The sequence below is a fragment of the Eleutherodactylus coqui genome, chromosome 1 (genome assembly GCF_035609145.1).
Source record: "Eleutherodactylus coqui strain aEleCoq1 chromosome 1, aEleCoq1.hap1, whole genome shotgun sequence".
Taxonomy (NCBI): Eukaryota; Metazoa; Chordata; class Amphibia; order Anura; family Eleutherodactylidae; genus Eleutherodactylus; species Eleutherodactylus coqui.
Genome location: NC_089837.1, coordinates 521,490,570 through 521,775,054, shown reverse-complemented (window position 1 = coordinate 521,775,054; position 284,485 = coordinate 521,490,570). Strand labels below are relative to the sequence as shown.

The 284,485-nt window shown below is 45.8% G+C and overlaps 4 protein-coding genes across 9 annotated transcripts; 1 reads left to right on the top strand and 3 right to left on the bottom strand.

The window, feature by feature from the left end:
• Positions 1-211: 211 nt before the first annotated feature.
• Positions 212-92,693, bottom strand: GDPD4 (glycerophosphodiester phosphodiesterase domain containing 4). 2 transcript variants are annotated; one of them, XM_066588271.1, is made up of 16 exons: positions 92,658-92,693; positions 41,848-42,057; positions 39,958-40,061; positions 38,306-38,399; positions 37,533-37,592; positions 36,896-36,994; positions 34,673-34,766; positions 28,391-28,536; positions 27,682-27,764; positions 20,084-20,234; positions 18,253-18,474; positions 16,406-16,563; positions 7,113-7,260; positions 6,803-6,885; positions 6,062-6,141; positions 212-3,293 (listed from the first exon to the last, which is right to left on the bottom strand). In XM_066588271.1, exons 2-16 carry the CDS (start codon positions 42,028-42,030, stop codon positions 3,190-3,192), a joined length of 1,809 nt encoding a protein of 602 aa, XP_066444368.1. In that variant the 5' UTR covers positions 42,031-42,057; positions 92,658-92,693; the 3' UTR covers positions 212-3,189. The 2 variants fall into 2 exon arrangements, with proteins under 2 accessions (XP_066444368.1, XP_066444367.1); XM_066588270.1 differs by lacking the exon at positions 92,658-92,693 and adding an exon at positions 75,181-75,266.
• Positions 92,694-101,880: 9,187 nt separating this feature from the next.
• On the bottom strand, positions 101,881-112,432 carry AQP11 (aquaporin 11). The gene is made up of 3 exons (XM_066588269.1): positions 111,128-112,432; positions 108,353-108,469; positions 101,881-104,985 (listed from the first exon to the last, which is right to left on the bottom strand). The coding sequence occupies exons 1-3, from the start codon at positions 111,708-111,710 to the stop codon at positions 104,897-104,899; spliced, it is 789 nt and encodes a 262-aa protein (XP_066444366.1). The 5' UTR covers positions 111,711-112,432; the 3' UTR covers positions 101,881-104,896.
• An 804-nt stretch (positions 112,433-113,236) lies between these two features.
• PAK1 (p21 (RAC1) activated kinase 1) lies at positions 113,237-234,149 on the top strand. Of its 4 annotated transcripts, none has more exons than XM_066588268.1 (15): positions 113,237-113,267; positions 190,278-190,489; positions 191,314-191,414; positions 195,875-196,022; positions 199,491-199,528; positions 202,911-203,027; positions 206,023-206,185; positions 212,156-212,219; positions 226,348-226,396; positions 226,612-226,724; positions 227,151-227,268; positions 230,278-230,377; positions 230,470-230,666; positions 232,834-232,971; positions 233,836-234,149. In XM_066588268.1, exons 2-15 carry the CDS (start codon positions 190,303-190,305, stop codon positions 233,920-233,922), a joined length of 1,620 nt encoding a protein of 539 aa, XP_066444365.1. In that variant the 5' UTR covers positions 113,237-113,267; positions 190,278-190,302; the 3' UTR covers positions 233,923-234,149. The 4 variants fall into 4 exon arrangements, with proteins under 4 accessions (XP_066444365.1, XP_066444363.1, XP_066444362.1 ...); XM_066588266.1 differs by lacking the exon at positions 113,237-113,267 and adding an exon at positions 139,915-139,988; XM_066588265.1 differs by lacking the exon at positions 113,237-113,267 and adding an exon at positions 166,096-166,255.
• A 38,467-nt stretch (positions 234,150-272,616) lies between these two features.
• CLNS1A (chloride nucleotide-sensitive channel 1A) lies at positions 272,617-282,206 on the bottom strand. Of its 2 annotated transcripts, none has more exons than XM_066588264.1 (7): positions 282,007-282,206; positions 281,776-281,912; positions 278,549-278,686; positions 278,364-278,474; positions 275,690-275,785; positions 274,076-274,157; positions 272,617-273,050 (listed from the first exon to the last, which is right to left on the bottom strand). In XM_066588264.1, the coding sequence occupies exons 1-6, from the start codon at positions 282,126-282,128 to the stop codon at positions 274,090-274,092; spliced, it is 672 nt and encodes a 223-aa protein (XP_066444361.1). In that variant the 5' UTR covers positions 282,129-282,206; the 3' UTR covers positions 272,617-273,050; positions 274,076-274,089. The 2 variants fall into 2 exon arrangements, with proteins under 2 accessions (XP_066444361.1, XP_066444360.1); XM_066588263.1 differs by having other exon boundaries at positions 275,612-275,785; positions 282,007-282,205.
• Positions 282,207-284,485: the final 2,279 nt, after the last annotated feature.

Genomic DNA, 284,485 nt, shown 5'->3' with positions numbered 1-284,485 from the left:
CTATTCTGCTGGTGGAGTCACTGTGTACATACATTACTTATCCTGTACTGCTCCTGAGTTACATCCTGTATTATACTCCAGAGCTGCACTCACTATTCTGCTGGTGGAGTCACTGTGTACATACATTACTTATCATGTATTATACTCCAGAGCTGCACTCACTATTCTGCTGGTGGAGTCACTGTGTACATACATTACTTATGACACAACCTTCTTAAAAAAATCCTTATTTCTTTATTAAAGCAGCAAACATGTCTGATATCACAGGCCGGACAGTTCCATCATCACATCAGATTAGACTGTACAGGAAAAGACATTATTGCTCTAAGCAGCTTCTTTAGTTCAAATCTGATAGTAAACATCAAACAATAATTTTCTAATATAGATGAAAATGAGAAAATATTAAAATACTTAATTTTTAAAAATGTGCCTGTCACTTTAAATGCCCTCCATAACAAACATACAAAGTACAAGACCCCAATCTACATAAAAATCAGATATAAAACCAGGAGACCTCGTCCACCAGTAATGTGACTTATCTCTCTAACATGGACTTCACCAGCTCCTGTGGAGCTACAAGTCCCAGCATTATCAGCAAGCGGTCAAACGGGTTGTCCAAGTGGGCCTTATAGCTAAATTGATTGGGTAATGGATGCTGTATAAATGTACATACGTAGAGTCGGCGACTCCGGGCCTAATATCTGAGATCCAGTGCAATGGCAAAAATCGCACCAGTCTTACTGGACACGCAGCAGATTTATTCTGCGCAATTTCTTTTTAGAAGAATGCTTCCAAAACGACCGCCTCATCTGACCCGGCGCTCTCTAGTGGGAGTTTTTTAGAGCAGTACATTTTGAAAGGATGGTATAAATACGATGTGCCACATTTTAAGCCACTCCCCCAATTTGAAAGCTGTCAATGGGAACATATAGAAAATGGCGCACTCAGGCCGTATAAATATGAGACGCACGCAAGAAAATAGAAAAGGTGCTTTAACGGATGTTAGAAATGTGAAAACGACTTTTTAATATCTCTCTTCTGGACTGAGATATGAGAACTTGAAATCACCGGCTCAAAGCCTGAGGCTGCACTACTGAGAGATTCCATGCTATCAGAAGATGTAACATAGTCCTGGAGTACTTATACATGTGGATGGGGAATTGTATGCACATGCTATATGTGTTATCTATCTAGACGGTGATTTGGATCTCCATGATAACACCTCACCATATTGTCATCAGAGCCTCTAAAGTAGTGCAGCCTCAGGCTTTGGGCCTTTGACTTCAAGGGATCATATCTCAGCCTAGCAGTAAGTTATTAAAAAGCAGTTTTCACATTTGTAAAGTCCACTAAAGACCCTTTTATACTTTCTATAGGTCTCCATTAAAAATTGTTTTGTGCACATTAAAATTGTGAAAACCATTTTTTAATTTCTCACGGCTTCGCAGAATGCGATCGCTTGATGTCACATTTTTAAAGCCTGAGGCTGCACTACTTTGATGATTCTGATGCCAACAGAAACGCCATCCACATAGGTAAATGATAACACACATACTGTACATGTGGATGGTGATCTGTATACAGGCAAGGTCTCCATGACTATGCTGCCTCCTCTGATAGAACCGGATGTCTCAGTAGTGCAGCCTCAGGCTTTGGTAAGATAATATATCTCAGCATAGAAGATAATTTAAACCATTAAGATCTCTACTTCTCAATAATGGAGTCTCCTGGGATAGTAAGAACTAAAAGGGATGGTGTGCCAGGACTCGAGTCATCCTTCATATGCGCAGCCCCCGTCTTCTGGTAAATTGGAAGGTCGGAGGGCATTTAATGGGCAGTAGTTCAGCGTTGATTAGTCATCTGTACGCATATACATGTTGCACTGTTCCATGTCTAGAGGCCTCGCTTATATGCGTTGTCTGACCCCGGGGGCCCTTTACAGGTACCACTGCAGGTTTCTGAGCCGAGGACACTTAAGGATAGTTTTGAGCGATCATTTTGCATTAGGTACTAGTGGGCTAATCAGCCCATTAGTAGCTAATTAGCTTCAAGTGCATGTATTTAGAGAACAGCGGGTGCTCTGTTCTCTAAATACGTCGCTTTTGTTCTGCCATGGACTGCATACAATGCCATCAGCGCTGCCCGCGGAGAACACAGCATGCCGTCCCTCTTATCAGGGACGACGGCTTTTATGCTGAGCTGAACTCAGCGATGGACGAAGAGTGCACAGTAAGTGCATGATGAGCATACATTTACACACAACGGCTATCGCTCAAAAGCCGTCATTTGGACAAATTTTGAGCGATAATCATTGCGTGTAAATCAGCCTTTACTGAAAACCAATCATAAATATGTGCAGGTACCACCATGAGTCAGTCATAACCAGCCGACCCTCGCCTCCATCCAAAGGTGCAGGTGATGGTGTTCCCATAGGAGGTTACAGCTCTCCAGGTCATGAGGTCCATCAGGTTCTTAAAGGATCCCATGTCTTCCTGCCAAGGACCCAGCGGCAGTGATGAGATCAGAAAGAGGGCATTCACCACGGGCGAGCGTGATGTCGGCCCGCGAAACTCTGACAGATATCGAGCTTGTAAAATTGTAACGTTCACCGTGAATGCATTGTGGTTTGTGAGAAAATTGCATCGCTGAACATGCAATCTGGGTACCACAATGACTACAGAGACCATTATGACATAGACTAATTGTGGTGCCAACACTGGCACTATGGACACCACAGGTCTAACCCTGCAGGGACTACTGTGACGCTGGCACTGTGGCCACCACAAGTCTGACCCTGCAGGGACTACTGTGACGCTGGCACTGTGAGCACTACAAGTCTGACCCTACAGGGACTACTGTGACGCTGGCACTGTGGGCACTACAATGAGTCTGGCAGTGTAGGGACCACTATGGGTACTATTAGTAATATCCAGGAGTGCTTTTCAAAAATGGTAGCAAAATAATGAAGGGTCACAACATGGTACCCATCCCTTTTCTCTATCCACAGGTTGGGAGGTGGGTACCAGTTGGTTCTTCTCCTCCGGCAGCAGAATTGCAACAACTGTCTGAGAATTAGAAGGTCACTAGTTCAGGGTCAGACTGGTAACGCGGTGGTGGCAGTCAATCCTCTGTATGGATCTGGGCATGATTGGTCACTCCTCCATCACCGTGACGGGCATTCTCTGTCTGTCAGGCAATCTCGCCGGATCCCATGTTTTCGGCATTGGGTCTGGCACTTGGGGTGGTCGGGAGACTCCTGCCATAACTTTCTTCAGATATTGACATATCCATCTCTGTAGAAATAAATGGCAATTAGTGCTGTGACATGTGACAACCACAAAGTGACATCACTGACTAGTACTGTAATAAAGCGGGGGATATAATCAGTGGTCTGTTACGCTATAGTACTCACTTAGCCACATCCAAAATGACCATTTGTAATTATTAGGTGGAGTAATAATTCCACGAAAGACCATGAGGATATGCACCCTTAGAATCAAGGGCCGTCCGATGCGAGTCTCTCGGCCATCAGAAGTGTGCCGGAGGCCTAATACTGTAGAGCAGGATAGATCACGGCTAAGCTACCCCATCGCTATACACAACTCTCGGCACTAGAGGAATTAGTGTAGTTGGAGGACCCCTTTAACTGCTAATGTCATTAAGTGACTGCAAACACATTCCTATACGGTTATATGGATTCAGAGTTATTACATGTGGTTTCCTCCAGTTCCACGCAGAGCTGTTTCCAAAACTCTGCAGGTTACCCCTTTATTCCCCCCCCCCCCCCCCCCCCATCTAGTAGCACGTTAGATCTTGCTTGGCCTTCAGAATCCCAACAATCCATTGTGGCAAAGATTCTACCAGGTAATGAAATGGTTCTGCAGGAATATTGGCCCTTGCGGACAGGAAGCTTCTTGTAGTTGCTGCAGATTAGATGGAGGTGCTGACATCAGGAAAGGGTCATCCACCAGCTGAAAGGAAGGGCTCAGCGATTCATGCTGCTTGCACCAAATTCTGCCCTCCCATCAGCATGGGGCAACAGAAATCTGGATCCATCTGACCAGGAAATGTTTTTCTGCTGCTCAGTGATACAATCTTTGCGCTCTTTTGCCCGCTGGAGTCTTGTCTTTCTGTTTTACCTTAGACACAATGGTGCTGAAACTGGTCGCCTGCTGTTACAGCCCATCCGTGCTAAGGAATGGTGAGTTGAGCATTCGGACATATCAGTTGGCACACCAGCATAGTCAAAGAGCTAAATGATAAAATTCTGTCTGTCTTCAGACACCACTAGGGGGAGCTCACTGCATACAGGTTATACAGTATATGCTACAGTATGCAGTAATTTCTAGAGCTCCATCCAGTGGTAGCTGCAGGCAGGAAGAATTTTATGCCCGAACTCTATGCAGGGGTTTTAGAGCTCTGTATAAAAAAAAAACAAAAAACAGACCTCTGACCCTTATGAAAGTGGATTTAAACAAATAATTGGCCTAAAATTTTGATCCGTAAAACGACATGTAGTTAAAATGTGGAGTTCCCCTTTAAGGAAGAAACAGTTTTTTTCATGGTAGATTTGTGAGAAAGGCTTATTTCTCAGTAAACACTTGGAGCCGTTGTGCTGCCGTTTGACAGGTCTGTGATTACACCAGAACACAATGTACCCTTCCTTTCAGCCGCTCAGCAGCAGTCCCCAAATCCGAGCAGACAAGTGGCGAGTGGCCGTGTCCCTGATGGATCCGCAACTTATAACCCGCCGCAGCCGCACGCTCGTCAAGTGTAAGTGTCAGCAGCGCACGTTCTCTAGATGCCCTCAAGGAGAACACAAGAGGCTTCCCTGACAGAAGCGGAGAGAGGCCTTGGATGAAATGTTCTTGTAGGAGCCCAATGCTACAGGGCAAAACTGCATTTTCAAAAACACTAATGTTTCCTATATTTTAAAGGGCAAGTACATATAAAACAGCCCCATGTGATACAGGACATTATAACCCATCACAGTAGTAATGCCAGCGTATACAAAGAGGTAATCGCCTTAAAGAGCAGAGCTGTTCTGGATGACGTTAAGGCTCCACAAGCCACGAACACCCCTTCACGCCCCAAGACGTACAATTACATCCTGGGTTTGTATGGAGCGGGATCGGCATACAGGGTGGGTGCTGGCTGTCTTTGATAGCTGACACCTGCCCACAACAGCGCTCATGCTGATCGTGGCTGTTAATCCGTTAAATGCCCTGATCGGTGTTCAGGCGTCCCAAACGGCCCACCGCGAAATGAGATTGCAAGCTGCCGTTCTCTTGCTATGGTAGCCTGGGGTCGTCTGAAGGCTCCCATAGCCGATTGCCTGTTAATACATGCCTATGGCACATCTTCATAGACTGCTGTCAGCATGCAGTATAGTGCAATACTATGGTATTTCACTATACCAGTATGAGCAATCAAAGGATTGCATCCAACCTCGATGCTTCCCTGAGGAAATTTCCAAATCACGGTAGAGCTACAATTTTACCAAAACTCACAGCGGGTGACATGTCGGCACAAGGCCAAAAACGGAAGAGGATGGGATTCAGCAGCAGCAGCCAGCCTGCTTGTTGATGGCTTCCAATTAGCAACGGCTTTCTATGCCACGGTAATATTGAGATGAAGTATATGAATGGCCAACTACAAAATGGAGAGGCTTCTTCACGGCTTCATCTAGAATTTAGGGTTGAATATTCATAAATAAACTCTTTGGACTATGAGTGTATGTGCCAACATCCAGAATGAGTGGGGGGAATCTGTAAATGTGGGTGGGATCTATTTAATGGTCAGGAGAATGGGGATCAGTAATGGGTAGGGCAGAGGAGGATCTGTGAAATGGGATTGTGACTTGGTTTAAATGTTATGTTATATCCCTCCTCCAATGAAGCCGCCCACAGTGATATAGCCCCACACCCGGTTTTTAACATTCTTTTGCCTGGATCTGTGTAATGCGTCTACAGACTCCACGTTTACTTCCAGCCTCAATATATTATTAAGTAAACCAGAGGGGGCGCTCTGTACACTTGCCCAGCCTCAGTGGATCACTTACCTGTTTTAAATGTGTTGTACAATCCACTGTCGGGAACTTCATTACTTTCTGGGCAACATGAGAAGCCCCTTTCTCTCCACCTAAAATAGAGCACAGAGATCTTGATAATGCAACCATGATTATTCAATCCTTCTTTTATTCTAGAGCACCGGGGAAATCCCAATTAACCCCTCCACTACCTAGACCTCCAGAGAAACAGTTATGAGCACCTGCACTACCCTAGACCACCAGGGAAAAAGGTATTAACCCCTCCACTATCCAAGACCACTAGGTAGACAGTTCTGAACTCCTCCACTATCCTAGACCACCAGGAAAAAAAAGGTATTAACCCCTCCACTATCCTAGACCACCAGGGAAACAATTAATAACCCCTCCAGTACTCTAGACCACCAGGCATTTTGGTATTAACTTCTTCAATGCCTTAGGCCACCAAGGATGTTGATATTAACTTTACCACTACCCTAGGACACCAATGACATTTACAATTATACCTTTACTGCCCTATAGCACCAGGGGATATTACTATCCTAGATGCTGTGTGGCTCACAATTTGGTAAATGATCAGACATGATAATCTAGTTTTGTATTGTTCAGCTTAGCAGGGTACAGTGCTCAGGTTCGTAACGGCCAGTTCTACAGCTACTTCGGCTTAGAGGGAACACTATTTATGAGGTTCGGCAAGTGTGCAACAGTATATATGGGGTACGCCATTACAGTAGGTGTCAAACAAGTCAGACTCACCAATGCAGCACAAAGATGAGAGTAATCAGCAAAGCAGAAACTGTATCTGTGAGAATCCACATAAGGTTGTACTGAGTCGGCGTCTGAAACAAATCAGGGAAAAGGTCATGTGACAAGGTGAGAAAGAACCCGAGAGCCTGTAATAGCATATAATAATGTCTGTAACATAATAGTCTAAGTATTCCATGCAGTACAGTAGAACTGTATTGTGGTCACATCCAGGGGTCGGGTCATATTGGGAGTTGTAGCGTTCTATGCTCTGTACGGTAGTTGCAAACGTAAAGATCAGCATACTATAAGAATATATTACCATGAGAAACATGGGCGCTCCCATCTTCTTGAGTGCATGTACAGAATTTGTAGTGACAGAATAAGCTCCTGAGCACCAAGCCAAAGAAAACAGCCAAGGTTCACTGATCACATACAGGTTAGTGGTGATATTAGCAGCAGCGTATGCACTGGAATACAAAAGTAATCAGTATATGAATAACAAGAATACACAAAAACTGATCATGTTACTACCGGCAGTATTATAGTAGTTATATTCTTGTACATAGGGGGCAGTATTATAGTAGTTATATTCTTGTACATAGGGGGCAGTATTATAGTAGTTATATTCTTGTACATAGGGGGCAGTATTATAGTAGTTATATTCTTGTACATAGGGGACAGTATTATAGTAGTTATATTCTTGTACATAGGGGCAGTATTATAGTAGTTATATTCTTGTACATAGGGGCAGTATTATAGTAGTTATATTCTTGTACATAGGGAGCAGTATTATAGTAGTTATATTCTTGTACATAGGGGGCAGTATTATAGTAGTTATATACTTGTATATAGGAGCAGTATTATAGTAGTTATATTCTTGTACATAGGAGGCAGTATTATAGTAGTTATATTCTTGTACATAGGGAGCAGTATTATAGTAGTTATATACTTGTACATAGGGGCAGTATTATAGTAGTTATATTCTTGTACATAGGATGCAGTATTATAGTAGTTATATTCTTGTACATAGGGAGCAGTATTATAGTAGTTATATTCTTGTACACAGGGGGCAGTATTATAGTAGTTATATTCTTGTACACAGGGGGCAGTATTATAGTAGTTATATTCTTGTACATAGGGGGCAGTATTATAGTAGTTATATTCTTGTACATAGGAGCAGTATTATAGTAGTTATATTCTTGTACATAGGGGGCAGTATTATAGTAGTTATATTCTTGTACATAGGAGCAGTATTATAGTAGTTATATTCTTGTACATAGGAGCAGTATTATAGTAGTTATATTCTAGTACATAGGGGGCAGTTTTATAGTAGTTATATTCTTGTACATATGAGCAGTATTATAGTAGTTATATTCTTGTACATAGGAGGCAGTATTATAGTAGTTATATTCTTGTACATAGGGGGCAGTATTATAGTAGTTATATTCTTGTACATAGGGAGCAGTATTATAGTAATTATATTCTTGTACATAGGAGGCAGTATTATAGTAGTTATATTCTTGTACATAGGGAGCAGTATTATAGTAGTTATATTTTTGTGCATAGGGGGCAGTATTATAGTAGTTATATTCTTGTACATAGGAGCAGTATTATAGTAGTTATATTCTTGTACATAGGGGACAGTATTATAGTAGTTATATTCTTGTACATAGCAGGCAGTATTATAGTAGTTATATTCTTGTACATATGAGCAGTATTATAGTAGTTATATTCTTGTACATAGGGAGCAGTATTATAGTAGTTATATTCTTGTACATAGGAGCAGTATTATAGTAGTTATATTTTTGTGCATAGGGGGCAGTATTATAGTAGTTATATTCTTGTACATAGCAGGCAGTATTATAGTAGTTATATTTTTGTACATAGGAGGCAGGATTATAGTAGTTATATTCTTGTACATAGGGGGCAGTATTATAGTAGTTATATTCTTGTACATAGGGGCAGTATTATAATAGTTATATTCTTGTACATAGGAGGCAGTATTATAGTAGTTATATTCTTGTACATAGGGGGCAGTATTATAGTAGTTATATTCTTGTACATAGGGGGCAGTATTATAGTAGTTATATTCTTGTACATAGGGGGCAGTATTATAGTAGTTATATTCTTGTACATAGGGGGCAGTATTATAGTAGTTATATTCTTGTACATAGGGAGCAGCATTATAGTAGTTATATTCTTGTACATAGGAGCAGTATTATAGTAGTTATATTCTTGTACATAGGGGAGCAGTATTATAGTAGTTATATTCTTGTACATAGGAGGCAGTATTATAGTAGTTATATTCTTGTACATAGGAGGCAGTATTATAGTAGTTATATTCTTGTACATAGGAAGCAGTATTATAGTAGTTATATTCTTGTACACAGGGGGCAGTATAATAGTAGTCATATTCTTGTACATAGGAGGCAGTATTATAGTAGTTATATTCTTGTACATAGAGGGCAGTATTATAGTAGTTATATTCTTGTACATAGGAGGCAGTATTATAGTAGTTATATTCTTGTACATAGAGGGCAGTATTATAGTAGTTATATTCTTGTACATAGGGAGCAGTATTATAGTAGTTATATACTTGTACATAGGGGCAGTATTATAGTAGTTATATTCTTGTACATAGGATGCAGTATTATAGTAGTTATATTCTTGTACATAGGGAGCAGTATTATAGTAGTTATATTCTTGTACACAGGGGGCAGTATTATAGTAGTTATATTCTTGTACACAGGGGGCAGTATTATAGTAGTTATATTCTTGTACATAGGGGGCAGTATTATAGTAGTTATATTCTTGTACATAGGAGCAGTATTATAGTAGTTATATTCTTGTACATAGGGGGCAGTATTATAGTAGTTATATTCTTGTACATAGGAGCAGTATTATAGTAGTTATATTCTTGTACATAGGAGCAGTATTATAGTAGTTATATTCTAGTACATAGGGGGCAGTTTTATAGTAGTTATATTCTTGTACATATGAGCAGTATTATAGTAGTTATATTCTTGTACATAGGAGGCAGTATTATAGTAGTTATATTCTTGTACATAGGGGGCAGTATTATAGTAGTTATATTCTTGTACATAGGGAGCAGTATTATAGTAATTATATTCTTGTACATAGGAGGCAGTATTATAGTAGTTATATTCTTGTACATAGGGAGCAGTATTATAGTAGTTATATTTTTGTGCATAGGGGGCAGTATTATAGTAGTTATATTCTTGTACATAGGAGCAGTATTATAGTAGTTATATTCTTGTACATAGGGGACAGTATTATAGTAGTTATATTCTTGTACATAGCAGGCAGTATTATAGTAGTTATATTCTTGTACATATGAGCAGTATTATAGTAGTTATATTCTTGTACATAGGGAGCAGTATTATAGTAGTTATATTCTTGTACATAGGAGCAGTATTATAGTAGTTATATTTTTGTGCATAGGGGGCAGTATTATAGTAGTTATATTCTTGTACATAGCAGGCAGTATTATAGTAGTTATATTTTTGTACATAGGAGGCAGGATTATAGTAGTTATATTCTTGTACATAGGGGGCAGTATTATAGTAGTTATATTCTTGTACATAGGGGCAGTATTATAATAGTTATATTCTTGTACATAGGAGGCAGTATTATAGTAGTTATATTCTTGTACATAGGGGGCAGTATTATAGTAGTTATATTCTTGTACATAGGGGGCAGTATTATAGTAGTTATATTCTTGTACATAGGGGGCAGTATTATAGTAGTTATATTCTTGTACATAGGGGGCAGTATTATAGTAGTTATATTCTTGTACATAGGGAGCAGCATTATAGTAGTTATATTCTTGTACATAGGAGCAGTATTATAGTAGTTATATTCTTGTACATAGGGGAGCAGTATTATAGTAGTTATATTCTTGTACATAGGAGGCAGTATTATAGTAGTTATATTCTTGTACATAGGAGGCAGTATTATAGTAGTTATATTCTTGTACATAGGAAGCAGTATTATAGTAGTTATATTCTTGTACACAGGGGGCAGTATAATAGTAGTCATATTCTTGTACATAGGAGGCAGTATTATAGTAGTTATATTCTTGTACATAGAGGGCAGTATTATAGTAGTTATATTCTTGTACATAGGAGGCAGTATTATAGTAGTTATATTCTTGTACATAGAGGGCAGTATTATAGTAGTTATATTCTTGTACATAGGGAGCAGTATTATAGTAGTTATATACTTGTACATAGGGGCAGTATTATAGTAGTTATATTCTTGTACATAGGATGCAGTATTATAGTAGTTATATTCTTGTACATAGGGAGCAGTATTATAGTAGTTATATTCTTGTACACAGGGGGCAGTATTATAGTAGTTATATTCTTGTACACAGGGGGCAGTATTATAGTAGTTATATTCTTGTACATAGGGGGCAGTATTATAGTAGTTATATTCTTGTACATAGGAGCAGTATTATAGTAGTTATATTCTTGTACATAGGGGGCAGTATTATAGTAGTTATATTCTTGTACATAGGAGCAGTATTATAGTAGTTATATTCTTGTACATAGGAGCAGTATTATAGTAGTTATATTCTAGTACATAGGGGGCAGTTTTATAGTAGTTATATTCTTGTACATATGAGCAGTATTATAGTAGTTATATTCTTGTACATAGGAGGCAGTATTATAGTAGTTATATTCTTGTACATAGGGGGCAGTATTATAGTAGTTATATTCTTGTACATAGGGAGCAGTATTATAGTAATTATATTCTTGTACATAGGAGGCAGTATTATAGTAGTTATATTCTTGTACATAGGGAGCAGTATTATAGTAGTTATATTTTTGTGCATAGGGGGCAGTATTATAGTAGTTATATTCTTGTACATAGGAGCAGTATTATAGTAGTTATATTCTTGTACATAGGGGACAGTATTATAGTAGTTATATTCTTGTACATAGCAGGCAGTATTATAGTAGTTATATTCTTGTACATATGAGCAGTATTATAGTAGTTATATTCTTGTACATAGGGAGCAGTATTATAGTAGTTATATTCTTGTACATAGGAGCAGTATTATAGTAGTTATATTTTTGTGCATAGGGGGCAGTATTATAGTAGTTATATTCTTGTACATAGCAGGCAGTATTATAGTAGTTATATTTTTGTACATAGGAGGCAGGATTATAGTAGTTATATTCTTGTACATAGGGGGCAGTATTATAGTAGTTATATTCTTGTACATAGGGGCAGTATTATAATAGTTATATTCTTGTACATAGGAGGCAGTATTATAGTAGTTATATTCTTGTACATAGGGGGCAGTATTATAGTAGTTATATTCTTGTACATAGGGGGCAGTATTATAGTAGTTATATTCTTGTACATAGGGGGCAGTATTATAGTAGTTATATTCTTGTACATAGGGGGCAGTATTATAGTAGTTATATTCTTGTACATAGGGAGCAGCATTATAGTAGTTATATTCTTGTACATAGGAGCAGTATTATAGTAGTTATATTCTTGTACATAGGGGAGCAGTATTATAGTAGTTATATTCTTGTACATAGGAGGCAGTATTATAGTAGTTATATTCTTGTACATAGGAGGCAGTATTATAGTAGTTATATTCTTGTACATAGGAAGCAGTATTATAGTAGTTATATTCTTGTACACAGGGGGCAGTATAATAGTAGTCATATTCTTGTACATAGGAGGCAGTATTATAGTAGTTATATTCTTGTACATAGAGGCAGTATTATAGTAGTTATATTCTTGTACATAGGAGGCAGTATTATAGTAGTTATATTCTTGTACATAGAGGGCAGTATTATAGTAGTTATATTCTTGTACATAGAGGGCAGTATTATAGTAGTTATATTCTTGTACATAGTGAGCAGTATTATAGTAGTTATATTTTTGTACATAGGGGCAGTATGATAGTAGTTATATTCTTGTACATAGGAGGCAGTATTATAGTAGTTATATTCTTCTACATAGGAGGCAGTATTATAGTAGTTATATTCTTGTACATAGGAGGCAGTATTATAGTAGTTATATTCTTGTACATAGGGAGCAGTATTACAGTAGTTATATTCTTGTACATAGGGGGCAGTATTATAGTAGTTATATTCTTCTACATAGGAGGCAGTATTATGGTAGTTATATTTTTGTACATAGGGGGCAGTATTATAGTAGCTATATTCTTGTACATAGGGAGCAGTATTATAGTAGTTATATTCTTGTACATAGGGGGCAGTATTATAGTAGTTATATTCTTGTACATAGGGGGCAGTATTATAGTAGTTATATTCTTGTACATAGGAGCAGTATTATAGTAGTTATATTCTTGTACATAGGAGGCAGTATTATAGTAGTTATATTCTTGTACATAGGGGGCAGTATTATAGTAGTTATATTCCTTTACATAGCGGGCAGTATTATAGTGGTTATATTCTTGTACATAGGGGACAGTATTATAGTAGTTATATTCTTGTACATAGGGGGCAGTATTATAGTGGTTATATTCTTGTACATAGGGGGCAGTATTATAGTAGTTATATTCCTTTACATAGCGGGCAGTATTATAGTGGTTATATTCTTGTACATAGGGGGCAGTATTATAGTAGTTATGTTCTTGTACATAGGAGGTAGTATTATAGTAGTTATATTCTTGTACATAGGAGCAACACCTAGTTTATTATATGTTCCATATAAGTGGAGAATATTTACTTCTGTATTCATCCTACTCTGTATTTAGGCCAGCAGGGAATATACTGATCTTACAATATGGGTTGCTTTTCTCTGCTCTTGTATTTGGATATCTCTGGAACCAGGTGCATGTGGGCGACTATTACTGTCAAGAGGCCATTAGACAGAGCAGTGGGCTGTGAACCTGGATTGTAGAGCAGATTGTGCATAAACAGCGTTATTATTGTGTCACTGCCAGCAAACCATCCGTATAAATAGATTTGTGATTAAACACAGCTAATGTTAAATAATGCTCAGTTCTTAATGTTAACTGGTGTTAAAGGGGTTGTCCCGCGCCGAAACGGGTTTTTTCTTTATTCAATAGGCCCCCCGTACGGCGCGAGACAAACCCAATGCATGTGTTAAAAAAAAAACGTTTAGTACTTACCCGAATCCCCGCGCTGCGGCGACTTCTTCCTTACCTTACTAAGATGGCCGCCGTGATCTTCACCCACGATGCACCGCGGGTCTTCTCCCATGGTGCACCGTGGGCTCTGTGCGGTCCATTGCCGATTCCAGCCTCCTGATTGGCTGGAATTGGCACACGTGACGGGGCGGAGCTATGAGGACCAGCTCTCCGGCACGAGCGGCCCCATTCACCAGGGAGAAGACCGGACTGCGCAAGCGCGTCTAATCGGGCGATTAGACGCTGAAATTAGACGGCACCATGGAGACGGGGACGCTAGCAACGGAACAGGTAAGTGAATAACTTCTGTATGGCTCATAATTAATGCACGATGTACATTACAAAGTGCATTAATATGGCCATACAGAAGTGTATACCCCCACTTGCTTTTGCGGGACAACCCCTTTAAGCTTGCAGGTAAAAGCAAGAATCTAGCTGGATGCGGTCGTCACACGGAAGTGCTTTCTAGTACATTGTAAAATGCTGAAGGGTCTGAAGACTTCCCAAATGAGCTGACAGTGAAGCAAAAATATTGCTGTTATGTTTTATGTTGCAGCTTTGTGCAAATTAAAAAGAAAAGTTCAAACTTTTGCCCGTCATTCTGCACTCAGTAATAGCAAAGTGACAACAAAATATCAGAAATCTTTGTTAGTTTTCATTTTTATAACATTTACATTCTACATTGACTTAAGTATTCACACCCTTTGGTATGACACTTGAAATTTAGCTCTGGGTCCCTGCCATTTTTCTTGAGCATTTTTGAAATGTTTCTACACTTTGGTTGCAAACACCTGTGAGAAATTCAGCTGATGGGACATACTGGACCTCCCCCCTTCCCGTCTATATAAGGTCTTACAGCTCACAATGCATATCAGAGCCAAAACCAATCCATGAGGACAATGGAATGGTCTGTAGAACTCAGAGACTGTGTTGTGTGGAGCCACAGATCTGGAGAAGGCGACAAAATCATTTCTGCTGCCCTGAAAGGTCCCAAGAGCCCAGAGGCCTCCATAAGTCTTACATGGAAGAACAACCCGTACTCTTCCTAGAGACGGCGACCCACCAAACTACGTTATTGGGGAAGAAGGGTCTTGGTAAAAGAGGTGACCAAGAAACCAATGGTCACTCTGGCTGAGCTCCAACAGTCCTGTGTGCAGATAGGAGAAACTTCCTGGTCAACCATCACTGCAACCTCCACTAATCTGGGCTTTATGGTGGAGCAGCCAGAAAAAAGCCTCCTCAGTAAGACACATGAAAGCTGCCTGGAGTTTACTAAAAAGACCCTACTGGACCCTCAAACTGCGAGAAACAAGAATCTCTACTGTGATGGAACCAAGGCCACAACATAAAGTGTAAAAAAAAAAGCGAAAGGGTGTGAAGACTTTCCATATGCAGCCTATAAAAAGGATGGAGTCAGTGAGGCCTCAGCAGATCACTGACCATCTCTAATCACATTCTGGTTGCTATGCCGACATAACTAGCTTAGAGGCTATCCAAACTGGGATTATTTACTCTAGAAAAAGACGACTAAGGGGCGATCAAATAACTCCATATAAATACATGAGGGGACAATACAAGGATCTCTGCCATGATCTGTTTATACCCAGGACTGTGACGGTAACAAGGGGGCATCCGCTATGTCTAGAAGAAAGCAGGTTTCATCACCAACACAGAAAAATGGTTCTTTACTGTAAGAGCAGTGAGACTGTGGAACTCTCTGCCTGAGGACGTGGTGATGGCAAAATCCATGGAGGAGTTTAAGAGGGACTTGATGTTTTTCTGGAGAGGAAGGATATTACAGGATATAAATCTTAGGTTAATTGTTAATCCGGGTATACAGGCAGGTAGGAACTATTAGGGGTTGATCCAGGGATTAGTCTGACTGCCGTTAGGGAGTCGGGAAGGAATTTTTCCCCCAAAGGGTCTAATTGGCTTCTGCTCTTGGGGTTTTTTGCCTTCCTCTGGATCAACACCACAGGAGGATAACAGGCTGGACTAGATGGGCATTGTCTTCATTCGGCCTTACATACTATGTTACTATGTTATATAAGAGGGTATGGTTGTTAGGTAGTATATCCCTACCAAACTGTCTGACAGAATAGGTTTTTTAATTCACGGACAGCTAGCAGCAGATTTAGACGCAGTAGCCATTTGTTCCTTCTTTACCCTCAGTTCAGTTTTAATTTGGCTTTAATCTGAAGGCTTAAAAATGGTTGCTAAGGATGTGTTGCCTGACAACCTTATATAAAAGCCTGTGGTTGTTTGACAATCTGGTTGCTATAGATATATTGCCTAATAGGGAGGAAAACATCTCTGGGCGGCTGTCAGGCCATTTCAACATTGTTAGTCAGAGCATTGTAAAAAATGGAGATCTCCTTTAAATATACTGTAGGCGCTTCAATCCTATAGGCGTCAGGTAGACATTATGATGCCCGGTCTGTAGGGACTACCTGATGTCTTCCTGGGACATCTCGCTGTACGGCAGGTTCAGTTTGACAATGTGGTTGCTGACAAGTTCCTCAATACTCGCTTTGAACCCCAATGTTTGCTGAAAACCGGGATGCAGGGCCTGGACCACGGCTCTCATGTCATTTGACAGCCATAGGACCTAAAAAACAAAAGTGCTGATTCAGATAGAAGACAAGTCAGATGTGATTCCTGCATGTAGACGAACCTTAAGGACTATACATTCACGCGCTCTGGGACATATGTTGGTCGATGACCTACGGCTGCCAGGAGGAGCCTAGTTTGGTACTTAACCATTTACGGCCAAGTCTGATTTTTTAAACTTGACATGTTAAAGGGGTTGTCCCGCGCTGAAACGGGTTTTTTTTTTTTTCAATAGCCCCCCCCCCCGTTCGGCGTGAGACAAACCCGATGCAGGGGTTAAAAAAGAAAACCGTCCAGTACTTACCCGAATCCCCGCGCTCCGGTGACTTCTTACTTACCTTGTGAAGATGGCCGCCGGGATCTTCACCCTCGGTGGACCGCAGGTCTTCTGTGCGGTCCATTGCCGATTCCAGCCTCCTGATTGGCTGGAATCGGCACGTGATGGGGCAGAGCTACGAGGAGCCGCTCTCCAGCACGAGCGGCCCCATTCAGAAAAGAAGAAGACCCGGACTGCGCAAGCGCGTCTAATCCGGTGATTAGACGCTGAAAATTAGACGGCACCATGGAGACGGAGACGCTAGCAACGGAGCAGGTAAGTGAATAACTTCTGTATGGCTCATAATTAATGCACAATGTACATTACAAAGTGCATTAATATGGCCATACAGAAGTGTATAGACCCACTTGCTGCCGCGGGACAACCCCTTTAAACTTTATGTGGTTATAACTTTGGGATGTGAGTGATCAGGAGACTTTTTTTGTGACACATTTTACTTTATATCCCTGGTAAATATTATTTATCATATGCCCACACTACGTTTGAAAGTGAAGAAAAAACTTTGCCTTTTTAATATCTTTTTTAAAAGCCTTTTAAAAATAGCAGCAATTTTTCAAACTTGGAAGAATTTTCCCAAACTCATTTTTTTTCACGGCCATCAATGCTTTTAAGTGCTAGGTGTCAAATTTATATTGTTCATAAGAGGCAGATTAAGGAAAGTTTATGGTGACCTCGAGGACCTCCTTTTGGTTAGATCTTTATTGCAAAGTAACATTTTAGAAGTTTTTGGAATGTTTTATGTACCTGGTTTCTTATGTGCTGCAGATCTGGGATCTCGCTCGGTTGAGGAAAGCTTTTCCTAATGTCGGTTATTTAGGTTAATAAACTGCCTGCTATGACCAATTAAATCCTTTCTAGGTCTGGAGGTGTTAAAAGGTTCATAACGAAGGGACTTGACGCCCTATCAAAATTATGCAGCCATTGGTCGCTGAAGTTGTGAATGTTCTGGCTGTGTTCGGCCATCTATACCGTGTTCCTCCATTAACTTGTTTACTTAATTTAACATAAGTAGGAGCACCAGAACCAAACTCATAACGACAAAAGCACTAGAACCAAGATCAGTGCATAAATACGGCTCCAGAAACAAGCTCATACATAAATACAGTACCATAGTGATTGCAAGAATTTACTCTTGCAGTACCACTTTTCACCACAATCAGCTACTAGTATCTTCATTAGACTCCTGTGTAACACCCCCATCTGCAAGGGAGCTGCGATCTGATTTACAGGTAAAAACCTTGTTAGGAAATGTAAGAACTTTAGAATAAGTCGTCCCAACGAAACAACATAGATATAATTTCAGAATAATAGATAATACATTAATACTCAATCATACAGAACTCTATATACCAGTTTTGGATCAATAGCTGCTTCGCTGATGACGTCCAGTGTCCGGTTAATCCAAGTATCTCGGTAAGGATGATCCTGGGGAGGGCGATAGAGGTCAAAGATCACCGTTTTATTGGCACGGTCAGCAAGCCTAAGGTAATCGATGAGTTTGTAAATGGACTGATTCATTGACGTCTGTCGGTCTTCATCAGACAAGGACTCCATGTAGGAAAATGGTGGTTTCTGAAGAAAAGGAAGAATGAAACTTATGAGTAACTTAAAGGGGTTGTCCCGCGAAAGCAAGTGGGTCTATACACTTCTGTATGGCCATATTAATGCACTTTGTAATGTACATTGTGCATTAATTATGAGCCATACAGAAGTTATCAGAAATTTTTCACTTACCTGTTCCGTTGCTAGCGTCCTCGTTTCCATGGAGCCGCCTAATTTTCAGCGTCTAATGGCCAAATTAGACGCGCTTGCGCAGTCCGGGTCTTTTTCTTTTCTCAATGTGGCTCCGTGTAGCTCCGCCCCGTCACGTGCCGATTCCAGCCAATCAGGAGGCTGGAATCGGCAATGGACCGCACAGAAGCCCTGCGGTCCACCGAGGGAGAAGATCCCGGCGGGCATCTTCAGCAGGTAAGTAAGAAGTCACCGGAGCGCGGGGATTCAGGTAAGCACTGTCCGGTGTTCTTGTTTAACCCCTGCATCGGGGTTGTCTCGCGCCGAACGGGGGGGCTGTTGAAAAAAAAAAACCCGTTTCGGCGCGGGACAACCCCTTTAAAGCAAACCTCCAGTTCCGGGGCCAAATTCTGCCTGGGGACCAGAAAAAAAGGGATTAAATTACTTGTTGCTGTTTTCTACTGTTGTCCCACTGAGCCACAAGTTGTAGACCCCGGTTTTGTCCGTCCATGATGGCCGACACTATTTTCTGTCTAATGTGTATTGTACACTGCTTTGATTGGCTAGCACTCATCACATGAATAGATCTTGCCAATTAGAGAGCAGGTATAGTGCATTGGTAGGCTAACACTACCAACGTACTGTGAGGATTAGGTAGGCTGAAGATTACATTGGCCATCTTGGATGACCAAAAACGAGACGCAGAATTAAAGGGACATTTGCATAGAAAACCAACAGCAGGTAATATTACTGCCACCTTTGGTCCCAAGACAAAATTTTGTCCCAGGACCAGAGGGTCGCTTTTAGTGATGAGCGAGCACCCAAATGCTCGAGTCTGCGTTATTAGAGTCGAGCTTTTCATAAGATTCGAGAGCTCTGCTCGAGTAACGAACCACATTGACTACAATGGGAGACTCGAGCATTTTTGTATGTGGGCTGCCGGGTCACGAGCTTCTTTTTTTTTCCTTCTCCATCTCCCTCTCCCTCCAAGTACAAGCAAAATCCCCCTTTAAGTTACATTCATTGTGTGATAGAACTGTTATCACCTTGCTTGCCCTTTAATGATAATAAAATGGCTCCGCACATTTTGACCCAGTCTATACTGCAAAGCTGATAAATGAGCTGCTGAAAATATGAAGTGTTGGCCTGATGTGTCTGTCCTAATGGTCAGTGTGAAAAAACAACATTTCAAGATTTTTCTTCTATGAATGGATATACGTAAAAATAGGATTCTAAAAAAACCTGATTGAAAGAAATCACCGTCTGATGCTACAATGCTAGTAAATTATACAGCACCTAACATTACAGCTGGATGATAGCACCTATATAATGCAGCTAGATACTGGCAGAAGTACAGATTCCCATACAAAATGACATTCTGTTTGGTGACAAATTAGAGCTGTTCCCGTTAAGTCAGCCTCGCACTGCATGCCCAGAACTCCGGCATTACCTGCATGAACCACGTGCCAGCATTAAGGTTCTCCAGCATATCCCAAGGTAAGAGGGCAGCGTTGAAGTTGGTAAAGTTGGGAAATACGTCTTCTACATTTGTAGTTCTCTTTAAAGTGCTGTCATGCATCAGAAAGGGGACGCCATCATAGCTGGAGGGGAAAAGATCATAACCATTTCAGATAAAGCTAACGACAGTCGGTAAACCGACATACGGGACGAACCCCACAACTGCAACATAGAAGCATCTACTTCTACAATAACAGACTTGTAAATGATCCTGTATTAGGAGCATGTAACGTTGTATAAATGAGCTCATCTGCACACCAAATTATTGTTTTATTGTGTACGGATCATGAACTGTGCAACCACAAATACCAGCAACATCCATACAATGACACGTAATACAACATGGGGTATGAAATTGTCAAATAATCTTATATCAGGTAAGGGATGAGCAACTAATAATTGTACGTCCAAATAAATACTGATGTCAATAAAGAAAAATTCAAAATGGCATTTAAGTCTTCATTTCAGATTTCATATTTTTTTCAACCTGCATAATACTGCCCCCACCTATGTACAAAACTATGACTACTATAACAGTGGCCCCCCATGTGCAAGAATATAACTACTATAATACTGCTCCCTATGTACAAGAATATAACTACTATAATACTGCCCCCTATGTACAAGAATATAACTACTATAATACTGCCCCCTATGTACAAGAATATAACTACTATAATACTGCCCCCTATGTACAAGAATATAACTACTATAATACTGCCCCCTATGTACAAGAATATAACTACTATAATACTGCCCCCTATGTACAAGAATATAACTACTATAATACTGCCCCCTATGTACAAGAATATAACTACTATAATACTGCCTCCTATGTACAAGAATATAACTACTATAATACTGCCCCCTATGTACAGGAATATAACTACTATAATACTGCATCCTATGTACAAAAATATAACTACTATAATACTGCCCCCTATGTACAAGAATATAACTACTATAATACTGCCTCCTATGTACAAGAATATAACTACTATAGTACTTCTCCCTATGTACAAGAATATAACTACTATAGTACTGTCCCCTATGTACAAGAATATAACTACTCTAATACTGCCCCCTATGTACAAGAATATAACTACTATAATACTTCTCCCTATGTACAAGAATATAACTACTATAATACTGTCCCCTATGTACAAGAATATAACTATTCTAATACTGCCCCCTATCTACAAGATTATAACTACTATAATACTGCCCCTATGTACAAGAATATAACTACTATAGTACTGCCCTCTATGTACAAGAATATAACTACTATAGTACTGCCCTCTATGTACAAGAATATAACTACTATAATACTGTCCCCTATGTACAAAAATATAACTACTATAATACTGCCCCCTATGTACAAGAATATAACTACTATAATACTGCCTCCTATGTACAAGAATATAGCTACTATAATACTGCCCCCTATGTACAAGAATATAACTACTATAATACTGCCCCCTATGTACAAGAATATAATTACTATAATACTGCCCCTATGTACAAGAATATAACTACTATAATACTGCTCCCTATGTACAAGAATATAATTACTATAATACTGCCCCCTATGTACAAGAATATAACTACTATAATACTGCCCCCTATGTACAAGAATATAACTACTATTATACTGCTCCTATGTACAAGAATATAACTACTATAATACTGCTCCTATGTACAAGAATATAACTACTATAATACTGCCCCCTATGTACAAGAATATAACTACTATAATACTGCCCCCTATGTACAAGAATATAACTACTATAATACTGCCTCCTATGTACAAGAATATAACTACTATAATACTGCCCCCTATGTACAAGAATATAACTACTATAATACTGCTCCTATATACAAGAATATAACTACTATAATACTGCTCCTATGTACAAGAATATAACTACTATAATACTGCCCCTATGTACAAGAATATAACTACTATAATACTGCCCCCTATGTACAAGAATATAACTACTATAATACTGCCCTCCTATGTACAAGAATATAACTACTATAATACTGCTCCCTATGTACAAGAATATAACTACTATAATACTGCCCCCTATGTACAAGAATATAACTACTATAATACTGCCCCTATGTACAAGAATATAACTACTATAATACTGCCTCCTATGTACAAGAATATAACTACTATAATACTGCCCCCTATGTACAAGAATATAACTACTATAATACTGCTCCTATATACAAGAATATAACTACTATAATACTGCCTCCTATGTACAAGAATATAACTACTATAATACTGCCCCCTATGTACAAGAATATAACTACTATAGTACTGTCCCCTATGTACAAGAATATAACTACTCTAATACTGCCCCCTATGTACAAGAATATAACTACTATAATACTTCTCCCTATGTACAAGAATATAACTACTATAATACTGTCCCCTATGTACAAGAATATAACTATTCTAATACTGCCCCCTATCTACAAGATTATAACTACTATAATACTGCCCCTATGTACAAGAATATAACTACTATAGTACTGCCCTCTATGTACAAGAATATAACTACTATAGTACTGCCCTCTATGTACAAGAATATAACTACTATAATACTGTCCCCTATGTACAAAAATATAACTACTATAATACTGCCCCCTATGTACAAGAATATAACTACTATAATACTGCCTCCTATGTACAAGAATATAGCTACTATAATACTGCCCCCTATGTACAAGAATATAACTACTATAATACTGCCCCCTATGTACAAGAATATAATTACTATAATACTGCCCCTATGTACAAGAATATAACTACTATAATACTGCTCCCTATGTACAAGAATATAACTACTATTATACTGCTCCTATGTACAAGAATATAACTACTATAATACTGCTCCTATGTACAAGAATATAACTACTATAATACTGCCCCCTATGTACAAGAATATAACTACTATAATACTGCCTCCTATGTACAAGAATATAACTACTATAATACTGCCCCCTATGTACAAGAATATAACTACTATAATACTGCTCCTATATACAAGAATATAACTACTATAATACTGCTCCTATGTACAAGAATATAACTACTATAATACTGCCCCTATGTACAAGAATATAACTACTATAATACTGCCCCCTATGTACAAGAATATAACTACTATAATACTGCCCTCCTATGTACAAGAATATAACTACTATAATACTGCTCCCTATGTACAAGAATATAACTACTATAATACTGCCCCCTATGTACAAGAATATAACTACTATAATACTGCCCCTATGTACAAGAATATAACTACTATAATACTGCCTCCTATGTACAAGAATATAACTACTATAATACTGCCCCCTATGTACAAGAATATAACTACTATAATACTGCTCCTATATACAAGAATATAACTACTATAATACTGCCTCCTATGTACAAGAATATAACTACTATAATACTGCCCCTATGTACAAGAATATAACTACTATAATACTGCCCCTATGTACAAGAATATAACTACTATAATACTGCCCCTATGTACAAGAATATAACTACTATAATACTGCCCCTATGTACAAGAATATAACTACTATAATACTGCCCCTATGTACAAGAATATAACTACTATAATACTGCTCCCTATGTACAAGAATATAACTACTATAATACTGCCCCCTATGTACAAGAATATAACTACTATAATACTGCCCCTATGTACAAGAATATAACTACTATAATACTGCTCCCTATGTACAAGAATATAACTACTATAATACTGCCCCCTATGTACAAAAATATAACTACTATAATACTGCCCCCTATGTACAAGAATATAACTACTATAATACTGCCCCTATGTACAAGAATATAACTACTATAATACTGCCCCTATGTACAAGAATATAACTACTATAATACTGCCCCTATGTACAAGAATATAACTACTATAATACTGCCCCTATGTACAAGAATATAACTACTATAATACTGCTCCCTATGTACAAGAATATAACTACTATAATACTGCTCCTATGTACAAGAATATAACTACTATAATACTGCCCCTATGTACAAGAATATAACTACTATAATACTGCTCCCTATGTACAAGAATATAACTACTATAATACTGCCCCCTATGTACAAAAATATAACTACTATAATACTGCCCCCTATGTACAAGAATATAACTACTATAATACTGCCCTCCTATATACAAGAATATAACTACTATAATACTGCCGCTATGTACAAGAATATAACTACTATAATACCCCTATGGTTCTGAACAGGGATAGTGTCAATGTGACGGAGTTTCTCCTCTAGCAGGTGTCTTCACTAGGACTGATGTGACTCGGTGTAGAGCTTTCCACCTTGGGTCTTGCTGCTGGGATAATGCAGCCTGCGGGGATCTTCTTACATCCTGATATAAGGTCTCCCTTCTATCTCTGCTTAGATTTTTCCTCCAGATACAGATAAGTAATGATAGATCGTCTGGGGGGATCACTCTGAGGCCACTTTGCTTTGGCTGTTTAGCCTTCCCCTTCGTTCACACGGAGATTGTGGTGCTGGGTGGGTCGCGCAGTCTCCTCTATCAGGCTGGGAACTAATCGCTGGCCCCCGGCCCATCAGTTCATTTACAGATAAATCCTGCACCGCGGACAATGGATCTCCTCAAACATCTAATGTAACATCTCTCCGCTGACTCCGCTTATTTAAAAAAAACGCCATTTCCTTTTCCCAATACCCAATTTTTTAAACTTGTCATAGAAATGCTGGAATCAGAGCCGCTGCTGGAGATGTGGACATGGTCTGACCAGCTGACAGTAAGGGGTCAGCCATTCATCCTGCTTGCGCCAAATTCTGACCTTCCATCAGCACGGGGCAACAGAAATCTGGACCCATCTGACCAAGTGAGGTTTTTGCACTACTGAGTGATACAATTTTTGCGCTCTTTAGCTGTGGAGTCTCCCCTTTCTGTTGCGCTCATCCATTCACTTCAATGGCCTATTGCTTTGCGTAATACGCCCCAAAATGTGCAATCGCCTGAATAAAATACGCTCATGTGAACGAGCCCATTAAAATCAGTTGGTTCTAGTCACTTAGTATTATGCATGCGAAGACTGCACACGTTATACGTTGTGCAAATCTGCTCATGTGAACGAGCCTTTACTATCCAATTGCAATTGGCCCTTTGAAGGCAACCAGAAGGCCAATGTGCCCCCCCGGTGAAAAGGGGTTTGACACCCCTGCGGTAAGAGAACAGCTTCTCGAAGGGGAAGGTGATATGGAGAGATGAAGAACAGGGCTATAAGGATCCAAGTACCAAGCTCATTAAGGTCAGTCTGAAGTAGAGAGGAGCGAACGTGCTCGTTTAGGACAATTACTCGATTGAGCATCGCTTTTTTCAAATAACTGCCTACTCGGATGAAAAGATTCGGGGGGCGGGAGGGGTAGCAGGGGGGAAACAGGGGGGAGCTCTCTCTTTCTCTTCCCCTACTCCCCCCCCCCCCCCACTCACGCAACCCCCTGCTCACCCCCCGAATTTTTTTCGCACGATTAGGCAGTTACTCGAAAAAAAGCGATGCTCGATTGAGTAATTGCTCTTAACGAGCACGTTCACTCATCTCTAGTCTGAAGTGATGAGAATCACCAGGTGACCTTCCATCTTGATCTTCTTGAGAAGTCTAGGGATGAGAGGAAATAGAGGGAAGATGTACGGGAACTGGGAGTCAGTCCAGGGAGTTACGAGGACCTCCACTGCTTGTGACTGGGGCTCCTGAGTCTGATTTTGAGTTTGTGTTTGATTCTGGAGCAGGAGATCAAAGTCCAGGTGACCCCATTTTAGATAAACTGCTTCTAACTCCAGTTCTCCTAGGTCGACCGTCCTCTTGCTCAGAAAATTGGCTCTCAAGTTGTCCACATCTGGAATGTGGACTGCCGAGAGTGATGGGAGGTGATCTTTGTCCATGGGTCCCACTTTGATGATTTATGTATGCGATGATGACCACTGCATTGTTCGTGTAGACCCAAATGGGGAGACCCAGAACTGTGAAACAAAGTGTTGAAACGACAAGAGAATGACCAGGAGAGTCTCCATGCCATCCTGTATTAAAGCCATAGACTGTACAACAGAGTACTAGAGCCTCCATTCCCTCCATATCACATCTTGTATCCAAGCTAGAGGCAGTACAACAGGGCACTAGAGCCTCCATGCCGTCCATATCACATCCTGTATCCAAGCTAATGAAGGCACAACAGGGTACTAGAGCCTCCATGCCCACCCATAGCACATCCTGTATCTAAGCTAGAGACGGTACAACAATGAACTAGAGCCTCTATGCCCCCCGTATCATGTCTTGTATCCAAGCTAGAGGTAGTACAGCAGGGGTACTAGAGCCTCCGTGCCCTCCATATCACATCCTGTATCCAAGCTAGAGGTGGTACAACAGGGTACTAGAGCCTCTATGCCCACCCGTTTTCAATCTTGTATCCAAGCTAGAGGTGGTAAAACAGGGTACTAGAGCCTCTATGTCCACCCATATCACATATTGTTTCCAAGCTAGAGGCCGTACAACAGGGTACTAGAGCCTCCATGCCCACCCGTATCCCAATTTGTATCCAAGCTAGAGGCTATACAACAGGGTACTAGAGCCTCTGTGCTCATCCGTATCATATCTTGTATCCAAGCTAGAGGAGGTACAACAGGGTACTAGAGCCTCCATGCCTGCCCGTATCACATCTTGTATCCAAGCTAGAGGCTATACAACAGGGTACTAGAGCCTCCATGCCTGCCCGTATCACATCTTGTATCCAAGCTAGAGGCTATACAACAGGGTACTAGAGCCTCCGTGTTTGTCCGTATCATATCTTGTATCCAAGCTAGAGGAGGTACAACAGGGTACTAGAGCCTCCATGCCCATCCGTGTCACATCTTGTATCCAAGCTAGAGGAGGTGCAACAGGGTACTAGAGCCTCCATGCCCGCCCATATCACATCTTGTATCCAAGCTAGAGGCGGTACAACAGGGTACTAGAGCCTCCCTACAAGGGGTCGGTTCTCCACAATAAATTGTCCTTTTGCTCTGATATTGTAATCACTTATAACAATGTTTCAATCACACAGAGAAAGTTTCATCTGTCCGACAACTTCTAGCGGAGGGAGGTCACTGACAATGAGTGTAATATATTATACAATTATAAGTACATATCACCTTAGATATTGTTGCTCTTGTTCCTTTTTGTCTACATAAGGCTGCACTAAACCTTTTACGTAACTCATCAGACATTCGAGATGCCCTACTCCTTCTTATATCATAGCATGGCTGTCATACATACAACCCCAATATTATGTTATGGCGGTAGTCCATTCTAGATTTGGTGTGACCATGGCCCCATATTCTGCCCCGCTCCCATCGGAGGTCCACGCTGAAGAGAAGTATGAAAGAAGCCCTGGCCCGTTTAGTGGAATACACGTGCGCCATTCTGTATGTGATACGAGAACCTCAGAGTTACCTGATCGTGACGTCGGTCTCCAGGCCGTCACCTTCAAATTCTATTGTTTTCTCAAAAGACATTTTGGTATTCTCTGGTGCAAACTGCAGGGGAAGAAGACAATCTGATGACTTCATTAGCATTACGAGTCAGAAAGGGACTTCTGATATGGACAACGCCGCCCTCCCTGTTGGGGTCCCTATTAACAATTAGGCTAGGGCCACACAGCGACTTCAGCCACAAGCAAAGATCACAGCGCAGCCCTGCGACCATATAACTTCATAGATGTTAAAGCGTCACGTTGCGATTCGCAAGTAGCCACAACCGTGAGTCACAGGTCAATTGGAGGTTTTTGCCATCTGTGGGCAGCCTTAACTTGCAATCTCTGGTCTCGCAACCCGCATCACAGCTACAATCACATTGTAGCCCTAGCTTAATGGAAAGCAGCTGTCTAGATCTGTACACACCCTACAGGATGCATTACTAGCAGATTTATGTAGGTATTCTTATACTGCAATCAGCTGTATCACAGTTCTGCTAGTTTAATCTTAGCTTCAGAGTTCACATCTCCATGTCACCCCCTACTGGTTCAGTGTCTGGAAGAACCAAGAGGTGCATTGATCACATGATCCTTCCATCTAGAGCATGGAAGTCTTCTGTACGTCAGGCTGTAATGACATACTACAGCAAGTTAATACACAGATATCTGACCTCTCAGGTGGATACTTACCGTCGGTGAACCCCTGTGCCCTATTAGCAGTGGTTTCGCCCCAAGCGTCCCCTTCTCCCTAATGCAGGGAGAATACATCCCCAATGGAAGGAAATATAAGACCAGCAGCACGGCGATGTATGGACTGAGGATCACCAGCTGAGAGACTGGAAATAAACAGAGAGACATATGGAAGAATGAAAAAACCTTTTTTTTTTCTTTTTTTTAAATGAACCATTTAAGGGAGAAACATCCCTAATAAACAATCCTCATATAATAAATAATGACTAATCGGCCATCACATTAATGAATCATCTTTAAGCTACATTTCATATAAATCATTTAAAACGGCCAACAACTGGCCAAGGTCTGGCAAGAAGGTGAAGGCAGATTTTTTGTGCCGGTGGCATTTTTTGTGAATTTCCACAGTGCACTGCAAATAATATCCTCATGCATTTTGTCACCCGAGAGAAGTGCATTATGGGAGCTCAGTGCACAGTGATAAAAGTTATAACTTAGATGTTACTAGGTCACATGACTGACAGTGGGGTACAGCAAAAATGCTGACTGCTACCAAGAGCAACTACTGTGTTTCCCCAAAGATAAGCCCTATGCTGATTTTTCAGGATTTTCGGGGCGGCCCTGAAAATAAGCCCTAGCTGAATTAAATTTAAAAAACAATACATTACCTAGCAGCTGCGGTCCGTGTCCTCCCGCTGGTCTCCAGAGCTCTGTCGCACTTGCTTGCAGTCCTCAGCTCCCAACAGAATATCGCTTCCGCGATTCATAAATCCCACCTCCAGAAAGCAATTGCTCTGATTGATTTTTCGAGTGCTGCCAGCCAATCAATGCAGCATTCGATTAAACAATGTGATGGCTATGATTGGTTCTTAGAGCGCCGCTCAGCCAATCAACAGCCATCGTGTTGTGGAAGCGGGATTTATGTATTGGCTGAGCGGCGTTCATCTCCGTATCTCCCGCGATGTCTGCTGTGGATTGAGAAGCCGCTGCTGAAAATGCAGAGACTCGCTGAGATGTACGCCGCTCAGTCAATTCAAAAATCCTGCCTCCACAATGCGATGGCTCTTGATTGGTTCTTAGAGCGCTGCTCAGCCAATCAATGCAGAGCTAGATGAACCAATCACAGGCATCGCATTGTTTCATCGAGTGCTGCATTGATTGGCTGGCAGCACTCGAGAACCAAATCAGAGCCATCGCTTCCTGGAGGTGGTATTTATGAATTCTAGAACCAGGAAGCAATCTTCTGTTGGCGGCTGAAGACTGCAAGAAGTGCGCCAGAGCTCCAGAGAGCAGTGGAAGGGACCTGGACTGAGCCTGGAGGTAATGTGTCCCCCTTTTTTATGTAATGCAGCTAAGGCTTATTTTCAGTGCAGGGCTTATATTTCAAGCCTCCCCAAGAACCCTTAAAAATCAGCCAGAGCGCTAAAGCTCTGGAGACCAGTGGAAGGAGACAGACCGCAGCTGCTAGGTAAGTCTAATAAGACATACCTTGAAAATAAGACCTAGAGCCTTTTTGGGGGCAAAAACTAATAAAAGACAGGGTCTTATTTTGGGGGAAACACGATAGCAGAATTTTGCAAGCAGCTTGGAGACTATGGCTGCAGGCTGAGCGAGGGGACCCCATTTATTTATATGCTGCGTACTATAATTCAGCATAGAAAGTTCCGTCCTTATAATTTACTTCTTGACTAACAAAATATCCAGGAGGTGCCAGAAAAAAGGAGAAACCTCCTGACTGCCCTGTTGGAGCACTCTTTTAAATTTAGAATCAGCAATAAGGCTACAAGCATCTGAGTTCTCTCATGTGTCCAAACTGATTAGCGATAATCATCGGAGAGAGAGCAAGAAATGAGAAACTGTGTGTGAAGTCACCATTGTCCTCTGAGGAGCTAACTCAGTGTTAACTTTAATAATAGTGCAAAGTAGAACAAAGAAATGTGTAGCGGTCCAATCACAGTAGGCGGCACCCTGAGTTACATTTTTGCAGTAGAAAAAGTAGCAAATCCTTACAAACATTTAGTACTGATGAATGAATACATGAATACCACCTGTATGCTGATGACACCCAGCTATATACCTCTTCCAGTGACATCTCTGCACCTTTACTCCAAAACATCACCAACTGTCTGTCCGCTGTCTCTAACACCATGCCCTCTCTCTACCTAAAAATAAACCTCTCTAAAACTGACCTGCTGGTATTTCCACCCTCCACTAACCGACCTCCTCCTGACATCTCCATCTCAGTGTGTGGCGCCAACATAACTCCTAGACAACATGCCCGCTGCCTTGGGGTCATATTTGACTCTGATCTCTCATTTACCCCCTACATCCAATCTCTGGCCCGAACATGTCGGCTGCACCTCAAGAACATCGCAAGAATCTGCCCTTTTCTCACTGTGGACACGCTAAAAACGCTTACTGTTGCCCTCATCCACTCCCGGCTCGATTATTGCAACTCGTTGCTGATCGGCCTCCCCCGTGCCAGACTCTACCCTCTCCAATCCATCCTGAATGCGGCAGCCAGGCTCATCTTCCTGTCCAGCCGCTAACTCAGACTCCTCTGCCCTGTGCCGGTCACTGCACTGGCTGCCCGTTAAATACAGAATTCAATTTAAACTCGCTACCTTCATCCACAAAGCCCTCCACAGCGCAGCGCCCCCCTATATCGCCTCCCTCATCTCAATCCATCAACCAGCCCAGGCTCTCCGCTCTGCTAACAAAACCAGACTGAGCGCCCCTTTAATTCGAACTTCTCATTCCCGCCTCCAAGACTTCTCCAGAGCAGCACCGGTCCTCTGGAACGCACTACCAAAGGCTACCCGGGCAATCCAGGACTCGCAGAACTTCAGGCGTGCTCTAAAAACGCACCTCTTCAGGGAGGCATACCGAATTCCCTAAACAAACCCCTCTGTACTCCGCCTGATAACATGCTCCCTGACCTACTGACTGCAATCCCTGCTAGCCATCATAAACCGCTCCTGCAGTCATACTGTTTCTGCCGACACATGACTTAATGTCTGACCATTGTCTATGTGTATAGCACCCCGCACCCTCCACCTCCCCATACCGTGCACACTGCCAGCCCCTTTACCTTCTGTATCCCCCCATTACTTGTAGTATGTAAGCTCGTTGGAGCAGGACCCTCACCCCTACTGTCTCCATCAGCTGATTACTATGTAACCGTGGTTCTGTAATCTTTGTACTTTTGTCTTTCTGTATTCCCCCCGTCTATGTAAGCGCTGCGGAATATGTTGGCGCTATACAAATAAAGATTATTATTATTATTATTATGTGACGGGCATACATTAACTGCATTGATAAGAGTAAGGAACGCGGATACAATGACTAAATATGGTCTCCAGGAAACGCTCAAACCCCCACTACCAAGGACAGTCCAGTCAAGTATACGCTGCTTTACGAGCTTCAGACTGAAAACAGTATTAACCCCTGAATTCACAGGTGTAACACAGGTCATCCTAATACTTTCACAGCCCCATCCTGACAAAATACTCACCTTTCCTGCAGAGGCGTAACTTACAGCTGCTGGGCCCCCAATGCAAAATCTGTAACCGGGCCCCCAAATATAAGCCTTATATGGGGAGGTGAGACTCTATGGGCTCCCTAAGACCCCAGGGGCCGAGTGCGTCCGCACCTTCTCCACTTGTTATAGTTACATCCCTGAAATCCCCTGGCAGACAATGTGTTAAGGAAAGCAGCGGGTTGTCAGCAGGGAACAAGGAGAGCCAAGGATCTGCAGAATCTGGTCTGATCTGAGGGTTTATATTAAGAGGGTCTGTCTGGGATCTTTATTTGTTCATGGGTTCTGAGGTCTGGTTTTGATGGGGGGGGGGGCTTGTATTAGTTTTGGGGATCTGGTCCAGGGTCTTTTTTTTAGTTCAGAAGGTCTGGCTTGGGGGTCTGAGCTCTGCATTTGTCTATATGGGGTCTGTATCTGTTTACCAGTTGTCATTTGGCGTCAGTCTTATTTATGAGCAGTGATGAAGGGGGCGCCATATACGCCACTTGGGATTCAAACACCTCGGGTTTGGGCGGGTCGTATAGAATCGGTTTGACATATAGTAAAAGTTTCACCTTCCACTTAATATATCGCTGCTCGGAATCTTCCTGATGTCACTTCTCAGTAGCAGACAAACATACCCAACACATATAGACACACATATATACTATATGCTCACCTGCTCTTTTAACCCCTTAGTGGCCACCAATGCATCTCTTTTTATAGTGGTCACTAATGGGCTTTAAACCCGCACATACATCATTTAAAGGCGGTGGCTTGACTGACTACTGACAGCCGGGCTCCTGCTATAACTGCCAGGAATGGAGAGACCTCCTATCCTAACAGTTTAACCCCTTACATGCCGCAATCTGAGAGCATGACAGTGCCGTTGACTGTGACAGAACTATGATGTCAAGAGGCTAGCAGTTAGTCACATCTCTGGCTGCCAGAAATCCTCTGCCGAGGCACTTGTGGCTCGCGGGCCGGGTGTTGTGCAGCCCTGCCTTACAGGCTATAAGCAAATCTGCGACAAAGAAGCCAATGAGTCTCCCCACAGCGCCGGCCCCTCTCAGGTCTGTTCTTGGGGGCTGTTCTATTATATTATATAACAGTGGCAAAAAAAAAAGGAAAAACAAACTCAGCATTTTCTTGCACAATCCCAAATGTCAGAGTCCTGGAACATTAATAGGAACAGACTGCGGAATATTTAATTACAGGAAGAAGCAAAAAAGGGATTTTGGTCTTTATTGTTGCGCTTATGAAATATTCAAAACCCGCTGACCACAAATATGGTAATTGTTTCTAATTATCTGCCTTATGTAAGAACGAAAACAGTGCAAAGAAGATTTCAAGCACTTCCCAAAGCAGCCAATCCAGTGACAGCGCTCCTACTCAAGCTACAATATGATTGGTTGCAGCTCCTTCATTTAGTCATACCAACCAATCATATTTTAGCTGCCAAGATCAAAAGCTGTCACCTGATTGGTTGCAATGGGCACCTTCTCCCAGTTTCCTTCTTACCCCATTGTGATCTAGTGACTTGTAGCAACCAATCAGAATTAAGCTTCGATTTTATCAGAGAAGGTATAAGATGAAAGTCGCGTTCTTATTGGTGGCCATGAGTTACAAGAACACTTTTTCTAACAAGAGGATTTCCATACCTCCTAACATTTGAATCCCCATTCAAGGGACATTTTTAAGACCCCCTCCCATAATCTGCCCAGAAACACCCACAAATCTTTTCAGAAATGCCCACTTTGGGGAACACTACTGCATACATAGTAACATAGTATGTTAGGCTGATTGAAGACAATGTCTATCTAGTTCAGCCTCTTTCAACAATCCCCCCCCCTTCCCCGTTGGTCTAGAGGAAGGCAAAAAAACCCCCCAAAAAAACACAAGCCAATTAAGCTCATTTGGAGGAAAAAAAATTCCTTTCGGACTCCATATGGCAGTCAGAATAATCCCTGGATCAACATTTGAGCTCCTACCTGACTCCAAGACCCGCAAAATTTTGTCTCCTTTTAAAAGGATTGTCCAGGAAATGCTACAAAATCGCCGCCTTGCATTCGGCCAGCGGCAACTAGAGATGAGCGAGCATACTCGCTCGAGCATTGCCCTTAGCGAGTACCTGCATGCTCGGAAGAAAAGGTTCGGCTGCCGGCGCGGGTGACAGGTGAGCAGGGGGGAGCGGGGGGGGGGAGAGAGGGAGAGAGAGATCTCCCCCAGTTCCTCCCACCGCTCCCTGCCCGCCGCCGAATATTTTCTTCCGAGCGGGCAGGTACTCGCTAAGGGCAATGCTCGCTCGAGTAATTGTCCTTAGCAAGTATGCTCGCTCATCTCTAGTGGCACTGGCAACCCATTCTAGGACAAAAGAATGTATGTGGAGACCAGAGGGGGCGCTGCAAGGAGGGCAGAGTCCAACACTACATGGTTCAGAACGCCCCTTCCTCTTCTGGTCTGTACAAGCATTCTCCCGTACTAGGACAAGTGACAAGTGCCTTAGGCTGCAAGGGTGGCAGCCATTGTGACATTTCCGAAAACCCTTTAAGGGCCATTTCTTGGGACAATTCCGTAAAAAAAAAAAATCAGGTTGCTTGACAGGTAGAGCTCCTAACTGAAAACCTAAAAAACCGTTTGGACAGAAAATGGAAAAAAAATATCTGTAGATTTTGCTTAGCGTCCGATGTAATGATTATCGCGGCTTCCACTGGGGTAACGTATACAAACTAACGTAGAAGTCATCTTCTCCCATTAACACTTACGTTTTGTGTTCATCCTCACAAAGTAAAGCGCTACTGGCCAAGCCAAGAGGGTCATTACCACTAGAGAGCCAAGATGGAGGTACGGAGCCGTCACCTGTGGAGGACACAAGTGAAGGACGGTTGTAGATGTATCCACAATACAGGCGGAATTATTACGATCTCCTCTGATGCACTGAATACGAGGAGGCATACAACTCTTCATGTATTCAGCACATTCCAAGTTGGTGCGTGCGAACAGGCGTACATTGCTGACATTAAATTATACATAAACCTGTCGCTCCATGCTGAGCATGCCCAGAAGGTAGAAAAGTCACAATATTTTTGCGCAAGTGTACAGCCTTTGTAAATGTCCCCAATTGTGCTAAAACCAAGAGCAGAATACTTCTAGTTTCGTCACAGTGTTGATCAGTTACATCCTGTATTATACTCCAGAGCTGCACTCACTATTCTGCTGGTGGAGTCACTGTGTACATACATTACTTATCCTGTACTGATCCTAAGTTACATCCTGTATTACACTCCAGAGCTGCACTCACTATTATGCTGGTGGAGTCACTGCGTACATACATTACTTATCCTGTACTGATCCTGAGTTACATTCTGTATTATACTCCAGAGTTGCACTCACTATTCTGCTGGTGGAGTCACTGTGTACATACATTACTTATCCTGTACTGATCCTGAGTTCCATCCTGTATTATACCCCAGAGCTGCACTCACTATTCTGCTGGTGGAGTCACTGTGTACATACATTACTTATCCTGTACTGCTCCTGAGTTACATCCTGTATTATACTCCAGAGCTGCACTCACTATTATGCTGGTGGATTCACTGTGTACATACATTACTTATCTTGTACTGATCCTCAGTTACATCTTGTATTCTATTTCAGAGCTGCCCTCACTATTCTGCTGGTGGAGGCACTGTGTACATACATTACTTATCCTGCACTGACCGTGAGTTACTTCCTGCATTATACTCCACAGCTGCACTCACTATTCTGCTGGTGGGGGTCACTGTGTACATACATTCCTTATCCTGTATTATACTTCAGAGCTGCACTCACTATTCTGCTGGTGGAGTCACTGTGTACATACATTACGTAATCTATACTGCTCCTGAGTTACATCCTGTATTATACCCCAGAGCTGCACTCACTATTTTGCTGGTGGAGTCACTGTGTACATACATTACTTATCCTGTACTGCTCCTGAGTTACATCCTGTATTATACTCCAGAGCTGCACTCACTATTCTGCTGGTGGAGTCACTGTGTACATACATTACTCATCCTGTACTGCTCCTGAGTTACATCCTGTATTATACTCCAGAGCTGCACTCACTATTTTGCTGGTGGAGTCACTGTGTACATACATTACTTATCCTGTACTGCTCCTGAGTTACATCCTGTATTATACTCCAGAGCTGCACTCACTATTCTGCTGGTGGAGTCACTGTGTACATACATTGCTTATCCTGTACTGCTCCTGAGTTACATCCTGTATTATACCCCAGAGGTGCACTCACTATTCTGCTGGTGGAGTCACTGTGTACATACATTACTTATCCTGTACTGATCCTGAGTTACATCCTGTATTATACTCCAGAGCTGCACTCACTATTCTGCTGGTGGAGTCACTGTGTACATACATTACTTATCCTGTACTGCTCCTGAGTTACATCATGTATTATACCCCAGAGCTGCACTCACTATTCTGCTGGTGGAGTCACTGTGTACATACATTACTTATCCTGTACTGATCCTGAGTTACATCCTGTATTATACTCCGGAGCTGCACTCACTATTCTGCTGGTGGAGTCACTGTGTACATACATTACTTATCCTGTACTGCTCCTGAGTTACATCCTGTATTATCCTCCAGAGCTGCACTCACTATTCTGCTGGTGGAGTCACTGTGTACATACATTACTTATCCTGTACTGATCCTGAGTTACATCCTGTATTATACTCCAGAGCTGCACTCACTATTCTGCTGGTGGAGTCACGCTACACTTATCTCTAAAGGGCATTTGCCGTTTCTGTGGTAAGAGTCACACTGAGGATGTGATTAATGTCACAGATAAAGGATATGCACTTTTCTAGGGCCCGAGGGTGGTGTCAGCTGCCCATATCACCATTTACAGAATACAGTATTCCTGCCGCATTTCTCTATTAGCAAAAATAGCACAATTTCTACTGGACATTTTGTAATGCGATTCTTACGTGAAACGAGAGGCGAACAGCTGCCCATTCTTCACCCCATAAATTAGACAGGACAGCGAGGGCACCAATAACGAAAATCAGGATAAACAACATGCCACCCTGGCAAAGACAAGATGTATTCGTAAGCAGAACACATGGAGGAACACCATCTAACATGTTGGTCTAACATTCTGTGCCAATTAAGGTACAAGCGTCAAAGCTTTGTTTTTCTGTTGCAAAGCTCCAAAACCTCTCCGCAGACATAGTTACACGATAAGAGTCTGGTAGTCCGCCCGTCTGGTTGTGTCACCACTAGAGAGAGATGGAAAGCTTACTGTTTACTATTTATATATTGTACTCTATAATAAATCAGTATACAGTAAGCTCCTCAGCTCCCTCTAGTGGTGGCTGCAGGAAGACATTACTATGTCTATACAGGGGATTGGGAGTTCCGATTGCTATATGTATATGGGGAGCGTTCTTCCAAAATGATTAGCAAAGGGATTTTTACTGTATCATAAGGTGCAAAATCTTTAAAAATGGACTAGACTCGATCTTGAAAAACGCTCCTCATATATTAACCCCTTCAGGCAAGGGTACTATTGAAAAATACAACTCAGCCCACAAAATTAGTGTTTTCTTTAGCGCCATGGATTACCTTGTGGCTCCAGTGCAGGTACAGCTGTTGGCCTTCTGAGAGCAGACACACCGCGAGAACCTGAAAGTCCAAGAGTTCTCATTAACACAGCGCCATTGTACAGCCATGATGCTAAAGCGTACCCATCACAAGGCGTGTTCACACCTGGCGGATCCACTGCAGATATACCCTTTCAATTGAAGGGATGAAGTCTGCTGCCAATCCTTTCCGAATCTCTGCAAATGGTCCGGATTCCAGTGCAGATTTTTCAGTTGTGGAAAATTTGCACCAAATCCGCTAAGTGTGACACATCCTAAATGTACAGAGAGAGGGACTTACTGAGCATGCACCCAGCTTCTCCAAAGGCCTGAATGGCAAATCCTATATAACCCCCTCACAACATACATTCTCAGTATACTCTCCACACTGTTATATAAAAAAACCCCACATGGTTGCCATGATGCCCCGGCTAGTCTAGCACCGATGACCGGCCTCGTTGGAGTCGCTCAGATAGCTGGATTTTCCCATCTAATGTGGATTCAGACTGACACTGATCCACCAAAAACTGGTCATGTGATTTTATGCTGCGCTCTGGGATAATTTGCATACAGTGAAACATCAATCATAAAAGGGCCGCGTTCCCCAGTAAAAGGGCCGTGGTCCCCAGTAAAAGGGCCGTGTTCCCCAGTAAAAGGGCCGTGGTCCCCAGTAGAAGGGGCATTCGGTATATATCTAGTAGGCTGAAGAGATAATTCAGTGTTGATTACACAAGCTCCACGAGCCTAATGACTTACCACCAACATCGCTATATAGGTGAACAGCACCGCCACCACCACTAGGATCAGTAATGACCACAGGAACCAATATCCCAGACCTCTGTACGAGTACCTGTGGGGGGAAACGGGGAACAGGCAGTTGGTTGTCGGAGTAGAATACAGACTAACAAGGCACCAAAAATCCATAATTCAACATTGATTTGCCCAATGTATCCCATCAATGGAGAAATTGATCCATGACTCGTACAGAGCGTGAACCCCTTTGGTGCCGGTGAAGAGATTAGGAACTCTTCTTCAGACGAGTTTGTATTAAGCTCATCTAACTGGTCTTGCAAGACCATATGCAGACGCTGCCCTCCAGCCGCCCTCACGGCAGACGCTGCCCTCCAGCCGCCCTCACGGCAGACGCTGCCCGTCAGCCGCCCTCACGGCAGACGCTGCCCGTCAGCCGCCCTCACGGCAGACGCTGCCCGTCAGCCGCCCTCACGGCAGACGCTGCCCGTCAGCCGCCCTCACGGCAGACGCTGCCCGTCAGCCGCCCTCACGGCAGACGCTGCCCTTCAGCCGCCCTCACGGCAGACGCTGCCCGTCAGCCGCCCTCACGGCAGACGCTGCCCGTCAGCCGCCCTCACGGCAGACGCTGCCCGTCAGCCGCCCTCACCGCAGACGCTGCCCGTCAGCCGCCCTCACCGCAGACGCTGCCCGTCAGCCGCCCTCACGGCAGACGCTGCCCTTCAGCCGCCCTCACGGCAGACGCTGCCCTTCAGCCGCCCTCACGGCAGACGCTGCCCTTCAGCCGCCCTCACGGCAGACGCTGCCCGTCAGCCGCCCTCACGGCAGACGCTGCCCGTCAGCCGCCCTCACGGCAGACGCTGCCCGTCAGCCGCCCTCACGGCAGACGCTGCCCGTCAGCCGCCCTCACGGCAGACGCTGCCCGTCAGCCGCCCTCACGGCAGACGCTGCCCGTCAGCCGCCCTCACGGCAGACGCTGCCCGTCAGCCGCCCTCACGGCAGACGCTGCCCGTCAGCCGCCCTCACGGCAGACGCTGCCCTTCAGCCGCCCTCACGGCAGACGCTGCCCTTCAGCCGCCCTCACGGCAGACGCTGCCCTTCAGCCGCCCTCACGGCAGACGCTGCCCTTCAGCCGCCCTCACGGCAGACGCTGCCCTTCAGCCGCCCTCACGGCAGACGCTGCCCTTCCGTAGCCCTCACTGCAGACGCTGCCCTTCCGTAGCCCTCACTGCAGACGCTGCCCTTCAGCCGCCCTCACTGCAGACACTACACGTTAGCTATCCTCACTGCAGACACTACACTCTAGCTACACTGCGCCCTCTTCCCAGATGCTGGTCCAGGATTGCACAGCAAATCTCTGCATCTTGCGCCCTCCCCTCCTAAAATCACAGAGTCAAATGCATGAATTCAGGCAAAATTATCCCAGATAGACAACCTCCACACAGCAGGAAATGCATTACGCGTTATAGTTCCATTAAGACATATTAAGCCCATGTAAGCGAGTCCCGTCTCACCAGTCCCTTCTAATGTCCTTGATCCAATGGCAGAGCGCTGCCCTGTATGCGAGGATTAATGTCATATTGGTGGAGATGGGGACAATCCATCAACATGCAGCACCTACCACAACGCTGGAGCGAATGCCTACAGGGACTACTTACCAGTCAAAGTCATTGTAGTCGTTCTTCGCTTCCCCCCAGAAATACAAGAAGACTAAAGAGAGGCAGAAAGCCGCAACCAGGAGGAAGAAGAACACCGACTCCTTCTGCAAAATGGAAACACACATCATTACCTCCCAGTGCACGGTACAACAAGGGGTTCTACTAAGAAATACAGAGCAGGCCTGTGTAACCTGAGGCTGCACTACTGAGACTGTCCATCTGATTTCTGATAGGTCAGCGGCCATCATGATCTTCTGTAGAGGTAAATCGCCGTCCACATCAACGGCCACACATACTCTACATTAGTGTTAGGGCCAATATTATGGTATTGGTAATATTACCCCGGGTCTCTGCAGCCCCACCAGGATATCCAAACTTACATCATATTGTCTGCTGTGGTTTACAGGGTGGAGTCAGACAGCCGGCGCTACATCTCAGTACTGGGGTCAGATATTGGAATAACAATAGCATACTTGAATAGGAAGGCATGGATGCGCTACACGGTGGTATGGTGCGTGGACTTTGGGGGGGGGGGGGGGGGGACACATGGATTTGAGTTTTGTGTTGTGGCCCCTGTAAGATCCACATTGAGAGTCCCTGGAATGAACACGGGTCCAGCGAGGCGATTGCGACAAATTCCGACCCACATGGTCACGCTAAAATCTGCGTTGACTTCTGATTGGGTCGTACCCTTACTAGTAATTTGTATTGCATCTGCACTGAATCTGCACTTCGCCGTTTACTGACACGTCCCGCTATGATATCATCACCCGGACTGCACTGCCGATGACTCCATGCATGCATCGCAGCAGGAGGAGCCACTTCTTACATCAGTCATAGCAGCGGTTCCACGGAATATACAAAGACGTGGGAGACGGAATTCTGCTTCTCACATGCTAGACTTCAACTCTACTTTGGGTTTTTCTCTCTCGCTCTCTTACAGGGGCCGCAATTCAATACTGAAATCCATGTTCCGGGGCCCGCGTGCCATCTGATCATATAGCACATCAAGCTCTTCATATTCAAGGACGCTATTGTTATTCCAATATAGGACGCCAGTACTGAGATATAGCGCTGGATCGGGATTTTTGACTGTATAGCGATATTATTGTGGCACTGTATGGCACTCTTAGGCCTCATGTCCACGGGGAAAATAATAATTAAAATCCGCAGCGGATCACCCGCGCGCGGATCCGCGCCCCATAGGAATGCATTGACCACCCGCGGGTAGCTAAATACCCGCGGATGGTCAATAAATGTGAATTAGAAAAATCATGGAGCATGAAAAAAAATGGACATGCTCCATTTAGGTGCGGATCACGCTCCGGATGGCCCCATTGATCTCTATGGGGTGCGGGAAATCCGCTGCGGGTGTTAAATGCCATTTATTTGGGTGCGTGAAATCTGCATGCGGATTACAAGTTTGGCTTCTTTTTCAGTGGCCTTGCATTTTTTTTCACGCGCAGATGCAAAAATGCCATCCGCGTGCATACACGCGTGAAAAAAAACGCATCCGCGTGTCATCCGCATGCAATAAAATACTATTTTAAGCTCATCCGCACTGCATCCGCGGCCCAAATCCGCGTTACAAATCCGGAGCAGATTTGATTTTCCCCGTGGACATGAGGCCTTAAGCCTCATGTCCATGGATTCCACATGGGGAACCCTGCATGGAATCCACGGTCGGCGACCCTGCGTGCTTGTCCGTGTCTTCTTTCTTCTGTACTGCGGATGTGTCGGCCGTTGCTCTGGCGCACAAGCACAATACAGATTTTTTTAAAATCGAAATCTCTTGCTCCTCCTACGGAATCCGCGGCCCGTTCTCAGAGAAGCAATCAGCATTTGTAGCATGGAGAAGTGTCACTGGCCAGTGGCTTGGATGTGTCTTACCCATTTGCAGCAGCACTGTCCCGGCTCGGTTTTTTGGCGCTGATAGCGTTTCCATCGGCAGCTGTAGAGTCCCGCCAGGAGCGAGATGAACGGCTGATGCTCATAATGCTGCAGGAGGCGTCTGCGCACGATCTTCAGCTTCCCCAGCTTCAACCTCCTGAGCGTGGTGGAGGAGCTCCCCATTGGTGATCGCTCACATCATCCTCATGTCTGCAACACATGGAAGCATGGAGAGATCAAAAACATATTGGGGGCTCATGTATGAAGAGCATCGGGGAGGTAAAGTCATAATTCAGTCTTAGCGGTTATTCCGACATACGACGTATCTTCCGCATTGGAAAATCTGTAAAAAATTGGCAACAAAGTTTGTATGTGTTGCATTCAGATTTTCCACGAAATTCACCCCATGCGCTGAAAGGCCGACATCCGCTGCGATAATTAGAAGTAATTAGACCTGCTAATGATGCGGATTGAAATCTACTCCGCGGGGCAATTTATGCTGCAGATGGTAAGATCTAGTAAAGTCTCACCGCCTATGCTGCTGCCATAAATGCTGCTGCCTTTCCACTATGGAACATCCGCAGCGTTGACAGCTCATGTCAGTCCACCCTAGTGGGGGTTTCACAGAAGAATCCAAGGGTGTATTCACATCAAGCTAATTTGTAGCAGATTTTCTGTGCATCATTTTGGGCGGAATTGCTACGGATTTAAGCCCAAAATTAATTTAAACTGAGGGGGTGAAATTTGCTGCGTACCCCCACAGGTATCTGTGACCAAATGGTGCGGATTTTGACGCAAACATGTTATATTTTTTCGGCTGTGGAAAATCTGCAGCCAATCAGCTATATGTGAACGCATCCTTAGGCCGGGCACACACGGGGCGGATTTATCATAGATTTTTGCCATAAATCGGCAGCATTTACAGTAGCAGCAAATCAATGTGGATGAGATGTTCAAAATTTCATCTACATGCTGCAGAAAAAAATCTGCATTAAATCAGAGTGGAAAACAACCTGCAGAGTGGAATTTAAATCCATAGCGGATTTGTAGCTGTAAACTCGCGGATTTCTGCCATGGATGTCAATGGAGGCCAAAGACTGCAGCAAATCCACAACAGTAGCTGCGGATCTGGAGAGCATTATTGCCACCGCTGATTTTCCGGCAGTAATAGCAGATTTTTTTTACTCACTGAAACACTTAAGACTTTTTGTGTGGAAAGTCTGCAGAAAATCCACGGCAAATCCGACAATGTGATCATGGCCTAGAAGCTTGATTTGGAGAGTCTAACCATTGGGACATGGAACAATCTGGAGAACAATGGTGCCTAATGCCCCTGTTTAAGTGTAGAAGCGGCCATTCCTTAGGAAGTCAGTCAGTTAAAGGGGATAAATGTCTGATTGCAGAGTGTCTGACCGCTGGGACCTCCAGTGTCCCCCCATCTGCCCTACGTGAATGGAATGGTGGTGCCCATGCTGCACGCCATTCATTTCTATGGGAGATGGCTGGGTGTATCGATCTCCGTCTCTCCCATAAAAGTGAATAGCGTGGTTGGCAGACATGCGCACCGCCAATCTATTCACATTGGGCATCCAGTGTTGGCAGATCTTAGGATCCCTCGGGATCTGTGTGGTTGGACCTAGAGCAAAACAATATTCACCCACTATGTTGTGAAGGTAGGATAAATTACGCAAGTGGTAAACGTCCTTTAAAGCACTGGAAGATACGGAACAGCGGTGTGAGACTTTAATGGACAGTGACCCGCGCATTGTCCTACTAGCACTTGTACAGTACCGTGAGGTTTGGGGACTCAGGAACTTGGAAGAGCTGTGTGACAAGAGAATAACGGCAGCCAAATTGGCTATAACCCAGTGTTTTCTGAGGGATTCTTCACATGGGCTACAAAATTATGCAAAAAAAAAAAAAAAAAAAATCGCAGCTATCTCGTAAGAAAGTCGTGTGAACGGGCAATTTCCTGCTATCAAGTCCAGTACTTAATTAGTGGTGAAGTTGGCAATTCACACGATTGGGAGCTGCGTGTTGCTTTAGAAAAGTTCTGCTATTCCGGGAGGAGAGAGAGAGATGAAGGATCACCCTACGAGGCTTCCCTTCATCGCTGGGGACTCCCTTCATCTCAGCGGGCAGAGAGAGGATGCTCTGCAGGGGAGCTGGAGAGACATCCCTGCTGCAGGGATGGAGGATTTCCCTGCAGTGGGAAACCTGCTTCTCCCCTGCAGGGGAATCCTTACATCCCCACAGCAGGAATATCTCTCCAGTTCCCCTGCAGGGGAACCCCTTTCTCCCAGCTACAGGGGAATTCCTCCTCCTCCCCTGCAGGGGAATCCCTCTCTCTTCACTGCAGGGGAATCCCACCAGACCCGCTGCTGGGGGAGCAGGGGAATCCTCTCAGCCTCGCTGAGTTGAGGGAAGTTCCTGGTGATAAAGGGTGTTCCCCCAAGGCTTCTCTTCATTGTTCTCTCCCCGCTGCGGGGAAATCCCCTCACCTCCCTTTGCCAGCTGGCTTGTATAGTCACTAATAGGAATCTAGGGAGGCTTCTGCGATTTTCTGCAGCAAGACAGGTCAAGACCTATTTTTTCACGCCGGGGATTTCAGTCGCTGAATTCTGTCACTTATGTCCTATCTTTTTTGGTGCGATTTTTAGACGCAGCTGCAAATCGTTCATCTAAAAGGTTTTCATAGGAAACCATTGGGTCTATTAGACGCAATTTTTTGACGCATATAACTTTGCTGCAGAAAACCGTCCGTGTGTGAAAGACTGAAGCCGGCAGAGCGGATACAAGTCCATACAGAATTAGACACAACTCTAACATTTGGTATTTGTAATATTTTAATCTTACATAAGCAAAAAGTCAGTCTGAACCGGTTTGGTTTGGCGGGTCGGTCGTCTGGTGACGGGCGGCTGCCTGACATCGGAATGTGTTGCGCATTCTTTCCTTGGTGATATTGGTGAGGTAATTACTTAAATCTGTAATTAGTCACAGCTTTTCTCACCTTCTAGCTCGGAGCGAGTTCGCTGGGCATTCTACCATGTGGAAATTAAGTAATTATAACGTGTGCAGAACACAAGAAGGGCAAGTGGGATTATTACCGGCCCCGAAAAAATATATGGTAAGAGCTGAATGTCAATCTATGACGAAAAACTGGAACTTGCAACATCTACCCCTCCCACACCCCAAGTCCTCCATACTGGAAGTCATTAATTTTTGGATCAAAATGGACAGGTTGGCTCTGATCCCGGCCATATAGGCTGACCAGAGAGAGCAGAAAGGGCTCCGAAGTATGATGGCCGCCAGGGTCTACCGTCTGGAGTTCCTCTTTGATGACTCATCAACCATCGGCGTGCAGTAAATTCAGTAAATTGTTTTTTCTATCGCTTTCCCCACAGGGTGATCAATGATAATTATATAAAGTAGGTCATCAAATAATTACAGAAAGTGCCTCAAGCAAGATGTCCGCTGCGCCGGGAGACTCAATAAACTCGTCCACAAAATAATCTGTATAAATTGAGTTTTGCAGGATGATGGAAAGCGTGGAGTAACTTGGCTTTCTCTATTTGTTACCGATCATAAAGCAAAATATAGAAGCAGCTCAACACTAAAAAGTACGAGGATGCCGACGACACGTAAGTGCAGAATCCAGACTGTAACTACATAATAAGTTACATAAAAAAGTTACACTAAAAAAATAAGAAAAATAAAAAAACCTGAAACAGTCGCCCCAATGTCCGTATGAAACCTCCGCGGGGTCACGGCAGCAAAAATCCCTGTAAAGCGCAACTATAATTTAGATCAGCTAAATACATATTGACTAAAGCGCAACAACTTCTATTTGGACTCTTGGGCCCTTTTACACGGAACGATTATGGTTCAAAAAATGAAGAAGGTGAACATAATTAGTGGTGAATAGAGATGAGCGAGCGTACTCGGATAAGCACTACTCGCTCGAGTAATGTGCTTTATCCGAGTCTCGCTGTGCTCGGGGCTAAAGATTCGGGTGCCGCTGCGGCTGACAGGTGAGTCGCAGCGGGGAGCAGGGGAGAGCGGGCGGGAGAGAGGGAGAGAAAGATCTTACCTCCGTTCCTCCCCGCTCTCCCCTGCAGCTCCCTGCTCCGTGCCGGCACCCGAATCTTTAGCCCCGAGCACAGCGATACTCGGATAAGGCCAATTACTCGAGCGAGTAGTGCTTATCCGAGTACGCTCGCTCATCTCTAGTGGTGAACATAACAAAATCATCATTGGCTCGTTCACTTATCTTTCAGTTTAAATACAAAGCGCTCACTTGTTCTCACTTAGGACTCGTTCACATGGGCGTGAAAATCACGACTAATTCACGAGAAAATTGCGTGAATAGACGATTTTCCACTATCAAGTCCTAAGCTTAATTAGCAATGAAATTGCCTATTCACAGAGAGACCTTGAATGCCCCGCCTCCAGAAAGCTAATGCTCTGATTGGCTAACTCAGCGTGGCGTCAGCCGATGAAAGCCGGCACTGCGTTAGCCAATCACAGCGATTCCATGATGTCAGAGAAGACTGCATTCAAGCCCCGCATTCAGAAAGCAGTGCTCTGTCAGTGTGGAGGAGGGAGCAACAGCCTGCAGCAGCGCCGCGGAATGCTGGGGGGAGGGGAGTATTGTTTTTTTTTCTACAGTTTATACCCGGCGTATAAGACAACCCCCAACTTTGGAGAAGATTCTCCTGGGTTAAAAAGTCGTCTTATACACCGCAAAATATGGTACCTTTTTACACTGAAAAACCCGGCATGCGGCTCCATCTCACACCGATATGTAAATGATGGGAGTTGTGGTGATTAGATGGACGGTCTTGTTACCTGAAGCCCTAAAAGTGGTTTCCCCCGGCCTATAAAAGGCTCTCAGAGGCAGCATGGCTCCAGATACCTGAGACAACTTGCCGGCATCTTACTGAGTCACCCGCAACCCGTCTAGCTGTCGGTGCGGCACACGGCGGTCACTCTGGGCATTTGCTGGTGGTCATAATAATGTGAATCAACTCTGTAAAACAATGTATTATTGCACAACTGATCTGGATATATGTGATTTAATACGGATAGCTAGAGATTATCTCTAAGGATTGAGAATCCAGGCCAATCTTCATGGATGACTTTGGACATTGTAAAATTAATCCCAGGATTCTTTAGAAAAAAAATGGCCACTGAAGAAAAATGCTGAGAGCCTTGAAAGGCGTCTGGAGAGCACAATATACACTTAATGTGCTACCTGCAGTGAGAGCTAGCACAACCTGGCAAGCCCAATGCATACATGATGTGTTATTCACAGCGGGACTCAGCACAACTCATATGCTGTCTTGACCAAGATGCACTCACAGAGGATGATGGTTCGAAGAGTAAGGTCACTGTTTGGACTACCGTGCTATGAATGATTGCACACAAGAAGCAAAGTGGATTTCAACTAGGAGTACCAGTTTGAATAATAACGCTGCAGCACGTCCACCAAACCATTGGGAGGATAGTACCCAACCCAGCGGTCTACTGACACTTGAAGCACGATCTGCCATACCTCGGAGGGCTCAGAGATGCAGACACATAGTGTGACTAAGACGCCACTTTGTGGTATAGCGAGTGCCCGAGTGAAGCGGTAACTACAGTTTGTACCTTTATCGAGCTACAATGGCATATCAACCGTGTGGCTTTGAAAAGTTAATTAATTCAGATTCTCTCAGTTCCTGCTCCTGGCTCTTCCATCCTCCCCCCCCCCCCCCCTGCAGACAAGGACACCGTATATCGGCTCGGCGTGAAAACCGAGCCGATATACGGTCGTCTGAATAAGCCCTAAACCTGCATTATGATTTCAGAAAAATTCAAGTGTCTGATATAAACTACCGATCAAACGTTTTAGAACATCTCAATCCTTCCTTATTTCTGACATTCACACAAACAACGTAAAATGGTTCAAAAGCAAGTTAAAAATATATTGTGAAGTTTGAATCTAAACGTAACAATAGTCTGGAATTTATAAGTTAACCAAAGTGCTTTTTCAAGGAACACAACAAGGACAGCTGCTCAAAACACAGAAAGCAAATTATGGTTTGAAATTGGATGCAAACTATTCCTACAGGTGTTTCAAACTTTTGTAGATTACTTTCAAGCCCTCTGATTCTATATAGCCAGTGCTGGAATAGACTACATTACACCCTCTAGGGCAGGATTTGGACAGTTTAGCTTTTCAGGACAGAGCTATCACGGATAGTACACCTCTATCACCAATTTGTCACAGATCGAGTGTTCTGAGTGCCCTCGCTGCTATAACTGCTTGGCATGGCAGAGCCTTCGATCGATCACTCTAGCAGGATTGCAAGTGTGGAGTCGTTAGAATACAGGTGGATCTGTAGCCAGGTTTCCCAGTCTTCTGCACACATACAGACCGAAAGCTCAGATCACCCCCTGCTCTGTTCTAAAGGCCCAGCGCCTTGCAATACACCCCCCCCCCCCCCCCCCCGACACACACACACGCTGTTAAGGGAACCTGGAACCCAGACTATGAATTCTGAACACAATCTTAAGAGTTTATGGTTTGTTTAAAATGGACAAAGCTGACTAATAAATCGCAGGTTTATTCTAAAAAAAAAGAAGAAAAAAACAACTAGCAGTATGTGTGTGTAATATATATATATATATATATATATATATATATATATATATATATATATATATATACATATACATACATACACACACACACACAGGAAATTAATAAAGGTTGTTACGCGGGAGTATAAGGGTATACAGGTATACACAATTAGACAACATTTTAGAATAAAACAGAGAAAAATTAACAAGATACAAGATTTGGGATTCTCGGCCCAAGGTCCTGATTGGCGGAGTTCCTGGAAACAAAACTGGACAGTCCATATGCTGTAGCATACCTCCGTAGTCTGGCAATTTGGATAAGGAACCCACTTAGTTTTGGTCCTCCACAGAACCACACTGCCGTCTGCCTTTTTCTGATATCATCGAGGCTGGTTGAGTATATGTGGGGAAGATCTATAGGAAACCCGGATTTAATATTTCGAACATATTTAGCCCGGAGGTGCTCCAATAGGGAAGATAATGTTTAATATCAGGAATTTACCTATCCATAGACACGAAGCATGATGGGGGACAGATGATCAGCTACGCCTAAAAGGCAATTCTGGGGGTCGTATGGAGATGGGAGTAACTGCGCCAGGTCCGCCTTATTCTATCAGTTCTGAAAATGTACCCTTTGTGTGACCCATAATCTCCCATATTAAATTCTCCTTTGATACAGACACTAGCAGTCGCAGTGCCAGAACTTCTACGAGAAATATCCGAGGTGTGGATGCTCACCGGCAGGGGGTCAATTAGCAACTACCTGACACAGCCACTGCCTTAACTTTTATCGCCATCATGATCAAAAGTCTTCCTGAGGAAGAATGCATATCAGAGGCCTCTCAGATGTGAGGAAGGAAGGGGAGTTTGAAACATTGAATTCATCTTTCCCAGTATCCTGAGCAGCAAGTTGCTATGGATAGTTGGGGACACTTCATCAATATCTCTATCACACAAACAATTATAACCCTTAGGCCTCCTTCCCACGAACGGATTTCCGCCGCGTAATTCGCGGCGAAAATCCGCTGCGTTGCCCGCAGCTATTAGGTTCTATTGAACCTAATAGCACAATGCTCACGATGCGTAATTCCACCGCGGAATTACGCACCGCGATTTCTCCCGTCCTCACCCGCAGCATGCTCTATTTTCTGCGGGTGAGGACGGGCTGTACGCACTGACGGCTTCCATTGCAGTCAATGGAAGCCGTCCATTCACGCTATCTCCCGCTGTAACCAGCGGGAGATAGCGTGAAAAAACGCTTTCCCGCCCACCGCCGAGCGTCATATGACGCCAAATGACGCGGTCCGGCCGCGTCACGTGACACGGCCGGCCGTGCACGTGACACGGCTGGTGACGCGAGGGCGGTGGGCGGTGACGGGCGGTGACGCGCGGCGGTGGGCGGGGAAGCGATTTCACGCTATCTCCCGCAGGTAAGTATAGGGGCTCTGGGGGGCGCCGTGACGGGCTTCACAGCGGAATATTACGCTGCGGAGCCCGTCACGCTCGTGGGAAGGAGGCCTCAGAAGTGTAAGTCTGTCCTACGAAGAAATTGCCAAGAAAGCCAAGGCGGCTGTCCGTACAGTTTCTTATAACATCAAAGGCACTTGGAAACTGGAGGAAACGGACAGGACGAGGGCTGGCAGACCAAAGGTTGCTACAAAATCAGATGACAAGACCTGAGCCTCACAACACAAAATCTTCAAGTGCAGCCCAATGCACTTAAAAATAAACTAGTTCCCATTTCATCTGTGAAGAGAAGACTTCTATCTGCAGGTCTGACAGGTGGAATATCAGTAAGAAGCCACGGCTAAGAGTGAAGATCAAAAAAGACTTGCCTGGGAAAGCAGCACCTCTAGTGGACTACTGAAGAGTGGAAGAAGGTCCTAAGGACTAATAAATAAAAATTTGACATGTTTGATACATCACGCAGGGTTTTGTACGCTGCTGAGTAGGTGAAAAAATGGTTCCTGAATGTGAGACACCAACGGTAAGACTTGGAGGAGGAAGTATGATGGTCTGCGTCTGTTTTATTGGTTCCACAGTTGGCAACTTGCACACTGGACATAAAGGCCTACCATAGCATTTTGTTATACAATGCCCTCTGGTATACGCCTAGTTGGTCAGAGGTTCATGTTACTGCAAGACAATTATCCAAAACAGATACTTCTAGGTAATGGCAGAACTACTTAAGAAGGCAAAAAGAAGACGGTAGGCTGCACAGTCTTCAGACTTTAATCCCATTGAGCTTGTTTGGGATGAACTGAATAGAAGGGTGAAAGCAAAGCGACCTACAAGTGCAGCACATTTGTGGGAACTTCTGCAACAAAATTGTGAAGAAACTTCTGAACAATATCTGAATGTACTTGTAGAAAGAATGCCTAGATGGTGTAAAGCAGTTATATCAGCTAGAGGGGCGACTGTGAAGAGTCAGAAATCTAGATGTAATTTGGGGAAACAAAGTTAATCCGTTATTTGTATTCATCTTAACTTGTACTTTGACATGATAGCGGCGCTCATGATCCAATCACAGCACTCGATGCTGGAAGTGGGGTATTCAAAGCCCCGTCGCCAGAAAGAGAAGATTGTGTCAATTTTGAGGACACGGCAGCCTGCCGCAGCGCCGGCGACCAGCGTGAGGGACTCAGATGACGCTGACAAGGTGAGTATTGCTGTTTTTTTTCCCCCATGTAGGTTAGCTAGGGCTAATTTTCAGGTGAGGGCTTATATTTCAAGACCCCCGAAAATCGGAGTAGGGTTTATTTTCGGGAAAACACGGTAGCTCCATAGACCCTCTCTTTAGGCTAAAAAGCCTTGATGTGGCAGATGGGCATACATGGATTTGATCAAATTGTGCACCAAGAAGCTTGCATTTTCATGCAGTACAAAAAAACCATGCATTTGTTTGCAGATATTGAGTGTGTCGGGTGCTGAAGCCCATGTTTGTTTGGATGTGGATGGAGATTTGTACAGCTCCCCCTGTGGTAAATTCTAATGCCTCATGCCCACGACCGAGTAGGATTCTGCCTGCGAAATATCGCAGCGGAGTCAGACCCGGTGCCGTCCAGAGACCACATACTTGCCTCTGCAGATCCGCAGCGAGAATCTCTGCCGGTGCGAATTTGCAGTGCAGCACTGGCACTTGGCGGTGACCCGAATACCCGCGATCATACCGCTGTGCTCATAGCGCGGAGTATCGTGGGACGCACGGCTTCGATTGACTGCAATTAAAAAGCCATCTGCGCAATTATACGCAATGAATAGGACATGCTGTGATTCTCTCCCGCAAGCGGAAAATTGCGGTTAATTTCCACGCGTGGGCAGGGAAGAATCTATGAACATAGCATGTCTACGGACGGCTATTGCTGTGGGATTCGCAGCGGGTATCTGACCATGAATCCCGCAGCGATTATCCGTCCGTGTGCATTAGCCCTAATTGTGTAACTGTTAAGCCTGTGTTACTCTAATGTATTTGGGCTGTGTTTTATGCACAATGGGTTCATTCACAGAAGTGTACTTTACACACGCATTCCATTTGCGCAAAACAATTATACAGCGTTCTCTACTTTCTTGTGCATGAAAATAGCACTAATTGAACTAATTAACTTAATAGCCCAATTGAACAAATGAGAGTATGCTGCCATGTTTTTTGTGCGTGCAAAAATAACAGTGAAACACGTACATGAGTGCGCAAATATCCAATGCCCATTGCACAAATATATATATATATATACAAACGTATATCGGCTTGGTTTTCACGCCGAGCCGATAGAAATCGTCCTCATCTGCAGAGGGGGGGGGGGGGGGAAGGATGGAAGAGCCAGGAACAGGAACTGAGCTCCCGCCCCCTCTCCGCCCCTCTGCACTATTTGCAATGAAAGGAGGTGGGGCGGGGCTAAGTTCTGAGAATTAGCACCGCCCCTGCCCCGCCTCTCCTCGTTGCAAATAGTGCAGAGGGGCAGAGAGGGGGCAGGGGCTCAGTTCCTGCTCCTGGCTCTTCCAGCCTCCCCCCTGCAGAGAGAGACGACGTATATCGGCTCGGCGTGAAAACTGAGCCGATATACGGTCGTGTGAATCCAGCCTTAGCCCTACTAGTAAATTCACGGCAATGATTTTTCTATCCAATTTTGTCTGCAAAAATTGGACCGAAATCAGATGTAAATAAAGCATAAATTTTTACATATTTATATTCACACGCACAATTTTTAATTGAATTTAAAAAAAAACAAACAAAAAAAAACAAAACACCCGTTCAAGTCTTAAACGCCCTGAAGGAACGCCAATTATCAATTACACATGGATGCAAACGTATACGGACGCTCTGAACTCTGGAGATAGAGCACAACAAAGTAGCGATCATGGCAGCAGACATGTTTCTGGACCTCCTGTCACTCGTTCCACACTGTAGACAGGCTCAATGGCGGACAACTGGGAACAATAGATAGCATTAAGCTGCACAGCCCAAAGACAGCAGGTTTAGGGTCCCTTTAATTGAGCCACCAGTATTACCCTTGGAAGACCACCTGGCCATGGTGTCAAACCTGCAGAGATTTGCAGACGAGGGATTTGTCCAGCGTCAGACACCTTAGATTAAGTCTTTAATCCCCTCCACACACTTATTACTGCCGCTATAGTAAAATACCGCTTGTGTTCAGGAAGCTGCAAAACACTCTGCAGCATGAAGTCCTGACCAGATGTGGTGCGGGCACCTGGTAGACCAGCGATGGGGGCGCTGCCCTCCGTCCCACCATCACCATGTAGGCTGTAATACAAGAGGGCCCATGTCTCTATAGAAAAATCACTAAAAACAGCAACACCTACTGATAAAGGAGTATGAGGGCAGCTACTAACACTTCCCAGCCGCAGGCAGAAAGCCAGTATGGTCAATGGGAGGCGTTGCACAGGTGCAACATACTGATGACCAACCACACTCACACCTGCCATTCACTTGGATGTAAGCCTGCATGACATACTACACATCTCTGTATGACCGCCTTATGACAGCTTTATTTATGTACTGAGCATATACTAAGCAGCCCTCCACCCAACAAAAAGGTAGATGTGAGAGAGGTTATCATCACTATTGTGCACTGTGCCTCCTGCTCATAGAACTTTATGCACTCTGCTGGGAGCTGATGTTTCTATCTGTCCTTGTATTGCTAAAAACGTAAGTACAGCCATTTCCAGTGATTTTTGTATAGATTGAATCAATTCTCATTGAATTGTTTGAGATGTTTCTATACAGCTGCATTTCCAGGTGTAGGCCAGCAAACGTTAGATGTTACAAGAAGTTATAATACCGTTTTGCGCACATGGCCTAATATTTCTCCATATGTACAAGAACATACTATTCTAATACTACCTACTATGTACAAGAATATAACTACTATAATACTGCCCCTACGTACAAGAATATAACTACTATAATACTGCCCCCTATGTACAAGAATATAACTACTATAATACTGCCCCCTACGTACAAGAATATAACTACTATAATACTGCCCCTATGTACAAGAATATAACTACTATAATACTGCCCCCTATGTACAAGAATATAACTACTATAATACTGCCCCCTTCTGTACCAGAATATAACTACTATAATACTGCCTCCTATGTACAAAAATATAACTACTATAATACTGCCCCTATGTACAAGAATATAACTGCTATAATACTGCCCCCTATGTACAAGAATATAACTACTATAATACTGCCCCCTATGTACAAGAATATAACTACTATAATACTGCCCCCTATGTCCAAGAATATAACTACTATAATACTGCCCCTATGTACAAGTATATAACTACTATAATACCGCTCTCCATGTACAAGAATATAACTACTATGATACTGCCCCTATGTACAAGAATATAACTACTATAATACTGCCCCCTATGTACAAGAATATAACTACTATAATACTGTCCCTATGTACAAGAATATAATTACTATAATACTGTCCCTATGTACAAGAATATAATTACTATAATACTGCCTCCTATGTACAAGAATATAACTACTATAATACTGCCTCCTATGTACAAGACTATAACTACTATAATACTGCCCCTATGTACAAGAATATAACTACTATAATACTGCCCCCTATGTACAAGAATATAACTACTATAATACTGCCCCCTATGTCCAAGAATATAACTACTATAATACTGCCCCTATGTACAAGTATATAACTACTATAATACCGCTCTCCATGTACAAGAATATAACTACTATGATACTGCCCCTATGTACAAGAATATAACTACTATAATACTGTCCTCTATGTACAAGAATATAACTACTATAATACTGCCCCCTATGTACAAGAATAGAACTACTATGATACTGCCCCCTATGTACAAGAATATAACTACTATAATACTGCCCCCTATGTACAAGAATATAACTACTATAATACTGCTCCCTATGTACAAGAATATAACTACTATAATGCTGCTCCCTATGTACAAGAACATAACTACTATAATACTGCCCCCTATGTACAAGAATATAACTACTATAATACTGGCTCCTATGTACAAGAATATAACTACTATAATACTGTCCTCTATGTACAAGAATATAACTACTATAATACTGTCCTCTATGTACAAGAATATAACTACTATAATACTGCCCCCTATGTACAAGAATAGAACTACTATAATACTGCCCCCTATGTACAAGAATAGAACTACTATAATACTGCCCCCTATGTACAAGAATATAACTACTATAATACTGCTCCTATGTACAAGAATATAACTACTATAATACTGCCCCCCTATGTACAAGAATATAACTACTATAATACTGCTCCTATGTACAAGAATATAACTACTATAATACTGCCACCTATGTACAAGAATATAACTACTATAATACTGCCTCCTATGTACAAGAATATAACTACTATAATACTGCCCCTATATACAAGAATATAACTACTATAATACTGCCCCTATATACAAGAATATAACTACTATAATACTGCCCCCTATGTACAAGAATATAACTACTATAATACTGCCCCCTATGTACAAGAATATAACTACTATAATACTGCCCCCTATGTACAAGAATATAACTACTATAATACTGCCCCCTATGTACAAGAATATAACTACTATAATACTGCCCCTATGTACAAGAATATAACTACTATAATACTGCCCCCATGTACAAGAATATAACTACTATAATACTGCCCCTGTGTACAAGAATATAACTACTATAATACTGCCCCTATGTACAAGAATATAACTACTATAATACTGCCCCTATGTACAAGAATATAACTACTATAATACTGCCCCTATGTACAAGAATATAACTACTATAATACTGCCCCCTATGTACAAGAATATAACTACTATAATACTGCTCCCTATGTACAAGAATATAACTACTATAATGCTGCTCCCTATGTACAAGAACATAACTACTATAATACTGCCCCCTATGTACAAGAATATAACTACTATAATACTGCCCCCTATGTACAAGAATATAACTACTATAATACTGCCCCCTATGTACAAGAATATAACTACTATAATACTGCCCCTATGTACAAGAATATAACTACTATAATACTGCCCGCTATGTACAAGACTATAACTACTATAATACTGCCCCCTATGTACAAGAATATAACTACTATAATACTGCCCCATGTACAAGAATATAACTACTATAATACTGCCCCTATGTACAAGAATATAACTACTATAATACTGCCCCTATATACAAGAATATAACTACTATAATACTGCCCTCTATGTACAAGAATATAACTACTATAATACTGCCCCCATGTACAAGAATATAACTACTATAATACTGCTCCTATGTACAAGAATATAACTACTATAATACTGCCCCCTATGTACAAGAATATAACTACTATAATACTGCCTCCTAAGTTTGTCTGTATATGTCCTAGAATATTTTAGGTGAAATTGCTGAGGGAATAAAGATAATGAATTATTATTAAACCCCATGCTCCTGTACCGTCATGTGATATCCTGTAGATTCTTTACACTAGAGCAGTAATACCATAGATGCTGCTAAACTAGCTTGACTGAATTTCACATTTCTCCCTATTTTGCATGGTCTACATAAAAGCATACCCCACCTCCCATACTACAGCGTATAACATCAGAGCCGAAGCCTCTCAGAGGTATAACTTTAACTACTTGAGCCTAAATGCCAAATCTGAAAAGACGCTCCTCACCAGGACACAACTTCATGCTCAGCCTTATCCTGCATGGTGACAGAGGGACTTTTGGTGTTCATAAGGAAGTTGCACAATTCTACATTTTTAGCTCCCCATGAGATACAATTACAGCAGCTGGTAACATTACACATCCGATATATATATAATACGAACGATTTCTGGAAGCCTAGCAGTGATTGAAGCGAGTTCAAGCGTAGCGAACATGAAGACATATCACATTATGGTGATAGAGGGACATACGTACAGTTTGCTGATTTTTAGTACCATGCTATGTCACAGCCCAAACCAGAGGTGTGGCTATAGGTGTGCAGAGTACCAGATGCACCTCCAGTATTATAAATGCTATTTGGTAGGTGGGGCCTGTTATAGATTTTGCATTGGGACTTAGCTGCTTTGGTACGCCTTTACAAGGGGTTATATACTGTGCCTGGCATCCAGCTGAAAATGACACTTGGGAGAATAACTGTGAGCAGTACCCTTTCTATCACATGCTCTCAGCCAATCAGCATGGCTGTGAACACAACTATGATAATGATTGGCTGAGAGCAGTTCGATTTACAGCAGAGCACAGAACTTCTCTCAAGTGTCCTTTTCAGCTGGATGATAGGCAGTTATTGTATACAGGGCTCCAAACTCTTAGTTTTAACCCTTTACAGTTTCGGAAGGATGCAAAAAGGAGGAAAGTACAAGTAGTTGTGCACCAGACTATCTCAGGCTTGGCTGTGGTATTGTCTAGCATGCTGGCCACTATCGCCTTGGTTCTAGTTTTTGCTCCATGTAATGACATAGTACATGTTTTTGTGGCCTGCTCTATTGTTTGTAGCTGCTGGTGGGTTATATATGTTATAGCGGAGATTGCATTGGGGGTCTGTGAGGGTGCAGGGTTCACTGCTCACCATTGCTTTAAGGTTGAGATGTAACTTGAAGCTGCTGGGCCCCAATGCAAAAGCTGTAACGGGGCCCCCAGCTATACTCTTTGTCAAAGAAAAACGATCCCCCTCCTAGAAGAAGTTGTCATAGTGCTGCAAAACTCGTCCTGCAGTCCCATCTCAGGCAAATATGTAAATGATGAAAGTTGTGGTGTGATAAGATGAACGGTCTTGTCTCCTGAGACCCTAAATGTGGTTCCCCCCTTGGCCTATAAAAGGCTCGCAGACGCTCCTTGTGTGTAGTTGCAGCGTCCAAGGAGCAGGCCGTCAGATGAGGAGACAGAGGGGTAGAGAAATGCCTTGTCATGGGGCTCTACCGTCTCCTCCCTAAGCTTAGCTCGGGACCCGACCTCGTTACCCACAGGGGGAAATCACAAATAGTAACCAGTAGTTACCTGAAGTCCAGTTTGTCACTCGTGACACCAACGTTTCATCCTCTGCGGTGAATCCTTAAAGGGGTTGTCCCGCGCCGAAACGGGTTTTTTCTTTTTTCAATAGCCCCCCCGTTCGGCGCGAGACAAACCCGATGAAGGGGTAAAAAAAAACAAACGGATAGTACTTACCCGAATCCCCGCGCTCCGGTGACTTCTTACTTACCTTGCTAAGATGGACGCCGGGATCTTCACCTACGGTGGACCGCAGGTCTTCTCCCATGGTGCACCGTGGGCTCTGTGCGTTTCATTGCCGATTCCAGCCTCCTGATTGGCTGGAATCGGCACACGTGACGGGGCGGAGCTACGAGGAGCAGCTCTCCGGCAGGAGCGGCCCCATTCAGAAGGGAGAAGACCGGACTGCGCAAGCGTGTCTAATCGGGCGATTAGACGCTGAAAATTAGACGGCACCATGGAGACGAGGACGCTAGCAACGGAACAAGTAAGTGAATAACTTCTGTATGGCTCATAATTAATGCACGATGTACATTACAAAGTGCATTAATATGGCCATACAGAAGTGTATACCCCCACTTTGTTTCACGGGACAACCCCTTTAAGATGAATAAAGTAGTCCCTGCACACAGAGTGTATTTTCTGAACAAGAACCGGGAACATTCGGTTCTGTCCGTTTACTTCAACGATGATAACAAAATAACAAAACAGTTCTTACAGTGGTGAAACAGGGAGGATTTACGGGGTTACTTGCACATCTGCAGTCCTAGTTATCTGCAGAAACTCACTCTCATGGCAATTCTCTCTCTCGCTCAGTTCTTGCATGGCTTTACTGGGTCCGGGCTCGTGCACATTTTGGTAGCTAGTTGGTATGGGGAGTGTCTCAGGAAAGTTAGGCCCAAGTGGGAACAGCAGACCACCACTGGGCCACCTCCATGTCTCCCTTCTTTTGCTAGCTCTCCTCTCTGAACCTTGCTGGCTTCTTTCTCTGGCTGGCATCCCTAGCACTCCCAGAACTCCTAGAACTACTGGGCTCCCACGTGATTACACTTATAACACACAGGACAAAACAATACATTTTCCAGACATGACCAGACATTAAACCATTCGTGCCTGCAGACATTCAATACACATAAATCTGATTCATACCACATACAAGACAAACATATTACATGTATTTTGAGGTGCTGGAGAGGACCCCTAACTCTGGGCCACTACATAAAGACCTCTTCTTCCACTTGTGTAGAGCTTGTTGACCACTAGACGCCTTTACGATGCACAGAAGAGATTTCACCCCGTTACCAGAGTCTGAGAGGGGCGCATTATTGGGATGTGAGAAGCTGGATGGTCGAATTGATGAATTGTCCCCCACCGGCCATACTGACCAGACTGTTAGGAAGTGTTGGGACCAGTGGATGTGTGAGAGCACACAGGGAGACTGGGCTCAGGGAGCCCCCTGCAGTCCACATGTATACAGCAGTGTCTGACCAGCCGATTAAGAGGTGTTGGGGCTAGTGGATGTGTGATGGTACACAAGGTGACCGGGCTCAGGATCCCCTACAGACCATCAGTAGAGAGGAGCATCTGACCAGACTGTTAGGAGGTGTTGGGATCAGTGGATGTGTGAGGGCACACAAGGTGACCGGGCTCAGGACGCCCCCTACAGACCACCAGTAGAGAGGATCTTGTGACCAGACTGTTAGGGGGTGTTGGGACCAGATGGTTTGCGGCCCACAAGGTGAACGGGCTTAGGACCCCCGAAAGACCAGCAGTAGAGAGGAGCGTCTGACCAGACTGTTAGGAGGTGTTGGGACCAGTGGATATGTGAGAGCACACAAGTTGACCGGGCTCAGGATGCCCCCTACAGACCACCAGTAGAGAAAAGCGTCTGATCATCCAACAAGCACTAGCAGCTCCAACTGTTACGTTGTCCGCTATCCAGTCACAGGTGGTGCCATTTCCAGTGGCTTGGCTGAAGGACATTTGGTCTCACGGTGCCCCTCCTATTACATGTATGGCCTCTGACACCCACCGTCGCCCCCTTTACATGTACGGCCTCTAATACCCACCGTCGCCTCCATTTGCAGTGATGTCATGAACGATGAAACTGGACACTACAGAACGGAACTGGGTTTTTGTTCTGTCATGAATCCAGGTTTAGTTTGGGCGCGGACAACAGCCGTGTTCGTGTCTGGAGACCTCCTGCCTTTGTTGTAGAGTGGCACACTGCCCCCTGTTGGTGTGATGGTCTGGGGGACATCACATACAGCAGCTGGTCCTCCCTAGTAGTGGTAGGAGGGACAATGACAGCTCAGCCATATGTTCAGGACATCCTGCAGCCACATGTGTTCCTCTCATGGCAGCTTCCAGCAGGATAATGCTCAGCCGCACACACAAGGGGGTCACAGGAGCCCCCACAACATTGTCACACTTCTGTGGCTGCTGGTCACCAGATTTATCACCAGTAGAGCATATATGGGACCATCTGGGATGCCGACTGCAACAGCCTATGGGTTTACAAGATCTAGAGGATCATACAGCCAGTGTGGAGCAATATGCTGCAGGATACTGTTGTGGGAGAATATATATCTATGCAATTCTCTGTGTTTCTTCTATCAGACTATGCAAACACACCCATATATGTATGTGACCAATCTGGTGTGAACACATTGCTTTTTTTTGCACGCTCCTATTTTGTGATGCAATCCACTGTCTGTGAAGAAGCTCTGTTACTTTCCATATAGACCAGAAGCACATTAGCTCTGATACAGCACCGTCTCATCGTCAGTTTCTTCCCGTGCACGTTTTCTCTGATTTGGAACCAATTTGGAACAGACAGTAAAATTAGAGGAGCCGATTTGGTTTCCACAACAATTTCATACAGAACCTATTTGCCTCCATGCCCGCCCAAATCACAATTTGTATCCAAGCTAGAGGCGGTACAACAGGGTACTAGAGCCTCCTTGCCCGTCCATATCAAATCTTGTATCCAAGCTAGAGGCGGTACAACAGGATACTAGAGCCTCCATGCCCGCCCGTATCACATCTTGTATCCAAGCTAGAGGTGGTGCAAGAGGATACTAGAGCCTCCATTCCTGCCTGTATCACATCTTGTATCCAAGCTAGAGGCGGTATAACAGGGTACTAGAGCTCCATGTCTGCCTGTATCACATCTTGTATCCAAGCTAGAGACGGTATAACAGGGTACTAGAGCCTCCATGTCTGCCTGTATCACATCTTGTATCCAAGCTAGAGGTGATGCAACAGGGTACTAGATCCTCCATGCCCGTCCGTATCACCTCTTGTATCCAAGCTAGAGGCGGTACAACAAGATACTATAGCCTGCATGCCTGCCCGTATCACATCTTGTATCCAAGCTAGAGGCGGTACAGCAGGGTACTAGAGCCTTCATGCCCTCCCATATCAGATCTTGTATTTGGATACAAGATACCCTGTTGTACCACCTCTAGCTTGGGCTAGAGGCGGTACAACAGGGTACTAGAGCCTCCATGCCTGCCCGTATCACATCTTGTATCCAAGCTAGAGGCGATACAACAGGGTACTAGGGCCTCCCTACAAGGGGTCGGTTCTGCACAGTAAATGACCCTTTTGCTCTGATATTGTAATCATTTATTTATATTAATGTCAGAGAGAAAGTTTCATCCATCCGACAACTTCTGGGTGCTTGATTTTTTTTTTCTTCACAATGAGTGTATAATGCAACATTCAAAGTATTGATCTACTTATATAGGGGAAGGGAGACCATATGCGCCCCTTAAAGGGGTTGTCCCGAGGCAGCAAGTGGGTCTATACACTTCTGTATGGCCATAATAATGCACTTTGTAATGTACATTGTGCATTAATTATGAGCCATACAGAAGTTATAAAAAGTTTTTTACTTACCTGCTCCGTTGCTAGCGTCCTCGTTCCCATGGAGCCGACTAATTTTTGGCCTCCGATGGCCAAATTAGCCGCGCTTGCGCAGTCCGGGTCTTCAGCAGTCTTCTATGGAGCCGCTCGTGCCAGAGAGCGGCTCCGTGTAGCTCCGCCCCGTCACGTGCCGATTCCAGCCAATCAGGAGGCTGGAATCGGCAGTGGACCGCACAGAAGAGCTGCGGTCCACGAAGGTAGAAGATCCCGGCGGCCATCTTCAGCGGTAAGTATTGAAGTCACCGGACCGCCGGGATTCAGGTAAGCGCTGTGCGGGTGGTTTTTTTAACCCCTGCATCGGGGTTGTCTCGCGCCGAACGGGGGGGGGGTTTAAAAAAAAAAAAAACCCGTTTCGGCGCGGGACATCTCCTTTAAGGCTCAGGACCGAGGTGCATCCGCATACTCTGCACCCACTAGCCTCTGCTTTTGAAGAAAGAACACATTAGATTCAGTAACATCTTCTACATGTGTCATTGATGGAGTTCCGACGTTGAAGTTCTCCACCTGAAAGAAAGACTTCTTGGTGCTCTGCAATGGTGGCCTGGACCTTGAAATTTTAGTTTTTTGGCTTTGGTAGAGGTACTAGATGCAAGAAAGATCCACCAATATTCGAACTCCTCTTACAAGAAGCTCATGAACATATTTGCGAAGGTCTAAAGAGTCCATAAAGGGCATCAAGAAAAAAGTAATGCCCATCTCCTAGTGCTGGTCCACACCGCAACCCGCCCTTCCTGGACTACGTGGCCAAGCATATGTCTACCCACCAGGTGAAGGGCCCCATCTGAGCCCTAACTAAAGCTGCAGGTCTTGCACCAACACCCTCACCTACCATGTGACTCCTAACTCTTCACCCCCTCTAGCTATGCCCCTAGGCACCTATGACTTAGTTGCATTTGCTAATTTTGCGGTGCCTCGAGAGGCCTGGGATGGGTACAGTTTCTCTTTAGGGAGAGTACCTAGTGAGAAGACTTAGAAGACTATGCATGCTCCTCTGGGAAATATGCAAATGGAACAATGCCTCAACAGCGCCTCCTATTAGCAGGCAGGACATTCTTTACAATTCCTCATGGTTGCGGGATATCACCACTGTTATTACGGCGCCAACAATTGGCCAATTATTTCTTATGTGACATAATGAAATGTTCAATCTTACTAGCTTAGTACCGGATTACTGGCACTGACCCAGGTACCAGGCTGAGTAAAGCAATCTATCACAGATCACTTCAACTGGCAGCATGGGCATCTAAAAGTAGGATTATGGAGCACAGCATGGCTGATCCTTGGGGCAACATGGCTGGCTGGGGCGGTGTGACTCATACTATGGGCATCTTGATTGGCAGTGAAGGCATCTATGCTACATGGCAGCACTGTTGGACTCTGAAGGTCCTGTATTTTACATACTACAGGAATATTTCCTGCATTATACTGCACTCAATGGCTATGTTACTAGTACCCCCATTCATTTGCGCGTTGGAACTGCAGCAATTTGTTATGGCATAGATTCCACCAGGTGATGAAAGGGTTCTGCGGGAATATCGGCCCCTGCGGACAGGAAGCTTCTTGTAGTTGCTGCAGATTAGATGGCGGTGCTGACATGTTCTGACCAGCTGATAGGAAGGGCTCAGCGATTCATGCTGCTTGTGCCAAATTCTGACTCCTATCAGCACGGGGCAACAGAAATCTGGATCCATCTGACCAGGAGATGTTTTTCCGCTGCTCAGTGATACAAGTTTTGTGCTGTTTTGCCCGCTGGAGTCTTGCGTTTCTGTTTCTCTTAAACACAATGGCGCTGGAACTGGTCGTCTGTTATATTCCATCCATGCTAAACAGCGGTGAGTTGTATATTCAGACATGTTATTTGGAGCACCAGCATTGTATTCGGCTGCTTCTGACTGTGCAGCCCCTGTTCTTCAGAATGACTCCTGACATCCTCCTCTAACTCCTCTCGGGTTGTTTCTGTCCACAGGATCCCCTCTCACTGGATGTTTTCCTAGATGACGCCATTCTCGTATACTCTCTTCACCGTTACACGAGAAAACCTCCCATGGTTGGCAGTGAGACCCCGGCTAGTCTACCCCCGATGACCGGCCTCGTTGGAGGTCACTCCGATCGCTGGATTTTCTCATCTAATGTAGATTCACACTGAAACTGATCCACAGAAACTTGTCACGTGATTTTATGCTGCACTCCGGGGTCACGGGGAGAATTTCCATACAGGGGAAGCGCCAGTTATGAAAGAACCAGGGTCTACAATAAAATGATCAACTGGCGTATGTGCTACAGTAGCATACATATGACAGTGTGATTGTTCTCCGTGGGAGAATCCAAGTATATTCAAGTAGATATACCTTTTAATGGCTAACAAAAATACACGATGTTATAGCGAGCTTTCAGGTGGTTACTATAGACTCTTCCTAGCCTGATAAAGGGTCGATAATAACCACCCAAAAGCTCGCTATAACATCGTGTATTTTTGTGGCCATTAAAAGCTATCATATCTACAAGATTACTTGGTTTCTCCCACAGGGAACAATCACACTTTGCTCTACTGGCTAACACCGTACCGTTTATATGACCGACACTGTACAATAAAACTTACAAACTGCACTTCTCCATCTTCGAGGCTCCACCCCCTTTCCCCAAACATCACATCCATTTTCATCACATTTACTTAAAATCTGCAATTTCCCCTTTGAACATAGAGAATTTAAGCCATGGCATAATTTTTGGAGGCTAATTTTTTCTGTTGCAAACACCTCTCTTCCGATGGATTGTGTGGTTTTGATTGAAGTCTTTGGCAAGATGCGCAGATGTAATAGAATCACAACCACGGAATTTATGTTTTGCAAATTAGGAGAATTTTCCAATTACGGGCTGGATTGGCACAAGGCAGTCATGGGCAGGAGTCTTGGTGGCAAAACTGTGGTGGCATAAATAATGTCTTGGGCTTGTTAGCTGTCTTATGGCAGTGGCAACAGGAACTACCTACCTCTGGGTAGCCCAGTGCCTACTTCTCCTAACCATCTACTGAGCTACTTGTACTACACCTGTGTGCACATATGTAGTATGGGTACATATGTATGTTTCTGAGTACATGTAGTATATAAATGCATATATGTGTGTGAATGGAAAGACCGGGTTAAGGGTCGGGTTAGTCCACTGTCTCCTGCAATTGCTTGGGCCACTTCGGCTGATGGGGAAACACTTGCCTCCGTTTGAGTCAGGGTCTTCACCAGAGTGGGGGTCATGGTGCTCTTATCCACCTAGGTGGGGAGCAGAGACGGCAATCCCTAGTGCCTGGCATCCAGCCATGATGGGTCAGGGCTTGGTGGGATACTGGCTCCCGATGCTGGCTCCATGGGCACCCACCGTAGCTGTCAAGGAAAGCTCTTGTATCCAGACATCGTAATGCTTATGTAATTGTACTAACAAGAAAATGGGGTAAACCAGGCCGAATCGGGTCAATAGGTTTCCTTTTAACTCTTATATCTCAGGAAGGTAAAGTTTCTTTTAAGTTCCCATTACCAGGTATTATCAACAAAGTCTTGGAGTCCACGAACTGAGACATAAGTGAACGAAGAGTCCTACCAGTTCTGGTTACCTTTGCATGCGCAAGGCGGTCTGGAATAACAGCAGGGTCCGACTTTGCAGCAGTGTGTAAAAAGATGTCACTCATAGGGTTAACTGATACAGTCCAACTCCTATCTAGTCCATTGGGCTTAACAATTTGGAGCTCAGTGCTTGCTTCCTCAGGAACTCCAGTACCGTCCAGCTCGCTTTCTCCCTACTGAATTCCCTCCTCCCAGAAAATGGTCAGAGGTCACATGATTGGAGCTCACTATTTCGTGAACCCCCCCCCCAGTGGCACAATAAAGGTGTACTATAGCACACATATACATAACAGCATCATCAAATAAAACAGTGAAAACATAACAATGATGCCCCCTTTTGCATATGTGCGCCTCTTTGTATAGATGTGCAAATGTAAGTTTGCATGCAAGTACTGAGTGCGCAGGTTTGGCGGTATTATTTATATTTGGGCACTATATGACCATCTAGACCTCATTATGACTTCAAGCTGGTAAATTTGGAGCACTGTATCACTGTTTTGTTGACATTGTATGGCCGTTAGTATTTGAGTCCGAGAAGCCATTATGAGGTGGCTTGGGTGGTGGTGCTATTATTTACATATAGGCGAGCCATGCAGCGTGGAGCGCTGACATATCTGCTGAGCAATGCGACCGCGCACTTGTGTGCCTTACACTCCCCAACACAGAGCATGCCTGTTAAGGAATTAGTCCAGCACTACTGAACAATGCCAGGTCTCACCAGGCCACTCATGTCACAAGGTCTAAGATAAAAAGGGTGGAAAATATTTACACAACACAAATAAAAAAACCCGTTGATGTTGGGCTGGAGCGTGGCTGTCCTTCATACATACACGGTTACAAAAAAGTTTAAGTAGACCCTTTGGCCATACCTGGTTTTTTTGCTTTGATAATAATAAAATGTGATCTGATTATATCTAAGCCACAATTACAGACAAACACAATGTAACTAATAGCACACAGACAGCTGTACCGATCATGTCTTTTATCCGCAGTGCAGGTAGAAAAAGTGAAGCCTTTAGCAGCAATCACCTCCACCAAATCTTTCCTATAGCTGCAAATAAGATTTATGCAACGTTGAGGTGGAATTTTGAACCTTCCTCCTTGCAAATCTGTTTCACATCATCAACATTTCTGAGATGCCTTGTGTGCACAGCACTCTTCAGGTCAAGACACAGCATCCCTATATGGTTAAGGTGAGGAATTTGATCTGGCCATTCCAAAATATAAATCTTTTCAGCCAATCTAGTTGTTTTTTTTGTGTGAGCTTTGGGTTGTTGTCTTGTTGCATCACCCAACGTCTCTTCATCTTGAGTTCCTGGAGGGCTGCTCTACACGTCCTCCTGTAAGATGTTCTGATCCATCATAGAATTTATTGTTTCCTCAGTGATCACAAGTGGTCCCGGCCCTAAGGAGTAAATCATCCCCAAAGGATAATGCTCTCCACCATGGTCCCAAATTATGATATCCACCCTCCATGGCCCCAAACCATGATATCCCATCCACCGTAGCTTTAAACTCTAATGTCCCCTCCACCATAGCTCCACAGTTGGATGCCGTTTTGGTGTTGGTGTGAGGTGTTCTTTTTCCTCCGCACACAACAGTGTGCGCTTGTTACTCTTTTGTCTCATTGAACATTCCCCAGAAGCATCCAGATGGTCTTCGGTAAATCTGAGACAAATCACAATGTTATTTTTGGCTAGCAATGGCTTCCTTCGTGGTGTCCTTCTAACATCACCATTCTTGGTTGGTGTTTCTGTAATAGAGGACACATCAACAGAGGTTTCTACAGTTGGTAGAGTCTTCTATAGGTCCTCTGCTGTTCCTCCTGACTTCTTTCTTCCCACTTTCAACATTGCCTGCTGCACTCTTCAAGTTGTATAACAGGATGCTCCTCGGGAGAGAAGAACAGTCCTGAATGTCCTCCATCTGTAGATAATAACCAGGGATTGATGTACACCTAGGTCTTTAGCTTTTGTAGCCTTTTTCAGCTTCCTGCATCTCTATAACACGTCTTCTGAAAGTTGTTTACAATGAAGCCTGGCTCACACTAACCAGTCTTTTTTTAAGAAGAACAGATCTGTCAGTAACCAGGCTTTGTGTGCCTTATTTAATGGACAAAGCACCTGTGATACCCGCACTGCCAATTTCATTGCCTTAATTAAAACATCTTTTGGGAAATAGCTCTTGGAGAAGTCATTAAGGCCGCCTGCACATGCACAAGTCGGATTCTGCATGTGGGAGCCCGCAGTGGAATCAGACCCTGTGCCAGGCCTTACGTTACAGTTACAGTAACCTGACGTTACAGTTTCTTCTTCTGTACTGTGGATGGTCCGCATGGCTCGACGTTGGACATTCGCAGTACAGATATTTTTTTTTTTAACTCCTTTTTATTAACGCAGATATCCAGGTTATGCCAAAGGGTTCATTTGTTTGTTTTTTGCAACTGCAGTATACCCAATACTATTTTTTTTTCCAGTGCAAATGGATCAGAAAATTGTTGTAATCACATTGATGCATTAATTTGGGCATATGATGTCCGAGTGCCTGGGGCACCAATTGTAAATGTGGCTCTGCTTGAACTGTAAAGAATGCAAAAACTTCAGAGTCATACTAGTTCCATGACTTAGGGCTAACTGAAGTTTCTTAAATACCTGCCTGCACCCTTTCTCTCCTCCTCCCACTTGATTCTAATTAATGTGGTGATAAACGAGCTTAAAAGGAGCCGTGGTCGAGCAAGTACACCTTTAAAAGTCTATGTGTCCCGTTCATGCGAGCCGCAGAAAATGGCACCCATCATGGACGTCACCGATATATCTCACCTAGACATTATCCTTGTCCATAAGGGACAAATATATCCCTGAACAATTTTGGTGTGGCAGAACCTGACCAAAATTGGAGTATTTGCCCTGATAAGGATGGCACCACGTCTCGAACCAATAGCCAGCAGTCATGTAGAGGCAGGCCAAGAATAAATACACTTCCATTATGAGCGATTGACCAGCTAGAGGAAACATCACGTTGTTGGCCAGTCAGTCCAAATACCATAGGAGCAGGGTAGAGAAGAAGGGAACATCATACACTGAGGGGTTCCCGACATACAACTCCTAAGAGAACTTCTGCAGTGGCAGGAAATGGTCTCTTATTGACGACTGGTGCCTAAGGCTCAGTCATATAGGCCAGGGCGCCAATGCTTGTGACCAACGTGCCGTAGCACTATGGGACTGACAAACCATGGACAATTCCTTGACCTATCAATGATAAGCTCATCACTGGGTATCCCACTCCTGAGATCAGCGAAGTAATTAGCAAGTGTTGAGTTTCCCTGCAGTGCCTCCACTGGGGAAGCAAAGCATTACACCATTCTTATTGGAATCAATAAGCTGTGCATGCAATGTATGGACGTGCTGAGTCTAGCACAGCAATTAGGAAGAGTCAGTCAATTCTGTATCCCATATGGTAACCTAAGTAATACAGGCAAGAAAAAGACTATTTTCCAAATTCTCCACCTAATTTTGGGCACATGCAGGATCTCATTTAGTGCAATTTCTACATCTTTATCCAACTGAACCTTCTTGTTCTCCCATGACACAATGAATGGAGTTCACTACAGTACCTTTATCCGGACACATATAGGAATGTCCTTGATCAGCACCATGACAAGCACATGCAAAATGCAGGAAAACTCATGCAAAGCTCCTATTCATGTGATTTACATAGGAGCAGATCAACTTCCCCTTCAAGATGACTGATTTTGGAAGGTTAGCAGTGACTTTTGTCTGTGCCGCCTAAAGTACTGCACCGCTCATACGGATTTTCTTCAATTCAGCCAAACTAAATGGCTGAATTGAAGAAAAACCCAGGTAAGCAACCACGAATTGCAATGTTACTGATGTAGGCAAATACATCGCTTACTGTATTTCATGTATGGATGCCAAGCATGCGAAGTAAACAAGTCAGGATTCTTATAGGGGCATCTATTGCAGCAGTGGCATAGCTATAGGGGTTGCAGGGGTCGCCATTGCAACCGGGCCCGTATGCCTGCTCGCCACAGTGAATCATGCTGGTTGCCTGATCTTCCCCTATGTGCCTCTGAAACTCTATCCCAAGGTACTGCAGAAGATAAGTCACTTTCCCTATCACACTACTCTGTTGTGCTGCCTGTCAGCCTGTGCAAGCCTGCAGATGAGATGAGAGAAGTCAGGCTTTAATATGTAGAGTCACATAGCTCAACAGGCAGCAATTCAAAGCAGTGAGACAGGAACACAGTGCCCAAGTATCCTCCACCTGCGCAGCACAGGGCCTCTCTTTACTACTCCTCCTGTGTTCCACCAATTTGGCCTGTGTAAAGTGGACAGTGGGCCTCCTGCTCCTGTCTCCCATGTTGATGGACCCATCCAAGCTGCTACCAGTTCCTGATCTTACACGTCCGGGTGTCATTGGTATCAATCTGCAGACTATGTCATGAAACAAGAATACGGTATGATGTAATATATCTACATATGTAAATCAATACATGTTCCTCTGATAGGCCATATACCAAGAGAGAAACCTGATGGGCGCAACTTAGTACAGTGACAGTTCCTGGATTTACTAGCAGTTACAGTTGTAAGAAAGGAGCCCAGGTTCAGGTTTGTGCTATACTGAGCTCTGTTATGGTTCCTATAGTTGTGTAATCTGGATGGTATAAGAGCGGCCTCTACTGGCCGCCATACATTACTGCAGTTTGTGTATTTCTCTATGTAGTGTTGTATATGACTTCCCATTGTCTGCAGAGGTCAGGTGGGAGATCTGGAGGACTTGAGATCATTGAGAGCTTCAAGCATTTCCAGTGGCTCTGAGCCTTAAAAGAGACTGCATTGCGGGGAGAAGGAGCTGCCAAAGCAGTGAGGGGTCGGCTTGGGATGCCATAGAGAATGTGTCCTGGAGAATCTGTGCCTGTTAGAGAGGGACAGTGGCACAAGAAAGAAGGCAGTCGGTATATGAGTAGCGCAGCTCCATAACATGCTAGAACCGATGTCGCTGAGAGAACAAAGCGGCAGGACTACAGCAAGAGAGACTGCTACAAAGGATTCACATCGTCCTGCAGCTCTGTGAATCAGGGTACTCCTAACACGTCGCTAACATTGCAGCACCAAACACGCTGGAAATATGTAAGTGAGGTTGGCCTCAGGAAAAGGCCCAACGTGTGCACACGGGTAGTGACTTAAAGCAGACCTGCCAGTCAAAATACACAAGTCCAAGCCGACACCAGAGGAACACATATCCATCTGCCAGTTGTGGACAAGTTATAGGACAACACTTGTGGGCGACTGCCATTGCTGGCTGGAAATAAGTAAGTGAGGTTGGCCTCAGGAAAAGGCCCAACGTGTGCACACGGGTAGTGACTTAAAGCAGACCTGCCAGTCAAAATACACAAGTCCAAGCCGACACCAGAGGAACACATATCCATCCGCCAGTTGTGGACAAATTATTGGACAACGCTTGCAATACTTTCAGACTGTGTTCAGGTGACTGCCATTGCCATCGCTGGGTGGTCCTACCGCATGTTCTACAGTGAGGTGTGTTGCTGATCTTGGTGATGTATAACAGATTGTTACCATCCCCCGCTCACGGTACAGTTCTGCACATGCTTCAGTTAGGTTGTCTAACGTTTCTGAATAACCGCATATTGCTCATCTATTAGCAGAAGCTTCATCTAGAAGTGTATTTGTTATATATATTTTATAAGCCTGCTGTCCGCATCGCACCCCCATTCCTGTGTCACCTGCTCCAACCGCCACATGGTAGATAAGTGGCCATTCATTTATCCATTATCTATGTGTAAATATCAGGATAGGCTTTTCCTCCTGTCTTGATATAATCTGCACTGGAGTGAAATGCGCCTAATTTATTAAGAGGCATACGTCTCTAAATTATTTAGGCCCATCTTTGGCCTATGACTGGTGCCATGCCAATATAGTAGGTTTGGTCCTGGTACCGTATCTGTATTAAGCTAGGTTCAGGTCATATATTTATTCAGTATACTTGGTTCTGTTACTGTATCTAGGTAGTAAGCATGGTTCTGTTATTGTATCTATGCAGTAAGCTTGGTTCTGTTATCGTACTTCTGCAGTAAACTCAATTTTAGTACCGGATCTATGCAGGAAGTTGGTTATGTTTTTCTAGCTATGCAGGAAGCTTGGTTCTGTTATTGTAGCTTTGTAGTAGGCTCCGTTCTAGTACTTTATGACTATAGTAAGCTTGGTTCTAGGACTGTATATATGTAGTAAGCTTAGTCCTGGTATCGTATCTATGTAATAAGCTTAGAGTTCTGGTACTGTATCTATGCACTAAGCTACGTTCTGTTAACATATCTATGTAGTAAACTCAGATCTAGTAACCTATCTATGTAGTAAACTTAATTCTTTCCACCCTATCTATCAAGTAAGCTTGGCTCTCTTATTGTATTTATGCAGTAAGCTAGGTTCTATTATCATACTTCTGTGGTAAGCTCAGTTCTAGTACTTTATCTCTGTAGTAAGCTTTGTTCTGGTATCATATCTATGTAATAAGCTTAGCGTTCTGGTACTATATCTATGCACTAAGCTAGGTTCTGTTATCATATCTATGTAGTAAGCTAGGTTCTGGTATCATATCTATGTAATAAGCTTAGAGGTCTGGTACTGCATTTGTGGCAAGCATTTTTGGCTAAAACTATGGTGGATATCTGATTTTGGCAACCACTCTAGGGGCATCTGTGGTGGACACCATGGGGAATCTATGTGGCATGCAGTCTGGTCGACATCACTCTAGGCGCAACTGTGGTGGGCACTATGGGGGACCTATGTGGCAGGCTCTCTGGTCAGTCTCACTCTAGGGGCATCTGTGGTAGGTTCTATGGGAAAATCCGTGGCTGATGTTATGGGAGGCCCCCATATAGATGACATTGCTAGCACATCTGTACAGGCTATGATGGGGCTTAGCACTCTGGGGGGAATCTGCAGGGGTCATCTATAGCTGCCACTATGGGGACCTGAGTGGCTGGCAGTCTGGAGGACCTCTGTGGCGGGTGCTATGGGAGACATCTATGACATGCACTTTTGGGGGGCATTCATGGCTGGCACTGTGGAGGGGTCAAGTGTGGTTTTCACGCTGGGGTCCTCTGGTAGGCACTGCTGGAGTTATTCCAAGGCTGGCACTATGGAATTCATTTGCAGCAGGCATTGAAGGAACTTCTAAGTCACTTTAGGTATCCTTCAGCCACCCTAAATTGCAAGTGTTTTTCATTGCGTTTTTTAAACAAGCCTTTTCTCTATTTATTACATTTATAGCTGGTATTTTTTTTTCTGGCGTTCTTCAAGTCCTATAGAGAAGCCTATGGGAAAAAAAAAACATACACCATGCATGCTACATGTTAAAAGAACGCTACCGGCCCAAAATGTGCTGAAATAAAGCTACCACAAGCCGTGCGTGGTGTCGGTGAGTAATGCCACAGAAAGCCGCCCGGTTCGTAGAACGCTTCCTATCTCCCCAGAGGTGTTAATAAAACATTTGGCTGCAGTATCTTTAGCAAATATAAAACAGAGGTAAAAAATTACTGGAAACGATGCCATGAAAAATGCTGCATGTGAAACCATCTCAGGGGGCATCGGAGGCCGCGGCGGGGGCATACCGGGGAGAGAACTTCAGTGGCTGATGGCCAGGAAAAACCATAATGCAAAGAATTCTCCTTCCTTTCAGTGCGGATAGAGGAAAGTCAGGGACTTTCTGTATGGCAAGAACATTCACCTGAAAATGTATTTGCCTGATCCTTGGGCCATGTAAAAGGACAAACGATTGGCCGACCAATAAGCCAACGCTAAATAATGCTCACTAGTCGGCTGCACATCATTCCGTGTAAACGGACAGATGTTAAGCCGACCAATGACAACTCTATGGCGACGAATGATCCCAAGGCAGGCAGACAAGCGCCAATCTCCTTAATCGACTCATCAGCACATTATTGTAACGAGACCCTTCACCTCTAATCAGTGTTACAATGTTGCAGGTCATAGGCATTATACACAGGGTGATTATCAGCCAAACGATCAATCACCGTGTAAACCTGACAAGCGATCATGCGACAATCCATAATTCATTTGTTTGTCGCTGACCGTATATTTTGGTTAAACCGGTAGCACATCTACTCCTGTAAGCGGGGGATGTACTGGCGACAATAATGGACGTCAAAGACCACACAATCAATCGTAAGTGGGGCCGTTCTTTCCCAACAATTTCCCAATGTAAAAGGTCCCTAAATGAGCACCGATCGATTTGTTACATTGTTAATCGGGGCTTGTTGATAGGAGAGGTGATAAAAGTCTGATCAGTGGAGACTCCCACCAATTCTGAGAATGGGGGTTCCATGCCCCTCTCTGCTTCTCACCCGCAGGCTCATTGCACCCCACTATGGAGCAGCACTCGAGCATCCATGGTGACACCACTTAATCTCGAACGGCACTGCTGGAGATAGCTGGGTGCTTGAACTTGGCTATTTCCATCAGCCCAATTGAAATGAAAGGAGTGGCACCATGTATATACGGCCGCCACTGTGTGTGGGTGCAGTGGGCCGGCAGTGACGACAGGAGGTGGACACAGGGCTTATGGTAGGTGAAAGAAGTCTATTTTGGGATAACCCCCTTTAAGGGGCGCATTTAGTTGGTGAAAATGTCCATGTAAGCTTAGTTCGATTATGGCTTGATAGACGCCTTATGTTAAAGGTACTGCCCTAGTGACAGATGCCCTTTAAGGAGGTTGCTCACTTAGGAAAAAAACCCGAGCCATAAATTGATCACATGGTGTCCCGCTACTGGGACCCCCAGTGTTCATCTGTGCAGGAACCCAATCGCAAGTGTTCCGTTTCTCTGCAGCGCTCCTACAGGTGAACCGTGGTATTATATATTTCCATTGAAATCCATTGGTGGGATGTCGTTTGAGATAGATAGATATATAATGTCTCATGGATGGGACAAATATATAATCTACCGGTCCTTCCCATTGAGCAGATGCCTGCTTCCCCTTGCAAAAAATAATACCAATTAACCCCATAAACAGTACCTTAAACAAAACCCTTAAAAATACCTACTACCCTCAAACTGACTTATGTAGGGTACAAACCTGGCACTGGTCTAGCCGCTGGCTTGGTATATGGTTTGCTGTGACTTGTAGTCTCCAACCATATGTTGCAGAGTTTGCGACTACCCGGAACTACATTCGCCATATTTGACCCTACATTGTCAACCCCACTGTTCCCAGATGCAATAATGCATTCTCCTATTGCGCTTACAAGATGTTGCCAAGTGGGGGCGCTGCGGTGATCAAACGACCGCTTTTTTTTCCCCCCATCGATTGCTCTTTATGGAGTGCAATCCACAGAAGGATGACAATGAATGGACAGTAAGGGGTTAACGGTGACCAGAAGGGTCTGTAACAAAAGCAGCTCCCAGGAAGAACAATGGAGGTCTATGCATTCATTGTATATAGGCGCAGCAGCGTGGTCCCCCGGCCCCCCAATAGTAACACCTCCCCTCCTCCCTCCACATGGAGATGTCTGCAGCTGGTATGACAATCATATGCATGCTCCTGACCTGTGCCCTTCAGCTGGCAGTCCTCCTGGCACAGTGGCAATCCTCTGACCTCTGTGTGCTGGAGCCCTGAGAGTGCCTGCTGCCCGGACTGTAATACTGGAGTGTAATATACAACAACAGTGCTGCTTGTCCGTCCCATAGAGGGAGGCGCCAGGACTGCTAGCAGGGGAGAGCTCCTCTCTTCTTGGGCACAGTGCCCCCCGCCTGGCAAAGGATACAGGATCCGCAGGCTCCAAGGGTCTCTACCAGCCTATTTATAACACGGCAGGCGCAGAGAAGGGGGGGGTATTTATATCGCGTCTGATAATAAATAGCGAATGACTGCCACCGTCACCGCCGCCGCTGCTGCAGGACATCTTGGGTGAAACGTAACGCAGCCATTGTGCGAATTAGGGCCATTTACCTAATAACGCCACACGCAATTCCGTGAATTAACCCCTTCTGGACAATTTTTTTTTTTTTTTCCTACTCGCATTCCAGAGGTCAAAATTTTTCTTTTGCTCGCCGGAGCCGTATGAGATTTAGTTTTTTTTCGCGAGACGAGTCGTACTTCACGTAGGTGCCATTTTTTTGGTGCATATACATTAGTGCCTAATTTATATTCATGGTTATTTAGGCCAGCTTCACGTAAGCGCAATTGCACAGTCCTTAGCGCAATGTTTTTGCACTATGAATGAGGCTTTTTTGCACGCAAATCGGCGTATTTTACTGTACTTTTTCTGCCCGCAGGATATGTTCATTTGCGCGCGGCGAACAAACCCAGCGATTGAAACGGCTAATTAGTTCCAGACGTTTGTGTTCTTTTTTCCAGCGTAATTACGCAGCGTTTCACGAATCTCCTTGCGTATTGCGCACCCTTATTGACTTTTATGGGGAGCTTTGGTGCGCAAATACGCAGGAAAATAGAGCGTGTTCTACCGTTAGGGTGCCCACCCACTAGCGTTTTTTTACTGCGAAATTCGCATGTCTTTGGGCTATGGGACATGCAAAGCTAAAATCGCGATCGCGCAAAATCGCGATTTTGCGAGATCGCGATTTTTACATTACAAGTCCCATAGACCCCCTGCAGAAAAAAAAAACCTGCGAATTTCGCAGTGAAAAAAAACGCCAGTGGGTGGGCACCCTTAGGGTGAATGCCCACGGACGGATTAGCACAGCGTTTCCCACATGGGAAATCCGCACATGAATTCCGCAGTGGCAAGCTTCTATTAAAGCTAATAGCGTTCTGCCTGCCATCGCGCACATGTGGATTTCGCAGCGGGAAAAAAAAGGGATGTTCTATTTCACTGCGGATTTTCGCAGCAGGGGGCTCCTTTTATATAAAGGAATGGAGACCGTGGAAATCCGCGCAAAATGCAAGCATGTGAACAAACAGATTACAATCAATGGGTTCTATTGCGCAAATTTTGTGCTTGCAAATTAATCTGTGTGAAGCCGGTTTTAGGCATAAATGCAGAAAAAGAGCAATTCTGCTGTGGTCGTATTTTTTTCTTCTCTTACCCGGTCGTAAATGCATTAGATAATGCAATCCTATGCAGACAGTCACGATATGACTGCGTGAAAGCTTGCGTGGTAAACAAATCGCGGCATGTCCTATTTCTCTGCGAGCCTTGCAGAGGCGCGCACAGAAACGTCACGGCTGACGTGCCGACTCTGCTCTGCGTACGTGCTGGCAGAGCGGAGGAGACGCCGGAAGGGAGGTGAGCCGCGGGAGTCACTGCAGGAGCATGGCTCACATCCCACTGCGAGAATTCTCGCAGCGGGATCCGACTCAGCCGTCTGCAGGAGGCCTTTGGCTGGGTTCACACGGGGTGGATTTGCCACGGAATTTCGCTGCGTCACATCCGCATGCGGCCACTCACCCAGGGTTTACCAAGCCATGTGGACAAGATTTTGCAAAAATCTCTTCCACACGGGATGGCCAATCCGTCACTTAAAAGCCGCGTGGAACCGGCGTTGCGGCGCGTGTTTGAAATATGTAGCATGTAATTTTTTTTCCCGTGATACGCTGTGTCATTCCGTTGGAAAAAGAACACATCTGGAACTACTTAGCCATTTCAATCGTCTTTGTTTGCCGCAGAGTGAATGAACATGCCTTGCGGGTGCAAAAAGTACAGCAGATTACGCCAATGTGCGCACAACAAAAGCGTTGCTCGCTCCGCAAATACGCATAAGAACGTGTGAACTGGGCCTGAGCCTTAGCATCCATTTTCACTATATTTTCTGGAGGTTGAAACAAAACTGGCATCACATTTTTTTTTTTTTTTTGCGTACGTGAATAAACGCATTGAATACGGGTGCAACACGGACAAAAAAATGCGCAAATGCATATATGTGCGCAGAGAAAACCGCATTGTTCATAGACAGAAATGGCTTACGCCCGTGTGAATGAGGCCTGGGAGGAAACATTGCCATGTAGAAATGTCGGCGCGGGGTAATTGTGACTCGTGTGAAAGGGCCTAAATACAAGCACATCATCTGCTTCACATGGTTTTCAATTAGCTTTATTCATAAGAATGAAATGAACAACCCCTAAGGCCAAAGCTCCAGCCGAACGCACGAACCAGAGGTGTCGCCATCACGGCCTAAAAGCACCCTGAGGGAGATGGCAAGCAGTTGCCCATAGCAACCAATAAGATTTCAGCTTCCATTCCTCAGAAGCCATTTGGAAAATGAAAGCTGCAATGTGATTGGTTGCTATGGGCAACTGTGTATTTCTGATTCCCGGGTACCTTCAGCAGCACGATCACCGTGTGAGACGTGTTTGGGGCCCCAGGGCCGCTGTGCGCCAACAACTGTGAAGTCACATGCATTACTTGTAAACATTTGGGGATATGTAGTGACCCAGAGATGTCGCTGCTAAGGTCGGCTTCCCAAGGGCGTATACATATTTGCGCCGCGTTTTTACGCGGTAGGCATTGCATATTTGTGCGTGCAATTTTTGTATTGAAACGGGCAATTAAGTTGATTAGTTCAATATATGCTGGAGAACAAAAATAGCATATTTTTGCGCAAACGAAATTTTTCGTGTACAAATACGCTCGTGTGAATCTAGTTCGCTCTCACACAGCCAAGAAAACTGCGCTCAAATCTCGTACGAATAGGAACCCCATTCATTTAAATGGAGTCATATATGTAAATGGCGTGTTCTATCCTTTCACCTTCCTCGGAACACATCGGACAGGAAAACACCCCGCGGGGCGAGTGAGGCGCACGCGAGTGCGATGCGAGGTTTCCCAATGAAAACCATGTGAAACACTCGCTGATCCTCTAACGCCGCAGAAAGCCACGCCAGAGAATCGCAACCTTACTGAAGTCATGGAAGGCTTGTTGACAGGAAAATGCCGGCTGGCTTCACACGGACCCGTGCATATTTGCGCGTGCCTGAGTGCTGCAATTTTTGCGTAACGAATGATGCTTTTTTGCACATGCATCAATGTATTTTGCGGTGCTTTGCGCCCACAGGACATGTACATTTGCGTGCGGCAAGCAAAGACACGCCGATTTAAAATGGCCAATTCATCTCCAAATTCAGTTCCAGATGTGTTTCTTTTGCAACGGAGCGTCACACATCTTCTCCCGTATTGCGCGCACATTTGCAGATCCCCATTGACTTCTATGGGGAACTTTGGTGCACAAGTACGCAGAAAAATAGAGCGTGTTCTTTTTTTTGCACGTCCTAAATGTGCGCACAAAATATGGAAATGTGAACAAACCTATTGAAATCAATGTTCTATAGTCTGCGTATTGCGCACACAAATACGCCCGTGTCAGTCCGATCACGTGTGTATTTTGCGCACGCATTTCGTTCATACAATAAAATGCAGCATGCTCTCTTTTTCTGCGCATTTGTGCCCAAAAATCGCACATATTAAACTAACTTATTTGTCCATTTCAATGAATGAGAACGTGGTTGCGTCATTTTTTGAACTTTCAATTGCACGCAAAAAGTATAGTAAAACATGTACCTGTGCACGCAAATACGCAACACCCATTGTGCGAGTACGTGGCGCAAATGCGTTTAAACCCGTGTGACATCAGCTTTGAAATGTTAATTTAACTCTATGAAAATAAGATAAAAATATGTTTTGAACGTTTTTTGGTTTAATATCTTTCGATACCCTTCGCAGTGCCGCCGTGATACGAGCCTCCTGGCCTAGCGCAGATACACGGACCTCGTAGTGGGGGTACCCCTTTGTATTAAGACAGCTATTGCAGCTCAGCTCCATTAAAATGAATTGGTATAGGCCGCAATACCGTACAAAACCTGTGGACAGGTGTGGTGCTGTTTATGGAAGAAAACCGCAATATTCTTCTAGTTCTGCAGAACTCCTTTAAAGGGGTGTTCCCAATATTAAAAATTACACCCTATCCATAAGATAAGGGATAACTGATCGGCAGTGGTCTAACTGTTGGGATCTTCACCTTTCATGACTCTCCGACTGAATGGCGCGGTGGCTGACCATGTGCACAGCTGGTCTAGTCGAGTTCAGGTGCTGGGCTACCTCTGGCATTTTCGTTGAAATCAATGCAGCAGCAGTGTACCAACTCTACTGCCACTCCATTAATTTCGAGGTACATGAGACCCTCGTTCTTCTGATCAGTGGTGGTTGCAGGGGTCGGACCCCCACCAGTTATAGGGGATATCTTTCTATGTTGACACCATGGCCAGACTTACCTGTGTATGACCAGTGTGGGTGCGGGTTACCAGGTGGATGCAGCTCTGCCCGGACAGATGATCTTTTTCCTCTGTGTGTGGTAGAGCTACATGGATCATCCTCCTCCTGGCTCAGGCTCCTCCCCTTTCATGCTCAAGGCACTACTGTCAGCCAATCAGCAGCCTCTAAACACAATCACTTAGTTGTGTTACTGTATTTCGGGAATGAACTGAATTCTGGGGCTGTATTTAAGTTATGAGTTTGCTTCTGCTATTGTATTTATGTACTAAGGTTAATTTGTACGCTATTTCTAATTCTTAGGCTGGGTTCACACAGGGCGGATTTGCCGCAGAAATTCCATGCCGAATTTTGCCGTGGCAAATCCGCCTGCGGCCGCTAATCTCTGGGTTGATCAGCCATGTGGACGAGATTTCTCAGAAATCTCGTCCACATGGGACGGCCAATCCACTGCGGTAAATCCGGCGACCGTAGCCACGGTTTCAGAATATGCAGCATGTCTATTTATCTTTTCTTTCTGCCGTGGCCGCGCTCTGCTCTATGGGAGCGCTGGCCGCAGCGGAAAAGCGAGCGGCAGGGCCGCTTCAAAGCCGCCGCTGCTTTTTCCGCGGTTCTCCCCCCAAACCGCGGGATTTCCGGCGGGAATACGCCCCGTGTGAACCCAGGCTTAGGGCTCCGAACCACGGACAGATATTTGCTGCTGAATCTGCAGCGGGCGTCCAAACCGCGGATCTGCAGCAAACAGCACGCATAGCATGCTATTTTTTCCTGCACACTTGCAAAAACCAATTGCGGTTTCCGCAAGCAAAGAGCAGAATGCTCCATTTTTTTCGCGGATTCCACGTGAAGGGCTTCCATTAAAGTCAATGCAAGCTGTCCCAATGATGCGGGAAATGCAGTAGTTAAAAGAAAATCAGTACTGCGTATGTCTAATAATATAGACTTGTCTAATAATAGAGTTTTTGACAATATTTACTCTAAATCAGACAACCCCTTTAATAATGATGTCATCATATCGGTGTAGTGACATCACTTAAAGGGCATTCCCACCTTGTATAGAAGGTAAACATGTGGCACCTAGATATTATTTTTCGCCTGGTTTTTATAAATTGTATTCATTTGTTTCTAAGGCCCCCTGTCCACGACCATGGCGGAATATCGCTAGCAATATTCCGCCGCGGGGAAGAAGGGGGGAGAGCTGTCAGCTCTCTGCGCTGAGCCTATCAGATAGATAGGCTCACCGCAGAAAATAGCGGCATGCCACGATTTGAATCCCGCGAGTGGAGAATCGCTGTGATCATCCGCTCGTGGACGTCAGGGCTGCGCTATGGAAGGCGTTCACTGCGTTACCCATGGCCGGATTATTGCCACGGATCACGCAATGAACTATCGTCCGTGGACAGGAGGCCTTAGTTATAATTGTTTCCCTTTTTCTACGTGGCAGCCATTGCAGCTCCCTCAGAGTAGTCACCTATCATTCGTAGCCTAAAAGGCTAAATGTGCCGGGTCATACATGGATACTGTATATAGCAAGATTTTCAAGCAGATAAGCCTTTTCAGAAGTCTCAGTGACAGCCTCCATAGGGAATCTTCACCTTTACTGCAGCGCCTCCACAGGCAAAATGAAGCATTACATATTTTTTTTATTTAAAATTAATGGCTGAGATATCAGATCCCATAAATGAGGCTACTAAATGGCAGATCCTTCTAATAACTCAGATTCCCTAATAGGTTACTTGAAATGGGGATTGCCATATGACACAACAAGGTTACAGGACAAGGACAGATGTCGTCAACGGGACTTCCCAACTATGGCTGAAACATCTGAGTAGCTTGACCTAACACCTTCCAAGTATAGAACACTATAGGGTAAGTAATGTATGTACACAGTGACTCCACCAGCAGAATAGTGAGTGCAGCTCTGGAGTATAATACAGGATGTAACTCAGGATCAGAACAGGATAAGTAATGTATGTACACAGTGACTCCAGCAGCAGAATAGTGAGTGCAGCTCTGGGGTATAATACAGGATGTAACTCACGATCAGTACAGGATAAGCAATGTATGTACACAGTGACTCCACCAGCAGAATAGTGAGTGCAGCTCTGGAGTATAATACAGGCTATAACTCAGGATCAGTACAGGATAAGTAATGTATGTACACAGTGACTCCAGCAGCAGAATAGTGAGTGCAGCTCTGGGGTATAATACAGGATGTAACTCACGATCAGTACAGGATAAGCAATGTATGTACACAGTGACTCCACCAGCAGAATAGTGAGTGCAGCTCTGGAGTATAATACAGGATGTAACTCAGGATCAGTACAGGATAAGTAATATATGTACACAGTGACTCCACCAGCAGAATAGTGAGTGCAGCTCTGGAGTATAATACAGGATGTAACTCAGGATCGGTACAGGATAAGTAATGTGAGTGCAGCTCTGGAGTATAATACAGGCTATAACTCAGGATCAGTACAGAATGAGTAATTTATGTGCACAGTGACTCCACCAGCAGAATAGTGAGTGCAGCTCTGGAGTATAATACAGGATGTAACTCAGGATCAGTACAGGATAAGTAATGTATGTACACAGTGACTCCACCAGCAGAATAGTGAGTGCAGCTCTGGAGTATAATGCAGGCTATAACTCAGGATCAGTACAGGATAAGTAATGTATATACACAGTGACTCCACCAGCAGAATAGTGAGTGCAGCTCTGGAGTATAATACAGGATGTAACTCAGGACCAGTACAGGATAAGTAATGTATGTACACAGTGACCACCAGCAGAATAGTGAGTACAGCTCTGGAGTATAATACAGGATGTAACTCAGGATCAGTACAGGATAAGTAATGTATGTACACAGTGACTCCACCAGCAGAATAGTGAGTACAGCTCTGGGGTATAATACAGGATGTAACTCAGGATCAGTACAGGATAAGTAATGTATATACACAGTGACTCCACCAGCAGAATAGTGAGTGCAGCTCTGAAGTATATTACAGGATATAACTCTAGAGGCTCAGTTATAGCTTATGTGGAGTGATATGTTGCAAGATGCCATATGGAACCTGTATGCCTCCATGCCCCCGTATCACATCTTGTGTCCAAGGTGGCACAACAGGTTACTAGATTCACCATGGCTGTCCATATCACATCTTGTATACAATAGGGGGGGGGTTAATATGTGTTTTTCGTCCTTACATACTATGTTTCTAAGCTAGAGGCAGCCCAACAGGGTACTAGAGCCTCCATTCACACATCGCATCTTGACTCCAAGCTAGAGGCGGTACAACAGGGTACTGGAGCCTCCATGCCGCCCGCATCCCATCTTGTATCCAAGTTAGTGGCAGTGCAACAGGGTACTAGAGCCTCCATGCCTGCCTGTATCACATCTTGTATCCAAGCTAGAGGCGGTACAACAGGGTACTAGAGCCTCCATGCCCCCCGTATCACATCTTGTATCCAAGATAGAGGCAATACAACAGGGTACTAGAGCCTCCATGTCCGCCCGTATCACATCTTGTATCCAAGCTAGAGGTGATACAACAGGGTACTAGAGCCTCCCTACAAGGGGTCGGTTCTCCACAATAAATGACTTTTGCTCTCATATTGTAATCACTTATTTATACAAGCGTTATAATCACAGAGAAAGTTTCATCCATCCGACAACAATTTCTATACACACACACACATATATATATATATATATATATATATATATATATATATATATATATATATATATATATATATATATATATATATATATATATATATACATACTCTTCCTAGGGCAGGGATTGCTTATGACAATGAGTGTACATGTATAACTTTAAAACATTGTGTAAGGGTGACTGCCACTACAGTTTTTTTTTTTCACTGCGAAATTCGCAGTGTTTTTTTTCTGCAGGGGCCTATAGAACTTGTAATGTTAAAATCGCGATTTCGTGGTAAATTGCGATTTTGCGCTATCGCGATTTTAACATTACAAGTCCCATAGATCCCTGCCGAAAAAAAAAAACACAGCAAATTTCGCAGTGAAAAAAAAAAGCTGTAGTAGGTAGTCACCCAAAGGGTAAACATAACTGAGAATTGGAGACTGAGAAGTTCTTGTCTTCCTTCCGTATTACTACTTGCAATAGTAAGATGAAACCAAGGACCATAAACATACAGGAACCAGCGACATTCAGGATATTTTATGAACCAAAGTGTTTGGAGGAGCTGCGCCCTCTGCTGGGGAGAGTATATACCATAGAGTACATGATTCTGGGTGATGCACTTATAAGGTCACGGGATATCTGCAGAGCTACAGCACTGAAAAGTATCCATAGAAAAGTGTTGAAAAATGACGGCGGTGGAACTGAACACCCTCAGAGAGGGAATTCTAAAGATAAGTAGTCTAGATAAATTTAGACAAAGGGAAAAGTTTTTGTCCATCCTTGAAAACTCTGTAGTTACAATAAAAGTAAAAACATAGCTAACCTGCCTGTTGATGGTTTCCACGTAGAACATGTGAGGCAAAACCTAAAATGCATAATAACAGTTTAAAAGATAGTAAAGATATCTTACAAAGATGGAGAACAGTATAATCCCGATTTAAAGGGGATTGAGGTTGCTTCGCTACACCACAAGCTCTCAGTGTGTGCAGATGATCTACTAATGTCCATATCTTCCCCCCACACTACCATACCCAATCTAATGGTGGAACTATCCAGATTCGGGTCTATCTCTGATTTAACAATTAACCATACAAAATCCAAATCGTTTAACCTTACGCTACCTCCTGAGTCGGTAGACTTGCTTCAGACAAACTTTCAATGGGCGGCGGGCTCTTTGGGCTACTTGGGCATCCAATGGACAAACTCCTATGGGTCCTTATATAGTCAAAACTACATTCCCCTCCTCCACAAGACAAGGGCACTTGGAGCGTTGGAGCCGATATCACATTTCCCGGATTGGGAGAGTCAATGCCTTAAAGATGACACTCCTTCCTAAGCTTTTATACTATTTTAGAGCGCTCCCGATACGGGTACCTGGATACATGCTGAAAACTCTTCAGCAGATGTCCCTTCGATTTGTTTGGAGTGACTCGGTTCCAAGGGTTTCACGATCCACCTTGTAAAGACACAGACGGAAGGGCGGTTTAGGAGTCCCTAATTATTTAAAATACTCTCAGGTGGCTCAGTTAGCCCTTTTACACTCCTCCTCAAACACCCCTCTCTGGGTATCCCTGGAAGTGACTGAAATACACCCCCTTACTACCGACTCCATCTTATGGATACCGCCTAAACATAGGCCCCCAATTAGTAATCCCATTACTAGCCACTCCCTCTATAAAGTATTCAGGGAAGCTAATTTCCCCTCACCTACCTCTTATGCCACTTCTGCGAAACCCCATGTTTCCGCCAGGAATGGAGTCCCCCCGGTCATTTGGGAGTTGGACGAGATCAGGCCTCTTTAACCCCTTAATGACGCGGCCATTTTTCGTTTTCCATTTTCGTTTTTTCCTCCCCCCTTTAAAAAAATCATAACTCCTTTATTTATCCATCCACGTCACTGTATGAGGGCTTGTTTTTTGCGGGATGAGTTGTATTTTTCAATGGTGCTATTTAAAGTACCATATAATGTACTGAAAAACTTTTAAAAAATTCTAAGTGGAGTAAAATGGAAAAAAAACGACATTTTGCCATCTTTTAGTACGTCTTGCTTCTACGGCGCACAAATGGCAACAAAAACGACATGATAACTTTATTCTATGGGTCGGTACGATTACTACGATGCCAAACTTGTTTAGGTTTTTTTTTACTATACTCCTCTTTTTTTTTTTTAAAGACATAAAATTTTTTTCAATTATTTTCTGTCGTCATTTTGTGCGCGCAATAACTTTTTTATTTTTCCGTCGACATAGTTAGCAAGGTCTCATTTTTTGCGGGATGTCCTGTAGTTTCTGATAGTACCATTTTGGAATACATATGACTTTTTGATCGCTTTTTATTGCGTTTTTTCTTGGAGACAGGGTAACTAAAAAAGTGCATTTCTGGCGTTCTTCATTTTTTGTTTCGGACGACGTTCACCGTGCGGGAAAAATTATGTGCTACTTTGATAGATCGGACTTTTACGGACGCGGCGATATCAAATACATATTTTTAATTTATTATTTAGATTTTTTAATAATAGATATGGCAAAAGGGGGGTGATTTAAACTTTTACAACTTTTTTTTTTTTTCAATTAAAAAAAAACTTTATTGATTCTTTTTTTTACTTTACTTTGAAGTCCCCCTGGGGGACTTTAAGATGCGATGCTTTGATCGCTCCTGCAGTATGACGTAATGCTATAGCATTACGTCATACTGCTTTTTGACAGGCAGCCTATGAAGCCACCCCACGGGGACGGCTTGATAGGCAGTCTGCTAAGGCAGCCCTGGGGCCTTTCATTAGGCCCCCGGCTGCCATGATACGTGCAAGGCTCCCCCGATCTCACCGCGGGGGGGCGGCGCGGGACCCCCGAACATCGTTCGGGGGATTTAAATGCCGCTGTCAGAATTGACAGCGGCGTTTAAATGGTTAATAGCCGCGATCGGCCGCTCGCGGCCGCTCGCGGCTATTGCCCGCGGGTGTCAGCTGTTATAAACAGCTGATGCCCGCACTGTATGAAGAGAGGTTGCCACACAACCTCTCTTCATACATACCCCGACGCTCCATGACGTACCAGGTACGTCATTGGTCGTTAAGGGGTTAAAGTCTACCAATTGCTCTCCATAAATGGATCCACTCCTCTTCCTTCCCAACAGGGAAAATATAACTTTCCGCCTTCGGAAGTGTTCCGATACCTACAGCTAAAGCATTTTATATCCTCTCTCCTTAAGAACACGAGTTCCCCATTAACTTTACCTCCATTTCAGAGATATTGCTATAGACACCCACACACAAAAGGCCTCATCTGGCAGATTTACTTAGGACTGGTACACTCCCTCTACCGTACGCCATTACCGTACAGATCGCGTTGGGAGAGGGACCTATGTGAAACGCTTTCCGAAGAAAACTGGACCCAGATATGGGAGTCTACTAACAGCAGCGCCAGAAATGTACTAATGCTAGAAACTTCATTTAAAGTCTTGTTTCGCTGGTACTTAACCCCAGATCGAGTAGCCCACGCAATACCCGGACGCTCTCCCAACTGTTTCCGCAGATGTTCAGTTTCGGGAGATATGTTCCACATCTGGTGGTCCTGTCCTCGGGTTAAAAGGCTATGGATTCGAGTTTACTCCCTAATTTACTCAGTTACAGACCACAACATACGCAAAAACCCTGGGAGGCGTTGTTAAACAAACATATAATGTCCCCCCGACTGTAGGAAACTAATTTCCTTCCTTTTTCTGGCCAAGTAACCAGTTATTGCCCGTTCGTGGCACAAAGCTTCCTTGGACTTTACCGAGGTCAAACACAGGATGGACTGGTATCTAAGAAATGAAAAACTGACCTCTATTCTAGCTGATAGGCATGGGAAATTTTTGAAAATATGGACTCCATGGCCAGAATACTCCCTTCCCCTGCAAAGTAATGGCCCCTAGCCTCCCTGTGAAAACAAAAGCAACAATAAATGCCTACCAAATTACCACCCAATAGCCCGGGGCTGCTTTTTGTAGCGTCCACCCCATGCGAAAAACTCCACCTGTCTCAGGAGTCACCCCTTCCCCCATCCCTACCTTTTCCCAAATCTTCCCAATCCCCCCTTCCATTCAGGTTAGGCCCTGGCCTGGCCGTTAGTATTCTGTTGTTCTCAATTTACAGTCTAGTTTCAAGATTGGACCGGGACAATGGGGAGAAGACTATTGAAAATTAAATTCCAGCCATGTTGTCTTCTTTCTCTCCCCCCAATCTATATACTTTTTTTGTGCACTACTTGGACTGCGAAGTGTTCCACTTACATGTTTACTGCATTATTGTAAAATTAGAAAATTTGAAATAAAAATTACAGTAAGAAAAAAAGATGGAGGGCGGTGATAGGAGGTGGAGCTTCATATATCCCTATATTTACCAGGGTGCGGCGTCCTCTGTGATTGTCCAGTACCAGCTCCGCAGCTGTCAGTAAGGTCCGAGTGATAAGATGGCATCAGTGTAAGTGATATTCCCATTCTCAGGGCTCTGCACTATATTCCCTTGTTCTCCACTCCATCATGCGACCTCTGATCCCCGGAGAGGTGCTGTCACCATCATTAGTGTTAATCTTTAACATCACATCCATCTAAACAATCCCGACTCCTCCAATCTCCATGTATGATTAGATCCCGATGAACACGTAGCAGGCGAGCTGCCGTCAATCAGTAACGTATTGGGTCATATGATCTCGAACATTTTTTGTACCAACATAATCACGCCTTAACTTCCTTAGTATTGTTACGTAACCATCCAAATTTCTGGGATGAGCACTTCAGTTCAGACCTTACCCCTCCTAGACTGCGGGGGCAGCATTTTGGCATATGGTTGTTTTTTTGCATGAATAAAATGGGCAACCGGAACCTCCATCATTTGGCAGCTTCCTCCATCACCTATTGACATGCTGACCTTACCTTGCATAGTGGATTATGTAGTATCTTTTATTGGCATACAGGGTACAAATAACTAGTAATCATCAGTGTGATTCAATAACCCCGCCAAACCTTTGTCTAAATAACCTTATACTGTGCCACCACCATCATACACTGCAAAACTATTATACTGCACAGTGCCTAAGTAGTACCACGTTTCCCTGAAAATAATACCTACCCTGATAATAAGCCCTACCCTGATTTTCGGGGGGAGTTGGTGGGGGGGAATACAAGGCCAAAAGACATGGTTATCGCTCAAAAGACATCGCAAGATGATCGCTCAAACGTTGAGCAATCACCTAGCGTTCCGGAGGATGCAGAGAACAAGCGGGGGGCCGCTTGCTCTCTGCATCTAGCTCTTCCCCGCGGGGAGCGGCCAGCTGTCATATAGCCGAGCGCTCCCAGTGGAGGATGCAGAGGACAAGCGGGGTTTCCCCACTTGCCTTCTGCATACAGCTGTTCCCAGCTCTGAGCGTCCGGCTGTTATATACTCACCTAGCAGGAGCCATCTGGGTCCCTCCTGCTGGGCGGCGGCTCGACAGGTGTCCGTGTAGTCCTCAATGTCCAGGGAGCATCTCTTGCTGGTGACAGGTCTTGAATACCCCACCTCCAGCAAGCGGTTGCTCTAATTGGTTCAGGAGCACCACCTAAGCCAATTAGAGCCAGCGCTTGGTAAAACCAAGCCATTCATTGAATGACATCATTGAATGGTTGTGATTGGTTCATCGAGCGCTGACTTTGATTGGCTGAGGCGGTGCTCCTGAACCAATCGGAGCAATCGCTTGCTGGAGGTGGGGTATTCAAGCCCTCACCTCCCCCTTCCTCCCGAAAATAAGATCCTGTGCTTCTTTGGGGGCAAAAATTATGAGGCGGTCTCCTTTTCAGGGAAACACAGTAGTACCACACATTGCCTGAATATTGGCATACAGTGCCTAAGTAGCAGTGCCACACAAGTAAATACCGCCGTAGAGTGCTTCAATAATACCCAATAGCCCCCTTATACAAGTCTATACCCACACAACTCTGTAGTCTTCCGTATGGCATTTGTGTTGGTAAATACGGTATATTGCCCATCCTCGCACACGCACTGCAGGACTATGTGTACTGGAAGGACTGCTGCAAGGCTGGCACTACTATCACTTTTGTCCATGGTCTTGTGAGTATGACCTGGACTGGTTTAGGGGGTGTTATGAGCGTCTTTTAGTGTAAGACTTATGTCTTGAAATACTTGGCACCACATGTCAGTGACACTTGTTCTCAGATTTCTTTGCAAGTGGATGATAAGTTTTTATAAGGGCATCTGGTGCAAGTACTGCGGTGGTATCTGATGCACTTACGGGAGTAAGAGGTACTCATAAGGGCACCTGAAAGGGCATTCATTTTTTTAATGAGAGGTGAGGGTCCCAGACTCCCATTGAAAGAAATCGGGTATGTTTTTACTTTACCCATCGGCAAACCTTGGGGTAAGGGGGGACTTCTTAGTACCCAGAAATCCGTATCTAAACATGTAAGGTAAAATCTAGAGATGAGCGAGCATACTCGCTAAGTGCAATTACTCGATCGAGCATTGTCCTTAGCGAGTACCTGCCCGCTCGGAAGAAAAGATTCGGCTGCCGGCGCGGGTGAGCGGTGAGTTGTGGCAGTGAGCAGGGGGGAGCGGGGGGGGGGGGGAGAGAGAGAGATCTCCCCTCCGTTCCTCCCTGCTCTCCCCTGCCGCTCCCTGTCCGCCGCCGGCAGCCGAATCTTTTCTTCCGAGCAGGCAGGTACTCGCTAAGGACAATGCTCGATCGAGCAATTGCCCTTAGCGAGTATGCTCGCTCATCTCTAGTAAAATCATGAAATTAAAAGAAAATTTTACTGTCAGCATTAAGGGGAGCTCACTGCATACTGATTTATCACTGAGTTCAAAGGGAACCGTATATACCCCTATGCTGTGAGCTCCCTCTAGTGGTAGCTACAGGTAGGCGTAATTTTATCATTTATGTATGGTTTTCTGAAGAGCAGTAAAAGAATAAAACCTTGAACCCTATTAAAATTTGGGTCCTAATTAATTAAAATAATTCCCACAATTCCATGTTCTAATGACTTCCAGGTTCCTAAATGTACAACACAGATGTGAAGCAAAGGTGCGCCTCTTCAGTAGTTCTGGCGTTCTGTTCATGAACAAGGGAGACCAGGATGAACAGTACTAAGGCCCGTGGCTGCAGTCTGTGGGGGCTGATCTTTTAGCACATTTCTGGTGACAGACGGCAGCTCCAATTAGTATAGTGTAGGCAGGAGAGGACAGACCCGATGTGGGAGGGAAAGTATTGGGATGGGAACCATCAGGTAACTGCATACAAGAGCTAAGAAGCGTTACAGCGGGCTGAGGTTATGTATCCACGTTATACTTGGAGGTCACAGGAGCTGTAACATCATCTATATATAAGGCTGTAGCTATGGGGGGTGCAGTGATGGCAGTTGCACTTGGCCCCTAATGCCTGATGAGGCCCGGAGACTCCTCTGCCAGTATTATAATTGGCTGGTGGCGGTTAAAGGGCCCCACCATGGATCCACTTTATTATTCTCAGCAGTTCACCAGAACTGTCTGGGGGCTCCCAAGAAATGGAAGATGTTCTGGACTACTGAAAACTCAGCAGTCTGTTTCTCTTAAGCAGTCACTGACCAGTCAACCAGCCTCTCATCATGAGTATACTATGTCCGGCACTGATTATGGGGGGCAGTCTTTGTACAGCACTCATAATGGGGGTCAGTCTCATCGGGCACCTAAGATAGGGGTACAGTCTCTGTATAGCAATCATTATAGGGGGGCAACCTCTGACTGGCACTCATTATGTGGGAGCTGTCCCTGTCCAACACTCATTACAGGCGGAAGGAGGGGGGGTGGCGGAGGGGCAGTGCTTGCCCAAAACATGGGGGTGGGTTGCAAGCTCTGCCTGGCTCTCATTATGGGCGGGCAATCACTGTCCAGAAGTCATTAGGGGGCTATTATTTGGATTTGAGCTATGTCCGCAGCTTCTAGTTATAGACACAGAAAAAAGTCTCAGCAGTGAAGGCGGCATTTGTGGGCCCGATAGAAGCTGCACGATTGGCTTCCCGGTCGTCACGTCCTCAATCAAACAGGACAAGTTCTGTGTCCTGCAGGGATCTCTGCCAGGCTTTTTATTTATCAAACATCTCCCTCTAGTGGCCAGAAGGTGCAGTGCCCAAATCCAGAGTATAAATAAATACTGCACAAGCAATGGAGCCCAATATACTAAGCCGAAAACTCTCCTCCTGATGTGTCTGTATTATAGAAGGTTAATTTAGATCGAATTCCCCTTCTTGCCATAAATTTCCATTTATTCGTTGTTTTTTTCATTACCATTTTCCAAGAGTTATAATTTTGTAAAATATTTCCAGCAACAAAGCCGTGTGATGGTTTGGGTTTTTTTTTGCCTGATGTGTTACCTTGTAATGGCGCTATTGTATTGAAAAAGTTTTCGACATATGGAGGTAATATACAATCACTGTATGGCGGTTATATATAATCACTGTATGGCGGTAATATACAATCACTGTATGGCGGTAATATACAATCACTGTATAGTGGTTATATACAATCACTGTATGGAGGTAATATACAATCACTGTATGGCGGTTATATACAATCACTGTATAATGGTAATATACAATCACTGTATGGCGGTAATATACAATCACTGTATGGCGGTAATATATAATCACTGTATGGCGGTAATATACAATCACTGTATGGCGGTAATATACAATCACTGTATGGCGGTAATATTTAGGCCTGGTATTTGCTAACTAGAAATGTAAATGACTAATGTTTTTCCTTGAAACCCGAGCAACACCCCTGGAAGTACTGTAGTTCAGCTCTGCAGCACCGCGCACGCCGCCTTCTGAGTATCTTGATGTTTGGCTGTATTTGCATGGGTGATTTTATCGTGCAAGATTTGTGCGTTGCAAGACACACAAAACTCGCACAGAAAGAGAACTCTTTCCAATGCATCTATTTACACGGGCGACTTCTCTCTCGCAGCAACGCCGTGAGACAGAACAATGGCAGCATTTTCTATTTGTGGGTGATGTCGCCCATTATTCCCTAATTTTGCCCAGGGCCACACTTTCTCTAAAACTGGTCCTGACAGCATACATACCGCAGCTAGGCGTATGATGATCCAATAATAAAAAGTTATCTCACCTTCTGAAGAGCTTGCTGTGCTTGTGGTCTGTACACGCATAGAAAGTCAACCTCAGATCCGTTTAGACATCCGGTCCTGTGGCTTGTTCAATAGCAGAGAAATATGTAGGAATCCGGTCACGTGAGTTGCATTTTCTTTGCTTTATTTTCGTTTAAGCTTGCATGATTAGGTACATGGTATCACAAGAACGCGTTTCGGCGTAATGCCTTGTTCACCATTACGCCGAAACGCGTTCTTGTGATACCATGTACCTAATCATGCAAGCTTAACCCTTTGCAATCCAATTTTGGATTCAAGGTTTCCTAGAGGGGTTTCTCTTTCTGCCATTATACAATGGCGCCATCTGCTGGCTAGAGCCAGTACTTCGGTATGGGACATGCTGGAGAGGCCCCCGACAACAGAGAGGCCAGTAATATACAGTAAGAATACCCTGCCGGATGTCTTCCAACATCGAAACTGTACAGGCTTCAATCAGAATGTCTTCAGACATCAGACAGTGGATTGGAAAGGGTTAAACGAAAATAAAGTAAAGAAAATTCAACTCACGTGTCCGGATTCCTACATATTTCTCTGCTATGATGATCCAAGATGCTATGATCAGCAGCATCTCACATAACATCTGATAACTAGATAAGCTTTCAATTCTGCACATAAAATCCTATTAGCTCTCATATACAGACATGTGACATCGAGATGTCATCAACATACAGGTAGGTCCCACTCCTCCTCCGCCTTCTCCAAGGGTCATCAGGGGGCTGATCTGAGCAATAATTATCACGGCGCCATGCGGGGGATAACCAACTCCCTTGTAAGAGACATTTTACATTAGAAGGGACGGGTAAGTATAATGTTCATTTAATCCTTATTGCTCAGATCAGCCCCCTGATGACCCTTGGAGAAGGCGGAGGAGGAGTAGGACCTACCTGTATGTTGATGACATCTCGCATGTCACATGTCTGTATATGGGAGCTGATAGGAGTTTATGTGCAGAATTGAAAGCTTACATACACCTACTAGGAGAGGAATTTGTTTTGATGACTGTGTGTATGTGTGTACATACATACATACATACATACATACATATACATTCGCTGTCGGTAACATCCCTCCCCTAGAAGTTGTCAGAGTGGAATGAAACTCTCTGTGTCATTGTAACATTGATATAAATAAGTGATTACAATATCAGAGCAAAAGGGTAATTTATAGTGTTGAACTGACCCTTTGTAGGGAGGCTCTAGTACCCTGTTGTGCCGCCTCAACCTTGGATACAAGATGTGTTACAGGTGGGCATGAAGGGTCTAGTACCTTGTACTGCCTCTAGCTTGGATACAAGATGTGATACAGGCGGGCATGGAGGCTCTAGTACCCTGTTGTGCCGCCTCAAGCTTGGATACAAGATGTGTTACAGGTGGGCATGAAGGGTCTAGTACCTTGTACTGTCTCTAGCTTGGATACAAGATGTGATACAGTCGGGCATGGAGGCTTTAGTACCATGTTGTACCGCCTCTAGCTTGGATCCAAGATGTGATACAGGCAGGCATGGAGGCTCTAGTACCCTGTTGTCCTGCCTCTAGCTTGGATTCAAGATGTGATATGGGGGCATGGAGGCTCTAGTACCCTATTGTACCACCTCTAGCTTGGATACAAGATGTGATACAGACTGGCATGGAGGCTCTAGTACCCTGTTGTACCGCCTCTAGCTTGGATACAAGATGTGATACAGACTGGCATGGAGGCTCTAGTACCCTGTTGTACCATCTCTAGCTTGGATACAAGATGTGATACAGTCGGGCATGGAGGCTCTAGTAGCCTGTTGTACTGCCTCTAGCTTGGAAACAAGATGTGATACGAGCAAGCATGGAGGCTCTAGTAGCCTGTTGTACTGCCTCTAGCTTGGATACAAGATGTGATACGAGCAAGCATGGAGGCTCTAGTACCCTGTTGTGCCGCCTCTAGCTTGGATACAAGATGTGATACAGGTGGGCATGGAGGGTCTAGTACCCTGTTATACCACCACTAGCTTGGATACAAGATGTGATACAGGTGGGCATGGAGGCTCTAGTACCCTGTTGTACCGCCTCTAGCTTGGATACAAGATGTGATACGGGCGGACATGGAGACTCTAGTACCTGTTGTACCGCCTCTAGCACTGGGGGCAGTGTGCTACACCATAATGAACGCCTCAATCCAACCTAACATGGCCTTTGTCTGTGCCCAGACTAAATCTGAATTCGTTGATCAAGACTACCCGGTTCTACTCCGTAGTAGTTCAGTTTTATCATTCACAACATTGTTGCAAACCCCCTAACAGTCTGGTCAGAACGGCCGGTGGGGGAGAATTCATCACTATGACCATCCAGCTTCTCCCATCCCAATAATGCGCCCCTCTCAGACTCTGGTAACGGGGTCTCTTCTCTGCGTCGTAGAGGCGTCTAGTGGTCAACAAGCTCTACAAGCGGAAGAAGAGGTCACTACACACAAGGGGCCACCGAGAGCCTCTTATAGGCCAAGGGGGAACCACTTCTAGGGCCTCCGGTGACAAGACCGTCCATCTAATCACCACAACTCTCAGCATTTACAGATCTTTCTGAGATGGAGCCGCAGGACGGGTTCTGCAGCAGAATGACAACTTCTTCTGGGGGTCGGAGTGTTTTAACAGAGTCTGTTTATCAATTGCTTGCTGATCACATTGGGTATCATTTATCAAAACTGGCTAATAGAAAAACTAATTTTTGCTCATAGCAACCAATCACAGCGCAGCTCTAATTTTTGAAACTGTTGTGGTCAAGTGAAAGCTGTGTAGTGTCCTAGAAGAACATCCCGGACCCCTCCATAATTGTCATACATGTATTGTCCTATGTGGCTCACTGTGCAAAACTGTCATGTGGATTTTCTGTATGTACGTTGCACAGCTGTGGCGTCTGAAGGGTTAACTCCGTTAAAACCATTTCCTGTCAGCTTTGTCTGATGCTAAATGTATCTATCTCACTGTGTCATGTGCTACAAGTGAGGTGATGAAAGTGAATGTCTGAGCGCGGGAAAGGGTATTGATTATCATCCGTCTACCCAGGCTGTTGGAGGACCCACAGTGATGCAGGGAAGCGTCTTTAGCTTCCCTGAGTTGAAAATGGAGAAGGAGAGGCTCCCCATGTTGGAGCTGAGGATCTTCCCTCTTCCCCGATCTGCTGGGGATACCGCAGGGGCACAGGGACTCATCTCTGGTTTCCTTGTGCCTAATAAGGAGGAGAAGGAGAGACATCCCTACCACATGTAAAACGCATGAGAGAACGAGTGAGCCACTAAAAATCCCCCAGAGTGAGAGCAACCGCCAAGTAATTCAGTATAGAGCGACCCATCATACCAGGTACCCGTTCACACTACAGGCATTAATTTTCCTGTGTGGCCGTCTGCCAATAGGATCACCACACAGAGGTACGTGATTGTGACACCCATGCAGAAAATGTGCGGGGTGCTTCTCGGCTAAGCCATCTTCTAAGTGATTTCTTGCCAGAGAGTATGTGGGGTGATTCCTGTCTTTTTACCTCCTCCGGAGTATACTTAATGTCCAGGACCGGTGACATATAGATAACGTGGACTATAGGGCTGTATGGTTCCTGTGTATTTTTCCTCCCAACCTCTGAGCTTCTGCCTGTACCTGCTGACATGAATCTACCTGTAATTACCTGTTTATGCAAGTTTACCTAAGTAAAGTTTACCGGGTCTCAACTGTTCCTGAGGTCCTGAGGTACGGTATACAAGTCTCTGTATTTATTACTCCGCCGTATAGAATAATGGTGTGGGTACGGTGGCGTCACTACGTGATATACGTATATACTTCCACAAACCTTCCCCCTGGTGTTACCACTCGGCTGCACCGTGATGAGCCCTCCGGCCATATACAAGTCCAGTGTTCATTTCTCCGTGACACTACAATTGTTGGCGCCTCTCACAGGACGTTACAGCTGCGCTGTGATTGGTTGATACGGGCGACAGAGACCGGTTTTCTTTTAGACAGACTGCAGTGATTGTGGTGAGCGCTCCCTCAAAGCTTTTCTTTCACACATTTTTGATAAATGAGGCCCATTGTCGTCTATTCACAGTATTTGCGTTATTGAGACTATAAGGCCTTTTTCACTCGCCGAGTGCAACTTTGCGCAGTAAAAACTGACCCCTCTCACTGCAAGTGTTTGCAGGTTCTGCCTAAGATTTGGTTCAGTTTGGGAGTTTTGAAGGTAAAAGTGTCATCCAAATCTAATCTGGTTTTCACATGCATCAAATAAAAATGGAAAGCGGCCCAACTGATGTCATCTTAAACTTCCATTGAAGTCAATGGGTGCATTAAAAAAATGGAGCGCACACACCATGTCATGCCAGCGCACTCCCTTTTCTTAACGCACCCAATGACTTTAATGGGCGATTCTAGTCCAAGGATCACCCCAGAATAAAGACGTGCTGCAAGTCTTTTTTTTTCACAGACCATCAGTTCTTGAAAATAAAAAAAAATACATTATTGCCCATTTACTGTGGCCGGGGTCATATCTGCGCTGGAACCTCCAAACGCACATCAGGCGCAAAATACCGGAAGAAATAGCGCTACATGCAGCACGTTTTCTTCCGGTGAAATAGCGGGCAGCTGGGCCCAAATCCAAATGAACCCATTATAATTAATGGGGTCCACTCAGCGCTATTTGGTTCCGCTGTAAGACAGAATCATTCGGCCAAGGGATTCCCCGAGCGGTTCTGCAGCTAACTTCACCCTTTTAATGAAGTCTGAAGGTTGAAGTCATGAAATGGTCAATGAGGGGTGAAATCTGCTGCGCATCCACATCACATGACAGATTTTCGTTCCGATTGTCCCCTGCAGAGAATCTGCTCCACGTGACGTGGTCTGAGTCACGATACCAATTGTTTAGGGCTGATGGTAGGTTTCGTGTGTGGCGCAGACCCCATGAAGCCGTGGACCCCAGTTGTCAACAAGGCTCTGTGCAGGCTGGTGCGTCCATACTGGTGTGGGGTTCTCATGGTACGGATTGGGTCGGGTGGTGTGCCCAAATATATCGTTGACTGCTGCCACTTCGTTTCACTGCTTGGTGACCATTTGCAGCCTTCATGTACCCCACACAGCTGGGTGCTCACCTCGGAAGGATGGAAGGCTGAGTCAACCTTGAGCCGGCTACCTGAACCATGCAGGGATTGGACTCACAACCTTCAGGTCATGAGTGAGCGCTTAGGACCGCATTTCTTCTGCCTTGACACTCTGCGCCACACAAGGCTCTAAGATGTCTTCTGTCTGCTTGTGGAATTGATGCTGCGTTAAGTTGCTGCAGCTCGCCAGCTACAGGAAGTCCTACATGGTATTAGCTCCAATCCCGGTGAGGAACCATCTAGAAGCAATCGTTGCTGGACGGGGCCATACGTTTTGATTAATATGTGAACTTTGCATTGTTGTGCAGTTAGTAGATATAACATTTGCGCATTTTTATTCCAATATTACCTCTGTATGAGCGCTGCTGCTGCTGCGTGTGTTTTGCTTCTTCTGCATCTTCACGGCCGCGGTTTACTTACACCCACGCCTTTAATTTACGAGTAGGTTGGAAATGCTGACTCAGTTTTTTTGTTGCAGTCACATATAATGCACAACTGTGAAAGTGGCCCCAGGTCTCCTGCACATTGTAGGGGCTCCGTGCCGGGGTGTATGAGACCTGTGTCTCCATGTTGGGTGTGATACGCCTGATTTAGGGTGCTTCACTTGTGACTTCGTGAAATCCCATAAGCTCTTATTAGATGCAATAAAGCCTGAGATGCCTAGTGATTGCGTTAGGCCATATTCCACTAATGCAAATTGCGCAATGATGTCATTGATGTCATTCCATCGCGCCGCCTGTGCCGGGCCAGAAGACGACTCTGCGTTCATCATGCCTAGGTAAGTATAAATGTTTGGGGTTTTTTTTGGGGGGGTGGGAGTGCATTTGTTGAGGGCAGTAATACTATTGAGACCACTTTCAGGGCACTATTACTGTTCGGGGGTCACTATTACCACTAAGGGGACCATTACTATTAAGGGGTCAATGGGGGACACTTACTATTCCGGGGGCCACTTGGAAATACTGTTACTATTAAAGGACACTTGGAGGCACAATTACTATTCAGGGGCCACTTAGGACACTATTCCTATTGAGGGGGTACTATGACAATTCAGAGGACACTGGGGAGGTACTACTATTATTATCGGGACACTTGATATTAAGTAGACACTTGAGGGCACTATTATTATTATTAATGGGGGACTTAACCCTTTGCAATCCAATTTCGGATTCAGGGTTTCCCAGGGGGCATTCTCTTTCTGCTATTACACTATGGCGCCATCTGTTGGCTAGAGCCAGTACTGTGGTATGGGACATGCTGGAGGGGCCCATAACAACAGAGCGGACTGTAATATACAGTAAGAATACCCTTCTGGACATTTTCCAACATCAGAGCTGTACAGTCTTCAATCAGAATGTCTTCAGACGTCACACCGTGGATTGGAAAGGGTTAAGGGTACTATTACTTTGTAAGAGACACAACCATGAACATTATTACTATATGGGGGCTATTATTACTGTGTTGGGATAGTAACAGTTTCTGTAGGTAATGGGTTAGGGGGTGCAGGAAAAGTGAGGACCCAAAGATATCTGTAGTGCAAACTTTACAGAGACAAGTCATGGCTGAAAGAAATGTTTATGGCGATCTGGGCCAGATGGAAAAGACAGAAAAAATGAACTTCAGAGATAACTTCACTACATATAACTGTACTGCAATCCTCTGTATGATCTGCAGAGTGCCTACTTAGTAACGGTTGTCAGGCGAGGGCTGCTGATTGCGAGGTGAGAGGAGGTAACAAAAACGAGTGCAACTCTGAAGTGTATTTTTTTTCTACTTTTACCATGCGGGGTAAATAAGGCATTACTTTGATAGATCAGAGTTTTATAGATGGAGCAATCCCAAATAGGTTTTTTTTTTATTATGAATATGGGAAATTATTTTTTTACTCATTTTTCCCTTTTTTCTTCGTCCTCATAGGTGACTTGAACTTGCGGTGGTTTGATCGCTCCTGCAGTATAATGTAATACCAGAGTTACATTATACCGCGATCTGAAAGGCAACCTATAAAGCCACAGCAACCGCACAACACCCTGCAATCATATCGCACAGGGTCCACTGGGGACCCCCAACCTTCGATGGGTTAGCTGAGCGCGGCTGTTGCGGGCGGGTGTCGGCTGTCAAAGACCCCGCTCCATACAAACCCTAAACCTCCCATGATGTAACTGAACCTCATGGAGCGTTGAGGACCTAAAAATTGTAAAGAATTAATTTTTAAAAGTGGCGCTGTAGTCAGTGCGCCCGCTTCTTGCACTTTCCATAGTGACACTGGCGCCGCTTAATCAGATGATCGGTGGGGATCTGAGCGGTGGACGCCTGATGCTTATTTATTGATGACCTATTCTGACGACAGGTAATTACCGTATATACCGGCGTATAAGACGACTTTTGAACCCCGAAAAATCTGCTCTGAAGTCGGGGGTCATCTTATGCGCCGGTAATACAAAAAAAAAAAGTGTAAAAAAAAAAATCATTACTCACCTCCCCCGGCGTTCTGTCGCGCTCCGGCAGGATGTTGCTCGCTCCTCGTCCCCGGCGCAGCATTGCTTTCTGAATGCGGGGCTTGAAATCCCCGCCTCCAGAAAGCTAATACACACGCCGTCAGCCGGTACAGCCATTCAATGACAGCATTGAATGGGTGTGATGGGCTAAAACACACGTGGCTTCAGCCAATCACACTATTCAATGACATCATTGAATGGCTGTGATTGGCTGAAGGCGCACGTGTGTTAGCAATCACACCCATTCAATGATGTCATTGAATAGTATGATTGGCTGAAGCCACGTGTGTTTTAGCCAATCACAGCCATTCAATGATGTCATTGAATGGATGTAACTGGCTGACGGCGTGTGTATTAGCTTTCTGGAGGCGGGGATTTCAAGCCCCGCATTCAGAAAGCAATGCTGCGCCGGGGACGAGGAGCGAGCGACATCCTGCCGGAGCGTGACAGAACGCCGGGGGAGGTGAGTACTGATTTTTTTTTTCTCCACTGTAATACCGGCGTATAAGGTGAAAGTTGGGGGGTCGTCTTATACGCCCCGTCGCCTTATACGCCGGTATATACGGTAATAGGAAGAAGGGTCCCGTACAACCGCCTTAAAAGGTGGGTTTTCAGGCAGAAAATGGAAATTCTGAAAATGCTGAAATCCAGGAGGTACAGCTAAGTAGCAGCAACCTATACCTTTTATGTATCCTCTGGCCCCTCCTCTTTATCCCGTGCGACCGCTGATTACATGTATCACATCCACAGTAAACACAGCAGCCGACTGTGAGCTACAACTTCCGGTATGGTTACCGGCCACAGCTCCGCCCACAGCTTACAGGTCCTACAACTTCCTGTATGGTTATCGGCCACGGCTCCGCCCACAGCTTACAGGTCCTACAACTTACCAGTTCACAGGGTGTTGGAGGCTGTGGACAGGGGAGGAAGTGGAGATGTTTTTCAGGGGGCATGTGACATAGAAAATGAAGACAGTCTCCTAAGCAGTGAGCCTATTACAGAATGTGGTGATGGACATTAGATTTTACAATGTTAAGGCACATTTAGACACCACGATTATCACTCAAAAGCCATCTTTTGAGTAATAATCGTTGCATCTAAATGTGCCCATCTTTCAGTTTGCTGCCGAACGATGGATTTCAGTTTGGTATAAAAACCATCGTTCAGCAGAACAGCTGATAGGACGGACCGCACGCTGTGCTCTGCCCAGGGAGCGCTCATAACAGCTCATTGCATTGTCCCAGCTGTAATCAGCGCGGCATAACAAAAAGAATGTATTCAGCGAGCAGCGAGTGGTCTGTTCCCTGAACACAGCTCCCAGTGGCTCACAGGCTACTAATTGGTACTAATAGGCATTAGTACCAATTAGTGGTTTATGCAAAATGATCACTCAAAAGCCATCTTTTGAGTGACCACCTTTGTGTCTAAATGGGCCTTTAATCTGTGCCCGGAATATCCCTTTAACAAAAGATAACAGACATATACTGTATGAAACTGGCCGAACTCAAGTTAGGTAGATTTCAGCTTAGAAATCTGGTGCAAAAGATAATTTTTCTTTACAAAGAACAAAAAAAAAAACTTCATGGAAAGTTTTATTCTACAAAAAATTACACTAACAAGTCATTACAAATGCGATCAGCCCTTTCCTCACAAGAAGTCTATGTTATCACAGCGCTTTGGGGTCCTTTATGTGGAGTGCGTCCAAGTCTCCGGTCCCTTGAGTTGTGCTGTGGGTTCTCCTCATTGACTCTGTGTCAGTAAGCAGCAGGTAAAGGCACGGTTCTTCCAGTATGATCCTTGTAAGACATTCATGTACCTCTCTGACCATTCCAGCAGCAGGACAGGGGCGCGACTTCGGCGTGACTCAGCAGCATTTCATCCGTCTTTTAATAAAACAATTGTAGCGGGGGGAAAAAATTCTTAAAGGGGCCCCGTTCCATTTCCAGGCTCCAGGGTAAAATTGCTCCTTCTGACCAGTTTCCCACCAGCGGACTGGTAACTGACCAGCTACATATGACTTCACTTCTTGGAGAGTCAACAGCGATCACATGACCCTTTCACATAGTAGCCATGAAGGAGGCGGGGTTTGGTTTCTAAGAAGGCAAAGGGGTGGAGCTCAAAGTCTTCAGACTTCTCCGCTACCGTTATTTAAGGAAAGCAGTTAGGTCTACCCTTCAGCTTTGGAGATAATTTGCCATACTGACGGGTTCACATTTTTTTCGTTATACAGAAAAGAAACAAACAATCGACAATCCAACCCTTAAAGGGTTTATTTAAGATTCAAAAAACATGGATGCTTTTTTGCCAAAATGTGTCACATATGTCTATGGTGTGTGATATTACAGCTCAGCTCCACTGAAGGGAATTGCACAGAGCTGCAATACCACACCCTACCTGTGCACAGCTGTGGCGCTGTTGCTGGAAGGAATTAGGTTATTCTCTAGTCACGGACAAATCTGGAGTCGTGGCCTCATCTTCCATATGTATGTGGTGCCGGGGCTAACGGGGGAGTAAGGAAAGCGCTGAGCAGTTACGGAAGTAGTATAGTGCAATGAGCTAGTGCTCTGTATCCCGCGTTATCGTAACAGCGTAGCTCACTGTGCTACAGTGTTTCCATAATTCCCATTCACTTCTATGGGAGTTACGGAAATATCAATGCCCAGCCTCGCTTGGCCGTTTCCATCCCCTAGGCCACCTCGTAACAAACGATGATCCCAGTGCGGCTCTGGTTTGCCCAGATGTTAGCACCACTTTAAATCACATGATCTAGTCATAGCATATACCACTGGATATTAGGCACAGTAGATATCAATGGATCACCAGATATTAGGCACTGTATATACTACTACTGTAGGTCACATGGACTGGTCACAGTATATACTTCTGGACATTAGGCACAATATACAGTATGTGACTAGGTCCCTGGGAATTAGCCACAGTATGACCATTGGGTCTCATGAAATTGAACATATTTCCATTAGGGCACCAGGACTTGGCCCATTACTAGGGACTGTTCGTGGTACATAGCACCAGATCACCAGGGTATGAGCCCCAGACACAAGCTCGAATCCCAAGGATATGATCTCCAGAACAAAGCACCGGATCACCAGGGTATGAGATGCAGACGCAGCACCGGATCACCAGGGTATGAGATGCAGACACAGCACCGGATCACCAGGGTATGAGCTCCCTACACAGCACCGGATCACCAGGGTATGAGCCCCAGACACAAGCTCGAATCCCAAGGATATGATCTCCAGAACACAGCACCGGATCACCAGGGTATGAGATGCAGACACAGCACCGGATCACCAGGGTATGAGATGCAGACACAGCACCGGATCACCAGGGTATGAGATGCAGACGCAGCAGCGGATCACCAGGGTATGAGATGCAGGCACACCACCGGATCACCAGGGTAGGAGCTCCCTACACAGCACCAGATGACGAGGGTATGAAATGCAGGCACAGCACCGGATCACCAGGGTATGAGATGCAGGCACACCACCGGATCACCAGGGTACGAGCTCCCTACACAGCACCTGATCGCCAGGGTATGAAATGCAGGCACAGCACCGGATCACCAGGGTATGAGCTCCCTACACCGCACCGGATCACCAGGTTATGAGATGCAGACACAACACCAGATCACCAAGATAGCACCTCCGTACAACAGCTTTGATTTGTCCCGCACTCACCAAGTTCAAGACCCAAAGTTAGCAATGTAAACGAGGTCCCCAACCAGTCTTGCATGACATTGTGCTTTCAACACTGGGTAACCATCACATTGTGCCACCCACAGCAGTGCCCCAAATACATCACAGTTACACCCTTCACACTCATTATCGTCTAACAGGAACTTATGTGCACGCAGCCAATCAGCAGTGGTCAAACCACACAGTGGTCACTGGGTAAAGTATATACCTTTGGACCACCAGGATCAAAGTCACATTATATATTATTACCTCCCTATAGACTGAGATCAGTATATAGCACGGAATGCATCACTAGATCATGGATTGGGCATATTACATACTGCCAAGTCTCCATATACTCAAGCCAGTGCATAACACTAGTCCACCAGGAACGTGGCACAGGATAGACTACTGGCTCAGCAGTATAGGTAATTGGTGATGCATGGTACGGTATATTCCACTGGATTCAGATCTACTGCGTAGAGTAGTCACCACTGGATACATTTTCTCGGCATAGTGCTATAGGCGACATCTCTGTTTTGCCCCACCACTACTGCATAGTTTGATTTACCCCATACACGCACATTTAGAAACCCCCTAGTGGAGGTGGACATTCATAAAGATATTGTGAGGGTCTCACACCTCAGGCACAAGGTAATAATTAAGGCTCAGTTTTGCTTGGTCCATGGATGGGATGAGAATGTGCCAATGGGAGCAGAACTAGTTGGTGCCCGCTGATACCCGTCCTGCCCTCCACGACCTTTATAGAAATGAGGTAAGAAGAGTCATTATAAAAATCTACAAACAATCCTTAATAGACGAAGATTACGTTGTGTCAGCCAGAGATCGCTGCAGCATAGGCTATTCTTAAGGCGTGCCAGCAGGATCCCGCTTGATCTTCTAGTCTCTCTTGACGTGATGTGGAGAGGATTTATCCGGACTCAGTCTGGGAATGCGGCGTTCCAATATCAAGATGGAGACAACCATGCCTGGAAATGGAGAAGACTGCGTCAAACTGGAGTCTTATGTAATATAACGGTGTAACCCACACAACCAATCAGATGTAAGCATTCACCTGCTACTAGTAAAGTGAGGCGGATTCTGATTGGCTCCTGTGCGTTATGATGTTTCTCTGAGGACGTCCCCACAGACTTTCTAACTGAAGGGTACATGGTGCTCAATAGAGCAGTTCTACTCCATACCTCACCTGCAGGAGGCGCTCTCGCCCTTCACCCCATATGTCTGGCAGGTGATTAAAGGACCTTTCTGCGACATCTATATGGATGACCTTTGCTCAGAATAGGTCATCAATATCCAATTGGTGGGGCTCCACCGCTGGGGCCACCCTTAATTAGCCCATAGTGCTTGAGTGAGAGCTGCAGCTTCTTCAGTGCATACCGGGCACAGTACTGTACATTTTTATAGTGGCGGTGCCTGGTATAGCAGCTGAATTCCATTCGCTGCACTGTGATTGGTTGCTATCTCACTCCACGTTAAAAGGGGTTTTCCAGGGAAATACTATTGATGACCTACCCTCAGGATAGGACATGAATAGTTAATCAGCTGCGGTCCGTCACTTGGGTCACCAACCGATCAGCTGCGCGGGAGCTGCGGTCAAAGTGTAAACCTCTGCGCCGCCCCCCGTGTAGTGGACGGCGCTTGTAACTGCAGGAACAGCTCTCATTGAAATCAATCGCTAGTTCAAACTATAAATCGGCGGTCTAAGAGCCCCTCAGACCGGTGAGCAGATATACGTTTGCGATGGACACTCGACCTCACGTGGCGCCTCCTTTCAGCACTTCAGCGGCCATATTTATGCACCTTACGTTCTGACGTGACGCTGCTGCCTTGGCGCAGGACATGCAGTCACGGATCTCTCTGCCCCAACACGTCTGACGCCGTCCGCTTATCTCACACCTGGGCGAGGAGGGTGGAGCGCAAAACTGGCAAACTCAGCCTCCCCACCCTGCGGAGGAAGATGCCCGCTCAGCACTGTCTTATCAGCTTATGCCCTCCACACATGTGAGGCTGCAGAGAGGACGGGGTATTGTCACCGCGCCCACCGCCCTCTGGGAAAACGGCACAACGTCTGACTAAACGCTGAGAGCTTATCCACACGAATGCATACGTACTGCATATTACACGTGCAGAATGTTTGTGCGCAATACACCGATACACCCAGATCCCATTGAGTTCAATGAGTTCAGGGCATCTTTTTTGCGTGCGCAATTCGGTTGGGCAGAAATAACCGCAGTCTGTCCTATTGGCGCACATTACTCGCCCGTTAGCCCATATTAAATTTAATTGGCCATTGAATTCAAAGGGAGCGCGCCTGGGTGCAGAGCTAGTGCGCAAAAAATACAGTAATGTAGGCACAGACACGTACAAAAACACGATGCCCGTCACGCAAAGTCCGGCTTGACACGAGCGAATGAACATTTGTGCTCGCCTGCTGCGTTTGTGCAGAATCAATGATGCTTTCTTGCGCGCATCGGCGTATTTTACTGTCCTTTTTGTACCCACAAGTCATGTTCATCTGCGTGCGGCAAACAAAGACGCACAGATTGAAATGGCAATTACGCAGCTTATCACGCAACCCTTTGCGTATTATGCATGTTTTTGCCCCCCCATTGACTCTGCAAATAGGGAGAAAAACAGAAGAGCACGTTCTATTTTTTTCTTCTAGCGCAACGGATATGCGCACACAAAATACGGAAATGTGGACGAACCCATTTACGTCAATGTCTTCTATTCTCTTCGTATTGCACATGCGTAAACAAGCGTGCAAATACGCCTGTGAAAAGCCGGCCTCGATGTTCAATGTGCAATCGCATGTCAGATGGATCTGTTTACACTTTCTTTCTCTCTGTTCCATTTTCCGAGCGCAGTGCGCTATTTGTTCCTTTTAATATCAAAGAAACTGAACGGCATGGAAGCGAACGGAAAACCAAAAAAACACTGAAATGGTAAAAATGGAACCGCTTAATTCTGTCTCTCTGCTTCAAAAAAACGGAACAGAGAAGGAAAGCCTGGACTGAAGCAAACCGCTAGTGTGAATGAGCCTTTAGGCCTCACACCGGCGGGGGGAATCTCAGTCCGTAAAAACCGCACTGTTTTCACTGCCTGCATGTTACACGCATCTTTGCTGCATGTGTGCTTTCGTGTTACGGCCGTGTAGCATCTGTGTGTCATCCGTTTTTCATGCGCACAAATAAAAAACGCACAAGGAGGCCCAACGTGTCGCAACCCACAGAAAAAAGCAGGGGGCAAGTAACGGCAGCGGCGAATAGAAATACTAATGTGCGCTCGCTGCGGGGTTTTTTATTTCTCGCACCCATAGACTTTAAATGGGACGTGCTGGAAACGGGTTTTTCCATGTGTGACATGAGTTCGCATAAGAAACGCACGTCTGAATACACCGATTTGATTCAATAGTTCGTGCGCCGTCCGCATCCAGTCCGTAAAAAGTACGGACCAAATAGGGACAGAAAATACATGGAGGGACTCAAAGGCCGGATTCACACCAGCGTATGCGTATTTGAGCGCAGCATGTTTGAGGAATGAACTTTTTTTTTTTATTGCGTCTACCGGTAATTTACTTACAAGTCATGCACATTCGCACATGCTAAAAAAAAAAAACGGCACTAATGCTGCCAGCCATAACTAATGCGCTCCGGATGTGTTCTTTCTCCTGCGCAATTCCGCAGTATATCACGCATCCCCTAGTGTATTGTGCGCACATTTGCCCATTGACTTCGGTGCACAAATGCACAGGAAAATCGAGCATACTGCGTTTTTTTTTATTTTGCACAACCAAAATGCGCCAGAAGAATACATGCGGTTGAACAAACCCGTTGAAATTCCCAGGTGCGATTCACTGCGTATTGTGCAAATATGCGCGCAAATACGTTCGTGTGAAGCCAGCTAAGCCAGCCTGAGGGCTTATTCAGACAACCGTGTGAGAAATCGCATGCTCAACATTTGCGTCGTGAACAAGGTAGATTTGCGCACATATACTTTTTACAGGGGCTGGTCACATGGGGTGCGACTCCTACCCCACCCCACCCCCGCTGTGATTTAAAAGCCTGATCCGGTTTAGAGGTGTTCTTTTTTCACAGATTTGCGCAGTGTTTTGTACTTTTGCGCACGTATTGAGTTGCCCTCATAGACTTCTATGGGACCTTTGCTGCACAAACACACAGGAGGATGGAACACGTCCTATTTTTTTGCGCATGTGTAAATGTTGATGAGAGCGAAGCGGCTGACATCAATGGGTTCTATTCTCTGTGTATTGCGTGCGCAAAAGCGTTCGTGTGAAGCAGCCCTAATCTTCCGTTGAGCCTGGCGGATACTCACCGATGGTCGGGCCGATCCAGTACACAGCGGCGTACTGCAGGAAACTGTTTCCTTGGCACAAGAAGACCGCGGCGTAGGCCAGCGCTGGGTTGAAGACGGCTCCTGTCCGCGGCCCACCTACAACGTCACAAGGAAGGGGGGTTAGTGGGGATACAAACAGATATATTAGCCATGTGGCCGGTATATGGCATAGGGCGATATACACCCGCCATACCGTACCCTTCATACTGCAGGGGGATTCCTGGTACCAGGGCTGGAATAAGCAATATAGCACACTCTGGTCAAAGCGTAGTAAAATGACATATAGCGCCACATGGTGGCCAAGTAGTACCGCCAGAGAGCAAATGTCCATCCACATCCTGCATCCCGGCAGTGAGGCCCCCTTCACACAAGTGTAAGCGTATTTGTGCGCCTGGGAGCGCAGTGTTTTCGTGGAATGAATGATGCTGTTTTGCGCATGCAGCGGTGTACTTCATTGCACTTTTTGCGCCAGCAGGGCATGACTATTTGCGTGCGGCAAACAAAGACAAACAATTGAAATGGCTGATGAGTTCCAGAGGAGTTCTCTCCCCAGCAGAATTACATCATGTATCGCGCGTCTCCTTGCATATTGCGCACCCTCCATCGACTTCTGTGGGGACCTTTGTTGCGCAAATATGCATGAAAATACAGAATGCTGCGAGTTTTTTTGGTTTTTTTGTACGACCGAAATGCCCACCCAAAATACGGAAATGTGAAAGAGGCCTTTGAAATGAATGGTTCTATTCTCTGCTTATCGCATGCGTACATTTTGCATACACAAGGACGTCCGTATGAATCTAATAAGTTACCTCCAGTAAGGCCGCTGTCACACCGCCGTATTTGTGCGCAATACGCAGAGAACCGCTGATTTTGTTCACATTTCTGTATTTGTGTGCGTATTTCGGTCACGCAAAAAAAAAAAAATAGAACTGTACTAGAAATGTACTATTTTTCTGTGTATTTGCGCACTAAAAGTCAATAGGCGGTGCACAAATGTGCGCACAATATGCGAGGAGATGCGCAAAACGCTGCGTAATTCCACTAGAAAAAGCCCACATCTGGAACCCGGCAGACTAATTAGCCATTTTAATCGCCGCATCTTTGTTTACCGAATGTAAATGAACACGCCCGGCGGGCGCAAAAAGTGCACTAGCATACGCCGATGCACACGCAAAACCGCTACGTTCATGTGCGCGCAAATACACATACGCTGGAGTGAAGCCGGCATCACCCCACTTATACTCATGTACGAAAATGAGGTAAAAAAGGGAACGAAGAAGACAATTAATGTCGCGGTTTTTAAGGCCCTGCAGGTTTGTTATCTTGATCGCCGCCGCCTATAAAGAGCGCGATTCCTGTAATAACCGGATATTGGGGTAACTGCGCAGAATACGACTCCCTAATAACAAGTATGAAGCGGAGCGCCCCCCCCCTCCCCCCGCAGAACTTTGCACTTTACTCCTTGCCTGTCGCGACTCGCTGGGGATTAACCCAAGTTCACACCTTCCTGCCAGAGAATGCTCTAGTCACATGACAAGCAGTCGGCGAACTCTGGGACTTGGAAGGGGTTCTAGAAGTCACCAGCGGCGTTCTTAGAAGGGCCTCATTTATCAAAACTGCCTTGGGATAGACGAACACGGGCGGATTCCAATTGTGGAATCTGCGATCGCCGTCCGCACGGAGGATGCGCAGCAAAACGCAGGCATTGAAAAGCATGTACTATATTTGGGCGTTCCTGCGAGATGAATCACCCAGTGTTTCCGAGGTGACCTTGGGGGGGAAGGGGAAAAAAAAAAAAAAAAATCGCACGGCACTCATATGCCGTGCGTTTTTTTTTTCCCATTGAAGTCTATGGGAAACGCTTGTGATCCTTTCACTCATGTGAAGATCGCAATTTCACGGAAGCGATGCGATTTTGCATCAAAAATGAATTGAATCGCTGTGAAAAATCGCACATTAGCAACCGCGATATCGGGCCGCGCTCCAAACCTCCCAGAATGAACGTTGCGGCGGTCGTGTGTGCGGCTCTTTCAACGCAAATTCCCACGCTTGGCTATCTCCGGTACACCGCGGCGCACATATGTGACCACCACACCATTCATTCTCGTGATCAGTGGGGGTCCACACTGATCAGATAGTTACCCCCTACCCTCATATAGAGGCACAACTTCTTCTGGTGTCACAACCTCTTTAATTCCTCACTATTTAAGACCACTGCTTGCTGCCAGTGACTGGAAATACTTCATTGTTGACATCCCAGCTCTGCTACATCCCTGGACCTGCTGGTGTCAGGATGGGTTTTCAGTCACTGGATGCAAACAAGAATATTTTCATTCACTGACAGCAAGCAGAGCATCGCTAGTATGTAGATCTGTAGTCGGGCCCGATTGCTTTACTTATTTTGATTGCGTTTGTCTCGTTCTGCATTCCTGTTGCAATAAATGCGTCGGACCCCATGTTGCTATTTCTGGGTGTGTCTATGCAAATTAGTTAATTTATTATTCATTGTATGCAAATTAGTTACTTTTTTATTTGGTAAAAGCAAAAAAAAAGTTGTCTTGGCCCATATAGAAGTTTAGAAAGATGACACATCTACATATAATCAGCTTATGGTAGCGTAGGGTAAAAAATTGTCGCAATGGGCAGCTCAACTGGCACGGATATCGGATCTGGTCCCTTACTGGTATTATGGCTATACCCCCGGCTGGAGGACAGAATATAAGGGGTTAATAGGCATCGCCCCCTGTACCTTACCCGTATAGACGATGGCGGTGATAGTCAGTGCCACCACGTGGGGTCTGAACTCCGATTTCACTCGAGGAAGAAAGTGCAGTGCCAGGAAGAGGCTGAGGGCACAGGTCATCTCCACCAGGGCACCCTGCCAAGGTGCAACGTTCAGGGGGCTCCTGCACACCACGTCCCACTTGTGTAGAGGGGACAGTTCCAGCTGCCAGATGTTGGGCATCAGCACCCGGGACAGCGCAGCACCCACAAACTGTGCTGCTACCGTTAGGACCATGTGTGACCCGGGCACCAGTGCCCGCAGCCACAGCTCCAAACTACCACATGGGTTGCAGGTGGCCCCTTGGAAGGTCATGCAGTGCAGCACTGTCAGCAGGTAGGTGAGCGTCATTGCCAGCCAGAGCTCAATGCCACCTAAAGTGGCAAGTAGGATCATCTCCCTGGTACAGCAGCCCAACTGAAGGGTGGACACAACTTCTATAAGCAGATTCTGTGCCAGTCCTGGGCGCACCTTCCAGCGTACCACTGAGCGCAGCAGCTGGCAGAGACCCACCATGCAGCCAATCATGGCAGCAAAGCCCATCAACACATGCATGATGCCCTTCTTCCAGGTACCGGGGCACAGATACTACTCCTCCTGTGGTTGGTGTGTTGGCACCGTCACTACACCCCTCTAGTGCTGGGTGCAGGGCACAGTCTCTAATCCTCCACTCCTGGGTATGTGGGCACAATCACAACTTCTTCAGTGCTGGGTATATAGGTGCAGTTACTGCTTCTCCTATGGCAGATATGCGGGCAGTCACTACTCCTCCAGTGCAGGGGCAAAGTTTCTACTCCTGTGCCAGGTATGTGGGCATAGTCTCTAATCCTCCACTCCTGGGTATATAAGCGCATCCACTCCTCCTGGGTGCAGGGCACAGTCTTGACTCCCCCTGTGCTGGGCATGTGGGTACAGTCCCTCTTCCTCTGCAGGATGTGTTGGCACTGCCACTTGTGCTCTTCTGCCCTTCTGCAGCCGGCAGGATGAGCTCCCAGCTGGCACTACTGCAGCTCCGGCCAGAGGAGAGGTGTGCGGGCTCAGGGGGCGGTGACCTCCGTGGCATCACAGCGCTGTGGGCGGGGCCTCTTCGCTGCAGGCACCTTACAGTCTCGTCCTCCAGCAGTCACGTGGTGTCAGATCCACTGTTAACCCTCTGAGCGCCAAATTTGTCCCTTAGTTGTAAGCCATTTCAAATGCGGTCGAGTCAGTTCCGGTCCTGAAGGGGTTAACCCTCACTGACTCGGCGTCTAGAGAGGTGACGGCCGCTCCTCCCACCTTCTACGTCCTCTGGAACTGATAGAGTTAACTTTCCCTAACTTTGCAGAGTTCTGATTGGTCTCCTAAGTAATAAGGTTTAACCTTTTCCTTTCCAGAGAGCACAGATCGTCTGCCGAGGCTCCGCCGTATCTTTGTGCATGCCAAATTTGCAGAAAATAGCGTGTATTTTTCAGTCGCAGAAAAAATATGCAGCGCGCTATTTTTACGCGTATTTGTGCACCAAAGGTCCCCATAGAAGTCTATGACGGGGGTGGGTGGGGAGGAGCAGGAAGATGCGTGATATGCTGCATAATTCCGATTAAACGAATGAAATGAATTAGCCACTTTAATCGGTGCATCTTTTTTGCTGCATACAAATGCACAAGTTGCGCGCAGAAAATGTGCAGTAAAATATGCCGATGCGTGCAAAAAAACTACTTTCCCTCTGCAAAAATGCTATGCTCATGCGCGCACAAATACACATACGCTCGTGTCATACCGCCGTACTCTTGCAGGCTGCAGTAGTAAACGTGGATTGGACATGGATTTCAGCACGGAATATATAAGTAACGCGTCAGTATGGAAGCCGTGCAGGAAGCCGCTCTCAAAGTACCATCAGAGAATGAATCCGCGCCAAATCCAACTGCACATCTGAGGCAGAAATCCGTTTATAATCTGATCATAGATGTCGGATGGAGCCTAAAAAGCACAGAAACCCCCCAGCCCACATGTAATGTCAGCCCTCCATCGCACCTTTACTTGGACACGCCCCTCACCACTTCCTTAAGTATGTAAACCCCGCCCTCAACGCCAGCAAGAAACTAAAAGTGAAACGTAGACGCGTGTGATTGTACGGTAAGGGACACAATCTAGTCTAACCGGTAGAACCGCCATATAGTCACTGCAGTCAGTTTGCAGAAGTCATACCAGCGCCTACAGAGTTTGTGTCTGCTATGACTGATGTATGTGCTGTTTTTTTTTTAACATGCTTCAAATTAAAAAAGTGGAAAAATATATTTATCAAATGGAAAGAGGGGAGAATATCTAAAGCAGAATATAATGCGGTCTGCAGAAACTGCAGGGCAAGTGTCAGAAAAGCTGATAATGAATTGAGGCTTGCAAAAGAGGCCAAAAGCAATAAAAAAAGGATTTTGGGGGTATGTCAAAAGCAAAAGAAAAGTCAAAGATGCTATTGGATGCTTACAAGATGAAAATGGTGAATTGGTTAAAAATAATGTTAAGCAAGCCGAAATGTTAAATTCCTATTTTGTATCAGTTTTCTCTCAGGAAGTAGATGTAACATCAGCTGATCTTCCCTGTGCTATTGGGGGAATAAAAGAATGCCGGCTATCTGTAAGCAGAGAGATGGTGAGGGAACACTTAGCTAATAGAGATGAGCGAGTATACTCGCTAAGGCACTACTCGCTCGAGTAATGTGCCTTAGCCGAGTATCTCCCCGCTCGTCCCTAAAGATTCGGGGGCTGGCAGGGGGCGGGGAGCGGCGGGGGAGAGCGGGGAGGAACGGAGGGGAGATCTCCCTCCCCCCCCCCCCCCCCCCCCCCGCTCTCCCCTGCTCCCCGCTGCAACTCACCTGTCAGCCGCGGCGGCCCCCGAATCTTTAGGGACGAGCGGGGAAATACTCGGCTAAGGCACATTACTCGAGCGAGTAGTGCCTTAGCGAGTATACTCGCTCATCTCTATTAGCTAACTTACATGAATTCAAGTCTCCAGGTCCAGATGAATTACATCCTAGGATACTAAAGGAAGCAGCGGAGGTAATTGCTGAACCACTCGCCATAATCTTTGAAAATTCCTGGAGAACAGGAGAAGTCCCAGAAGATTGGAAAAGGGCAAATGTTGTCCCTATCTTCAAAAAGGGGAAGAAGGTGGATCCAGGAAACTACAGGCCTGTGAGCCTGACAGCTATACCGTGAAAGATCTTTGAACAAATTATTAAACTGCAAGTACTTGGATAAAAATGGAGCAATTAACCAGAGCCAGCATGGGTTTGTAACAAACAAGTCATGCCAGACTAATCTAATTTCCTTCTATGACCGAATCACCGACTGGGTTGATCAGGGAAATGCGGTGAATATAGTTTATCTTGACTTTAGTAAAGCATTTGACAAAGTATCTCATACTATACTTATTGAAAAAATGACCAAATATGGGATTGACAAGGCAACTGTTAGGTGGATTCAGAATTGTCTGAGTGATCCTACTCAAAGAGTGGTCATAAATGGCTGCACATCCAAGTGGAAGAATGTATCAAGTGGGGCACCACAAGGCTCTGTCCTAGGCCCAGTGTTGTTCAACATTTTTATAAATGATTTAGATGAGGGAATTGAGGAGAAACTGATCAATTGTGCAGACAACACAAAGCTAGGAGGAATAGCCAAAACTAGAGAAGAGAGAGTATTAAAAAATATCTAGACAAGCTTGAACAGTGGGTGGTGACTAACAGAATAGTATTTAACAAGGAGAAATGCAAAGTCCTACATCTGGGCAAGAAAAATAAATGAAAAAAGCACATACAGAATGGGAGGAATTGGGCTAAGCAGCAGCACATGTGAAAAAGACTTGGGTATACTAATAGATCATAGACTGAACATGAGCTAACAATGTGATGCAGCAGCAAAAAGGCAAACACAATTCTGGGATGTATTAAGAGAAGCATAGTGTCTAGATCATGTGAGGTCATTACCCCCCTCTACTCTTCCTTAATCAGACCTCATCTGGAATACTATGTCCACTTAAAAAAAACATAGACAAACTGGAGGAAGTTCAGGGAGGAGTTACCAAGATGGTGAGCGGTCTGCAAATCATGTCCTATGAGGAATGGTTAAAGGATCTGGGAATGTTTAGCTTGCAGAAGAGAAGGCAGAGAGGAGACTTAATAGCTGTCTACAAATATCTGAAGGGCTGTCACAGTGCAGAGGGATCAGCCCTATTCTCATCTGCACAAGGAAAGACTAGAAGCAATGGGATGAAACTGAAAGGGAGAAGACACAGATTAGATATTAGACAGTGAGGGGGATCAATGAGTGGAACAGGCTGCCACAGGAGGTGGAGAGTTCTTCAATGTGAGTCTTCAGAGGCTGGACAGACATCCGTCTGGGATGATTTAGTAAATCCTGCACTGAGCAGGGGTTGGACCCGATGACCCTGGAGGTCCCTTCCAACTCTACCATTCTATGATTCTATTATCAGGGGGTCTGACTGTTGTGCCTGACCCAGCTGCTCCCCCCACCCCCGTGACTCATCACTGGTCACCAAGTGAAGTGGGCCCACCCCCCGGCTCGGTGGTCCCCGGGATCTGCTGGGGTTTGCCAGGTGCTTTTGCTGGGCCTCTTGGTTGTGTTGAGTAAGCCAGTCGGACAGTATAGATAAATGAGTGGAAATTGATGCAGAAATTACTTAACGTTGACCGTAGCAACCAATCAGATCGCTGCTTTCATTTTCTAATCTGCACTCTGACGTTTTCTTGGTTGCTATGGGCAACACTTGCATTTTCGATCTTTCTCCATAGATCATAACGGAGGGGATACAGAAAACCATGTGGAGAGGATGGACACGGCCGCTCCCACCCCTCCCCCTCTAATCCACTGCCGCAATGCAACATCATACATACGAGGGCGGCCGTGCATTAGTCGGGCCGCGGACGGCATTAAAGTGCTGCTGCTTATAGAGAGTGACAGAGACGGATCGAAGTGCGGACCGCAGTGGACGCCGGCCAGTAGAGTTTTTTCCCCTGGTGACGCATTAAAAGGGTTTCCGGGACGGTTCTGATAAATGAGGCTCAAAGAGCGAAGACTATTGTGGAAAGAGTCTGTCCGGAGGTCTCTAATAGTTTATGGGGTCTGGCGTCTGTGTTTCTTTATGGCTCTAGCATGGGGTTTGTATTTGCTTAGAGGGTCTGGTCTGGGGTCTGTATTTCTCTAGGGGTCCGGTCTGAGGGCTGCACTGAGACTCATTTTAGTATACTGGAGTTCTCCTTTAACCCCTTCATGATGCGGCCCTTTTTTATTTTCCATTTTCGTTTTTTTCCTCCCCCACTTAAAAAAAATCATAACTCCTTTATTTATCCATCGACGTCGCTGTATGAGGGCTCGTTTTTTGCGGGACGAGTTGTAGTTTTCAATGGTGCTATTTAATGTACCATACAATGTACGGAAAAACTTTTTAAAAGTTCTAAGTGGAGTAAAATGGGGAAAAAAACCACATTCCACCATCCTTCAGTGCGTCTTGTTTCTACGGCGCTCAAACTGCAACAAAAACGATGGGATAACTTTATTCTATGGCTCGGTACGATTGCTACGATACCAAATTTGTATAGTTTTTTTTACTATACTACTCTTTTTTTTTTTTTTTCAAAGACATTTAATTTTTTTCAATTATTTTCTGCCGTCATTTCGTGCGCACAATAACTTTTTTATTTTTTCGTTGACATAGTTGAGCCAGGGCTCATTTTTTGCGGAATGTCCGGTAGTTTCCGATAGTACTAATTCAGAATACGTACAACTTTTGGCGCTCTTTATTTTTTTTTTCGGACGACGTTCACCGTGCGGGGTAAATAATGTGCTACTTTGATCGGATTTTTACGGACGCGGCGATACCAAATATGTATTTTTATTTTATTATTTAGACTTTTTAATTATAGATATGGCAAAAGGGGGGTGATTTAAACTTTTATAACTTTTTTTTTTTTTTTTACAAGTAAAAAAACTTTATTGCTCTTTTTTTCACTTGACTTTTAAGTCCCCCTGGGGGACTACGATATGCGATACTTTGATCGCTCCTGCAGTATGACGTAATGCTATGTAGCATTACGTCATACTGCATTCTAACAGGCAGCCTATCAAGCCACCCCACGGGAATGGTTTGATAGGCAGTCTCTCAAAGCAGCCATGGGGCCTTTCAGAAGGCCCCGGCAGCCATGACACCTGCACGGCTCCCCCGATCTCACCGCGAGATGACAGCGGCATTTAAAGGGTTAATAGCCGTGATCGGCCGATCGCGGCTATTGCCTGCGGGTGTCAGCTGTAGTAAACAGCTGACACCTGGGCTGTATGCAGAGAGGTCGCCCCGCGACCTCTCTGCATACATACCCCGACGCTACAGGACGTAAATGTACATCTTGGAGCGGGAAGGGGTTAAATATCCTTTACTCTGAGTCTGACGTCGGAATCTGCCCATGCCCGCAGCCAGTGAGCCCTGCGTACCTGCGTCTTGCAGGCTGGGTGTCCGCACGGACCTTACTACTTCCGGGTTCGCTGTACTGTGCACGGTCCTTGCGGCTCGCCATCGGACATGCGCGGTACAGTTTTGTTTTTTTATAAATCCCCTGCTTTCCCGAAGGATCAGTGCTGGCGGGCCGCAGATCGGACCATTTCCATTGACTTCAGTGGAAGCTATTAGTGCGGGAACCGCAGCAAAATGGAGCATGCTGCAATTTGCTTTCTGGACTAGAAGGTCCGCAAAACAAATCCGCATTCTTTAATTAAGCGTCGGATGCCCATGTCCCCCTATGGGCGGCTTGAATTGCGAATCGTTGGCGCGGGTGCCCTGTACGGATTCCGCAATTCAAATCCACCCCTGGACATAGGGCCTGATAGTAGCTGTCACATAGGCTGTCACCCAGCTGAAGAGGGTAGAACAGGCCATCATGGCCGGACTTAGCTACATGCAACCCCTGCACTGCCCACCAGCTTTTAGCGGGGACACCAGACAGATGTAGGCTGATCTTTCCCTTAAAGTCCGCCCGACCAGATAATCTACCTCCATGCAACAACGTCGTGTGAAGCTTCATGAATCATCATCCTCCTGGCTCTGGCTCTTCCCCCCTGGTGTTTCACGGTGCCGCTGTCAGCCCATCAGCGCCCCCGCAACGCAATCACTTGGTTCTGCTACTGTATTTACATACTAAACTTGGTTCTGATGCTGTATTTATGTTATGAGCTTGGTTCTGGTACAGTATTTGTTATGGTCTTGGTCCTGGTGGTGTATTTATGTACTGGATTTGGTTCTGTTGCTGTAATTATGCACTGAACTTGGTGCAGGTGCTGTATTTATGTTATGAGCTTGGTTCAGGTACAGTATTTGTTATGGTCTTGGCTCTGGTGGTGTATTTATGTACTGGACTTGGTTCTGTTGCTGTAATTATGCACTGAACTTGGTGCAGGTGCTGTATTGATATGAGTTTCATTCTGGTGCTGTATATTGTACTGAGCTGAGTTCTGGTGCTGTATATATGTGCTGAGTTTGGTTCTGTTGCTGTATTTGTTATTAATTTGGTTCTGGTGCTATATTTACGTCGTGAGCTTAGTTCTGGTACTGTATATGGCCTAATGCCCACTGCCAGATCGGATACCAAATGCGGAATATCGCAGCGGAACCAGACCCAGCGCCCCCAGAGACCCTATACTCATCTCTCCGGATCCGCTGTGAGAGTGTCTGCTGTCGAGCTTGCGCACATGCGCAGTGCAGCGCATTTCCGTAGCGATAATCCATCCGTGGGCCTTAGCCCTAAATGTGCTGGGTTTGGTTCTGTTGCTGTATTTGTTATTATTTTGGTTCTGGTGCTGTAATTATGCGCTGATCCTTGTGCCGGTGCTGTATTTATGTTATCAGTTTGGTTCTGGTACTTTATTTACGTACTAAGCTTAGTTCTGGTGCTGCTGTGTTTCCACCCGTGCCTGCAGCTATGAGGCCAAAAAATACAGTATACTCACCTGTCCGGATGCTGCGGGGCTCCAATGCGTCTCGGCCGGATCTTCTTTCTTCAGCATGGTGGATGTGCTTGGCACCCCGGCAGCGTGCACGCGCATTTGCTGTGCACACTTTTTTCTTTCCCCCTCTCCTGCTCTCCCGCGGATCCGCGGCACAGAACAAAAGCAGCTGTGGTGTGCCGCGAGTCCGGCCGGCTTCAATTGACTTCAATGGAAGCAGCAGGAGCCGTCCGTGCGATCCGTGGGGAAATGGAGCATGCTGCAATTTCTTACTGCACGTGCGACCCACACGCCGGGGAAAAAAATCACATCCGCATGCATTTATTTGCCTTATGGATGCTAATGCATCCCTAAGGGCTTCTGGAGCTGCAGATCTTTTATAATTAGCCCTTTGCAATCCAATTTTGGATTGAGGATTTCCCAGGCGGCTTTCTCTATCTGCCATTATACAACGGCACCACCTGCTGGCTAGAGCCAGTACTGCGGTATGAGACATGCTGGAGAGGCCCCCGACAACAGAGCGGCCATTAATATACAGTAAGAATACCCTGCCGGACGTCTTCTGACATCGGAGCTGTACAGCCTTCAATCAGAATTTCTCAAGACGTCAGACAGTGGATTGGAAAGGGTTGAAATCCGCACGTGGACATTGGGCCTTACTGTGCTGCATTTATGTACTGAGCTCAGTTCTGGTGTCGTATTTATGTTATAAGCTTGATTCTGGTACTGTATTTATGTTTTGATCTTGCTTTTGATACAGTATTTTGTCATGAGCTGTTTGGGTGTTGGAGTGCTCCTATCTTGCTGCTCTTTGCACACGCAGGATACCGGCAGTCTATCAGTGTAACATATAAAGATTATTTTTAATGACAAGAGGCGCCAAAAAAAATAATTCCGCACCGGGTGTCATCTAACCTGAGGCCAGCACTGGAGGATATCAGACTGTATGTCAAACACTCTTGTCCCTCTCATGTATCTCTCTGGGTCTATTTGGCTGACATTACAGTCATCCCTGAGAGCTTCCAATTCAGGATGACCTTGAGAGGATTTTCCCTCCAGCAGAGGAGAGACTGTGTGTCCAGCCGTGTATCATGCACTGAAGCTGGAGCGTGATAGCATGTAGCTGTAATATGTATATACTATATGTGCTGCCTCATTGCATTTAGGTCTTCAGGATATGTTGGGAGTTGTAGTACCAAGACCGACAATAACGTTCTAACAAGGCAGAGAGCCAGCGTGTCCTTTGCTGGCTCTACCTCTCCTCCTCTTCCCCTTGCTGTTGGGGTCCCCCAGGGCTCGGTCCTCGGCCCGCTCCTTTTCTTCATCTACACAGCCCCTATTGGACAGACCATCAGGAGATTTGGCCTCCAATACCACCTGTACGCTGATGACACCCAGCTATACACCTCTTCCCATAAGATCTCTGCACCTTTCCTCCAAAACATCACCAACTGTCTGTCCGCTGTCTCTAACACTATGTCCTCTCTCTACCTAAAACTAAACCTCTCTAAAACTGACCTCCTGCTGTTTCCACCCTCCACTAACCGACCTCCTCCGGACATCTCCATCTCAGTGTGTGGCGCCACCATAACTCCTAGACAACATGCCCGCTGCCTTGGGGTCATATTTGACGCTGATCTCTCCTCTACCCCCTACATCCAATCTCTCGCCCGAACATGCCAGCTGCACCTCAAGAACATCGCAAGAATCTGCTCTTTTCTCACCGCAGACACGCTAAAAACGCTTACTGTTGCCCTCATCCACTCCCGGCTCGATTATTGCAACTCGTTGCTGATCGGCCTCCCCTGCACCAGACTCTACCCTCTCCAATCCATCCTGTATGCGGCAGCCAGGCTCATATTCCTGTCCAGCCACTACTCGGACGCCTCTGCCCTGTGCCGGTCACTGCACTGGCTGCCCGTTAAATACAGAATTCAATTTAAACTCACTACCTTCATCCACAAAGCCCCCCACAGCGCAGCGCCCCCCTATATCGCCTCCCTCATCTCAATCCATCACCGAGCCCGGGCTCTCCGCTCTGCTAATGAAACTAGACTGCGCACCCTACTAATTCGAACTTCTAATTCCCGCTTCCAAGACTTCTCCAGAGCAGCACCGGTCCTCTGGAACACACTACCAAAGGATACCCGGGTAATCCAGGACTCGCAGAACTTCAGGGGTGCTCAAGAACGCACCTCTTCAGGGAGGCATACCGCATGCCCTAAACAAACCCCTCTGTACTCCGCCTGATAACATGCTCCCTGACCTACCGACTGCAATCCCCACTAGCCAACATCAACTACCCTTGCAGTCGTACCGATTCTGCCATCACACAGCTAAATGTCTGACCATTGTCTATGTGTATAACATCCCTCACACTCCACCTCGCCTTCTGTAACACCCTATTACTTGTAGTATGTAAGCTCGTTGGATTTGATGCGGATTTGCAGCAGACTGAACCCCTTGAAGTGAAAGACTGAAATCAGCTGCGGATCTATATAAAAACACGCCAAAATCCGCTACGTGTGAACGTATCCTAGGGTAAGCAAAAATGAGGATGATCTACAGCAAATGGTCAACCCGACTGAAGACGAATGGAGCGACACCGTGCATGCGCGACCGCCACTCCAATCAATCTCCTTCCTTACTGTGGAGGCTACAGAGATCCTGCCGTGAGGTGGAGGGAGGCACACGGGATCCCCTCTCCTGGGATGGGTGGGATTCTCAGCCTTGAGACTCCCACCAATCAGGCTTTTACCTCCTTTCTAGTGAGTGCCCCTTTTAACTCTTTCCTGTACAATATTTACACATTAATACTCCACAGGGGGGCGCGTTCCTGTTAATGTCGACAATGCAGTGTCATTTAGGCTTTACGGCCACGTGAAGTAATGGGTTACGATCGACAGTCATCGGTCTTCAAAGTTAAAAAGTTGAAGCGGTTTTCTAGAAGTTTAAAAATAAAGTTAAAAGAGCTTAATCAATAAAATTGAATACTCGCCTATCCCTCCGCTCCCCGTCCAGCGCTGCAGGCCCGCTGCCTGTCACTGGATGGTCATGTGCTGTTCATTGTGCATCTGACCACTCAGCCACTCATAGACTTCACTGGTGATCCTTCTATGGCCACTGAGACCTGTGACTGCCTGACACAGGGACAATGACACAAGTCGCCATCTTGACATGGGGTCTCCTCTCCTACATTGGTGCCCACTTACCTGAGGCATTCACTTATCTCACAGTTCTGTGTTCATCATGGGCCGATACATGGGCCAAAAAAAAAAACCTCCTATTATCCCAGTGGCATTAACCCTGTCACTGTCTCTATTGCCAGACAGAAGCATCCTAGCCAGAAGGGAGGCTTCCTCTCCTCAAGAAAAGCATCTTGTCAAGTCATCTGCCTGGTTCCTGTCTGCGGTCTACTCATCCCTGCAGCCAGATTTTGCCACCATCATACACTTATTTAAATGGCTGCGTTTCTGGTCCGTTTGCTGTAGAATCCTAGAATGGCCATCGGGTCCAACCCCCTGTTCAGTGCAGGATCACTAAATCATCCCAGACAGATGTCTGTCCAGCCTTTTTTGAACACTTCCATTGAAGGAGAACTCCCCACCTCCTGTGGTAACCTGTTCCACTCATTGATCCCCTCACTGTCTAATATCTAATCTGTGTCTCCTCCCTTTCAGTTTCATCCCATTGCTTCTAGTCTTTCCTTGTACAGATGAGAATAGGGCTGATCCCTCTGCACTGTGACAGCCCTTCAGATATTTGTAGACAGCTATTAAGTCTCCTCTTAGCCTTCTCCTCTGCAAGCTAAACATTCCCAGATCCTTTAACCGTTCCTCATAGGACATGATTTGCAGACCGCTTACCATCTTCGTAACTGTTCTATGAACTTGCTCCAGTTTGTCTATGCCTTTTTTAAAGTGGGGTGCCCAGAACTGGACACAGTATTCCAGATGAGGTCTGACTAAGGAAGAGTAGAGGGGGATAATAACCTCACGTGATCTAGACTCTATGCTTCTCTTAATACATCCCACAATTGTGTTTGCCTTTTTGGCTGCTGCATCACATTGTTGACTCATGTTCAGTCTATGATCTATTAGTATACCCAAGTGTTTTTCACATGTGCTGCTGCTTAGCCCAATTCCTCCCATTCTCTATGTGCTTTTTTCATTTTTCTTGCCCAGATGTAGGACTCTGCATTTCCCCCTGTTAAATACCATTCTATTAGTCACTGCCCACTTTGCAAGCTTATGCAGGTCTTTTTAAATCCTCTCTTTTTTCTCTTAAAGTGCAAAATCTTTAACCAAAAAATATGAGAGATAATAAAAAAGTTTACGAGATATGCGCTTACTTGATGAATAGCAAGAATGAACAAAACAGACTTACATAATGAGGGGAGTCTTCAGAGGCATCAGAGACTCCCCCAAGCAGCAATGGCTATCAGTCTCAGAGAATCGTGATCCACTTGTGATGTCAGCGTTGAATTGGTTTTTAATCCTCTCTCTTTTCCCTAGTGTTAGCGATCTCTCCTAGCTTTGTGTCGTCTGCATATTTGATCATTTTACCCTCATTTCGCTCCTCCGGATTATTTATAAAAATTGATTAAGGCCTCCTGCACACGGGTGGGTCGAACCCTGCATGTGGGATTCCCGCAGCGGAGTTCGACCTGCAGCCCGGCCAATGACCCCTGCGTACCTGTCCAGTGTCTTCTGTTCACCGCTGCGAATGTGCCGGCCAGCACTCCGTCACACATCCGCAATAGGTGCCGGCACTCTGCGATGAAGCGGATCCCGCGATACTTCCGCAGTACTCACTGCGGAAGTGCCGTGTGACAGACAGCTTCCATTAACTTCAATGCAAGCTGACCGTGCGTAGTCTGCACAAAATCTTCTCTGCCAGTGGACAATCGCATTCAATTTCCACTCTTGGAGATGAAATGGTGTTTTGCCATTGCATGCTAAAGGGGTGGTATTTGCTGCATACTCCAGAGGCGGACGCCCACTGCGGATTTCGCAATGCAAATCCGCCCGTGTGCAGGAGGATTTAAATGGGAAACATCACATCGCACGGCATACAAGAATAGGCGATGCGTTCCGAGGGATGCGGAAAAATAGGACATGCAGAGATTTACCACCTTGCAGCATCGCATTTTTTGGAGCGTAGTACGCAGTGCTGATACCACGTAGACTTGCATTGGGGTGTTCCAACATGATCTTTTCAAGCTTGTATTTCACACACATGGAAAAAATAGCAGTATGTCCGATTTTGGTTCACATTATGCACCAAACTAGCCCATGCAAGTCTATGGGAGCAGTAAAAATACGCAGTGAATAAATATATACATCACTGCATATGTGACGTTGGAACCTCACTTGCAGCATTAACTTCCAGATAAACTTATCAATTATCAACAACTATTAGCATTAGTCCTTTAAGGCATTTTCTTAATAATTATGAAACTACTCTTAAGGCTGATTTACACGCACCGATTATCGCTCAAAATTCATCCAAATGACGGCTTTTGAGCGATAGCCGTTGTGTGTAAATGTGTGCCCATCATGCACTTGCCATGCACTCTTCGTCTATCGCTGAGTTCAACTCAGCATGTAAGCCGTCGTCCCTGATAAGAGGGACGGCATGCTGTGTTCTCAGAGGGCAGCGCTGATAGCATTATATGCAGCCGTGAGCCCAAAGGAGAACAAAAAGGAAGTATTTAGAGAACAGACCACCCGCTGTTCTCTAAATACATGCAAATTAAGCTAGTTAGCTACTAATGGGCTGATTAGCCCATTAGTAGCTAATGCAAAATGATCGCTTAAAACTGTCAGTTTGATGAATTTTGAGTGATCATCTTTGCATGTAAATGGGGCTTAAGCATTTTTACATGCAGACAAGGATAAATAATGCAAATTAGATTGTCCATGAAGTCTGCTGCAAACAAAGGTCAGAAACCGTGCAGAGGACAATCTAAGATACCATTAGCTTCAGACTTTGTCCCTAGATACGCAATGGAGTCCATAGTCCAAAATGACATCAGGGTGCCAGCGTCTGTCTCGAAGCTGGATAAAAGGCGAAGCTACGTTTTCTAAAACAGCCTATGGAGTCCACCAACAAGTTCCAGATGAAAAATTGTCTCGCCAGCCGGGAGTCCACAACACACATAACATAACTTAATTTACAATTCACATCTCTACCTTGGATAGGGAGGCCACAATACAAAGTCTGGTTTACCAGTCTCTCCTGCTGTGATGATCCCTCAAGACCATTGATTCCTCACTCTCCAACTCTAGAGAAACCCGTAGGTGTTTCACTAGTCCCTTGTGACCAAATTCCCAGCGAGGAACACAACGACGGGCTCGGACACATTAGTCCTCGAACTTCCCTGTCTTCTCCAGAACTTACGTCTTCTTCTCTGGCTAGACTCGGAGTGCTCCGCTCACTCCTCTCAGGTTGGGCAACAAAAGTTACATCACCGGTCAAGGGGGCGAAACTCCGCTGAGACCACGGCACTGGAGGTGTTATATATGGCGGGCCCAGCTTCTCCCGACTTCCTTCTTTACGGGGGTCCCAATAAACAAAAGAAAAGTTTGTGTTAGGGTAATCCACCACAAACCGCTTCAGGTGCCCTGGCACGGACTGATGGGCCTCATAATTGTCCCTATGAATTAAAATCATGGGGCGGAAGTAAGATAGCACCCATCCTGTTGGAGTAACAAAAGGCAGCAGTTTTTTAGCTCCAGTAACATGGGAAACAGTTGAATCCGCTGGGGCAGTAGCAACTGCCTCAGAGGACTCCTTCTAAGTCCAACCATCCGCTACATCAGCCGTGGCAGACACCACAACTTCTGCAGGGGAGCTCGAGGAAGACTCTTCCTGTAGGAGGTATTCCTTCCTCTCTCCGTCGGGGCGATGGAGTCCCCAAGGACCTTTTAGGGCCAGATGATGAGCAGATTTGATCAGCAGCATCAGTGGACGCAGTTACCACATTAGTATCACCTTCTTTAGAGGGGGCTTGTGCAGACAGGTCCTGTGGCACTGGTCGCGGGAACAGCAACCACTCTCGGATGTCCTGCAGGGTCCCGTAGGGTAACCCCAGACACATGACATACATTGAGGAGCTAGATGGGCAAGCTGCTGGCTTGTCACAGCAGCACATACCACGCTCCCTCCCGGAGAGACACACGCAGCCAGGGCCAGGACAGCGCTGAGCTTCTTGCAGACAACCCCAGCTTGGGGATGCCCAATAAACTGGGGAACAGGGTGTTACGATCATGACCAAAGAGAGGACAAGGTACGCATGCACAAGTCACACAGGTTTCAAGCTGCTGGCCCTGGCTATAGGGAAGGAATGGCAAGGCCCTACCTAAGCGGGGACATTGCCCCAATAAGGGCAGCCCAGCGGTCTTCGGATCTGGGCCCTAGCTGATCCTAGGAGCCACGCACCAGAACAGGATGGATTCACATGCCAGGGACAGAACAACAGGACACACAGAGCCAGAATGCACAGCATACAGCAGCCACAATGGAAACACTAATAGCAGATAATAAGCTGAATATATATGCGAGGTGTTAGTTCGTACAATGCCACCTCCATCAGGAGCTGCACACGTGGGCATAGCAATGGGGAACCCATGTGCCACACACTATTCATTCTGTCAAGGTGTCTGCATGCCCCAGTCAGACCAGGGTTTTTTATAAATAGTCACAGGCAGGTACAACTCCGCAATGGGAATTCCGTGTGCACCCACAGCATGGGTGGCTCCCTGGAACCCACCGGCTGTACATAAATGTATCCCATTGCATTGCCCATCACAGCTGAGGTAACATCAGGTTTAATGCAGGTGGGCTTCGGCCCACACTGCATGCCCCAGTCAGAATGGGGTTCTTTATAAGTAGACACAGGCAGGTACAACTCCCTATTGTGAAGTCCCTGTGGACCCACAGCATGGTTGGCTCCCTGGAACCCACCGGTGGTACATAAATAAATCCTATTGCAGTGCCCAGCACAGCTGAGGTAACGTCAGGTTTAATGCAGGTGGGCTTCGGCCCACGCTGCATGCCCCAGTCAGACTGGGGTTCTTTATAAGTAGACACATGCAGTTACAACTCCGTGTGGACCGACAGCATGGGTGGGTCCCAGGAAGCCACCGGCGGTACATAACTATATCCCATTGCATTGCCCATCACAGCTGAGGTAACGTCCGATTAAATGCAGGTGGTCTATGGCCCACACTGCATGCCCCAGTCTGACCGGGGTATTTAATACATAGACACTGGCAGGTACAAATCCCTAATGTGAAGTCCCTGTGGACCCACAGCATGGGTGGCTCCCTGGAACCCACCGGCGGTACATAAATAAATCCCATTGCAGTGCCCTGGACAGCAGAGCTAACGTCACATACAATACAGGTGTGCTTTGGCCCACAGTGCATGCCCCAGTCAGACTGGTAATATGTACCTTAACAGTAACCGCGTTGGTGGGAATGTGGTCGCGACTGCGGACCTAGTAGCGCGGTTTTATTTAGTTGGTTTTCGGAATGTGGCCAGGATTAAGTGGGCCGTGGCGGGGGGATGGTGGAGGGGCTCTCTTGTTGTGTCGGTAAAGGTGAAATTCTTGGACTGCCACCAGACGGACCAATGCAAAGGTATTTGCCAAGAATGTTTTCATTGTTGGAGGAGGAGGGGGATGTTTTTGAGGCACTACGTATCCTCTCCACGTGTCCGTGGTTATATGCACCTTAACAGTAACCGCGTTGGTGGGAAATGGCCTCGCCACCATCATGTTTTTGGGAAGCCTCCGTTTCCACACCCCAGTGACATAGCATTAGCAGCGGTATAGGCAGAGCCCAGAATTAGTAACATTTCAGCGGTAGCATTAGGGACAGGCCCCAGTAACATATCACTAGCAGCATTATAGGGGGAGCACAGTATTAGTTCCATTTCAGTAGTAGTAGCAGTCAAGACAGGCCCCAGTAACAATTCCGAAGCAGCAGTATAGGGGGAGCACAGTATTAGTTCCATTTCAGTAGTAGTAGCAGTCAAGACAGGCCACAGTAACATTCCCGTTGCAGCAGTTTAGGGAGATAACAGTCTCTTTCACATTTCAGTAGTTGCAGTATAGACAAGGCCCCAGTTACATTTATGTAGCAAAAGTGTAGGCCAACCCCACACACCTTGCTGTAGCATGAGTGCAGGCGAAGCCCATAAAAATTACTAGGATTACACTGTAACATAGTAACATAGTATGTAAGGCCGAATGAAGACATTGTCCATCTAGTCCAGCCTGTCTATCCTACTGTGTTGATCCAGAGGAAGGCAAAAAACCCCAAGGCCAGAAGCCAATTAGCCCTTTTGGGGGAAAAATTCCTTCCCGACTCCCTAATGGCAATCAGACTGTTCCCTGGATCAACCCCTAATAGTTCCTACCTGCCTGTATACCAGGATTGACACTTAACCTAATATTTATATCCTGTAATATACTTCTTCTCCAGAAAGACATCAAGTCCCCTTTTAAACTCCTCTATCGATTTTGCCATCACCACTTCCTCCGGTAGAGAGTTCCACAGTCTAACTGCTCTTACAGTAAAGAACCCCTTTCTGTGCTGGTGATGAAACCTACTTTCCTCTAATCGTAGCCGATGTCCTCTTGTTACCTTTGTGGTCCTGGGTGTAAACAGATCATGGGAGAGATCCATGTGTTGTCCCCTCATGTACTTATACATGGTTATTTGGTCGCCTCTTAACCTTCTTTTTTCTAGAGTAAATAGTCCCAATTTGGACAGCCTCTCTGGGTATTCCAGTCCCGTCATTCCATGTATTAGTTTAGTTGCCCTTCTTTGAACCCCTTCAAGCACTATGACATCTTTCCTGAGCACCGGTGTCCAGAATTGTACGCAGTATTCCATGTGAGGCCTGACAAGTGCCTTATATAATGGAAGGATGATGTTCTCGTCCCTCCCCCCTATACCTCTTTTAATGCACCCCAAGACTTTATTTGCCTTTGCAGCAGCTGACTGGCATTGGTTACTCCAGTTTAGTCTATTATCCACTAATACCCCCAGATCCTTTTCCATATCACTTTTCCCTAGTGGTACCCCATTAAGTGAGTATTTGTGACATCCGTTTCTCCTGCCCATGTGCATAGTCTTACATTTTTCAACATTGAACTTCATTTGCCATTTTTCTGCCCAAGCCCCCAGCTTGTCCAGGTCCGTTTGTAGCCGCACATTGTCTTCCGTTGCATTAATTATATTGTATAATTTTGTGTCATCTGCAAATATTGATATTTTGCTGTGCAGCCCCTCTATCAGGTCATTAATAAATATGTTGAACAGAGTGGGGCCTAATACTGAACCCTGTGGCACCCCACTAGCGACTGTGGTCCAATCAGAGTACGATCCATTTATTACCACCCTCTGCTTTCTTTCGTTGAGCCAATTTTTTACCCACTTACACACGTTTTCGCCCAGTCCGAGCTGCCTCATTTTGTATATTAGCCTATTATGTGGCACGGTGTCAAAGGCTTTAGAGAAGTCCAGATATACAAGATCAATAGATTCTCCCTGGTCCAGCTTAGAGCTTACTTCATCGTAGAAACTGATCAGATTTGTCTGACATGAGCGACCCTTCATGAATCCATGCTGGTGAGGAGTTATTCCCTTAATCTCCTTGAGGTACTCATCGATGGCGTCTCTCAGAATCCCCTCGAAAATTTTTCCCGTTACTGAAGTGAGACTTACCGGCCTGTAGTTACCAGGCTCACTTTTGCTCCCTTTTTTGTAAATTGGAACCACGTTGGCAATGCGCCAGTCCAATGGTACTACTCCGGTCTTGATAGTGTCTAGAAATATTAGGTATAGCGGCCTAGCTATCTCGTCACTTAGTTCCTTTAGTATCCTTGGGTGTAATCCATCTGGGCCCGGTGATTTATCGATTTTAGTTTTCTTTAGACGCTTCCGCACCTCCTCCTGCGTTAGGTATGAGATATTTTGTGAGGGGTTCGTTTTATTCCCCTGCATCTCGTGTGGCATTTCCTTTTCTTTGGTGAACACACTTGAGAAGAAGCTGTTTAGTAGATTTGCTTTCCCTTCGTCATCATCAATGATTTCTCCTGCATTGTTTTTTAAAGGGCCAGAGCTCTCCCTGCAAATCCTTTTGCTGTTTATGTAGTTGAAAAATAGCTTCGGGTTGTTTCTGCTCTCTTTTGCGATCCGTCTTTCTGCTTCCTCCTTGGCAGTTTTGATCGTATCTTTGCATATTTTGTTTTTTTCCCTGTATGATTTTAGCGCTTCTTCGCTGCCTTGTTGCTTTAGTAGTTTGAACGCTTTCTTCTTTTCGTTTATTGCCCCTCGTACCGTCTTGTCGAGCCACATTGGTTTCCTTTTAGCTGAGTTTCTTTTATTTTTAAAGGGAATGAACTGCTCACATGAGGCGATTAGGATCCTTTTGAACTTTTCCCATTTTTCCTCCGTACTGATATTTTTGAGGATGTTGTCCCAATTAATGTTACCGATAGTAGTTCTAAGCTCATCAAATTTTGCTTTACTAAAGTTTAGTTTCTTTGTCTCTCCCTAATAAGGCTTCCTATTGAATGACAGCTGGAAGTTGATTATATTGTGGTCGCTGTTCCCCAAGTGCCCCTCAACCTGCACCCCCCTTATACGTTCCGGTTTGTTAGTTAGTACTAGGTCCAGAATGGCCCTCCCTCTAGTTGGTTCCTGCACAAGTTGGTTCAGGTAATTGTCTTTAATTACTCTCAAGAACTTATCACCCCTGTAAGATTTGCAGGTTTCGTTCTCCCATGTTATATCTGGGTAATTAAAGTCCCCCATGATAATTACTTCGTTTCGTTTTGACACCTCTTCTATCTGCCTTAGTAGTAAGTCTTCAGTTTCTTCTGTTGCTTTTGGTGGTCGATAGAAGACCCCTATCAGGATTTTGTTATTTTTTCCTCCCTGTATTTCTACCCACAGAGATTCCACCTGTTCGTCTCCTACCCCTATATCCTCCCGTAGCCTCGGCTTCAAGTTCGATTTGACGTACAGACATACCCCTCCCCCTTTCTGGTTCCTTCGGTCTCTTCTGAAGAGATTGTACCCCTGCAAATTCACCGCCCAATCGCACTTATCATCAAGCCATGTTTCAGTAATTCCGACTATATCATAACTTTCATCAGTCATTCTTGCTTCAAGCTCGCCCACTTTACCGATCAGACTTCGTGCATTCGTGATCATACAATTTATATCATTTTTTTTGTTTTTTAAATTTGTTTTGTTGCTATTCGTACTTATGGCTGATCTATCAGTTCTAACTGTACTAACCCCACCCCCTGCTCGTCCCCCATTCCCTTTGCTTGGACCCAGATCGCTAATTACACTGGCTACCCCACTATATCTCATTTTGCCCTCCCCCCCAGTCCCTAGTTTAAACACTCCTCCAGCCTTCTAGCCATCTTTTCCCCCAGCACAGCTGCACCCTCCCCATTTAGATGCAGCCCGTCCCTTCGGTAGAGCCTGTAGCCGACCGCAAAGTCAGCCCAGTTCTCCAGGAACCCAAATCCCTCCTTCTTACACCAACTCCGGAGCCACTTGTTTACCTCCCTAAGGTCCTGCTGCCTTTCTAGTGTGGCTTTAGGTACAGGTAGTATTTCCGAGAAAACTACCCTGGAGGTCCTCGCCCTGAGCTTGGACCCTAAGTCCCTGAAATCATTTTTGAGGGCCCTCCATTGACCTCTAACTTGTTCATTGGTGCCAACGTGCACCATGACCGCTGGATCCTCACCAGCCCCTCCCAGTAATCTGTCAATCCGATCCGCGATGTGTCGAACTCGAGCGCCAGGAAGACAACACACCGTTCGACGATCCCGGTCTTTATGGCAGATTGCCCTCTCTGTCCCCCTAATAATTGAGTCCCCCACCACTAGAACCTGTCTAGCCTGCCCTGCGCTCCCCGTCCCCGTCTCACTGGAGCAGTCATCCCCCTGGCGTTCAGAGGACGTGTCGTGCTGCAGCGGTGCTGGCTCTGTAATGGCATCCCCCTCATCTGCCAATCTTGCAAATTTGTTGGGTTGTGCCAGTTCAGGACTAGCCTCCCTGGTTCTCTTCCCTCTATCCCTCCTTCTTTCTGTCACCCAGCTGACTGCCTGCTCCCCCTGCACTTCCGTACTACCATCCGCCCCCGCCTCTACCCCAGCGAGTGCCTGCTCAGTGAGCACCAAACTCCTTTCCATGATGTCAATGGCTCTCAGTGTTGCCAGTTGCCCATTTAGATCCAGAATTTGGGCTTCTAAATGTTCGACGTGCACGCATCTTGGGCAACAGTATGCACCCTCGATCGGCTGATCAAGGACCGCATACATTGCACAAGTAGCACACTGGATGACATTGCCAGGCATGGAGCTCATCCTAATGGGGATCTACAATTTACTTGTGGAAGTAGTGAAGATAGACTTGTTCACACTCCGCTCACGCGCTGCTGCAACCGCTCAACCGCTGACCCGCTGCTGCAACCACTGACCCGCTGCTGCAACCTCTCACACCCTGCTATAACCGCTGACCCGCTGCTGCAACCGCTGCTGCAACCGCTCACACCCTGCTATAACCGCTCACCCGCTGCTTCAACCGCTGCTGCAACCGCTGACCCGCTGCTGCGACCGCTGACCCGCTGCTGCGACCCCTCACCCGCTGCTGCGACCCCTCACCCGCTGCTGCGACCCCTCACCCGCTGCACCCGCTGCTGCGACCCCTTGCCCGCTGCTGCGACCACTCAACTGCTCACACGCTGCTGCAACCGCTCACTCGCTGCCGCTCTCGCGCAAACGCTTACCCGCTGACACGCGCTCACAAAAATTTTTTTTTTTTTTTTTTCCCCCCCCTCACAAACACTTAGACCCCCAGACACATACACACACTCAGAAGACACAATTAACCAGATACACAGAAGACACACAGCTCACAAACACACACAGAGGTAGAGGTAGATACTTATCAGCTCACTCTGCCCTCCTGTCTCAGCTGCTCCGTTCTGGTCCCCTCCGCTGGTCCCCTCCGCTACTGCCGGTCTCTGTTTGCTGCCCCCGCACCTGCTTCTGCTTCGGCGGCCGCTCACTCCACCTGTCACTCTGCCCTCCTGCTGCTGCTCCGAGACCCGCTCCGCTTCTGCACTCCTCCTGCCGGCTCCTGTCACCTTCGGGCGCCGGTATCGGCTCCTCCGCTGGTCCGATGTCTCCCTCAGACCCCCCGCTCGTGCCTCTGCGCGCTGCTACTGGCGTCTGACGTCACTTCCGGTCTCCACACGCTGTCAGCTGAGGCGAGGGCCCCAAAAAATTGGTGTACCAACAGTACCAATGTACCTCAGAAAAATTGCCTATGCCCAACCAAGAGGGCAGGTGAAACCCATTAATCGCTTTGGTTAATGTGGCTTAATTTGTAACTAGGCCTGGAGGCAGCCCAGTTAAAATAAAAATTGGTTCAGGTGCAAGTTTCAACGCTTTAATGAGAATTGAAACGTACAAACATTGTTTACAAAAGTCATATGACTGAGCCTTGTGGCCCTAAGAAAAATTGCCCGTTCGGCGTGATTACGTCAGGTTTCAGGAGGAGGAGCAGGAGGAGGAGGATGAATATAATACACAGATTGATGAAGCTAAAAGGTCCCCGTTTTTGATGGTGATAGAGAACAATGCTTCCATCCGCGGGTGCAGCCTACGTATTGTTTAGGTATCGCTGCTGTCCGCTGGTGGAGAAGAGAAGTCTGGGGAAATTCAGGCTTTGTTCATCTTTATGAGTGTAAGCCTGTCGGCACTGTCGGTTGACAGGCGGGTACGCTTATCCGTGATGATTCCCCCAGCCGCACTAAACACCCTCTCGACAAAACGCTAGCCGCAGGACAAGCAAGCACCTCCAGGGCATACAGCGCAAGTTCAGGCCACGTGTCCAGCTTCGACACCCAGTAGTTGTAGGGGGCAGAGGCGTCATGGAGGACGGTCGTGCGATCGGCTACGTACTCCCTCACCATCCTTTTACAGTGCTCCCACCGACTCAGCCTTGACTGGGGAGCGGTGACACAGTCTTGCTGGGGGGCCATAAAGCTGTCAAAGGCCTTGGAGAGTGTTCCCCTGCCTGTGCTGTACATGCTGCCTGATCTCCGCGCCTCCCCTGCTACCTGGCCCGCGGAACTGCACCTTCTGCCACTAGCGCTGTCGGGTGGGAATTTTACCATCAGTTTGTCCGCCAGGGTCCTGTGGTATAGCATCACTCTCGAACCCCTTTCCTCTTCGGGTATGAGAGTGGAAAGGTTCTCCTTATACCGTGGGTCGAGCAGTGTGTACACCCAGTAATCCGTAGTGGCCAAAATCCGTGTAACGCGAGGGTCACGAGAAAGGCATCCTAACATGAAGTCAGCCATGTGTGCCAGGGTACCTGTACGCAACACATGGCTGTCCTCACTAGGAAAATCACTTTCAGGATCCTCCTCCTCTTCCTCCTCCTCCTCAGGCCATACACGCTGAAAGGATGACAGGCAAGCAGCATGGGTACCCTCAGTAGTGGGCCAAGCTGTCTCTTCCCCCTCCTCCTCATGCTCCTCCCCCTCCTCCTCCTCAACGCGCTGAGATATAGACATGAGGGTGCTCTGACTATCCAGCGACATACTGTCTACCCCCGCCTCCGTTTCCGGGCGCAAAGCGTCTGCCTTTATGCGTTGCAGGGAACTTCTCAAGAGGCATAGCAGAGGAATGGTGATGCTAATGATTGCAGCATCGCCGCTCACCATCTGGGTAGACTCCTCAAAGTTTCCAAGGACCTGGCAGATGTCTGCCAACCAGGCCCACTCTTCTGTAAAGAATTGAGGAGGCTGACTCCCACTACGCCGCCCATGTTGGAGTTGGTATTCCACTATAGCTCTATGCTGCTCATAGAGCCTGGCCAACATGTGGAGCGTAGAGTTCCACCGTGTGGGCACGTCGCACAGCAGTCGGTGCACTGACAGATTAAACCGATGTTGCAGGGTCCGCAGGGTGGCAGCGTCCGTCTTGGACTTGCGGAAATGTGCGCTGAGCCGGCGCACCTTTCCGAGCAGGTCTGACAAGCGTGGGTAGCTTTTCAGAAAGCGCTGAACCACCAAATTAAAGACGTGGGCCAGGCATGGCACGTGCGTGAGGCTGCCGAGCTGCAAAGCCACCACCAGGTTACGGCCGTTGTCACACATGACCATGCCCGGTTGGAGGCTCAGCGGCGAAAGCCAGCGGTCGGTCTGCTCAGTCAGACCCTGCAGCAGTTCGTGGGCCATGTGCCTCTTCTCTCCTAAGCTGAGTAGTTTCAGCACGGCCTGCTGACGCTTGCCCACCGCTGTTCTGCCACGCCGTGGGTGTGGGTGCAGGCCAGGAGACGGTAGTGCCTGTGTCCTGAGAGGGGGGTTGGATCTCAGTGGCAGGTTGGGGCACAGGGGGAGAGGCAGTGGTGCAAAACGGAGGCGGTGAGCGGCCTTCGTCCCACCTTGTGGGGTGCTTGGCCATCATATGCCTGCACATGCTGGTGGTGGTGAGGCTGGTGGTGGTGGCTCCCCGGCTGATCTTGGCGCGACAAACCTTGCACACCACAGTTCGTCGGTCGTCTGCACTCTCAGTGAAAAACTGCCACACCTTTGAGCACCTCGGCCTCTGCATGGTGGCATGGCGCGAGGGGGTGCTTTGGGAAACAGTTGGTGGATTATTCGGTCTGGCCCTGCCTCTACCCCTGGCCACCGCACTGCCTCTTCCAACCTGCCCTGCTGCTGCACTTGCCTCCCCCTCTGAAGACCTGCCCTCAGTAGGCTTAGCAAACCAGGTGGGGTCAGTCACCTCATCATCCTGCTGCTCTTCCTCCTGATCCTCTGTGCACTCCTCCCTCGGACTTACTGCCCTTACTACTACCTCACTGATAGACAACTGTGTCTCATCGTCATCGTCCTCCTCACCCACTGAAAGCTCTTGAGACAGTTGCCGGAAGTCCCCAGCCTCATCCCCCGGACCCCAGGAACTTTCCAAAGGTTGGGCATCGGTCACGATAAATTCCTCTGGTGGGAGAGGAACCATTGCTGCCCAATCTGGGCAGGGGCCCGAGAACAGTTCCTGGGAGTCTGCCTGCTCCTCAGAATGTGTCATTTTCATGGAGTGAGGAGGCTGGGAGGAAGGAGGAGCAGCAGTCAGAGGATTCAGAGTTGCAGCTGTGGACGGCGTAGAAGACTGGGTGGTCGATAGATTGCTGGATGCACTTTCTGCCATCCACGACAGGACCTGCTCACACTGCTCATTTTCTAATAAAGGTCTACCGCGTGGACCCATTAATTGTGAGATGAATCTGGGGAACCCTGAAACTTGCCTCTCTCCTAATCCCGCAGCAGTCGGCTGCGATACACCTGGATCAGGAGCTCGGCCTGTGCCCACACCCTGACTTGGGCCTCCGCGTCCTCGCCCGCGTCCACATCCACGTCCTCTAGGCCTACCCGTACCCCTCAACATGGTGTATTACGAGTAGAGCAGAAACAGAACGCTGTAATTAAATGTGCCGCTTATTGGCCTGTGGTTGGAGGCTGACTTCGCTTACGGAACGCACAGCAGAGCCAGGAAACAATTTTGCGCACGCCTGTAGTGAGACGTAGGTGCGTATGACTGAGCTAGTGGAATTCACAGCGCAGAAGCAGTTAAGTGGCCAAGGGGCAGTGGTAGGCCTTAAGTATTTTGCTTCAATTTGTTTAAATGGTGAGCTGATACAGCAGACAGATACTGTATGCAGCGTATATTATGTATACTGTTTCCCTCTGGCGCTATGACGGCGGTGATGTAACGGGCACAGCAGAGCCAGGAAACAATTTTGCGCAAGCCTGCTGTAACGCTTAGCTGCGTATTAATTAGGACTACTACCCCCAGCAGACACGCAGTACACTGAAGACGGTCACAGGCAGCCCAAATATACTATTTTTCCCCAATTTTTTTTGAAAAAGCCCACTGCCTATATAGACAGTATATCTCTTTCACCTTTCCCACTATCCCTGCTTCACCAGTACTGCCCCTATACTCTGTACAATGACTGCAGACTGAGAAGGCTATGGTCTGCACGCCCGATATACAAAAAAAAAAAATTGTGCAACACTGCTAAAAGCAGCCTCAACAGTACTGCACACGGTTAGATGCGGCCCTAAGAAGGACTGTTGGGGTTCTTCAAGCCTAAAATAACTCCTAACGCTCTCCCTATAGCAGCTCCGGCACCAGCAGCACTGTCCCTGATCTCTGTCAGAATGCATCTGAGGCGAGCCGCGGGAGGGGCAGATTTAAATACTCGGGTGACACCTGATCTCCCCAGCCACTCACTGCAGGGGGGTGGTATAGGGCTGGAACATCACAGGAGGAAGTTGTAATGCCTTCCATGTCTTTCTATTGGCCAGAAAAGCGCTCTAATGTCTCAGAGATGAAAGTGAAAGTAACTCGAACATCGCGTGGTGCTCGCCTCTAGTAACGAGCATCTTGAACACCCTAATACTCGAACGAGCATCAAGCTCGGACGAGTACGCTCGCTCATCTCTAGTGGTAGTACAATAATGGTGGCAACGAATCCTGTAGTTTAAATATGATGTAATGCCAGTACCTTTTCAGCAAAGCATTCTGGTAGCGATGTAATAAAGAGTCCAAACCACATTTGATAAAGTAAACCAAAGGTAAACAGTTTACTTAACACTTGGGTGGTTAACAACAGTTTGTACTTTGCAGAATTTTCAATTAGCATTGTTTTAACCCCTTAGTGACAGAGCTTTTTTCTTTCCTCCATTTTCGTTTTTTCCTCCTCCCTTTAAAAAAATCGTAGCTCCTTTATTTATCCATCGACGTAGCGGTCTCAGGACTTGATTTTTGTGGGACGAGTTGTATTTTTCAATAATACTATTTATTGTCCCATATAATGTACTGAAAAACTTTTTAAAAATTCTAAGCGGAGAGAAATGGGAAAAAAAACGACATTCCACCAACTTTCAGTGTGTCCTGTTTCTACGGCGCACAAACTGCAACAAAAATGACTTGATAGAATAAATTTATGAGTCAGTACGATTACTACGATACCAAACTTATACAGTTTTTTTTTTTGCTGTACTACTTGTTTTTTTTTTTAAGATATTTAATTTTTTTTAAATTATTTTTTCTCTCCATTTTCTGCGCACAATAACTTTTTGATTTTTCCGTCGACATAGTTGAGTGAGGGCTCATTTTGTGCAGTACGTCCTGTTGTTTCCGTTGGTACCATTTTTACATACAATTGACTTTTCGATCGCTTTTTATTACATTTTCTCGGAGATAGGGTGACCAAAAAAGTGCATTTCTGGCGTTCGTTTTTTTTTTTACCATGTTCATCGTGCGAGGTAAATAATACACTACTTTGATAGATCGCGCTTTTACGGACGCAGCAATACCGAACACGTATTTGTGGTTTATTATTTTGATTTTTTTATGGCAAATATGGCAAAAGCGTGGTTTTTTGAACTTTTATTACTTTTTTTTTTATAATTACTAAAACTTTTTTGTTCTTATTTTTACCCTTTCTTTTAGTCCTCCTAGAGGACCACAACCAACGATGCTTTGATCGCTCCTGCAGTATGACGTAATGCTATAGCATTACGTCATACTGCTTTTTGACAGGCAGTCTATCGAGCCACCCCACGGGGATGGCCTGATAGGCAGTCTGCTGAGGCAGCCCTGGGGCCTTTTAGAAGGCCCCCGGCTGCCATGACAGCTGCACGGCTCCCCTGATATTACAGCGAGGGGGCCGTACAGGACCCCCAAACATCGTTCGGGGGATTTAAATGCCGTTGCCAGAATTGACAGCGGCATTTAAAGGATTAATAGCCGTGATCGGCCGAACAACCAATTGTGCCTATTGCCCACGGGTGTCAGCTGTAATAAACAGCTGATGCCCATGCTGTATAGAAGGAGATAGCGGCGCTATCTCCCTCCATACACGTCCTGCAACAGCAGGACGTAAAACCACTATAGGGCCGTCAGTAAGGGGTTTTAAACAGATTCGCGGTGAGCAGAGACTGCAGGTCCTAAGTGCTGAACGGTTCAGGAAGATGAGCCCGCCAGTCTAATGTATCGGGGCGTTCTTCCGTTATTTGTAGAGTAATGGAGGTCTCTATCTCAACACACGTCATACATGCAACACCAAGCAGGTCAGGGTGACAGTTTAGTAGCACAGACAGACACATAGACGGTCCAAATGAGGTAGTCAAATAAGTGCAGTGGGGGCCCTAACTCTGGGCCACTACTCATATTTACCGTACATGCGCAAAAATTACATTAAGTGGCCAAAATACAATACGCTGGTGTGAGTGAGCCCTTCCTCTTAGCTCCCCATGTCTTCTCTACCCCTGGAGCTCTCTCGGGCCCTGCTCTTCTACACTATGGGCCTACGTCTGGCGCTCGCCCACAGGTATGGCAGGAAGGCGCTGCACAGGTTTGGCATTATTTGACTGAAAATTGGATAATAAAATTATATGAAGAATAACACATATGCAAACAGAAATAATGATCTATGCGTACAAACAGCGCCTTAACCCCTTAGGGACGGTCTATTTTGGACTTTGAGACACAATAATTTTTGGGGGTTTTTGATCTCCACTTTTCAGAAGCCATACCTTTTTTATTTTTCAGCCTGGCCGTATGAGGCTGTTTTTTGCAAATTGTCGTTTTTATTGGTACCAATTTTTGGGAATACATAATGTATTGTAAAACATTTATACGTTTTTTTAGGGCAGGGAGAGAAACACATCAAGTGTGCAATTTTTTCACTGCGTTAATCATGCAGCCTGAATGACTGAATTTCTGCAGGTCAGTACAATTCCGATAATACCAAAATTATTATTTTTTAATAGTTTTTGGAAAAAAAAAATGTTATATTGCATCTTAAGTCCCAGAACTTTTATTTTCTCATGGACAGAGCTCTGAGCTGTAGTTTTTGTTTATTTGTATTTTGGGGAACATATGACTTTTTTGATCACTTTTATCGTGGTTTTTTTGGGGGGAAAAAATAAGAAAATTTTACCTCTGTTTTTAGTGGTGGGGGGTCTATTTACGTTTTTTGCAGTAATGGATAAATAGCGTGTTCAATTTATTGTACAGGTCGTTACGGATACCAAATATGTGGGATTTAAATTTTTTTTTTATATACAAACAGGAAAGTGCGCTAAAAAAATATTTTTTCGCTATTTTTTAGGTATATTTTTTTACACTATTTTTTATGTCTCTGTAAAGGACTTGAACTAAAAAAGCTATGATCTCTATGATTATCACTACCAATAGCGATCATACGCCATGGCAGACCTGACTAGAAAATGAGCACATAACCCCAAGTAGATCTGAGCTGGTCAGAATGGAGGTCACATGACCATCTGAGGAGAAAGAGGCCAGGAGTTTATGACAGACAGAAATAACTGACAGGTGAGCAGTGAGAACCCCGAAGTGATCACATTCAACACATCCATCCTGGCCAGGGGTGATAAGCACACTACTTCCAGTATGAACCTGAAGACACCTTTAATGCACTTAGTGGGATATCCTTAGACCAGTGATTCCCAAATGGGGTGCGTGGCCCCCGGTGTGCCATGAGAACCTGCCAGGGGTGGATTGGCCATTCAGTCCCCTGTGGTACCCCACTAGTAACAGTGACCCCTCTAATACTGCCCCCTGTGGCACCCCTCTAGTAAGTGACCCCTCCAGGACTGCCCCCTCTAGAACCCCACTAGTAACAGTGACCCTTCTAGTACTGCCCCCTCTGGTACCCCACTAGTAACGGTGACCCCTCCAGTAATGCCCCCTGTGGAACCCCACTAGTAACAGTGATCCTTCTAGTACTGCCCCCTGTGGTGCCACATTAGTCACGGTGACTCCTCCAGTAATGCCCCCTGTGGAACCCCACTAGTAACAGTGACCCTTCTAGTATTGGCCCCTGTGTTACCACATTAGTAATGGTGACTCCTCCAGTACTGCCCCCTTTGGTACCCCACTAGCAATGGTGACCCTTCCAGTATTGGCTCTGTGTTACCCCACTAGTAAAAGTGACCCCTCTAGTACTGCCCCCTGTGGTACTCCACTAGTAACACTGACCCCACCAGTACTGCCCCCTGTGGTACTTCACTAGTAACAGTGACCCCTCCAGTACTGTTCCCCATGGTACCCCACTAGTAACGGTGACCCCTCTAGTACTGCCCCCTGTGGTACCCCAATCGTGAGCCAATCAGAGTATGTACCTTTTAAAACTCCCCTCTGCTTTCTATCACTGACAGTTACTTACCCGCTGACACACATTCTCATTTCCCAACCTTATGTGAGGCAAAAAAAGACCAAAAATTCTATGTACAGCAATCCAGTTGCCTTTATTGGAGGTGTAATGGGAGTGATGAACCACTAGAGGGAGCCAGTTCTTCACGGATCTCTTTCATCACTAATTGAAAAGAGAATTTCCACTTGAAATAATATTTGTATATAACTTGAAGGGCCAGCATGTGCATCTAGATTTCCAGTCCCCTGCCTATCCAGATACTTCCTGGGATATTTTAGGCTGCTAGTGGTTCTGTGAAGGTGTTCCTCTATCCTGTTTGATTCTTGATTTTGCCCCCTGCCTGTATACCCAGCTTTCCCGAACTCTGCCTCTCCTGACCTTGGCCTGTTTTCTTACTACAATTTGGTTGATTAACACTTGCTCCTACCTTCTGCCTGTTTACAGCATGAACTCCACCTGTCCCAACCTCAGCCTGTTTTACTCACTACGCCCTAGCCGGATCCCATGCTTTGGTGCCTTAGATCCATTGGTCGAGTAGCCATTGCAATAGTCCTGGGAATATGACCTGGAAGTTCCCTGCCATGAAGACCAGATCCTTCAAAAGAGGGTTAAGGGATGAAAACCAGAGGACCCCTTAGTGCAGCCCTCAGGAGTAGCCCAAAGACAAATTAGTCAGCTCATTCACACTTGCTGCGTGCCCGCCGCCATATAGTGCCAATAAATATTGCCATATAGTGCTATAATAATATTACCATACACAGCCCACATAATACCACTGTATGGTGCCAGATGATATGCAGTATCCAAATATTTTTCACCAAAAGTGCTTACATAATACCGCAAGGAGGATAAAACCGTAGATGGCACAACCTCCCACGAATGAATCAGATCAAAGGCAGGATGACTGTAAACCTGACTGCTCGTTATTAAATTACTACACTTGGCAGCACCTTTTGGGATACATTGCTCTCAATATATTGCTTGACACTGGAGTACTGCACCCATTACAGGCCACTTTGCAAATCCCCAGGGGCACTCCACCCATTTTTTCTTATTCTGCACTGGTTTTACACATAATACCGTCATATAGTTCCCATATATTACTGCAATTCATTTCCTAAATCATCACTAACCACAAGCAAATAATAGTTGGAGGTTTTTGTTTGTTCTTAGGGGTCTCTGGCCCTGGGCAACTGACTAGTTTGCTACCCTCAAACCCCGGCGCTAGTAGGTGGGCCACCTTGGCTGCTACGGCAGTTACGCCTATGAATGCCCCCTTGCTACGCTCCCATGAATCCCATTTCTTCCCGCTAGCTCGTAAAGTCCTGCACATTGGTCTTAGCCGAGGCTGGTGAAATGGGAAATCCTTTAGATGTTCTTCTGAGATGTTTTGTTAGTTCCTGGAGACAATACCAGAACAGACATTTACGATTGGTTCCCATCTGCTCTACTGCTCTTAAAAATGCAAATAAGGATGGCGCCAGCATTGTCGCTATTGTGCCGCCGTCTGCTGGAACATCCCGGTGTACTTGGAGATTTATATGATGATAATCCCTCGTCTCTTTGTGCGTCCCGCATGTCTCCTTGGCTTGGGGCATCCTAGACCCAACTCGGGGGGTGAGGACTCATTCAGCAAGCCAGCGGATTATGTAAAGTACACTGGTCTTATACGTAGTCCGCAGTCCTCGCCCTGCAGGGGTATACGGAGATACTGAAGACATAATAACACTTAATGGCCCCTTCTGCTTAATCCTTAAGTGAGCTCACAGGTCCCTTGGTTACCTAAGGCAATGAATGCAAATAGGAGATGTTCGAAATCAGGGATCACGCCATGCACGTAGAGCCAGCCTTAGGGGTGCGTGACCACAGGGGGTATCGCCTGTACATGTGGGGCAGCACTGAAGTCCTGTCACCTTGGTTGTACAAAAACAAGCTGAAAGCTGGCGAGAGTATATAAGAAGGGGAACCGGTAGTCTAAAAAGGCGCCTTGGATAGGTAACTGCTATCTCAAAAACCCGCGGAAAGCGAACAGATCTATTATAGTCAATGGGGTCCATTTGGCGCTGCTCGGTTCCATCATAACACAGAACCATTCGCCAGGGGATTCCCCAAACGGATCAGGAAAATGGAATCCCCAACGCAGATGTGAAAGTACTCTAAGGTGATGAAGCCTTTTCTTTTCAGGAAGGTTGGGATGGGAATGGTTTCTTCTTGTGGAGAATGCCGCGCTGCCATTCTACTTCCTGTTCCTGACATCCTATGTTCCATTGATTTTAGTGGGATTGCAGCCGCCTCACCCACATCCTCTCCTATCCACTGATGATAATGTCCAGCCTGCTGCACCGGACAGAGGACTGGATGATCAGCTCATGGATGGGGGTCCTGAGCGGCAGACCCCTGTCCATCAACTACTGATGGCCTAACCAGAAGAAAGGTCATCAGTTGAAAAGGCCATGCAATGCTCCTCTGGGAAATCTGGTATGCAAATAGGAGATGGTACAACGCCTCAGCAGCGCCACCAATTAGAAGGCAGCTTTCCTACAAGTCAATGTGAGACCTTTTAGAAGGACCACTTCTAAGAAAGACATATGCTTGAACGATAGTACCTAAGAAGGCACAACTTACCTCTTCTGCAAGTAGGCCACACAGGGAGTCATGGAGTCCAGGACCTGCACCTCATAGGCTGAATACTTGGCATGGAAAGTGTAGGGAGCTGCAAGGTGCCAAATTTGGGTGCAACCATTTTCGTAAGCAGAGTTTTAAAGGCAAGAGATAGGAGGCAAAGAGATCAGAAGAAACTGTAACCAATGACTGCTGACAATACCCCCAACTTAAAGGGGATTTCCAAGTTCTATAAAAAAAAAAAAGGGGGGGGGGAGAAAGGGTTAAAGACAACAAACTCAGACATACTTAGCGCTCCATTGCCCTGCTGGTTCAGCACCGCCACTCCCGTCCTCACCAACGATCTTGTCTACATTGACCGCAGCTATACGCTGGCCTCAGCGGTATACAGCTTCAGGCTGTAGGGGGGATGAGTGTCTGAGTGGTAGGTCCGTCCGCTGAGAACCCTACCGACCACAAGAACTATATTACCTTCATCAGTCCTACACAGATGAATGTAGTGGTAGTGCGCTAAAATGCGTAACATAGTGCAACTTTCACTGTGCAAAAAGTCGCGCTTACACTCGTGCGAAGCCGCCCTAAGGCCTCATGTCCACGGGGAAAATCAGGCCCGCTACGGATTCTCCATGTAGAATCCGTAGCGGGTCCCTCCTGCCCCGCGGACATGAGGCATAAAAATAAGATTTAATATACCTCTCGCCCGCTCCGGATCTTCCCTTCGCCGCGGCTTCATCTTCTCTCCATCGTGGCCGGATCTTCTTTCTTCGGCCCGGCGGATGCGCAAGGCACGTCAGTTGCGTGCCCCGCGCATGCGCCGGCCCGAAGAAAAAAGATCCGGCCGCGACACAGAGAAGATGAAGCCGCTGCGAAGGGAAGAACCGGAGCGGGTGAGTAAATTCCGATTTTTGTCTCCCGCGGATCCGGACGGCTTCCATAGGCTTCAATAGAAGCCTGCGGGAGACCCGCACGAAAATGGAGCATGGTCCAGATTTTTTCATGCTCCATTTTTAAAAAAATCACTTTTATTGACCATCCTCGGGTATTTATCTACCCGCGGGTGGTCAATGCATCCCTATAGGATGCGGATCCGTGGGCAGGAGAAGAGTTAAAATCCGCTGCGGATTTTAATTCTTCTTTTGCCCGTGGACATGAGGCCTAAAGGACGATCCTCCCATCTGTGGTGCTGTGTGTTTTGTTCCGACTGGTGGAAATTTGCTGCTTTGCTGCACTGTAGCAGGTATAGCAGCATCCGCCGCTTTAGGGACTGTTCACACGGGCCGGAATAGACCGCACAACACACCGCAGACCGCGGTAAATCCTGCACCAAATCCAATTTATAGCTGCGGATTTGGCTGCGTCCTGCGGTGTGATTCAATACCGTCTGAAAGGTCCCTTAACGAGAGTCATCCTGATTGTCATCAGACCGAGCGAACAACAAGTGCTGCTCCATGAGATAAACAGTCGGAGTGACTCAGACTACGAGGACTCTGTCAGTGACTCAGCCATGATGACAGCGGGTCGTGTAATCTGTTATGTCTGTAGTCCCTGTCCGGACCATACGCTGCTGATTCAGTGGCTTACAGCTTCCCGACATCCACCGTAGAGGCAGCAGCGTTCAGTGACTCACTGGGGAAGAGGACGAGGAATGGTGTGCTGTGACTTATGATCCTTTTACACGGGCCAAGTGTACTGGGCCAGTACATGCTTTCCTGGCCCCCTCCATAATGTCATACATGTATGTCTTATGTAGATGCACTGTGCAAAACTATCTTGTCATTCTGTTATGTGTATTGCACAGCTGCAGCGTGTGATGGGTTAATGTCTGCAAAGTGTGAGCTGACTGTCTGCAAATGTATCAATTCTATCCTGTCACGTGGTATGAGAGGGTCTATAAATGTGAGTGCTTAAGAGCGGGAAAGGAGTTCCATGTCTTCTGGAGTTGTAGTCAGGAGGTCCAGCTGCATGAGGGCACCTTCAGCCCTCATTTAGTAAAGCATGGAAGAGGGGGAGCGATTTCCCGAGTGTCTGGATCTATGTAGAAGGAGTAAGCCCCCAAAAGAGAGAGAGTGTGAGTGAACAACGAGCGAGCGTTTAAGTCCAAGGCCTAGTGCAGAGGTACTCTGTCCTAACTGTTTCACACCCGCGCATCCTATAGTCTGGGACCGCCAGGTGGGGGTACTCTACTTTCATTGTTCACACTCCAGCGTCCTGAAGTCTGGGTCCTGCTGAGTGGAGGTACGCGTCTTTATTTAGTCACACATAGGTGGCCTGAAGTCTGGGTCTGCCGTGTGGAGGTACTTGGTTTTATCTAATTCCTGCACTTTCCAAACGTGTCATTTGTGCCTTGTACTGCTGAAGTTTCAAGTAAAGTTACTCCAAGCCCTGACCGTTCCTGGGGACCTGAGATACTATACTACTGTCTGCGGCTCAGTTATTTCCCCGCTGATGTTCATGCCAGTGGGTGCCAGAATGGTGGCGTCACCCGTGACAAACTCCGCAACTGTCCCACTGTTTATTGGGTATCCCCATGCATGGGGTGTCCGGAAGAGGCCCAGCGCTGTCCTGGCTTTGGCTGCGTGCGTCCCTCCGGGAGGGAGCGTGGTAAGTGCCAGCATCTTGCCCTCCCAGCTCCTCAGCGTATCCCATGTGTCTGGGGTCACCCTACGGGACGCCGCACAAGAATCTCAGAATTCTCGTTTGCCCGAGCGGATGAGCTGGTGACGTCGCCCGTGCTCATGCAGCCCGATTCTCAGCGAGAACTAGCCTCCGCGCGCTAGTCGTTCAGTGTCTCACATTCCTATGTATGATCAGTGTTTTAACTGAGAAGTGAACGAGCCGGCGGTGATTTTTATGCCGGCTGAAACTGAATGACGAGTGACAACCTTACTATGTATGTAACCTCACGATTCTCGCTCGTCATTCAGCTGTTAGCCCGCATTTAAACTGAATGATAACAGCGCTGCAAACGAGAATTTCCTTATAGTTCATTCGTTTTGCAGTTCCTGTTCGGTAATTTTACAATCTGTTTTTGAAGTTTTTTATCCACATTGTACTAAAATGAGTTGAAGAAAGTCAGATTTTTGATTGGCACACGTTGATTTCTCTTCATCACTGTAGTTCCATGGAAGTGCCGTAGCAAACCCTGCTTGCCCCAGCATACCTCAGCTCTCCCTCACTTGCTGATACTTTAGTGGCATACTGGTGCTGTATTTATGTGCGGAGCTTGATTCTGGTGCTGTAGTTATGCACTGGCCTTGGTACTGGTGCTGTATTGATGTATAAGCTTGGTTCTGGGGCTATATTTATACTATGAGCTTGGTCCTGGTGCTGTATTTATATTATGAGGTTGGTTCTGGTACTATATGTATGCACTGCTCATGTTTCTGGTGCTGTATTGGTGTATAGAGCTTGGTGCTGGTGCTGTATTTATGTATTCTCCTTTACTAGCTATAACCTGAGCTGCATACCGTGCATGCATCTTGAGGATCGTCACTCCCACAGTCACCTGACCTCGAACGCAGCACCAGGACCAAGCCCGTAGCATAAATGCAGCCCCAGAACCAAGCTTATACATAAATACAGTACAGTACCAAGGACAGTGCATAACTACAGCACCAGAACCAAGCTCATAACATAAATATAGCACCAGAACCAAGCTCAGTACATAATTACAGAACCAGAACCAAGCTCAATACATAAATAAACATGAATCAATCTCACAACATAGATATAATACCAGAACCATGTTCATAACATAAATACAGTAAGCTGATAGCGACACTTTGGAACATCAGAGGGGAGGAGCCAGAGCCAGGAGGAGGATGATTCATGACGCTGTCCAAGTCTGCTTGGTGTCTTCTTTTGAAGCTGGTGGCCAATGCTCTGTGCAGCCACACGGGTCGCACATTGCTAAGGTCGGTCATGATTCTGCATGATTATACTATGTATTATACAGTCAACTGATATATGAAGAACTAACTCCCCTCCCCCCCTTGCATTACGGGAACTTAAGGGTATATCTGTTGATAAGCTTGCTGACTGTTTCCAATGACCCCATGACATTCTGGGAGTTGTAGCTTTGCAACATGTGGAGAGACATAGATTAGAAACCACAGTCATAGATCATCAGTCTGAATGTGATCAGGCATAGAGGACACGTTACCCGGGCAGCGTGCCCACCACCACCCCCATGCCCTGACTTCTCACAGTCTTCTCAGCTTGTCAGATCTCATTTTTCTCAGCTCTGTGTGTTAAATCACTGCCGTATAAATAAGCTGCGGCGCTGCTCTGTGGGAAGCTTCTAGAATAGGTGGCACCCAACATGCAGCACGCTGGATGCTGTGAGAACCTGGCAGTAACATGGCAGTGCCATGGAGCAGGAATGTGACTGCCCCCGTCATGTGTATGCAGCTCCGCTGGGCGACTATGGACAGGATTGTACGCACTGACCGCTCCATGAACTGCTTCACTAAAGGGGAAAGATCAAATTATTCTACACAGCATGACAATGACATTCAAGAAGAAATGCCAGCAGGTCCCCAACGCTACTGCGAAAGATGTGGGGGGGCCCAATCATGCCGGCAGTAATATGTGCTGGGCTTTGATGCTGCCTCCTGGGATTGAGTGTAATTAATAGGTGCCACAGAAACGTACACAGACTAATAAAATATTATGTAACCTTCTAATATAGCCTGTGTTTAATTACTCACCACCTCTGCTTGTTGTCAGTCAATGGAAACATTACTCCACAAGGGCTATATGGCAAGTTTGGCTATGACAAAGGTAGCAAGGTTGGATTGTTTGCTTTCCGTGGGTCAATGGACGTGATGACATTGAGTTTTATTGGATTGTAAGATTTAAGGCTGCACCGCAGTCTTTGGCACGTGACCTGCGTTGTGGCCATAGTTGCCATGTGGCTCGAGCCTAAATGTGGAGGGTGAAAACCTAAGGCACCATAAGAAATCCTCAGCTGTATGAGGGTGCATTCACACAGGCAAGAGCAAGTCATGTCTGACATTTTTGGGCTTAATCTGAATCCCATGGTACATGCGCAGCGTAGGAGAAGCTGGCCCACAGCCGAGGAGATAGCGGGGTAGATTGAGGCCTTGTCACAGGGCTCTACCATCTCCTTCCCTGGGGGTAGCGCGGGACTCGACCAAGTTACTGCTGGGGGAGTTTCACAGGGTAACCCAGGCTGTGGTTTACTTTGTCACTCGTGACGTCACCGTTCCGTCCTCTGCGGTGAATCCAGAAGTTGGGAAATAAGTAGTCCACACACAGGAATAACTTTCTGAACAAAACTGGAAATGGTCGGTAGAGCTTGTTTACTCCAAATAAAACGTTACAGTCCAAAGCTTTACACACGCCAGCAGAACACCGGGGCAGACACAATAGTGATGTGACAGGGAGGATTCACAGGATGCCAGACGAGTCCACAGTCCCAGTTATCTGTGGGATTCTGCTCCCGGCTACTCTCCTTCTCTCTCCAGCTCTCTACCGGTCAGCACTCACATTTAGGGGTAGAACTCAGCACTGCATGCGCGGCTCCTCTCATTCTCTCATCCTCCATATTAATAGCAAGGAGGCCGGGGTGGATTGGGCTCAGGGCACACCTCAGGCCATCGCTCAGCCTCTTCCATCCTGGGGCTCCTCACAAGATGAGGCACAGTCTCTCCTACTCACTAAAGAACTTTCTCTTAGACTCATTGGCAGTCAGACTTTTGCAAGAAGACCCTTGCTCCAAAACCTTGTATACACATGTATAAAACATGATCACGTGACACACAACAAGATACATTTTCCAGACATAACTCAGACATTAACCCATTCAGTGCTGCAGAGGTGCAATACACATCAAATGCACACATTAAAGATACTGACAATACCAAACACATTCATACTTATAAAGGGGCCCCGTTAACTCTGGGCCACTACACATGGACATCCCAGCCGTGTGGCAGACTGTACACGAAAATAGAATGTGCTTCAATCTTTCCATCTCGCAGCATCACTGCGTGAGAAAAATCACCCATGTAAATAAACCCATTACAAATAAGGGGTTGTATTTTTGTGCGAGCTTTGTTTGTGTCACAACAGGCAAAAATTGTGTGATTTTTCTCACCGACGTGAATTAACCCTCGCTGACTAGGGCCGGTTTCAAAAGTGTGTATTTGCTTGCATGTTTGCATGTGCAATACGCAGAGAACAGAACCCATTTACTTCAATAGGTTCTCTCACATTTCTGTACTTTGTGCGCACATTTCAGTCGCGCAAAGAAAAAAAAAAAAAAAAGAACATGCTCTATTTTTCTGCATAGTGATTGGGTGTTAATATGTACACCGGTAGTGTAGGGGTTAACATGGTGTGCTGGCTATGCGAGGGTTAATACTGTGCAGGTACCGGTATGGCAGGACACTTCGTGGAGGTGCTACATGCAACAGGGGAGTATGATATGGAAGTGAATTACCTCTGTTTTGATGGATCTTCACACCTACGATGTGCGGAGTCCGTAAGTGGTCGGAGATGCGAATTTACATGTGAATGAGAGATTCTTTGCATTATGTGCCATGTAAGTTGCTTCTGCAAGGCAGTCACTACGGGCTCCATGTTTGGGCGTGCTTCTTTTGTAGCGTTTGTGGCACTGGGTTTGGTATGGATCGACAGGTGAAGTTACCATGCAAATCCAGAGAATAGTCAGGGAAGAGCCAATGGATGGTCTCGGTACAAATGTAGGAGGCGGGTGGCGTTGTCAGAAGGGAAGCCAGACGCCTGTATCAGGAGGTCTCAGATTAGATAGCAGTGGAGTTGATCAAGTCTTGTGGAGCACAATAATCATGCATTGAGGGAGTGGCAGGGCCAGGCTTTTATAGTGAGCCTAGTCAGGATCTGAGAACAAAGTAAAGAGTTATGCAGGGGAACTGTCCAAAATCCTGGATTGCCTAGCGGAGAGAGCTGCTGACTGGAGTGCAGGAAGTCAAGCCCTGACATAAATTGTATAAAGTACCTTGCTGAACCAAGTTGAGACAGCGTATTAGTGTGAAAACCCGGTTAAAGTTATAGTGTAATATTCCTCTTATGGAACGGAAATATTCATCAAATTCCAGTTCAGTAAAATTATATTTTCATTAAAAAATCTGTCCTCCGTCTGCCAGCACTGCGCCATCCTGAACTCGTTGTCGCACCATCACCCGCCACATTACCATCGCTGGTAAGATCACTTGACCATAGTCACCAATTACCATGCACAGCACATTTCTTCAAGTGAACTTGGATTTGCAAATCTTATATCAAAAAGTGTTGTTGCAACACGCTTTCCTTAAACCCAGTTCAATGGCTGATCGCAGTTTAACTAATCTGGGATCCATAAAACTGTCTCACATCGGTTGAATTGTTTGGACCAGCGGTTGTCCATGATCTGCTGTTTGTGCTGAGAACCTGCAAACCCCCCAAATAACCGTGCAATCGGTGAGAATACCCAGCTGCGAACTGTCCTGGTACATATTCCATATTCTAAGCAGAATTCCATCACTTGCATCATCTTCTACCAGGTGATCTAATCCTTACTGCAGTTCTACAGGAAATGACTGCAGATAGAGTCCAGTACAATCCAATTACTAGCATTAATGATTCACATTCACAGCAGAGCTGACCGAACACAAAGCCGCCTCCCATGGACTAAATATATGTATTGTCTACATTGCTGATAAAAGTTGAAGGATAAGGCTCAGTATTGCTACTCCATAAGCATGTCCCATTTCAGACTAAGGCCTCATGTCCATGGGTGGGTCAGGTTCCGTGGGCGGGAGCCCCGCCGCGGAATCCCACCCTGTCTGCGGCATGAGGACATTACCAGTCTGGATGCGTGTGGGTCGTCCGTCGTCTCCTCCGTGCAAGTGGGTGGGCCCACACACATGCGCAATGTAGATTTTTTTTTTTTTTTTTTTTTTAAATCTCCTGCTTTCCCACAGAACCCGCAGCACACCCGGAGGGACAGTTCCAGGTGTGCCGCAGATCGGACGGCTTCCATTGACTTCAATGGAAGCCGTCCCTGTGGGATCCGCGGCAAAGCAGGGCATGGTAAAGTTCCGGAAAACAAACCTGCATACTTTAATTAAGTTGCGGTCGCCCATGATTGTCTATATGATAAATCAATAGGAATGCGCCACAAGGTCCTTCTTCAAATTCTTTACCACAAATATCTTATCCCCTGGACTTAGGGAGAGCTGCAGGACATGTAGAGGGCTTCTCTTAGACAGAGAGCTCCCCCAGGGAAAGAAATATATACAATACGCTGCTAGAAAAAATGTCCCTGCGCTACATGGTACTGTGGTAAGAAAATGAATATGCCAACAAGTGAGAAATACTTGATTGTCCCACGTGGATCCCAGAATTCAGACCCACCGGTAAACATGAGCCCTTACTGTCAATACCAAATAGCATACTTTAAAGTAGCTGTCCCACTTCTAGCTATTTTTAGACAGATCAGTACATTATGTAGTGGCCCAGTTTGGTAATGCACACTGAGTCCCGTTCACTTTAATAGGATTCAGTTTGCAGTACCAACCCAAGGCACTGTGCAATGTATGGGGCTGTCTAAAAACAGGTAGAAGTAAGACTAAATAAATTGTCCAAAAAATTAACTCGCCTCCTATGTACAAGAATATAACTACTATAATACTGCCCGCTATGTACAAGAATATAACTACTATAATACTGTCCCCTATGTACAAGAATATAACTACTATAATACTGCCCCCTATGTACAAGAATATAACTACTATAATACTGCTCCCCTATGTACAAGAATATAACTACTATAATACTGCCCCTATGTACAAGAATATAACTACTATAATACTGCCCCCAATATACAAGAATATAACTACTATAATACTGGCCCCTATGTACAAGAATATAACTACTATAATACTGCCCCCTATGTACAATAATATAACTACTATAATACTGCCCCTATGTACAAGAATATAGCTACTATAATACTGCCCCCTATGTACAAGAATATAACTACTATAATACTGCCTCCTATGTACAAGAATATAACTACTATAATACTGCCCCCTATGTACAAGAATATAACTACTATAATACTGCCCCCTATGTACAAGAATATAACTACTATAATACTGCCCCCTATGTACAAGAATATAACTACTATAATACTGCCCCCTATGTAGAAGAATATAACTACTATAATACTGCCCCCTATGTAGAAGAATATAACTACTATAATACTGCCCCCTATGTAGAAGAATATAACTACTATAATACTGCCCCCTATGTACAAGAATATAACTACTATAATACTACTCCTATGTACAAGAATATAACTACTATAATACTGCCCCCTATGTAGAAGAATATAACTACTATAATACTGCCCCCAATATACAAGAATATAACTACTATAATACTGGCCCCTATGTACAAGAATATAACTACTATAATACTGCCCCCAATATACAAGAATATAACTACTATAATACTGCCCTCTATGTACAAGAATGTAACTACTATAATACTGCCCCCTATGTACAAGAATATAACTACTATAATACTGCCTCCTATGTACAAGAATATAACTACTATAATACTGCCCCCTATGTACAAGAATATAACTACTATAAAACTGCCCCCTATGTACAAGAATATAACTACTATAATACTGCCCCCTATGTACAAGAATATAACTACTATAATACTGCCCCCTATGTAGAAGAATATAACTACTATAATACTGCCCCCTATGTAGAGGAATATAACTACTATAATACTGCCCCCTATGTAGAAGAATATAACTACTATAATACTGCCCCCTATGTACAAGAATATAACTACTATAATACTGCCCCCTATGTACAAGAATATAACTACTATAATACTGCCCCCAATATACAAGAATATAACTACTATAATACTGGCCCCTATGTACAAGAATATAACTACTATAATACTGGCCCCTATGTACAAGAATATAACTACTATAATACTGCCCCCAATATACAAGAATATAACTACTATAATACTGCCCTCTATGTACAAGAATGTAACTACTATAATACTGCCCCTATGTACAAGACTATAACTACTATAATACTGCCCCCTATGTACAAGAATATAACTACTATAATACTGCCTCCTATGTACAAGAATATAACTACTATAATACTGCCCCTATGTACAAGAATATAACTACTATAATACTGCCTCCTATGTACAAGAATGTAACTACTATAATACTGCCCCCTATGTACAAGAATATAACTACTATAATACTGCCCCCTATGTACAAGAATATAACTACTATAATACTGCCTCCTATGTACAAGAATGTAACTACTATAATACTGCCCCTATGTACAAGAATATAACTACTATAATACTGCCCCCTATGTACAAGAATATAACTACTATAATACTGCCCCCTATGTACAAGAATATAACTACTATAATACTGCCTCCTATGTACAAGAATATAACTACTATAATACTGCCCCCTATGTACAAGAATATAACTACTATAATACTGCCCCCTATGTACAAGAATATAACTACTATAATACTGCTCCCTATGTACAAGAATATAACTACTATAATACTGCTCCCTATGTACAAGAATATAACTACTATAATACTGCCCCCCTATGTACAAGAATATAACTACTATAATACTGCCCGCTATGTACAAGAATACATATATCTGGTATCATACATTGCCCATGCGGTGGGGTTAGTCCTTACTCGGTGGTGTTTGGCATGTACTGACTGCTCACAGACCCCACTTATGAATATTTATGTCTGCATTCTGCAGATTTCATCTGATTGTTCCCAGGAGAGAAACACTTAGTCCATCAGCTGCTGCAGGGCTGCACAACGATCTTTGGTCGCCGACCCCTATCAGGGTCGATGTTGTAGCCCAGGCCTAATAATCCAGACTCTCGGACCGCCTGCATAAGGACTCGCACTTCTTCATTTTTACATTGACTTTGATTTACTTTTGGTTGTAAACAGTCTGAGAGGAGAATGCTGGTAGAATATAATTAGCTGCAGGGAACAGACTGCGGTATATTCTTATACGTGGAGGTGTGAGGTGCGTCCTCCGCACAGCTGTCCTGTCAGGCCGGCTTACCTTGTATATATAAATCTATTTATTTTAAAGGGCCAGTACGCTGTTATTGAGCCGTTTTTTATGAGCAGCTTTATAAGGATTCATGACTGTGCGGCTGGACCTTCACCGATGCCCATCCTCCATGCTCCCACGTCTCTGGTGAGCAAGGCTGTTGCAGGGACAAACACAGAAAAGAGAGAAAAGATCAGAATGGGACCCTATTATGACGCTGGGCCATGTACCATACACTGCAGAAGGAAAGGATTCACACCCTTCACTTTTTTACATTTTGTTGTGATGTGGCCTTGTGCACTCAGTACCCCATAATAACAAAGTGACAGCAGAATGGTAGAAATCTTTGGACAGTTTTTAAAAATGAACTACTACCATTGTGCATTGACATAAGTATTCACACCCCGTACTCAGGACTTTGTTGAAGCTGCTTTGGCAGCGACTAAAACCTCCAGTCTTCTTGGAGATGATGCCACAAGGTTTGCACGCTAGTATTTGGGGATTTTTGGCCCTCAGTCAAGTTGGATGGGGGCCGTCTGTGGACGCCATTTTCAGGTCTCCAGAGATGTTTGATTGGGTATAAATCCGGGCTCTGGCCGGGCCACTCAACGACATCATAGAGTTGATCCTAAGCCCCTCCTGCATTGTCTTGGCTGGGTTCTTAGGGTCATTGTCTTGTTGGAAGGTGACCCTTCTCCCCACTCTGAGGTCCCTTGCGCTCTGGATCAGGTTTTCATCATCTCTGTATTTAATCACCCCTGACCGGTCTCCACTCCCCCAGCATGATGCTCCACCACCAGGCTTCACTGTAGGGATGGTATTGAGCCGGTAATGAGTGGTGCCTGGTTTCCATCCACCCTGACCGGTCTCCCCTCACCCAGCATGATGCTCCACCACCAGGCTTCACTGTAGGGATGGTATTGGGCCGGTAATGAGTGGTGCCTGGTTTCCATCCACCCTGACCGGTCTCCCCTCCCTCAGCATGATGCTCCACCACCAGGCTTCACTGTAGGGATGGTATTGGGCCAGTGATAAGCCGTGCCTGGTTTCGATCCACCCTAACCGGTCTCCTCTCCCCTAGCATGCTGCTCCACCACCAGGCTTCACTGTAGGGATCGTATTGGGCTGGTTATGAGCAGCGGCTGGTTTCCATCCACCCTGACCGGTCTCCCCTCCCTCAGCATGATGCTCCACCACCAGGTTTCACTGTAGGGATTGTATTGGGCTGGTTATGAGCAGCGCCTGGTTTCCATCCACCCTGACCGGTCTCCCCTCCCCCCAGCATGATGCTCCACCACCAGGCTTCACTGTAGGGATGCTATTGGGCAGGTGATGAGCGGCGCCTGGTTTCCATCCACTCTGACCGGTCTCCTCTCCCTCAGCATGATGCTCCACCACCAGGCTTCACTGTAGGGATGGTATTGGGCAGGTGATGAGCGGCGCCTGGTTTACATCCACTCTGACCGGTCTCCCCTCCCTCAGCATAATGCTCCACCACCAGGCTTCACTGTAGGGATGGTATTGGGCCGGTGATGAGCGGCGCCTGGTTTCCATCCATCCTGACCGGTCTTCTCTCCCCCAGCATACTGCTTCACCACCAGACTTCACTGTAGGAATGGTATTGGGCCGGTGATGAGCGGCGCCTGGTTTCCTCCAGAAAGAACACTTAGAATTGAGGCCAAAAAGTTCCATCTTGGTGTCATCACAGCAGATAATCTTGTTTCTCGCAGTCTGGGGGTCTTTTAGGGTCTTTTTGGTAACTTCAGGCAGCTTTCATGTGTATTTTACTGAGAAGAGGCTTCTTTCTGGCCGCTCCACCATAAAGCCGGGATTGCTGGAGGCTTGCAGTGATCGTCGATCTTCTGGAAGTTTCTCCCATCTGCACACAGGATCTATGGAGCTCAGACAGAGTGACCGTTGGGTTCCTGGTCTCCTCTCTTACCAAGACCCTTCTCCCCCTTAGTCTGGTGGGTCGCTGGCTCTAGGAAGAGTCCTGGTTGTTGCTCTTCCATGTAAGACTTATGGAGGCTGCTGGACTCTTGGGAACTTGCAGTTCAGCTGAAATGTTGTTGTAGCTTCTCCAGATCTGTGCCTCCACACAATCCAGTCTGTGAGCTCTACGGGTAGTTCTGTCCTCCTCATGACTTGGTTTTGGCTCTGATATGTATTGTGAGCTGTGAAACCTTATATAGATGGGGGTATTTTAAAATTGTGTCCAATGAACTGAATTTAGTATAAGTGTCTCCAATCAAGGTGCAGAAGCATCTCAAGTATGATCAAAAGAAATGGGCTGGCCCAAGTGCTACATCTGAAGTGTCATACCAAAGGCTGTGTCAACACAAAATGTGAGTTTTTCATTCTTTAAAAATGTACAAAGATTTCTACCATTCTGTAGTGACTTTGTCATTATGGGGTACTGAGTGCAGAATGACGGGGGAAACTCGGATGCTTCTTTTAATTTGCACAGGACCCAACATAACAAAATGTAAAGAAAGTGAAAAGATCTGAAGACTCTCCAGATGCATAGTAGTGGCTCTTCTCTGAAGTGAACTTCCTCCGCAGTATGTGTAATTTGACGAGGGGTCACCAACTTTAGCACATGGCTGTGAATGAACACTTCCAAGCCCACCTAGCTACTTGTAAGTCGGGTAAATGTATCAGAATGGCTTTACTACCACCTGAATAGTCACTGGGTAGGGCAAACCTGAGCAGCGGTTGTTGCATGTAAACACGGACACCAATGAGATTTCCCTCACTAGTTGCTTCTTTTCAGCTCACCTAAAAATAGTCGCTGGTTCATTGATGATCATCTCGTGTAAACGGGTAATCCCACGACTGGCCAAGAAGTTTGCAGGGAGGTGTGTGCGAGTTCCGGAAAACATAATTACCTGCGAATAGTCCGTGACTGAACAGTCCCTGCCGGTCTTTGGAGGAGCGCAGCAGGGAGTATTTTCTCGAAGACCGCGCATGCGAATTTATGTGCGTTCAGTGCACTTGGCGAGTAAAGAGTCTGCGTTGGGGAGGGGCTGAAATGTCATAAAAAGAACCTTACAGCCGCTAACTAGTTCATGAACAGCAGTCCGGGTATACTGTGGATTTTCTGTCCGGATTCGCGTGTGCAGCGCCCGCAGTAGCAGCAGAGTGGATTAGGTTTTTACAAACTTCATCTACATCCTGCATAAAAAAAAGATTGGCGCAGAAATTGACAAGCGGTGAGGATTTTAAAGTCACGGCATGTTAATTTAGGTGGTGGATTTTCATCAACATGCATGAAGCCGGCTTCACATGGGCTTTAGCGTATTTACGCACACATGTGCGCTGCGTATTTGTGCGATGGGCCTCGGGTTTCTGCAGGCATCTGGGCGTATTTTACTGTGTTGGTCTTTTACACCAAAGCGCTGCGTCACAACACGGACCGGAGGGACAGAAAGGGGTGTTATGAGCTCAGATAGTCCATGTATGGTGGCAAGAAGAATTTAGGCTGACACTGCTGACTGTTACGGTGGTTTCACATGGGTGAGAGAATCATGCGATTTTTGCGCAATGCGAGAGTCCGTAGAACAGCAGATTATGAAACTAATGATTTACAAAAGTTTTCTTCCCGTCTGCGATGTTTTCACTGATGCGCTGCTGTGAGAGCAAAAAATAGCGGCACGCTCTATCTTTCTGCGATTTTCTTTTTTATCTCCCATGTTTCCCAATGGAGCCTCCGTTTTATCGCATCGCACAAACAAATGCAATGTGGTTGTAACATTAGAAAATCGCCTTGCTTAAAAAATCGTGACAAAATCACACAAGAAAGTCGCGATGATTTTGCGGGAAAAAAGATGCAAATTTTTCGCTGCAAAATCGCGATCTCCCGTGTGGAACTAGCCTAAGCTGGGTGGATATGTGCTGCAGAATCCACGGGCGGCATCAGCTAATCTGCAGCAAATACCGCCCGTTACTCCCTATAGAGAGCCGCTGCTTCCTACAATCAATTGTGATTTTCGCTTACGGAGGAAATATCGCAGCATGCTCCATTTTCATGCAGGCTCTGCACGGACGGCTTCCATTGAAGTCAACCCACGGCCCGTCTGCAACGAACATTGCACACCAGTCACAGATTCCACTTCATCACCCGGCAATGGAAAAAAAAATATTTAAAAATCTGTACTGCGCATGTGCAACGGCGAGCCGCCGGGTCCATCCGCAGTACAGAAAAGACGGCGCCAAAGCATGTACGCACGATACCGCTGCTGACAGAGCCGGATTCTGCTGAGGGATTCTGCATACAGACTGCGGCTCTGCCGTGTGCGGGCGGCCTTAGTCTTGGGTCTTGTTCATTAACCCCTTAGTGATTGCCTATTTTGGGTTTAAGGACAGGACAATTTCTTTTGGCTTTTCAGCTACACATTTCCAAGGTTACAATTCTTTTAGTCTTCCGTCGACGCGGCCGTGGGAGGCTTGTTTTTTGCGTGGCGAGCCGTAGTTTTCATCAGTACAATTTTCGGGTACATATAATGTATAACTTTTAGGAATTCGTTTTTTGGAGGGCAAAGAGAAAACACCTCAGTTCTACCATTGTGGTTTTTGTTTGTTTTTCCACAGTGTCAAGGCGGAATCAGACGAACGTATATCGGCTCGGTTTTCACGCCGAGCCGATATACGTCATCCTCATCTGCGGGGGTGGGGGAGGATGGAAGAGCCAGGAGCAGGAACTGAGCTCCCGCCCCCTCTCTGCCTCCTCTCCGCCCCTCTGCACTATTTGCAATGAAAGGAGGTGGGACAGGGGCGGGGCTAAATTACAAGAATTATGGCACAGGTTGTTCTGGATACGATGATACCAAACGTGTTGTTTTTTTATTTTTTTTGTTTTTTATACAAGCTGGTTTGTTTTTTGTTCGTTTTTAACGTTTTTTTTTTTTTTTTTTTTTTTAATACCATTTTTTTAATTAAATTTTCTTATGCCCCTGTAGGGCACTTGAACCATAAAAGCTATGATCACTATGATAATGCACTGCAGTACCTATGCACTGCAATACCTTATCGCTTACAATAACGATCTTAGGCCATGGCAGACTAGGACACCACTGTCTGGCGTTTGGTTGCAATGGCGACCCTCCACAAGTACATGACGTCACAGAGGAAGAGTGATCCCTCTGTGAACCCTTTATGTGCTGCTATGTACATTGATCATGGCAGGTATCGATCCCTGCTGTTGAAGCAGGAGGTCGGCTATTAGTCACATCTGACTCCCTCTTGGGATGGTGCAGATTCACTTTTAAGCGTGCTCCATCTACGGGACGTAAGTTTACGTCCTGTTGCGTTAAGGGGTTAAATGGCTTGTACCAGGATTCATTTATTACCTTTTCACAGGAAAGGTGTTAAACCCTGATTGGTGGAGGTCTGCTGAGAACCCCACCAATGCTTCCTCCTCACTGCAGGCTCGCTGCACCCCCCACATAGGAGCGACAGCCGTTGGGATGGCGGTTGGGCATTTATATGCCTGACAGCTGTTCCGCGTAAAGGTACCTTAAAGGGGTTGTTCCATGCCTTAAAATTGCTTTGCAATCACTCTGTCCTTCCTGGTTGCTGCTGACCAGGTCATGTGACTGCTGCACCCAATCACTGGCTATAGACGATCACTGCTGTAGACCAATGATTGGCTGTAGCAGTCACATGTCCTGGTCAGCAGCAAGCAGGAAGGACAAAGTGATTGCAACTTCTTTAAGCAATGTCTAGAGAGTCCCAGAGCAGTCAGTGAGCTGACCGGGAAAAGTGTTGCCGCCTTAAAAGTAGTGGGCTGAGATAGTCTAGTCATGGAAATGAAGGGTGAGCCTATAGCGGGTGCAGAGGGTGTAGTTGTGAAGGACCTGGAGCCTTGGGATCCCGTAATGTCTCTCTTCTCCCTATAAGAAGACATCAGAATGAAGCATTATAGATAGGGGGCCCTGTTCCAGATTTTGCATTGGGTCAAGCAGCTTAACCCCTTAAGGACCAAGCTGTTTTGTACCTTAAGGACCAGACACTTTTTAGGGATTTTACCCATGTGGCGGTTTTACTGCTCTATTTTTTTTCCTTTAGCTACCAAAATTATTTTTGCAGTGTTTTTTTTTCCGTGACATATAGGACTATTTTTTTAATATCTTTTTCACTGACTTTTTTTTTCCGTTTTTTAGTTTTATTGGGGGTAAAAGGCTAAAAAAAATTGTTTTTTTTAACATTTATATATTTTTTTTTAATTATTTTTTTATTTACACTAAAATAAAGTATGGGAACGGGTTCCTCTATTTGTTTCGGACGTTTTGATATGTAGTATGTATGGTTTTGGTTTACAGGGCGCATACGGCGATGGTTTTTGTTGGCGTCTGCTTTGTGTTATTCTCTTTCTTTTGTATGTATTGTTGTTTTATTCTGTTATTTTGTTTTACTTATTTATGTAATTGTGTTTTTTACCATCTATGTCCCCCATGACGTCATATAAGACCTCTGGGGGACATTCACACATTTTTTTTTCTTTATTTGACACTTTCCCACTGTAGCTGGGGCGTCCATATGAGCCCTAGTTATAGGGGAAAGCAACCCCTGTGGTGACATTAGTCACCTGCAGAGCTGCCAGGGTCTAAGTCTGACCCTCCAGCTCTGCAGTAGCAGGGAATCCCGGGAGATCACATGACCCCACGGAGGCTCCCGTAGTAAAAGTACATCTTACTTTCACTTTCCCCATACAGTGCTCATATTGGGGAAGCAGAAGGCAGGAAGGGTTAAAAACCGCTCCTGCCTTCTGTTCCGGGTTATCAGCTGTCACGAACAGCTGATAACCCGTTCCTGTCTCTGACTGATTTAGACTTAGCAGGAGACTTAGAGCACCGCCATAATTTTACTATCGGCGGTGCTCTAAGCCCAGGACCAGCCGCTGTAAATTTACTGTGGCTGGCCCTAAACGGGTTAAAGTTACGCCTCTGTAGAAGTGGGCAGCTTGCAGTGCTCTCCGCGAGCTGTCACTGAGCTGGCGGCGGTCCGTTCTGGGGAGTCTTATGGAGCTGTGAAGATGTGAGTCTGGAAGGGAACCGAGGTAGTTGGGTGGTACCAGACTCATACCAGGGGGAGGACGCAGCAGCGGTTATCCAGGCAACGCCCGCTGGGATACACGGGGATCAGAGCGGGGGCACAGCTCTCATTGAAATCAATGGGAGCCCAGTCTGCAGTTACTGGCACCAGGCGCTAAACGGGGGTCAGAGTAGTGCTTCTGCTCTGACCCCGATGTATTCTGTCGGGTGCTGCTTTGATAACCCCATTAAGCAGGGGTGGGGTGAGCCATAAACCTAGGAGGACTAGTGATACATCTGTAGCGGGATGTTGGCTGCCCTGAGGCCTGTAGTGTGCAATGGTGGGAAGATCCCAGGAACGGGAAAAAGGGAGATGCGACCGCCCAGATCGAACTAGTCAGAGCTGCCATTCAGGAACCACGAAAAGCTGGACAACAACACGTGTTGGGGCTGTAATGGTTGCCATATTGGTTGTCACTCAGCTTTCCCAGAACAGCTATGGCTAAGAAATAGCACCCTGGACAGGGGAGGACGAGTCAAGGACGTCTACTTCTTGGGGTTCTTGGTCTTGAGATGATCAGGACTTCGCTGAGCTGCTTATTATTCAAATGAGACGGAAACATGTAATTCCGAAAGACGTCAGGACTGGCGAATCCGAGCGGGGAATATATTTACATATAAAGAAGCGACGACCTTCATAGGATATAAAGTGAAGATCCGAAGACAGAGAGCAAGAGGAGATATTTACATATTGACATACATTAACCTATGGGGAGGGTATCTAAGCCAGTGTGATACTGTCTGGTAGGCTGATCTATCTGAGTCTATCACCGGTGATACTGTCTGCTGAGCCCCTTGTATCTAAGCCACTTCTCACAGAATACAAATCACCAGTCTCCATGGGACGGCTCTCTTCAAAACCTAAACCCCGAACATGAAGCAGCTGCCATATTGTCCAACGGGGTAAAAAGCCGCCCTGCGGGGAATGGGGGGTGGGGGGGAGTCCTAATTGTGGAGAGATTTATAGGGGCGGCTGAATGGAGGGCTTCAAAGGAGATTAAGAAAGGTGAAGATGTCAGGAAGAGACTTCAGAAGTCCCATATCATTATTACAGCAGAGCGTGATCTAAGAACCGTATGAAGCCTTGTGTATCAGAGAACAAACACCGTAGCACACCCCATACAGACATATGTACATAAAGAAAAGGGCTATGTACATAGGGGGCAGTATTATAGTAGTTATATTCTAGTACATAGGGGGCAGTATTATAGTAGTTATATTCTAGTACATAGGGGGCAGTATTATAGTAGTTATATTCTTGTACATAGGACGCAGTATTATAGTAGTTATAGTCTTGTACATAGGGGGCAGTATTATAGTAGTTATATTCTTGTATATAGGGAGCAGTATTATAGTAGTTATATTCTTGTACATAGGGGGCAGTATTATAGTAGTTATATTCTTGTACATAGGGGGCAGTATTATAGTAGTTGTATTCTTGTACATAGGAGGCAGTATTATAGTAGTTGTATTCTTGTACATAGGAGGCAGTATTATAGTAGTTATATTCTTGTACATAGGGGGCAGTATTATAGTAGTTATATTCTTGTACATAGGGGGCAGTATTATAGTAGTTATATTCTTGTACATAGGGGGCAGTATTATAGTAGTTTTATTCTTGTACATTGGAGGCAGTATTATAGTAGTTATATTCTTGTACATTGGAGGCAGTATTATAGTAGTTATATTCTTGTACATAGGGGGCAGTATTATAGTAGTTGTATTCTTGTACATAGGAGGCAGTATTATAGTAGTTATATTCTTGTACATAGGAGGCAGTATTATAGTAGTTATATTCTTGTATATAGGAGGCAGTATTATAGTAGTTATATTCTTGTACATAGGGGGCAGTATTATAGTAGTTATATTCTTGTACATAGGAGGCAGTATTATAGTAGTTATATTCTTGTACATAGGGGGCAGTATTATAGTAGTTATATTCTTGTACATAGGGGGCAGTATTATAGTAGTTATATTCTTGTACATAGGGGGCAGTATTATAGTAGTTATATTCTTGTACATAGGGGGCAGTATTATAGTAGTTGTATTCTTGTACATAGGAGGCAGTATTATAGTAGTTGTATTCTTGTACATAGGAGGCAGTATTATAGTAGTTATATTCTTGTATATAGGAGGCAGTATTATAGTAGTTATATTCTTGTACATAGGGGGCAGTATTATAGTAGTTATATTCTTGTATATAGGGAGCAGTATTATAGTAGTTATATTCTTGTACATAGGGGGCAGTATTATAGTAGTTATATTCTTGTACATAGGGAGCAGTATTATAGTAGTTATATTCTTGTACATAGGGGGCAGTATTATAGCAGTTATATTCTTGTACATAGGGAGCAGTATTATAGTAGTTTTATTCTTGTACATTGGAGGCAGTATTATAGTAGTTATATTCTTGTACATAGGAGGCAGTATTATAGTAGTTATATTCTTGAACATAGAGGGCAGTATTATAGTAGTTATATTCTTGTACATAGGGGGCAGTATTATAGTAGTTATATTCTTGTACGTAGGGGTCAGTATTATAGTAGTTATATTCTTGTACATTGGAGGCAGTATTATAGTAGTTATATTCTTGTACATAGGGGGCAGTATTATAGTAGTTGTATTCTTGTACATAGGAGCAGTATTATAGTAGTTATATTCTTGTACATAGGGGGCAGTATTATAGTAGTTATATTCTTGTACATAGGTGGCAGTATTATAGTAGTTAGATTCTTGTACATAGGGGGCAGTATTATAGTGTTATATTCTTGTACATAGGGAGCAGTATTATAGTCGTTATATTCTTGTACATAGGGGGCAGTATTATAGTGTTATATTCTTGTACATAGGGGGGCAGTATTATAGTAGTTATATTCTTGTATATAGGGGAGAGTAATATAATTACTTATAATAATCATAGCAGAAAGTTCCTCCTAAGGCCTTATGCATACAGCAGGTCTCTGCGTACTTGTAGTCTTCTTTGCCGGCATCTGCGTGGACCTGTCTTCTGCCAGTTCCTCTGTACTGTGGATGGTCCGCACGGCTCGCTGTTGGACATGTGCAATACAGATTTTTTTAAACTACTGGTTTTCCCGTGGAATCTGCAGCCCGTCTGCAACTGTAGACGGGCCACGGGTTAGACAGCTTTCATTGACTGTTATGGAAGCTGTCCATGCTGGTACCACAGAAAAATGGAGCATGCTTGTGTGCATGAAGAATCATTGTTCTATAGCATGCTACGGAGTGTTATTTGCTGCGGACACCTCTCCGGATTCCGCAGCAAATATCTGTCCGTTTGCATGAGCCCTAAGTTAAGTAGAAGTTGACATTTTTTAGGCATTGATTGGCCAATAGAAAAATAAACAGCAAATACTTAAAATCGTAAACGATTATTATTGTACATTGAGTAATGAAACAATTTATTCAAAACACTAGGACTCTCCCCTAATGGCAGTACAACACGGCAGCTTCAGAGTCTTTTACATATAAGTGTTCTAAAATTACCAGTAATTCTTTACCAAGCATGAAATGGTTAATAAGAGGTTCTGGTCACACACTTGGTCGCTCCTTTTACAAATCTGGTAGGTCACGTGGTGTCACTGAGGGTGGGGCTTATATGTAGTCAATGAAAAAAGGGCGGTGGTTCTGACCTGGTTTGGGTGTAGTGGGCGGTGCTTGGCTGGCCACTCTGCTGAACATGTGGAGGTTAGACCAGAGTGGGCGGTGTTAGGAGGCGTGGCTGTAGCTGGAGATGCTGTGGATTGGGTGTAACGTGCGGTGGGTGTGGCCTTGGCTCGGCAGTGGAGTGTGAGCGGTCAGTGTATGGAGGTGTGCGGGCTGGTCTGACTGCTCGTCGGGATCGTGTGACTGCAGAGTCCGCTGCTGCCGATGCTGTAAGAAGGAAGGCGGCTGAGCGGCGATCACGTGTGCAGAGAGGAGCTGCTGCCGGGAGCGGACACCTGGACAGGTAGAGTCACGTGGCTGCAGGCTGACACCTGAGCGCTGCCCGATGTATCACCGCTGACAGCCGATCAAAGGTAGAATCCTAGACTGGCAGAGCTGCAAGGGACCTCCAGGGTCATCGGCTCCAACCAGTGCAGCAGTACGATGTGTGCCGAGCGGAGCCGGACCGTACAGAGAGAGAGGCGGACAGCACAGTGTTAAGTGGTTGGACTGTATATACCACCACCACCACCACTCTGCTGACTGTATATACTGCATATTCCACTACTGACTGTATATACCATTACCCTGTGCACTGTATATACTGTATATTCCACTACTCTGCTGACTGTATATACTGTATATACCACTGCCCCATGGACTGTATATACTGTATATAACACTCTCTGGTGGACTATATATACTGTATATATCACTGCCTTGTGCACGGTATATTCCACTACTCTGCTGACTGTATATACCACTGCCCCATGGACTGTATATACTGTATATACCACTCTCTGGTGGACTATATATACTGTATATATCACTGCCTGGTGCACTGTATATATCATTACTCTGCTGACTGTATATACTGTATATGCCACTGCCTGGTGGACTGTATAAACCACTAACCTGTGGACTGTATATACCACTGCTATGCTGACTGTATATACCACTGCCCCATGGACTGTATATACCACTCTCTGGTGGACTATATATACTGTATATATCACTGCCTTGTGCACTGTATATATCATTACTCTGCTGACTGTATATACTGTATATGCCACTGCCTGGTGGACTGTATATACCACTACCCTGCTGACTGTATATACCACTGCCCTGTGGACTGAATATACTGTATATACCACTGCCCTGTGGACTGAATATACTGTATATACCACTGCCCTGTGGACTGAATATACTGTATATACCACTGCCCCGTGGACTGAATATACTGTATATACCACTGCCCCGTGGACTGAATAGACTGTGTATACCACTGCCCCGTGGACTGAATAGACTGTGTATACCACTGCCCCGTGGACTGAATAGACTGTGTATACCACTGCCCCGTGGACTGAATAGACTGTGTATACCACTGCCCCGTGGACTGAATAGACTGTGTATACCACTGCCCCGTGGACTGAATAGACTGTGTATACCACTGCCCCGTGGACTGAATAGACTGTGTATACCACTGCCCCGTGGACTGAATAGACTGTGTATACCACTGCCCCGTGGACTGAATAGACTGTGTATACCACTGCCCCGTGGACTGAATAGACTGTGTATACCACTGCCCCGTGGACTGAATAGACTGTGTATACCACTGCCCCGTGGACTGAATAGACTGTGTATACCACTGCCCCGTGGACTGAATAGACTGTGTATACCACTGCCCCGTGGACTGAATAGACTGTGTATACCACTGCCCCGTGGACTGAATAGACTGTGTATACCACTGCCCCGTGGACTGAATAGACTGTGTATACCACTGCCCCGTGGACTGAATAGACTGTGTATACCACTGCCCCGTGGACTGAATAGACTGTGTATACCACTGCCCCGTGGACTGAATAGACTGTGTATACCACTGCCCCGTGGACTGAATAGACTGTGTATACCACTGCCCCGTGGACTGAATAGACTGTGTATACCACTGCCCCGTGGACTGAATAGACTGTGTATACCACTGCCCCGTGGACTGAATAGACTGTGTATACCACTGCCCCGTGGACTGAATAGACTGTGTATACCACTGCCCCGTGGACTGAATAGACTGTGTATACCACTGCCCCGTGGACTGAATAGACTGTGTATACCACTGCCCCGTGGACTGAATAGACTGTGTATACCACTGCCCCGTGGACTGAATAGACTGTGTATACCACTGCCCCGTGGACTGAATAGACTGTGTATACCACTGCCCCGTGGACTGAATAGACTGTGTATACCACTGCCCCGTGGACTGTATAGACTGTGTATACCACTGCCCCGTGGACTGTATATACCACTACTCTGCGGACTGTATATACCACTACTCTGCGGACTGTATATACCACTACCTGGTGGACTGTATATACTGTATATATCCTTACTCTGCTGACTGTATATACCACTGCCCTGTGGACTGTATATACTGTATTTATCACTGCCCCGCGGACTGTATATACCACTACTCTGTGGACTGTATATACCACTACCCGGTGGACTGTATATACTGTTTATCATTCTGCTGACTGTATATATTGTTGCCCCGCTGACTGAATATACTGTATATATTGTTGCCCCGCTGACTGAATATACTGTATATACCGTTGCCCCGCGGACTGTATATACCGTTGCCCCGCGGACTGTACCGTATATATCGGTGCCCCGTGGACTGTATATATCGCTGCCCCGCGGACTGAATATACTGTATATATCGCTGCCCCGCGGACTGAATATACTGTATATATCGCTGCCCCGCGGACTGAATATACTGTATATATCGCTGCCCCGCGGACTGAATATACCGCTGCCCCGCGGGCTGAATATACTGTGTATATACCGCTGCCCCGCGGGCTGAATATACTGTGTATATACCGCTGCCCCGCGGGCTGAATATACTGTGTATATACCGCTGCCCCGCGGGCTGAATATACTGTGTATATACCGCTGCCCCGCGGGCTGAATATACTGTGTATATACCGCTGCCCCGCGGGCTGAATATACTGTGTATATACCGCTGCCCCGCGGGCTGTATAGACCTCTGCCCCTGCAGACCGTATATAGACTATATAGACTACTACCCGGTGGGTAGTAGTACTATATTCTGTAGATATTCTGTATAATGAGGAGCTTTCTATGCAGGGGTTAATCGTTGTGTATACTATATGGACTGCTACAGACTTCACTTAAGGACTATTCTGTGGACTCCATGTCCAACACGTAGGGACTGTGTATAGTATATAGGACATGTACACTGTATAGTATGTTTACATGCTGTATATGTTGCCTTTTTGTCTTCTATGCTATAAGTATTGGTGCGATATATTTGTGTATATGCCAGTTCCCTCACAGTGCTCACACAAAGGAAAGAGCCAAAAGCCCAGTTGGGGACGGCCCTTTCTGGATGAAGGTTGATCACCGGGTCCCAATAACTGCCTTGCATTCAGTCACCCGCTTTGCCACATGGAATGTCCTTACTCTGAACGGGACTGGCTTCCAGGTGGCACTCATCCACGAACTGGCTAGATATAACATCACTGTGGCCGGCATCACCGAAGCTCGTCTACTGCAGCACGACCAGCGCGAGGTTGATGGCGCCACCATATTACACTCCGGTGGCTCCGACCACACCAGGGAGTGGCACTGAACCTTCACCCTCCCATAAATCAGTCCATGGAAATGTGGCATCCGATCTCTCCGCGTCTGCTGTACGCCAGGTTTGTTCATTGTCACAGTCACATGTCCATCATTGACTCAAATGCACCAACTGAAGAACACACAGCTGCCGACAAAGATGCCTTTTAGGACCAGCTCACCGCCACCCTACAGTCTGTCCCCCTGTACGATGTACTCCTAGTGCTCGGCAACCTGAATGCAGACCCAGGTCCTCGGACTCCTGGCTATGAAGACGTCATTGGACCCTTTGACGAAGGACCAACCAACGACAATTCACACCGGATGCTGTCATAATGGGCCTCACAGTGGTGGGCTCCTGGTTCCAGAGACGTAGCCTCCATAGGTTTATCTGGATATCCAACGATGGACATATGAAAAAGGAGCTGGACCATATACTCATTCGTCATCGCAATTCTGTCATATCGTGTTGAGTCTACCGCGGGGCAGAAGCTCCAGCAAACACAGACTGCCATTTGCTTGTTGCCGAAATAGCAATTCCCCTCTGTCCGTCCCATAAGACCAGATCACAGCCTTCATTAAACGTTGGCACCCTGAGGGAAAATCCAGCACTCCAATGTCAATACAATATCGCAATCGAAAACCGGTTCCACGCTCTGGGCAATCTCCCAGATGAACCAGAGACAGCTTGGAATGTCACAAGAGACGCTATCCGTGAAGCCACAAAGACCGTTCTCGGAGACCGGCGTCCCTGTAGGCAGCCCTGGCTAACGGACGACACTACGCAGGTCCTTGAAGCGAAGGCAAAAGCCCATCTTAAGAACAATCAGGTGGAATGTAAGAGGCTGAAGGGCGTGTTCCAGGTAAAGCCCAAGAAAGACAGGGAGCGATACTATAATGCTCTGGCTGATGAAGCTGAGGAGGGTCTGAAGTCAAACAATTTAAGAGCAGCATACAAAGCAGTCACCAGAATCTGAGGGTCCACAGGGACCAGCCGGCATACACCAATCCACAAATCTGATGGCAGCCCTTGTACCAACCATGACGAGACTCTTCAACACTGGCATGAACATTTGTCATCCGCCATAAACCATCCACCAGCTAATCCGGGCGATGACCTCGCATCCGTTGCTATGGACGACCATTCTGTGCCTACGGTTGCTCCATCACGGGAAGAGGTCCGCTTGGCTCACATGGCATTCCACCTGAACTGCTGAAATGTGCAATCGAGCTGATAAGCACTGCTTTACATTCACTATTTCTGCGCGTCTAGTCTTGTGGGAACGTCCCCGTCGAATGAAAGGAGGGCATCATCCTCGCCCTGTATAAGGGGAAGGGCCCATAAACTGTATGCACTAGCTACAGGCCAATAACGCCCCTTTCGGTTCCCGGCAAGGTCTTCGCGCACGTCCTACTCTCAAAGGTACAACCACTCCTGACCTCCAAGCAGAGACCCCGGCAGTCAGGCTTCACGGCAGGTTGCTCCACCATGGATGCCATACTCGCTCTTAGGCTCCTCTCAGATACACAAAGAATTTAACAAACCGCTCCTTGTCTCGTATGTGGATCTCAAGGCGGTGTTCGACTTGGTCAACAGAGAAGCCCTCTGGAAGGCCATGCGTGGCATCAACGTCCCCACATCCCTTCTAACCCTACTAAAAGACATGCATCAGGGCACATCCGCCAAAGTCCGTATCAACGGTTCAACCTCTGCTAGTTTCGAGACCTTGTCTGGTTTTCGACAAGGTTGTGTCTTGGCTCCTGCACTCTTCTGCAGGGCCATGGACTGGATTCTTCAGCGTCTTGTCCAATGTAATGGGGTTACTCTTCCGGAGTACCACTTCACTGACCTGGACTACGCCAACGATGTCGCACTCTTGGATGTCACATCTAATAACCTGAGACGCTCATTGGAACAGTTTGATTTTGAGGCGTCCTGTCTTGGGCTTCACATCTCCTGGCAAAAAACGGAGCTGCAGAATTTAGAAGCCGGCTCAATTCCTCCGGACATAGACGTAAACGGCCAGAGAGTAGACACTGTTGGTGAGTTCTTGTACATCTGCAACGTTCAGCACACAGATGGGAGGGCTCTTTCGGACATCCTGCAGAGAATAGCGCTGGCAGCCTCGGCAATGAGGTCCCTGGAAAAACTCTGGTGGAGGCAGAACATAACATTCAGGACCAAGATCCGATTCTACCAGACCTGCGTAATGCCAATATTATTGTACGGCTCGGAGACTTGGGCCTTGCTGTCGCATACCACTGAGCGTCTGGAGTCCTTTCACATGCCATGCCAACGCCAGATTCTCCATGTCTGTTGGTTCGACTTCATCAGAAACAGCGAGATCCAGGCACGCACGGGGCTCGAGTCAATCACAAAAAAAAATAACAAGGAGACGACTTGTACTTTTTGGTCATGTTGCTCGCTTGTCAGTAGCTGTACCGGCTAGGAAATTGCTAGGAAAATCGAGAGACGACCCCCCTGCCGGATGGCAGAGGCCTCCTGGCCGTGGGTGCAACAGATGGGCAACGGTACCTCCTCTGACATCTACACTTTTTGAAACAATGCTCTTGGTCGTGGTCATTCTAGATCGGCGCTACGGACCCTCGGCGTCCAAGCGAGATCACTAAACTAATATGCGATCTATATATATAGATGAGGTGTGTGTGTGTGTGTGTGTGTGTGTGTGTGTGTGTGTGTGTGTGTACTGTGTATGTGGACCATATATTGTGTATATGGATGCAAGATCTGTGTGTATGAGCTGTATACTGTACTGTGTATATGGACCAGGGGTCCTACTACGGTAAGAAGGGGCCCATGCATTTTTTGAACCGCAGTGTATTGTGTGATTGGTCGGAGCCAGGTAGGGCCTTGCGTCTGCGGCTCACATAGAAGACCTGCGAGTCAGGGCGCAAATGATTTTTAAATGCTTGCCAGCGATCGCGGATGCAATTTAATTTTTTTATCTTCGTGCGAATACCCTGCGGATCGTCCCAGAGTGCCGCCACTGCACATGTGCAGTGATGGGGGTTTTTTTTAACTCCCGCTTTCCTGTGAAATCCGTGGCGCGTCCGCAATTGAATTCAATGGAAGCAGTCAGTGTGGGATCGGCACTGAAATGGAGCATGCTGCGATTTGTTTCCTGGACCAAAAGGTCCACAAAACAAATCCGCATGCTCCATTTCATTTGTGGACGCCCGTGTATCCCTATGGGCGGCCTGATTTGTGGATTTCCGCGCAGATTCCGCAAATCAGATCCGCCCGTGGACATTGGGCCTGACTCAGTCCCTGCGTATGCACTGTATCTATAAGGTATGGGCTGCCTGCTGCATACAGTCCTTCCGTGTCAGATGGTCTAAAACAAGAAAAAACCCTCATTGACAGAAATGATACCCTCCCCTCCCCCATAGGTGGCACTGCAAAATAAAAACTTACTGCTCTAATGGAGGAGAACATTCTCTGTCACATTGTATCAGTGCAAAAAAAATGTAACCGGATTTTTTTATTTTTTTTTTAATGTAATTAAGCTTGAAAAGTGGTAACTTTTGTAATGTTTGTAGCCAATGACATATTTGATGGATTGCAGTGAAGCGCCTGCGGGTCCCCAGAATAGTGACAGCCGCTAGTATAATACAAGGTACAAATATCCGCTTGTATCCCCTTCTGGGCAGAGGCTGCAGCCACCCGAAGAATGACAGATTCTGAGGCGCCTTCTGGCAAGCTTTTTCAAGCTCGCTTTGGAACCAGAAAAGTTCATGATGGACCATTAAACTTGGCATAAAAAGTTGTGCAAGACCTCTGTGAGGGTTATGACCATATTAATTTATATATGTATGTATCTTTATACGTTTCCGGAGGCTGTAGGCCTAAATTGTACACTCTATTCTGTGTCCTATGAAAAGCTCTGCTAAATGAAGTAGACGTGTAATCTTAAGTGTCCATCATGTCTCCAAGATCTTGCTTAGCTTTTGTTTACAAAGGTTGTGAGGAATGCTTTGATCATTGTCTGCTGTCTAGGTCCAGACACGATGTCTAAATACAAACAAACAAATAAAGCATTGTTTATAGAGAAGACAAAATTATGTACCAGTAAAACAGGTCAACCTCTGTAACACTAACCTACTGATACGCCTACTATTTTCTGTATAAGACTAAGTCAATTTACACAATAAAGTCAGATTGCTCTAAGACACGACCGTGATGCCTGTGTCTATTGCTTTCTCATGGTGGCTGCCATAACCACCTTTGATTTGGAGCCCCACAGCATATTAACGTAACATGGAAAAATCCCTATCAGTAATTGGCGCCCGAACGCGGGGCTTGATGGAACAAGAGGACCACCTACACCTCGAACCCCCCCGGACCCAGATGGGATAAGGAGCCACTCGGAACCACGGATTGACAAAAACTGCGCAGTAAGGTAAGGTTTTATCTTGCCACAATCTATCCGTGCTTCCTGGCTGCTCCTTTCCTGTCCGAGGGGTAAGAAGTGCATGCCTCTTATAAATCTTCAAGCTTTTTAAGAATTCATATGGTGGGCTGAATATGCTGTGCGGGTGTTTAACTGTTATTGTCTTTATTTGTTACTTTGCATGGTCAGTGTACAGAATATGATACCCTATTGCCAATCTCTGGAAGGCATGGTATAACTTATACCAGGGAAGCCTAAAATTTTCAGGGGATAAAACCCCTGATGGGATCCTCTTATAAACATAAGAGAAGTAGTAGAGACAAGGTAAAATATGCAGGGTGAGGAAGTACAGAATATGAAACCCGCTTGCCGATCTCGGGAAGGCATGGTATAAATTGTACCAGGGAAGCCTAAAATTTTCAGGGGATAAAATCCCTGAATGGGAGCCTCTTATAGGTATAAGAGAAGTAGTTGAGACGGGGGGAAATAAGCAGGGTTGGGAAGTACCGACACTTTTAGACAAGTGAGGAAGTACTGACACTTAAAAAAGTACTGACACTTTAGTAACTGACATGCAAATGTTTTTGTCTTTATGTGTGTGTATAAATGGAAGGACCTGTATGAGAGTTAGACTGTGTTATATGGTGTATACTGTCCGGTAACCAGAAACGAAATGAAGCAAAAATGACCAAATGCTGAGCCAGACCATAGGGGGTGGAGCTAGGTGATGTAAGGAGATGGGAGGGAAGAACAATAGGAACAGGTCTTGCTCCACCCTACACACAGTCCAGCCTAGGTGAGAAGTGTGTCTCCATTTTAAGTGGATGTTGGTGTATATATATGTATATTGTGGTAATGTATAGAGTGAAGGTCACTCTTAGACTCCATGTTAAGTCTCTCACTTGAACAAATGGAGTGACCAAAGGAGGGGCATCTAATTTTATTCCTGAGACTAGTTGTGTGAGATAATAGCCCAGGATTACCACAGTGTATATATGTATATACAGATTCGTGGAATATGTGGAATTCAAAAATATTGGGTTGTGTTAATTTGAATATTATTGAATTAAGATATTAATATGAGATAATTGTGTACTTGAAACACCTGATAAGTACTTTAGTCAAATTAATAGCAAAAGTTCTATTTAAAGTGTATCCCATTTCCAATTAACAACAGTATTTTATTTGAAGAGTGTATAAAGAAAATAATAATAATAATAAGCCTCTTGGTATACATAAACCGCCAGCCATTGTCCATACTGCTGGTAAAGAGGATAAGGTACGGAAGACTGCATAAGAAAATAGTGAAACAAACAATTGTTTTATGTGTGTGAAAGAATAAAAATTATAAGCCTCTTGGTGTACATAAACCGCCAGCCATTGTCCATACTGCTGGTAAAGAGGATAAGGTGCGGAAGATAGCTAAAGAAATTGGCAAATGAATATTGGTCCCCATCCCACTTATTAGGGTCCCAATCAACTACAGTATGATCCTTTTATAGTGTCTTACTCTCTTTAAAGCGTAATTTGAACTAAGTCTTGCTCCTTGCAGCAATATATATTAATGGCGCTGTGAACAGGATTACGCAGAGAGTAATACACTAGTTTGTTTTAAAGGAAAATTTTGATAAACTGATAGTTGAAGAATTTCTTGTGATAATCGGGCATAGTGTGAAAATGTCGCCTTTTAAGAAAATCCGCAATAGTACGAAAATGTCGGTAGCTAAGAACAAAGAAGTGTCCGATGAATTGTTAATAATGCCAGGGTGGAATAAAGCCCCCTATAATATATTGGCCGCTGAGTGGTCGCAGTGTGGTGAATATCAGTATGTGGGTAGAAATGGGCATAAGTTGTATTGTGTTTGTCATTGGGTAGCCTATTCTGAGCAAATTGTGTAAAAACCGCGGTACTAAGAGTTTTTCTTATCTATACATAATTCGCTCATTATTGGAAGTCTGGTGTACAGTAAATACAATCCCGATTTCTACTTCACATATTATCAGTCCGTATAGGAATGAATAAAACCCCCTTAGTGAGTGTGAATTTGCAGTTTTTGTAAGGTGGGGGCAAGTGTATTACACTCTAAGTTCATTTTGAATAGTCAGCCCAGGTTATTTGCACAATAGAAGATGTCACAGGCAGTGGAACCAGTTATACAGCTATTTGTCTGGAGAAGTTTCTGTGTTCTATAGAAGATAAGATACATTTCAAAGGGTGGAGTACTGGGCTTTAGAAGACCTACTTGTCTTTGCAAAGAAATCTGAATTAAGAATTGGTTATATTTGGCTACACAGGAAGTATGTTGTATTATATATATATATATATATATATATACTGTTCAGTAGCTGAAAATGAAATGAGAAAAAGAATTCAAAGATGTTCTCTCATTGTCGGGTTAGTTCCCTCTTCCATCTTCACCCCCTCCTTCATCTCAATTCCAACCGTCTCCTCCCCACCCTATGCCAAGTCATCCACTCCAAGGTCAAACATTGGACTGGAGGGATGGACCTGCTGGCATTGTGGACAACAGAACCCGGATTGGAGAGAGAGCTGCCCTGCTTGCGGAGCTCCTCGGTGCAAACCGGTTATGCCTATGCTCACTAGATCCTAGGCTAGTGAGTGGAAGCATGAGAAGGAGGACAAGGAGGAGATGCAGGAGTATATGTAGAACAGGGAAGGCAGCGGGAACTATAATCTAAAATTATGTGAAAGACTATTGTGGCACAGATCGGGATAAAATTAAACATAGAGAATTGAGAAGTGGTAAAATATTTTTTATTTGTCTGAAACATTGGGGAAAAAGAAGAAAAAAAAAAATTTGAGAGAATCCTCCTTGTCTCTTTCTAATATCACACAAAGAGAAGGAAGAAAGTGTAAAACAATTCTATGCCCCCCTTCAACAACGTTTGTCAGATCTGGGATATAGGGGCATAGAAGAGATGGGTAAACATGTACTTAGTATGGCCTTTGTAGAAGGTCTATTGAAATCCCTAAGGTCATAGATAATAAGCCAGAGTGGAGACAGTCTGAATCTCCGGCCCCTTTTCAGACAAAAGGGCATTTATGTAACTGTCCTGCAGGCTTGGACTCCGCCTGAGGGGACTGTGCTGTTGCAATATGTTAATGACTTTCCAGCTTTGTGCTGAGGATATGAAAACATGTCAATCTGCACCCATTTCTCTTCTAAAATTTTTTTTTAGCAGAAAATGGCTGCAAGGCTTAAAAAGGAAAAATTACAGCTTTGTAAACAAAAGGTTGTTGTCTAGCTCAAGAAGGCAGACATCTCACAGAACGACGCAGGGCTGCAGTTCAAGCCATTTCTGTATCTTCTTCTGCTGCCAAAGCTTCGCACCTTTTTGGGACTTGTCTCATACTGCCGTCCCTGGCCTTTCATGCGACAGCAGTATTGACGCAAAAACATGGAGGACGTCCACGGTCACTTGGGTATTACTCCGGTAGCCCGAGGAGCCCCCTCCTGTGTCTGTGCGGTGGCAGCAGTACAAGTAAGGGTTGACAAGTCTTCTGAGTTGGTCCTGAACTACCCCCCCTAGTGGTTCTCACCCCTCATGACATCCAGAGTATACTTACTCAAGTACAACCTAAACATCTGTCTCTAGCTCGTCAAATAAGGTTGCAATGTGCTTTGCTCATGCCCCCCCTTTAATATTTCTTTTCAATGGTGAACCCGGCTACTCTTCTTCCAATCGAGTATCCTGTTTCAAATGGGGGAGGGGGAGGCATAGGTGATCAAATGGGGGAGGGGGATGCATAGGTGATCTATGTATTACAGATCAGCTATTTTTAAAAATTTTTGCAAATAAGAACGTGATCTATTTGGAATAGAATATCAGCATGATTGTCTAGCATTGATGCAACAAGAAAAGTTTAAGTTTTAAAGAGTTATTGAAACCCCTTGTTAATACATATTTTGAGTTGTATTTTATAGATGGTACCAGGGTGATTGACGACTCCACACCAGATATGCAGTGTTCACACAACAAGATCTCTAAAAGCAGAATGCCTCCGCATGTCTCAGTACAAGAAGCGGAACTGAAGGCCCTCACTGAGGCGTGTAGAGTGACAGAAGGTAACCATTTACACTGACTCCTGGTATGTATTCGGCATAGATCATGGTTACGGCCCAACATGGAAGGCCAGACACTTTTAAACTTCTGTAGGACAACCCATTGAGAATGGTGTAGCAGTACAGAACCTTATGAAAGCCCTACTCCTACCAGACAAAGTAGCAATCCTGAAGGTGAAAGCTCATACTAAAGCCAACAGTGCAGAAGCAAAAGGCAACGCCCTAGCAGACTTCAGCGCAGACAGCGGCCCTCAAGCCGTGGAAGAAAGAAGAAAAGAAGATACTGACCGCACAAGTCAGAGACTATGATTTGGACTTTGATAAAAATTTGAACATTGATGTACTAAAGACATTACAGTCACAAGCCAGCAAAGAAGAAAAAGATAAATGGACTAATATGAGAGCAGTAGAACAGGGTGGCGTATGGCAAACAGTCAGTAACTTGCCTACCACGATCCCTGTACCTCATGATGGCCCAGCTGATCTATGGAAAAACTCACCTATCGGAGGCAGCTATGCTACTGATGCTTGAGAGAGAAAGGGTTGCCCCCTGGGTTCTTTGTAGCTGCTACATCATTTGTCCAGTTTTGCATGAGCTATGCCGTAAGCAACAGGGTAGAAGTAAATTGACCACAAAGGCACTTGCCAGGACCACTCTACCCATTTCAGGGATTGCAAATTGACAACATTCAGCTCCCACGTGTTGGGAAGTATGAATATATGCTTGTTGTTGATGTTTTTCAGGTTGGAGGCGTACCCTGTTACAAAAGTAAATGAGCAGGTAACCGAAAAGAAGCTCATGAATGAGGTAATCCGCAGATACAGGGTACCAGAGGTAATCGAGTCAGATAGAGGTACACATTTCACAGGTGAAATAATGCAACACTTCATGTCTGCCCTGGGTAACTCCCAGGCATTTGACACCCCTTATCATCCACAAAGAGCCAGAAAACCATTGTGCATTATAATATTTCTCTTCAGGCAATGAAACCCTGCACCAGAGGAAAACGAAAATGGTATGATACCCTATTAGGGGGAATTGGTACAGGTGTAGGGGTTCTGAACTCTATAGATTTAGAGGTGATGAAGAATAAAATGGCTGGGGTGGGACAGGATGTTTCTAGATTGATAAATGTTCAGGCACAATGCATGCCTTCCTTGTTCCTCCCCCGATGTCTTGCATTAGGATATGATAAGGATGTATTAACGCTTTTTAATCTGGTTTTGCGGTTTAAAAGGATTTGTTTGTAAATATGAGTAAATTCATGAACTATACACAATGTAGCCTGCAATATGTATATATGATTCACAAGAGGGACAAAGCAGTCAGATGTGATGACAAATAATGAAAAATTGTGGAGAAATATTTTCAAGAATGTAATTCCAGTAGCATCTTGGATACGGCCCGGGGCTGATGGTATAGAATGCTCTGATGAGTATAGCACTGGGGAAATGATTTTATGATGTGAAGGACACAAGCCTGATGTGTAAGTCTGTACTACTACCTGTGGTGTTCGGACCGCCTCTATATGCTTTACAATATTGGTTGCCCAAGTTCACAGGTATGATGATTTATAGTGAAAATAAAACCCATGGTATAGAGAACTGTGAAGAAACACTGGATGGCCTAGCATGCGGACGGAGTACAGCCGCATATGAGCCATGTTTCCAGCAGCCTTCAGTCAGCATATGTGATTGGACGGTGCTACCTGCGTCTTTCCATATGCTGATAGAAGTTGGCCCCCAATATGTATATATTCTTTGTTGCCAACCGAACTGGAACCACCAGTATGTATAATCTCACCACTCCATTATCTGGATGTATACAGAACATATCGGTGATACATTGATTTACAGAAACTTACACATTTTTGCCAGATGCTGAAGCAACATTAAGGTACTACTGGCACCCAGATGCTATCCCTATGTCAACTCTGACTGTATCCTTAGGTAGAATTGTAAGACTAATGAAAGACACTGAACACCTTCAAAAACATTTGGATGTTACTAACCTCTCCCTTATGGAATTAGAAAAATGTATGGGTAGGAGATAAGCTAGTCAGCCTAGGTACTAAGATCCAGGTAGACACAGAGTATAACTGGTATGATATTTTTACTGAATGGTCACCTATTGCAGGAAAGATGATGGATTTTATGTTTCACCCTTTACTAATACTGTTTCTTTTGTTCATTCTTTTGAGTGTTTGCAATTTATGGACATTCTGTGGGATACGGAGACAAGCAAATTATCTGGAATCGCTCCCTCTACGATATCGTTAAAACAGTCATACGTAAAAGAGCAACAACAGTGGGGATCCGGCGAAGAGGATAGAAAGACCGGCAGGGGTGGCTTAGCACTCCTGATAGTACCACTACAAAGGCTCTTTTCAAGATGGACTGTTTCAAATGGGGGATTGTGAGGGTTATGACCATATTAATTTATATATGTATGTATCTTTATACGTTTCCGGAGGCTGTAGGCCTAAATTGTACACTCTATTCTGTGTCCTATGAAAAGCTCTGCTAAATGAAGTAGACGTGTAATCTTAAGTGTCCATCATGTCTCCAAGATCTTGCTTAGCTTTTGTTTACAAAGGTTGTGAGGAATGCTTTGATCATTGTCTGCTGTCTAGGTCCAGACACGATGTCTAAATACAAACAAACAAATAAAGCATTGTTTATAGAGAAGACAAAATTATGTACCAGTAAAACAGGTCAACCTCTGTAACACTAACCTACTGATACGCCTACTATTTTCTGTATAAGACTAAGTCAATTTACACAATAAAGTCAGATTGCTCTAAGACACGACCGTGATGCCTGTGTCTATTGCTTTCTCATGGTGGCTGCCATAACCACCTTTGATTTGGAGCCCCACAGCATATTAACGTAACATGGAAAAATCCCTATCACCTCCCATTTCTAGCTTTAAGGCCCCCTGCCCACGGACGGAGCGGTATACGTCCACACCGTAAAATCCCGCGGGGATAAACAAAAAAGTCCCCACTGGCGATCGTGAAAAACACACGCTTTTGTGTGCGCCCACACATCCACTGGTCCCAATACCCTCTGACGCCCCCTACAGATGCTCCTCTCTACTGGTGGTCTGTAGGGGGCGTTCTGAGCCCAGTCACCTTTTGTGCCCTCACACATCCACTGGTCATAACATCTCCTAACAGTCTGGTCAGATGCTCCTCTCTACTGGTGGTCTGTAGGGGGTGTCCTGAGCCCGGTCACCTTGTGTGCCCTCACGCATCCACTGGTCCCAACACCTCCTAACAGTCTGGTCAGATGCTCCTCTCTACTGGTGGTCTGTAGGGGGCGTCCTGAGCCCGGTCACCTTGTGTGCCCCCATTCACTGGTCCCAACACCTCCTAACAGTCTGGTCAGACGCTCCTCTCTACTGGTGGTCTGTAGGTGGCGTCCTGAGCCCGGTCACCTTGTGTGCCCCCATTCACTGGTCCCAACACCTCCTAACAGTCTGGTCAGACGCTCCTCTCTACTGGTGGTCTGTAGGGGCATCCTGAGCCCAGTCACCTTGTGTGCCCTCACACATCCACTGGTCCCAACACCTCCTAACAGTCTGGTCAGACGCTCCTCTCTACTGGTGGTCTGTAGGGGGCGTCCTGAGCCCGGTTACCTTGTGTGCCCCCATCCACTGGTCCCAACACCCCCTAACAATCTGGTAAGGACGGACTGGTGGCCGTTCTGTAAACTCTCATCATTTACATATCTGAGATGGAACTGCAGGACATCATCATCTGGGGGCGGAGGGGTTTTTGGTGACGCGTGTCCATCCTGTGTGAAGATACCTGGTACCGAGTCCGAGGGGAGGGGCATGAAGGAGAGAGTCCTGGTGTCATGCTCCGCCCCCACAGACGCGGCTCGGTGTGCCGTCCGTTTCATGTTGTCGCTTCTTTGTTTTTACCATAACCCTTAGGCTCTTCTGTATCCGTCCATTATTAATGAGGTAGAAGAGGAAGCGCTCAGGCGGACGCGGAAAGATGACCTGTTTATTAGTGGAATGGCGGCCTGTGCGCTCTGGGGGCCCCTTAAGTCCTTCAGTCTGCTAAGTGGCCGTCAGGCGCTTCTCCTTCACCGGATTTACGTTATTAGTGGGGCTTCTGGTCTTGAATGAAGCGTGAGCCTCTGACCGGATTCGCCCGAGCCGACGCGTCTTTTCTGTGTTTTTGCGAAATGAGCGCTGCGTATTTGCCCGCACAAATGTGTTTTTTACAGTTTGTTTTTTTTTGTACGTGCAAATCGTACACATTCTCGTGCATAAAAAAAACCACGCAGCGGCGCCCGCAAGCATTGGAATGGCCGGTTAGTGTAACCAGTTCAATACACGCTCCTTCCCAGCGGAAAGGCGTAGGAAAATAAATGTGCGCAAAATACGCTTACGTGAACCAACTCATTGAAATCAATAGGTCCTGTTCACTGTGGATTGCGCATCCGGCCTCCTCCACACGGGCATACGCAATATGCAGCATTTCTACTGTGTGCGTGTATATACGTATATTTGCACGTATTTTGTGCGTATGCTTTTTTTCACGCGCTTCCTGCCTATGCGTATTTACGCCTTCCTATACATTTTAGTAGGGACGTTCGCTGCAATTTTTTTTCTTTTGACTAAGTTACGTGAAAAACGCTCATCTAAATTCTGCAATGCAAATCGCCGCGGTGCGTGAAAACCGCGTTATTTCAATAGTAAAAATAAAAAATCGTGCTCGCCTAAAAATCACATCTACATGTGAGCGTGATGCCAACTTTTTATTTATCTTTTTTCTTCCTTCCTTCACTGCCCATAGGAGTTGGTTTTCTACGGATTCTCACTGTTACAGATAATGAGCGCCATTTCCATGCGAGTTCTGTGCGCTTCGCAATGGGCAAAACTCATACATTGAAATCGCTCATGGAAATACGCCATAATGCAGAAATCCGTGCACTCACACCCTTCGAGGGGCTTTCTGCTTCATGAACATAATGCAAGCCTGCAGTAAAGACTGACGCTAGACCTCACTGACGACCATACTTCGTCTTGGTGCTGAAGGGCCGCTATAACAGAGGCTTTACGTTTTTTTCCTAATGCGCGCCAACATGTAAATATCAGCTGTCCTGATTTCGGAGGTTCTTGACGCCAGCAGACACCTTTTTATAATGACTCTCGCAGCACGTAACTCAGCAGCTGATATATTTAGCGCAGCGGCTTGTTGCGGGGAAGAAAACAGTCGGATTTATTTTAGTATTTTCTTTAACCCCTTCTATGCCGGGTTGTGTGTTCTTCGTTCAGCGGCGTGAGGCACCGTCCTGCTTAGGTTGAAGGTATATTCCGCGCAATTTTCTGAAAGTCTGCAGACTCCATGGAATGAACTCTCAGGGCGTCGCACTGTTGGGCTTCCCACACGTGGGCGAGTGCGATACAATGTGACAATGTGCGATTTACCCGCCTCCCATCACTTCCGTAAAGTGGCGATCCTGCGGCGCAGCCTTCAGCCGCGTCCGAGGATCAGCAAGTATTTTCCATTGTTTTTACTGGGCATCATACTTGGTTGCACATCGCACTCCGCGTCCCACACGATGCATTCCAGGGACCGCGCAAGGATAGAGCATGCCGCTCACGTATAGGACTCCATTCAAAGGGAAGCGCTCATATGTGTGCGTCTCGCAACGCATAAATCTCGTGCAAACATGGGCGTCGGAAGAGTCGGACGCACTCATTTGGTTGTTGTTCCTTACACCAAACGTCCCCATAGAAGTCAATGGGGATGCGCAAATGCGGGCAGGACACGCAAGAAGATGCGTGAAATGCGGCGTAATAATGAGCCATTTTAGCGGTGGCGCGCTTTGGTGTGTTTTTTTTTTTTTTTGCTGCACATGAATCGCAGTTTTCCGTGTTGGAATTCCGCACTCTGACGCATATTGTAAGCGTGTTTTGGAACAGAATATGCGCCAAAGTACGCCGTGTGAACATACACGTGTGCCGCTCTCACACATGCGCTTTTTGCCTTGATTAACGCAGCATTTTGAACGCCGCCATTGATTTCCATGGGGAGTCGCAGACCTGCGCCGCGATTTTTGAGCGCTGTCTGCTCTATTTTGCTGCGGTTTTGCGCTTTTTAACGCACCTCATCACAGTGATGGGGTGCTTTAAATACTGCTGTCGGTGCAGTAACCTGTGTCCGAAAATGGCGGCAAATTCACAACAAAAGGCCGCAATCAAAATCGCAGCGTTTTGCCAACGCAGTGTGGGAGTGGCTAAAATACTGTACATCACCTTCCGATGATTTCAATAGGGGTTCTAAGACGAGCGTTGAATTGCGTTTTTTTTTTTTTTCTCCCGCGAGTGTGGAGGAAGAAGTGATTTTCCGTAGCATGCTATGACCGCTGTTCGGACACCGACCAAGGATTTCTGCAATGCGAATGCGTTCGCGTACGGGCGCCTTGCATGCCGCGGTTTCCATTGTGGCATATAAGGAGTTAAACGGACGGAATCTGATGAGGTTTTCCAGTGCGTACCGCGCAGCAATCCGTTAAAGGGCAACGCCCAATGTGTGCAGCTGCTGATAGAAGAATGTACAGATGTAGCAGAGCTGAACTCTGCACTGATCCATTACTTCTGGGTTTACCTGCAGCCTCGTGGCGCTGCCCAGGAACGGCGCCAAATGCCATCCGCAGCTCTGCTTTATCTCTATGGAATCGGACTTTCTCAGATCTGAACATATGGGGCAGCTTGGAGGATTATCCCCGACTTTGGGTAATCACATTGAAAAATGCTGCCGTCAGCCTTTAAGTGGCTGATACCAGAGAGCAGCAGATTGTATTCACCTGTCGTTGTGAGGCTTCTTCTAGTGTCGCTTCTACAAGGAGATTTTTGTATGTAAAATGTAATGTAAAAGTTTTTTTGCACTTTTCCAAAGTTTTAGTTCCTCACCCTTTTCAAGATCCCTGCTTGCTGTCAGCCAATGGAAGCCTCCCGTAGCCGGAGGTGGAAAATCCCATAGAGACCTCCTGTTCACAGCTGAGGGTTCGTTATGCAGCCTGGACTCCAGACCAGGACAATCTGCACCCGAAGGCCACTGTCGCTCATAGGCGACATTTTTAACGCCGTTACACAACGTCTTGCGCAATTGTTGTCAGAGTTCTCACATATAGAAGAGCTGTGATTCGCTCCCAGTCCCTGCTAAGAAAAAATCGCAATTTTCTAATGGGCGCGTGAAAAAACCCATCGCAGTCCAATGCCATGCGTTTTTTTTTTTATGCAAGCGTGACATATATTTCACGCCGGTTACTATGGGAACCACATGGGGAAAAAAAAAAAGAACCGTGCGTGATAAGAACATGGAAAATGGTCTGTTTTTCACGGACCAAGATCGCACTCTACCGCTGAATACCGCCTTACGTAAACTTCGGCACGCCGTCTATGCGACAATTCACGAGTGCAAGCTCTCACGACGATCGGTGATCCATGTGGAAAAAAAATGGCGGCGTGTCGTATTCTGGTCCGTACCAGGACAATATTCTGTTCCCTCATAGATCCGCTCTCCGGTGCGATGCTCTGCAGACAGCTGATGCTCCGGCCCCCGGGATTAAGGAGCAGGTGATTGTCTCTGCCGCTTGGTCACCTTTTTAGATGCAAATTGGTGTCTTGCGTGGCGCTTCCTTCATGTGCCATCTGGTGTCCCTGCCGGCGTCCCCGGGGGCCATTCAGATGTACGGGCGGTTGACACTAAATATTTAACGAGCTCTACATCACCCCGGGCTGCGTTACTGGTCCGACCGTCAGTGCCATCGTCTGCGGATGCTCCCTTATAAAATGTGGCGCCTGGCTGGTGTCTTAAAGGGGAGGTTCGTCAAATAAAACCTATACCCTCTATTAGGGAATTGGGGCTTAGTAGCAGGGGTCTGGAGTGGAGAGGGGTTATAAAGAGTGCCCGTCTCTCCGGGGGCCCTGTCCTGTCCTGCACTGCATAGACAACCCACGGGACCAGCGACTTCCAACCAGGACCTACTGCTCCGACCCTGTGTTGTGGCCGGCACTCGTAACTGCAGTCGCTGTGAGCTGCGCTTCTAATTGCAGGTTGGGGTCAATGAAGGTTGATTTCAATAAGAGCTTCGCCGGCCGCTACGCAGGGACCCTCCGCACGGTGATTCCACAACATATACAGTGGCAGCAAAGTGATACTGAAAATCTCATCCACGTACTGCGGAAAAAGTCCACACAAAGCCCGTGCGGAAACTGACATGCGGTGCGGAATTTAATTCCGTAGCACGTCCATTTTATCTCCGTTTCTGTGGCGGACTCCACCTCTTCTCAATGAGGGGGTGAATTCCGCACAAAGATGTGCAGGTCTAGAGCTTTCCGTTCCGTGTTCAAAGTATACTTGTACTTATGGTAGCCCCGGACTCTAATTGTAGTATTGTGTCACCCATGTAGAGGGTGGAATTCTGATAGTCCGAAATATCCATTCTTCCAATTTGTGCTGCAGGAATACAGAACTGGTAGGTTAAATCCATTGTGTGGATGATGAGGATTGCAGTCCTACGTTATTTAGAATCTAAAGGGGTTGTACACAATTCAAAAAACTCTTGTCTACAAACAGTGCCATACCCGTCCACAGGTTGTGTTTGGTATTGCAGCTCAACCACATTCACCTTAATGGGTTACTTCAAGACCAAAATCAGCTAACTGGCCTTGGGGGGCTGTTTGTAGAAGAAAGCAGCCGTGTTCTTCCAGTCCAGAACAACCCCTTTAGGCCCCCTGTCCACAAGCGTTGCGAAGTCCCAATGGCGAATCTCCCCCGTGGGAGCCGCTGCCCGGGAGCAGGAGTCCGCGGAGAATCGCGGCAATTCGCAGCATGCTGTGAATTGCCGGCCATGAGCGGAGAATCTCTATGATTCTCTGCTCATAGACACGGGATCGGCGCTTTCCATAGCAACCGCGGGGCCTTAATGTTCCTTACCATCAGAGGAGCTCCTGATACACTACTGGTGAAAAGTTTTAGAACACCTCAATTTTTCCAGTTAGTTATTACATTAACAGAGTTCAAGTCCAGCAAATAACGGGAAATGGTTCAAAAGTAAGTTTAAAAATATTACCAAAATGTTAACCCGATGCACAAAAATAGTGTGAATTTATGATTTTAACCAAAGGGCTTTTTCAGGGAACACATGAAGGACCGCCGCTGTGCAACACAGAAAGCAAATTATGGTTTGATATTTGATGACAACTATTCCTGCAGATGTCTCAACATTTGTAGATTACTCTCAAACCCTCTGATTCTCTATAACCAGTGTTGGAACAGACTACATTACACCCTCTGGGGCAGGATGAGGACAGCTTTGCTTTTCATGAGCGCATTGTATCAATGAAAAAGGTAATTAATCAAAGACAGACAATTATAACCCTTAGATGTGTAGGTCTGTCCTAAGGAGAATTTGCCAAGAAAGCCGAGGGGGCCATCAGTACAGTTTGCTATACCATCAAAAGTCACTTGGAAATCGGAGGAAACTGACAGGAAAAGGTCTGGCAGACCAAAGGCTATTACAAAATCAGATGATAAGTTTTTGAAATCAGTTTGCCTCCGGATGCCGCAGCAAATACTGCCCATAGACATGCTCTGGAAAACGCTTTTCCATGCACACGAGCGGAAATAAAGTGTGATTTTTCCCACACACACACACACACACACACACACACACACACACACACCACCCCGCAGCATGTCCTATTCTAGTGTGAGCCTTGCACGGACGGCTTCCATTGCTGTCAATGAAAGCCACGCATTCCACGGTGAGTGGTTGCGGATCTGCGTCATCGCTGAAGGTGCGCCATTCTCTGCATTGTGCACATGCGGTGATGCGCCAGCCCGCATATCCGCAGGGCAGAGAGAAGACAAAATGACAGGTATGTGAGGGTCACTGCCGGGGCACAGGGTCTGATTCCGCTGCATGATCTCGCAGTCGGAATCTGACCTGGCCTTGGGCATTTGGCCTTTAGATGATCGGCGCCTCTCGGCTCAAAATCTTTAAGCACAGCTTAATGCTGCTAAAATAAACAGGTTTCCATTTGAGCTGTGAAGAGAAGAATTCTGTCTGCAGGTCTGACAGGTAGATCATTAGTAAGAAGCCACGGCTAAGAGTGCAAGGAAAAAAAAAATAAAAAAAGATTTGCTGGGTCTAGTGGACTACTGAAGAGTGGTAGAAGGTCTTATGAACTGATGAATCAAAACGTGACATCTTTGGTACATCATGTAGGGTTTTGTATACTGTTGAGTAGGTGAAATCTTTGTTCCTGAGTGTGTCACCAACTGTAAAACATGGAGGAGGAAGCATGGTGGCCTGAGGCTGTTTGCTGGTTCCAGAGTTGGCAAGTTGCACAAGATGCAATACCCTCTGGTGTACGCCTAGTTGGTCAGGGGTTGATATTGCAGTAAGACAATGTTCTATATACATCTAGGTTATGTCAGAACTACAAGTGGGCAAGGAGAGGCAGATAGGTTTCAGAGAATTGAATGGCCTGCCTGCACAGCCTTCACACTTAAACCCAATTGAGTTTATTTGGGGTGAACTGGTCAGAAGGGTGAAAGCAAAGCAACCTACAGTGCAGCACATTTGTGGGAACTTCTGCAACAATGCAAGGAAGAAGTTTCTGAACAATATCTGAAAATACTTGTAGAAAGAATGCCTCAACTGTGTTCTATCAGCTGGAGGGGCGACTGCAAAGAGTTAAACTCTATAGTTAACCCATTATTTGTGTTCATCTTAACTTATCCTCTGGTTTAATTTTAAAGTACATTGTAGGCATTGAACTGTAAATATCAAGAAAAACTTGAAAAAGTGAGGTTCTTAACCCCTTAATGACGCGGCCATTTTTCTTTTTCCATTTTCGTTTTTTCCTCCCCCCCTTTAAAAAAATCGTAACTCCTTTATTTATCCATCGACGTCGCTGTATGAGGGCTTGTTTTTTGCGGGATGAATTGTATTTTTCAATGGTGCTATATAAAGTAGCATATAATGTACTGAAAAACTTTAAAAAATTCTAAGTGGAGTAAAATGAAAAAAAAAACGACATTTCACCATCTTTTAGTGCGTCTTGCTTCTACGGCGCACAAACTGCAACAAAAACGGCATGATAACTTTATTCTATGGGTCGGTACGATTACTAGAATACGAAACTTGTGTATTTTTTTTTTTTTTTTTTTACTACCCTTTTTTTTTTTTTTCAAAGACATGAAATTTTTTTCAATTATTTTCTGCCATCATTTTGTGCGCGCAATAACTTTTTTATTTTTCCGTCGACGTAGTTGAGTAAGGGCTCATTTTTTGCGGGATGTTCTGTAGTTTCTGATAGTACCATTTTGGAATACATACAACTTTTTGATCGCTTTTTATTGTGTTTTTTCTGGGAGACAGGGTAACTAAAAAAGTGCATTTCTGGTGTTCTTTATTTATTTATTTTTTTGGACGACGTTCATGCGGGAAAAATAATGCGCTACTTTGATAGTTCGGACTTTTACGGACGCGGTGATACCAAATACATATTTTTAATTTATTATTTAGATTTTTTAATAATAGATATGGCAAAAGGGGGGTGATTTAAACGTACAACTTTTTTTTGTTTTCAATTAATAAAAACTTTTGATTTTTTTTTTTTTTTTTTTTTTAACATTTACTTTGAAGTCCCCCTGGGGGACTTTAAGATGCGATGCTTTGATCGCTCCTGCAGTATGACGTAATGCTATAGCATTACGTCATACTGCTTTTTGACAGGCAGTCTATCAAGCCACCCTGTGTGGATGGCTTGATAGGCAGTCTGTTAAGGCAGCCCTGGGGCCCTTCATTAGGCCCCCAGCTGCCATGACACCTGCACAGCTCCCCCGATCTCACCGCGGGGAATTGACAGCGGCGTTTAAATGGTTAATAGCCGCGATCGGCCGCTCGCTGCTATTGCCCGCGGGTGTCAGCTCTTATAAACAGCTGACGCCCGCACTGTATGAAGAGAGGTTGGAGCGCAACCTCTTTTCATACATACCCCGCGGCCACAGGACGTACCGGTACGTCCTTGGTCGTGAAGGGGTTAAACTTTTGACAGGTTGTGTACTCTTTAAGGGGTCTTCCATCACAGATGAACCTTTTAACACCTTTCTACTCCGGTGATATTGGTAGAAAACTTGACAACTTCCCTTCTATTTGACAGAGGAGCCTCTCTGGGACCATTGAAGATGTCGGACAATGGTGTAGACGTCGATGATAGACCTCCAGCCCCACCCCTGAGGAACACCAGCACTCTGATTGGGGCCAGTGTGAAGGACACCGTAAACCATGGCTCACGACCTCTTCCCCCAAACCCAGAGAAGAAGAAGAAGGCAGACCGGCTTCTGAACATGTTACCTAGGACTGGAGATAAAAGTACGTACATACATCCTAATTATAGAGCGCCCCCAAAGTGTAAAGATGTGCAACTGTCTAGCATTATTCATCAGGAAATCAGTTTGAGAAATAAATGTGGATGTAACCGTCTGGGTTTATCACGAAGTGTGAGTCATCCATTGCGTGATATCCTAGAAGTGGGACTTTGGATTACACTGAAGCTCCGCCCATGGGATAGCTGATACACAAGGGTTTGCGTGTCTTTATGGTTGACTTGCCTGGTTATTGCCAGATAACTGGCTATTAAGTACTTAGGGAGGTTTACATTCTCTTCTCATGACCCGGTACGCAGTAGACAAAAGTCTGATGTTTTTTTGTTACATGAGGGTGTGAAGACTTTGGCACTTCCGTTCACAATAACTATATTGAAACTATGAGACCCTGTGGCGGTTTTCTTCATATTTAGTTCTGTGCCCGACCTTTTGTCCTCTTATTTCATAGTAAAGTAGACAGATTCCCTTTTTTTAACCTTTTATATGCCTGTTGCAGCCTTTATGGTAGGAGTTAAAGGGATGAACGCACAAAGACGGTTTGATTCATTGACACAGGGACGTCTGTCCTGGATGATGTACCTTTAAGTCAATGGTCGCTAGATGCCCGACTGCCCTTTTATAGTGACCTCTTTGCTTCTGGCGGAAGGAGACCTATTGTAGATGAGAACAGGAGCAGCTGACCAATGACAACCAATTGGATCACTGCTCTCATTTACTAACCTGATAAAAGCTGGAATCTGATTGGTTGCCATGGGCCTAAGCTTTTACTTTCCCTCTGCCCATGTTTCATCTGGTTGTCTTCTATTCCAGCTACCAAAAAGAAGGATAAAGAGAGGCCAGAAATCTCCCTCCCGTCGGACTTTGAGCACACGCTTCACGTCGGCTTTGATCCTGTGACCGGAAAATTCACTGTAAGTCAACGACTGTGGAAAAGCAGGAATAATGATTAAAGCAAAGTTCCATTTCAGCTACCACCGGGTTTCCCCAAGAATAAGATCTACCCCAAAATCAAGTGCAACACCCCCCCCCCCCCCCCCCCCCCGAAGGGTGACCCTGGGCACCTGGCTAACGTGAAGAGCTGAGAGGGTGAACTGCTGGTGTGTCACTTTGGCACTTGCCATGCTTTGATCCGCAGCCAGGGCCAGTGTAGATTGCCGTCCGCGCTTCGGCACTCCTTTGACATGGAGTGCCAATAAAGGGGGTTGTAGTAGATATCACTCGTGACCTCACCGTTCCCACACACCGGTAATTAATGCGGCAGAGCAATAAACACGGAGACTTGTGTATAGTACCTCGGGTCCCTAGGAACGGTTGGGGCAAGGTATAACTTATACTTATAAACTTGTATAGAAGGTAATTACAGGCACAATTCACTTGCAATAGTTACTGGCAGAAGCTCAGAGGTAGGGAGGACACACAGGAACAAAATGTTGACTATAGGGCCGTAATCTATATGTTACCGGTCCTGGATTGGGAGCACTCCAGAGGAGGAAAGGGGGTAGGGGTCACACCACAGACTCTCTTATAAGAAACGCTTGTTCAGAAAAAGGCCTAGACATTAATGTACCTCTGTGCGGTGATCCTGACTGATGGACGGCCGCACAGGAAACCGCCTGTGGTGTGAATAGGTACCTGGTTTATAAACTGGGATTGCACACTCTCAGTTGATGGGACTCACTCCTCTCAAATCTATTCTCCAGACGCTACGTGAAGTCGCTCCTCTTCCTCCATCTTCACCTACATAGAAGCTAAAGGTGCTTCCATGCGGCTCTGTTAGCACACCCAGGTAGACAAGATGGAACTCATAGGCTCAAGATGGAACCCCTTTTCCACTCCCAGACACTCACATTTATACCTTCACTTGTACCACATGACATAAGAGAATAGATACATTCAGCAGCAGCGGAGCTGACAGGCAATGATTTTATCAGTTAACCCTTCAGATGCTGCAGCTGTGCAAGGCACATACAGAAAATGACAAGAGAGCTTGCACAGTGCATCCACATGAGTCAATACATGTATGACATTTATGGAGGGGACCAGAATGATGATCTGGGTCACTACATAAGCCCTACCCTGATTTTTGGCTATTTTCGAGGAGGCTTGAAATATAATCCATACCCCGAAAATAAGCCTAAGCTAGACTACATAAAAAAACAAAACATTATCTAGCAAGCGCAGTCCGGGTCGCTCCCACTGATCTCCGAAGTTCGGTAGCACAGCCGAGCGTGCTGCACTCCTTAGCCGCTGCATTGATTGGCTTAGAGCAATGCTCCCTGAACCAATTGGAGCCATTGCTTCCTGGAGGCGGGATTTATGAACCCTGCAACCAGGAAGTGCAGGATGCAGGGCAGACCTGCGGGGGGCACCCGGACCGCACCTGCTAGGTAAGTAAAATAAGACATTCCCTGTAAATAAGACCTAGTGTATCTTTTGAATATAAGACAGGGTCTTATTTTCAGGGAAACACAGTAGTTATAAATGTTTTTTTCATTTGCAGCCAAAGCTGCTTTCAAAGTTCTGTTGGCTGTCCTTAGAAACTCAATGGTTTAGCACCACCCCGTTGTCAGTCATGTGATGTAACAACTTGGTTCTCTCTTTGCAGTTGTCATCAGAGCTCCCACAATGCTCTGCTCTCTGGCTACAGGACGCCTGTAGGATTTGGATTTTACAAAGTTAGGCTGGTCTCACACAAGCGTGTTTTGGCTAGACCCGGGGGTATCTTGACCCGAACTCTGAGCATCATGGGACTGTCCCTTTAATGCGAATCTTAGTACCAGAGTATTTGAACAGGAAGTGTTATCATGGGCACTTAAAGTTGCATTGCCTATTGGACCCTGGGATAGAAGCTTTGATTTCAGATTTAATTAGCCAAAATGGATATCCCTCCAATGATCTCGCAGGACAACGCAGTCCAGAACATGTGCATGATGGTCCCATCAGCAGCTGGACATCCTGGGCAGGTCGCCGAGGGGAGCAGACCCATAACATGTAGTATATACTGGGCAGGAACTTAACCTGGATAAGCCTGTCCCTAGCTCTAATCAAGGGAGGACCGGAGCACGCTAGTATGTCTCCATTTTTCCCTGTTAACTGATCAGGAAGATTAGTGACTCACTTCTGGGTGGCCCTCAACGGGGCAAGACACTGCACTAGTTGGCATAAGGACTGCACAGTGGCTTTACCAGGTTACACATCTGTGCCAAGCCTTCCAACCGAGTCAGGTATAGCGGTATGGACAGGCCTTGATCACATGTCATAGCTGGTAATACCAGGTTTCCCTGAAAGTAAGCCCTACCCTGTTTTTTGAGGGAGGCTTAAAATAGAAGTCCTCCCCCCAAAATAAGCCCTAGCTAAAGTACAAGGGGAGGGGGGGAAGCATCAATCCACACCTGACCCGCGGCATCTGAGTCCCTCGTGATGGTCCCCAGCGCTGCGGAAAGCTGCTGTGTCCTTCACGCTGAGATATCCTCTGCCTTCTGGTGATGGGGCTTTGAATACCCCGCCTTCAGCAAAGTGAGTGCTGTGATTGGATCGAGTGCCAGCCAATTGGAGCCGGCGCTCGATCATTCACAGCCATTCAGTGAATGACATCACTGAATGGCTGTGATTGGTTTATTGAGCGCCGGCACTAATTGGCTGGTGCTTAACCCAATCACAGCGCTCGCTTTGCTAGTGGTGGTGTATTCAAAGCCCCGTCACCAGAAAGAAGAGGACCCTGCAGACTGCCGCATCGTTGCTGGAGACCAGCAGTGTGAGGTACCGGGACGCCGTGGACCAGGTGAGTATAAGCCCCCCCTAAAAATAAGACACTGTGCCTCTTTTGGGGCAAAAATTAATATGACAGTGTCTTTTTTTCAGGGAGACACGATACCTGAAATAAGAGCGCTCAAGCAGCATTGTTAAATATAACTCCTTAAGGACACAGCCTAGCAACAAGTTTTTGGGGATTCTCATCTCCACTCTTCAAAAAACTATCATTTTTATTTTTTTTTTTCTGCCGACATGGCCGTATAACAACCTTTTTTTTTGGCGTGGTGACCTGTAGTTATTATTGGTACCCTCTTTGGGTTACATATAATGTATTGTATTGTAAAGCTTGTATAAATTTCTTCTGTAGGGCAGGGAGAGAAAAAACACATCACTTCTGCCATTGTGGTTTTTTGTTTTGTTTTGTTTCATTTTACACATGCAGCATGAATTTACATCATACATTTTTCCTGCGGGCTGGTATGATTGCCACGATACCAAAATTGCATTTTAATTTTTTTTAATAGTTTTTTTTTCTTTCTTTTTTTGTTGCATTCAAAGACCTAGAACTCTCTTATTTTTCCATCACCTGCGCCTCTGTGAGGGCTTGTATTTTGCATGACGAGCTGCAGTTTTTATAAGTACCATTTTGGGGTACATATCCTTTTTTTTTTTTTTTTTATGTCCCTGTTGGGGACTTGAACCATAAAAGCTTTGATCGCTATGTTAATGCAGTGCAGTATTACTCACAACAGTAATAGGCCATTGCACGCCCAGACACCAGTGTATGGCATCAGTTGTCAAGGCAACGCATTAGCCCCTCTGTAAACCCTTTACATGCCTCGATCTACATTTAGCATGGCATTTAAGGGGTTAAGAGCTCATTGATCCTTACTGTTGCAGCAGTAGACCGGCTATCAGTCACAGCAGTCTCCCGCCCACTTTGGGTTGACTTCTGAGCCCGCGTCATCCGCAGGACATAAGTTTGCGCCCTGTTGGGTTAAGCGCCTCCTAGCCAGGATGTTACCTTGCGTCCTGTGGCATTAAAGGGTTAAAGGCACATGCACATCTGTAACATGCCTGGAAAGGGTTCCATCGATCAGCTCTAGGAGAGTCCACTCTACGGCTGCCCCAAACTACAATTTAGATCACAGATTTTTTCACCGAGCATCCAACTGGAAAGGACTGTGGGCGGAGCCTATTCTCTAGCTACTCCCAGCCAATCGGGGTCCTTTATGGGCACTTGATAAATGTCCCTTTTTAAAGGTTCTTCTGCTTATGACCAAAGTAGGCACTAAGAGTAAAACCGTCTCAAAGTACTGTATAGAATACCAGAGAGTATGTCATCTTAACAACTTATGACTCCCAGGCCCCTATGCAAACGCTATAACAGGGCCCCCAACTGCCAAGGGTCATGTATAATACTGATGTTGTTATATATGCTGAGTGAATATCAAACTCTCAGTTTTTCTGAATTATAAAATCTGAGGTTTTATAAACCTGCAACCGTATCTCCCTCCTCCCCCCCCCCCCCTCCATGTCTATGTACATTTACTGGGAAGGGAACGGGTGGGGGGGGGGGACAGTTTTTCTTAACCCATTGTATCCATTGCCTGTGCAGGGAATGCCAGAACAATGGGCACGGCTCTTACAGACCTCCAAGATTTCAGAAGAAGAGCAGAAAAAGAATCCTCAGGCCGTCCTGGATGTACTAAAGTTTTATAACTCCAAGGAAACTACCAACAGCCAGAAGTACATGAGCTTCACAGGTAACGTGGGCAAGAAACATCGCATTCTAAGGAGACACCTGCTTTAATTATATCCTTGCACATAGGAGGCAGTATTATAGTAGTTATATTCTTGTACATAGGAGGCAGTATTATAGTAGTTATATTCTTGTACATAGGAGCAGTATTATAGTAGTTATATTCTTGTACATAAGGGGGCAGTATTATAGTAGTTATATTCTTGTACATAGGAGGCAGTATTATAGTAGTTATATTCTTGCACATAGGAGGCAGTATTATAGTAGTTATATTCTTGTACATAGGGGGCAGTAATATAGTAGTTATATTCTTGTACATAGGGGGCAGTAATATAGTAGTTATATTCTTGTACATAGGAGGCAGTAATATAGTAGTTATATTCTTGTACATAGGAGGCAGTAATATAGTAGTTATATTCTTGTACATAGGAGGCAGTGATATAGTAGTTATATTCTTGTACACAGGGGGCAGTATTATAGTAGTTATATTCTTGTACATAGGGGGCAGTATTATAGTAGTTATATTCTTGTACATAGGGGGCAGTATTATAGTAGTTATATTCTTGTACATAGGGGGCAGTATTATAGTAGTTATATTCTTGTACATAGGGGGCAGTATTATAGTAGTTATATTCTTGTACATAGGGGGCAGTATTATAGTAGTTATATTCTTGTACATAGGGGGCAGTATTATAGTAGTTATATTCTTGTACATAGGGGGCAGTATTATAGTAGTTATATTCTTGTACATAGGGGGCAGTATTATAGTAGTTATATTCTTGTACATAGGGGGCAGTATTATAGTAGTTATATTCTTGTACATAGGGGGCAGTATTATAGTAGTTATATTCTTGTACATAGGGGGCAGTATTATAGTAGTTATATTCTTGTACATAGGGGGCAGTATTATAGTAGTTATATTCTTGTACATAGGGGGCAGTATTATAGTAGTTATATTCTTGTACATAGGGGGCAGTATTATAGTAGTTATATTCTTGTACATAGGGGGCAGTATTATAGTAGTTATATTCTTGTATATAGGAGCAGTATTATAGTAGTTATATTCTTGTATATAGGAGCAGTATTATAGTAGTTATATTCTTGTACATAGGGGGCAGTATTATAGTAGTTATATTCTTGTACATAGGGGGCAGTATTATAGTAGTTATATTCTTGTACATAGGGGGCAGTATTATAGTAGTTATATTCTTGTATATAGGAGCAGTATTATAGTAGTTCTATTCTTATACATAGGGGGCAGTATTATAGTAGTTATATTCTTGTACATAGGGGGCAGTATTATAGTAGTTATATTCTTGTACATAGGGGGCAGTATTATAGTAGTTATATTCTTGTACATAGGGGGCAGTATTATAGTAGTTATATTCTTGTACATAGGGGGCAGTATTATAGTAGTTATATTCTTGTACATAGGAGCAGTATTATAGTAGTTATATTCTTGTACATAGGAAGCAGTATTATAGTAGTTATATTCTTGTACATAGGGGGCAGTTTTATAGTAGTTATATTCTTGTACATAGGGGGCAGTATTACAGTGCAATCTTACATGTTTTTCACATCTTGGAATGATGTAATGACACAATAATCCGGCTCCGCAGTACATGTGACTCTAGTTTATTGTGCACGTTAGTTTCTACTTCTCATCATGCTGTCAGCAGGTTTCTCTCCCCGGCAGTCCTGATCCGCTGCCACTTCATTTGTGCATTGGGATTTTTACAAGTTGAGCAATGGATTGTAATTGTTTCCGATATGAGTCGTAAGCGCCCCCCCCGCCCCCCTGGTCCTCGCTCTCTGGCCGTCCTCAGGCGTGTCCGCATTGCTTGTGTTGGCATGCTGACTCTGCTACCGACATGGCTCAGCAGGGTCTTGTTTGCAGAGTGATGCCATTCAGTTATGCATTTCACAGTCACGGAAGCTGAAAATTAGCTTATTTTTGTACATTTTAGAAATGGGCAAGTAGTGATGCCTGAGCGCAGCCTGGCATTCAGCATATTGGCAGGTTACTAAAGGAAAACGGATGTGGCACTGCTTCCTTTGCACTACATTAATGGAGTATACTCTGTTCTCTATTAGGTATGCCAATATTGAACATTTTATCATAGGAAAAGATAGCAATATAATAGCTTCTGGGAAAGCTGGGTGGCTGTCAGTACAACATCGGGAAAGCTGGGCCTTTCAGTTGTATGGTGTTTTGTTACCTGATTGAGCAACTACACTAAATGGTCACTTTATTAGAGCCCTGGTCCTTTCATGATTGGCGCCTACCAGTATGGTAATTCTCCCCGCGAACCCGGAGTGCGGCATAAAATCACGTGACAAGTTTTCTGTTGCCCAGTTTGTGTGATTCCACATTAAATTGGACTTCCAATGAGGCCTCTGGATCCTGTGGACAGAAACAACTTCATGCTGAAAGGGGTCGGAGGAGGATGTCCGGAATCATTCTGACCGACAGGTGTTGCAGAGTCAGGTGCAGCTGAATACAGCTCTGCAGCTCTAACTAACGTGTCCGAACACACAAGTCACTATTCCTTAGCACGGGTGAGCTATAACAGCAGGCGACCCGTTCCAGCGCCATTGTATGTAAGAAAAACAGAAAGGCGAGACTCCTGGAGGAAAAATAGTGCAAAACCTCTATCATGGAGCAGCAGAAAAACATCTCCTGGTCAGATGGACCAGATTTTTGTTGCTAATGGGAGTCAGAATTTGTGGCATGCAGCATGAATCACTGACCCCTTCCTATCAGCCGGTCAGAACATGTCAGCACCGCCATCTAATCTGCAGCAACTACAAGAAGCTTCCTGTCCGCAGGGGCCGATATTCCTGCAGAACCATTTAATCACCGAGTGGAATCTACGTCATAGCGGATAGCTGCGGTTCTGAAGCCAAAGGAGTCCAACGCGCTACTAGATGGGGGCTAATAAAAGGGCAAGTCAGTGTATAATCGGCTCCTTCACAGTAGCGCCCATTCACTGCCCAACAGGAGACACTTCTTCCTCGCTGACTGTTCAATGAGTTCTTTACAAGCCAGAATTCAAGGAGGTCTTGCAGCAGCTGCTAAACTAGTTTTGAACTTTTGGCACTTCTTAAAGACCTCTTAATATGTTCCCTGCAAATCAATAGGTTTTCTTTTCTGGACTCTAGGAAAGCTGAGTGACTATCCCATGCAGTGATACTGATAGTCACCCGGCTTCCCCAGGCACATAGAATTATTAAGAAGAATGACTGAAGGTTTTATGTTTTGCTCGCATAGAGATGCTGATGATTGGGGGAGAGCTAGTGTACGGTCCAGGGGTAAAGACAGATGGGACGAGCTGAGATGCCGGAACCCGTTCATGTTCTCTAATAATCCATTATGTAGATGTATGTTCTATGTCTGCGGGTCGCAGTTGAACATGTAGATGCCGGCTCTGAGGGGCGCAGTGTAACAACTGGATGCTTTATTTCCTTGCAGATAACGAGCTAGATGTCTACAAGCCGTCTGAAGGTGCGGTAAGTCTGTATGTAGAGGATCCACTAATATGGAGTCTTTACCCTTTAAGATCTGCTATTTGTGCTTCAGATTGGGACAGGAAGTAGCTATCAGACCATCTTTTTCCATTCACAGTAGACGGGCGGTCGGTCGTAGATGAATGACTGCCTGTTGGACCGCTCGACATTTGCATTTTATTCCTGCAGAAACTGAATGATGAGTGAGAGAATTATCGTTTGTCATTCAGTCGCAGGCAGCGCTTCGACAGAACACTAATAAACCAGGCGGTCATCCTTTCGCTTCTGCCCTGTGCAGTGGATAGGAGATAATGTGCTTTGGTGGAACAACCCCTTTAAGGCTCCATCTTGAGCTTCCACAAGGGCGTACGTACCATAGCGGCAGGCCTAGGGGCCCCGGCTCCAATTGCACTAGCAAGAACGTATGGCGGACCCCCTCCAAGCCGCATTGTTGGTAAACTAGTTGGCAGAGCATTGGGCCAAGGGGTCATTGTGAAACACACCGAGCCCTCTTGTCCTGGATCAACAACACCAAGCACCATAATGGAGGGGTGATGCTACGGGGCCCCATCTCTTCCGTGTACCCCACTGAGCTTCCTTAAGATGATGCTGCCATAAATGCCGGAACAAACGGTACCACGTGCAACGCAATTTTTCCCCCCCGTAAAATAGTGTACACAACGACAAAAATCCAGCAGAACCCGTGAATGCTAAGGGGGTTTGTTAGGCGCTATTGGTGCCCGCCGTATAGCAGATCAGACACCCTCCTCGATTACATAAAACCTGAAATGTGCCTTCCATTCAGACAAAAAAGGTCTCCGACACTACAGGCTAGTGAACAGTCTCGCACACAACAGCTGTCACAATGACTCCCATGTAATCCCTATGTGGAGTTGTATTCGATTAGACTAATATACATTTAAATGTAGATTTGGTAATGGGAGATATTCATTTTATTCCCTGAATACAGGGTACAACAGGACATATACAGGAGGTTCCTGTTGGGATCACCCTTGTCAGGACGGGTTTCCCAAGAATGATGGGAGGAGCTGTTGGGTAGGGTCAGAATAGGGCTAGTTTGACCTTGTCAATGGTCCTCCTTCCCCTTTCTTTTTCTTTTTCTTTTAAAGGATTGCATGCAGTATTGCATACTCAGTATTTCAGAGTTATAATAACTTATGTTTTAATGGTAGTCCATCTTGCAAACCACTTTATTTTATTTTTTTACCTTTTTTTTTTAATGTCCCTGTAGGGGACTTCAATCTGCGATCCTACGATCAGTATAATAATCTGTGCAATGCATTATCGCTATTCATATTAATCATAGGCTATGACAGACATGGCTTCTGAATCTGCACCATCCATGGGACACAAGTTTACATCCAATTGCAGAATGTAGCAGGAAGGGGTTAATGAGTGTTGGAGTCTTAACCACAGCAGGATGTTCTGCCTCCCCAAGTACATAATCTCTTTTTATTAGTGTCCCCACATCCTAATGTGTCAATACTGGCATTGGAGAATGAAGAGGTAATTGGTATAATTAGAGAAGCCCTCAAGGGTAGGGTCTTGGGTAGCGGCCACCACATGTCCAAGCAAGATGTGGTCAGAAGTTTCAAGTCAGTGCAGCTTGCAAATAATTTAAGTGTTAACTCATTGTAAATATCTAATGGCCCTTTGGTTTGCCTGAGGCCATGCAGCCATGAAGGGGAACTAGTTGCCAGGTTCAAACTGCCTGAACAATGGCATATACACTGCGGGCAAGTATGCTTTGTTGGTTTCTTGCTTCCAGGATCACCTCGACTGAGACGTCTCTCCGTTTTCCACAAAGGCGACTTGGGCGGGGAAAGGAAATTCCTCCATGATTGGCGCAGCTAGTGACAACTTTGCACTACAGAACAGGGTTCAGTAGACTGTTTCCTAAACAGGTAAGGGTCCCAGAGGTGGGACCCCTGCTTGTCAGAAGGATACGTCACAACTTAGGTGTAAACTCATGCAATGTGCGGGAAGAGGCCTGCACTTTCTTAAGTTTCTAAATTGTGGCTGAGGAGCCATGTCACAGAGGAGGTGAGTGCTGCACATTCTCTGTAATCTTGCGCACCGTTGAAGGTATTCAACAGGATCTTGACGACTAATGGAATTAGGTGATCGTGACGCCAGTGCCTGGATTGAAAGCTTGGTAGCGAAATAAGACTAACACATGTATGTAAGTAAACGACAGGCACACCATTTACTTTCAAGCACGTGGCTGTCTGCAATAATATAAAATACCAGCAATTTACATATACAACTTGCATGTACACTGTTTAACACTTTATACATAGAAAACCGATCTCTAGGGAGGCAGCATCTGAGCTAAGAGGTAGCTATATAGAGAGAGCCTGACGAAATCTAAACATTAACCCCTTAGCAACCCCACTAACAGGTTTGCCAACCTGAAACACTAGCTAATATTTTTCCAGTACTCACAAAATTCCTATGCAGATTCTCTGCTGCTTGAAGCTTGTGTTTGTGTTGCTGTCCGGTAGAGAGCAGAGCTGGCTTGAACTGACATCTGGTTTAAAAAAACAAAGTTTCTCTCCGCATCGGGGTAACTTATGAGCTGCTGCACACAGGATTTCTTGAAAGTTTACATAACGCATCTCTAACTACAGCAGGACACAGGAGAAGGAGAAGCTGCATGCTGAGGCTTCACATGACTGGCAGCTTCTCTATCTCACTATCTCATCACCTGCTCACTCCATACTCCCCCTTGACTTCCATCTCCCAAGACTTATAATTTCTAACGGCGCAACATGAAATGAGCTGGAACCCCCTCCCTTGTTTCCTCACTCCAGGGGGATAGACAGCTCAGCTCCTACGTGATTTACGAAGGTGCCTAAACGACCATAACTCTTTAGTTCCTATCCGGACTCCCTCTTCTTATTAAATGAAGTTCAGCATAACTACCCTTTGTTAAATTAACTGGTAGTTAGAACAGTTGCTCTTAACTTGCAGGTAAAGTACTTCTATTCTGTAGTGCCAGTCCAGGTCACTACACTCAAACCTGGACTTCAGCTTCCGATACAGGAAGTAGCTATCTGCTGGCCGCCATATTGACTGTACCTCAGTTTCTCTTGCCCTGACTGACTACCACACATATCCCTTTCACTTGGCAAAGACTCGCCTGTAGAATGCCAACCATGATGTGATATCGGTGACCAAACAAGCAATGCTGCGAGGTATAGTTCAGTGGTGGCATTAAGAAGAGAGGAAGTAGCTAACTTCAGCAGAAGTCAGAAAGCGGCCATTGTGTTAATACTCGCTGTGCTCCAATCTCTGGATTTAATGTGTCTGATATACACTGCAATGTAAAGAGTATAACAGATAATTGTACATTTCACTGCAGAGTTCAAAAGTCGTCTCTGAAATCCCTGATATACATCCAGTTGGTGAAGATGAAGATGACGAAGAGGAGCCTGCTGCCCCTCCCATTGTAGCACCACGTCCTGTATATACAATGTCGGTGGGTACAACATCTACAAGATATAATAAACACCTCACCTTTCTCTCCATAAGTACAATTCAAGATTTGGGGAAAATAGGGGCAGTATTATAGTAATATTCTTGTACATAGGGGGCAGTATTATAGTAGTTATATTCTTGTACATAGTGGCAGTATTATAGTAGTTATATTCTTGTACATAGGGGGCAGTATTATAGTAGTTATATTCTTGTACATAGTGGCAGTATTATAGTAGTTATATTCTTGTACATAGGGGGCAGTATTATAGTAGTTCTATTCTTGTACATAGGGGGCAGTATTATAGTAGTTCTATTCTTGTACATAGGAGCAGTATTATAGTAGTTATATTCTTGTACATAACGGGCCGTATTATAGTAGTTATATTCTTGTACATAGGGAGCAGTATTATAGTAGTTATATTCTTGTACATAGGGGGCAGGATTATAGTAGTTATATTCTTGTACACAGGGGGCAGTATTATAGTAGTTATATTCTTGTACATAGGGGGCAGTATTATAGTAGTTGTATTCTTGTACATAGGAGGCAGTATTATAGTAGTTATATTTTTGTACACAGCGGGCAGTATTATAGTAGTTATATTCTTGTACATAGGGGGCAGTATTATAGTAGTTATATTCTTGTACACAGGGGGGGCAGTATTATAGTAGTTATATTCTTGTACATAGGGGGCAGTATTATAGTAATATTCTTGTACATAGGGAGCAGTATTATAGTAGTTATATTCTTGTACATAGGGGGCAGTATTATAGTAGTTATATTTTTGTACATAGGAGGCAGTATTATAGTAGTTATATTCTTGTACATAGGGGGCAGTATTATAGTAGTTATATTCTTGTACATAGGGGGCAGTATTATAGTAGTTATATTCTTGTACATAGGGGGCGGTATTATAGTAGTTATATTTTTGTACACGGGGCAGTATTATAGTCATTATATTCTTGTATATAGGGGGCAGTATTATAGTCATTATATTCTTGTACATAGGAGCAGTATTATAGTAGTTATATTCTTGTACATAGGGGGCAGTATTATAGTAGTTATATTCTTGTACATAGGAGGCAGTATTATAGTAGTTCTTGTACATAGGGGGCAGTATTATAGTAGTTATATTCTTGTACATAGGGGGCAGTATTATAGTAGTTATATTCTTGTACATAGGGGGCAGTATTATAGTAGTTATTTTCTTGTACATAGGGGGCAGTATTATAGTCATTATATTCTTGTACATAGGAGCAGTATTATAGTAGTTATATTCTTGTACACGGGGCAGTATTATAGTAGTTATATTCTTGTACACAGGGGGCAGTATTATAGTTATATTCTTGTACACAGGGGGCAGTATTATAGTAATTACATTCTTGTACATAGGGGCAGTATTATAGTAGTTATATTCTTGTACATAGGGGGCAGTATTATAGTAGTTACATTCTTGTACATAGGGGCAGTATTATAGTAGGTATATTGTACATAGGGGCAGTATTATAGTAGGTATATTGTACATAGGGGCAGTATTATAGTAGGTATATTGTACATAGGGGCAGTATTATAGTAGTTATATTCTTGTACATAGGGGCAGTATTATAGTAGTTATATTCTTGTACACGGGGCAGTATTATAGTAGTTATATTCTTGTACACAGGGGGCAGTATTATAGTAGTTATATTCTTGTACACAGGGGGCAGTATTATAGTAGTTATATTCTTGTACACAGGGGGCAGTATTATAGTAGTTATATTCTTGTACACAGGGGGCAGTATTATAGTAGTTATATTCTTGTACACAGGGGGCAGTATTATAGTAGTTATATTCTTGTACACAGGGGGCAGTATTATAGCAGTTATATTCTTGTACATAGGAGGTAGTATTATAGTAGTTATATTCTTGTACTGTATATAGAAGGTAGTATTATAGTAGTTATATTCTTGTACATAGGGGGCAGTATTATAGTAGTTATATTCTTGTACATAGGGGGCAGTATTATATTATTTTCTTCCGAGTAGAAGGACAGTGTTTGCTGCATAGGTTTTGCATATATGTTTGGCCTCAGTTGCAGTTTTGAGCTGCTGATTGTGTGATTTGCAGACACTATGCAGACTATGAACCTCTGTGTAATTAGGATGATGATGGAAGATGATTGCTGGTGTTGAGTTGTGCTCGGAGACTCCTTAATGATCTTTTCCTGCTTTGGTCGGTAGTCTCTGCTGTAATCTAGTTTCATGAAAGGCTGATAAGATTCTTTCTGTTTATTTCTGTCTGGATGAATGTGATGGTAATAACAGTCTCCTTGATTGTGTACTCACCCATTTCACTAGTCATAAACACTTATTTACTGTTGGCTTTATAACGCCTCTCCGGCTATTGAGAAACTGCAGATCCCATCACCCATTGCAAACAAAGCGCCTCCATTCATATTGAAAGTGAATAAAACATTTGTACAAGTCGCTCTCACTTTCCTCCAATTTTGTGGAAAGTGGCAGAAAATATTTGAATGCAGATCTGGGTGTGAATGGAGTACAGACCATGCGATAATTGGAAATTGGTACATTGCAATTAATAGTTGTGCCCAATAAATTACATATTGCGGTCTGCAGTGGTTCCATCATTCAGCTATCAGCTGTTTCCCCCAATCTCCCCATACACACGAACTTTCGGCTTCGTAGGCATTCATGTATTTAGGGAGGTAAGTTCCATCAAACAGCTCTGACAGTGGCTTATCTCCAAGTGAATGAAATGATCACCTGTTAGGGAAAACATAAGCCATCCCCATACATATTAGAAAGTTGTCCGGCCCACCAAAATCAGTGGTCTCAAACAACCAAACACTAATGTGTATGTGGGACGTCAGTGTATGCTTTCAAATAGTTGAGAGATGTCGATCACATGACCATATAATTGGAAGACTTACGACCTGCCTCTAGACATTGAGCTCACCCCTATGGTATAGAGACTGATGCTGTAGTTACTTGCACTGCAGGTACACACTCGCTCCGTCATAATACCAGCGCCTCCGCTAGTCAAGGAAGAGGTTCCTGAACCTCAAGAAATCTGCGAGCCGCCTGCAGAAGCCTCGGCAAAACACACAGAAAAGACCAAGAAGAAGGCCAAGATGTCGGATGAGGAAGTCTTGGAAAAATTAAGTATGTATTTCTTTACCTTCCAGCTCCTTGATTACTAATCATTGCATTATAGGCTTCTGTCTTGTGCTTTAAAGTACAAGTATAGTAAAATTTATTTAATCCATCATCCGATAATCCGGCACTAGTATCCTGACACTTCATAGACACCTAAGACGGCGCAGAAAGGATCAAGTGATTTTAGATAGCTTGGCCAATTAAATTGTGCCTTCAATGAAACCTCTCTTTAGACCACCAATATTAGACCAACCCTTTATCCAGACCACATTTTCAGCTCTGCCGTATACTATAGATACCAGCCATCTTCTTTGAGAAGACCACCTTTTAATGCTGTTTTCAGTGGTCGTCTGAGAAGTTTCACTCTACTTTGCTATGATGTCCAGTAATCGAGAACTTCTGATAATCTGCCAGTGATTGGGTCCATTAATGATGGATTAAAGCTTTTTACTGTAAATGTCTGATTCTAAAGGGCCACACCAGTGATTTTTCTCTTTTTAATTCATACATTATGCACCTATCCCCCAGTATATATAAGCTGACTAGTGTTACCTTGCTTAGTTGTTTGTGTCAATCTCCTGGACTCTTTCTCCTCAGATGGTCATGTGACCTTCATTCTGACCAGCTCAGATCTACTTGGGGTTATGTGTTCATTTTCTAGTCAGATTCACAGTCTAGGTGATGCTGTTACATCATCCCCAATGCAGAAACTGCCTAGAGGGGGGGACAGACACTCCTGCAACAGTTACTGATGATGATCACACAGGTATAATAGAGGAGATCACAGCTCATCCTCCTGCCTGTATACTTATGGGCTGTTAGTTTATTTAGGTGAATATAGAAGGGAATTATAATTAAACTGCCCTCTCAGCAGGCAAAAATGGTATAGCCCCAGCTAATGCTGTGCTAATGCATCATGGGATAGATGTGAAAGTAAAAACTCTCAGCCTCAAGATGGTGCAGGGAAATACACAGAGGAGACTTCGAGTGTGACAGGCAATCGGGTGGGTCCAAAACAAGCTCCCTGGTGGTTGTGGCATTCCTACAGTCCATTGAGTATGGTTATGCGCTGCTGGGAAGCCTACTTTTTCAATACTACAGGCAATTGGGTGAGGGGATGGAAGACTGAGTTTTCGCCGGAGTGTCCTTTTAAATTTTTAGGCTCTAGTTACTAAGTGTGGTCAAAACCACTCAAGGAGAACCACACGTCTTTGCGTTATTTGCTAAGGTATTTAATGCAATCGCGGTAAAATCGCAATCACATAGGAAAAAGGCATGTGGACTTACCAGTACGGTTTTGACTGCATCCGGTGAGAACAGCCTTAAAATGTTGGAAAAGGGTATAGTCTGCATTGGGCCGTATGCCCAAGAAACCCAGACCAATATTTACAGAGCTTGTACATTGCTTGTGCTGTTCATGTCCGTGTAAACCATTGGTCCATGTATATAGCCTCTCAGGATATCATGGGGCGGTGTGTCGGCCATGGACTACACAGACCGCGCACAGCCACATGTATGGAAATCTGCATGGGCCCTTATAGAGGGCACCAAGTGATCCAACAGCACAGAGGATTTCAGAAGATAACGTGTCATGTGAATTGGTAGTGTGTGAACAGTGTCATGAGGAGGAGACAAGTGGGAGGTCACCGATAAGTTTCAAGTAGCGGAGGCCATCAGTAGGGCAGAGTATTTTAGAGGAGGAGTCTGCTGCTTTGGGGGAGGGGCAGTGTCATGATGTGAGGAGGATGGAGGGACGTGAGAAGTCATGGAGTTACATAATGGAAGGAGCAGGCTCCGCAAACAGGCAGCACTGATTTCTCTCTTGTGATAGTTTGTTACATTTTACCTGCACTGATACAATGTATCAATCTAGAGTCCGGGTTGTTGAGCTCACAGAGCATTGTCTAGACAGGATACGATTGTAACAAAACCTCAGCTGAGAGCTGGACCAGCTACAGTGGATATAAGAAGTCTACACACCCGTTAGAATGCCAGGTTTTTGTCATTTAAAAAAATCCAAGACAGATGAATAATTTCAGATTTAATTCCGCCTACAATGTGACCCGTCACTATCTGTACAAGTCCATTGGAAAACAAATTGAAGGCCGGCTGCAAATGGCAGAGCCAGATTCCGCATGCGGGAGCCCGCAGCCGCATGTGGCTGTGACCCTGTCCGGCATCCCCACGTACCTGCTTTTTCAGTACCGCAGAGACTTGCCATCTGTGATGCACTTTACTGATTTTTTTTTTTTTTTTTTAATTTATTTTTCCTGCACCGTCACCAGGCGATGCAGCGGGTACCTGCAGCCTATCTGCAATTCTAATTGCGGATAGGCTGCGGGTCGGACGGTTTCCATTGACTTTAATGGAGGCCATCTATGCAGAGTTCGCAGCAAAATAGAGCATGCTGCGAGTTTTTCTTCATTCATGGAATACACAATTCGTTTCTGCAAGTGTGAAGGAAAACGTGAAGGTTAACGTACCTTTTAATGCCTGCCGTTTACTGCGGATCCTCCATGGGACGCCGACCGTCGATTCTGCTTTAAAAATCCGGTCTTATGAAGCTGGCCTTAGGGTGAAAAAATTAAAACAACAAAACTAACTCATGTGGTTGCATAAGTGTTCACACCCTCTTCTATCCGGGGATGCGGTTGTGTTCAGAATTAGCCAATCACATTTCAGCTCCTGATAAATAGTAGTCTGCACTCCGCTGCCAGTATTTACAGGGATTCTGATTTCCCCCATCTAAAGTTCGGCTCTTCTAGGAGGATTTTCTTGACATTTTCTTAGTTCGTCGGTAAAGATCTTACAGAACATTAAAGGGATCTGATTGTGGGAAGGGATCAGTCCGGAGAAGGGGGCCAAAACATCTCCAAGGTATTACATGTACCATGGAGCACAGGGGAGACATTACCAAGAACTGGACAAACCTCAGAAATTAATGGAAAGACCAGAAGGAAATTGATACAAGAGGCCGACAGCAACACTAAGGCGTCATGTCCATGGGCAAAAGAAGAATTAAAATCCGCAGCGGATTTTAACTCTTCTCCTGCCCGCGGATCCGCACCCCATAGGGATGCATTGACCACCCGCGGGTAGATAAATACCCGCGGATGGTCAATAAAAGGGAATTTTAAAAAATGGAGCATGAAATAAAACGTGGCATGCTCCATTTTCGTGCGGATCTCCCGCGGGGACGGCTCCCAAGCCGTCCGGATCTGCGGGAGACCTAAAATAAGAATAACTTGCCCACAGCGGACCGGGCATGTCTTCTCTTCTTCACGGCCGGATCTTCGTGCTTCGGCCCGGCGGATGTGCCCGGGACACCGCCGACGTGCCGAGTACATCCGCCGGCCAAAGAAAGAAGATCCGGGCGAGAAGATCTGCACGGTCCGCTGCGGGTGAGTTAATTCTTATTAATTGTTATTTTCAGCGCTCAGGAGGGACCCGCTACGGATTCTCCATGGAGAATCCGTAGCGGACCTGATTTTCCACGTGGACATGAGGCCTAAAGGAGCTGCAGGAGCTTCTGGTTGTGTAGTCATGTGACAACCATCTCCCGTATTCTTCATATGACCGGGCTGTGGGGGAGGGGCAAGACAGAAGCCTTTTCTAACAAGAACATCCACGCCCGGCATCCCCTCCATCCCGTCTGCCAGCAGTCTATGGAGAACGTGTTCAGTCTGATGAGACCGAGGGGGGACTTGTTGGTCACAATACCGCAAGGTATGTTGGGCACAAAGACAATACTGTGCATCACTAGAAGACCACCAACCCGCAGTGAAGATGGTGGGGGCAGCATTATGTGGGGGGTGTTCTGCTGCTGGAACTGGGATTTAGTCAAGGGGGAGGGAATTATGAACCGTTACAAATATCACAGGAGAGCATGCCAGCAGCACAACCAGAAAGCTATATAGTGAGGCGACGTTAATGCAAAGCCACTATGGAACCTGAATCACAAGACCTACGTGGCAGCAGAGGGGCTGTTATCCAATGGAAATATTTGAAAAGGGGTTGAAACGTTGCTTTATATCAGTCCATGTTGGCGCAAAACCTCCCAGCCTCGGCTAAAAAGCTGAATATGAAGATGAATTTCAGCACAACGACCCAAATCAACCAAAGAATGGCTTCACCAGAAGAAGACCAAAGTTTTGGAATGGCCCAGCCAGAGCCCAGACCTCAATCCCATTTGAAGATCTGTGGGTGACTTGAAGAGGGCGCTACACATGGGAAGCCCTTGTAGTCTGACAGATTTGGAGTGCTTCTGCCAAGTCAGGGTGTGCCATGCTGATGGACACCGACCCAAAAACACTGAAAGCTGTCATAAAGGCAGAGCATTACTTCTAGGGTGTGTATATTTATGCAACCACACTATGCTTTTGTTTTTGGGTTTTTTTCCACCCTAAAAGACTTCAGTTTGTCCAGATACTGGGACTGCGGAAGGCGGAAATAAGTCATCTTTTCTGGATTTTTTTTAACATGACAACATCATGGCATTTAAACAGGGGTGTGTAGACTTTTTATATCCACAGTAAGTACAATGCATCTGTCTGGAGTTCGGGCTGTTGAGCTCACAGAGTATTTTCTAGACTGATACTATTGTATCGACTTCTCAGCTGAGAGTAAAGGCCCATTTTAGACGGGACGAGTGTCGGGCAAGCGATGTCCCCGCACATACTGGCTGCAGTGCTGCTGCACAGGAGGTAGTATCGCTGGCTCACAGCGCGGAGGCTGGAGGAGATTTCATTCCATTGACATAGCATAGCGGCCGTTCAGTACTGAGCGGCTGTTAATTACGCTAAATGATCAGCGATTGGCTTTATCCAGCATAAACGATGGACGATGAGCTGATCGTACAGTGTAAATAGCGGCCATTCAGTACTGAACAGCCGCTATGTTATGTCAATGGAGAGGGGAGAGAAATCTCCTGCAGTCGCCCCGCTGTGAGACAGCGATACTAGCTCTTGTGCAGCAGTATGTGCGGGGACGAGTGTTAGGCATCGTTTGTCCCGTCTAAATGGGCCTAAAGGTAAAGTCCTGTGGTGCAAGCACCAAGTTATGACCGACTCCTAGGGTGACTGTTTCTTGGCTGACTGTTTTTGTGGTTTGCCATTGCCGTGCCCAGTCATCTATTACTCCCCAGCAAGCTGGGTACTCATTTTTACTGACCTCGGAAGGCTGGAAAGCTGAGTTGACCCTGAGCCGGCTACCTGAACCATGCAGGGATTGAACCCGCAACCTTCAGGTCGTGAGCGAGAGCTTAGGACTGCATTTCTGCTGCCTTAACACTCTGCGTCATGCAGAGCCTTTAGCTGAGAGTAGGACTCTCCATATACAATGTATCAGTCTGGCATCTGAACTGTTGAGCTCACAGAGCATTGTTTAGACTGAATACAATTGTAGCAAGTGCTCAGTTGTGAGAAGTTTTAGGTCTCTGTAGGTTTTCAGCCTCTAGATATAAAAAAGAATTCCATTCATTGACATCAGGCAGAGATCTTATCAATAGTGAAGAATTGAAACACAAAGTCTATTCGAGATCCTCTGACTGGCTGTAATCTCTTACGTCAGGAGGCTGAAGTTCTTCATGGAAGTGACAGATATTTTCCGTAGTCCGGACCCCGTTAATATTGTGGATGCAGCTTCCCTTTAATGTGGGATCCATGTAATCCTCTAGTGCGCAGCATATGTAATCGCCACGGACTTGGCAGCGAACATGACAAGGATTGGCCGCGGTTCCTGGCAGATTACATCCTAACCGCATCTAGGGCTTAATGATTTCTCGCATACATGTGGGTCTTATAGGCTGAGTGTGGCCTTAAAGGGGAAGTACCTACTCCCTGCATCAAAGGGAATAGCGGAACCAATTTGTAATGGGGGGCCAGTTAGAATGTTTTCACCCTGAAATAGGTTCTGGTAATTGGGTGACTAAGGGGTTAACATGTGGTCCTTTGTGAATATCTTCTGCTGTGCTTACAGGAAGCATCGTCAGCGTGGGGGACCCCAAGAAAAAGTACACCAGGTTTGAGAAGATTGGACAGGGGTGAGTACATCATCTGATCTTAAAGGGGTACGTTTGTAGAACCCCATTATTGACCTCGCAGGGGGCCGAACACACAGCATATTTCTGGTTCACGCAGAGCGATGTGCCGCCGACCGATCACATCTTTGGGTAGCACAGAAGATCCAATTAACCGACAAGCAAGTGTTTTCTCATTGCTGGGAAAGCTGGGTGCGGATCAGTATGGCTCCACAGGCTTTGACACCCAAGTTTCCTATATGAATGAACAGCAGAATTGCTAGGTTATGGGTATGGGGCTTGTAAAAATAGATGACTAGGCATGCAGGAATCTCGGAAAGCTGGGTGACTAATATGGCAGATCAACAGATGCTGTCAGCCTGCTCTCTAAATGCTTCTGTACGTCATTCAGGAGCCGGGAAAAACTAGATGATCCGTACAACAAAAAATTGGCATAGAACAATGAAGTTGGCCAGTTACTCTACAGAGACCCCTCGGATATCCATGTATCTCTGACTGCGGGGCTGCAACTTCTCCAACCCGTCCAGATAGAAGTCCTTTGGTTGGGCGGCAGACCAGGCGGCAGCCACTGGAGTTGCATCAGAAATGGAGACTAATTCAGTTCCTTTGAGGTGTTTCTACAACTTAGAAAACAGATGATGTCCGAGGGGGCCGGATTGGGTGAATAGCGAGAATGATCCGCACCTCGAAGCCCAGGTCAGCCAGTTGTGGGTGATGACCGCCGTGCGGGACGAGGCGTTGTCGTGCGAGAACATGACATCTTGGGTCACCTTTCAGACTTTAACGCCTCCTTCAGCTTATCCAGAAGTGTTGTCACACACAGCCGCGGTAGTCGGCCCCTTTGGTCATCCACAAACAGATCCCATCTATATCCCAGAAGATGGACGCTGGCACCTTGGAGGACGACTTCTGCACTCTGAACTGCTTTGGATGCAGGAATTGCTGCGTTTCCATTCTTTTGACTCGGGATGATGCATAAATATCCACATTTCATCATCGTCACCAGTCCAGACAGGAAAGGGTTAGCATCCTGCTGAAAACATGCCAGTTTCCCCGGGCGGCTTTCACTTGGGCACGCTCTTGATCTGCTGACCAGCCTTTCAGGACCCCCCTGGCTGACTCCTTCCTGATGTCCAGATGATTGTGAATTACGGACCCGACTGCTTACCTGGGAATCCAGAGCCTCGGCGGTCGTCTTAGCAGAAACTCGCCGGTCTTCCAGAAGCCATTCATGGATGGCGTCTATGGTCTTCCAGGCACGGCCCCCCGCTGGCGGTCTCCCGGGCACGGCCCCCCGCTGGCGGTCTCCCGGGCACGGCCCCCCACTGGCGGTCTCCCGGGCACGGCCCCCCCGCTGGCGGTCTCCCGGGCACGGCCCTCATCCTCATTGAAGTGGCCAGTTTTAGATTTGGTAGCCCAATAGTTTTTCTCTATGGAGCGTGAAGGTCTGTGGTCACCTGATGTCTGCAGCATCCGTGTCACCGGGAAGGTCTCCGGCCGACATCCCTTTCAGAAACAGGAGCTTCATCACAGCTTTGCCTTGAAATCTGCTGCAGAGTCCGGATCTTCTGAATGTTGAATGTATCCATACTTGACCTGGTTATTTTGCCATTCAGGAGTCTGGGAAAGCTGGGGGGCAGCTGCTACTGCAGCTCTGGAAAAGGGTGCCAGCTGGGGGCGATGGCAGCTATTTGGCACCCATCTTTTTCAGTGTACTGCCCCCCTTAATGTTGGCACTCGGGTGCCCGGACCCCTCTGCAGCCCAGGTGATGTCAGGAAGGCTTTTGTGCAGCTCTATTTTATGGACTTGCTGGATAAAAATGCCCCTGTTTCCTGAGCCGCATGGAATTACGATTAATTAATCTCTGGGAATAAACGATCATTTCCATTGACGCCTATAAGTAACCAGGAAGTCTCTGGCTTTACCAGCCCCCTACTGACACTAATATAGTGCAGAGCTGCATAAATAACAGTTTCCTAATATATTCCCATAATCCGGCATGCACGGATCCGGACCTCCTGGTAATCCAACGGGTTCTGGCACAGAACGGCAGCAGTGTGTAGAATTTCATCATTTTGTTTGACCTATTCCTATGAAAGGTGTCTGCTTCTATGGGACTGTTATTCCAGCTTTCTCGGACCCCTGAATGGCAAATTTGCCAAGTCTTGCAGGCTTTACCCACTGCTTTTATTGTTCCTGCATAACAAGGTAGGTTTGCCTTCCAGGGCCTTGGGAATAGCAGAATGAAGGCCGTTTTAGTTGTTACCCAGCTTTTTCAGACTCCTGAATGGTATGTTTGCCTACTCATGCAAGCTTGATTACCTTCTGGTTACATTATTGCTCTCTAACAAGGTAGGTTTACCTTTCAATACGCTGGATAGGAGCTGGAATGAAAGCCATTTTAGTTGTCACCCAACTTTCTCAGAATCCAGATTGTCAAATTTACCACATAACGAGGTAGGTTTGCCTTTTAGGACTCGAAGAAAGCTGGGTTTGAGCTGGAATGAAGGTTGTTTTAGTTGTCATCCAGCTTTCTCAGACTCCAGAATGTAAAATTTACCCAGTCGTGTGGTCTGTATGCCAAGTTCATTTATCGCCACATGCCAAGGTAGGTTTCCGTTCAGTTCTGTAGCCAAGCTGGGTTTGAGCTGGAATGATGACTGATTTAGTTGTCATACAGCTTTCCTTGACCCCTAAATGGCAAATTTGCCCAGTAATCCACTAGGTACCCCAATTACATTCTCAGCATAGATTTGTCTATCAGGACTCTAGGAAAGTTGGTTGGGAGCTGCAATGATATCCATTTTAATTGTTGTTCGACTTTCTCAAACTCCTGAATGGCAAAACCTGCAGCCTGTGCCTCTGATTGTTATTGCCATGTAAGGCCATAATTCTGGAAGACTCGGCTCAGTAAGCTGGTAAGGCGATGCAGCGGTATTTTCGTTGTCATTCAGCTCTCTTAGGCTGGGTTCAGACGGGGCGTAACTGCAGCGAAATGTCCCTGCGGCTTTAATCCCGGGATTAGCCAGCAAAGCGGACGAGATTTGCAAACCTATCGTCCACACACTGCGGCCAAGCCGCACTGAAATTCCGTTTCTGCGGTGGCCACTCTCCTCCATATGGGGAAAGATGGCCGCAGCGGAATGCAGGTTCCAAAACCTGTGGCGAAAGGCCGCTGGTTTTGAATTTCGCCTGTGGAAATCTCGCAGTATTTCCGTGCGGTCATTCCGTGAGATTTCAGTTAAGTGTGAACCCAGCCTTCGACTTCTGAATGGCGCAACCCCTGTAGCCCTGATTACAATGTAAAAGCTAGCTTTGTCTTGCTGCTCTTTTGCCCTCACCCAGTTTTCCCAGTAACCGATGCCTGACCAATGAGATGACTCTGTAATGGTGTATTAAGGGATTCTGTCACCAGAGTTCTCAATCTTAAGGAGTAACCCAGGGCGTAACTATAGAGGATGCAGAGGTTGCGGTTGCACCCGGGCCCAGGACCCTTAGGGGAACCATAAGGCCTCTTCTCCATATAGGGAGCCCAGTACTATGAATTAGGCATTATAGTTGGGGGCCCCGTTCCAGGTTTTGCATTGGGGTCCAGGAGCTCCAAATTACGCCTCTGGTGTCACCATAACCGTTTTGGTCACCTTCTGCAGGGGAGGCGGCTGAGTCATGGAGTGTGTGTGCATAATTAGAGGACGACATGACTTAGGGCTCCAGTGACCCACTTCTGTGACTCGAGGCGAGTCAATATGCATGCAGGGCGCCATGACGTTTTTGCGTTAATGACCTTCTACGGGCTTTTACACACATGTCCAGAGTGCGTTAAATGTGCCTGAAACCGCTGTGGTAGCGGCTTAAGATAAAAGAAAACCTAATGACAAAGTCCCTTTAAAATGCTGTGCTGGCCCTTTAATTGGGGTATCATTTCCTACTCTACGGGTTGGGGACGATTAGAAGTCTCTGTCCTGTAATAAGCTGGTAAACGGCCGTGGTACCTCTCGTCGCTCACATTGCTGGCCTCTCTGGGGACGGGTTTGCAGAACGCCGTACTAAAAGGTCTCCTGGCAGACGATTTCCATAGTATAACATTCCTGTGCCTCGCTGGGCCTGGCACACACAGAGCGCTGGTGTGAGCTGGTCATGGGCCAGTGGGCACTCTGCATTCGCTCACAGTCGGGGAATGCCCCTGCATGAGATTATCCGCATGAATGTTCTCTTTGTGTTCCTGTCAGCCCGGCTAAACCTGGCAGGAGATGAGAGCCGTCCGCCAGCAGCGTGCAACACTATCTGTGCCCTCTGACATAAATGGGTCAGGCCGGGGAAGGAGGGGTTGCATGATTTCATCTATCACATTAGCCCCTGCTTACTACAGCGTCATGCAGGACTGTTGAAAAGCTCTGTGACGCCTTCTGTTGTGGCCGATCGGTGGTCACCCAGCTTTGGAGAAATGGAGAGAACTAAGAAAGTGCTATGATATAATTTAAAGAAGAGTTACCACCTAAAGGTACAGGCGCAAAGCCTGAGGCTGCACTACTGAAAGATCTCTTATCTGATGATGTCACTTAAACCGTGTGTCTGCATCGCTGCCCACGTTGATGGCCTTGCGTATATTTAATACCGTCTTGGTGAGGAGTACTTGAGGACTAAGTTCCCCATCTGCCATCTCATGGACTACTGCCTGACACAGGTAGTGATAGTTCAGTGAATGCCGGGGATCGTTCCAGGCTGCCCGTTTCCATTCATAGTGAACAGGCAGTCGTTCATAGATTGAACAGCTCCTGTTCACACGACCGACAGTTGTTTGATTTATAGTACCGCTAAAAACCAAGTGACTCCGATAAGTGAGCAGTTTGTAGCTCCGTGCCCTGTCGGCGGCCGCATGTACACGGACAGTTATCGCCCGAATTCAATGTTTCATGCAATAATTCATGCGATTGGGCATCGACACGGGGAGGTCGCCATGTGTGCAGCCGGGATCTTATGTGCATCTTGCTGTTTACTAGCTGTCTGCCACCGCTCTCCTGTAGCTCTGGAACATGGCGGGACCCCAGTTGTGACAAGTAAGCTCGGCATGCAGATGAAGGGGACACTGTGCAGGGCTTGCTCTATCAGGCAGGAGGCGTCCTTTCGGTTTAATTACTGAAGTTGTAGTCAGATCAGCAAAATCGTCTCTCAATTTCTTGGAAGGTATTCCTGTCTCCACAACAAGGCAGACAGCCTGGAGCCACCTCCGGAGAACACCATACTTCGGGACCCGTTTCCTGCCCAAGCAACAGTCAAGGAGGAGTCTCCACGCAACAGCCGACTGCGTCACCAACCATGCACACTTTGGCGGAGTACCTTATATCCTCTCTAGATCATGCCCCCTCTTGCGTGACCTGACCCCCTGTACTTTGCGTAGTAGCAGTACTTCTTTAAATTTAGGTGTTTCTCAAGGAGTATCGAAGCCTCGTTAACCAGGTATGCCAAATTGTCTGAGAATTACACAACATGGAGCAATTAAGGGTTCCATAGCTTTTCTAAAAGAAGTGGCTTACAGGAGTTTTTATTGCAAAAAGTAGAGCAAAGCAACGTATAGTTGTCCAATCACAGTGGGCAGAACACCAAGTTACACCTTATTGCAGAAAAAAGTAGCAAATCAATATGAAAGTTAAGGACTAAGAAATGAATACATGATGTGACGTGTGCATACATGACTTACATTAATGAGAGTAAGGGATGCGGATACAATGAATGACTATGTTAGGAAATGCTCAAGGCCCCACTACCAAATACAGTTCAGTCTGAAGCGGCATATACTAGACTGAACTGTATTAACCCCTGAATAACAAGCAAAACACAATCCATCTTAACTCTTTCACAGCGCCTTGCTACACCCCGCAGCCTGGACAGGAAATCTATTTTTGAAAGAAATCATGACATTAAAGGGAATCTGTCGCGTTCCCACAGCACCGTAAACTAAGTTATGGTGCTGGTAGGGCACATGACAGGTCAGATTTTCGCACCGCCTTCAGAGTCCCGTGCGCGTGTTCGCTTATGCAAGTCTTTTTCCATGGTCCAATGGGTGGGCACGAATGTTTTTGTCTGATCATCTAGGCATACGCAGGTGCCTCAAACAGTTGGTACAAGCCCATTGCCTGATTCATGTTCATCAGCTGGTTGGATCTTTCATGCTGCCCAAAAAATAAATCCTCCCTGTCAGCAGCAGAGCTTCCCATGTAGACAGTGGATGTGCTGCCGGCAATGATGACAATGTGTGGGGGACGAACGGCTGTACGCGTGATCATTCATCCCCCATACTTCTTTATGAATCAACCTATTTGAAGGCCAGCTAAGCAAGTGCCAATCTTGTTGATCTGCACTGGGAGCGAGCGCTCTTATGTGAAAAGGTGTATTCGGTGAACTGTCCCTTTAATAAAGGAGATGGCTTCATTGGTGGGAAAACATGGCGGATTTCAAGAACTCTTCCATCTGGATTACAGAAGTTTAGAATATTAAAGTGGATTTCTATCTAGTATCAAAAATGATCAGTAATTCTACATCCTGTACAAAACCCAAAGAAGTTTTCCCCAAATTCTCTTCAGACGTTCCTTAGTTGCTAGACTTTTTTTCATTTTCCAACAGGAAGAGGCGGTCGTCTGCAGAGGTGGCCACCTATTTTTCCAGACTTTGGGCTAATCCACCAGCAAGGAAGAGACAACAAAGTATCAATATGAAAACAGGCAGATTTATCCTCCCAGGATTTTTTTTGAATTCGGTTTTTTTATTAACATGTGCATTGCAAAACACAGATTACAGATAAGTAATAAGAGTATTGTTAGATATACGATATACATATATAATTTGTTATGAATAAGTCAATGCTGTGTCATTGCTGTATTTCTCAAGTTGTATAGACAATTTCAACAGTAAACTTTTAACTTTTTAAACAACTTTGCTCTGTTTTGTTCTTGTTTCGAAAAAGGTAGAATGCAGGACTATAGGCGCTTCTTATTAAGGGAGAGGAGTGTAAGAGAGGGAGAGGAAAAAGAAGGGGGAGAGGGGGGGTAGGGAGAGTTTGTGGTTGGTTAAGGGGTGGCGGGGAATGGTTTGTGTAGTGGGGGCTCAGGGTTTACTCCATTGACAGGGTAGAATGGGCGTCCAACCAATTCCCCCATATTTTATGGAACTTGGCTGGGCAGCCTCGGCCTTGGTAGATTATTTTTTCGTAGGAAATGACGGTGTTCACCAGCTGGATCCAGTGTGGGATCGAAGGGACCTCTACGGCCATCCATCTCATGGCTATTACTTTTCGTGCCAGGAATAATGCTTTTTCAAGGAAGACGCGGGTGTGGTGCGGCCACATCTCCTCTTCCAGCAGGCCGAACAATGCTACTTTGGGGTCTAGGTCAACAGCTAATGGAGACGGTAATAGTGAATTTATAAGGTCGGTTATTTTTGACCAGTAGTCGTTGACTGGTGGGCATTCCCAAATTAAATGCCAAAAGTTCGCCTCTGGTTGGCGGCATCTGTGACAGGAACTTGAGGATGTATTGCCCATTTGGTGTAGACGACTGGGGGTGAGATAGGCTTGGTGGATTATGTATAGCTGAATTAGTTTATTGTTTATGGCCGGGGAGACTGACAGGTGGGATTCAGAGATGTCCTGCCATTCCTCAGGCGTAAGAGATGGGATGGCTTGTTTCCATTTGTCGTACACTGGAGGCGGGTTGGGGTCTATTTTAGCCGAGAGAAGGTGCGTGTATAGGGCAGAGATTAGTCCCTTAGGTCCTTGGGATTTGAGAATACCGATTGTGGGGAATTTAGATATGCGGGATGAGGTGGGCGGGAATTGGGAATTTAATGCGTGTCTTAGCTGGAAATACCTGAATAGCTGAAGCTGCGGAGATTGTAGCCTGTCGCGTAATTGTGTGAATGTAGAGAGTGTTTCTTCCATATATATGTCGCCCAGTGTGTGTACTCCCTGAGCCGTCCAATATTGTGGGTCTGGGACTGAGTGTAGTGCAGTGAGGCCCGGATTATCCCAAAGAGGGAGCTCGGGTATTGTGTTTTTGTATTGTTGTAGCGTCTTTACTTCCCTCCATACGCCAAGAGCTAATTTATGGAGCGGGACTGTGTCGGCGGGGTTGGTGCACTCTGGAAATTCTAAAAAATTTAGAAGATTATTGCCTTTTACTTGTTTTGCAAGCTGCTTATCTGCTATAGGCAGTTCCCTGTCCAGTACCCAAGCTCGTATGTTTCTCAGTTGTCCTGCCAGATAGTAGAGTCGAAGGTCCGGAAGGGCCATTCCTGCTTGTTCTTTGGGCCTTTGTAATGTAGTTAGGCCTAGCTTGGAGCGGGAGGAATTCCATATAAATGTAATAATAAGAGAATTTAAGGATTGAAAATAACGCTTGGGGACTCGTACCGGCATGTGTTGCAGTGTGTATAAGCATTTGGGCTGGATAGTCATTTTAATGAGATTTATGCGTCCGGCTACAGAGAGCGGTAGCTTGGCCCATCTCTTCAGTTTATGTTTGACATTGTCTAGAAGTGGGGTTATGTTTTCTGCTATGGCGTTGTTATGGTCGTGTGACATGAATATCCCTAGGTATTTAAATGATGAGACCGGTTTTAGTCCGTACCTGGTGACACAGGGGTCATTTTTTGGGTTGAGGTCAGTGTAGAGGAGTGTTGATTTGGACCAATTGACATATAGTCCCGAAAAATAGGAGAATCTGTCTATGTGAACCATAGCTTGGGAGAAGGAGTGTATTGGGTCCGATAGGAAGAGTATTGTGTCATCCGCATACATTCCCACTTTACTTTCGAGGTCTGCCCATTTAATGCCCTTCACTTCGGGGGTGTTTCTCAGGCGGATCGCTATAGCTTCAATGGCCATGGCGAACAGGGCCGGGGACAGGGGACATCCCTGTCGGGTGCCTCTTGCCAGTTGAAATTCAGTCGACGGGATGCCATTTACAATTACATTTGCGCTCGGGGATTTGTATATGATTTTAATCCATTGTTGAAATATAGGTCCAAATCCAAACCGGACCAGACAGGCCTCCAAAAAGACCCACTCCAACGAGTCGAAAGCCTTTGCCATGTCTAATGAGACCAGAGCCCAGGGCATGTTGTATTGCTTTCCTATCTGGATAGCCGTTTGGACTCTGCGGATATTTATCGTCGTGGACTTCCCTGGCATGAATCCCGTCTGGTCCGGGTGAATAATGGAGAGGATTACCCGATTTAGCCTAGTGGCCAGGATTTTAGTTAAGATTTTATAGTCTGTGTTTACCAATGAAATTGGGCGATAGGAGCTACAGTCTACAGGGTCCTTCCCGGGTTTCAGTATCACCACTATGGAAGCTTTATAGAATGAGGGCGGGAGTGATTTGTCTGTCTGGGCCTGATTTAGCGTTTCCAATAATAGTGGGGCTAATTGTTCGCTATATTTGCGGTACGTCTCTATCGGGAGGCCATCCGGGCCGGGTGACTTGTTGAGGGCCATGTCCTGAATTGTCTGTTGAATTTCCTCTAATGTGATTGGGGCTTCCAGGAGCTCAACCTGTTCCGCGGAGAGGGTTGGGAAGTTTAAGTCCTCTAGGTAACTTAGAATGTCTGTCAGGGTGTTCTGGGAGGGGGAGCTATATAGGTTAGTATAGAATTCCCTAAAGCAATTTGTAATGGATATGGCATCGGTCAGCTCCGCACCGTGTTGGTTCCTAATTTTAAGGACCGTGTTAGTGTTGTTATCGCGTCTAATGAGATTAGCAAGTAGGTGGCTGGATTGGTTTCCCAATTCAAAATAATGTTGTTTAGTAAAAAATAATTTACGCTTGGTTTTGGCATGTATCTGGTGTTTGTGGAGGCGGAGCAGAGCAAGCCAGGCCACTTGGTTGGCGTCTGTAGGGTTAGCTATATATGTTTTTTCGGCCTCCATTGTCTGATCTTCCAGCTCTTTGTCGGTTTGGGATGTCGACTTTTTAATATGCGAAATAGCTGATTTAAGAAACCCTCTAATGTAAGCTTTGAGAGTGTCCCATTTCAGGGCAGGGTGAGTATTGTCGTTGTGGGCATCTAGAAATAGGGATATATGAAAGGGTGTTTGATCATCTGATCCAATCAGCTTCAGCCAGAATGGGTGGAGTCTCCAGGTAGGGACTATGTTTTGTTGGGGAAATTTCAATGTTAGTAATATAGGGCTGTGGTCGGAAATGCCTCTTGGGCAGTGGGTAATGTTAGAGAGGGACAATGCTAGTTCTGCGGAGGTAAATACATAATCTATCCTCGCCAGCGCGTTGTAGCCCGGGGAATGACAAGTAAACTCCTGTGTATCGTTGTGTTGGTGACGCCAAAGGTCGATCCAGCCGACACTTTCGGTTAACTGCTTCAGGGAGGAGCTTGGAGTTGGGGCTATGTTGGGTGATGTGTGAAATCTGTCTATGTTGGGGTCCATTACCTTATTGAAGTCGCCCATACATATTACCTCTGCCAGTGGGTATTGATGTGCGTATGTTATAGCAGTTTGGAGAAGATGGAGGTTGCTGTGTGGGGGGTTGTAAATAGACAGGATCACATAGGGTTTGGAATCTATTTCGCCATAAATAAATATGGATCTCCCCTCGGGATCTCTGCGGACATTGATGGGGTTCCAGCGTAGCGACCTGTGTATCAGGACAGAGACGCCTCTAGAAAAGGAGGTGTGGAAGGAGTGAGCTATCCACTGTACCCATGGTTTCGCCAGGGTGTCAGCCCTTTCTTTGGTGAGGTGGGTTTCCTGTAAGCTTACAATGTGTGGATTGATTTGCTTGATGTATGAAAAGACTGCCCTTCGTTTGAGTGCAGTTTCCAGACCCCGGACGTTCCAACTAAGGCATTTTAGGGTCATATCTGACTACATGGGCGGGTTCTGTAAGTGTTATATCTATTCCCATAGAGTGGGGAGAGGGAAAGGTTGTTGGCATGCATGGGGGAAAAAGTTGTGTAAGCGCAGACCTGCGGAAAATATTAATACAGAGCAGTAAATAACAGTTTAAACTTTTAACTTTTGACATCCCGCTTAAATTTCAGCGTGGATGTCAAAACCAATATATGGAAAATTTACAAAACCGTTTAGCTACAATCTACTTAGAAGTAGCAGGTGTTATAATGTTGGGGGGGGAAAGAAGTATCCCGGTGGCCTATAGAGGTTGGTATCGATTCGCTAGGCCCAGAGGCGATTTGGAAGTGCCTTGGTCCTGCCTTTCACCATCTATAAGTCAGAGGGGTATCAGCCGCTTGGATTGTGATTAGGCTCAAGTCCTGGTATAAGTGCGGCAGGGTCAGTTGTCTTTCAGTGGCTCTGGGTGCATGTCCAGCCATTCCGCAGCCTCAGCGGGGGATTGAAGGAAGATCACTTTTCCTTGGGCTACGATGCGCAAGCGGGCTGGATACGCCATTGAGTATGGGATGTTTCTTCCCTTGAGTATTCTTTTGGCTTCTATGAAGGTGGCTCTTTGTTTTTGTAGTTCAGCGGAGAAGTCCGGGAATATAGAGATTGTTGCATTATTGTATTTTAATGGACCCTTCAGCCTAGCTTGGCGCAGTGCGGTGTCTCTATCTCTGCAGTTTAAGATCCTTGCTAGGAATGGACGCGGGGGGGCTCCCGGTTGTGGTGGTTTTGCTGGGACCCGGTGGGCTCTTTCCACTGTAAAATGAGCGGAAAAGGTGTCATCGCCCAATAGGGTTTTTAGCAAATTTTCAGTGAATGTTTCTGGGTGGGATCCTTCTGACTTTTCGGGAAGGCCTATTATGCGGAGATTATTGCGGCGTGACCGGTTTTCCAAGTCGTCCATTTTGGACTGGCAGAATTCTGTGACTCGTGTGGCTTTTTGGACGGCCGCGGAGAGCGGGCGTAGGGAGTTTTCTGTATTGGATATGCGGTCTTCCATCTCCTGCATTCTGCCTCGCATGTTCTGCAGGTCCTGCCGTAGCAGGGAGACATCAGATTTTATTTCTTCTATTTTGTTGGCAAGCGAGGACTTGCAGGTATTGATTGCGTCTAGGAGTTGTCGCATGGTCGGTTCTAAGGGGTGTCCCGTTTCGCCCTCGGGTTCTCTCATCTGAGCGGGTCGTGCCGCTCTGGGGGTATGCTCAGGGGTCTCAGTACGGACATATTCTTTCAACTTGTCGGCTGCTGACCCGCTTTTAGCCCGAGTGCTCATAATGAAGGATATTGAGTCGACTGTGAGGAAATGAGGATCTTTGTCTTTTCCCGATTTGTACGATTCTAGTAGCACTTGAAGGGTAAGGGACTTTGTCTTCTCTCCGTCAACTACAGTATGATATAAACGATGCCGGGGACTTTGGCATGCGAGGTAGATTAGTTGGCTGTTCTAGCGAATTGATGCTTTTCTTATGGGGCTTAGATGTTTTTGGCTGTAAGGTCCATATGGGTATACGGTTGCAATTGCTGTTAGAATATATGGATTTTTGTCTTCTCCTGCCTGATGTGGTGTAATATGAGGGATATCAAGACTATTGTTTGTAGTAGAGGCCGGTGGCAGCTTTAGCGGCTTGGTGCGGTTTTCAGAGTCTTAGATGTTGTTTACTGTAGAGCCTTTGTGGATTATTAAGTTGTGATGTCTGTTAGAGGGTAATGGTCCCGCAGTTTGGGCTGCAACTATACAGGATTTATCCGGTTTGGGGTCGTTAGAGAGGTAGGGGACAGCGTTGATCTCGCGTGGCGACACCGCTCATCAAAGATGGCACTGCTCCGTCCCGGCGCCTCAGGTACACAATTTGAGTTACAGGGGGTGTCTTTATTGGTCGGGTGGACTGAGATCCGTATAGGATTTGAGGTGTTAAAGCGGACCTCTCCTCTCTTTCCCTCCAGGGCACCAATGTGTATGTGGCAGTGTGGGCCGCTAGGGTTAAGATGGATTATAACGTCCTGAGTTATTTGCCCGGTTTATCGCTCCGGGGGGGGGGGGGGCGATGATGTTGGGTGGATGTGTTGTCCCCCAGCCCCCACAGGTTACTCACAGTTCTGCCGCTGGCTCCGCTGGGCCGGGTCCAGAGGGCTGGATCTTCAGGTGTCCGGCAAGTGTTGATGCGGTGTTGTAAGGCAGCAGGACGGCCGGGTGAGCCGCGGCCTCCCACGCAGTTGTTATGGTGGTTGGTGAGGTCCGGAGGCTAGGAGGTCGGCCGCGCTCCCCGTCTAAGGGGGGGTCCGATCACCCTCCGGCCGCAGAGGATCCCCGCGCAGTCCGGAGACGGGCGGCTGCAGAGCCCGTGGCTTCGGTCAGGATCCGGCAGCAGGAGCCTCCCGTTTGAAGGCGAGAGGGCGGGCCCCTCGGCCGCAGGGAGAGCGGGCACGGCTCGGCCCGCTGCTAGGCACGGGGCGCCGACAGCCGGCGGCGGAGGACCGGAAGCGGCGGGGTGGCCGGCGGTACGGCTCCTGGTGTGAGGAGGTGGGTCGCTTGGCTCCGCGGGTCAGGATCCGGATCGGTGGCTTTCGCCTCGCTAGGATCGCGGGCAGCCGGCGACAGCAGAGGAGGAAGGGAGAGAGATCCGGAGCAGATGCAGCGGTCGGGTAAGTCACGGGTCCCAGAGGGGGTGAGGGAGGACGGTCCGGTGTGCAAGCAGGGGGTCAGTGAGGTCGGCAGCAGGCAGCGGGCGGGAAACACAGCAGGGCGTTGGCGCGGCCTCTCCTCCGTCTCGGCCCGCAGCCTTGTAGCAGGGGTCAGGAGGCTGTAATTGCCCCCAGCTGCGGTCCGATGGTTCTTGCAGGGTCTATGGGTCCATAGGCGATGTTCTGGACATCAAAGGTCCGTAGAGGCCAGGATTTTATGCGGATTTTGGCAGTTTCCCCGGGGAGCTCTCCTTACTTGCGACTCTCCATGTTGGTCGCTAGCCACGCCCCCCCTATCCTCCCAGGATTGTGGGATGGGTGACCACCGCTATAGAAACTGTCATGGCCGCCTCTTCCTGTTAAAAAAAAAATTGTAAAAACAAAGCTCAGTAAGGAAGGAACATCTGAAGGGAAGTTTAGGTCTTGAGGGAAGAGACCAACTCAGTGTAAGTTATATGATACATAACTACTGGAGATGTCTGGTTCCTGATGGACATGCCCTTTAAGCATTTGAACTCCTCTGTTGTTCCTCACAGGGCATCGGGAACGGTTTATATTGCGTTGGACGTGGCCACCGGACAAGAGGTAAGGAGCCTGATGTAGTAGGAGGGTTGAGGGGACCCCACACCCCTCTAGCCTCCAGCATTTGTCCCATTGTGGGGGCCGCACTCCATGTTTTCTGAGGTCCCCATAGAGCCCTCCCCTCTTTCTCTCTATTTACCCTTCAAACCGTTTTAGCACTCTTTTTTTTTTTTGTTTTCGGGATTTGTCCTCCCATTCTCTGCATTTTTTTTGTACAGGTAGCCATAAAGCAGATGAATTTACAGCAGCAGCCAAAGAAAGAGTTAATTATTAACGAGATCCTCGTAATGAGGGAAAACAAGAATCCAAACATCGTCAACTACCTTAACAGGTGGGATTTATTTGGAGGGGGGTTGGATTTGGGTGTAACTTGCATTTTCTGCAAATTTTGAGTACGAACTGTATGTCCACATGGGATGTATTTTCCACTGCAGACCCACATGTATTGCAGGCAGATTTAACCCTTTGATGGAAAGGGGGAAGATCCTCCGAATAAATTGACACACCATGGACCTAAAATCCACACAATGGTTCAGTTTGCGTTGTGGGTTTTTTCAGTGCGTGGATGGGATTACTGGGCTTGTACTAAAATACACTGTGGATTTACTGCATGCAAATCCGCAACATGTGAACGTACTCTTGGGTGAAACCACATGGTGAGGCTGGCTGCATGCACCCAAACCACGTCCACCTGCAGTGGTCATTGATTCCATGATTTTGCCAACTCCTAATCATGGCATAACCTCTGTGATTGCAGTTACCTGGTTGGGGAAGAGCTGTGGGTGGTGATGGAGTACCTGGCTGGAGGGTCCCTCACGGACGTCGTCACCGAGACCTGCATGGCGGAAGGACAGATAGCCGCCGTGTGTAGAGAGGTGATTTGGTGTTTATACCCATATGCACATCATTGCCGATGTTCAAGTCAAGCAGACATACATATTAGTTTGGATGCAGATTTTGATTCACATAAGTCCTCCATGAAAGTAGTAGATTACAAAAAAGTAGTCACCACAAATATGGGGGTTACATACTCCTCTACCTGTTGGTATTTTATGTAATTATCAATGTTGCAGGGGTTAATGACCATTAGTAAATAAACAGCACGGTGCAAACATTTTAGGTAGGAGTGAAAAAATGCTGTACCGTATAGGCCCATGTACACGGAGCGACGATCGCTCAAAAATCGCTCAAACGACAGTCTGAGTGACAGCTTTGAGCGATCATTTTGCATAAACGATAAAGTAGCTACCCAGCTACTTAATAGCTTATTAGCGTGCAAATGAAGCCTTTAGCTGAAAGCAGTTATTAACTGGAGGGCTCTTATCTGCTTCCAGCTCCTTTGTTCTACGGGAAATAATGCTATCAGCACTACCTGCGGAGAACTGCTGATAAGACCACACAGTGATTTTTAGGTTGACCTGAATTTAACGATCAGCTAGCAGTGCACAATGGCCGTGCGTTTAGACGTAACGATTATCACTCAAACGATCGCCTTTTAGTGATTTTTGAGCGATCATCACTCTGTGTAATTGGGCCTTTAGAATACTTTCAGGGACAGAAGGGTTAATAGTTTATTTTTGTCGGTTAACAAAATGCAAAGTGAGTGAACAAAAGAGAAATCTAAATCCCACAGCCGCATCAGTTCTTCTAGGTACACTTGCACACAGTCAGGGATTTTGAAGGATTATAGTCAGGTGTACCAGATGGGTGATTATGATCATTTTCATGTGTAGATTGAAACATAGTCATAAACTGAAACAGAAACAACTGTGGAGGAGGCTTAAAATTGGGCAAGGAACAGCCAGACTCGGCTACAAAGGTGAGGTTGTGGAAGACTGTTTAAGGTCACAGTTCATACACCATGGTAAGACGGTGCGCAGCAACAAGACTCAAGATAGTTATACTACATTATCTCCCAGGCAGAAGCAGACTGAGGTTGCAAAATGTTCTGTTTTGAAGAAGCTCACAAATGGGCAATGTTGGCCGAAAACTGCGTCTGCAGTCCTCAAAGTAACTTAGTGCAGCAGACAAAAGACGACATGGTTACTGCACTTTAAAATCGGATGATGTCCAGCAGTGCCATCAGCTCAGAACTATCAGAAACCAGTGGGACCAGGTACACCCATCTACTGTTCAGAGAAGTCAGGCCAGAAGTGATCTTCATGGAAGAACTGTCGTCAAAACGTTTAAGCGACTCAACTAGGCTGGAGTGCAGAAAAATGGCAGGAGGTGCTCTGAACTGATGAGTTACCATGTGAAATATTTGGCTGTAACAGAAGGCAGCTTGTTTGCTGAAGGGCTGGAGAGCGGTACAATAATAGTGTCTGCAGGCAGCAGTGAACAATGGAGGAGAGCAGTACAATACTGAGTGTCTGCAGGCAGCAGTGAACAATGGAGGAGGGCAGTATAATGAGTGTCTGCAGGCAGCAGTGAAGCATGGTGGAGAGCGGTACAATACTGAGTGTCTGCAGGCAGCAGTAAAGCATGGTGGAGAGTGGTACAATACTGAGTGTCTGCAGGCAGCAGTGACGCATGGTGGAGAGCGGTACAATACTGAGTGTCTGCAGGCAGCAGTGAAGCATGGTAGAGTGGTACTATACTGAGTGCAGGCAGCAGTGAAGCATGGTGGAGAGCGGTACAATACGGAGTGTCTGCAGGCAGCAGCGAAGCATGGTGGAGAGCGGTACAATACGGAGTGTCTGCAGGCAGCAGCAAAGCATGGTGGAGAGCGGTACAATACTGAGTGTCTGCAGGCAGCAGTGAAACTTGTTGAAGGTTCCTTAAGTTTTCAGCTGCATTTTGGTAAATGGAGTTGGGGGTTTGGTCAGGATTCATGGTGTCCTTAATGCTGAGAAATACAGGCAGATACTTATCCATCATGTGATACCATCAGGGAGGAGCCTGATTGGCTCCATTAATTCTGCAGCAGGACAACAACCCTAAATATACAGCCAATGTAATTAAAGGCCCATTTACACACACACATATCTTTCAAAAGATTGAAAGATCAGCGATCGTTTTGCGTAAAGTACTAATAGGCACTAATTGCTACCAGAACTTTATTAGCTTTATTTGCATGCAAATGAGCTTGTGGGAGCTGTCACAGAACTCAGCAGGAAGCCTGAGCTCTGTAATTGGCTCCATTGTTCAGCCACAGGCTCCCCGTGGAGAATTCAGCACAAAGGACAGTGTTCTGCTAAAAACTGAGAACAGCTGTAACAAAGTTATGCAGGGTGCAGTACTGCTTATCAGCTGTTCTGCTGAACACTGTTTTCAAGCAAAACTGAAAACCGTGGTTTGGCTGAACAGTGAAAGATGGGCACCTTTAGATACAACGATTATCGCTCAAAAGTGTACGAAAACTGTGTGCAAGTGCACCTAGAAGAACTGATACTGCCTAGAAGGTAAAGGGCGGTCACATCGAATTTTAATGGGATTTACATTTCTCTTTTGTTCAGTTACTTTGGATTTTGTTAATTAATAGAAAATAAACCATTAACCCTTTCCAATCCAATTTGTATCCTGGTTTTCCTAGTGGCTTACTCTTTTTCTGCCGTTATACAGCAGTGCTATCTGCTGGCTAAAGCCAGTACTGCATGAGATGACACGTTAGATAGGCTCCAACAGCAGAGAGGCTGGCAATATACAGTAAAAGAACCCCGATGGACGTCTTCTAACATCAAAGCTGTACAGCCTTAAATCATAATGTCTTCAGACGTCAGACAATGGATTGGAAAGGGTTAACCCTTCCATCCCTGAAAGTATTCTTAGTCTGTAACCTCTTTTCCATACCTGCCTAAAACCTTTGCACAGTAAAGCATGTATAACATTATGTAAGGGAATGTGTCTGTTCCAGCTCCACATCTGTCGTGTCTTCTCTACAGTGTCTCCAGGCATTAGAATTCCTGCACTCCAACCAAGTCATCCACCGGGATATAAAAAGCGACAACATCCTGCTGGGGATGGACGGATCCGTGAAGCTAAGTATGTGACTCCTGCCCGGCATGTATATAGAGAGGGGAGAGGATACTGAGAGGCAGCAGCGTTAGAGGTGAATGTTTTCTGTCGTCTTTTAGCGGACTTTGGCTTTTGCGCTCAAATCACACCTGAACAAAGTAAGCGCAGCACAATGGTCGGGACCCCCTACTGGATGGCGCCGGAAGTGGTAACACGCAAAGCGTATGGTCCTAAAGTGGATATCTGGTCTCTGGGGATCATGGCCATAGAAATGGTAGAAGGAGAGCCGCCATACTTGAATGAAAACCCTCTGAGAGTAAGTTATACCATTGTGTATATAGGAGGCAGTATTATAGTAGTTATATTCTTGTACATGGGGGGCAGTATTATAGTAGTTATATTCTTGTACATAGGGGGCAGTATTATAGTAGTTATATTCTTGTGCATAGGGGGCAGTATTATAGTAGTTATATTCTTGTACATAGGGGGCAGTATTATAGTAGTTATATTCTTGTACATGGGGGGCAGTATTATAGTAGTTATATTCTTGTACATAGGGGCAGTATTATAGTAGTTATATTCTTGTACATAGGGGCAGTATTATAGTAGTTATATTCTTGTACATAGGGAGGAGTATTATAGTAGTTATATTCTTGTACATAGGGAGGAGTATTATAGTCGTTATATTCTTGTACATAGGGGGCAGTATTATAGTAGTTATATTCTTGTACATAGGGGCAGTATTATAGTAGTTATACTCTTATACATAGGGGGGCAGTATTATAGTAGTTATATTCTTGTACATAGGGGGCAGTATTATAGTAGTTATATTCTTGTACATAGGGGCAGTATTATAGTAGTTATATTACATAGGAGGCAGTATTATAGCAGTTATACTTTTGTACTTAGTAGGCAGTATTATAGTAGATATATTCTTGAACATCGGGGGCAGTATTATAGTAGTTATATTCTTGTACATAGGGGGCAGTATTATATTAGTTATATTCTTGTACATAGCGGGGCAGTATTATAGTAGTTATATTCTTGTACATAGGGGGCAGTATTATAGTAGTTATATTCTTGTACATAGCGGGGCAGTATTATAGTAGATATATTCTTGTACATCGGGGGCAGTATTATAGTAGTTATATTCTTGTACATAGGGGGCAGTATTATAGTAGTTATATTCTTGTACATAGGGGGCAGTATTATAGTAGTTATATTCTAGTACATAGAAGCAGTATTATAGTAGTTATATTCTTGTACATAGGGGCAGTATTATAGTAGTTATAGTCTTGTACATAGGGGGCAGCATTATAGTAGTTATATTCTTGTACATAGGGGGCAGCATTATAGTAGTTACATTCTTGTACATAGGGGGCAGAATTATAGTAGTTATAGTCTTGTACATAGGGGGCAGTATTATAGTAGTTATATTCTTGTACATAGGGGGCAGCATTATAGTAGTTACATTCTTGTACATAGGGGGCAGAATTATAGTAGTTACATTCTTGTACATAAGAGCAGTATTATAGTAGTTATATTCTTGTACATAGGGAGCAGTATTATAGTAGTTATATTCTTGTACATAGGGGGCAGTATTATAGTAGTTATATTCTTGTACATAGGGGGCAGCATTATAGTAGTTACATTCTTGTACATAGGGGGCAGAATTATAGTAGTTACATTCTTGTACATAAGAGCAGTATTATAGTAGTTACATTCTTGTACATAGGGGGCAGTATTATAGTAGTTATATTCTTGTACATAGGGGGCAGTATTATAGTAGTTATATTCTTGTACATAGGGGGCAGTATTATAGTAGTTATATTCTTGTACATAGGGGGCAGTATTATAGTAGTTATATTCTTGTACATAGGGAGCAGTATTATAGTAGTTATATTCTTGTACATAGGGAGCAGTATTATAGTAGTTATATTCTTGTACATAGGGGGCAGTATTATAGTAGTTATATTCTTGTACATAGGGGGCAGTATTATAGTAGTTATATTCTTGTACATAGGGGGCAGTATTATAGTAGTTATATTCTTGTACATAGGGGGCAGTATTATAGTAGTTATATTCTTGCACATAGGGGGCAGTATTATAGTAGTTATATTCTTGCACATAGGGGGCAGTATTATAGCAGTTATATTCTTGTACATAGGGGGCAGTATTATAGCAGTTCTATTCTTGTACATAGGGGGCAGTATTAGAGTAGTTACATTCTTGTACATAGGGGGCAGTATTATAGTAGTTATATTCTTGTACATAGGGGGCAGTATTATAGCAGTTCTATTCTTGTACACGGGGCAGTATTATAGCAGTTATGTTCTTGTACACGGGGCAGTATGAGAGCAGTTATGTTCTTGCACACAGGGGGCGATATAGTAATGATGTTCTTGTACATAGTGGCAGCATTTGGCAGGATACTTCTTAATAGATTGCCATTGTTTCTTGAGCTATAACATTTTTGTACACAGGCGCTCTATCTTATCGCTACAAATGGTACTCCTGAGCTGCAGGAGCCAGAGAAGTTGTCCGTTACTTTCAAGGACTTTCTCAACCAATGCCTGGAGATGGATGTAGAGAAGAGAGGATCAGCCAGAGATCTCCTACAAGTGAGTCTTCCTCCATCTCTTGGCTAAAGAACACTAAATGACCAGTCCTGTTAATGACCTGTGATTGTGTCTGTATCTCGGGTTATCACTCTGATACTTGTGTATCTATAGATGAGGATATAGATGAAGCTCCCACCCCCGTACAGGTTTGCAGTAGAGGATAATTCGGCATTGTCCTGTCCTCTCTCTACGTTGCACTGTGCTTGGCTTTCCTCCCGCTGACGATCGTGCGTTGAGCAGCTGGCCTTTCCTGCGGAGCGGCTTGTGTTCTGTGATTGACGGAGCGCTGAGTTCATCATATATAAATAGATTCTCCATAGAAATATCACAGAATCCGGCACACTGAACTCAATGCTGATCCGTCATCCTCACCCATGTGGCGCTGGCAGCTGAAGCGCTCTACTTGAGGATATCGTGATACAATATGTGCAGTGGGGGGGGGGGGGGGAGCATTGTAGTGCTTACGGGGTCAGCTGGGTCGGGGTCCTGGAGTTGGGGCTTGCTTTTTGAGGGTGAGGGTGGTAGCACTGAGCATCATTTTAAATGGAAATTTACATATAATTGAATGCTTCACTCTTCTGCTGCTCTTACATTTTGACCTGTACTCCAGTCACATCCAAAGCTGCATTCCATTAACACTGTACTGACGTGCAGAGCTGTAATGCTACACTGCAATACTGTTGCACTACTTTACAGTGTTTGGCTTAAGCGTTGCGTCTCTCACAGTGCCGTACAGTGGAGCATGCTCTAGATGTCAACGCTCTCAACTTTCAATCTTACAATAGAGCTGCAGCATTATACTCCATTCACAACCAAAGCTGCGTTCATAAGATGATAATTTATGTTAATGTTTCCATTCTACAGCACCCGTTCCTGAAGACCGCCGAACCGCTCTCCAGTCTCACACACCTGATCATCGCAAGTAAGGAGGCAGCCAAGAAAAACCGCTAAGTAATGGGACTCGTTGACTCTTGGCCTCGGCGTAATGACCACGGACGGCTTTTCTGCGTGTTCTCGCCCAAAGCTGCGAGTAGAGATCCTGCAGCCGCTCCTTGGAGAGTAACAGACTGGACTGCTTGCGACGTTTATATGGAGAAGAGAAGTTTCTCTTTTTATGATTTTGGAGTTTTGACGATTAATGATGTGAATAAAGGAAACATCTTGTTCGCCAAACGTTACGGGGTGCGAGGTGTCCGGCATATGGAGCATCATGGAGGCAATGTGGGATCACTTAAAGGACCGGCACACCTAAAGTCAGAAGAGTTCTAGGAGGAGCCGCGGGCATCTGCGTCACTATGGATGGAAATCTATCTGCGGGTCATCAGTACTGGAGATACGTGACTTAAGCGGGTTCCCCCACCACCTAAAATTGCTCCACAACCCTTCTGTACTTTCTGGCTGCTGCTGACCAGGACATGTGACTGCTGCAGCCAATCACTGACCACTGCACTGACTGTCTAAAGCCAGTGATTGGCTGCAGCAGTCACATGTCCTGATCAGCAGCAATCAGGAAGTATATAAGGGTTGTGGAGCAATTTTAGGTAGTGGGAAAACCCCTTGTAAGGGCTCATTCACATGGGAGTACGGGGGTTTTAGGCCGTGAAATATGCAGTCTTATTGACTTCTGTCGGCTATTTTGGTCCGTAATACCGACTAAAATAGGACTAGCTGAAAATTAGGTCCGGATGCAACAATACAAATCAATGGATATAAAAGACCCATGTGAATGAGCCCTTGGTGTAATGCTCGCTTTACTTGAAGCAAGCAACAAGCGAGTATATCGCCACTTATGAGCCTTTTATGCATGCCAGTAATGATATATTAATGTGGTAGCGGGTATGTAGGAGCGCCTCCTAGTGGACAGAAAAGGACGGATTTTCAGATTTGGAATATCCATGTAGAATTTGCTGCGTTACCCACGGTCGGATTATCACCCCAAATAACGCAGTGACCTATCGCCCGTGGACAGGAGCTTCTTAAGGGCTAATGCCCACGGCCGGATTTCTGCTGCGGTTTATGCGGCGTAAATCCGCTGCGGAAAAACACTGCTATTGGTTTCTATTGATCCTCATAGATCAGTGCACACAAGCGTGATTCTGCCACTGATTTAGGGCTCCTGACCATGGGCGTAGCGATATCCTTTGGTAGATCGCCGCCGTGGGAACCGCTGCCGGGGACCAGAGCAGGGGCTGACGGCTCTCCGCGCTGAGCCTATCTGACAGATTGGCTCGCCGTGGAGAATCGCGGCAAATCATGATTTAAATCCCACAAGCGGAGAATCGCTATGATTCTCCGCCCGTGGACAGCGGTGCTGCGCTTTTCATAGTAGTCTATGAAAAGCATTCACTGCGTTCCCCTGTATCTGACATCCTGTTGCCATGACAACCCAGGGAAACAGAGGGAGCGTAAATCCGTGGCGGAAAAATGCTGTTATTGGGTTCTATTGAACCTAATAGCTCAGTGCCTGCAAGCGTGATTCTGCCGCAAATTAAGGGCTCCTGTCCACGGGCATAGCGATATCCCATGGCAGATCGCCGCTGCGGGAGCCGCCGCTGGGGAGCAGGGCAGGGGCTGACGGCTCTCCGCGCTGAGCCTATCTGACAGGCTCACCATGCAGAATCGTGGCAAATCGCAGCATGCTGCGATTTATATCCCCCGAGTGGAGAATCACTGTGATTCTCCACCCGTGGACAGCAGGGCTGCGCTTTCCATAGTAGTCTATGGAAAGTGTTCACTGCATTCCCCTGTATCTGGTGTCCTGTTGTCATGACAACCCAGCAACACAGAGGGAGCTACCTCCCTCTGTGAAGCCTTTCCAATCCTCCCTCTGTGAAGTCTCTTCACCGAGCTGTTAGTCTCTGTAGCTCCCTGAAGGTGGCTGAACGTGTGTATAAAAGCGGCCAATCAGCAGCTAGCACAGAGCTCTGGGCACAGCAGTGGGGGGTGGATGTGGCTGCCAATAAGAAGCTCTGGGCGTTCCCTTCATCTCAGCCCGTCTCTACCCATCAGCCAGGTGGTGACAAGATACAAGAATACTGGTTGACACAGTGATTCCACATCCACAGTCGTTACATAAAGTAAACAGATGAAAATATACAGCTTCTCAAAAATGTGTACAGTTTGTTTGCATATATTTGACATATTGCAGTTGAAAATGTGAAAAAATGTTCCCAATTTTGGCGCTTTTAATAAATATACAGATTCTATCGGTCTATTTTCACCACATAAATGAAGTACTATATGTGGCTAAAAAAACAGCCAGAATCACTTGGATATGCAAAGCCTTTACGGAGTTATTCTGTGTTAAAGTGACACATGTCAGATACCCAAACTTTGGCCTGGTCATTAAGGCGCAAACAGGCTTGGTCACTAAGGGGATTATCTGCCCATCTCAAAAGCCATGGCTAGTATAATGGCCTGCAGTGCAGACAACAGGCTGGATGGTGTGTTCCTCCCCAGACTCTGTCCTGCATTGGCTGCCCACAAATTCCTTCTTTCTCTTATACCATTTGTTATCTGTCTCCTAGCAGCACCCCCCCCCCCCCCACGCCCATCCACAATGTCATCGCATGTCACTGCATCCATTGAGATCGGTGGAGCTCATACGTGTGGAATCTGTGGTAAAGTAGAACGTGGTGCGATTTTTCTTCCACTTGTGGAATCTGCAATTCCTGCACGCGAGTGTGAGTGAAACTGCATACATATACTGGATTGCCGGCGTATTACAGTGCGTCATGCGCTCGAATCGCGGAATCTGCAATTCACATCCGTTTGTGTGAGACCGGCCTAAAATATTTTTAACAATTCTAGAAAAATGGAATATATAGAATGTGTATCCCAATGAATATCAATATAAATCCGGAAGTGCGAAACAACAAAACTGGCAGAAATGAACCAATGAATATGAGCCCACACATTAAGAACCAGCGGTTTAACACAGAAATGTCGCCGGACATAAAGTACAAGACGATTCGGTGTATAACAATACTAATGATCAGGTCAGAGTGCACATTAGTGGGAATGGGGGGAAAATTGGGGGGGGGGGCACTATTACTACTGGAGTCACTAAAGAGTGCACTACTACTACTGGGGCTGCTAACAGGGGCATTATTACTACTGGTAGCACTAGCTGGGTTACTATTGGGCCACAAAGGGAGACACTTACCTTTTTGAGGCCACTACTGGGGGCACTATCACTACTGGGGTAGCTAACTGGGGTCAATTACTGCTTGGACCACTAGTGGGGTCACTATTACTATTGGGCCACTAAAGGGAGCACTTACTATTGGAGCAACTACTGGAGGTGTACCGGCCCAGAGTTAATGGGGTCCCCTCCGGAATGTTCTATGTCTGTCTCGTGTTATTGTCTTGTTTGTGGAGCGCATTAGATTTGTGTATGACTGTTTGCAGGACTGAAAGAGTTCATGTCTGGTATGTCTAGTCGTGTCTGGAGAATGTATCATTTTGTATGGATCGTTTGTGAGCACCTGATGATGCGTGATAAATGTGTTTGCAAGAATGCAATGCAAGAGTCAGAATAAGAGTCTGAGCCAGTGTGTCAGTCAGAGAGAGGAAACAATACCGAGAGGCTGTGAGGTCGGTCTGTGTCGGGAGTATGGAGAAGGCTAAGCGACTTCCTTATGCTCATCCTGGGCCCGTTCACCCCAGGAATCCTCTGTACTACTGCTGAGTACTCAGAGAAAGGAACCGCTTATTAATGAGAAGAGAAGGAAGAAAGTGTGAGTGTTTTTCCCGGTGGAGAAAGTGATTGCCGGAAGTGAAAGGGCCTGCAGATAACTTGGACTGTGGATTGTTCATTACCCCGTGAGCTCCGCCGATATATAATTCTTGTATGCTGTGATTTCTACAACTGTTATTGACTTAATTAAGAAATAAATGGACAAGATCGACCATCCCCGGTTTTGTTCCAAAATATATTCTTCTGGTGTTGGACTATTTTATTCATCTACAAGATCCGTTCCAGGAGAAGGAACAGTGGCGTCACGAGTGACAACTGGACTTAAGGTATAACCCCTGTGAACTTCCCCAGCAGTAACGAGGTCGGGTCCCGAGCTATCCTGTGGGGAGGAGACGGTAGAGCCCCATGACAAAGATGTCAACCCTATTCGTCAGGTCTCTGATGGACTCCACAGTGAACCATTACAATATGAAAGTCCAATACTTACCATAAGTTCCCATTTAGGGATCCTTCGCATTTCAGGATACTTTTGATTACAAACCATGGGGGAATTTAATAAGGGCTGTACAGCTGAATTCTGGCATTATAGCAACTGTGCAATTTCAGGAATAATTCCAGGAGTGAAGGGGTTATATTACCTGAACTGGTTCCTCTCTGCACTCCAATCCGCCAGTTCCAGGTCCCGTTTTCAACCATCTAAGATGACATTTATTAATAATACTAATAATATTAAGAGCTGTGCTATTATTTTCAGAATGAGGGGGGGAATCGGGCCATGCCTCCTGCCGCCTGGGAATGTAGGACAGCATCCCAAATCCGGGACTGTTCCACAGAATCCAGGACGGTTGGGAGACATGACAGCATGGCACTCATGCTAACAGTTGCTAAATCTGTAGCACAGAATAGGCTTATATTAATGAAGCCTGGAATGATGTGTTTAGGAGCCGGACTGAAAGATAGTTCCACATTACATGTACATCATTAGAATTATCTGCATATAACAGTCAGATGGTGGTTGATCAGTGTGAAGTGATGAGCTCCCCCTAGTGGTGTTTGCAGGAAGAAAGAATTTATCATTTAGCCCTATGCCAACACAGAGGATATAGAGATCTATATTACGAAGATTGAGTTCCTTAGCACAGATGAGTATAACAGCAGACGACCAGTTCAAGCGCAATTATGTCTAAGGGAAACAAAGGTGAGACTTTGGGGGGGCAAAAGAGCACAAAAATTATATCACTGAGCAGCAGAAAAACATCTCCTGGTTAGATGGATCCAGATTTCTATTGCCCCGTGCTGATGGGAGGTCAGAATTTGGCGCAAGCAATTTAGGGGTCTGATTAGATTTAGCTACGCTCTTCAAAATGGCCACATTAAATTTTGCCACCATCTGCTGTTTGAGTATCATCCTATAAAGAGGTCTACAGGCAAGTTCCAGGCTGTTAATTTCCCCTAACGAGCATAATCCTGGTGGGCTTCTCTTGTGGGGCAGTCAGTGGCTCACTCTGGAGAACGAAGCCTAGAAAGGGAGTTCTGCAATAGTCTACCTAATTTGCCTCTGTCCACTATTATATCAGCTCAGGAGCATCAAGCCCATTATACCCATTTCCCCATTATACCCATACCCATCACCACCACTTGGAGATTCCAAGCAGGCCTGTTACACCAAAACTACTTCAATGTCATGTAAAGTCTCCCTCCCAGATATATAAGGGCTACCAGACCTTGCAGGCCCTAAACACCACCCATCCCCAACACCAGGACATCATAGGTGACCCAGATCACCAAGATACAAAACCTCTCATTACCTTCCACAAAAGACCTAATCCCCCCGCTATTACCTGGAGAAGAAATATTTGACAACATACCAACTCTCAAAGGGTCCCGGGACACTCCGGCCCACAAGGTCCAGATGTTAGCCAGCATCAGGACATTGCATGATGTGGCATGTGAAAATGAAGAGAGACAAGTGGAAGTGCGTATCAGCAGTCTGAGGATGTTAGAGGTCCTTTCTGAGGGTCTGAATACATTTTTCGATCTTGAATCTGAATTATTTTGAGGGTCGGGGTCTGTGTAAGGGATGTGGTCTGAGGTCTGAATGAATTTAGCATTGTGGTCTGAATTAGAGAGGTTGTGATTGCCTATCCACAATATATGGATAACTTGCTGATTGGTGGGGTCACATTGCTGAGACCCCCAATAATACTGATAATGAGGATGCCGTGTCCCCCTACCTGTCACTGCGGGGGCGCTTCACCTCCTGCAGTGACATCAGAGCTGTGGCCGAGGATGGGCGGATGTTCCTACATCCATTTCAATGGTGCTGACAGTAATACCCGAGCGCTTGTACCTCAGCTATCTCTGGCAACCCATTGAATAAATGGAGCGGCAGCGTACTTGTGTGACCAGCGCTTCGCTCAGTCTTCTCCTCACTGCGGTGGGTGCAGTAAGCCTGCAGTTACGAGGACGGGGGACACAGAACCCCCATTCTTGGGATTAGTGAACTCTCAGTGGTTGGACCCCCACCGATCAGAAAGTTAACCCCTATCCTGTGGATTAGGGATAAATTGTGATTCTGGTTTAACCCCTTTATTATTGGGGTGAGAACTAAGACTTGATGCCTTCACTGCCCTCATCGTGCGTTTTGTAGAGTACATCTGGTAACAATATTTGCGCTTTTTCCAAACCCTTAGATTTTGTTCTTGAGAGCAGCACATCACCGCAAAGGGGTAGCTAGGCGGACCCCTGAAACATTTCCGTAGCAAGAGTATAGGCGAACCCCTCAAACCTTTCTGTAGCACGTGTATAGGCAGACCCCTGAAACATTTCTGTGGAGAGAGTATAGGCGGACCGCTTAAACATTGGCTTAAACATTGGTGTACTAAGAGTATAGGTGAACCCCTGAGACATTTCTGTGGCAAGAGTATAGGCGGACCCTAAAAACATTTCTGTGGCAAGAGTATAGACGAACACCTCTAACCTTTCTGTAAAAAGTGTAAAGGCGGACCCCTGAAATATTGGTGTACTAAGAGTATAGGCGAACCCCTGAAACATTTCTGCAGCAAGAGTATAGGCGAACCCCTGGGAAACTTCTGTAGCAAGAGTATTGGCGGACCCCTGAAACATTGGTGTACCAAGTGTATAGGCGGAACCCTAAAACATTTTTCTGACAAGAGTATACGCGTACCCCTGAAACCTTTCTGTACCACGTGTATAGGTGGACCCCTGAAACATTTCTGTGGCAAGAGTACGGCCAAATCCCTCAAACCTTTCTGTGGCAAGAATATAGGTGGACCCCTGAAACATTTCTGTGGCAAGAGTATATGAGAACCCCTGAAACCTTTCTGTAGCAAGTGTATAAGCGGACCCCTGAAACATTGGTGTAGCAAGAGTATAGGCGATCCCCTGAAACATTTCTGTAGCAAGAGTATAGGCGAACCCCTGAAATATTTCTGTGGCAAGAGTATAGGTGAACCCCTGAGACATTTCTGTAGCAAGAGTATAGGCAGACCCCTAAAACATTTCTGTGGCAAGAGTATAGGCGGACTGCTGAAACATTTCTGTGGCAAGAGTATAGGTGAACCCCTGAAACATTGGTGTAGCAAGAGTATAGGCGAACCCCTGAAATATTTCTGTGGCAAGAGTATATGAGAACCCCTGAAACCTTTCTGTAGCAAGTGTATAAGCGGACCCCTGAAACATTTCTGTAGCAAGAGTATAGGCGATCCCCTGAAACATTTCTGTAGCAAGAGTATAGGCGAACCCCTGAAATATTTCTGTGGCAAGAGTATAGGTGAACCCCTGAGACATTTCTGTAGCAAGAGTATAGGCAGACCCCTAAAACATTTCTGTGGCAAGAGTATAGGTGAACCCCTGAAACATTGGTGTAGCAAGAGTATAGGCGAACCCCTGAAATATTTCTGTGGCAAGAGTATATGAGAACCCCTGAAACCTTTCTGTAGCAAGTGTATAAGCGGACCCCTGAGACATTTCTGTAGCAAGAGTATAGGCAGACCACTGAAACATTTCTGTTGCAAGAGTATAGGCGAACCCCTGAAACATTTCTGTAGCAAGACTATAGGCGAACCCCTGGGATATTTCTGTAGCAAGAGTATAGGCAGACCACTGAAACATTTCTGTAGCAAGAGTATAGGCAGAACCTGAAACATTTCTGTGGCAAGAGTATGGCCAAATCCCTCAAACCTTTCTGTGGCAAGATTATAGACAGACCCCTGAAACATTTCTGTAGCTAGAGTATAGGCGGACCCAGAAACATTTCTGTGGCAAAAATATAAGTGAACCCCTAAAACCTTTCTGTAGCATGTGTATAGGCCGGACCCCTGAAACATTTGTGGCAAGAGTATAGGAGAACCCCTGAAACATTTCTGTAGCAAGAGTATAGGCAAACCCCGCAAACCTTTCTGTAGCAAGAGTAAAGGCAGAACCTGAAACATTTCTGTGGCAAGAGTATAGGCAAAACCCTAAAACCTTTCTGTAGCATGTGTATAGGCGGACCCCTGAAACATTTCTGTGGCAAGAGTATAGGCGGACCCCTGAAACATTGGTGTAGCAAGAGTATAGGCGGACCCCTGAAATATTTCTGTAACAACTGTATAGGCAGATGCCTGAACCATTTCTGAGGCAAGAGTATGGCCGAACCCCTCAAACCTTTCTGTAGCAAGTGTATAAGCGGACCCCTGAAACATCTCTGTGGCAAAACTATAGGCGGACCCCTGAAACATTAGTGCAGTGAGAGTGTAGGTGAACCCCTGAAACATTTCTGTGGCAAGAGTATAGGCAAACCCCTGCAACATTGGTGTACCAAGAGTATGAGCGGACTCCTGAGACATTTACGTAGCAAGAGTATAGGCAGGCGCCTGAAACATTTCTGTGGCAAGAGTATAGGCGAACCCGTGAAACATTTCTATAGCATGTCTATAGGTGAACCCATGAAACATTTCTGTGGCAAATGTACAGGCAAACGCCCGAAAAAGTGGTGTACTAGGTGTATAGGCGAACCCCTGAAACATTAGCGTACCAAAAGTATAGGCGAACCCTTCAGACATTTCTCTAGCAAGAGTGTAAGCGAACCCCTGAAACTTTTCTGTGGCAAGAGTATAGGCGGACCCCTGAAACATTGGTGTAGCAAGAGTATAGGCGGACCCCTGAAATATTTCTGTGGCAAGAGTATAGGTGAACCCCTGAGACATTTCTGTAGCAAGAGTATAGGCGGACCCCTGAAACATTTCTGTGGCAAGAGTATAGGCGGACCCCTGAAACATTTCTGTGGCAAGAGTATAGGCGATCCCCTGAAACATTTCTGTAGCAAGAGTATAGGCAGACCCCTGAAACATCTCTGTGGCAAGAGTATGTTCTGGATTACGATTTTCTCCAGCAGGCTTCGGGGTATTTTGTCGCTTCCGAATTGTATCGTGTGCACACTTCGTGGAGCAAATTAGACACAAGCTATCAGCCTCATATCCAAAATGGCTCTCTGCCCAGAAACAGCCAGACAGGACCTTTTATTGTACAGACACACAATGGGCGTGCAACAGGTTACATCAGTAACATATAGGATTCTCATTTGTCGGATCATATAGAATCCCCCCTCCTTCCTGCCCACCTTCTCTCAAGTCCAATGTATAAGCAAGTCTTTGTCTCACAAACATGTGCTCGAATCTGAAACTGAAAGTACATATCTCTTTGTTCAAGAAGATCCTGTGTGGGGGATGGGGAGGACTGGGAAAACACTCAAGCAATAACATATAACACTGTGATTTAACTCTTTCCTTATGCAGCAGAGTTTCACATTAGGCTGAAGTCACAAAACACACATAATACGTCTAGTGCAAATCGGTAGACATTTTATACTAATTAATTATCATGTCTATCACAATCGCCCCTTAAAATGTCTATCCTCTAATTCTCTATCTAATTTTCACAGTTCTCTGCGCGTGAGCCTATAACTGGAGCGCGTTGAAGGTTCGTTTTAGGGTCTTCAAGGGGGTGTAGGACTTGTCCACTCCTTCTGGGGATGCATCCAGCAAACTCATGGTGGGAGCGGCTTTTCCAGCATCAGTTTCACAGGTCTCTCTGACACAGGGGATAACACAGCAGACTAGAACAGAAAAGGTAACCATCAGTTCACATACAACAGCGATGCCCATCTGTGCCAGGATCCTTTACCACCCGCTCATCCATGGCGAGTGCTGGTCCCAAAAGTTAGCTCTTTTTAGTTAGTGCGGTCAGCTTCTTTAATGGCAACTGCGTCTTTACCCACGGGTCACGTGTCGTCTGGGATGTAGGTACAACAAGTCTCCCCTATCATCTTACAGACACTCCCCTTTTTAGCTAAAGTCATATCTAAGGTCATTCTATTTTAAAAGTCATAGTCGAGGTAGGTCCTATTGGTCGACTAGTCCCTATAAGGCGTCTCTAGTATAATTTATAAACCACTGCTAATTATAATAAACATAATTAATCCAATCAACGTTTATTTACCATAATGATCAGGAAAATGGACTCGAATCTAGTTTTAACTTGGTCTCTAATTTTTTAAAACTTGTCAGGTACCCCCCTTGGCTATCCTATGACGTCAATGTACACGTGTAGATCAAAACTACCACCAGGGGTCTCTCTTCTCGCTCTAGTATAATGTTACAATACTAGTAGCGTGCACAGGTACGCACGGCGTGGGACTCCCTAATCTTCACCCACACCAATGTCCCTCCTGGAGATAGTCCTAATGGTGAACACGTCCAGGTCGCCTCACCCTTGCGTCAGGGTTTTCCCACTGCCCGTAAGTCCCTACTCCTAGGAGGGGGGGGGGATCCCTACCTCACCTCAGAGGGAGGCCATGGATTCCCTGGGCTCATTTCCGGGCATCCATACCCTCTATCTGTACAAGTTAACACCCCACAGGGTGTGCCCTAGCCGGAACCTAAGGTCTTCTGCACTATCCCTTGGCAAATGGGAATTCCACTGACAATCCATCTTAGGAGATCGGGGCAGGCACAGTACTAGTACATTTCTCCTTTTCTTTGGTAGCGTATGTGGTTGGCATTATCGGAACTGGCTCTTCATCTTTTTTAAACAAGGGAAATATTGGTGAGTTCCCCAAAAATCTCCCTCTACCCTGCCTAATTGCCTGGCAGGTGTAGTTTCCAGGGTAGTCAGTAATACTCTCTCCGGTGCAAAACACTTAAGTAGTTATAGAGTATTCCTTCTTTCATTTCTCACGGACAGTGTAATTAGCGGAAATGTTCGTGAAGAGACTAAGCATCTACAGGGAGATTTAGGGGGACCATCCCCGAGTGTAGTCGGGCACTACCGCACACGCAACAGTTAGACTTGTTGCTCCTGTTAGCATTGTACCTCATCAACTCCAACCAGAGATTCTGGTCAGAGTAGCCAGTCGCTACTGTCAAGGTGTCCTCAAAGGTAGGGTCGGCTATGATCATCATGTTCGTCAAGGTCTTTATCTTACGGCGGAGGGGGTTAATTATGGGCACGGGACTAAGTGAAGGCTTCCATTCGGCTGCATCTACCATATCCCTTATTTTAAACTTCCCTAAGGGATCTGTCCTCCCGTACTGGTATGTCCCCAGACTATAAGTCCCCCCCGTCCCCCGGGCTTGGATCTCCCATGGTTAATGTAAAAACCGCATTAAAACCAAGCAACATACTAAGTTCAGCCTTCCAATACCTGCTGTCCTTATTATTCTCAAGGAGGGTTATACGACTAATTAGGGATTTCCCGCTCTTATCTTTCTTATTTAAGGCACTTCGCGGTTTATAGGACCAGTCTGTTCCTGTGTTACATCCCACTTATTCCCAATAACGGCAGTCTTCTCCCCAGACGTTATCAGTGGCGCAAACATATTGTATTCCCCGGGTATATAAGTCATATAACCAGCTGTACTGAGCTAAATCTGGCCTGCGGTGGGATCTTGCGCCTAGACACGGGACCACAGTACAATAGTCGAAGGAATATGCGGCTACTTGAGCATTGGACGAGTTATACTAGAAGGTAACCATACCCTCATATTCTTCTGACTAAGGATTCCAGTTGCCACCCTCCTCTCTCACTAGCCCTAACCAGAGTAATGTCTTTGGCACAACTAAGACTGGTCTCCCGGATCTGAAGCTTTCTTACAGTATGAAGCATGGATCCATGTAAGTCTTTCGGCTAGTTTCACAGCTGTGGCAGTAGTCAGAAGCACCTGGTAGGGGCCATCAAATCGGGGCTCAGGAGGGTGCTTCCTGAGGAACTTCTTGACGCACACCCAATCCCCAGGCTGCAAGATATGTGTCCCAGTGTCTGCCTCTGAGTCTGGAAGAGAACACCTGTGCATAGGCTTTGGTTAGTTCTTTAACAACGGAAATCACATACTCAGTCAACACATCAGATTGTAATTGTAACCACTGAGGATAGTAACGACCTAGCCTTGTGGCCAGCCCAAACAATCTCGTAGGGAGATAATGCATAATCCCCCCTGGGTTCATATCTAACACTGACTAGGGCTATTGGATGACAGTCTTTCCAAAGTGGCGTCATTTTTAAGTATCTTACTTTTAGCGTGCCACTAAGTCTCTCCACCTTTCCACTACTCTAAAGATGGTAGAGTATGTAAAAGGCCTGGGATACACCCAGAGCAGACATGACATGTTACATTTACCTGCGAAGTTTATACCTCTGTCTGACTCTGAATCACTTCTGGTACCCCATATTCACAGTTTACCTCGTTCATGAGCTTCTTTGCGGTTACCTACTTGTTTGCCTTGGTAACAGGGTCAGCCTCCAACCTGCAAAGATATCAACAACAACAAGCACGTAGTCATACTTCCCAACAAGTGGGAGCTGAACGTAGTCAATTTGCAATCCCTGAAATGGGTAGAGTGGTCCCGGCAAGTGTGATGTGGCAAATTTACTTCTGCCCTGTCTCACCCATGGCATAGATCATGCTAAACCGGACAAATGATGCAGCAGCTACAGAGAACCCAGAAGTCGCCCATCGTCTTTCAAGCGTCGTCGTCATTGCTGGTTTACTAGGTGGGTCTTTCCGTCCATCAGCTGGGCCATCATGGGATACAGGAACTGTGGTGGGCAAGTGCTGTTGACTGTTCACCACACGCTGTCCTGTTTCTGCTGCTCCCATATTAGTCCATTTATTCTTTTCTTCCTTGCTGGCTTGTAACTGTAAAAGTCTTTAGCATATCAAAGTCCAAATTTTTGTCAATGTCCAAAGTTTTTACCACTGACTCATGCCGTCAGTATCTTTCTTCTTTCTTCCACGGCTTGAGGGCCGCTGCCTTTGCTATGCTGTCAGCGAGGGTGTCGTCCCTCGCCTCTCCAGTGTAGGAATCGGTGTGAACTCTCAACTTTGTCAGGTAGAAGTAGGGCCTCCATGCGACTCTATACCGCTGCACCATTCTCAATTGGTTGTCCTGCTAAGGTAAAAACTGTCTGGCCTTCCATATTGGGCTGTAATCATGAGCTATGCCAAATGCATACCAGGAGTCAGTGTAAAAGGGTTGCCGTCTTACCTCTCGCCACTCTACACGCCTTAGTGATGGCCTTTAATTCCGCTTCTTGTACTGTGACATGCGGAGGCAGAGCTTCTGCTTCTAGGACGTCTTGTTGTGTGACCACTGCATATCCGATGTGGAGTCATCAATCCTCACCCTGGTACCATCTGCAAAAAGCTCAACATATGCATTATCAACAGAGGTTCTGGTTACTGTTTGCATACCTGCAGTTTCTTACCGAATTAGTACTAAATAATCGTGTTGATGTTCTATTTCACATGGCTCAGAATCTTGTTATCTTATTCCATTTATTTTATTTTTTTTTTTTCAAACCCAATAGCTGATCTACAACACCTAGATCATCTATGACCCAGATCATCTATGCCTCCCCCCTTTTGAACCGGAATACTCAATGGAAAAAGAGTCATTGCGTTCAAACTAGTAAACCAAGAGGCACAAAAACAAGCACTTTGTAGGTCAAGATGACATTGTATACAGCGAAGTCTGAGCGAAAATATCCTTTAGATTTTTATTTTTTTTTCAGGTCGCAGTTAGCATTTTTTAACACAAGGGGGCGCAACACAAGTAAAATTTTACGTCACCCAGTGTAATAGCATTTCAGGGTATGGCCAGCGTTTAGCTTTTACTCTCCTGTCGGAATATAATTATAGCTTCAGTGTAAACTGACACTAGAATATACAAAAGACTTAAGGAAAAACTAAAGAATACGGATGAATTAACATCCTACTCTGGGCAATTCAGTCCCTCTTTCTTCACATAAAAAGTAAAATTACTTCATCAAATTGCATGAAAAAGTTTGCTGGGTGACTATGGGGAAATTATTCCATCTGTAGGAGCCTTCCATAACATCATCTGTCTGAGCATCCATTGGAGAAGCGGGCAGTGGAAAGCAGAGCCCCTGGGAACATGAGAGAGCGTCCCCTGTCATGTATTCCTGGTCTCTGCCCCCCATGCATCAACTCCAATCTTCCATACACTATAAACCAGCTTAGTCATCTACTATGTCCCAAGCTGCATCTCCACAAAGGTTTGTTTCCCTGAACCTATCACACATCCAAAGTGGCCACATCTTGGAGCGTAACAAAGTCTGGTCAAACAAAACCTTACTTCAGACAATCATGATGTTAGCACTGGATACAGTGGCATTGGGGAATATAGGCCTCCCAAGTGCAGCAAAATGGCCGCCAGAGGCAGAAAGGGGCGGGGCTACAGATCTCCCAGGTGAGGCAAAATGGCTGCCGGAAGAAGGGGCGGGGCCAGGGGCAGCAGCACTCCCAGGTGAGGCAAAATGGCTGCCGGAGGACCGGGCGGGGCCAGGGGCAGCAGCACTCCCAGGTGAGGCAAGATGGCCGCTGGAGGAGAAAGGGGCGGGGCCAGGTCCTGTCCCGGATGGGGAGGGACCGGAAGTAACATCACACACCCTGAAAGTGAGCACATGGGGGGGGGAAGTAACTTCAGGGTGGGGGCAGGCCTCACTACATTTTCTGCAGAGTCACACTATGTTGGACTGTAAACATTGCAAGCGCGGCCGCCATTACAGGGAGGGGCTGTAGTGAACACAAAGGCATTACATTGTTCATTAGCAATACACATACCCCACTACATGCTTTCCCCTCTTGACTCTCTTAACTACGTTATACCTCCTCCTAGCAATCTAAAAACACCTTTCTTTCTGCTGGGCTTCCTGCTCATCTTCTGAAAACTTTCTACAGCCTATCTTATCTGTCCATGACCTAACATTTCTTTCTGCAACTTTTCCTGGTCCTTTCCCATCGTTCAGTAAACTCTGCTCCCTTCCCTTCAGCAACCAGATCACAAGCTCTATGACCTTTGCCCTTGCTCACTTTGCTCCCCTCTATGCTACCTGCTTATTCTAGCCTATTCGAAGTTTCTGGACACAATAGTGTTTCTCTTGTAAAATCTGCTTTCTTGAAATCCTTCCAATATAACCTCTCTTTCCCACTCAGATTACAATGCACATTAATTCTACAAAACACTAGACAAAGGCAACAGAAGGGTTAATTGGAAAAAGCTTTCAGTTCACTCTTATCAGCAGCCCTCCCCCCAACAATAAACACTGCACATTCTTTCTATAATACCAGACAGACGGGATTACTGGAGAATACCCACAACGGCTCAAGGTATATATCTCATCTACCTTTATAACAACCAACCTCTACTAGTAATCCGTCTGGACAGGACATTTTAGCTATACACAGAGACTGACAATTATTTTCAATGACCAAGAGTTTCTGGAGCCAGCCGTCACAAAGCACGGCTATACCTCACACGTATATACCTTTCCACATATGAGAACATAACACGCTCAATCATAAAGGTAAGTATACGTATCATAAATCTTCCTAACCTCACACTAGTTTAACCTAGGAGTAAGTGTCTGGCGTGTTCCCTCAGACTTAAACAGCCGAGTCCGCCCTCCCGACACATTAACCCTCACAGAATTTATCTCTTGGTCTTGTATACTCAGTGTTTAACCGTCTCAGACACAACAGCATACAAAATACCCCTAGACAGGTAACATGGTGATTTTTCGAGTGGACAGACCTGTCTTTCAGTGAAGGTCCAGTCTGGATCAGATACAGGCAGATTTAGCAGTCAGAACCCAGATCACATCGGTAGATTTACATAAAGCAATCTTACCGTGTTCTGTAGATTTTCGGGCCCCTGAGTTCTGCGTGCCATCTGCCGATCTCTGTACGTTCCAGGCTGTGACCTCACAGATCCACTCGCGCACCCAAGGACGACACTGTTCTGGATTACGATTTTCTCCAGCAGGCTTCGGGGTATTTTGTCGCTTCCGAATTGTATCGTGTGCACACTTCGTGGAGCAAATTAGACACAAGCTATCAGCCTCATATCCAAAATGGCTCTCTGCCCAGAAACAGCCAGACAGGACCTTTTATTGTACAGACACACAATGGGCGTGCAACAGGTTACATCAGTAACATATAGGATTCTCATTTGTCGGATCATATAGAATCCCCCCTCCTTCCTGCCCACCTTCTCTCAAGTCCAATGTATAAGCAAGTCTTTGTCTCACAAACATGTGCTCGAATCTGAAACTGAAAGTACATATCTCTTTGTTCAAGAAGATCCTGTGTGGGGGATGGGGAGGACTGGGAAAACACTCAAGCAATAACATATAACACTGTGATTTAACTCTTTCCTTATGCAGCAGAGTTTCACATTAGGCTGAAGTCACAAAACACACATAATACGTCTAGTGCAAATCGGTAGACATTTTATACTAATTAATTATCATGTCTATCACAAGTATAGGCGATCCCCTGAAACATTTCTGTAGCAAGAGTATAGGCAGACCCCTGAGACATTTCTGTAGCAAGACTATAGGCGAACCCCTGGGATATTTCTGTAGCAAGAGTATTGGCGGACCCCTGAAACATTGGTGCACCAAGTGTATAGGTGAACCCCTGAGACATTTCTGTAGCAAGAGTATAGGCGAACCCCTGAGACATTTCTGTAGCAAGAGTATAGGCGAACCCCTGGGATATTTCTGTAGCAAGAGTATAGGCGAACCCCTGAAACATTTCTGTAGCAAGATTATAGACAGACCCCTGAAACATTTCTGTAGCAAGAGTATAGGCAGACCCCTGAGACATTTCTGTAGCAAGACTATAGGCGAACCCCTGGGATATTTCTGTAGCAAGAGTATTGGCGGACCCCTGAAACATTGGTGCACCAAGTGTATAGGTGAACCCCTGAGACATTTCTGTAGCAAGAGTATAGGCGAACCCCTGAGACATTTCTGTAGCAAGAGTATAGGCGAACCCCTGGGATATTTCTGTAGCAAGAGTATAGGCGAACCCCTGAAACATTTCTGTAGCAAGATTATAGACAGACCCCTGAAACATTTCTGTAGCAAGAGTATAGGCAGACCCCTGAGACATTTCTGTAGCAAGACTATAGGCGAACCCCTGGGATATTTCTGTAGCAAGAGTATTGGCGGACCCCTGAAACATTGGTGCACCAAGTGTATAGGTGAACCCCTGAGACATTTCTGTAGCAAGAGTATAGGCGAACCCCTGAGACATTTCTGTAGCAAGAGTATAGGCGAACCCCTGGGATATTTCTGTAGCAAGAGTATAGGCGAACCCCTGAAACATTTCTGTAGCAAGATTATAGACAGACCCCTGAAACATTTCTGTAGCTAGAGTATAGGCGGACCCAGAAACATTTCTGTGGCAAAAATATAGGTGAACCCCTAAAACCTTTCTGTAGCATGTGTATAGGCCGGACCCCTGAAACATTTGTGGCAAGAGTATAGGAGAACCCCTGAAACATTTCTGTAGCAAGACTATAGGCAAACCCCGCAAACCTTTCTGTAGCAAGAGTTAAGGCAGAACCTGAAACATTTCTGTGGCAAGAGTATAGGCGGACCCCTGAAACATTTCTGTGGCAAGAGTATAGGCAAAACCCTAAAACCTTTCTGTAGCATGTGTATAGGCGGACCCCTGAAACATTTCTGTAGCAAAGAGTATAGGCGGACCCCTGAAACATTTCTGTAGCAAGAGTATAGGCGGACCCCTGAAATATTTCTGTAACAACTGTATAGGCAGATGCCTGAACCATTTCTGTGGCAAGAGTATGGCCGAACCCCTCAAACCTTTCTGTAGCAAGTGTATAAGCGGACCCCTGAAACATCTCTGTGGCAAAACTATAGGCGGACCCCTGAAACATTAGTGCAGTAAGAGTGTAGGTGAACCCCTGAAACATTTCTGTGGCAAGAGTATAGGCAAACCCCTGCAACATTGGTGTACCAAGAGTATGAGCGGACTCCTGAGACATTTACGTAGCAAGAGTATAGGCAGGCGCCTGAAACATTTCTGTGGCAAGAGTATAGGCGAACCCGTGAAACATTTTTATAGCACGTCTATAGGTGAACCCATGAAACATTTCTGTGGCAAGAGTATAGGTGAACCCCTCAAACCTTTCCGTAGAAAATGTATAGGTGGACATTTCTGTAGCAAGAGTATAGGCGGACTCCTGTAACATTTCTGTAGCAAATGTATAGGCAAACGCCCGAAAAATTGGTGTACTAGGTGTATAGGCGAACCCTTGAAACATTAGCGTACCAAAAGTATAGGCGAACCCTTGAGACATTTCTCTAGCAAGAGTGTAAGCGAACCCCTGAAACTTTTCTGTGGCAAGAGTATAGACGGACCCCTGAAACATTGGTGTAGCAAGAGTATAGGCGGACCCCTGAAACATTTCTGTTGAAAGAGTATAGGTGAACCCCTGAGACATTTCTGTAGCAAGAGTATTGGCAGACCCCTGAGACATTTCTGTAGCAAGAGTATAGGCGGACCCCTGAAACATTTCTGTGGCAAGAGTATAGGCGATCCCCTGAAACATTTCTGTGGCAAGAGTATAGGCGGACCCCTGAAACATTTCTGTGGCAAGAGTATAGGTGGACCCCTGAAACATTTCTGTGGCAAGAGTATAGGCGGACCCCTGAAACATTTCTGTGGCAAGAGTATAGGCGGACCCCTGAAACAGTTCTGTGGCAAGAGTATAGGCGGACCCCTGAAACATTGGTGTAGCAAGAGTATAGGCGATCCCCTGAAACATTTCTGTGGCAAGAGTATATGAGAACCCCTGAAACATTTCTGTGGCAAGAGTATATGAGAACCCCTGGGATATTTCTGTAGCAAGAGTATAGGCGGACCCCTGAAACATTTCTCTGACAAGAATATACGCGAAGCCCTGAAACCATTCTGTACCACGTGTATAGGCGAACCCCTGAGACATTTCTGTAGCAAGAGTATAGGCAGACCCCTGAAACATTTCTGTGGCAAGAGTATAGGCAAATCCCTCAAACCTTTCTGTGGCAAGAGTATAGGCGGACCCCGCAAACCTTTCTGTAGCTAGAGTATAGGCGGACCCAGAAACATTTCTGTGGCAAAAATATAGGTGAACCCCTAAAACCTTTCTGTAGCATGTGTATAGGCCGGACCCCTGAAACATTTGTGGCAAGAGTATAGGAGAACCCCTGAAACATTTCTGTAGCAAGAGTATAGGCGGACCCCTGAAACATTTCTGTGGCAAGAGTATAGGCGAACCTCTGAGACATTTCTGTGACAAGAGTATAGGCGGACCCCTGAAACATTTCTGTGGCAAGAGTATAGGCGGACCCCTGAAACATTGGTGTAGCAAGAGTATAAGCGGACCCCTGAAATATTTCTGTAACAACTGTATAGGCAGATGCCTGAACCATTTCTGTGGCAAGAGTATGGCCGAACCCCTCAAACCTTTCTGTAGCAAGTGTATAAGCGGACCCCTGAAACATCTCTGTGGCAAAACTATAGGCGGACCCCTGAAACATTAGTGCAGTAAGAGTGTAGGTGAACCCCTGAAAAATTTCTGTGGCAAGAGTATAGGCAAACCCCTGCAACATTGGTGTACCAAGAGTATGAGCGGACTCCTGAGACATTTACGTAGCAAGAGTATAGGCAGGCGCCTGAAACATTTCTGTGGCAAGAGTATAGGCGAACCCGTGAAACATTTCTATAGCACGTGTATAGGTGAACCCATGAAACATTTCTGTGGCAAGAGTATAGGTGAACCCCTCAAACCTTTCCGTAGAAAATGTATAGGTGGACATTTCTGTAGCAAGAGTATAGGCGGACCCTGAAACATTTCTGTGGCAAGAGTATAGACGGACCCTGAAACATTTCTGTGGCAAGAGTATAGGCAGACCCCTGTAACATTTCTGTAGCAAATGTATAGGCAAACGCCCGAAAAAGTGGTGTACTAGGTGTATAGGCGAACCCCTGAAACATTAGCGTACCAAAAGTATAGGCGAACCCTTCAGACATTTCTCTAGCAAGAGTATAAGCGAACCCCTGAAACTTTTCTGTGGCAAGAGTATAGGTGAAACCCTGAGACATTTCTGTGACAAGAGTATAGGTGGACCCCTGAAACATTTCTGTGGCAAGAGTATAGGTGGATCCCTGAAGCATTTTTGTAGCAAAAGTGTAGGCGAACCCCTCAAACATTTCTGTAGCAAGAGTATAGGCGGACCCCTGAAACCTTTCTGTAGCACGTGTATAGGCGAACCCCTGAAACATTTCTGTAGCAAGAGTATAGGCAGACCCCTGAAACATTTCTGTAGCAAATGTATAGGCAAACACCCGAAAAATTGGTGTACTAGGTGTATAGGCGAACCCTTGAAACTTTAGCGTACCAAAAGTATAGGCGAACCCTTGAGACATTTCTCTAGCAAGAGTGTAAGCGAACCCCTGAAACTTTTTTGTGGTAAGAGTATAGGTGAAACCCTGAGACATTTATGTGACAAGAGTATAAACGGACCCCTGAAACTTTTCTGTAGCAAGTGTATAGGCGGACCCCTGAAACATTTCTGTGGCAAGAGTATAGGCGAACCCCTGAGACATTTCTGTAGCAAGAGTAGAGGCAGACCCCTGAACCAATGTGGTACTAAAAGTATAGGCGAACTCCTGAAACATTTCTGCTGCAAGAGTATATACGAACCCCTGTAACATTGGTGTACCAAGAGTATAGGCAGACCCCCGAGATATTTCTGTAGCCAGAGTATGGGTGGACCTCTGAAAAATTTCTGTGGCAAGAGTATAGGCGAACCCCTGAAACCTTTCTGTAAAAAGTGTATAGGCGGACCTCTGAAACATTGGTGTAGCAAGAGTATAGGTGAACCCCTGAAACATTGGTGTACTAAGGGTATAGGCGAACCCCTGAAACATTTCTATGGCAAGGGTATAGGCGAACCCCTGAAACATTTTTGTAGCAAAAGTATAGGCAAACCCCACAAACCTTTCTATAGTAATAGTATAGGCGAACCCCTCAAACCTCTCTGTAGCACGTGTATAGGCGAACCTCTGAAACATTTCTGTGGCAAGTTTATAGGTGAAACCCTGAAGCATTTCTGTGGCAAGAGTATAAGAGGACCCCTGTATCATTTCTGTAGCAAGTGTATAGGCGAACCCCTGAAAAATTTCTGTGGCAAGAGTATAGGTGAAACCCTGAGACATTCCTGTGCCAAGAGTATTGGCGACCCCTGAAGCATTTCTGTGGCAAGAGTATAGGCGGACCCCCCAAAAAAGTGGTGTACTAGGTGTATAGGCAAACCCCTTGAAACATTAGTGTACCAAAAGTATAGGCGAACCCCTATACTCTAGAGACATTTCTCTAGCAAGAGTGTAAGCGGACCCCTGAAACATTTATGTGGCAAGAGTATAGGCGGACCCCTGTAACATTTCTGTAGTAAGTGTATAGGCGAACCCCCGAAAAATTTATGTGGCAAGAGTATAGGCGGACCCCTGTAACATTTCTGTAGTAAGTGTATAGGCGAACCCCCGAAAAATTGGTGTACTAGGTGTATAGGCGAACCCCCGAAAAATTGGTGTACTAGGTGTATAGGCGAACCCCTGAAACATTAGTGTAGCAAAAGTATAGGCGAACTCCTGAAACCTTTCTGTAGCAAGTGTATAGGCAGATCACTGAAACATTTTTGTGGCAAGAGTATAGGCGAACCCCTGAAACATTTCTATGGCAAGAGTATAGGCGGACCCCTGAAACATTTCTGTAGCAAGTGTATAGGCAAACCCCCAAAAAATTGTTGTACTAGATGTATAGGCGAACCCCTGAAACATTAGTGTACCAAAAGTATAGGCGAACTCCTGATCACATTTCTGTAGCAAGAGTGTAAGCGAACCCCTGAGACATTTATGCGGCAAGTGTATAGGTGAACCCCTGAGACATTTCTGTAGCAAGAGTATAGGCAAACCCCTAAAACATTTCTGTGGCAAGAGTATAGGCAGATCCCTGAAACATTTTTGTAGCAAAAGTGTAGGCGAACCCCTGAAACCTTTCTATAGTAATAGTTTAGGCGAACCCCTCAAACCTTTCTGTAGCATGTGTATAGGCGAATCCCTGAAGCATTTCTGTGGCAAGAGTATAGGCGAACCCCTCAAACCTTTTTGTAGCAAGAGTATAGGCGGACCCCATAATTATTTCTGTAGCAAGAGTATAGGCAGATCACTGAAACATTTTTGTGGCAAGAGTATAGACGAACCCCTGAAACATTTCTGTGGCAAGAGTATAGGTGGACCCCTGAAACATTTCTGTAGCAAGTGTATAGGCAAACCCCCGAAAAATTGGTGTACTAAGAGTATAGGCGAACCCCTGAAACATTAGTGTACCAAAAGTATAGGCGAACCCCTGAGACATTTCTCTAGCAAGAGTGTAAGCGAACCCCTGAGACATTTCTCTAGCACGTGTATAGGCAGATCCCTGAAACATTTTTGTAGCAAAAGTGTAGGCGAACCCCTGAAACCTTTCTATAGTAATAGTTTAGGCGAACCCCTCAAACCTTTCTGTTGCACGTGTATCGGCGGACAACTTGATAATTTCTGTAGCAAGAGTATAGGCGAACCCCTGAAACATTTATGTGGCAAGAGTATAGGCGGACCCCTGTAACATTTCTGTAGTAAGTGTATAGGCGAACCCCCGAAAAATTGGTGTACTAGGTGTATAGGCGAACCCCCGAAAAATTGGTGTACTAGGTGTATAGGCGAACCCCTGAAACATTAGTGTAGCAAAAGTATAGGCGAACTCCTGAAACCTTTCTGTAGCAAGTGTATAGGCAGATCACTGAAACATTTTTGTGGCAAGAGTATAGGCGAACCCCTGAAACATTTCTATGGCAAGAGTATAGGCGGACCCCTGAAACATTTCTGTAGCAAGTGTATAGGCAAACCCCCCAAAAATTGTTGTACTAGATGTATAGGCGAACCCCTGAAACATTAGTGTACCAAAAGTATAGGCGAACTCCTGATCACATTTCTGTAGCAAGAGTGTAAGCGGACCCCTGAAACATTTATGCGGCAAGTGTATAGGTGAACCCCTGAGACATTTCTGTAGCAAGAGTATAGGCAAACCCCTAAAACATTTCTGTGGCAAGAGTATAGGCAGATCCCTGAAACATTTTTGTAGCAAAAGTGTAGGCGAACCCCTGAAACCTTTCTATAGTAATAGTTTAGGCGAACCCCTCAAACCTTTCTGTAGCATGTGTATAGGCGAATCCCTGAAGCATTTCTGTGGCAAGAGTATAGGCGAACCCCTCAAACCTTTTTGTAGCAAGAGTATAGGCGGACCCCATAATTATTTCTGTAGCAAGAGTATAGGCAGATCACTGAAACATTTCTGTGGCAAGAGTATAGGTGGACCCCTGAAACATTTCTGTAGCAAGTGTATAGGCAAACCCCCGAAAAATTGGTGTACTAAGAGTATAGGCGAACCCCTGAAACATTAGTGTACCAAAAGTATAGGCGAACCCCTGAGACATTTCTCTAGCAAGAGTGTAAGCGAACCCCTGAGACATTTCTCTAGCACGTGTATAGGCAGATCCCTGAAACATTTTTGTAGCAAAAGTGTAGGCGAACCCCTGAAACCTTTCTATAGTAATAGTATAGGCAAACCCCTCAAACCTTTCTATAACACGTGTATAGGCGAACCCCTGTACCATTTCTGTGGCAAGAGTATAGGCGAACCCCTGTACCATTTCTGTACCAAGTGTATAGGCGAACCCCTGTACCATTTCTGTGGCAAGAGTATAGGCGAACCCCTGAAACCTTTCTGTGGCAAGAGTATAGGCGAACAGCTTAAACCTTTCTGTTGAACGTGTATAGGTGAACCCCTGAAACCTTTCTATGGCAAGAGTATAGGCAAACCCCTCAAACCTTTCTGTAGCAAGTGTATAGGCGAACCACTAAAACATTTCTATGGCAAGAGTATAGGCGGACCCCTGAAACATTGGTGTACAAAGACTATAGGTGAACCCCTGAGACATTTCTGTGGCAAGAGTATAGGTGAAACCCTGAGACATTTCTGTAGCAAGAGTATGGGCGGACCCCTGAAACATTTCTGTGGCAAGAGTATAGGTGGACCCCTGAAACATTGGTGTACAAAGACTATAGGCGAACCCCTGAGACTTTTCTGTGGCAAGTGTATAGGCGGACCCTTGAGACATTTCTAAAGCAAAAGCATAGGCAAAACCCTGAAACATTTCAGTGGAAAGAGTATAGGCGAACCCCTCAAACCTTTCTCTACTACGTGTATAGGGGAACCCCTGAAACATTTCTGTAGCAAAAGTATAGGCAAACCCCCGAAAAATTGGTGTACTAGGAATATAGGCGAACCCCTGAAACATTAGTGTACCAATATAGGTGAACACCTGAGACATTTTGTGTGGCAAGAGTATAGGCGAACCTCTCAAACCTTTCTGTAGCAAGTGTATAGGCGGACCCCTTAAACATTTCTGTAGCAAGAGTATAGGCGAACCACTAAAACATTTCTATGTCAAGAGTATGGGCGGACCCCTTAAGCCTCTCTGTAGCACGTGTATAGGCGAACCTCTGAAACAATTCTGTAGCAAGAGTATAGGCGAACCCCTAAAACATTTCTATGGCAAGAGTATAGGTGAACCCCTGAGACATTGGTGTACTAAGACTATAGGCGAACCCCTGAGACATATCTGTGGCAAGAGTATAGGCAGACCCCTGTATCATTTCTGTAGCAAGTGTATAGGCAAACCCCCGGAAAAAAAAATTGGTGTACTAGGTGTATAGGTAAACCCCCGAAAAATTGGTGTACCAAAAGTATAGGCGAACTCCTACGTTTCAGTAAATGGAGTTGGAGAATTGGTCAGGATTAATGGTGTCCTCAAGCTTAGAAGTACAGTTAGTTACTTAATAGAGATGAGCGAGCGTACTCGCTAAGGCAAACTACTCAAGCAAGTAGTGCCTTATGCGAGTACCTGCCCGCTCGTCTCAAAAGAGGGGGAGAGCAGTGAGTTGCGGGATTGAGCAGGGAGGAGCGGGGGGGAGTGAGTGAGAGAGAGATCTCGCCCCCGTTCCTCCCTGCCGCTCCCCCGCGCCAGCACCCGAATCTTTTGAGACGAGCAGGCAGGTACTCGAATAAGGCAATGCTCGCTCGAGTAGTTTGCCTTAGCGAGTACGCTCGCTCATCTTTATTAGTTAACCACCAGGGAGGCATCTGATTGGCTCCAAATGTATTCTGCAGCAGGACAGCAACCCCAAACATCCAGCCAATGTCATTAAGAACCATCTTCAGCGTAAGGAAGAACAAGGAGTCCTGGAAGTGATGATTTGGCCCCTCAAAGCCCTGATCTCACATCTTCCAGTCTGTCTGGGATTACATGAAGAGACAGAAGGGTTGGAGCGAGCCGACATCCACAAGAGATCTGGGCTTAGTTCTCCAAGATGTGTGGAAACAACCCCCCTGCTGAGTTACTTCAAAGTAAAGAGCGACCACACCGAACATTGATGGGATTTAGATTTCTCTTGTGTTCATTCATTTTGGATTTTCTCCACGGTCGCTGCGTATTGGCGCAAGAAATCCAAAGGATTTCTAGCTTTTTTTTTCTGTGTATTTACATGCACAAAATACACTGACAGGTATAGATATGCAATTAGCGAAATACGCAATACTTGAGAGTCCCCCCCCCCCCTCCCCACCCCATAAGTACACTCCTGCAAGTAAAGGGGTGTACTGTGGACTCACAGCACCACCTAGTGTAAGGAGCCGTGCACTACACCCTCAGGTTCTGCTATTCACGTCTCGTGGGGAAGTCAGGATTTTCTACGTACCAAAACCGTGCAAGGTGAGAGACGAAACAATCCTCAACTGCGCCATCTAGTGGAACAGCAGCTACCCTAGGAGTCAACGCCAAAGCTTGTAACAATTTCCAATGTTACACCGTGAAGTTGTGTTCCTGGCACTGCAGAAGGATTAGTTGGTGCTGCTGATAGAGCACTTGGGTTTTCTTGATGTTCAGTGAGAGGCGAAGCTTTTCGTATGCTTCCGTGAAGATGTTTGAAGTGGCTTGTAGGTCTTCTGAATGAGCGCAGACTGCGTTATCATCAGCACTTGGAGTTCAGTAACAGACTGCGGTGACCTTGGTTTTGGTTTTGGATCTGTTAAGGTTAAATAGTTTGCCGTCTGTCCGATGATTTCCACGCTGTAAATAACTTACTGTGCAGCCTAAATGGTCACTAGAATCAGGGGGGTAAGGGTGGCGGCACAGACCGGGGTACTCGCTCCCCTTTACCCCCTGCTCCCCTTTCTCCACACAACAGATGGCTTTCAGAGCGGCTGGGTCACGGCTTTATTAACTTATTTTACCTTTAGCATTCCTTTAAAACTTTTTTGAAACTTTTAAAACTTTCCATGCTTCATATCCACCAAAACCTTCATGACTCCGAGGGGCGTCAGAACGCCCTTTAGATATAAATTGGGCTTGAAAAACCACCCTTACTACCAAATGCTGGCATGGGTAGCCCTCTCCGCCTTCACCTACAGCTGTAGAACCAATATCCTATAACTCGCAACTCCCTTAAAGAAAAGCTTTCTCTTCACTCCAACTCCCGTCGGGCAGGCGGGCGTCCTCTTCTCTCTGTTCCAGGCTCCCAACTGCTGCGCTCCTCCTCTTCCTTTCCTCTCTACTTCTCACATCCCCCTTTTCACCCCCTCCAGGTCGCATCCCTCCTTCCTATCCTAACCGCTCCCCCCACACCTTAGCATCTTCACTATGCATTTTGCTACTGCGGGAGGAGTTTGGTAACCCAAGAGATGTCCCCATGCAAAGATACAAGCCTGGTGGTCTCTCACCCAGAGACTCACGCTCTATGACACTTTACAGAAACCTAAATTGCCACTAGAGACCTTAAAGGCCCATTTACACGCAACGCCATTGTTCACTCTTTGGCTGAACGATGTTTTAAAAGTGAGCTTAAAATCCATTGTTTAACCGGACAGTAGATAACAGGGACCACACGCTGTGTTCTGCATTGTTGAGATTACATTGTTTTCTGCCAACAGCACCTGCGAGAACAATGGAGCTGTGTGAAGAGCTCAGATCACATGCTGTACTCTGCAAACAGCTCTCAGAAGCCCTTTTACACACAAATGAAGCTAATAAAGTGTTAATGGACATTAGTGTCCATTAACACTTTATGCAAAACGATCGCTAAAACTGTTAATCATTTGAAAGATTGTGTTTGCGTGTAAATGGGCCTAAAGCCACTTCATACTAAACCTAGATGTGACAGACTGGAAGCAGAGGGGACTGAAGCATGTAGATGACCTCATTTCTAATGCGGAGATGTTTCTGTTTGAATGTTTCGGCCTCCTTCACACGACAGGGTCAGATCTGGCATGCGGGATCCGACCCTGTGCCCAGCCGGTGACCCTGCTTACCTCTCCGGATTCTTCTTCATCTGCACTGCGGAAGCGCCGGCCGTCACGCATGTGCAGTACAGATCATGCCACGCCGTCACTATACGATGACGCGGATTCTGCAATGACGATTGTGGAATGGGATGGATGGCTTCCATTGCCTTCAATGGAAGCCGTTCAGTTGGAAAACTGCACAGAAATAGAGCATGCTGTGTTTTTTCTGCCGTGAGCGGAAATCGCAGTTGATTTCTGCCTGTGCGCAGGAAGCAGCGGTTCTCTATAGGCGGCTATGGGCAGTATTTCCTACGGAACCTGGATTCCGCAAATCAAATCCGCCCGTTGCAGGAGCCCTTCCAGAGAGATATCAGCTACCTAGTAATGATAGCCTTTACTACATTAGGATCAGGTCCTTCATGAACAACTGTACCCTATACAACAAAGAAATACCCATGGAGATTATAAAAAGGATCTCTATGCAACCAATATTGGAAAAGACAGAAACGGCAGTTTTATGACGGAAAACCAAAACCTAACAAAAAAAACAAAAAAGTGCTAAACTGGGAAAAAAAATAGGTGGAAGAATCTCTATGGAAACTTTACAATCTACAAGAGGGGCGGCCATCCATGAAATGCAGTTAAAATTATAAATGAGGTGGTACTACTCACCCCAACTAATAGCTAGTCGAATGGTAAGTGGGGACGGCCTCTGCTGGAGAGATTGTGGTCAGTAGGGATCACGGTCACACATTGTCTGGACGTGTCCGAAACTGATGCTCTTCTGGGATAATATCTAACCTACTACAAAAAAATATAAAAAATGTATATACCAAGGGACCCCAAGCTTGCCCTGTTATTATTTTTCCTACTGATGACCTGTGCTCAGAATAGGTCATCAATATATAAGCATCAGGTACAGCCGCTTGGATCCCCATCGATCAGCTGATTAACAGTGCCGCTGTCACTATGGAAAGTGCAAGAAGCGGATCGCACTGAGGGCAGCACGTTGGTCAGGGTTGGTACTGCAGCTCTCATTGAATTTACTACAATACCAATCCAGGCGGCTGCGCTACGGTCAGCGCGATGGGCTTTTCATAGTGGCAGCCACATTGGTAATCAGCTGATTAATCAAAAAATTAAGGGGGTCCAGACGAGATGGATTTGCCACGGCCCGTCCAGACGGAAATTCAGTGTCATTAACCATAGCAGCAATTTATATGAGATTTTGAAAATCTCATCCACACGCTGTGGAAATAATCCGCACAAAACCCATGCGGAAATTGATATGCGGTGTTGAATTTAAATCCGCAGCCTGCCATTTTTTTTCGCCTTTTCCGCTGCCGACTCCACCTCTTCTCAATGAGGGAAGGAGTTCCGCACAGGAATAAGCGATAAAACCCACCAAATGGTGCAGACTTGGAGGCGGGCTTTCCGCTGCTGATCTGCCGGCTGCGGACACTCTGCTGCCACTCACCCCCCCGTGTGGACACAGCCTTAATTTCGTTTGGGGTGGGAGTAGGAATCTGCCACGGTCTTCAGAACCTCTTTTTCTGCTTCGGGTCGTTGTCATTGCAGACTTTTTTCCCCTCCTCTTTAGGCCGCTTGCATACGGTCAGTGGGCTTGCACATGTGGAATCCGGCCCTGGCAGCAATGGAGTCCGCACGTACCTGCTTTCCTTTTTCTTTCCCCTGTACTGCGGATGGTCCGCACAGATCGCCCTCGGACGAACGCAGTACAATTTTATTATTTTATTTAAACTCCTGCTTTTTCACGGAATCCGCCATGTCCGCTGCGGCCGGGCTGTGGGCCACACGGCTTTCATTGACTTCAATAGAAGCCTTCCATGCGGGAACCACAGTTAAATGGAGCATGCTGGGATTTTTCCTCCGTCAGCGGACACCGCAATTGGTTTCCGCTCGTGTGCAGGAATAATCCTTTTCCCCCAGTCGTCTCCACGACAGCACCAACTGAGATTGCCTCCTCCTGGTAGGACAGGAACATACTGAGAGGTTAAAAGCTCCCCCCCTTCCCCACTTTCCTCAGTGTCTTCCTGTCCTGCCAGGAGGCAGGATCGCTGAGAGGAGCTGGTGGAGAAGCCAGCAAAATTCTACATACCGGCGGATCGGAGGGCAGTGGCTCACCCTGTCCCCCCTTCTCAGCCAAGACGACTCCCGGGACGCCACATGGGGTGGTAACCCCCGGGCCAGGTTCCTCCCACGGCGGCCCATGGGGGGTACAAAGCGGGAGCCTCAGTCCCCCTCGTCCTCCAGCAGAAATTACAGCGCGGCGCTCCAGGAAGCCCTTTGAGGGCAGGGGGCAGGGCGCCGCGTCACGTGTTCAGCGCGATGACGTCATCGCGTCTGCATCAGGAGCGGAGGGGGCGGGGCTTAGCGCAGGAGCGCGAAAATTCAAAAGAGATAGGAACCTGAGAGAAGCCAGAACATACCAGCACTACAGGTCGCAGGGTGTCTGCAGCACCGGTATAGCAATGAGTGCTCCAGCCCCAGAGATAGCTGAAACCTCAGCCTCAGCGGCCGTAATTAGCCAGTGCGGCAAAAAATACAATGCAAATATCCAGTATGCTGTATATGGAAAAATTGCGTATTTACCCGCAAAAATGCTTTGTTCGTCAGGGGGATAAAAAAGACATCCCCCCCCCCCAGAACAAAACTGCGAAAATGCGTGGAATGCGGGACGAGACTGCCAGCCACGTACCAGAGGCCTCTATGCAAGGCATGCGTTGCTAGGCTAGTCAGAGAGGAATCGGGGGGATTCATGGACGACGTTAGGAAGCTGGTGAAGGAGGAGGTTCGATCAGCCCTAACGTCACAGCCGGCACCGCCAGCGAAACGCCAAAGAAAGGCGTATGTTCCCGAGGAGCCTTCTGATTCCGAGAATTCCATCGGATCAGAGCAAGAGGAACAGGCGGCCGAGGAGTCCTCAGAGGAGGAGGACTACAGGAAATATTTATTCCATCAAGACGACTTGACGGAATTAATTAAATCAGTCAGGGCTACACTAAAAATGGAACAGCCCAGAGAGCCGCGGACACTACAGGATGAGATATTCGGTGGACTTGGGGAGAGGCGCAAGCATACCTTCCCTGTCCACAAAAACATCACTAAAATAATTCAGAAAGAGTGGAGTAAACCAGACGCAGGTTCCTTCTCCGCTCGAGGCGTAAAAAGGAGATACCCCTTTGAAGAGGAAGTTTGCGCAAGCTGGGATGAAATACCTAAAGTAGACGTCCCGGTGGCCAAAGTAGCCAAGAGGACGACTCTTCCCTTTGAGGATGCCGCGCAGCTAAAAGACCCCATGGATCGCAAAGCGGAGGGCCTCCTAAAGAAATCGTGGGAGGCAGCGGCAAAAATCCTTAGGCCAGGGATCGCAGCCACTTGCGTGGCGCGGACCCTGGGGGTATGGTTAGAACAGCTGGAATTACACCTAACCAATAAAACGCAGAGGGAACAGATCCTAGACTCCCTTCCCATCTTGCGCATGGCAACTAACTTCCTAGCGGACGCCGCGGCCGAGACAGTCAAACTTTCAGCAAAGGCCACAGCCCGCTCTAACTCAGCCAGAAGGGTGTTATGGCTGAAATCATGGTCAGGCGACCTGGCCTCAAAAAATAAATTATGTGCCCTCCCATTCTACGGCCAATTTTTGTTCGGACCGGATCTAGACAAAATTCTAGAAAAAGCGGCCGACAGAAAAAAAAAGGGTTCCCTGAGGAAAAGCCACAGAGAGGGAAGACCTTCTCCTGGGCTCCAATGTAACAGCCCGAGGCCTACCGAGGCAAGGGCAAGACAGGCCGCTGGAGTTACCCCAAGGGGGGCAGAGGAAGGAATATCCTCTTCAACCCCCACCAGGGGGAGCCGAAGCAGAGACCCTGACGCCATCCCCATAGGGGCAAGGCTGGGGAGCTTTGTGGATCAATGGGCCGCAATCTGCGGGGGCCCATGGATCCCAAGGATCCTACAGTACGGATACCGGATAGAGCTAGTGTCTGTCCCCAGAAGGAAATTTATTACCACGGAAGCCTCAAAAAAACAGTTACATCTACTAAGGCAAAGCGTGCGCGACTTGCAACTATTAAACGCAATATCTCCCGTACCGCGAAACGAGGAAACCCAGGGCCATTATTCCAGGCTCTTTCTAGTAAAAAAAACCCGGCGGGAAACATCGGATGATAATAAATCTGAAAAACCTGAACACCTGCGTCCGATACAGGAGATTCAAAATGGAAACCATCTCCTCGACGATAAAATTGATCCCCAGAGGAGCCTACATGGCATCCATCGACCTAAAGGACGCTTATTTTCACATTCCGATCCACAAAGAGTCTCAGAAATACCTGCGGTTCGCAGTGGACATGGGCAGAAGAATAGAGCACCACCAATTCAGATGCCTGCCCTTCGGGATATCCTCAGCCCCCAGAATCTTTACCAAGATTATGGCGGAGGTAGCCGCCCACCTGAGGAAAAAAATCGGTCCTAGTAGTACCCTACCTGGACGATGTTCTATTAATAGCAGAGTCCAAAAAACTCCTAACAAAACACCTGGAGACAGTGCTAGAACTTCTCCAATCGTTAGGATGGATCATAAACTGGGAAAAATCCAGCCTAGATCCCGACAAGCAGAAGACGTTTCTGGGAATAACGCTCAACTCAGAATCGCAATGCTCCTGCCTACCCGAGGAGAGAATACAAAAAATCCGAAGAATAGTCAGAACTTTCCTACGAAGACGATTCTGCACAATTCGGGAAGCAATGTCTCTCCTGGGGAGCTTGACATCATGCATTCCAGGAGTAGCATGGGCCCAGGCCCACACCAGAGCCCTGCAAGCCTCAGTCCTATCCTCGTGGGACAAAAGGCAGTCCTCGTTAGGAGCAAGAATGTACATCCCAAACGGGGTGAAAACATCCCTGCGTTGGTGGATATCCCCAGAGAACCTGCGGAGAGGGGTTCACTGGCTACAAAACCCAGCCACCCACATCACAACAGACGCAAGCGCCTGGGGATGGGGAGCGCATGTGGGGAACCAGTTCTTTCAGGGTCCCTGGCCTCAGAGGATAAAAGAACAGTCCTCGAATTACAGAGAACTACAGGCAGTTTGGCAGGTTCTACAGCAGTTGGGCAACTCGCTACAGAACCAACACATAAAGATACTGTCGGACAACATCACCGCGGTCGCCCATATACGACACCAAGGGGGCACAAGATCTCCCTCACTGCAAAGCATCACACAGAAAATCTTTCACTGGGCGGAGGGTCGGATCCTTTCGATCACGGCAACCCACTTGAAGGGGACACTAAACGAAAAAGCAGACTTCCTCAGCAGGAAGCAAATAGACCCAGGAGAATGGTCCCTCTCCCCAGAGGCATTCAGAATCCTAACCAACCGCTGGGGGACCCCACAGTTGGACCTCTTTGCAACCAGGGAGAACACAAAAGTAGGCAACTTTTTCTCCCTCCGGCCAGGAGATCGTCCGACAGCAGTAGACGCCCTAGGCCAGGACTGGGGACAAGGGCTGGCGTACGCCTTCCCTCCCATACCACTAATCCCCAGGGTCTTACAGCACTTCAGAACCCAGGCATGCACGCTAATCCTGGTGACCCCCTTCTGGCCGAAAAGAAGCTGGTTCGGTCTTCTGGCAACACTGAGCGTCCAGGACCCAGTCACCTTCCCTACCTGGACAGATCTCCTATCGCAGGGGCCACTGAACCACCCCGGCCTAGACAAGCTCCACTTAACGGCATGGCTCTTGAGGAATCCTCACTAAGAAAGAAAGGATTCTCAGAGAAAGTAGTAGAAACCCTAATGTCCAGTAGGAAAAAGACGACCCACCTGATCTACCAGAAGGTCTGGAGAAGGTTTTCCTCATGGAGCCAGGGAAGGGATCGCGGGGATTCTATCCCCGACACTCCGCTAATCTTAGAATTCCTGCAGGAGGGCCTAGAGATGGGCCTCTCCCCGAGCACCCTAAAAGTCCAGGTTTCAGCCCTTAGCGCCATTTGCGACACAAAATTCGCAGACGACAGATGGGTCCACAGGTTCCTAACAGCGGCAGCTAGACTACGCCCTAGGCCCATAAACCTGTTTCCAGACTGGAATCTTAATTGGGCTCTAAGGGCCATGACAGCGGTACCATTCGAACCGATCGAGGGGCTACCTATAAGAATGCTTACAATCAAAACCATCTTCTTAGTAGCCATTACCTCCGCAAGACGGGTTAGCGAACTACAGGCCTTGTCCATCCGCCACCCGTTCATGAAAATCGCAGACACCAAACTAATATTTAAAACAGACCCGGCCTTTATGCCAAAAGTAGCGTCAGATTTTCATAGGTCCCAGGATATAATAATCCCCTCTTTTTTCAGTAACCCAAAAAACGAGGAAGAAAGAACCCTAAGCTGTCTGGACGTTAGGAGAGCAGTCCTAACCTACATAGATACAACGAGCCACTGGAGGCGGGACGACAACCTGTTCGTCCAGTTCAGTGGCCCAAATAAGGGTAACAAAGCAGCAAAAAGGTCCATAGCCAGGTGGATCCGCCTGGCCATCATAGAATCCTATAAGGCCCTCGGGAAGGAGATCCCGTTAGCTCTTAAAGCCCATTCTATAAGGGCAGTAGCATCCTCATGGGCCGAACATAGCTCAGCCTCGTTCGAGCAGATATGCAAGGCCGCAGTCTGGAAGAAGCCGCACACGTTCATTAAACACTATAGGGTAAAAGTGCAGCAGGACGAGGACATGGCCTTTGGCCGCAAAGTCCTCTCGGCAGCGATCCCACCCTAATAAACTTTAGTTGGTACGTCTCAATTGGTGCTGTCGTGGAGACGACTGGGGGAAAAAATGGATTATACCTACCTGATAATCGGGTTTCCAGTAGTCTCCACGACAGCACCCGTACCTCCCCCCCCCCCCCCCTAAGAAAGTAATATAATATATAAATTCAAAAAAAAAAACCCTGTTAAGGGAAGAAATTTAAGTTTAGCTCCTGCCCCGGCAATTCGTTAGAATCCACTGAGGAAAGTGGGGAAGGGGGGGAGCTTTTAACCTCTCAGTATGTTCCTGTCCTACCAGGAGGAGGCAATCTCAGTTGGTGCTGTCGTGGAGACTACTGGAAACCCGATTATCAGGTAGGTATAATCCATTTTTTTGCATTGCTTGCTATCCGTGGTATTTGCTGCGGAATCCAGAGGCGGTCGACCGCTACGGGTTCCGCAATTCAAATCCGCCCGTGTGCAGCCATAACATATAGTTACATCATGGAGGCTCAGGGTTTGTATGGAGCGGCAGGCAATCCTACAAGGCAGGTGCCAGCTGGTTGCAACTGTAAGTAAAATAGTTCTATTAATTATTAAACAAAATGACAAATAATAAAAGTTTTAAAAAGACCCTTTTACTATATTTATAATAAAAAAAAAAAATTAAAAGACCAAAAAAAAAAACACATTTGGTAACGCTGCGTTCATAAAAGTCCAATCTAGGAAAATTACATTATTTATCCCGTACGGTGAACGTCATCAGAAAAAGAAAATACACACCAAAATAGCGCTTTTTTTGGCCAAAATTTAATAAAAAGCAATACAAAAAAATTGTATGTACTCTTCCTAGAGACACATCCTAATCAGAGTGGTTATACAAAGACCGGTAACACCACCATCTAGTGGTAGGTAGCAGTATTACACCCGCACAGAGGGTTGCAGTACACTTAGATGGAGTGGCTTACAGGTGATCTTCTCTCTGGAGTTCAGTTTTCTTGTCTTTTCCATCTGGCCCAGATCGCCATGAAGATATTTCAGCCATAACTTGTTTCTAAAGTTTGCACCACAGACATCTTTGGGTCCTTACTTTTCCTGCACCCCCTAACCCATTCCCTACAGAAACTCTGTTGCTACCCCAACACAGTAATATTAGCCCTTTGGTGCCCCTATATAGTAATAAAGCTCATGGTTGTGTCTCCTACAAATGTAATAGCGCCCCCATGTGTCCCTTTAATAAAATAGTAATGGTCCATGAATACTAATTGTGCCCCCTCAATAGGAATAGTGTTTCCACGAGTCAACTTAGTAGTAACAGCGCCTTCAAAAGCCCATTAACCCCTTAAGGGCACGCTCCTTTTTTTTAAAAAGTTTTTCAAATTAGTTTTTTCTCCCCCTTTTAAAAAAAAAAAATCAACTCTTCTTTATCCATTGATGTAACTGTATGAGGGCTTGTTTTTTGCGGGATGAGTTGTGTTTTCTAATGACACTATTTACTGTATTGTAGAGTTTTTTAAAGGTTTTTCAGTACATTCTAAGTGGAGGGAAATGAAAACAAACAAACAAAAAACAACGAACTCCCGCCATCTTTCGCTGCGTCCTGGTTGTTGCACAAACTACTACAATAAGGGCCTGATAACTTTATTCTGCGGGTCCGTGCGATTACTACGATACCAAATCTGATATAGTATTTTTTTGCTGTACTTTTATTTTTTTCAAACATTTAATATTTTAATATTATGTTCCGCCGCCATCTTCTGACAGGCAGGACTATTTTTCCGTCGCCACAGTTGCGCGCTCGTTGTCTGCGGGACGTTCTATAGTTTTGGTACCATTTTAGATTACATACAACTTTTTGATCACTTTTAATTTTTTCTTGAAGACAGTTTTTTGTTTTTTTCTAACGACGCTTACGTTGCGTGGTAAATAATGCGTCACTTTGATAGATCGGACTTTCACGGACGCAGCGATAACATATGTATTTTCGTTTTATTTATACGGAAAAAGGCTTTTTTTTAACTTTTTAATAATTAGTAAACTTTTTAAAACTAATTTCTACAGTTTTTATTAGACCCCGGAGGTGACAAAAACTTGCGGTGGTTTGATCGCTCCTGCCGTATGATGTATTACCATAGCATTACATTATACTGCGATCTGACAGATCTAGCAAGCCATCTGGGCACAACACAGGCATGGCTCAATAGGCACTCTGCACTAGCAACCCTGGGGCCTTTCAGAAAGCCCCCGACTGCCATTGCAACCCGCGATCTTATTGCGGGGGCCAGGCGGGAGCCCCAAACATTGGGCGGGGCATTTAAAGGGATAACAGCCCTGATCAGCGGCATAGCTTATCTGAGCTGTTGCAGGCAGGTGTCAGCTGTAAGAAACAGCCGACACCGGCATGGTATGCAGCGAGATTGCCCAGTGATCTCCCTTCATACATACCCTGAACCTGCAGGACATAACTGTACACCCTGTAGCATTAAGGTGTTAACAGGAAGTGTCTCCAAGTGACCCCTAAATAGTATATGTCCCCTATTGGCCCCAGAATAGTAATGCTCCCCCCCCCCCCATGACTTCTCAGTGGTAATAGTGCCCTCAACAGAGGTTAAAGCAAAAAAAAAAAAGAAACTTACCTAAGCATGAGGGACGCAGAATCGTCTTCTGGCCCGGCACAGGTGGCGCGATGGAATGACATCATTGCGCTGTTTGGATTAGTGGAATATGGCCTAACGCAATCACTAGGCACCTCAGGCTTTATTGCATCTAATAAGAGCTTATGGGATTTCACAAAATCACAAGTGAAGCATCCTAAATCGGGCGTATCACACCCAACATGGAGACACAGGTCTCATACACCCCGGCATGGAGCCAGTACAATGTGCAGGAGACCTGGGGCCACTTTCAAAGTTGTGCATTATATGTGACTGCAACAAAAAACAGTCAGCATTTTCAACCTACTCGTAAATTAAGTCCGAGAATGTAGGAAACCGGGTGTTATACTGTAATAAACGGCTTGGAACTTGGTGTTTAGACTGCAAGACAGAAGTAGGGGCGCTCCAGTCAGTCACTGCATCCACATCTGCCCCAAGCCTTCTAATTAGACTCTATACTGGCATGCCAAAAGTCATGAGATAGGAATGAATATCATTCATGTAGGACTTCCTGTAGCCGGCAAGTTGCAGCAACTTAATGCAGCATCAATTCCACAAGCAGACAGAAGACATTGAGGGATGTTGAGCCGTCTGGACAGCCGCTGCAGCTCCGTCGGATTTATAGGTGCAGATCTCCGCCACATCCTATAAATGCACAATTGGGCTCATGTTGGGTGACCATGCAGGACACCATTTGTAGGAACTCTCCAGAATGCTGCACAAAGCAGTTCTGGACAACTTGGGCCCGATGGAGGATTCTGCTGGAATATCTCATCAGTGTGGGGTACATGAAGGCTGCAAATGGTCACCAAGCAGTAAATGATATATTTGGGCACACCAGCAGACCCAACCCGTACCATGAGAACCCCACACCAATATGGACCCACCAGCCTGCACAACGGGGGTCCACACCACACATAAGCCCTACCATCAGCCCGAAATTGGTACTGTGACTCAGAATGCGTCACATGTCGACAGACATATAGGGTCCATTGAGCAACCTCACAAGTCCAGGTGAGGCGCCGTGTCTGGATGTCATCTCTGACGAAGTCCTTTGTCTGTTCACATGGACAATTAGAGCTGGTCACGGTCATAAAGTACCCGTGGGCGCCCCCTGCCCTGTCCACTGGGGGTGGTAATGCCTTCTATGACATATCAGTACACATGTGATAATGTAGATTGAGGAATGATAAATGCTTCCCAACTTTGGAAAAGGAACATCCCGGCCGTCTGGCACCCGCTATCATGTTCTATCATCTTGTTCCAACTCCCACAATTCACACCTCGGCATGAGCGTGCTGAACAGAGCTCAAAGACTTCTGGACAGGTACGTACGGATTCCGGCTAGGGTTAGATTCTGCATATGGAATTCGACCAGCTTGCGTGCAGTTGGCGTTACTCACATCGATTCAGATCTTCGCTGTATGAGCGCTGCAGCCACGTCTATATGCTTGTACTGCATTACATGTGAGAGCGGTTTTAGGGCAGGTCCCTGTGGCTGTCGGCACGGCCCGCCCAGCTAGGAGTTTTGTTGACGGCTAGACAATAAGCGCGGCCCGTGTACTGCGCCCCAGTCTCTGTGGTATATTATCTGTAGGCACGCCATATATACACTAAGGATCTGCAGAACACAAGTCTGTTGTACGGCAACGGCCACGAGGGCAAAGACATTGATCTCCATTGGCCCCAAAGAGACACGAGACCGCTTGATACAAAAACCTAGTTTATTAAACAATATTAAGAACTCTTACAAATCCTGCCAACTTCTAGTGAGCTCGCCGCTTCCTGTCCAACTTCCTACTAAATGGACGAGGGGCACAAAGCTTCCAAATTAAGAAAGGTCCAGCGGGGTTATCAAAAACAAAAGCAGAAAATCCAGTGCAACAAGACTGGAGACTAAAGTCCTAGCGCACTCTACGGTCCCTAATGGAGGGCGATTCTGGATGTCCGGTAATACGGGGGGCACGGAGGTCCACGCTTGGCAGCTGCGGTTAGTTCAAGTCTAAAAAGAAAACGGTTGCTTATGAATCGGCGCAGCTGAGCACCCACGCCGCGGGCGATCCTTGGAATGTCTAAGGGCTAATGAAATGTGTTGGCGGCACACGGCGATGGGAGAAGCTCACGGCGATTCCTCCTGTACCTGAGGAGAGAGCAGAGGTTGTTATGTACCCGAGTGCTGATGAATGTAATGTATAACGTCATCACAATCAGTGGGGGGTGAAGATATGAGGGCTGCTGCCACATGCATGGCATCTACACTGAAGGCCCCTTATTAGAGCCCTCGTCCCTCTACGATTAGGGCTTTCTCATGCGGAAGTTAGAGCGGTGACCCCGGAGTGCGGGTGGGGGGGGGGGGGGGGGGAGGGGGAGTTCTCATGTAACGATCCAGGAACAACATCTAGCAAAAAAGTGGATCCTGTGGCTGGAAACAACATCAATTCAATTGCGGAAGGGCCGCCGGATCAGACTGACTTTAATGGAAGCCGTCCGTGCGGGAAACGCAGCAAAGTGGAGCATGCTATGATTTGTTTTCCGGACCAAAAGGTCTGCAAAACAAAGCTGCGGACGCCCATGTCTCCCTGTGGGAGTCTTGGATTGCCGATCGTCCGCAATTCCATTTGCCCGTGGACATTGGGTCTTAGAGAAACAGAGGAGACCCCACCTAGCAGTCTGTAATTATAACCTGGTCAGGCTAATACAGATTTCTGTTGCACCCTACAGATGGGAGGTCAGAATTTAGTGCCTGCAGCAGGAATTGATGACCCTTCTTGTCAGGCTGGTGGAGTCATGGTGTGGGGGAGGTTTTCTTTGAACACCCTGGATCCTCAGACACCAGTTTATCCATGCCATGACAAACTGCTGCGATTCTTAAGGCCAAAGGAAGTTCAAAGTGCTACTAGATGGGGGACTCTAATATGGTGACCATTCAGTGTACATACATTATTGGAGTTCTCCTCGTTAGCAGCTCCCTGCTATGGTTAATAGAGGAGGGTCCCAAGTAAGGAACTGGGGATGCTTTTATGAGGCAACTACATAAACGTTGAGTGAACATGGTTGGTGGCTTTAACTCTGGCCCTTTGGTTAGATACAAGTTAAGGTATTCTTCCTCCAGGGTTCCTCGATCTTATACACACACTTATTGGAGAGTCACAAGATTCAACCTACCAAAATACAACCCATCAGTGATCAACGTCTGCATCTTCGAACTGTCCGGCCACAGTGGGTGCAGCCTCCACGTCCATGCCATCTAGAAAACACAACCTGTTGTAACAGCCACCAAGGACAGGATGGACGGGTAGATTACATTTCTTGTTCTATGGGATTGGGACTTCGATTGTTGGCACACTGCCATATTGCACCTCAAACAAGGCAACCGCACAGCAGGCTGCCCGCATCTCTTCACACCCAAGACTGAGCCGAAGACCCCAAAGGCAATAGGCTGCTATTACATGCAGCACTTCTCCCCTGAAAAATGCAGGCGGAAAACCACAATTGCATGTAGCACCTCTGGTGCCGACCGCAATCAGCGAAGCTCTGCCTATGCTTAGGGGTACAGAAACAATGCAGTCTGATAGCCAAATTTATGCCTTCTGACACCATGGTTTGTATGCAGCGGGACCAGGAGCCCATCCCCCTACATACAGGGCAGGTGCCAGCCATTTGACAACCGACACCTGTAAGTGTGGAACGCGACTGTAAACCCGATGCAGTGATAGAAAGTGGGGCTTGCTTAATTATTTCAATAAGCCGCCAGCCTGTCCATCACCAACATCACCTGCCCGCAGTACCATGTGACACCTTGTTGGAAAACAGCCGGAGTAGTTGGCCCGACACAGCAGGACCCGGTAAGAAGTTTAAATCCCCGGATAGCCCTTTAATAATGTAATAAATCATTTTGTGGAGCGTTTTGACCGTGCAGCGGTCGCTCTCGACTGACGACCTGAGTTAATTGGCCAGGATCAGAAGTCTCTCTAATCCTGGCTGTTAGGTACAACAACTCAGCTGTCATTAGGCAACAAAGCAGCCACCACCGTGCAGCAAGGGAAACCCATGCAGGTCTTAAGCTGCAGCGCTCTAAACACACAGTGCCTTAGAATAAGGCCCATTAACAGCTACAACGAGAAAGGGTTTTCATTGACTTACATATAAAATGACCTAACCTTGGGAAAAGTCACCAATATTAGAAGAGAGAGCGAGCGATTGTGGGGGTGGGCGGTGGACTCCCAGAACCTGTGCTTATCAGCTGATTGAAGGGATCAAAGTGCTCAAGTAATCACTGCACCTTTTTCTGCATCTCAAGAAAGTGCTGCATCTAAAGCTATACAAGACGAACTGAAATTGCTCTTTCCCTGCTTGCCCTTCATTTCTGCTCTGCATAGGCTGAAGTGAGAGATGCAACTTTAGTACATACAGTTCCCACTTCAACCTGCTGGATCTCCGGTAACAACTAGGCTAGTGCTGCAGATTTGGCCTTGTTTAAAAGCCAAGACACTTAGCAGCAGTAGTCACTTTCTATCCAGAGCCATGTCTGTTAGACAAGGCTCCTACCCCCATCCAAAAGGTGCTCAGGCTAACTGTATGGCCTTTTATCTCCTGCCCAGGTACCGTTCAGGCAAAACTGTCTGGGGAATTCGGCATTTGGTTGTAATGGCACTTTAACCATCAAAGTCCTGTCTATCACTGTCCTGTCCCTGACATTACCTTCATAGTCCAAAGCTGAGCCTTCGGTGCGGACCCCAGCCATGGTGTGCTGGTTGGCGATGGAGTTGGCCAGCATACCTTCTAGCCTCTCCAGAGTAGCCTGACCCTCGGAGGTGAGATGGGACAAGCCTTCCTCATATGTATAGAAGGTAGGGATGTCAGCGAGTCCTCGTTCTGGGGGAGGAAGAACAAGATAAAATTCTATTAGTCACAGGGGCGCAGAACTGCAGGGTACTATTGTTACAGATAAAGATCAGCGACACTTGGTATTCCTATCACAGATCTGTATTTGCCATACGAATGACAACATAAGCCGATCCATCCGCAGCAAACACAGCTCAGTAAATTAGCGAAGTGACGATTTTGTTGACAGAAGGCAACAATGTAATATCCATACGACGCATTCCATGTGACAAATCCTCCTGGCAGCAATAAGCCAACCAAGTAAAATGGATAAGGAGTGAGACATCTGGAGGCGAGGGCAGCGGACCTGACTGACTACAGACAAGACTATGCCGCTGACAGAATAACTAGGGGCAGACCAGAAGCTACACTGCCTCGTGTGGCGCAGAAGGTTGCAGGTTTAATCCCCGCATGATTCAGGTAGCTCAAGGCTGACTCAGTCTTCCATTCTTCTGAGGTCGGTAAAATGAGCACCCAGCTTGCTGGGGGGGTAATAAATAAATAAAGGACCTGAAAGTTGCAGAATAATTGGCACTATACAAACAAGCCCCTTTCCCCTTCACCCCATTGACGCTGCTTGTGATTGACACAAGCGAATGTGTATTTGTTGCGCAAAATGCGCAGTGCTTACTGGGTGTGGACATGCGTATTTGCGGCGTATACTTTTTTTCACGTGCGTATAAACACGCAAGCAGGCCCAAAGAGAGTCAGAACTGTTCCTCTCAGGTCTCCTAGCAGAGAATATGCATGTAACGTGTATTCGCAGCATATTTTACAAACCCAAAAAACAGAATGCGCGTAAAAGACACCAAAATAAGACAAGCTGCAGTTTTTTTCCCACATGCGTGAAAAACGCACACGATTGCAAACTCCAATGCAAATGAATGGGGTTTCAGCAGCACGTAATATGCAGCAAATACGCTTGTGTGAGTTAACCCCGAAAGTCATATGACCAAAGTCGCTGTTTATTCCTGCCCTTCAGTGGGGCTCATTCACATGAATTGATAATCACACAATCACATCCTGTCCTCCACCGCTGGAGCCGTTCTTTCTAGCAGCTCTCCTCCCTGGCTTCGCCCGTGTTCGCGCACTGCAGTTTTTTACGCGCATCGGCTGGTTTTAATTGACACAATAAGAAGAAGTTGGATCAATCTTATCCCACTGATTGTTGGCATTCATTGCAGAGCGGCGCCGGGCTACCGGTATTGTATCTCCATTTGCTCCACTTTGATGGTTCAGACTTTTACAGGCGCAGCGATGAAAAATGTTGGGTTTTTTTAAATTGGAAATATTGCAAAAGGTTTTGTCTTTTTCATTTTATTAACTTAGTTTATTACTAAAAAAAGCTTTTCCCATTTTTCTTTAGTCCCCACAGGGGACCACAATGTGTGATGGTTTAGTCACTCCTGCAGTATGATGCAACACCATAGTATTACCTTATACCACAATCTGACAAGCAGTCTACCAAGGCATGGCACAGGCAATCTGCGATAGCAGCCCTGGGGGCTTTCAGAAGGCCCCCAGCTGCCATGGCAACTGTACAGTCCTGTGCGATCTCATCACAGGGGGTCGTTCGAAACATTTAAATGCTGCAGTCAGGATTGGCGGTAGCATTTAAAGGGTTAACAGCTCTGATGAGTGTCGATGCTGATGGGAGCTGTTGTGGGCGGATGTCGTTTGCAAGAAACAGTCGGCATTCACATTGTATGGGGCGGGACCAATCCCCAATCCACCTCCATGATGTAAATGTATGTCCTGGAGCATTAAAGGGGTTCTGCCAGTAAAATTTAAAAAAAATAAAAAATTCATGCTCCCCTGTATCCCTGTAGAGGGTAACCTGTAAAAAGAAAAGAGGGAAAAAAAACAAAGCTAACTCACCTATTCCCGTTGTTGTTCTTCCCTCTGCTGTTTACCGGGCGCGTGAGAGGTCGGCTCCTGCACGCTCTCGCCGACCTGGCTGTGTCTATACTCTCCAGTGCTCAGAGCTTCCACAGCGAGTGCGTCAGAAGGGGGATCATGCGCACTCGCCGTCGACTCTCCAAGGACAGCAGAGGTTAGATGCGGCCAGGCCAATCAGTGGGCGACGTGTCGACCACTAACCCAGGCGGAAGGGCTTGCCGCCCAGCACGGTTGGAAGCTGAAACTTTGCCAGCTTCTGCCATGCGAATGGACAGCAGCCTCCCGGTGACCGGCCCCATAAGGCACAGGTGAGAGTGATTTTTTTTTTCTGACAGAACCCCTTTAAGGGGTTAAGAAAAGAAAGAAGCTTCACATCTGCGGTACTGAAGGTAAGAGGCCCACATGCACCCAGCCTCCGCGTACCGTTTATAGATCTCTGCTCAATGCAAAAAAAAATCTGAATATTCTTGATCACATCTAGCGGTTGTACAAACCGGATACTTCACAGAGCTGAGAGTCTGTTACAGATTTATCCAGGCTAGAAAAACAGCCTGAACTTCAGACGCAGCAAAGCATCCAGACAAGATGCACTGCGCATACAGAGGACTTTCTATGCAGGGTACAACTGTAACAAACCCTCAGCTGTAAGAAGCTTGCAGGGAGAACTCACCATGTGCCTCCACATCATACTCTTCTCCTTCAAAGTCATCGTCTGAATCCTCATCCTCCGGGTCGGGGTGCAGAGCCTGACAGTCACACATGGCAGAGAACATCTCGCCCACTGCAATCACAGAGATCGGAGGTTATGTGAGGACAAAACCACACAAGATCCAAAAGCCACGAAGGGAAGCGCACAGTCAGACTTATCCTCCGGAACAAAGCGGATTTCAGTGATTGGCTCGTCGTCGTCATCATCATCATCGTCATCCTCCTCCTCTTCCCCATTGTCTTCTCCGTCCTCCTCTTTCATCTTTGCTTCTTTTGCATTATTATCTACAAGGAAAGAGAAAAAACACAAATAAGTTGCAAAAAGACAACATGTCACCGAGTACATACACAGCTTACCCTGTACTATACACTCCAGAGCTGCACTCACTATTCTGCTGGTGGAGTCACTGTGTACATACATTACTTATCCTGTATGATCCTGAGTTACATCCTGTATTATACTCCAGAGCTGCACTCACTATTCTGCTGGTGGAGTCACTGTGTACATACATTACTTATCCTGTATGATCCTGAGTTACATCCTGTATTATCCTCCAGAGCTGCACTCACTATTCTGCTGGTGGAGTCACTGTGTACATACATTACTTATCCTGTACTGATCCTGAGTTACATCCTGTATTATCCTCCAGAGCTGCACTCACTATTCTGCTGGTGGAGTCACTGTGTACATACATTACTTATCCTGTACTGATCCTGAGTTACATCCTGTATTATACTCCAGAGCTGCACTCACTATTCTGCTGGTGGAGTCACTGTATACACACATTACTTATCCTGTACTGATCCTGAGTTACATCCTGTATTATACTCCAGAGCTGCACTCACTATTCTGCTGGTGGAGTCACTGTGTACATACATTACTTATCCTGCACTGGTTTTGAGTTACATCCTGTATTATACTCCAGAGCTGCATTCTGTATTATTGTATCTTGTCACCACCAGGAAGCTAGGTGTTTGACAGGGCTTGGATGCAGGAACGCCCGTCACACCCCCAGCTCCCAATTTGGTGACTTCTGTAAACTCCTAGCAGCACCGAGTGTATAGATTGTTGCCTGGGCTGCACGGTTAGGCTTAGATTATTAGCTGCAAATACTTCCATGTTACAGGGGTAACATAAGAGTATTTACCGTGAAGAATCTAAGCCTAACATGAACACCAACCCCTAACCGTCCAGCCCAGGCAACAATCTATACACACGCTGCGGCTAGGAGTTTACCCGGAGCTGCCATTCCCCCTTGCATGTCCCATGTAGCCGTCCCCTCCGCGCTGCAGTAATTTCCCTGCACTGCTGTTCCCAGTCTTGCCGCTGCAGTTGGGGGATTAGGGACGGCTGTGCCTCTCCTGCCGCCGACTCCACCACCGCTCGCAGGCTTACCGTTCTCCTCCCCTGTCGGCTTAGCCTCTGCCTCCTGTAGATGTCCTTGCGCGACCGCCTGCTGCCGGTCACTAGGGGTCCTGTGCTGCCACTCTCCTCCCTGCCGCCGGTCCCAGGTTTGCTGCTGTGCTCCATGCCAGTGCTACCTTAATGTCCTTCCAGGACATAGAAGCCAGCCAGCTGAGCAGCCAATCAGCTACAGGGGGCGTAAACAGCCTGTCAGTTTCATCTCCACCAGTACTTCCTGGCGGTGACAAAATACAATAATACCACTGCACTCACTATTCTGCTGGTGGAGTCACTGTGTACATACATTACTTATCCTGTACTGAGTTACATCCTGTATTATACCCCAGAGCTGCACTCACTATTCTGCTGGAGTCACTGTGCACATACATTACTTATCCTGTGCTGATCCTGAGTTACATCCTGTATTATACTCCAGAGCTGCACTCACTATTCTGCTGCTGGAGTCACTGTGTACATACATTACTTATCCTGTACTGAGTTACATCCTGTATTATACCCCAGAGCTGCACTCACTATTCTGCTGGAGTCACTGTGCACATACATTACTTATCCTGTGCTGATCCTGAGTTACATCCTGTATTATACTCCAGAGCTGCACTCACTATTCTGCTGCTGGAGTCACTGTGTACATACATTACTTATCCTGTACTGCTCCTGAGTTACATCATGTATTATACCCCAGAGCTGCACTCACTATTCTGCTGGTGGAGTCACTGTGTACATACATTACTTATCCTGTGCTGATCCTGAGTTACATCCTGTATTATACCCCAGAGCTGCACTCACTATTCTGCTGGTGGAGTCACTGTGCACATACATTACTTATCCTGTACGGAGTTACATCCTGTATTATACTCCAGAGCTGCACTCACTATTCTGCTGGTGGAGTCACTGTATACATACATTACTTATCCTGTACTGGTCCTGAGTTACATTCTGTATTATACTGTAGAGCTGCACTCACTATTCTGCTGGTGGAGTCACTGTGTACACACATTACTTATCCTGTACTGACCCTGAGTTACATCCTGTATTATACTCCAGGGCTGCACTCACTATTCTGCTGGTGGAGTAACCATGTACATACATTGCTCATCCTGCACAGAATTATGAGCGCAGCTCTGGGGTGTAATCAGGCTAAGTCTACGGATATGTAGATATATATGGATGGGGTATTAGTGTAGTCCTGGTGGAGGCAAGATTGACAGGGAGGTGTCACCCCCTGTACCTGATTGCCTGGACAGCAGCCTTGCAAATAGGTCCTAGAAGGACAGTAAAAACGCCAGGAAAATACATACAGCTTGATAAAGTGGCTTTTCCAGCGGCGCACCAAAAGAGGCAAACGCAGCCCTGCATGGTCGGGGGGACAGAGACCGTTATGCAGGAGCACACGGCATCCCCCTACCTCAGGCGTCTTTCCCAGCGGGCGACGGCGCAAGTTCTCTGTGGAGGAACGGGCGGCAGGGATCTCCCTGTGCCGCCGGCAGAGCACAAGCGCTCAGCGCGCCAGCTGTCAGCGGGGGAGCGACGTCCACAGAGCAGAGACATAGCTGGGCAGCGGGCAACAAGGAGCAGCCTGTTCCGGCGGCAGAACAGAAGCGGTGAGGGTGCCAGCTATGAGCGGGGACCTTACATTATTACATTTTAATGCTGCCATGTTACAGCCGTAACATGGCAGCATTTATGCCCACTGTCCTGCTAGGACCTTCATGCCTTCACCCAATCGGAAGCTGGGGGCGTCACAAACCCCTAACTTCCGGTGGTGTCAAGATACACTGATAGCTATGGACGGATGGTCTGCTCGGCTCACTCCGGATTCACAGACTGATTGGCGGACTACAAGTCTCAGAAATCCTTCCCGACTCGGTAGAGTGTGGATTACGGCTCCCGTACATACGGACTCCGCGACGCCCCCTCCCCCGCTTTAACGGTGTTTTCTGCGTCTCACCGGCCATCTTGGTGTTCACCATGACGTAGAGGTGCTCCTCTGGGTACGCGGCGGTGTCCCTGGAGATGGCATGCAGGCTGATGGCCGGGTACTCCAAGGAGAAGCCCAGGCCGGCGCCGTTCAGCCATGACAGCCGACTGCAAGGCAAGAAGGAGGGGAATGTCAAGAGGCGTCGTTATTGTGAAAAGCTGAGTGACAGAAACATGGCCGCCCGCCAGCTCCCCCCCTCACCTCTCGGCGATGTACAGGGTGCCGCTCCCCAGCCGCTGGCCGCTCAGCACCGCCTCCGTCCCGGTCTGCAGCCGCCTCACGCCCTCCGCGGGCGGCGGGAAACTGCTCAGCTCTCCCAGCATGACGGACCGACAGCTGCCGGGCCCAAACCACGTGACTGTGGCCTGACCTCCGCTCCCAGCAGACACTGCGAGAGGAAGAATTGACACAAACCGGCGCGCAGGAAGTGACGCACAAAGTAAGCGCCGAACGCCTTACGTCACTTCCGCTCGGCTGTGGTAACCATGGCAACGCCCCATGCCGAGCGCTATGCTTAGGAACAATGGAAGAAAACCGGCCAATGATTGACAGAGACGATGGGAGTTGTAGTTTCTTAGTAGTTTGTAGAGTCACTCTGCTTAGAGCTGTAAATAGTGTTGTGTGTGTGTATATATATATATATACATATATATATATATATATACTACTGGTGTATTCAGGTAGATGAAGCCTGTATTTCAAGTTCTCACCCTTTACAAGAACTCTGCTTGTTGTCAGTGAGTGGAAACAGGCGGAAGGAGAGGCGCACAAAGAGTAGAGTCAGCCGGAGGATTTAAGTATTTTTTTAATTAAGTGCTTGAAAAATTAAAAAAAATACGGTACATTCGCCTCTTTTGTTTCCCCGCAACTCCAGTCGCTACCGGGAAGAGCGATCATTTGCTGTTTGCACAGCAATCATTCACATCAGCGCGGTACAAACGCAGTCACGGGCATAGGGGGGCTTAAACGGACTTACCAGGACTAAAATATTGATTAGCGATCCGCAGGATAGCTCAGCTGTCAGATCGGAGGGGGTCCGCCGCTCGGGATCCCTGGCAACCAGCTGTTTGTAGGGTCCATAGCGCTCAAGTGACCGGCGCGGCCTCTTCTCAGGATCGTAACGTCATGGGCGCTGCAGTACCCATGACCACAGGACCGGCCAGCAGACCTAAGGCTGACCTCACAGGGGCGCTCGCCAACGTGACATCCCCATGGATGTGAGGCATTTTTTTTATTAAACCCGCCCCGCATCACTTTTGGGAAGTAGCGATAATCTGGCGCGGTTGTTCTAAATGGGGAGACCTGGCATCGTGGGCACCCAGCATGTGGTGCGGTGCTGCCGCAGACCCCACTGAGAGCAGTTGACAGTCATGCGAGGGCACGCCAAAACACGGGACGTGCGGTGCGATGAGGGGGGAAAAAAAAATTGCTCGTGTATGATCACGTTCAAAAGAATGGCGCAAATACGCATGCGGGACTCGTCGCACAATTTTCTCAGCTGTTTAAAAAAGGCCTCGGGGTCAGTGTGAATACAGTCAGCGACTGAACGGCGAACGATACTCTGGTCACTTATCATTTATCATCCAGTCAGGCATAAAAACTGAACGGCAATCGGCTCGTTATAGTAATAATGTATGTATTCTATATTTCGTACATCAGCCTAGGCAAACACGTGTGTGTGTGTATATATATATATATTCGTATATCTTCCTCCTTAGTGAATAGCCGGCATATAAATGGTTAATGTGTTTGTGTTATACACTGGTCTGTATTGATGCAGGCTCATACTCCCCCATATCCTTTCCTGGCTTAGGAATGTCCTGAGATAGCGGGTTCTGACCCCGTCCCTTCGGAGAGGAGCTGTTAGAACGAATACAGAATGAGCCTTCTTAAGTTTTGGTTTCCTAGAAATCACGCTCCCTCAGTTTTAGGGATGCAAAGGGTTAAAAGGGTCGTTCAGGGAAACATTTTCTCATTTCCTAGGAGTGCAATCTGCATAAAGTATAGCAGTAGTTCGGGTAACGGACGTCTCGGCACGTAAATTAAGGAATTCTGCTGCGGGAGTATTGCGTTTAAAAACATGAGTGATTGCGGATTTCCACAGTCTCCATTAATACTATATTAATGGAGACCTCCCGCTGCGGAAATCCGCGGTGAAATAGAACATGCTGCAATTTTTTTTCCGCAGCGGAAATCCGCGGCAGAATTCTGCATGTGAGCGCTGGCAGCAGGAAAGCTATTAGGCTCAATAGAACCTAATAGACGCGGATTTCCACTGCGGGAAATGCAGCAGAAATCCGTCCGTGGGCATTGCCCCTGTCCACGGGCGATGCAAAGTCCCGCCGCATATCCTCTGGCGGTCAGCCCTATCTGATAGGCTGCCCGCCGCGAGCGGTGAATAACAATGATTCTCCGCTCGTGGACAGGCGCCGGCGCTTTCCATAGCAATGCTATGGAAGGCGCCAGCCGGCATGATTCGCCGGCGAAATCACGCCCGTGGACCGGCACCCTTAGGGTCTGTTCACGCATGGTGAAAGTGCTGTGGATTTTCTGCAGCAGAGAATTCTATGGCAAAATCCACAGCATTGCCGCATCAAAAACTGCATCATTGGTGTGGAATTTGATTCAAAATCAGCCGATTTCATCCTACCCGGCGCTCCTCCACATCCTCACTGCAGCA

Excerpts from the sequence above, each read along its gene's own strand:
- CLNS1A (XM_066588263.1), bottom strand. The coding sequence starts at position 282,128 with ATGCTGGGAGAGCTGAGCAGTTTCCCGCCGCCCGCGGAGGGCGTGAGG. Across the intron at positions 281,913-282,006 it reads ACCCTGTACATCGCCGAGAG|TCGGCTGTCATGGCTGAACG; the intron begins GTGAGGGGGGGA and ends CTTGCCTTGCAG. Across the intron at positions 278,687-281,775 it reads GGTGAACACCAAGATGGCCG|ATAATAATGCAAAAGAAGCA; the intron begins GTGAGACGCAGA and ends CTTTCCTTGTAG.
- AQP11 (XM_066588269.1), bottom strand. The coding sequence starts at position 111,710 with ATGCATGTGTTGATGGGCTTTGCTGCCATGATTGGCTGCATGGTGGGT. Across the intron at positions 108,470-111,127 it reads CACCGCCATCGTCTATACGG|GTGGGCCGCGGACAGGAGCC; the intron begins GTAAGGTACAGG and ends GTGACGTTGTAG. Across the intron at positions 104,986-108,352 it reads CTGGATCGGCCCGACCATCG|GCATGGTTGTCTCCATCTTG; the intron begins GTGAGTATCCGC and ends CTCCATTTCCAG.
- GDPD4 (XM_066588271.1), bottom strand. The coding sequence starts at position 42,030 with ATGGGGAGCTCCTCCACCACGCTCAGGAGGTTGAAGCTGGGGAAGCTG. Across the intron at positions 40,062-41,847 it reads GACAGTGCTGCTGCAAATGG|AAGGAGTCGGTGTTCTTCTT; the intron begins GTAAGACACATC and ends TCCATTTTGCAG. Across the intron at positions 36,995-37,532 it reads ACCTGCACTGGAGCCACAAG|GGTGGCATGTTGTTTATCCT; the intron begins GTAATCCATGGC and ends TGTCTTTGCCAG.
- PAK1 (XM_066588268.1), top strand. The coding sequence starts at position 190,303 with ATGTCGGACAATGGTGTAGACGTCGATGATAGACCTCCAGCCCCACCC. Across the intron at positions 203,028-206,022 it reads GTCCTGTATATACAATGTCG|GTACACACTCGCTCCGTCAT; the intron begins GTGGGTACAACA and ends CTTGCACTGCAG. Across the intron at positions 230,667-232,833 it reads TGAATGAAAACCCTCTGAGA|GCGCTCTATCTTATCGCTAC; the intron begins GTAAGTTATACC and ends TTTTGTACACAG.